Source organism: Trachypithecus francoisi, unplaced genomic scaffold, assembly GCF_009764315.1.
Source record: "Trachypithecus francoisi isolate TF-2019V2 unplaced genomic scaffold, Tfra_2.0 Contig00156, whole genome shotgun sequence".
Lineage (NCBI taxonomy): Eukaryota > Metazoa > Chordata > Mammalia > Primates > Cercopithecidae > Trachypithecus > Trachypithecus francoisi.
This window is the reverse complement of record NW_022680493.1, coordinates 1-279,010: the sequence shown is the minus strand read 5'-3', so window position 1 is coordinate 279,010 and position 279,010 is coordinate 1. Positions and strand designations below refer to the sequence as shown.

General features: G+C 45.6%; 7 protein-coding genes, 3 long non-coding RNA genes, 1 other non-coding gene and 4 pseudogenes across 24 annotated transcripts; 8 read left to right on the top strand and 7 right to left on the bottom strand.

Annotated features, from left to right (window-relative positions):
• The first annotated feature begins 1,276 nt into the window (after positions 1 to 1,276).
• Positions 1,277 to 9,884, top strand: LOC117069594. Of its 3 annotated transcripts, none has more exons than XR_004431611.1 (6): positions 1,277 to 1,733; positions 5,054 to 5,099; positions 6,290 to 6,343; positions 7,464 to 7,517; positions 9,140 to 9,315; positions 9,469 to 9,884. It is a non-coding gene; the product is annotated as an uncharacterized LOC117069594 (long non-coding RNA). The 3 variants fall into 3 exon arrangements; XR_004431601.1 differs by having other exon boundaries at positions 1,278 to 1,733; positions 9,143 to 9,315; XR_004431617.1 differs by lacking the exon at positions 5,054 to 5,099 and having other exon boundaries at positions 1,280 to 1,733; positions 9,143 to 9,315.
• Positions 9,885 to 14,719: 4,835 nt separating this feature from the next.
• On the bottom strand, positions 14,720 to 16,330 carry LOC117068712 (annotated as a pseudogene).
• Positions 16,331 to 17,965: 1,635 nt separating this feature from the next.
• Positions 17,966 to 22,362, bottom strand: LOC117068661 (annotated as a pseudogene).
• Positions 22,363 to 22,364: 2 nt separating this feature from the next.
• Positions 22,365 to 27,373, bottom strand: LOC117068602 (annotated as a pseudogene).
• A 2,822-nt stretch (positions 27,374 to 30,195) lies between these two features.
• Positions 30,196 to 42,543, top strand: LOC117069706. 2 transcript variants are annotated; one of them, XR_004431646.1, is made up of 3 exons: positions 30,196 to 32,462; positions 36,963 to 37,013; positions 42,273 to 42,543. It is a non-coding gene; the product is annotated as an uncharacterized LOC117069706 (long non-coding RNA). The 2 variants fall into 2 exon arrangements; XR_004431640.1 differs by lacking the exon at positions 30,196 to 32,462 and having other exon boundaries at positions 35,458 to 37,013.
• LOC117069666 lies at positions 40,537 to 47,293 on the bottom strand. Its single transcript, XR_004431635.1, has 3 exons — positions 47,172 to 47,293; positions 42,762 to 42,811; positions 40,537 to 40,896 (listed from the first exon to the last, which is right to left on the bottom strand). It is a non-coding gene; the product is annotated as an uncharacterized LOC117069666 (long non-coding RNA).
• LOC117069841 lies at positions 45,958 to 46,083 on the bottom strand. Its single transcript, XR_004431689.1, has one exon. It is a non-coding gene; the product is annotated as a U4atac minor spliceosomal RNA (small nuclear RNA).
• Positions 47,294 to 53,223: 5,930 nt separating the features above from the next.
• B4GALT1 (beta-1,4-galactosyltransferase 1) lies at positions 53,224 to 110,070 on the top strand. Of its 3 annotated transcripts, XM_033187727.1 has the most exons (6): positions 53,224 to 53,859; positions 86,577 to 86,812; positions 101,690 to 101,877; positions 106,694 to 106,816; positions 108,936 to 109,040; positions 109,240 to 110,070. In XM_033187727.1, exons 1-6 carry the CDS (start codon positions 53,448 to 53,450, stop codon positions 109,370 to 109,372), a joined length of 1,197 nt encoding a protein of 398 aa, XP_033043618.1. In that variant the 5' UTR covers positions 53,224 to 53,447; the 3' UTR covers positions 109,373 to 110,070. The 3 variants fall into 3 exon arrangements, with proteins under 3 accessions (XP_033043618.1, XP_033043700.1, XP_033043765.1); XM_033187809.1 differs by lacking the exons at positions 101,690 to 101,877; positions 106,694 to 106,816; positions 108,936 to 109,040; positions 109,240 to 110,070 and adding exons at positions 90,991 to 91,056; positions 91,793 to 91,847; XM_033187874.1 differs by lacking the exons at positions 101,690 to 101,877; positions 106,694 to 106,816; positions 108,936 to 109,040; positions 109,240 to 110,070 and adding an exon at positions 91,793 to 95,168.
• A 31,852-nt stretch (positions 110,071 to 141,922) lies between these two features.
• SMU1 (SMU1 DNA replication regulator and spliceosomal factor) lies at positions 141,923 to 175,182 on the top strand. The gene is made up of 12 exons (XM_033187611.1): positions 141,923 to 142,078; positions 145,187 to 145,397; positions 147,123 to 147,275; positions 149,993 to 150,103; positions 158,071 to 158,199; positions 159,612 to 159,731; positions 162,468 to 162,584; positions 163,218 to 163,345; positions 163,921 to 164,047; positions 166,864 to 167,031; positions 171,627 to 171,779; positions 172,495 to 175,182. Exons 1-12 carry the CDS (start codon positions 142,053 to 142,055, stop codon positions 172,591 to 172,593), a joined length of 1,542 nt encoding a protein of 513 aa, XP_033043502.1. The 5' UTR covers positions 141,923 to 142,052; the 3' UTR covers positions 172,594 to 175,182.
• A 5,607-nt stretch (positions 175,183 to 180,789) lies between these two features.
• Positions 180,790 to 196,028, bottom strand: DNAJA1 (DnaJ heat shock protein family (Hsp40) member A1). Of its 2 annotated transcripts, XM_033186640.1 has the most exons (10): positions 195,854 to 195,983; positions 195,038 to 195,158; positions 194,618 to 194,756; positions 194,244 to 194,421; positions 191,367 to 191,471; positions 190,692 to 190,919; positions 187,260 to 187,374; positions 184,254 to 184,369; positions 183,827 to 183,927; positions 180,790 to 182,010 (listed from the first exon to the last, which is right to left on the bottom strand). In XM_033186640.1, exons 3-10 carry the CDS (start codon positions 194,747 to 194,749, stop codon positions 181,792 to 181,794), a joined length of 1,194 nt encoding a protein of 397 aa, XP_033042531.1. In that variant the 5' UTR covers positions 194,750 to 194,756; positions 195,038 to 195,158; positions 195,854 to 195,983; the 3' UTR covers positions 180,790 to 181,791. The 2 variants fall into 2 exon arrangements, with proteins under 2 accessions (XP_033042531.1, XP_033042445.1); XM_033186554.1 differs by lacking the exon at positions 195,038 to 195,158 and having other exon boundaries at positions 195,854 to 196,028.
• Positions 196,029 to 196,309: 281 nt separating this feature from the next.
• LOC117069243 (EKC/KEOPS complex subunit LAGE3-like) lies at positions 196,310 to 201,743 on the top strand. Of its 2 annotated transcripts, none has more exons than XM_033187282.1 (2): positions 196,310 to 196,424; positions 201,057 to 201,743. In XM_033187282.1, the coding sequence occupies exons 1-2, from the start codon at positions 196,376 to 196,378 to the stop codon at positions 201,518 to 201,520; spliced, it is 513 nt and encodes a 170-aa protein (XP_033043173.1). In that variant the 5' UTR covers positions 196,310 to 196,375; the 3' UTR covers positions 201,521 to 201,743. The 2 variants fall into 2 exon arrangements, with proteins under 2 accessions (XP_033043173.1, XP_033043255.1); XM_033187364.1 differs by lacking the exon at positions 196,310 to 196,424 and adding an exon at positions 199,296 to 199,435.
• Positions 199,313 to 252,037, top strand: APTX (aprataxin). 7 transcript variants are annotated; one of them, XM_033186918.1, is made up of 8 exons: positions 199,313 to 199,435; positions 233,078 to 233,214; positions 234,835 to 234,881; positions 235,118 to 235,420; positions 236,930 to 236,989; positions 239,258 to 239,484; positions 250,093 to 250,196; positions 250,998 to 252,035. In XM_033186918.1, the coding sequence occupies exons 2-8, from the start codon at positions 233,082 to 233,084 to the stop codon at positions 251,150 to 251,152; spliced, it is 1,029 nt and encodes a 342-aa protein (XP_033042809.1). In that variant the 5' UTR covers positions 199,313 to 199,435; positions 233,078 to 233,081; the 3' UTR covers positions 251,153 to 252,035. The 7 variants fall into 7 exon arrangements, with proteins under 7 accessions (XP_033042809.1, XP_033042721.1, XP_033043039.1 ...); XM_033186830.1 differs by lacking the exon at positions 199,313 to 199,435 and adding an exon at positions 220,799 to 220,889 and having other exon boundaries at positions 250,998 to 252,037; XM_033187148.1 differs by lacking the exon at positions 199,313 to 199,435 and adding an exon at positions 220,799 to 220,889 and having other exon boundaries at positions 234,840 to 234,881.
• On the top strand, positions 243,827 to 244,817 carry LOC117069339 (annotated as a pseudogene).
• A 1,152-nt stretch (positions 252,038 to 253,189) lies between the features above and the next one.
• On the top strand, positions 253,190 to 259,623 carry LOC117068759 (interleukin-21 receptor-like). The gene is made up of 4 exons (XM_033186432.1): positions 253,190 to 253,831; positions 254,291 to 254,390; positions 255,128 to 255,209; positions 257,661 to 259,623. Exons 2-4 carry the CDS (start codon positions 254,383 to 254,385, stop codon positions 258,408 to 258,410), a joined length of 840 nt encoding a protein of 279 aa, XP_033042323.1. The 5' UTR covers positions 253,190 to 253,831; positions 254,291 to 254,382; the 3' UTR covers positions 258,411 to 259,623.
• A 10,569-nt stretch (positions 259,624 to 270,192) lies between these two features.
• LOC117069785 (general transcription factor 3C polypeptide 1-like) lies at positions 270,193 to 275,253 on the bottom strand. The gene is given in 6 exon segments (XM_033188249.1): positions 270,193 to 271,140; positions 271,883 to 272,075; positions 273,112 to 273,163; positions 273,893 to 273,913; positions 273,916 to 274,408; positions 274,810 to 275,253. Coding segments are annotated over 6 exon segments (1,416 nt in total). The 3' UTR covers positions 270,193 to 270,927.
• Between the last annotated feature and the right edge of the window lie 3,757 nt (positions 275,254 to 279,010).

Genomic DNA, 279,010 nt, shown 5'->3' with positions numbered 1-279,010 from the left:
CAGTATTTCAGAGTAATGATTCTCACTATAGAGTCATTTGATGATTAAGACCAGCTGGCATAAGATAAAACTGTGATTTAGAAATTATGTGATACTTTTGGATTGGTCTTAAGCTACGTTGTTCATTGTTTACTTTTTAAAATTATAAATGGATTCTATTTTTATAGGACCACATTACATTAATACTAACATAATTATGATTTCAAATTTTTACAAATCAGACAATTCTGAATTCAGTTATTAGTTTTGTTGATATTGCTGATAAATATTTTAAACTTCAGCCTCTTTTTAACATATTCAAAATTGCTCTTTGAATCACTGACTCAAAATAAAAGGCAGCAAACATATGGTAATTAGGTTATAATTGTTTTAAAAATGTATTCTTTTCATTTGTTTTAGGAACAAGCAAAATATGAAAAACAATTAGAGCAGTTAAACAAGGATAATACGGCTTCACTAAATAAGAAGGAACTCACACTTACAGATGTGGAATGTAAATTCTCCAACATGAAAACTGCTTATGAAGAAGTTACAACCGAATTAGAAGAATATAAGGAAGGCTTTGCAGTAGCATTGAAAGCTAACAATTCCATGTCAAAAAATTTAACGAGGTAAGTCAAAACACACTAACAGAAAATGAATTAAGCTCATTAATTTGTTTTGAAAGTATAATTTTTAGTGAGATGGCTTCAGAAGATCAGTAGGAAGTGACTGCTAATCTGATAATGTAATTTTGGAAAATAATGTTAGTAAATAATCTTACCTTTAAAATGTTCTTCAAGGATAGTTTCTGTCAGAAAGAACAAGCCCCACCTCCAGTGCCTTGGTCACAGTGCTGGGGGCTAATTGCCTTCAGAGATGCTTTAGTTCTCTTTGATCACCAACCAACCAATCTGGTTCTCCCCCAGGAGTTGTTGCTCTGAGTTATTCCTCAGTGCCAAATACTTAATTGTTCTTAGATCATGGGTGAAATGTACAAGGGTGAAACCTGAAACTGGTTTACTAAACACAAGTATTTCTAGATTATTTTTGTTCATTTTAGTTTTCTTAATCTACATTATTTAAGGAGTACAACATGATGTTTTGATATAATTATTTATAGTGAAGTCGTTCTTATAGTCAAGCAAATTAACATATTCATTTTCCCATATAGTTACCCTTCAAATACAAGTATTTCTAAAGGAATCTGTAGAACCTTACAAGTAGAGCTATTTTAGAAGGCAGCTAGGTTACCTGTTGAGCTGTACATCACTGATAGCCATTTCTCTTCCCTGTCGACTTTGAACTTCTTGTTCAGTAGAAATCACTTTAGAAGCACATATACTTATTTAGAATGATTTTAAAATTAAAATTGCTTACAAGAGGTAGGCTCTCACACATCTTCTTGTGGAAACACTGTTTAATGGGTAATTTGGTTTACTCTTAGGGCAACTTTTTTAAAAATGCAAGTCGTTAAGAATCATTCAAGGAAAAATGAAATACTAAGCATTTGTCTTTGCTGTCTTTACAGATTGAATAAGAAAATAGCAGTGATCAGCACCAAGCTCCTTATGGAGAAAGAGCGGATGAAATATTTTCTCAGCACTCTTCCTACAAGGCCAGACCCAGAGTTACCTTGTATTGAAAATCTTAATAGTATAGGACTCAACAGAAAAGATACTTCCAAAACGCCCGTAAGAATTCCTACTTCAAACCCACAGACTTCAAATAACTGCGAGAACTCCTTAACTGAGGTTAGTTATATGACTGTTTCTCTTTTGGGTTTCATTTCTTTAATATAATTCTTGTTTATAATTTGGTGAAATACTGAGTTGTTCTGCTGACTTATGCATGTTAAGTAAAGATTATAATTAGCTGTGTTAACACAGAAAGGAAATGGGAACTTTACATTTTTTAATTCACTGGAGCTCTCATTTTCAAGAGATACCCATTTGCTAAGTTTATTCAATAAATGTGACTAAACTGACACATTTAAAATTTCTTTAAGGCCGGGCGCGGTGGCTCAAGCCTGTAATCCCAGCACTTTGGGAGGCCGAGACGGGCGGATCACGAGGTCAGGAGATCCAGACCATCCTGGCTAACACGGTGAAACCCCGTCTCTACTAAAAAATAGAAAAAACTAGCCGGGCGAGGTGGCAGGCGCCTGTAGTCCCAGCTACTCGGAGGCTGAGGCAGGAGAATGGCGTAAACCCAGGAGGCGGAGCTTGCAGTGAGCTGAGATCCGGCCACTGCACTCCAGCCCGGGAGACAGAGCGAGACTCCGTCTCAAAAAAAAAAAAAATAAATAAATAAATAAAAATAAAATAAAATTTCTTTAAAAGCTGCATTTAAGTTAGGTTTCAGAAATTGCATGTTATTGCCTAATAACTGACGGTATACTGTTATGCCCAGACCGTTTGTTCCCCGAAGAAGACCACCAGAGTCCAGAGTCAAAGCCAAGCGGCAAGGATCTTTAATGCAAGTTCGAACTTGCTCCCTCCGTTCCACAACATACAAGAGGGCCCCAAACAATGGGTGCGCTTGCTATTTATAGCTCGAGGTAAACAGGACTTGTCAGGTTACAGAGGAACAAGGCATTTCTCTAGGCGACAGCATTACAATTGGTTTACATGTTAATGTGAAGTTATGCTTTTAGCAGCCTTCTTATCGGTTCCTGCTCTTTTACAAACGGTTGTAACCTTATTGGAGTTTCCCCAGGTGTTGTTTTTCTTAATGTGTTTGTGTTGGGCAGGCATATGGGGCTCAGGAAGTTGGGACAAAATAGAGGATTGTTTGTACTGGGCCCAGGACTAAGATATGTGGCAGACACTGGTAATTAGAGCAGGACAGAGACTTTCACAACGTTTGTCCTTACAATGTCTGGAGTCTATAGATAACCTTAATCGGTTAGGTCCGGGGTCGATCTTTAACTAGGCTCAGGGCGCCGCCCGGGCTGTCAGGGCGCCGCCCGGGCTGTTTGCCTGTGGACTTCATTTCTGCCTCTTAGTCTCTTCATTTGATCTCTTTCAATACTTTGAGATGCTTTGTCTTACTCTACTTGATTGTAGTTTGTCTGTGGTTCACATCACTTTTTTTTTTTTTTTTTTTGAGACGGAATCTTGCTCTGTTGCCTAGGCTAGAGTGCAGTGGCATGATCTCAGCTCATTGCAACCTCTGCCTCCCGGGTTCAAGTGACTCTCCTGCCTCAGCCTCCCGAGTAGCTGGGACTACAGGTGCCCACCACCACACCTAGCTAATTTTTGTATTTTTAGTAGAGATGGGATTTCACCATATTGGCCAGGCTGATCTCGAACTCCTGACCTTGTGATCCACCCACCTCAGCCTCCCAAAGTGCTGGGATTACAGGGTGAGCCACCATGCCCAGCCCATACCACTTTTAAAGTTTCTTTGCACCATCTTAACTCTTCCCACCCATAATCACAAGTGAATGACTGGCAACCAAACACTTAACCACACATAGATATTTATTATTTAATAGAATCCAAAATAAGTGCATTTTATGAATTAAATAAATAAAACACTGAAAGATTCATTTCCATTCTTCTGTTAAAAGATTTGTGCTTGGCCAGGTGCGGTGGCTCACGCCTGTAATCCCAGCATTTTGGGAGGCCGAGGCAGACGGATCACCTGAAGCCAGGAGTTTGAGACCAGCCTGGCCAACATGATGAAACCGTGTCTGTACTAAAACTACAAAAATTAGCCAGGCGTGGTGGCAGGCACATGTAATCCCACACGCAGCAACCCCATTACTATACCAGGGGTTTACCTGAAGGAAAATAAATCATTGTAACAAAAAGATGCATGCACCTGTATGTTCATTGTAGCACTGTTCACAATAGAAAGACATGGAGTCAATCCAGGTGCACCCAAAGATTGGGTGATTGAAAATCCAAGGTGGATTGGAAAATTCCATATACACCATGGAATACTATGCAGTCATGAAAAGAACAAAGTCATGTCCTTTGCAGCAACATGGATACAGCTGGAATCCACTATCCTGAGGAAACTAAGGCAGAAACAGAAACCAAATATCTTGTTTTCACTCATATGTGGGAGCTACACATTAGGTGCACATTGGCATGAACATGGGGACAGTAGACACTGGGAAATAAGAACGGGGAGGGACAGAGTGGGCCAGGGTTGAAAAACTACTTCTTGGGTCCTATGCTCACTACCTGTGTGATGGGTTCCATTGTACTCCAAACCTCAGCATCCCTCAATATACCTTTGGAAGAAACTTACACAGGTACCACTTTAATTTAGAATACAAACTAGAAAAAAAAAACAAAGCAAGAAAAATTTACTATAAAAATTTTTTTCTATAAGAATATAAATTTTTTTTAAGAAAAAATTTATTGAAGTAAAAAATTGGATTGAACTTTTATAAAGGACAGAGTTTTGTTAGGAATTTCAAAGCAATGCATTCATTGCAAAATATGACTTTAATTGTTTAACTTTTTTTTTCTTTCTTTTTTGGGATGGAGTCTCGCTCTGTCACTAGGCTGGAGTGCAGTGGCACGATCTCGGCTCACTGCAACCTCCGCCTCCTGGGTTCAAACGATTTTCCTGCCTCAGCCTCCCAAGTAGCTGGGACTATAGGCACACACCACCATGCCCACCTAATTTTTGTATTTTTAATAGAGATAGGGTTTCACCATGTTGGCCAGGATGGTCTCGATCTCTTGACCTTGTGATCTGCCCACCTTTGTCTCCCAAAGTGCTGGGATTACAGGCATGGGCTGTCATGCCCTGCCATTGTTTAACCTTTGTACTAATAAAACACCACCTTTCTAAAATTATGTATATCCAACAGACCAATATTATCTATTTTTGTCAGATTACTCTAAACAGCATTACACAGATACATCCCCTATTATCTAAACTTAAAATAAGTAGAAATTTTACTTATGTGATTATTTTTCTATTTAAGCAAACTTCATGTTATGTCTAGTCACTAAAAATACTCAAGGCCACATTTTGTAAGTGATTTATTATTCTCATGATAATGTCTCTTGTTTAATTTAAACATTTTTTTTTTTTTTACTTATTTTAGGTGGAGCCGGACTGTGTAGAACAAATAATTAGAGAAACAAAGAAAAGTATGTTGCCAAAATTTATTAATTAAATTTAGGTTTATTTTAGTAATAAAGTGTAAATAGCAAATGGCATTCCTTTTCATTGTTGGGTTAGTAGATACTATGTTCAGTATCTTTTTCTTACACATCTAATGAAAGATGTGAAAACTAAAACTTTCACAGTGAAGCGTATACTTATGCACCATTAATTCATCATGTTCCATAGCTTAAAAAATTCCCAAGAAGTGTATCCATCTCTTTTTCACTGACTCTACAATTTCTTCACTTTTGCCATCCTCATGGAACTGTCAGCCAGCACACTGAAATGATTCTCAGAAAACAAAGGCATCGTCAGGTTCTCAGGGTTTTGGTAGAGACTGAAGGCCAACAGACCTCAGACTCATTTAGAAATACTTAACTGAGCAATAACCGTTCATAAGCAGTCGCTTGACAGATGATATTTTAAATCTCCTGTCGTTTACTGTGTCATTGACTTACATCTGTTCTCAAGAAAAGTTCCAAAATTTTCACCATGAAATAAAAACACCCATGTCAATGTAATTCTTGTCAAGTTACTCAGCCTTGTCTCTCACCACTTACTGCACTCTGCCCTTTGCTGTAGCACCTGCCCTTTGCTACAGCACTATGCTGTAGCAAAGTGGACGGAGTAGGACTCTGCAGGGCTCTTTCTCACATCAGGCTCTTTGCCTTTGCCTTTTCCCTCTATCTGGCAAGCTTTTCCTTGTCCTTCAGGCATCAACCTATGTATCTCCTCCACCAGAAAGCCCATGATATTGACACAAAAGTGGGATAGATGTCCTTTCTGTGTGTTCCAGTAGTGCCCTGCTGTATACCTGTCATGGTATCTGTGACTCTATATGGACATTGCCTGTCTGTTTTTTAGGTTATAGCATATGACTGTTGAGAGGTGGACCATGCCATCTTCATCTTGTAATTCCAGTGCTAGTTTCAGTACCTTAGAACGTGGCTGTTGAGTACATGAATGAAGAATGAAAAAGCTGTGATATTTAACCACAGTTAGAATTTATGCTATGTGTAGATTATTTAATAGTAATTTTGGATTGTAATTGTACATACATATTTCTCATTCTTTTTAACTCTGATAATGTTCTCGACTCTGTACATTTTAAAGTCACACTTAGTTAACTGAAATGTTTTAGGTAAAGAACATAATTCTTTCTTTTTCTTTCCAGCTTTTGCTGTGTTGGGCACTTGCTCCCATCTACTTTCTTCTCTAGAATCCACTGGTAAGCCACATCTGATGAAGAGAATATTTAACCAGAAAATCTTAAGGAAAAGTTGTATGATTTAAAAGATAATAAAACTTTATTACTGGGCTATTTACATGAAATTTTAATTGTTTCTCATAAAATATATAACATCACAATCTTTACTAAATTTTTCACGTACTAGAATATTTCTGTGTCATATGTATGATGAAAATTTATATGCTATTTTAAATGACATTTTTTAGCCTTCTTAAGTTTTAAGTGGATCTTGCAAATAATCCTTTGAGTTTGGCATACTCAAATTGCCCAAATGTCAGTTGTTTAAACAGCCAAACAACCAAGTCATCATTGACACTTTAGTAAAGGTCATCAAAGGCTTATTTGTATCTTATGGTTTTTATTACTCTATATAGTAGGAGACTTAAGGAGTACCTACCAGGTTTGTCCATACTAATGTTATGATTTTCAATGTGTAGTTCAACCATTTTTTGTGTGGAAATACTTTGAGGCTCTGTAAATATCTGGTTACTCCTCAAAACCCATTAGATTTAGCATTTCGTGGGTGACTTGTGTTTGAACAAGTATTACTATGATGGTTGCCGGATGATTTTCTTGTTCTCTTCTTTGTTCTACATGGAGAAATAACACCAATAAATAAGACCGGGTGCAGTGGCTCACTACCGTGATCCCAGCACTTTGGGAGGCCAAGCCAGGCAGATCACGAGGTCAGGAGATCAAGACCATCCTGGCTAACAAAGTGAAACCCCACCTCTACTAAAAATACAAGAATTAGTCAGGAATGGTGGCGGACGCCTATAGTCCCAGCTACATGGGAGGCTGAGGCAGGAGAATGGCGTGAACCCGGGAGGTGGAGCTTGCAGTGAGCCGAGATTGTGCCACTGCACTCCAGCCTGGGCAACAGAGCGAGACTCTATCTCAAAAACAACAAACAAAAACTATAAATAAAGGAGAAGGGAAAGCTCATGATTCTTGTGCTCCAGTTCCCCAAGATTAGGCCAGTGGTAGACATTTCAAGCTGATTTTATGTCTTTTTGATTTGTCCCTGTTACTCTGTCAGCACTTTTTTACTTTCTGGCATAAAATGTTCTAAGCTAATCTTGTATTTTCTCTGCCCCAGGGCTGGAATGAGTGATTTTTCTTAGAAGCAGAGTTGGAGCCACCGAGGAAACAGGTGAGCCCTCCCCAGCACACACTAGTCCCCAACAGAAGAACCACTGCTGCATCCACTGAGATACCAAGAAACTAGCAAAGGGCCTTCTCGCTGTCTGGGGACAATCCTCGTGTGGTCTCTGGCTCAGCCTCAAGGGTTCTGGATTAGTCTCTCTGCAACCTCTGTGCTGTGTCTCTAGATCGGGGCTCTCCAGGAAGGGCCTGGGAGACCCAGAAGAACAGGGTGTCTTGTCTGCCAAATGTCCCTTCCTTCTTCCCACTCTGACAGTCAGGAATAGGCTACATGGCATGTCCAGGCAGTGCCAGGCCACCTCACTGTGTCCTTTGAGATGGGCCCAGAGGGCCTTGTGGGGGGAGCGAGTGTGAAGCTGGGTACCTGGAGCCTGAGGGTGACTGTCCCTCCCTGTGTCTTGGAGGAGAGGCCTTGGGGCCCAAGAAAACCCCCAAGGCCTGACCTCTGGGCACACATGCAGGGAGGGAGAGTCTGTGGGCTGATGGGGGCATTGTAATGAGACTTTGAGCACCACTGCTCAGGGGCCTCAGCAGTGGACCATGGTAAGAGATGACCTGGTCATCAGGACCTGGTCAGTTGGGACCTGATCAGCAGGGACCTGGTTAGCAGTGACCTCCTCAGTGAAGGCCTCACCAGTGGGGACCTGGTGACCTAGTCATTGGAAGCCTAGTCAGTGGGGACCTGGTCAGTGGTGGCCTTATTAGTGGGGCCTGATGGGTTGAAACATAAACTATAAAAAACTGGTTGGTGGGGTCTACTCAGTATATTAGGGGCCTGGTCAGTGTGGGGCTTTAGTGGCTTGCAGCCTGGTTAGTGAGGGCCTGGTCAGAGAGGGCTTGGTCAGCTGGGCACTGATCCATGGAGAACTGTTCAGTGGGGTTGGGGTGAGCGGCAACCTGGTAAATTGTGGTCTTGTCAGTGGGAACCCAGTCAATGGGGACCAGATCAGTGGGAAATTGGTCAGTGGGGTCTGGTCCATGAGGCCTATTAATGGGGGCCTGGTTAGGGAGACGTGGTCAGTGGGGACTTGGCCAGTGGGACCTGGTCAATGGAGGAGTGGTCATTAGGGGCCTCATCAGTGGGGACCTGGCTGGGGGCACCTGGTCAGTAGGAACCTGGCCAGTTGGCCGCTGTGTGACCTCAGGCAGGGGGTTTGTCTGTGGAGCCTTCTTGCCTCCATCTGTAGGGAAGCTGAGTTAGGGCACCCTGGAGGGTTGCTGGAAAGAGAATGTGAGAAGATGTGTTGAATTCAGCACTGCTTGGCAGAACTACAACTTTACACACGACCTGGGTTCCACCTAGAGAGGGTGCCAGCCCTCTCTGCTCTGCCCGGTGCCCTTCCTCTGTCTGCATCCCCAGGACAACCCTCAGTGGGGAGGGTAGAGATTGGGGAGCACTTGTGGAGGCTCTAATCCTGGCCCTGGACCCTGGTGGTGACAGTGATGAGGACGTGGGTGCACCTGTGAGTAGAGCAGCTAGGCCTGGCCAAAGAAGCAAGACACACACCCACCCATATGTACACACACGCACACGCATGCACAAACACAATGCATGCACACATGTCAGTTCAGGGGATAGAGGACACTGACTCTGGGCCCTCTTGACCCAAGCAGGCTCCCGTTGTGGTGGATTGTATCATCCCACGATGTCGCTGTTGCTGAGTCCCCATCGCCTCTGTGTTGTGGAGCAGTAAGAGACACACAGCAGAGTCTGTGAGTGGCTCTGCGTGAAGGACTGTTTTCTAGGTGAGAGGCACATCTCAACACAGCTGACTAATCAGACTCAGGTGAGTGGAACCTGCTCTCTTCTCTTCCTCCTGGCATAGGGACAGTCGCTATCAGGTGGGTGGTTTTGGCCTCTGGGCAGCTACTGAAGGTAATCCCTGAGCATTCACCAGGTGCCTGTTCTGTGCTGAGAGTCATCTCGTTCATCCTCACAGCAATTCCATTCTGCATCTGCTCTGGACACCCCAGGGCCACCAGGACAACCCCATCAGGGCCCTGTGACCAGGTCCAGTCTGACTCCATGATACCAAGACGCAGGTTCAGAGACAACCGCCCTGCATGGTGCCTGCATCTGACCCCCCTTGGTGGGTAGTGATGAGCAAACATGGAAGAAGCCAGGGCAGCATGCGGACAGCTGCCCTGCAGCCCCAGATGGCACCTGGCCCTTGGGACGTCATTCTCAAAGGGGAAGCTGGAAACTTTGATGTCCCTGGAGAGAAGGGTAAACGTGGTCTCCCAACAACCCTAGCAGCCAGCAGCATGCCATACATCTTCTCACCCAACCTGTGGGACAGAGGCCCCCTCCTGGGGAACAAGATCCATATCTAAAGGGTCTTGACCCAGTCAGGCCTCATCCTGGGCCTTGGGAGCAGAGAGGCACTGTGGGCCCCCAGCAGCAGCCAGGATTACCACCCAGGGGACTCAGCCTTCTGTGGCCCTGGCCAGACTTAGAATTTGGCACAAGATAGGACAAGCTCACTTAGCGCAGCTTGTTAATACCCAGGGCCTGTGCATGCCAGGCAAGGCCAAGCTGACTCAAAGAGCAACCAGCCACCTCTGCAAGGGTGTGCCTGGAGCAGGTAGACGAGCCACCAACCTCACCCACTCAAGGAAGCAGGGGTGGCCAGATTTCCACAGACTGAGTAGCTGTCCCCTGATGGCTGATGGAGCGGAGGCCTGAGGAAAAGCAGATGGCACTGGGGCCCTACCTCCAGGGCAGAATTACTGATTTACCCTGACCGGCAGTGAGTGAGGTTGGTGGTTGGTCCACCTGCTCCTGGCACACCCTTGCAGAGGTGGCTGGTTGCTCTTTGAGCCAGCTTGGCCTTGCCTGGCATGCCCAGGTCTCAGTGCAACAACTGTGCTACAAATGGAGCCACACAGAGAAAATGAGCAGCAGGCTCAGGAGCAGGGTGTGCGCTGCCCTTGGGGCCCCAGTCCATGCTTCAGGGCTCCTACAGCACTGTGGGCTTCTTGGGTGCCAAGAGGCAGACCACAGGCCATCTTGGGGACGACTCTATGCTGAAGTACAGAAAGGGCCCAATCTGGTGGATGAACCACACAGCCAGCTTCTGGCTGCGGGCACAGTGCCACATCTTCCATCACTTCCTGATGTGCCCCACCAGTGCTGAAGAGACAGCCTGGAGACAGGGCAAGAGGAAGGCTGAGAAGGATGAGATGGTGAATTCCAGCTTCTGCCTGACCCTGAGCCCACCCCCAGGATGACCCTCAACCTTTAGGAGTGGGAGAGCAAGATTGACAGCTTCAAGTGATTCACCAAAAAGATGGACAGCAGGACACTCAGCTCAACTTCACAGCCAGTGAGTTGACATGCAAGCAGATGACGGTGACAGGCTTTAAGAAAGAGCATCAGAAGGCAGCCAGTTCTTCAGCCTCAGCCAGGTCTTGGAGCTGGAACAGGCCATCATTTCACCAGAGATGCCTTCAACACCGTCAGTGAGCTGTTTGCCAATCAACCCAGGCAGGACCTGGACCCAGTCATGGACCTGTTGGGGCTGTCTCAGGGACACCAGGCCAACATCCTAGACATCATCCACATACACAAGGAAGCTTTTACCAATGTCACGAAAAGCAGGCAATGTGGGGCAGAAGGGAAGACAGAGGTGCAGAGGCTGATGACATCAGAATCACAGGAATAGGATTTCTTGGGACACTGGCTGAAATTCACCATTTTCATCCAATTTGAGTGAGAAACATGGACTCACAGATGCAGCATTTCTTGCAACAAGAGATACTGTTTTTTCAAAAAGTCACCCAGGAATTGATAGTGTTAAATGACTAGATACTCCTTTGTGGACTGTTTCCAGTTCAAGGATACTTTCTACAGCAGAATAATAACACTAAAAAAGAGCTAGTGCCAGCTATTGGTGGTAGGACAAGGATGCTTTTGTTCTCAGTTGAAACTCAGCTGAATATAGAATTGTGTAGGAAACAGTTAATAAGGTGATAGAATAGAAAGAGTAGCAAACATGAACTAAATCAGGCTATGAATGCCTACACCAGCAGTGTAACTTTTGGAAGAAAGATACCACTTACTTTATTGCTTTTTAAAGTATGAATATTTTAGTGTATATGCTGTAGACTTCAAACCGTGTGAAGAGTCTCAAAGAAGCTGGCTGTATAAAGCCTGCTGTGGATGTCTTTATACTCAAAGACTGATGATGCAATTCAAATATGTGTCCCTACCAAATCTCATGTTGAATTATATTTCCTAATGTTGAAGGTAGATCCTGGTCTAAGGTGATTGAATCCTGAAGGCAAATTTCTCATGAATGGTTTAGCAGCATCCTCTCGCTACTGTCCTCACAATCATGAGTGACTTCTCATGAGACCTGGTCATTGAAAACTCTATGTCACCTCCCTACTCTGCATGTTTTGCTCTTGCCATGTGAGACAATTCTCTTTCTTCGCCTTGCATGAAGATTGAAAGATTTCTGAGGCCTCCCAGAAGCAGAAGCCAGTGTGCTTCCTGTCCACCCTGCAGAACCATAAGCCAATTAAACCTCTTTTTCAAAATGAATCATACAGAAAATGGCAAATGAGGACTGGAGCATTGCTATAAAGATACCTGAAAATGTGGAAGCAGCTTTGGAACTAGGTAATGGACAGACATTGTAGGAGTTTGGAGGGCTCAAAAGAAGACAGATGAGAAAATGTTTGGACCATCTTAGAGACTTGGTTAAATGGTTGTGACAAAAATCCTGATAGAAACATGGACAGTGAAGGCTAGGCTGAGGAGGCCTCAGATAGAAATAAGAAGCTTTCTAGGAAATGTCTTCCTTTTGGATATGGAAAGCTTACACAATGCCTGTACTATCATTGTACCTTAGAAGCAGTGAACTTGCTTTTTATATCAGAGGCTCATAGGAAAAAAGAGACTGGAGCCTTAACTTAGATGAGACTTTGGACTTTGTAACTTTGAGTTAATGCTGAAATGAGTTAAGACTCATGCTGGCAAGGCATGATTGTATTTTGCAATGTGAGAAGGACATGAAGTTCGTAGGGTCAGGGACAGAATAATATGGTTTGTCTCTATGTCCCTCTCAAAACTCATGTGGAATTATACTCCCTAATGTTAGAGGTGGGGCCTAGGTGGAAAAAGATTTAGTCAAAATGGTGCGGGTAGATCCTTCACGAACGATGCAGGACCATCCCCTTGATGCTGTCCTGATAGTGAGTTCTCATGTTATCTGGTTGTTTTTAACAGGCTGTGGAACCTCTTTCCTCACTCTGTCTTGCTCCTACTCCTGCCATGGGAGACAGCTCATTGTCCCTTGGCCTTCTGGTATAATTAGGAGGCTTCCTGACTCCTCCTTGAATCAAAAGACACTATGCTTCCTTCACAGCCTGCAGAATCCCGAGTCAGTTAAACCTCTTTTATTTACGATAATACAGAAAATTAGAACTGCAGAGAGGAGCTATGAAATGTCTTGAAGGCCTTTTTCCATTTGTCTTGGCTAATTTGCACAGGGCTTCTGTATATGCAAGTTTCTGAAGTCTCCTTGAATTTTCCCCCCTTAAATCAGGTTTTGTGTTATTACTACGTAGCCAACCCCACTCTAGAGATACCTGAAAAAGTAGAAGCAGGTTCCAAGTGGCTAACAAACAAAGACTGAGAGGGTTTGGAGGGATTGGAGAATGACAGAAGGAAGAGGGCCTGGTGAGAGTGATTTAATCATGGATGGGAGGCGGGTCAGGTGGAAGGAAAAAGGGGTGGGTAGGGTGAGGAGGAGTAGGCTGGCTTCAGGGTGGTGGAAGGGTGGGGTGTAGTGGGAGTAGGGAGTCACCTACCGCAGAGGCACAGCCTCATGGACAGCCTCTACTAGGGCAGTGCACCTATGGCTTTGCAAGTTTTAGCCCCCGCGGCTGCTCTCATGGACTGGGCTAGTGTTGAGTGCCTGCAGCTTTTCCACGCTGAGGGTGCAAGCTGTTGTTGGGTCTATGAATCTGGCTCTGCCTGTGCAGCAGGCTTCTGCCTGGAAACAGTGGGAGGTGGAGGTGGAGGTGGGGATGGAGGGGCGGATCCTTCACCAGTGGTTATGCACCATCTTCTTGATGCTGACCTTGTGATATGGAGTTCTGATGAGATCTGGTTGTATAATAGGGTGTGGCACCTCTTTCCTCTCTCAGTCTTGCCCCTACTCCTGCCATATGAAGCATCTCTGTGCCCCTTGCCTTCTGGTGTGATTGGGAGGCTTCCTGCGTCCTCCCAGATTCAGAAGCCACTATGTCTCCTTACAGCCTGAAGAATTATGAGCCATTAAACCTGTTTTCTCTATGATCATAGAGAAAATTAGTACTGGGAAGTGGATGTATGAAATGTCTTCAAGGCCTTTTCCTTAATGTCTTGGCAATCAGCACTCGGCTGTGTGGGAGGCTGGTCTAGGGATGGAGGACTTAACAGGTCCCTCCAGTCTGTCAGGCCTGGAGAGCAGGGTCCTGTCAAAATCTCTGAGCAGGATCTCCCAGGTCCATCCAAACACCGGCTTTGTCCACTTTCGACTGGGCCTATGGGCACCACTGGGCATCCCAGCTGTCCACAGGACCCTTGATAATGTGCATTGCACCTGACATCTCCCAGCAGTGCTCAGTAGCCCCTGCTGACGAGGTCCCTGCTGACCAGATCCTTACATGCACTTCCTGGAGCCTGCATGGCGATGTTGAGCCCCGTGACATCTCTGCAGACCTTCTCCCTAGAGCTGCCTAAACTTGGAGGTAGACAGTAAGTAGTGGAAAGATGGGTTGAACCGTATTTCAGAGTGGGCTCTTCATAGGCTTTTCTCATCTTGTTTTTAGAAGCTTTTGTTGTTTGTGTAAAGACGGTGTTACGGAAACGTAAGGTTCAGTGAAGGAACTCAGGAAGAAGGTGGGCTTGCAGCATCACTGTCAGCACCCGTCCATGTCCTGTTGCTTCTAGAAAGCAAGCCCACACCAAGCACGGCACAAATCAAAGCCATCACCCTGTCGTGAATAAAAAACCATATATGTTGTGGAATATGTACTAACATGAGAGAAAATATTTTTTTCTCTACATAGAGTGAATTTTTTCTTGGGGATTTGTTTTTCTCTAAGGAAGGCTAAAAAATTAGACCAAATTAGATACCTCCCCGAAGAAGACAGTGCCTGGGACAGTGGTGATCACGGTAGCTGGAGGCACCAGGAGTCTTCGGCCAGTGCTGAGGGGGACTGACTGGGGATACAGCTTTCTTGGGGAGCAAGAGCTGGGGATGTCGCAGGCCCCATTGCTCATTGTTGCACCGGACACTTTTCAGGGGCTGTTGATCTGATTTGCTTCCTCTCTCTGTTGGGACAACTCTGGCTCTTGAGAGTGGCTCGTTGACTGCTGGCGGCATAGCTCATAGCTCAGCATTCTGCTCTCTTCTGAGTAGAAAAAGCCTGTGGTTGCAGGGAAACCCACAGACTGGAGCTTGAAACTCCTGTTTGTGCTGATTTACCTTCGAGGCCTGGCGTGCATGGCACAGTGACATTTTCTCCTCCAGCATCTGTCTGACTGCTGTCATGAGCCCCTGAGCTTCAGCACTGCTGCTGTACACACAGGACCTGTTTTTTCCTGTGTTTTGGTTCTCAGCTGTGACGGGTGCTGGCTTCCTTTCTCTCTTTGAGAAAACAATTGCTTGATGTTTTATTGAAGGAGTCTATTTCTTTGATGGCAATGGCTGGACAATCCTGATGAGTGTCTTCTGTTTTTCTGACCTGGGCAAGTTGAGGAGTCTTCAATTCTTCAAGCCTTTCTTGTCTGTCTTTCTAAGTTGGGCTTCCTCGAGTTCTCTCACTCCTGTGAGTAGGGGGAAATATCGGGCTTTGTCTCTTGCATGAGACTTGACAGTTTGGGTTCTTGGGCTCCCTGTGCCCCAGGTTGCACCTTCTGGCTGCCGTGAGGTCACGTAGCTCCTGGGAAGCCTGCATGTTCCCAGCAGGCGTGCTCTGGAGATGGCCCTGGGGCACTTAAGGAGCCAAATTCTCTGCAGCCAGGGGCAGAACAGATGCTTGCCCATCTGGAAGGAGCACAACATGGGTGCAAACTTGAGGCTGGGTCTCTGACTTCATGGCCATTCCAGGCTCACATTCACTAATAACCTCCTCATGATCATTCCAAGATGGGATCCCTGGCGGGGCCCTCTGGAACTGCTTACATGCAGGGGAAGAGGCCAGAAGACTCTCTGGCACATCAGATGCTTTGGTCAGCACCTGCTTTCTCAGACTTCCCATTGGTAACTCTCTATGGAACGTGGCCACCTCAACTTTTGAGCCAGCCCCAGATTCACAGGTGGCTGAGGAGGGACCGGCAAGCTATGTAAGGGACAAGGACGAAACCTTTTCTGTTTTAAAGCACTGAATAGGTTTTAGGACCCTGAGGGGTAGACCCTACCTGTGTTTGGCCCATAACCTCCCAATATGGGCTCCCAGCACCTGCTGAGTACACGGCTCGAGGAAGGGAAGCACCTGGGCTATGTTCACATAGGCTTTCCCACTTTTCAAGGGTGCTAGATTGCTGGTTTTCACGTGGGTGTTGGACACGGGAAAAGCCAGGTTGACAGCAAGCCAGGATCGACACACACTCACAGGGATCAAGCCCTCGTTCATCTGGCCCAACTTCCTGCCCACGTGGGCTTTCAGGACGTTTTCTATATGATTCCTCTTTGTGCGTCTTAGTAAATCACTTCCCGAGTCACAGTCACTCCTCAAGGGCTTCCTCAAGTCCCTTTCCGACTCCTCCGAGGTCGCCCCCAGAACCTTCCCTGGGAAGCTTTCCATGCCCCTGGATAGATTTTGCGGGGTCTGCCCCAGAATTTGCCCCAGATGTGGTCACAGGGCCCTCTCCAGCTGGAACTTCACCTTCTGTAACTCCTTGCTGCTTTCGCCTGTGGACGTGGAGGACTGCCAGGGCCTGGGTCTGCCCTTGGCCTGACTTGTCCCTGACGATTCGTCCCGAAGCTGCATCAGATCCAGAGACTCTTGGACTCAGCTGTGAGTGGTGCTGGCTTCCTTTCTCTCTTTGAGAAAACAATTGATGTTTTATTGAAGGAGTCTATTTCTTTGTTGGCAATGGCTGGACAATCCTCATGAGTGTCTTCTGTTTTTCTGACCTGGGCAAGTTGAGGAGTCTTCAATTCTTCAAGCCTTTCATGTCTGTCTTTCTAAGTTGGGCTTCCTCGAGTTCTCTCACTCCTGTGAGTAGGGGGAAATATCGGGCTTTGTCTCTTGCATGAGACTTGACAGTTTGGGTTCTTGGGCTCCCTGTGCCCCAGGTTGCACCTTCTGGCTGCCGTGAGGTCACGTAGCTCCTGGGAAGCCTGCATGTTCCCAGCAGGCGTGCTCTGGAGATGGCCCTGGGGCACTTGAGGAGCCAAATTCTCTGCAGCAAGGGGCAGAACAGATGCTTGCCCATCTGGAAGGAGCACAACATGGGCGCAAACTTGAGGCTGGGTCTCTGACTTCATGGCCATTCCAGGCTCACATTCACTAATAACCTCCTCCATAAGACACAGCTGTCTTGGATCTTGGGAGACAGACATTGTAGGGAGTAGAGAAATTTTGCTGGTACCTGGAGCCTCGAAACCACACACATTCTCCCTGTGGCTTGGAGGTTTCCAGCATACGGGTTCCTGAGGGGACTCTGGGTTGTGGCACTGCCTCCCTGGTCTCTACAGCCCTTGAAGACTGGGTTCCTAAGCTCCTGCTCTGCTGGGTGCTGCCTGTGAGGCTGTATGTGAGGGGCTTAGGTGGCCACCTGCCCGCCTGTGGAGCTGGAGGAGGCTTCAGGGGCCCATGATCATTCCAAGATGGGATCCCTGGCGGGGCCCTCTGGAACTGCTTACATGCAGGGGATGAGGCCAGAAGACTCTCTGGCACATCAGATGCTTTGGTCAGCACCTGCTTTCTCAGACTTCCCATTGGTAACTCTCTATGGAACGTGGCCACCTCAACTTTTGAGCCAGCTCCAGATTCACAGGTGGCTGAGGAGGGACCGGCAAGCTGTGTAAGGGACAAGGACGAAACCTTTTCTGTTTTAAAGCACTGAATAGGTTTTAGGACCCTGAGGGGTAGACCCCACCTGTGTTTGGCCCATAACCTCCCAATATGGGCTCCCAGCACCTGCTGAGTACACGGCTGGAGGAAGGGAAGCACCTGGGCTATGTTCACATAGGCTTTCCCACTTTTCAAGGGTGCTAGATTGCTGGTTTTCACGTGAAATCACTTCCCGAGTCACAGTCACTCCTCAAGGGCTTCCTCAAGTCCCTTTCCGGACTCCTCCGAGGTCGCCCCCAGAACCTTCCCTGGGAAGCTTTCCATGCCCCTGGATAGATTTTGCGGGGTCTGCCCCAGAATTTTCCCCATATGTGGTCACAGGGCCCTCTCCAGCTGGAACTTCACCTTCTATAACTCCTTCCTGCTTTCGCCTGTGGACGTGGAGGACTGCCAGGGCCTGGGTTTGCCCTTGGCCTGACTTGTCCCTGACGATTCGTCCCGAAGCTGCATCAGATCCAGAGACTCTTGGACTCAGCTGTGAGTGGTGCTGTCTTCCTTTCTCTCTTTGAGAAAACAATTGCTTGATGGTTTATTGAAGGAGTCTATTTCTTTGTTGGCAATGGCTGGACAATCCTGATGAGTGTCTTCTGTTTTTCTGACCTGGGCAAGTTGAGGAGTCTTCAATTCTTCAAGCCTTTCTTTCTTCATGTCTAAGTTGGGCTTCCTAGATAGAGTTCTCTCACTCCTGTGAGTAGGGGGAAATATCGGGCTTTGTCTCTTGCATGAGACTTGACAGTTTGGGTTCTTGGGCTCCCTGTGCCCCAGGTTGCACCTTCTGGCTGCCGTGAGGTCACGTAGCTCCTGGGAAGCCTGCATGTTCCCAGCAGGCGTGCTCTGGAGATGGCCCTGGGGCATTTGAGGAGCCAAATTCTCTGCAGCAAGGGGCAGAACAGGATGCTTGCCCATCTGGAAGTAGCACAACATGGGCGCAAACTTGAGGCTGGGTCTCTGACTTCATGGCCATTCCAGGCTCACATTCACTAATAACCTCCTCCATAAGACACAGCTGTCTTGGATCTTGGGAGACAGACATTGTAGGGAGTAGAGAAATTTTGCTGGTACCTGGAGCCTCGAAACCACACACATTCTCCCTGTGGCTTGGAGGTTTCCAGCATACGGGTTCCTGAGGGGACTCTGGGTTGTGGCACTGCCTCCCTGGTCTCTACAGCCCTTGAAGACTGGGTTCCTAAGCTCCTGCTCTGCTGGGTGCTGCCTGTGAGGCTGTATGTGAGGGGCTTAGGTGGCCACCTGCCCGCCTGTGGAGCTGGAGGAGGCTTCAGGGGCCCATGATCATTCCAAGATGGGATCAATCCTGATGAGTGTCTTCTATTTTTCTGACCTGGGCAAGTTGAGGAGTCTTCAGTTCTTCAAGCCTTTCTTTCTTCATGTCTTTCTAAGTTGGGCTTCCTAGATAGAGTTCTCTCACTCCTGTGAGTAGGGGGAAATATCGGGCTTTGTCTCTTGCATGAGACTTGACAGTTTGGGTTCTTGGGCTCCCTGTGCCCCAGGTTGCACCTTCTGGCTGCCGTGAGGTCACGTAGCTCCTGGGAAGCCTGCATGTTCCCAGCAGGCGTGCTCTGGAGATGGCCCTGGGGCATTTGAGGAGCCAAATTCTCTGCAGCAAGGGGCAGAACAGATGCTTGCCCATCTGGAAGGAGCACAATATGGGTGCAAACTTGAGGCTGGGTCTCTGACTTCATGGCCATTCCGGGCTCACATTCACTAATAACCTCCTCATGATCATTCCAAGATGGGATCCCTGGCGGGGCCCTCTGGAACTGCTTACATGCAGGGGAAGAGGCCAGAAGACTCTCTGGCACATCAGATGCTTTGGTCAGCACCTGCTTTCTCAGACTTCCCATTGGTAACTCTCTATGGAACGTGGCCACCTCAACTTTTGAGCCAGCCCCAGATTCACAGGTGGCTGAGGAGGGACCGGCAAGCTGTGTAAGGGACAAACACGAAACCTTTTCTGTTTTAAAGCACTGAATAGGTTTTAGGACCCTGAGGGGTAGACCCCACCTGTGTTTGGCCCATAACCTCCCAATATGGGCTCCCAGCACCTGCTGAGTACACGGCTCGAGGAAGGGAAGCACCTGGGCTATGTTCACATAGGCTTTCCCACTTTTCAAGGGTGCTAGATTGCTGGTTTTCACGTGGGTGTTGGACACGGGAAAAGCCAGGTTGACAGCAAGCCAGGATCGACACACACTCACAGGGATCAAGCCCTCATTCATCTGGCCCAACTTCCTGCCCACGTGGGCTTTAGGGACGTTTTCTATATGATTCCTCTTTGTGCGTCTTAGTAAATCACTTCCCGAGTCACAGTCACTCCTCAAGGGCTTCCTCAAGTCCCTTTCCGACTCCTCCGAGGTCGCCCCCAGAACCTTCCCTGGGAAGCTTTCCATGCCCCTGGATAGATTTTGCGGGGTCTGCCCCAGAATTTGCCCCAGATGTGGTCACAGGGCCCTCTCCAGCTGGAACTTCACCTTCTGTAACTCCTTGCTGCTTTCGCCTGTGGACGTGGAGGACTGCCAGGGCCTGGGTCTGCCCTTGGCCTGACTTGTCCCTGACGATTCGTCCCGAAGCTGCATCAGATCCAGAGACTCTTGGACTCAGCTGTGAGTGGTGGTGCTGTCTTCCTTTCTCTCTTTGAGAAAACAATTGCTTGATGGTTTATTGAAGGAGTCTATTTCTTTGTTGGCAATGGCTGGACAATCCTGATGAGTGTCTTCTATTTTTCTGACCTGGGCAAGTTGAGGAGTCTTCATTCTTCAAGCCTTTCTTCTTCATGTCTAAGTGGGCTTCCTAGATAGAGTTCTCTCACTCCTGTGAGTAGGGGGAAATATCGGCTTTGTCTCTTGCATGAGACTTGACAGTTTGGGTTCTTGGGCTCCCTGTGCCCCAGGTTGCACCTTCTGGCTGCCGTGAGGTCACGTAGCTCCTGGGAAGCCTGCATGTTCCCAGCAGGCGTGCTCTGGAGATGGCCCTGGGGCATTTGAGGAGCCAAATTCTCTGCAGCAAGGGGCAGAACAGGATGCTTGCCCATCTGGAAGTAGCACAACATGGGCGCAAACTTGAGGCTGGGTCTCTGACTTCATGGCCATTCCAGGCTCACATTCACTAATAACCTCCTCCATAAGACACAGCTGTCTTGGATCTTGGGAGACAGACATTGTAGGGAGTAGAGAAATTTTGCTGGTACCTGGAGCCTCGAAACCACACACATTCTCCCTGTGGCTTGGAGGTTTCCAGCATACGGGTTCCTGAGGGGACTCTGGGTTGTGGCACTGCCTCCCTGGTCTCTACAGCCCTTGAAGACTGGGTTCCTAAGCTCCTGCTCTGCTGGGTGCTGCCTGTGAGGCTGTATGTGAGGGGCTTAGGTGGCCACCTGCCCGCCTGTGGAGCTGGAGGAGGCTTCAGGGGCCCATGATCATTCCAAGATGGGATCAATCCTGATGAGTGTCTTCTATTTTTCTGACCTGGGCAAGTTGAGGAGTCTTCAGTTCTTCAAGCCTTTCTTTCTTCATGTCTTTCTAAGTTGGGCTTCCTAGATAGAGTTCTCTCACTCCTGTGAGTAGGGGGAAATATCGGGCTTTGTCTCTTGCATGAGACTTGACAGTTTGGGTTCTTGGGCTCCCTGTGCCCCAGGTTGCACCTTCTGGCTGCCGTGAGGTCACGTAGCTCCTGGGAAGCCTGCATGTTCCCAGCAGGCGTGCTCTGGAGATGGCCCTGGGGCACTTGAGGAGCCAAATTCTCTGCAGCAAGGGGCAGAACAGATGCTTGCGCATCTGGAAGGAGCACAATATGGGTGCAAACTTGAGGCTGGGTCTCTGACTTCATGGCCATTCCGGGCTCACATTCACTAATAACCTCCTCATGATCATTCCAAGATGGGATCCCTGGCGGGGCCCTCTGGAACTGCTTACATGCAGGGGAAGAGGCCAGAAGACTCTCTGGCACATCAGATGCTTTGGTCAGCACCTGCTTTCTCAGACTTCCCATTGGTAACTCTCTATGGAACGTGGCCACCTCAACTTTTGAGCCAGCCCCAGATTCACAGGTGGCTGAGGAGGGACCGGCAAGCTGTGTAAGGGACAAACACGAAACCTTTTCTGTTTTAAAGCACTGAATAGGTTTTAGGACCCTGAGGGGTAGACCCCACCTGTGTTTGGCCCATAACCTCCCAATATGGGCTCCCAGCACCTGCTGAGTATACGGCTCGAGGAAGGGAAGCACCTGGGCTATGTTCACATAGGCTTTCCCACTTTTCAAGGGTGCTAGATTGCTGGTTTTCACGTGGGTGTTGGACACGGGAAAAGCCAGGTTGACAGCAAGCCAGGATCGACACACACTCACAGGGACCAAGCCCTCATTCATCTGGCCCAACTTCCTGCCCACGTGGGCTTTAGGGACGTTTTCTATATGATTCCTCTTTGTGCATCTTAGTAAAATCACTTCGCGAGTCACAGTCACTCCTCAAGGGCTTCCTCAAGTCCCTTTCCGGACTCCTCCGAGGTCGCCCCCAGAACCTTCCCTGGGAAGCTTTCCATGCCCCTGGATAGATTTTGCGGGGTCTGCCCCAGAATTTTCCCCATATGTGGTCACAGGGCCCTCTCCAGCTGGAACTTCACCTTCTATAACTCCTTCCTGCTCTCGCCTGTGGACGTGGAGGACTGCCAGGGCCTGGGTTTGCCCTTGGCCTGACTTGTCCCTGACGATTCGTCCCGAAGCTGCATCAGATCCAGAGACTCTTGGACTCAGCTGTGAGTGGTGCTGGCTTCCTTTCTCTCTTTGAGAAAACTACTTGATGTTTTATTGAAGGAGTCTATTTCTTTGTTGGCAATGGCTGGACAATCCTGATGAGTGTCTTCTGTTTTTCTGACCTGGGCAAGTTGAGGAGTCTTCAATTCTTCAAGCCTTTCTTCATGTCTTTCTTTCTAAGTTGGGCTTCCTAGAGTTCTCTCACTCCTGTGAGTAGGGGGAAATATCGGGCTTTGTCTCTTGCATGAGACTTGACAGTTTGGGTTCTTGGGCTCCCTGTGCCCCAGGTTGCACCTTCTGGCTGCCGTGAGGTCACGTAGCTCCTGGGAAGCCTGCATGTTCCCAGCAGGCGTGCTCTGGAGATGGCCCTGGGGCATTTGAGGAGCCAAATTCTCTGCAGCAAGGGGCAGAACAGGATGCTTGCCATCTGGAAGTAGCACAACATGGGCGCAAACTTGAGGCTGGGTCTCTGACTTCATGGCCATTCCAGCTCACATTCACTAATAACCTCCTCCATAAGACACAGCTGTCTTGGATCTTGGGAGACAGACATTGTAGGGAGTAGAGAACTTTTGCTGGTACCTGGAGCCTCGAAACCACACACATTCTCCCTGTGGCTTGGAGGTTTCCAGCATACGGGTTCCTGAGGGGACTCTGGGTTGTGGCACTGCCTCCCTGGTCTCTACAGCCCTTGAAGACTGGGTTCCTAAGCTCCTGCTCTGCTGGGTGCTGCCTGTGAGGCTGTATGTGAGGGGCTTAGGTGGCCACCTGCCCGCCTGTGGAGCTGGAGGAGGCTTCAGGGGCCCATGATCATTCCAAGATGGGATCCCTGGCGGGGCCCTCTGGAACTGCTTACATGCAGGGGACGAGGCCAGAAGACTCTCTGGCACATCAGATGCTTTGGTCAGCACCTGCTTTCTCAGACTTCCCATTGGTAACTCTCTATGGAACGTGGCCACCTCAACTTTTGAGCCAGCTCCAGATTCACAGGTGGCTGAGGAGGGACCGGCAAGCTGTGTAAGGGACAAGGACGAAACCTTTTCTGTTTTAAAGCACTGAATAGGTTTTAGGACCCTGAGGGGTAGACCCCACCTGTGTTTGGCCCATAACCTCCCAATATGGGCTCCCAGCACCTGCTGAGTACACGGCTGGAGGAAGGGAAGCACCTGGGCTATGTTCACATAGGCTTTCCCACTTTTCAAGGGTGCTAGATTGCTGGTTTTCACGTGGGTGTTGGACACGGGAAAAGCCAGGTTGACAGCAAGCCAGGATCGACACACACTCACAGGATTAAGCCCTCATTCATCTGGCCCAACTTCCTGCCCACGTGGGCTTTCAGGACGTTTTCTATATGATTCCTCTTTGTGCGTCTTAACAAATCACTTCCCGAGTCACAGTCACTCCTCAAGGGCTTCCTCAAGTCCCTTCCGACTCCTCCGAGGTCGCCCCCAGAACCTTCCCTGGGAAGCTTTCCATGCCCCTGGATAGATTTTGCGGGGTCTGCCCCAGAATTTTCCCCATATGTGGGCACAGGTCCCTCTCCAGCTGGAACTTCACCTTCTATAACTCCTTCCTGCTCTCGCCTGTGGACGTGGAGGACTGCCAGGGCCTGGGTTTGCCCTTGGCCTGACTTGTCCCTGACGATTCGTCCCGAAGCTGCATCAGCTCCAGAGACTCTTGGATCCTTCCCAGGTTGCCCTGGTGTTGAATGAACCACTTTTGAATGTGTTGCTCCAGTTGTCTCCGGACTTCAGGACTGATTGGAAAGTTCTCAGGCAGAATGGATGGCAAGCTTTCCTGGGAAAGGTTAGGAGTGGAGACACTAAACACATCCGGAGATTTTTGGACCCTAGAGGGTAAAGCCAACCCACCTTCTAGTTGTTTCCTCAACAAAGACCTTTTCTTTGAAATGGTAAAGATAATTATCAATAAATACTAAGGGAACTCAGAGACCGGGGCCGGCGTGGGTCCTCTGTAAGCTGCGCACCGGTCACCTGGGCCCCGCTTTTCTTTCCCTATACTTTGTCTCTGTGTCTTATTTCTTTTCTCAAGTCTCTCGTTCCACCTAATGAGAAACACCCAGACGTGTGGAGGGGCAGGCCACCCCTTCAGGTGTAGGTCTTTTTTGTTTTGTTTTGTTTATTCTTCTTGGTCTTCAGGGGGTCCTTTCAATGTGAAAGCTTTTGTGTGTTTTCACCTCCAGAAAATATTTCATTATTTATTTCTTTATTTTTTCCCCTCCATTTCCTCTGTTTTCTTATACTGGAATTCCTGTTAAATAGTATGATAGAACTTCTGGATTTATGCTCCATACTTCCTAATTTTTCTTTTATACTTCTCACCTCTGTTCTTTCGAAGTGCATTTTAGGAGAATTTCTTTTTTTTTTTTTTTGAGATCGGCTGGAGTGTAGTGGTGCAATCTTGGCTCACTGCAACCTCCACCTCCCAGGTTCAAGCAATTCTCATGCCTCAGCCTCCCAAGTAGCTGGGGTTACAGGAGTGCACCATCATGCCTAGCTAATTTTAATTTTTAGTGAGACAGTTTTGCCATGTTGGCCAGGCTGGTCTTGAACTTCCGGCCTCAGGTGATCCACCCGCCTTAGACTCCCAAAGTGTTGGGACTACAGGCGTGAGCCACCACACCTTGCTCTTTTTTAGTCTCCTGAATTTCCTAGCTGCTTGATCTTTCAACTCTATTTTTCACTCTTTAGCTGTATCTATTTTGTTATTAAGCCCTTTGTATTTTTATTTGGGAAACTGAATTCTAAATCAATATTTAGTTCATTCTATTTTTAAATTTATTCTGAGACAGGATCTTGCTCTGTGACCTAGGCTGAAGTGCAGTGGCAAGATCAGAGCTCACTGCAACCTCAAACTCCTGGGCTCCAGTGATCCTTCTACCTCAGCCTCCTGACTAGCTGGAACTGCAGGCACACACCACCACACCCAGATAATTTTTAAATTTTTTGTAGAGATAGAGTCTTGCTATGTAACCCAGGCTGGTCTCAAACTCCCAGACTCAAGCAATCCTCCTACCTTGGCCTCCCAAAGTGCTAGGATGATAGGCGTGAGCTACCATGCCTGGCTTAATTCCTTTTAGTAAATGAAATATCTTTTCACATATCTTGTCGAGATATTAATTATGCTTAATCTAAAGCCTTGCTCTGTAAGTACTCATTAATTCTTATTCTTAGGTGTTTGTTTTTCAGATGGCAGTGTAGGGAACTAAAATTAATTTTTTCAGCAACTCTCATAAATTCTTAGTTGGAATGAACCCCTATAACAAAAGACAGATTAACAAGAGAAAAACGAACAAGTGTATTAGCATGTATACTTCACATATACATGGGAAATACCAAGGGAATGAATAGGCCTCAAAGAGGTGGCTTGGAATTCCAGCTCATATAGCATCTTCAACAAAGAACAGTAAATTTTTAGAGAAGTGACAAGACAAGGGACAAGGACATTGAATTTCGAAGGGCAGCAAATTGTGGAACAGCAAATAAATGGCAGTTACAGGCTATTTAGTATAGCTTCCTATGTAGATTCCTTTGGTGCCATCTCCAGGTTGTTAAGCTCTAAAGTTGTCTCTGGTGGTTAACTTTTGTCTTTCCTGATATAGCGGGTCTTTATCTTTGTAAATCTTCTCAAGTGCCTTCAACTCAAAATAATCCTTACATCAAAGTGGCATGTTTTGGGATGGCATATTCTGGTTTCCCACAGTGGATTTTTAATTTTTCATTTTTGAGACAGGGTCTCACTCTGTCGCCCAGACTAAAGTGCAGTGGTGAGACTGTGGCTCACTGCAGTTTCAAACTCCTGAGATCAAGTGACCCTTCTATTTCAGCCTCCTGAATAGCTGAGACTAGAGGTGTGTGCCACCACACCTGACTAATAAAAAAAAAAAAAAAAAAAAAAAATTGTAAAAATGGGGTCTCCCTATGTTGCCCAGGCTGTTGCAAACTCCTGGGCTGAAGCGATCCTCCCCTCTTGGCTTCCCAAAGTGCTGGGATTATAAGTGTGAGCCACTGCGCCCGGCCTACAGATGGATTTTGATGGCTCTGTTTCACAGTGTTAATTTTACCCAACCGCTTAGTAACTCTAGATATTTGTGTTTTTTGCTTTTGTTTTTGTTTTTGAGATGCAGTAACGCTTCGTTGCTAGGCTGGAGTGTAGTGGTGCGATCTTGGCTCACTGCAACCTCTGCCTCCCGAGTTCAAGCGCTTCTGCTGCCTCAGCCTCCTGAGTAGCTGGGACTACAGGTGCATGCCACCAATCCCAGCTAATTTTTTGTATTTTTTTTTTTTTTTAGTAGAGACAGGGTTTCACTGTGCTAGCCAGGATGGTCTCGATCTCCTGACCTCGTGGTCCGCCCACCTCGGCCTCCTAAAGTACTGGAATTACAAGTGGTAGCCACCGTGCCCAATCTGTTTGTTCATTTTTAAATTGTGCATCATCATTATTATTATTATTATTATTTTGAGACAGGGTCTTACTCTGTTACCCAGGCTGGAGTGCAGTGACATAATCATGGCTCACTGCAGCCTCGACATCCCAGGCTTAAGTGGCCCTCCCATCTTAGCCTCCCAGAGTGCTGGAATTACAGCTATGAGGGATTACAATAACGCTGGGATTACAGGTTTGAGTCACTGTATGAATCTAGTGCATTCCTGTTCTCGTCTGTTCTGTTTCCTGAGCCTGAATGTCATAATTTTGTGGGAGGTGTTGGGCCAGTAGCGTGCTCATAATCTCAGCCACTAAGGAAGCTGAGACAGGAGGATCACTTGAGCTGAGGAGTTTGAGACCAACCTGGACAACATAGTGAGATACTGTCTCTAACTAGAAAAAGGAAAAGGAAAAAAAGAAAGAAAGTAACTTTGTGGGAAGAAGAATGTGTTGATTGGACAAATACGTGGGGATGTATGTCGGGAAGAAGAGAACCCGTTGTATCTTTGAGCATATCCAGTTTCTTACTCCAGTGAGGATAGTTGCTACCTGGGGCATTCACTGGTTTGGTGTGGAGAAAATCTCCACTGCAGCTGGCTGATTAGTACAAGTGTCAGAAATAAGGGGATAGTTGACACAAATACTCTGGATACAGTTGCTCAATTAACCACCCCAATGAGTAGCCCAAATCCCTGTTTTCTTTGTATCCAATAACTCTAACATTAGGGTAGAGTTCTTTCTTAACTCTATTTCTATTTTTATTTTTGCACTTTTGAAATAGCCTTCTGGTGCAGGACATTTTTTGCACTGCTGTCAATCTTTTCTTTCTTATCTGCCTTTGGTGTTAAACTTAAAATGATCTTCTGTACTCTCCCTCCCTTCCAAAATTATAAATATTCACCTATTTTCTTATTTTACTATTTTTACGATTTCATGTTTTACATTCAAATCTTTAAGCCATCTGGAATTTATTCTAGTGTCAGCCATGACTTGGGGCCCTAACTTAATTTTTTCTAATGGTGAGTCACTTAAACCCACCATATGTTCCATGTGTGGGCTTTTAAAATGCAGCTCAACCCTAAGAGCTCCATAAAAGCCCAGGAGTTAAGAATAGAAAAGCTAAGACTATAACTCATTTGGCTCCTAATTTCTGCTCACTCTAGGACTCTGGCAAATCTCAGTGCTCCTTAGGGAAAAAGCTCTAATGATTTAAGGCTGGGAAGGCTGAGGCAGAGAGGAGGATTTGCAGAGAACCCTCTAGAGGAGGTTCATAGTTGCTGTGTTCCAGCCATTGGGCATGGCCTTGGGGGAAACAGTGGTTCAGCCTTACAAGAAGCTGCAGGGGCCTCAAGCTCTACTCTATAACTCCTTTTTCTTTCTTCAGCCCCAAGTCATTTTCCTACTCACTCAAAGTCCAGCTCCAAGCCAGTGAGGCTTAGATGCTCCTGTTCCTGGGTCCTCGCTGCATTTTTGCATATTTCTCTAGAGCTATTTTTGTAATTGTTGACAGGTCTGTCATGGATTAATGAATTAGTTGATTAAGTTTTCAGGCATGAAGGGTGCCATCTGCCAGGTGCAGGAGGAAAAACACACCAAAGGATATGGAGTTGCTGCTGCCCATGTAGACCCCCTGAGGGTGTCACGGCACAGTGGTGCCACCATGCCCAGCTAACTTTTGTATTTTTTTGTAGAACAGGGTTTCACCATGTTTCCCAGACTGGTCTCAAACTCCTGGGCTCAAGCAATCCACCCACCTCAGCCTCCCAAAGTGCTGGGGTTACAGGCCAGAGCCACCAAGCCTGACCTTGAAGTTTAATATATTTTAATTAAATCTACCTTACTAATTAACAAATCAAGTCATCTATATCCTTACTTACTGTATGGTTTACTGATGAGTCATGGGCTAAGAGAAATGAATTAAAATTTCCTTCTATTATTATATATCTATTTCTCCATGTATTTCTCATTTTTTGCTTTATGAATTCTGATGCTATATTATTTTATGCATAAAAATGCATAACATTTTCATCATAGCTTTCAGCTTTTATCATTACAAGGTGTTCTTCTGTGTCTTGTTTTCTGATTTTTCTATTTTTTGGTGAATTCAGCCATGTCTGATATTAACATTGGAAGCTCTGTTTTCTTTTTCTTTTTTTTTCTGAGACAGAGTTTCACTCTTGTTGCCCAGGCTGGAGTGCAATGGTGCAATCTCGGCTCACCGCAACCTCCACCTCCCGGGTTCAAGCAATTCTCCTGCCTCAGCCTTCCTGAGTAGCTGGGATTATAGGCGTGCGCCACAACACCCGGCTAATTTTGTATTTTTAGTAGAGACGGGGTTTCTCCATGTTGGTCAGGCTGGTCTTGAATTCCCGACCTCAGGTGATCTGCCCGCCTCGGCCTCCCAAAGTACTGGGATTACAGGTGTGAGCCACCGTGCCCAGCAGTAACCTCTTTTCTTGCTGCATGTATTTGCATGTACGGCATTTATTTTTGCTTTCTATTTTTTCCTGTCCTTTCACTTTCGCTCTTTCTGAGGAACACTGTTTTAGATGTATCTCTCTCGCACATGACACTAATTGCATTTTATTTTGTGACTCCAGGAGTTGTTTCTAAAAAGTAAGATTACTCAATCAAAGGTAAAGACAGTTTCTGTAGCTCTTAACCCTCATGATCAAATAGTTTTTCACACGTTGGACCACTTTATCTTGTCACCAGCCATTTAGAAGCAAGCCATATCCCCACCCCTGCCAGCACGACTATTATATTCCTGCTTAAATTTTTAATAGGTGAAAATGGGACCTCATTGTTCTTGTATTTGCTTTTCTTGGCTTCATCAAATTTTACTTTAAGTAAGTTAAGATGGAAGAAGGATGAAGTTTGCAAGAAATTTCCCTTTTCAGATCTCTCCAATGAGATTGATGGGTGGTGGGGTTTCTTATTCCTGATTCCCCTGGTGACACTGAATCAATCACTTCCCACAGGCTCCTCAGCCCAGCCCTTGGATTTTTCTAGGAGAATTATCTTTATCCCTTCCTCACATCCCTGCACCTTGCTTTCTTCCCTCCCATAGTGAATAGGCACTATAACACAACAGGAAGATATAGGGGAAGCTCAATTGAATGAATTCAAATCCGAACTCCGTCAATGCCTAACCATTTATTAGCTAGCCATTTATCAAATCCTAGCCATTTGGCCAGGCGCGATGGCTCACGCCTGTAATCCCAGCACTTTGGGAGGCCAAGGCAGGTGGAACACCTGAGGTCAGGAGTTCAAGACCAGCCTAGCCAACATGATGAAACCCCGACTCTACTAAAAATACAAAAGTTAGCTGGGTGTGGTGGCGCATGTCTGTAATCCCAGCTACTTCAGAGGCTGAGGCAGGAGAATGGCTTGAACCCGGGAGACAGAGTTTGCAGTGAGCCGAGATTGCATCATTGCACTCCAGCCTGGGTGACAGAGCAAGACTCCATCTCAAAAAAAAAAAAAAAGTTCTAATCATTTATTAATTGGGTGATCTATGGCAGTTGCTTAACCTTCTCTGTGCCTTGGTTTTCTGAGGTAATAATTCCCAAGTGTAATAAAGATTACAATGGTAATACCTATTGGAGTTTTGCAAAGTAATTAACGTAAGTAAAGGACAGAGGCCTTTGGAAAATGCCCCTTTCCCCACCCCAATAATGAGGTTTTGGTGGAAGATATTTCCTTCTTACATGACCCTGCTTCTTTATCTACTGTTCTTAGTCCTAGGCCAAGGGCAGGTCCCTGACACAAGGAGAGTCAACCAGAGTCCTTTCCTGGGACCTTTGACATTGGGACTTGAGAAAGGAAGCTTTTGGTGCCTCTTGGGTGAGGAAGCTCTCAAATGTGAGACCCAGGCTACTGGCTGCCGTATTTCCAGCCTTGAGGAGGCCAGGCTGCAAGAATGAGGCTAATGGGTGGAGAGACAAACAGATGCTAGAGTCTGGCATTGTTGAAATTGCTGGTTCTGGCTACCCGCAAATGCATCCTATGGGCCAGCCAATAAATATCCAAATTTCCCTAAGCTTGCTTATGTTGAGTTTCTATTCACTTGCAACCAAAAAAGAGCTTTTGCTGGGTGCAATGGCATGTGCCTGAACCCCAGCTACTTGGGAGGCTGAAGTGGGAGGATCACTTTAGCCCAGCAGTTCGAATCCAGCCTGGACAACATAGTGAGACCCCCTGTCTCATGAAAAAAACAAAAAACAGAAAAAGTTTTAATATACCTCTTAAGATATCTTAGGATAGTAAGTCACGAAGTCTCCCATCTGTCCAGGTCTCTCTGAAGAGCCAAACACTTCGTCCAAGCCCGTCTCTGAGACACACACATGCACACACACACACACATAGAATGACAGTAGTTTCCACTCCAACTGGAGGGAGCTGTGGCTCCTGCTCTGCCTGAGGTGCCTGCACATGCCTCTACTTCTCCACACACACCAAAAGACAGCTGTGTCAATGCCCAGGCCTCAGGAACTGCGCTTGCTAAACAGGATGTTATCCCGGAAATCTGTGCCCTTCTCTGTATGCCTCTTGTCCTTTTTTCACTGCCCTCTTCAGTAACTTCACAAATATATAATGAGCACCTGCCAAGAACCATGTCAGGCCTGGGGCAACAAACAGTCCCTGCTGTCAAGGAACCCGCAGGCTTGTGGGGCTGTCATGCTGTCAAAAGGCAGCTCCAAGAGAGACAGTGGGATGAGTGTCGAACAGATGTTTCAGCCAAGTGTGGCAGGAGCTCCGAGGAGGCCTCGTCACTTGTTGCCTGGGACAGATGTCTGACTGGTCTGCCTGCCTCCCACCCCAGCCCTCCCTGTGCGCTGCTGCCAGAATGTCTTCCTGAACACAGCTATGCAAGTCCCTTTCCCTCTGCAGGCCTGAGCCCACATTCCTTAGCCTGACAAAATCCTAATCCAGGTTTGCTTCAACCTATTTTCTCAGCCACACCATCCACTGTTCTCCATTCACAAACCTCACAAGTCTAAAGAGTAAAAAGTAAAAGGATCAGTTTGCAAAAATCCACCATAGACACACAGATTGTGTGTGTGTTGGGGGGGAAACAGCACACTTGGGATGCATTTGCAGACCTTGTTCTGGGTTCAGGTCTAACATCACCCCCATCCCTGGGAACCTTCCTTGCTTCTCCAAGTGAAATTAACCTCTTCCTTTCTGAATCTATATAACCCTCTCTGTACACCTCTGTGAGAGCACAGATTGCTCCTACCTTTTTAGGAGTGCACATATTTTTCTTCTGTTTGTGGAAACAGATGGCGTCCTATGGAGTATGGTACAAAGTAGGGATTCAAAAGCTGTTTGCTGACTATTTGGAACAATGTGAAACACCATTTGCCATTCATCAGATGGATTCTGGCTGCTGAAATGCCCGAGTTCCTGTCATGAGCTGGCTTTACCTACTCCTTTGCCCAGTGCACTCTGAGGATGGTGTTTTCACTCCTGAGCTGATCTCCTGCATTGTTACCTCTGTCTAATCTGTCATTTGCCATCTTCTTGTGAACCTGTGGCCACTGAAGTTTGAATTCCCAGCCTCTCTCATTTATTCCTTTATTCAGGAAACCATTATTGATGCCTCATTGGTGGCCAGTTCAATGCTCACTATCAGGAACAAAAGGTTGGTGTCCTGCCTTGGGATCCCTGACTTGGGGAGGGTCGGGAAGAGGTGGAGAGAAGACGAAGACATGAGTGATGAGATACAAGGCGAAGTGATGTGGCCCTAAGAGAAGAGCAGAAAGAGTGCTGAGGGGGTCAGAGCAGAAGGCTTGGGTTGGAGAATATGGGCTAGGGAAAGTTGTTGACACACCCACATCCATACCAACTAAATTCTCTCTTCCCCTACACTCCTTAGCATATTTTAACTGGACCCTTGATTGCCATAGCTGCAAGCTCTGGCCTCCCAATTCCAGGACCTGTGCTGATAGAGTCAGGAAACATTTGAATAGCCTCAGTATAGCTTATTCCACCACCCTCCCCAACCCTACTACCCATTCTCTCCTATTTCATCACACACAAACACACAAATCTCAAGAGCTCAACACTAATCCCTCCCAGACCTGGGATCTGGAATGCTACCCCCTGGACTCTCTTGAATCACCTCTGCTGCAGTTTATACCCAGGACACTGGGCTCAGGTAACCACTCAGGCTCCTGAGCTGCATGGGGGACCTGCTTTTCCTGTCCCTAGGGTTTGGGGCCCACTACAGGCATCTGTGATGTCCCTAAATTATTATAGGGGCTCTGGATCTATTGGCCAATTTTCTAAGGTGCTTTGCCTCTGTTTCTCTGGGTTCCTGGTCCCACCCCAGGCACCTCCTCCACCTTCCTGCATGCAACCACTCCCCTCAGCAAACGTGTAAGGCTGCCAGACCCTGCTGAAGAGCTGTAGGCCCTGCTGGCAGGAGGCGGGCTAGCTCCAGCGAGTTGGCTGGAGGGGAACGCAGCAGATCACATTTCTTCAGTTCATGCCAAATAGTATTCAGACGTAGCTTTTCAGACAGACACAAATTGCTCATCTAATGAACACAGAAGGGCTAATCCCAGGACGTTTATCAAAGTGGGGAAAGATGAGAGAACAGTCACAAGAGGCCTTTGAGAGCCGACTCAGTGTGGCTGGTGCAGAGGAGGTGGTGAGACTTCCATGCACTCCTGGGGTTTTCTCCGTAGAGGGCCTGAAACCCAGCACCGGGGCTTTGGGATTTGCTGTCATTGGGACATACAATGCCCGCATACACTTCTCTGTGGTGAACAGCGATTAAGAAATCTATGTGGGCCAGGTTGCCTTTGTGAGCAGACAGCCCTCACCCCCATGTGACAATTGTCAGGTGGGAGAGCTGGCTGCAAGGACTCCATCAGCTGCCCCCACTGTGCATGCACAAAATGTGCTCATGCCTCTTCTGTATTTGCAGGGTTCATAGGGGACAGTCCCTCCTGGCCTGGAACTTCTTGCTGAGAGGTGTAAGAACGTGGGGACCAGAGACACAGGGTCCTCTGCTCATATCAGAGGGCTGGCCAAGCAACTGAAGTCCTTTGACAGCCCCTTTCCTGCTAGGCCCTTCAAACTAGCTCCATGAGCTTTCCCTTCCAGGGATTCAGCCTGGAGATTACAGAAGTCGGGCCCTGGTCTAAGGCCAGAGAGAGGAAGGACTAGGTGAAGCCTCTGCAGGCAGCCTGGGTCCTCCCACTGCCTGTGCAGAAACTGTGCCATACCACTGGTGCTCTGACATGTACTCAACAGAGCGGGAGGTGGGCCATGGGAAGGAGGAGGCAATGACTAGATTAGGGTAAGGATGTGAAAGTAACTGCTGACTTTTATATGGTCAGAATATTTCAAAAATTAAAGCTGAGAGAATAAAACTTTCTGTAGGGCCAGACTATAGCCTCAGCTGGCAGGGACTCTGTGGCCCCAGAGCTTGATGGGAAGGAACGAGGTGCCTTCTGGCATATGGCTGGTCCTAATACAATCAGGAAGCTAAGGGGAATTCCCAGGCAATACTCCCATGATCCCATGAGGCACATGTGCTATTTTGGGTATTACTTTCCCAACAAGACACTGTGAAGTTAGACAACATGCCCAGGTCACCTAATTCAAGACTGGGAGACTTCAGAATCTAATCTGACTCATATTGCACACAGGCCTATGGAGAGATGGGGGTTTCAGGAATACCTGGTTGTGTGGGAATCCTTAAGAGGGTAGGGTTTGGAGGTCTGGGGTCCTCAGGGTTGGGATGCTATCTTCAGGGCACAATGCTCAGGCAGTTTCCACTGAGGACCTGGGGTCTCTATAATTAGAGTGACTAACCCTACCAGTTTTCCCAGAACTGAGAGGGTTCTTGGGATTTGGGACTTTTTGTTTTAAAACTGGGATGGTCCTGGAAAAGGCAGGACAAGTTGGTCGTCTACCTGGAACAAAAGGACCAGGCACAGATCATCGCCATGGACTTCAGGACCCACCTGCAGCTCAGCCAAGCCACACATCCCCAGGCTGGGGACCTGGGGACTGGCATGCTGATTAGGGAAATAGCAGAGTGGCAGCCAGCTGGGAACAGCTCCCCAAGTCACTTGGGAGGACCAGGCTGTGACCACAGGTGGCAGGAAAGCAGGGCTACTATGGCCCCAGAGCTTGACTGGAACAAGGTGCATTCTGGCATGGCTGATCCCACACAAACAGGAGGACTGAGGGGAATTCCCAGGTAAGGCTCTCCAGGCAGGCAGGGAGCATGAACCAGGTGGCTTCCACTCTGCCTGCAGAAAGGAAATTTCTTTGCTGGTTTCTGAAACTTCATTCCTATCAGGAATAGCCTGTCTCCTACCCACCCACCTGGGGGACCCACACTGACCTGCATTTCTAGGCTCTTACCCTTCTCTTCCTCTCTGCCTTCATCCTGCTTGTTGTAGAACTGTGTTTATTTATCAGTTTCTTTCCTTTTTGTTTGTTTGTTTGAGACAGAGTCTCACTCTGTCGCCCAGGCTGGAGAGTGCAGTGGCCCAATCTCAGCTCACCGCAACCTCCACCTCCCAGGTTAAAGTGATCTTCATGCCTCAGCTTCCTGAGTAGCTGGGACTACAGGCGCCCACCACTGCCCCCGGCCAATTTCTATACTTTTAGTAGAGACGGGGTTTCACCATGTTAGCCAGGCTGGTCTCGAACTCCTTACCTCAAGTGACCTGCCCATCTCAGTTTCCCAAAGTGCTGGGATTACAGGCGTGAGTCACTGCGCCCAGCCAGTCTCTTTGCTTTTGAAGATCTGAAACTCACTGGTGCAACATTGGAAGATTTTTAATATAAGGGGATTGAATTCTAAGGCACAGAAACCATGGGAAGAAATGCTAATAGGCTTCAGGAAAGACCAGAATGGGGGCAAGGAAGCCTCAGAAATGTGGGCATTTCTCTTACATTTCTATGTCCACTTCTCTTTCTGTGGTCTGTTTCATTCTCTCAGCTTTCTTTGCTTCTCTGTGCATTGGCAGAAGGTGGAATGTTTACATCATCTCAATTCCAGCCACACCTGGGGACCCACTAGCTTTCCAGAGTCTCAAATCTAAATTCTCAGGAGAAATCATCTGATTAGACCAACTTGGGTCAGGTGCTCACCCCTGGCTCAGACACCTGTGGCTGGGAGCTGGGAGCAAGCAGTAGTACCAACATGGCTACACAGGACCCTTCCTAAAGAGGGGCAAGTTTGTGGAGAAGGGAGTCACCCTGAGTTGGCTAGACATGTTCGCTGTCTGTCATATATGTTTCCTGAGCTGGTAGGTAACTGTGCCTTCTCTTCCCAGAGTTTATAAAATTTCTTTTGTGGCTCCCTGGTGGTTGGCTCGATGTTAGTCTCACTCTGGAATATTTAAAAAATTAATTTGGATAACTGTGGTAAGCTACTTAACAAGCCAGGTCTTAAACAATGTGGCCCATTATCTCTACCTTATACAGCACTCAATCATTATCTCCTTTGCATGATGGTTTAGGGCCTTGCAGCTCAAAGTGTGATCCATGGATCAGCAGCACTGGTATTGCCCAAGAGCTTGTTGGAACTCCAGAATGCAGTTCCTACCTACTTGAGCAGAATCTGCATTTAACTGCTCCCCAGGTGATTCACATTACAGTGTGGTGAGCACCTGGAGGAGGTTCTTGTCTTTTCTCTCTTATTAGATTGAAAATTTTGAGGGCAAGGACTCTATTTAGCAAACCTCAATTGTCTACACTTCCTATGTGTAAAGTACCTTGCTTTGTCTTGCAGGCAACAGAGCTTATCAAAAGCAGTTATGAGCGAATTTTAAGCTCAGGATAGTGGTTGAAGAGGGTAAATTAATTACAGTAGTCCACCCTTATCCTTGGGTATATGTTCTCAGACCCCCAGTAGATGCTGGAAACTGCAGATTGTATTGAACCCTACATACATCCTATGTTTTTTTATTTGATAACCAAAACAGCTACTAATGGGTAACTATCTAATAAGCAGGAAAGGTACACAGTATGGATAAGCTGGAAAAAGGGATGATTCATGTCCTGGGTAGGATGGCAAGGGATGGGGCAATATTTCATCACACTATTCAGAGCAGTGTGCAATTTAAAACTTATGAATTTTTTATTTCTGAAATTTTCCATTTAATATTTTTAGGCCACGGTTAACCTCCAGTAACTGAGACATCAGAAAGCAACAGATAAGCAGGTACTACTGTACATGTTATCTGAATTTTGCTTTAAACTAATCCTGCAGGAGGTGGAGGGAAGTTGGGGGTACAGATGAAATAAACATGGCTAAGTGTTGATTTTTTTGAAGTGGGGTGATGGGAACTTGGAGACTTACACTATTTTCTCTATTTTTGTATATTTTTAAAATTTTCCACAATAAAAATTATAAGAAAGGAATGGTTGAAGACATTGTAAGAGATCATCTCGCTTCTCAAAATAAGTTAGTTTCCTAGCCAAATGAAGTAAATCCAAGGCACTAAGAGAATTTCCAAATGAAATTGCTCAATCCTTGTCAGAGACTTTTGGAGGATGAATACAGTGGGGAGAAGTTTGGAACATTAGTCATGTGTAAATGATTTTCTAATTTTGCAAAAGGAGTGGTAATCAGTTTCCTTCTGTCACTTCAAATCAGCTTATGGGGGGAAAAAGGGAGGAGTAATTCCACCAGGTCACGTAACTGGTCAGCCCAGGGGGAGTCTGATACAGCACACCAGGGCGCAACCCTCTAGCTTCCTTGTTGGCTTAATTCTCAGACAGGCTCTTTCCACATAATTGCTGTAATGAGATAGATAGCATACTTCCAAAATTCATTTCTATCCGAAACCTCAGAATTGAGCTTATTTGGAAATAGTCTTTGCAGATGCAATTAGTTAAGTCAAGATAGGGTCATACTGGATTACGGTGAGCCCTAAGTCTAGTGATTGGTTTACTTATAAGAGGAGAGGACACATCAACAGGAGAAAATCATAGGCAGAGAGAAGGCCATGTGAAGATGGAGGCAGAGATTAGAATGATGCCACTACAAGCCAAGGAATGCCAAGGATGGCTGCGAGCCACCAGAAGTTAGAAGAGGCAAGAAAGAATTCTTCCTTAGAGCTTTCAGAAGGAGCATGTCCAGCCTGGGCAACAGAGTGAGACCTCGTCTTCACAAACATTTTTTTAAAAAATTAGCTGGGCATGGTGACATATGCATGTGATACCAGCTACTAGGAAGGGTGACAGAGTGAGACCCTATCTCAAAAAAAAAAAAAGAAAAAAGCAGCAGCATGTCCCTGCTGACACCTTGATATTTTGGACTTTTAGCCTCCAGAACTGTAAGAGAATCAATTTCTGTTGTTTTAAGCCACCAAGTCTGTAACAATTTGTTAGAGCAGTCCTTGGAAACTAATACAGCACCCTTGCTAACTCCCGACTGGCCATTCCAGACGAAAGGAAAAGTCTTTTACTCAACATTTGCAGCAGAAGTCCTGGGAGAAGAAGGGACATTGCTCCTTAGTCCTTCTTGGGCCACATGTTGATCCCTGAACCAATCAATTGTGGCCAGAAGGGTATAGTGTTCTGATTGGCCAGATATAAGTCACCTGGGCCATAGAGACCCCATAGTTAGCCTCTTCTAATCACATGGGGAAGAGTGGGAATCTCTAACAGAAGGAGTAATGTTAAGGAGGAGGCAGACAAAATCAATACCTGTCCATTACAGGAAGAAGTTGATTCTGCAAACTACACTCTTATCTAAGAATTGTGTGTGTGTGTGTGTGTGTAATGTGTAAGACAGGGTCTTGTTCTGTTGCCCAGGCTGGAATGCAGTGGTGCAATCACATCTCACTGCCACCTCAACCTCCTGGGCTTAGGCAGTCCTCTCACCTCAGCCTCATGAGTAGTTGTGACTACAGATACATACCACCACCACGCTTGGCTAATTTTTTTTTTATTTTTAATAGAGACGAAGTCTCACTATGTTGCACAGGCTGATCTTGAACTCCTGGGCTCAAGCAATCCTCCTGCCTCGGCCTCTTGAAGTGCTGGGATTATAGGTGTGAGTCATTGTGCCTGGCCAAGAATAGACTTTTAAAGATGTAAAGGAAGTGGAGATTTCTCAGAACAAGCCAGAGCAAAGACTATCATATTTCCTTTTTTTAACAGGTCCCTAAACTGCCAGATCACAGAGCTGCATTTGATAGTCTGTTGGCAAACTGGGCCGGCCTTTTACAATCTGTGGCATATTATTCCTGTGACTAAAGAGGAAAATATGGGTTAGATAATAGTACAATTAAAGGGAAATTGAACTTTTTAAAATGACTGGAGCGAACCTTTGCCATTATACTTGTCCACTCAGCATGCAATCCCCCATCTTATTTAGGAAGAATTTTCCAGTGTATGTAGTACTGGAGGGCGGCAATGCCCTAGCTCCCACCATGGAGGCAGAAAGGGGAAGATTCATTCCTCCCCTACCTGGCAGCTAGGGCTCAAGCATGTGAATTGGCTCAGTCATTCCCACTGAAGACTCTGAATTCTTAGGAGCGATGCTAAGAGGCAGGAGTGGTGTAGAAATTATTCATGGAGGCAGCAGCAGCATGAACGGTCCTGTAGCAGTGGTGTTAAATAATCATGGGCAGTGGTGGCCATGCCAGAGTAGTGTTATAATTGACTGTTTTCATAGTCAAAAACGTTGTTTCAGAAGACATTGATGAAAGTATAATATTTGAAATTATGGAGATGATGGTCCTGCTCTATTCTGCTGCTTAGATCCTGGCTGCAATGCTGCATTCAGTTACGGACCCTACTAAATGCCCAGGGAGTCAAAGCCCAATCAAAGAATAATAATCAGGATAGGGAAGGAACTCAACAAGGAAGCATGAAGAACAATGGAAATGGAGCTGGGCATGGTGGTGTGTGCCTAGAATCCCAGCTACTCAGACGGCTGAGGTGGGAGGATCACTTGAGCCCGGAGTTCAAGACCAGGCTGGGCAACATAGTGAGACCCCCATCTCTTTAAAAAAAAAAAGGTAGAATTGATAGGAAGCCTGGTGAGGAGTTGTCTTCAGCTTGGGAGAAGGTACATGGCTGATCTCTTTAAATAGCAGAAAGACCATCACGTGGAAAATGATTCAGTTTATTCTCTGGCTCTGAGGAACAGACTTGATATTACTGACGAAGTTATAGACATGAATTTTAGCTTAATGCAGATGTTCCTTTATTCACAATGGGCTTCATCCCTATAAACTCATCGTAAGTTGAAAATATCGTAAGCCGAAAATGCACTTAACATATCTAAGCTCCCAAAGATCACAGTTTAGCCTAGCCTTCCTTAAATATTCTCAGAACATTTACATTAACCTATAGTTGGGCAAAAGCATCTAACACAGGCCGGGCGCGGTGGCTCAAGCCTGTAATCCCAGCACTTTGGGAGGCCGAGACGGGCGGATCACGAGGTCAGGAGATCGAGACCCTCCTGGCTAATACGGTGAAACCCCGTCTCTACTAAAAAATACAAAAAAACTAGCCGGGCGACGAGGCGGGCGCCTGTAGTCCCAGCTACTCGGGAGGCTGAGACAGGAGAATGGCGTGAACCCGGGAGGCAGAGCTTGCAGTGAGCTGAGAGCCGGCCACTGCACTCCAGCCTGGGCGGCAGAGCAAGACTCCGTCTCAAAAAAAAAAAAAAAAAAAAAAAAAAAAGCATCTAACACAAAGCCTATTTTAAAAACAAAAGGTTGGCCTTCATATGTTGCTAGCCTGGGAAAAGATTAAAATTCAAAATTTGAAATACAGTTTCTACTGAATGCATATTGCTTTTGCACCACTGTAAAATCAAAAAGTCGTAAGTCTAACAGCAAGTCAGGGACTGTCTGTATAAGAAGGCTTAATAGTTGGGTCAGTGATAGCCACAAGGGAGCAGGCTGCCTCATGACATAGTGAGCTCCCTGTCACTGGAGGTGTGCACACAAAGCCAGGAGAACTCTCAGAGAGTGTATGGTGTGTGGAAATCCTCACTGGATGAAGTTAGGGTTGATGTCCTTTCATATTCTCTCTAATGCTGAAATCTGATGAAGTCCGTAGTGCAGGTTGGGAAGAGCAGGAAACTGGAGGAAAAGAGACCAGAGATATTACAAATTGTGAGTTGTTCTGGAGCACAATTCCCAACCACCATTCTAGCTCCAGAAAAAGAAAAAGTCATGGAGGGTTGCATTATTCCTAATTCTTTACCACTCCCTATATTCAGTCCCTTTGCCATGTAACTTTGAAGTTTCTCCCACTAGAGGCAGAAGATGATAATGGTGGGTTGGCCAACTTGTTTTGGCTGATAGAATGTGGGTGGAAGTGACCACTCCAACCACAGGCCTTATGAGATATTGGGGCTTTTTGCTCACCCATCTTGTGCCATGTGAAAAACATGCACTTGGTGGGCATCACAGAAGACATAGAGACACATGGCATAGACTAACCTAGCCAACCTACAGAGCTACTACATCTTTAATCAGAGCTGTCCCAGCCAATCCATGGGCACCTGAGAGAGAAATACATGCTTTATTATTGTATAGCACTTCAATTTGGTGGTTATTTGCTAAGCAGCATTATTATGGCAATAACTAATTAGCAATTAGTTATGGGATATTCCAACAATTTTAAGATACAGCAATTGAAGGCAGTTACCAGGCTTCTGTTGGCCTTTCTAGGATCTGAGAAAGCAGCACTTGAGGCAAATAACCCATCCCAACAGACTGTAGATGTATCCTGTCTACAGTCCAGATATATATGTTGGGTATAGATGTTGCTGCAAATGGATGACCAGAGTCACTGAGCAGGGCCTGGACCCAGTGCTATGGCACCTTTGTACAGGCTGGGATAAAGGGGTGAGAGGAGGAAGCAGATCCACTTCGGGTCATGAGAATAAGTATAGTTGAGCACTCAGAACAAAATATAGATGGTAATACCATCCTGACAGGCAGTTTATTTGTGTTGTGATGGATTAAAAATGGCCACAAATTCTTTCCTACATCTCTTATCAATATGTGGAGTCTATTTCCTCTCCCCTTGAATCTAGGTTGGTGCTGTGACTTATGCAGACCAACAGAATGTAGCTATGTGTCACTGTATAACTTCTGAGGCTTGGCCTGAAGAGATCTGGGCCAGGCACAATGGCTCACGCCTGTAATCCCAGCACGTTGGGAGGCCGAAGCGGGTAGAAAACTTGACCCCAGGAGTTTGAGACCAGCCTGGGCAACATGGCAAAACCCCGTATCTACTAAAAATACAAAAATTAGCTGGACATGGTGGCGCACACATGTAGTAGCAACTAGTCGGGAGGCTGAGTTGGGAGGATCACCTGAGCCCAAGAGGTGGAGGCTGCAGTGAGCCAAGATCACACACCACTGCACTCCAGCCTGGGCAACACAGCGAGACGCTGTCTCAAAAAAGCAACAACAAAAAAGTATTCTGTTCTCTCCTATGCATTCAGAATGCTCCTTCTGAAAACCCAGCTGCAAAGCTGTGAAGAGACCCAACCAACTCTGTGGGGGCCCACCTGGAGGAGAAGTGAGACACCTGGCTAACAGTTCCAGCTGAGCTCCCAGTTGGCAACTAGCACCAACTTTCAGCCATGTGGGTGAGGTCATTTGTACCTCCAGACTTTCTACCACCCCAGCCAACACTCTGTGAAGCAGAAAACCACTGGGTTAATGGGTAACGCACATAATTGTAAGAAATAATAAATTGTTGTTTTAAGAGATTCATTTTGAGTAGTTTTTTGTTTTGTTTTGTTTTGTTTTGCATAGCAATAAATCAGGCATTGGCAAACTTTCCGTAAAAGATCAGATAGTCAATATTTTAGGTTTTGCAGACCAGATGATCTCTGTTGCTACTAAACTTTGCCATCACAGTATGAAAACAACCATAGAAAATACACAAACAAAAGAACATGGCTGAGTTCTAAAGCATTTTCACTTACCACAACAGATGGTGGGCTAGGTTTGGCCATGCAAACTAGTTTCCCAACCCCTGCAATAGATAATTAAAACAAATTAACACCCAGAAGTGGGGAGCTTCCATAACAAAAAACTAAAACATATAACATTGACTTTGGAATCAGGAAGCTTCACAGTCCTGAAGTGTGGGAAGGAGGATGACAGCACAGTGAGGAAGTTGTTGGGAGGTTATTCCGGACCTAAGTGACATAGTGGTAACATAGTAACGCAGATAAAATAATTGAACTTGCCACCTTGGTATGGAGATTTCTAGGCAAAATGTTCAAAATGCTAACTTACTCACTTTAGCTGCCTGTGAAGAAGTACAGGAAGAAGAAAGTATTTTGTTTCAAGCAAAATTTTGAGAAACTATAGAGGGTCCAGGGCATTATCTACAGCCAGAAAAAAAAATGCTCAAAGTAAATTAAAACCTAGAGGGAATATTAATTCCAAGACCTTCCCTGTAAAATGGGGACTTAAGGTCAAGGATGTGGCTGTAAGACTTTTGTTGTTGTTTCTCAAATGTTATATTAGTTATTTTTTGTACTCTATTAGTATATTATTGGCATATACTAATATATGGGTAGCAATTTAAAAAGAAATTTAGATTTAGGGGTACAGGTTCAGGTTTGTTATATGAATATATTGCATGATGCTGAGGTTTGGGCTTCTATTGATCCTATCACCCAGTAGGTAGTGCCCGATAGGTAGTTTTTCAACTCTTGTCCCCCCACCTCTGTTGGAGTCCCCAGAGTCTATTGTTCCCACCTTTGTGTCATGTGTACTCAATGTTTAGCTCCCACTTATCGGTGAGAACATGTGGTATTTGGTTTTCTGTTCCTGCATTAATTTGCTTAGGATAACGGCCTCCAGCTGCATCCATATTGCTGCAAAGGACATAATTTTGTTCTTTTTTATGGTTGTAAGACTGTTGAGATCTCAGAAAGACTTAAAACAGTGCCTTCTAAACCTCTCATGTAGATTAAAGTGCTTCTAAGAGTCTTAAAGGTTTGGTCCACAGCACTGTAATTCACAGCCTAAAGGAGGGAAGGGCTTTTCTCGAGATTTGGGGGTATGGTTTGATTAAAAATAAAATTCATGGAAAGTTCAGTTTTTTCCCCTACAAGAATTGTACCAGTGTAAGCAGTAGTGGCTTGAGCTAAAACAGACAAAGATAGTTCAACATGAAAAGAGCACACCGGGTACCCAGTGAAGCATCTTGAACAAGTTATCGACTGTGAACAAAGCCTATTTCTTTTGGAAAAGGAGGAATGACTCAAGGGTAAAGAGCCACAGAGAATCACATTCCCTGCCCCTGGAGCAGGTGGAGTTGGTGACAAGTGCATGGTTAGTTCTCAGATTTGCTAATGACTGCTATGTGCCTCTTATTAATCTCCTATTCTAAATGGGAGTGTCTATTGCGGTTTTCTTGTCCTTGTTTTTCCATTATATGTTAGATGTGTGGGGGAAAAGTCACTTAAGGAGAAGTTGCAAGTTTAGTACAAATAATTTTTTTAGACTACAGTCACATACCGCTTAATCATGGGGATTTTTTCTGAGAAATGTGTTGTTAGTCAATTTTGTTATTGTGCAAACATCATAGAGTGAGCCTAAATCTAGATAGTACAGCCCACTGTACATCTAGGTTATACGGTACGGCCTATTGCTCCTAGGCTACAAACCTGCACAGCATGTTACTGTACTGAACACTGTAGGCAACTGTAACACAATGGTAAGTGTGTAACTAAACATATCTAAACATAGAAAAGGTACAGTAATAATACAGTGTAAAATATAAAAAATAGTATACCTGTACAGGGCAGCTTTATTATCATCTTATGGACCCATCATCCTATATGCTGTCCATTGTTGACTGAAATGTTATGTGGCACATGATGGTATTTGAGAGTAAATTTCTGATATGATGCCCTATTACTCCAAAACCCTTTTGTGTATATTTCCAGTGTAACCACAATATAATAATCAAAACAGGAAGTTAACATGGCTACATTATTATCATTTTATCCTTAGTCCCCATCCCAGTTTCACTGGTCATCCCAATAACATTCTTTTTTTAACCTAATTTTTATTTTTTAGTGACAGGGTCTTACTGTCATCCAGGCTGGAGTACAGTGGGCTTGATCATAGCTTACTGTAACTTCAAACTCCTGGGCTCAAATGATCTCCCTGCCTCAGCCTTCCGAGTAGCTAGGACTACAGGTATGCACCACCATGTCTAGACCATTTTTAAAATTTTTCGTAGAGACAGGGGTCTTGCTATGTTACCCAGGCTAGTTTCAAACTTCTGGCCTCAAGCGATCTTCCTGCCCTGGCCTCCCAAAGAGCTGGGATTATAGGCATGAGGCATGAACCACACTAGGACTCTAATTATATACATGAGAAATTTACTCTCAAATACCATCATGTGCCACATAACATTTCAGTCAACAATGGACAGCATATAGGATGATGGGTCCATAAGATTATAATTTTTTTTTTTTTTTAGACAGAGTCTTGCTCCGTCGCCCAGGCTGGAGTGCAGTGGCATGATCTTGGCTCAATGCAACCTCCACCTCCCAGGTTCAAGTGATTCTCCTGCCTCAGCTTCCCAAGTAGCTGGGATTACAGGTGCACACCACCACACCCAGCTAATTTTTGTATTTTTACTAGAGACAGGGTTTCACCACATCGGTCAGGCTGGTCTTGCACTCCTAGCCTCAAGTGGTCTGCCTGTCTTGGCCTCCCAAAGTGTTGGGACTACAGGCATGAGCCACTGCTCCTGGCCCCCAATTTTATATATATATAGAGAGAGAGAGAGAGAGAGAGAGACAGAGTCATACTCTGTCACCCAGGCTGGAGGGCAGTGGCACGATCTCGGCTCACTGCAACCTCCACCTCCCAGGTTCAAGCAATTATCCTGCCTCAGCCTCCTGAGTAGCTAGGATTACAGGCATGTGCTACCATGCCTGGCTAATTTTTGTATTTTTAGTAGAGATGGCGTTTCGCCATGTTGGCCAGGCTGGTCTTGAACCCCTAACCTCAGGTGATCTGCCTGTCTCAGCCTCCCAAAGTGCTAGGATTACAGATGTGAGCCACCATGCCCAGAGAATATTCTTTATAATAGAAGGATCCACTTTAGAATCACATGTTGCATTTAGTTTTTTTCCTTCAGTTTTTCATTTTTCCAAAAATTGCACCAAGCTAAAGCAAAGCTCTAGTTGATGCAGGTGTGTTGTGTAGACATTAGCAGTACTGCCCTCACTACATGCTCTTTGGACAGTAGTGTAACCCCAAGAAAAGGATACTTAGTTGCTATTTCTCTTTGTTTTCCTTCAATTGTGATGAGAATATTTTCTCAATCTTTGACTATCATGACCTTGACATTCTGGAAGATTTCAGAATGGTTGTTTTCTAGAATGTCTCATAATTTGGATTTCTCTAATGTTTCCCATTAAAATTATTAGTATTTCTTAAGGTAGTATTTGAAATTAGGTAAATATATTGTTACTCATCAAATTCCATTTATTTATATCACTATGGACTCACGGTTTACTTTGTTCAACTGGTAATAAATTGTTTCTATCAATATTTATTTTCATGATCAAATTTTTCCATATTTGGCCAATGGGAGCCCCTTCAAACTGATTTCTGTGTCTTTTTGACATAATCTTATCATTCTTTGAGTTCTTCCTCACTTTCTGACACAAGATTTTCCAGGTTCATCTTGTAATATTCCTAGCCAATCCCTGGAATCAGCAATCAGCCTTGTCTCCAAGAATACCTAAGTCCTTTTATTGGAGAATGGTGTTTAGAAACCAAAACTTAGCTGCTAGATGTGCTCATGGCCTTGGGAAATTTCTGCTCCCAGACAATACACACACACACACACACACACACACACACACACACCATTCTTATTTCATCATTTTTCACTATATTGAAAATCATGAATTCACACCAATTTCTCAACTCTAAATAATGTATGAAAGGATTCAGTTTAGTTTTTTCCCTGTCTATATTTGTAACTCCTCTGACTGTCAGAAACTTGGGTAACTCTCATCTATATATAGTTACTGTTTTTTTTTTTGTTTTTGTTTTTTGAGATGGAGTCTTATTCTGTAGACTAGGCTGGAGTGCGATGGCATGATCTTGGCTCACTGCAACCTCTGCCTCCCAGGTTCAAGTGATTCTCCGGCCTCAGCCTCCCAAGCAGCTATGGATTACAGGCATGTGCCACCTAGCCCAGCTACTTTTTGTATTTTTGGTAGAGATGGAGTTTCACCACGTTGGCCAGGCTGGTTTCTTAACTCCTGACCTCAGGTGATCTGTCCGCCTTGGACTCCCAAAGTGCTGGGTTTACAGGTGTGAGCCACCATGCCCAGCCATATACTTACTTTTTAATCAGCGTTCCTGTGTTCAACACTCACTTCATCACGTCTTGGCTTCAACACCAGTTGCCCTTCACAGGAGACTTCCTACCATGCTCAGGTCCTGAGGACCTTTTTACTCTCCTGAGCTTTGACCCTCTTTGCTGGGCTGTTATCCTCCCCGCCACCCCCTTACCCCTCCCTATCCTGGTTGGGCTTTGACACCCTGTCTATGCTGTTTGGACTCTTACGTTGCTCAACCCTACCTAGTGACTTTTTAACTAAATTTCTCAGGAAAAGGGAGAGAGAAGAAAAAAAGGAATAAGGTAATTTGTCTTCATAATCCACGGGTCCCTCTTTTATCTTTTTTTTTTTTTTTTTTAAGACAGAGTCTCACTCTATGGCCCAGGCTGGAGTGCAGTGGTGCAATCTCAGCTCACTGCAAGCTCCGCCTCCGGGGTTTATGCCATTCTCCTGCCTCAGCCTCCCGAGTAGCTGGGACGACAGGCACCCACCACCACGCCTGGCTAATTTTTTGTATTTTTAGTAGAGACGGGGTTTCACTGTGTTAGCCAGGATGGTCTCGATCTCCTGACCTCAGGATCCGCCTGCCTTGGCCTCCCAAAGTGCTGGGATTACAGGCGTGAGCCACTGCACCCGGCCTTATCTTTATTTTTTAGAGATGTTACCCAGGCTGGTCTCAAACTCTTAGGCTCAAGTGGTCCTCCCACCTCATCCTCCCAAAGTGCTGGGATTACAGGCATGAGCCACTGCACCCGGCTATCCATACCTCCCTGAGGAATATACCTGTGAAACTGTGTCCCAAAGAGTTAAAGAAACCAATGACAGAAATTCCTGAGTTTGCAGGATGGCAGATCAGAAAAGAAACAATGTGCTGAAATGCCAAAACTCCCTCTGCTTGAGATAAAAGAACTGGCTGAAATTAGTTGTAACCAATAGGGCAACTGGGCTCTTGCACAGAAAGAGCTTTCTGGTGTCACAAATTTCCACCACATGTTACATTCTAAATCCCCCTGAATTGCACATGTGACTCATGAAGAGGCATGAAGAAATAATTGTGCATGCCTGAGGACTTTCCAGACCTCCTCTTTCCTTCTACCAGTTACTTATTAATCTCAGAATCCACCCCCAAAAATTTTTCTAATAAAAACATTACCTTAAAGCCAGCCCAGGGAGACTTGAGACAGCCCAGGGAGACCTAAAGTCACCACAAGGAGATTTCAGCTGGACTCTTCTATCTCCCTGTTGGCCTACCTGCAGTATAAAGCTTTTCTTTTCTCAAAAACTTGGTGTCACAGTATTGGTTTCTAGAACAGTGGGCAGTGAGTGCTTTTAGTCTTTGGTCAGTAACACCTGGATTTGATTTAGATAATACTTTGGACCTGAAGTCTTAATTAGTTGAACCTTTGGGGGATCTTAGGAAGACACTAATGTATTTTACCTGTGGGAAGAATCTACCTAATTTGTGGCCATTGGGCAAACTACTGTGGATTAAAGGTGCCTGACAATTCTTTGCCCCTCCTCCCATCAAGGGATAGAGTCAGTCAGACGAAATGGCTCATGCTGGTAATCTCAGCACTTTGGGAGGCCCAAAGCAGGAGGACTGCGTGAGCTCATGTTCGAGACTAGTCTGAGCAATGTCGCAACACCGCATCTCCACTAAAAATTTAAAAATTAGCTTGACATGGAGGCGCATCCCTGTAGTCTCAGCTACTCGGGAGGCTGAGGCAGGAGAATCACTTGAGGTCAGGAGTTTGAGGTTACAGTGAGCTATGATCACACCACTGCACTATGGGGCTGGTTGACAAAGGAAGATCTCATCTTAAAAAAAAAAAGAAAAAACAAGAGGCAGAGCCAGTTTTACTCCCCTTGAATCTGGACTGCCCTATAAACTTGTTTTAAGCAAAAGAATGCCCTAGAAGTGATGCTAAGGCTGGGCTTTAAGGGATCTGCATTTTCTGTGTTTTTGACATGCTCCTTTTTGGAATGCTTCCTCTAGTTTGTGAGGAAACCCAAGCAGCCACATGGAGAGTCCTTTGTGGAGAGGTCCAAGTGGAGAATGAAAGCCCCATGACCCAACCCATTCTGAGCTTCCAGCCCCCAGCCAGCACCAACTGCCATGCACATGAGTGAAGCCATTTTGGAACTTCCAACTGTACCAGTGCCTCAGCTGACACCATGTGAACCAAAGCTGCCCAGTCAACTGCAAAACTGCAAGAAAGTGTTGTTTTATAACACTAAGTTTTGGGGTAGGTGTTACACTGCAATAGATGACTGAAATAACTGTCTACTATGTGCCAGGCACTATTTGATGCCCTTCTGATCCATGAGGGTAAAAACAGAAATGTATCCTGACAGGTGCAGAAGAAGGCACCAGGGGAGGGCAGAGGAAGGCCAGCTGCAGGGAGAAGCAGGGAGCTGGTGATTCTGGACAGATAAGCACATGGATGGGCCAAGAGCCAACCCCCCTTGCCAGCTTTTGGCCAATCAGCACTGCAACTTCCTCCTCCATTTGTCTCACTGGATGGGATTAATTTTTCACCTGACGAAGTCGAGAGTGGAAAAAGAGCTGGAGACAGTGGGGAGGAAGGTTGCCTGGGTCTGTCTCACCAGCACCAGTTCATGTCTGGACTGCTAGACAATGTTGTCCCAAAGGTTTCTGGGCCATCTATATTATTTGTAATTTACTGATTCTAGTTGCCTGTGGATCAGGGGCTGCTGAGACTAGTGCTCAGGCCTTAGTGGACTCTGCAAGTTCCTGAGGGATAGGCAATCAGCGAGTGTTGTTCCTTTTCCTCGATTTCTGGCCACACAGTGTCCTGGGACAGGTCTGTGATTCCTAATACCCACCGCAGTCCTATCTCCTGGCCATCATCTATACCAGTGGAAGACATCCCCATTTCCCCCTCCACTTAATTTTCAGTTGTGGAACTAATCTGACCCACCCTCACTCATGGGCCAGGCTGACTTTACCCCTAAACACAGGGTGCTGGGGTCAGCTTCACCTTTACCAACTCCTTGGAGGACTCCACTTTATGTTCTAAACTAAGTTAGCAATATTTTTTCCCTTCTCCCCTTCCCACATCAAGATGATCATGGTATTTAAAAAGTATTTTAACAAATAACGGCCAGGTGCGGTGGCTCATAACTGTAATCCCAGCACTTTGGGAGGCTGAGACGGGTGGATCATGAGGTCAGGAGATCGAGACCATCCTGGCTAACACGGTGAAACCCCATCTCTACTAAAAATTAAAAAAATTAGCTGGCATAGTGGCAGGCGCCTGTAGTCCCAGCAACTTGGGAGGCTGAGGCAGGAGAATGGCTTGAACCTGGGAGGCGGAGCTTACAGTAAGCTGAGATCACACCACTGTACTCCAGCCTAGGCGACAGAGTGAGACTCTGCCTGAAAAAACAAACAAACAAAAAAACCCAAAAGAATATCGATTCAGTGCCAAGTATGTGCCAGGCTCAGTTTTAGGGGCTGAAGATACAGTAGTGAACAAGAGAGAAATTTCCCGTTCTCATGAAGCTGATCTTCTAAGGAGGGAGGCAAGACAACAGAAAATAAATGCATAATGTTGGGTAGTTGATACCCACTCTGAAAAAAATCAAGCAGGTTAAGGCTGGGCGCGGTGGCTCACACCTGTAATCCCAGCACTTTGGGAGGCCGAGGCGGGCAGATCACCTGAGGTCAGGAGTTCGAGACCAGCCTGGCCAGCATGATGAAACCCCGTCTCTACTAAAAATACAAAAGATTAGCCCGGCATGATGGCAGGCACCTGTAACCCCAGCTACTCGGGAGGCTGAGGCAGGAGAACTGCTTGAATCCGGGAGGCGGAGGTTGCAGTGAGCCAAGATTGCACCATTGCACTCCAGCCTGAGGGACAAGAGCAAGACTTCGTCTCAAAACAAACAAAAAAACAAAACAAGCAGGTTAAGCAGATTCAGGCAGGAGGCCGTTCTCCATAAGGTAGTCTGAGAAGGTCTCTGTCATAAGGTGACATTTAAGAGACCTGAATTGAATGAAATATTGGGGACAAGTGTTTCAGGCAAAGTGAACAGCAAGTACAAAGGCCTTGGGGCAGGAAGAAATATGGCAAGTTCAAGGAATAGCTATCAGGCTAGTGTGGCTAAGGCAGGTCCAGCATGGTAGAGTGATAGATGTGGGTGAGGAGGGAGATAGGAACCAGATTGTACAGGGCTTCTATGAATTTGGTTCTGACCAAATGGCATGATCTGATTTATGCTTACAAAGATTTCCTGGATGCTCTGTGGAAAACAGACTAGGGAGGAGGAATGGAGGAGGTGGAAGCAGGGTGACCAATTAGTAGCTGCTATATAATCCAGGGCAAGATGATGGTGGCTTGATCGAGGATGGTTACGTCAGAGTTGGTGAATTTTGATGTTTTGAAGGTAGCACAGACAAGGCTGGCTGAGGGCTTGCAAATGGCATTTGAGAGTAAGAGAAGCACATCAAGGACACCTTTTAGATTCTGGGGAACTGAATGAACAAGAGTATCACTCTCTGAAGGAGGTAAGAATGGGAGTGGAGCGAAAGGAGTGTAAGGAGTAGGTTGCTGGGGGCAAGATGTATTGTGTTTGAGATGCCAGTAAAATAAGCAGCTGAATTTGGAGGTCAGGGAAGAGATTTGGGCTGGAGACAGATCAGTGATCAGCATATGGATATTATAAATCACTCAGAGGGAGTGTAGACACAAAAGAACATCATGAACTACAGCCGGGGCCTTCAACAACTGAGGAAGAAGTCCAGAGAGGAGACAGAAATGGCCAGTGAAGTGAGGAAGATCAGAAGGATCTGGTGTCCAGGAAGTCGTGAGGAAAGTTGATTGTGTATGATCACAACCAAAGTGTCAACTCATAAGCCTTCATTTTCTCATCTGTGAAATGGACACCGTAACACCACCTACTTCATGGCGGATAGTACTAGCACATAGTAAACTCTCAAAATAAGGTAGCTACTGTTATTCCCTGCTGGTTGGCTGCCAGAGCCCACAGCTTCCCTATCCACATTACTGACAGCACCTCCATGAGTCTTTCTCCGGGGTGAGGAGTCTCTGCTCACTCAGGGTCTGAGGCCTCTGGGTCAAATCGAGGTCAAGTGGCTTCAGTGCTTAAGTCTCTGACCCACACAGCCTTCAGCCCTTACTTGCAAATCAACAAAGGGTAAACCTGTGGAAAAATATGGGTTTTGGAGCCAGAATTCTGCCTCTTGCCAGCTGTGGGCTCTTAGGCAAGTTTCTTAATTTTCCAGGGCCCCACTCTATGACATCGGGAGAACTCCTACTTCATGGGACCGTGTGTAGCCCAGTGTAGACTGTAACGCCGGCTGCTCTCCTGCACGCTGGCCTGGGAGTTAGAGGCTTCTTGCTGCTCTCCTCCTCAAAGTATACAGGACTCCCACCACACACACACCTGGAACCAAGCTGGTCTGGTCTGCGAGCGCCTTATAGCTCAGGTTACCTGATGGGGAGGCAAAGAAGTGGCAACCTGTCCACTTTCTTTGCCGCAGGACCCCTCGTTAAGCAGCGGGGTCCAGCCGGGCTGAGTTAGGGAGTGGGTTTCGAACGTGCCACCCTCGCCCGACGTCGAAGCCCGTTTCCTGGGTAACCTTTTTCTGCCTCTCTTCCTCGACCACCAAGGCCCACTGGCCGGAATGCCGCCGCGGCCGCAACCACCCCAGACAACCACCCGCCAGCTGTCCTCTCCGTTCTCTCCGCCGCCGCGCTGCAGGCCCAGGCTCGCACCCGAGTCTCTTCACACCCCAGGAAGTGGCGCGGCCTGTTGAGGGCAGCGTGGAGGAGGAAGAGGAGGCGCGGCTCGACGCTACCAAAGCTCCGCCGCAAAGGCTCAGGAGGAAGAGGGCGGTGCGCGGCCAAACGTCGAAGCTCGAGTCAGACTCCGGGTACCCCGCGAGGCCGCCCCGGCCGCTGCCCACCCCCACCCCCCCAGGCCCCGCCCATCGCGCCTGTCCCGCCACTGGCTGCCCCGCCTTCCCGCCCTCGTCCCGAAAACCCCGCGCCCGGCCCCGCCCCCGCCGGGGCCCCGCCCCGCCCGCGCCTCGGGCGCCCTCTCGCCGCTCCCAGGTCGGGCCGGCCGGAGGAGTCTCAGCTCTCAGCGGCTCGCACCCTGGCGCCGCGCTTGCCAGCCCTCCCTCCGGGCCCTCCCCCGGTCGCCGCTGTGGGGCAGCGCCTGGCAGGCGGCCCGCGGGCGGGTCGCCTCCCCTCCTGTAGCCCACACTCTTCTTAAAGCGGCGGCGGGAAGATGAGGTTTCGGGAGCCGCTCCTGGGCGGCAGCGCCGCGATGCCTGGTGCGTCGCTGCAGCGGGCCTGCCGCCTGCTCGTGGCCGTCTGCGCTCTGCACCTTGGCGTCACCCTCGTTTACTACCTGGCTGGCCGCGACCTGAGCCGCCTGCCTCAGCTGGTCGGAGTCTCCACATCGCTGCAGGGCGGCTCGAACGGTGCCGCCGCCATCGGGCAGCCCTCCGGGGAACTCGGGAGCGGAGGGGCCCGGCCGCTGCCTCCTCTACGCGCCTCCTCCCAGCCGCGCCCGGCTGGCGACTCCAGCCCAGTCGCGGCTTCTGGCCCCGGCCCCGCGAGCAACTTGACCTCGGTCCCAGTGCCCCAGACCACCTTGCTGCCGCTGCCCGCCTGCCCTGAGGAGTCCCCGCTGCTCGGTAAGGACTCGGGTCGGCGCCAGTCCGAGGATTGGGACTCCCCTGGATTTCCCCGACAGGATCCCCCAGACATTCCCTCAGGCTGGCTCTTCTACGACAGCCAGCCTCCCTGTTCTGGATTAGAGTTTTAAATCCCAGAGGCTCGGGACTGGATGGGAGAGAAGGGTTGGGAAGTGGGTCCCTGGGGAGTCATGTAGGCGGCTTGGGGCCGGGACCGCCCAGGGAAGTCCCGAGGCCCCTCTAGCCCCAGAACCAGAGAAGGCCTTGGAGACTTCCCTGCTCTGACCCGAAGCTCAGGAAGTTTTGGAGTTTGGATCTGCTTAGGGCTTGGAGCAGCCTTGCACTAAAAACTCTGGTAGGGACCTCGAGTAATCCACTCCCTCTTGGGGACTGACATGAGGCTCCCGGTGGGGAAGGAGACTGACCTCTCGGTTCACGTGTCTTGCCATAGAGCCACTCTCCTGAGAGTGGCGTTTTCTCCTGATCGTTTGTGCCAAATGACTTCTCTGTGAACCCAGGGTTTCTCTTCTGGGATAATAAATGGTCACCCTTTCAAGGGGTTGTTTTGGAAGATTATGTGAACAGTGTAAATAAGGGCTTAATTAATGAGGGTAAGCCCTCAGTAAATTGTCACTGTGTGTTCATTTCTTCCTCTGTGTGGATCGTCACCGAGAGCCCTTCCCTCTAGCCTCCTCCCGGTATGGGTACCCAAAACCTAGGTGAGCAGGAATCTCTCCCAAGGGCAGAGAGCTTGTGTGCTCCGGGGGCTAGAGGGCTAAAATATAACCAGTCAACACCACGTTGCCCATTTCTGGTACTTCCGGCAGCAGCCTGAGTCTCAATTATCTTGCCCAGATGATCTGAACTCTGACCTCTAGCCTCTGTTTCAGCTTAGGCAGATAGCTTGAGTAGGTGGGTTTGCATTCCTCATAGCAGGAGGCTGAGCCTAGTCCGGACTTCTCTTTGACCTGTAACCTACAGGCCCACAGGCCCAAGGCAACCACAGGTTGCTTCCAGGGTTACCACACAGGTCCTCTCTCATTTCTAATGCCAAGTTTTAGAGAATTGTTGTGAGTGAGGGGCCCTGGCAGGCAGGATGACATCCTGTCAACAGGAGTTTTCTGTCACTTTCCCACAGAGCCCTGGCCACTACATACTCTTGCTCAATTTCGCCAATAATTGCATCAATGTGTTCATATCAAGTTTGGGAAGGACATCTTGGAATCGGTCAGACATGAACTGTGGTAATGATGGGGGCGTGTTTTTTTAAGCAGATAATTCCTTTGCATTTGATGATGATTCTGGGAAGCAGACTAGTCCCATAAAATGAAATGGACTCTGCCTTCCTGCTAAGTGTCTGACTTGAGTCATGCTATCGAGTTACTCAAAATCTCTTCCTCATGTGTAAAATGTGATTGTCAATGATTACCTTACAGGGTTATTTTTAAGACTAAATGAAATTGTGTACATTAAATACAGGCACTCAGGCCGGGCACAGTGGCTGACGCCTGTAATCCTAGCACTTTGGGAGGCTGAGGGGCGTGGATCCCTTTAGGTTAGGAGTTCAAGACCAGCCTGGCCAATATGGTGAAACACCATCTCTACAAAAATACAAAAATGTTAGCTGGAGATAGTGGCGCACGCCTGTAGTCCCAGCTACTCAGGAGGCTGAGGCAGGAGAATTGCTCGAACCTGGGAGGCAGAGGTTGCAGTGAGTCAAGATGGTGCCAGTACACTCCAGCCTGGGCGACAAAGCAAGACTCTGTCTCAAAAAAAAAAAAAAAAGTACGGGCACTCAATACACCGCATAATAATAATATAGTAATAATATTTGCTGAGGACCTTTATAAAGTTCCATTTTTTCAGACTTCTATGGAAATGGCTCTGAAGAGCAGAGTGAAGTGGGAGAGAGACTGAGTCTCCAGGCCAGAAAAAGGCCAGGTTTTTTGCTTTTGTTTTTGGTTGTTGCCTGGATATTGCACAGAAAGAAAAAATAATTAGCAAATTAAAGAAAAGTACTGCAAAGTTGATTAGATTGGTATTTGAGTATCACATCTTCCTCTCAGAAGCGTAAGAGACAAGGTGGTGACCATAGCTCTGCTTAGTTTTGTTTTGTAATGATGTTGCTAGTGATCGGCTTGTCACTAGTTACTGGTGTTTCTAAATGGACTATATTTGCCTAGTTGAAAGGACCTCCTGAGAGAGAACATTCTGGAGGATGAGGAGAGAGTGCCTTCTCTAGTTTGGCTGCTTTCGTGTGACGTGCAAGGGACCATGACGTTTAGGCTGCTGCTGAGGCAGCCCCAGAAATGGGGGTTGAGAGGTCTTCTCATCATTTTAATAGGGCCTGTAGGTTTGGATGGTTAGGTACAGTTCTCAGAGTGGAGGTTCCTGGCTATGAGGCCTTGAGAAAGCTGAAAGTCTCCTTGGGAGTGTGTTGGTGGGGGGAGTTGAGCCCATCTGTTCATGGGCAGGTGTTAGCCAAAGCCTTTGCGGGCGGTTTTGAGGTTGGTGGGAGAAAGCATCCGTGGGGTTTAGAGTTGTGGCCTTTTCACTACTTGCAGTTCCTTTCCCCAACTTGGCTTTACTTTCTGGTGTCCAGGGGTCTGGGCCAGATGCTGAGATTCCTCTCGGCTGACAGGTGTGGGTTATGGGCAGGCCCTACCCTGGAGGACATAAGGCACCGGATTGCACTGCTGATGGGTTGCTGTTGGAGCTATCAAGGACTTGGAATAGTCTTCAGATAGACTTGGTTAGTGTGACCTGGGGCAGGCTGCAGGTTTGGAGCCATAGTATCCCCCGCCCTCACACCGGGCACCCTCCTGTGGGCTAATGTGAGGCTTGTAGGAGTGAGTGATGCAGTGGGAAGGTGGGCCTTTCCTGAGGATTCTGCAGCTTTCTCCAGGGAATTCTCTCAGGCAGTTTAGGCCTGCAGGTGCTATGCTATCCTTCTTTCCTAACACTGTCTCAGGTCCTCAGGGGGGCCATGCAGCATCTACTTAATAACCCTGCAGCAAGTCCCTCTTTTCTGGCCACCTGGGTGTTTGCCTACTGAGATAGGAGGAACAGTGGCCTTGGGTTTCTTCCCCCGTCATGTTTATCTCTACTCAGATTGGGCAGCAGCTCAATGGGACTTGACCAGCTGTGGCATGGCCAGTCCAGAGATGAGTAGGGTGATGCGGGAGGTGGGCAGTACCTGAGGCTGAACTAGTGAGAGAGGCATGGCTGGCCTGGAGGCTCAGCTGGGGCCTGGGATGGATGGTACAGTCCCCTAAGGGGGCAGGGGAGTGAGTGTTAGACTGCTTAAGCCTCAGAGGCCGCTCTTGCCCACCTATGCTTTGAGGAGATCCTCTTCATTTGTTCAAAAGGGAAGATTCTGATCTAGAGATGGGCACTTGGACCAGCAAACAGCAGCTACAGGTAGCCAGGACACCCGAGGAGCACTTGCCCATGAGCCAGTTTCCCTGGTTTTTATGGGGGCTGTCGCTGAGCCTCTGCCAGGGTTTGTGCCCTAGCTGGTCTTTGCTGGGCTCTAAGGTGTTTCTCTACCAGCACATTTCCACCTCCCTCATACGCACACATGTGGACACAAGCAGGCTGCCCAGGACGGAGTGTACTTTGAGGCTTGGGAAAGGACTCTCTCGCCCCTTTGGGGATGAGCCTTGGAACCTCATCACCTTCCGGCTTACGGTGGAGCTTCTTCCTGGGGGTTGAAACTTTAGGCTCAGATAACTAGTCTTGTAAGCCAGTTTTGTCCTGTTGTTTTTTTCGTGGAAAATAATGTATTGACAAACACACAGGCATTCCTTGTCTAACAGTCTGAGATTGGTAAAACTTGGTCGCTTTCTTAGACACAGCCTATGGTGATAAAAGTGATCCCTGGCTGCTATAATTCATTCCAGACTTCGATTAAACACAAGGAACCTCCTCCACCTGCAGTGGAGCCTCTGATGGCCCAAGTGGAAACTCCTTGGGGAATGGGAAACAAGAGCCAAATGTGGGATTGGTCTCAAACTGCAGCTTCTTAGAACTGTAGCATCCCACGATGGGATCCTCTAGTGCTCTTCCTGGAGGTTACTATTTAGTAGTTGGCTAGTGCACAGGTTCAGAGGTGACCTGATATGCCCTAGAGTTTCAGAGGAAGATCCCCTGCAAGATGTGTCTCTGGGTCCATCTGAAGGTCTTGTATGGTGGTTTTGTATGGATGTTCGTGATGGCTAAGGCATCTGATAACTTCATTCCTTCAGTTCCAGCAATGTTCCTGTATTATGGTGGGCACTAGAGCTACAAAGAAGAAAACAAAATGCCTCCTCTTCAGAAACTCTTAATTTAGGCAGGGGAGGCATAATTAAACAGTGCTGATGTCATCTAAGGGAACCAAAGTGTGTGTTTATCCCTTTCCCTATATCACTCCCCTCCCTCCTTCATTTCTTCCTTTTTTCTTTCAGAAACTACAAGTTCATATCAAAATTCTCCAGCCCTGGTTTTATTTGGTTTTGTGAAAATTTTCCTCTAATTTCTGAAGCTATGCATTAGCTCTGCTGGGTAATCTTTAACTTGCTGCTTTATAATGATTATAATGAGATATCACTGGGTATTATGGTCTTTGGGTAGCAGCAGGGTAGGGATTTTGAGGCTGGGACTAAGTTAATTTATGGGTTGGGAATGATGGGGCAGTTAATGGCAAGGCAGTCTGAGCCTTCCACAGATTCCACCCTAGGGACCATCCAGACTTAGGGAACAGGGCCGGCAGGCTCATCCCCTTTGCATTCAGCTGGGCTATGGGTGTGTGTTTGTGAAAGAGGTTATTCAATAGTTATACTGCTGATTTCCCCGCTATCTGTTTACCCAGTGCCTCCTGTACCTTGTTTCTTACTCTTTGTTCTCTGCTCTTACTGTGAAGAAGCAGAGACTGGAATTCTGCTTGAACCCTCATCCACCTGGAAATTCCAGTTTTTCTTATCCAGTGGAGCAGCAATCCAGTTGTCTTAGGACAAATGGTCTGCCCTTGAAGCTTAAATCCTTTGAGGGCCTGGCACGGTGACAATTTTACATTTGGCTTTGGTATAGACTGGTATGGTCCCTGGGCAGTGAAGTCACTGTAAGGCCAACCAGCCAGAGCCTGGCTCCTAGGGGAATTAGCAAGGCATGGGATTAGACTCACAGGGTCCACTCCTGTCCCTAAACTTGGTGAGGGTTCCTGAGAGCCAGACTGTGACTGAGACTGTAGAGACCTGAGACCTGAGTTGTAGGGGTCTCTGTGTTGATCTGAGCCATTGCAGGGTGAGGTGAGGCAGTCACTAGCTCAAGGAGTGATCTCAGGATATTGTTCAGTAAGTCAGAGACCTCCAGGTTGGAGAGTGGGGCTTGGGGGTGGGGGACAGGGTTCAGTGAGGAGCTGGTTCTGGGTGAATGTGGCCTAAAGGGATTTGTCCTTAGAAGACAGAGGGGTGAGTCACACACTCAGTGTTTCAGGTTCCACTTTGCAGCTCGACCTCAGCCAGCCCCCTCCCTACACAAATGAAGGCTAGGGGGGCTATATAATTGACTGTTGCTGAATTCTTTGGCAGTGATTTTAAAGTCTGGTCTGGGTGTGTTAGGTAGCTGCTTCTCTATCCACTCCCCCCACCTGCTGCTTTCCAGAGCCCCTCACAAAGCCCAGGGGGGGAGGGAGAGAGAGAGAACAACTTGCCTCGCGGGGATGTTGGGGATAGGGGTATGGGTCTTTGCTTTTGCCTTTTGAGGGGGGATAATCTCTTCCTTCATTTTAAAAGTAAAAAGTAATGCAGGCTCATTGAAAATAATTTGAAAAGTTGAAAGAGATATAAAAGCACACCCAAATTCCTGTCACCCAAAAGAAACATACTGGCATATTTCCTACTAGTCTTTTTCATGTTTAAGAATATAGCTAATATCTTTTTTCTTTCTTTTTTTTTTCTTTTTGAGACAGGGTTTTTGCTCTGTCACCCAGGCTGGAGTGCAGTGATCACAGCTCACTGCAGCCAAGCTCGACCTCTCGGGCTAAGCGATTTTCCCACTTCAGTCTCCCTAGTTGCTGGGACCACAGGTGCATACCACCATGCCTGACTAATTTTTGTATTTTTTTTGTAGAGATGGGGTTTTGCCATGTTGCCTAGGCTGGTCTCAAACTCCTGAGCTCAAGTGATTCACCTGCCTTGGCCTCCCAAAGCACTGGGATTATAGGTGTCAGTCACCACATCTAGTGTTATAGCTGTTTTCTTTATAGATGGACAGATAGATTGAAATAGATTCATGTAGATAACCTGGTGTTCAGCATTTTTCACTTAAGATTCTGTCACAGACTTGACCCTATACCTTTAAGAATCACAAAGGCAGTATCATATTCTGTTACCTGAATATGGTATAACTTAAAAAAAAATCATTCAACTGTTGCTAAACACACACATATATAGTTTTTGTTTTTTCTTAGTGATGTAGTGATGATGCTTGTGCAGAAAGCTTTATGTACTTTTTAGATTCTGTAGGAGAGCTTTCTAAAAAAGGAAAAAAAGTGTTGAAGGGCTAGGTTTTCAAGCCAGTCTTACAAAAGGATAGACTCACTGGAAATTCCAGATTTGCTTAGTGCTGGCAGATGAGTATCGCTTATTGCTGAATGATGTGTCTAGAATTCTGATTAAAAAAGAAACTAGGTCCAGGAAGTGCCTGGGGGCAGGGGCAAAGGGCCAGGCTGCAGGATAGGCTCTTAGGATCTGGCTTAGCAGAAATCTGCTGTGAACAGAATCGGTGGGGGTGATGCTTTCTCAGTAACTTCTCTATTTGTTTCCTTAGCAGCCAAGTCCCCGTGCTGGACTTCTGTGGACGACTATGGCTCTGGGGCTGTGGTGGTGGGTGAACAACAGCTAGCTAAACCAGTGCTATTGACATCATTGAGATGTGACACACAGGAAGGTGGGAGCAAGCTTGCAAATCAGATTCTGAAACATACAGCACAGCTCTCCCACCTCCAGGTGGTCCTGAGATCTAGGGAGGGACCATAGTGAGAAACTTCAGGTTTCTAGGAATTCTCTTAGGGAGAAGCTCTCTTAGGGAGAGGCAGAGCCTGAGTCTCAGTTGGGGCTGGTTCAGGTGGGTTACATCAATAAAGCCCCAGGCCAATGTGCCAGGCTATTCCCAAGGAGTATACTTTGAAGTTACTCCCTTTAGAATGTCCTCACTGGAGCTAAATTCTCTCTGAGGAGCAGTTTTGTCTGCCGGGGTCATTTGGCACAGAGCCTGGAGTAGAAGGGCGAGGTTGCACTGAGGGAAGGGGCAGGATTATGTCAGCAGTGTGACGGATATGGTATGAGTTCAGGCTCCTTCCTGCCCCACCACGGGGGCCTAGAGGTCATGGGGAGGGTCTGTGGCAGGAGATTCAATCATTGCTTGGCCCCATGACAGGGTATATTCTAAAAATGCCTTAAGTTTTTTTCTTTCAAAGTTTCTTCCTGTTTTGCATAATGGCCTTTGCCTTTGCCATCCTGAAACCGCAGAGCTGTCACTGGTGTTGCAGGACACTGCCAGCTTGAAAAAAATCAACTACAACAACAACAACAAAAAAAAACAGGAAAGGATGTGGAGTTAAGGGCGTGTCCTAGGGAAGCTGGTATTTGTGTTATGGGAGTGTGGGGACGTGGCATTGAGGTGTTGGGCAGCGCCTGACATTTAGAGGAGTACTCTGGGCAGAGTGCCTGCCTGCCCAAGGATAGGTAGAATTGAGTCTTCACACTAAAGTCAGGAGAGACCCCCCAGGAAGAGAATGAATAGGGACTCATTTCCTCATTCAGCAAACTTTTATTGGTAACTACACTATATAAAGTGCGAGAGATAGACATGAACAAGAGAGGCCCCCACTCTTGGGCAGTCCCTTAGTAGTAGTAGTAGACAGACTCTGGCAATATGGTGTGGTCAGAGGGAGCAAGCCTGGGTGCTTTGAGGGTACTGAGGAGGTACAGGGAGCCAAATGGGTGCTCTGGGCCAGGGCCAGAGTCAGAATGAAGGACTTCTCTTCCAGACACTGATTTTAGCATCTCTGTCTCTCAGTATGTTTGAACAGTCTCCCTTATTGGAAGGGCAGGGGTCTACTGCTAAAAGAAACCTGTGATTTCCTCTCGTTGCTGTCATATGGGAAGAACACTATAGCTGAAATTCCAAAAGTTGCATACCATTACCAGCAGGACAGGAGAGGAAAGGAAGTGGAGGCAGAGTGAGCTGAAGATGATGAAAGAAAGAGAAGGTGCAGTTGGGACTGTTCTGGACAGAGGAAGTCTGAGGGTAGCTGGACTGAGGGATCATAGGGAGGCAGTTGAAAGGGAAGAGAGCTGCAGAGAGGAATTTCGTGGTCTGCAGAAGGTAGGAGCAAGCCTTGAAGGCTGCTGGAGTGAGGATTCCGAGCTCTGGTCTTCATTCTTTTTCTAATTCCTTACATCATTTTAGGCAAATCCTAACTCCTTTGGTCCCTGTTGTCTTTCTGAAATTTGAGTGGGCTGGACCTGCTGGTCTTTAGCCTCTGTCTTTCTCTATCTCCTAGATTCCAGTTTGGCAAATGGGGGGAAAACCTGGTTATATCTGCAACATGAAAGGCCTCTGAAATTCCTTTTGAAGCCCACTACCCATGAGGCTTCTGCTAAGGATTTCGTTTCTGTCTAAGCAGACATAAAAATTTTAGCAGGTGGATGACCCATAGAAATGGCACAAGGAATGTTTCTTTCTATCATGCTATGGTATTTAAGAAAGTTGTTATCCTCTCTGTGCCTCAGTGTTCTCACTCGTAAAATGGTGATAACAGTATCCACCTCATAGATACTGTGAAATGTAGGTAGTAGCCACGAAAGGGCTTAAAACAGTGCCTAACACAGAATAAGTTGTGAATATATGTTATTTATTATTGGTACTATAATACTTATTTGTGAAGATTTTGGCTTTTGCTTTATAGGACCTTTTTTTTTTTCAGTTGAAAATACAATGTTACCATGTTAAATGTTAAAAAAAATTTCTACTTACCATTGTAACAGAACATGCTCCCATTCCTGTAACAGAACTTGCTATTACTTTTCAAATGCATACATATTCCAATGCATATATTCCAATGCAGTTGTAGAGTGAAACTGTTTGCGTGCAGCCATTTTTATCCAACATTATCTTATAAAATGTTATGTTCTTAATTATCCTAATTATCTTTTGTTACTGTCTAGTATCCTTATAAATATTCCATTAGTATACACTATTCCAGGTTTCACTATTGTAGCTAATCTAGAGAGGAACATTTTTGTAGTGCGTAGCTCTTTGCTTCAGTTGAATTACTTTCCTGGGATAAATTCCTGGAGAAGAATTTCTAGGCCAGAGGATATGGTCATCTTAGCAATACCGATTCACATTGCCGCATTGCTTTCCAAGAGGTTTGGAATCATTCACAGGTTCTAAATTGGAAATTCCTGGCTTTTGAAGTATGTGGATTCTAAGGGCGAGTTGGATCTAGCTGGAGCCTCACACTGACACTTCCAGCCTGTGTGTGTGTGTGTGTGTGTGTGTGTGTGTGTGTGTGTAGTTCCCTATGCTGGATACCATGTGGCCTTTCTGGACATTAGAGTTTTCCTGTAAGTGATTGCCTCAGGGCAGTTCCTGTTGAATTCACTCTGTGTCCACAAAAGGAGCCTTACCGTGGCTCTTTCAACACCCCACCTGAAAGAACATTCTTTCCTTCTTCCTTGATATGTGGCACTAAACCTATAGCATGGGGCAGGCTCTGGCTTTAAAAACCTGACTTAAAAATAATGGTGTTGATCAAAAAGTTTGTGGATCAGTTTTTGGAAACACTGCATGTAGCCGTCCATAGAAACTGTTATATTCTGTTGGGCTAGCCTGTGCGCCTGATCATTTAACTCATGTGGATGAACTTCTGTGTGATAGTCCTGGTGTATGGGATCAAGAAACAGGGCCCTAATGAAGAAAGGCTTTTAAATTATGTTGGATAAAAATAAGTTGTTACAATAACCCAAAGTCTGCAAATATGAATTGCCAGTTCTGTCCTTGTAGTCATCTCCCATGTACCTGCCTCTTTTGTAGACTCTTGTAGATTCAGAAGCCCACTGAATTGCATAAATGATGGAATGATTTTAGAGTTAGTGATTTCAGTGACTAAAAGTTTATAGATCCTGACCAAGCACAGTGGCTCACACCTGTACTCCCAGCATTTTGGGAGGCCAAGGCGGGTGGATCACTTGAGGCAAGGAGTTTGACACCAGCCTGGCCAATATGGTGAAACCTTGTCTCTACTAAAAATACAAAAATTAGACAGGTGTGGTAGCACACACCTGTACTCCCAGCTACTCGGGATTGAGGTGGAAGAATGGCTTGAAGCCGGGAGGTGGATGTTGCAGTGAGCCGAGATCAGGCCACTGCACTCTAGCCTGGTGACATAGTGAGACTCTGTCTCCCCCACCACCACCCCCAGCCCCCGCCCCGGCTGCCCCCTCAAAGAAGTTTACAGATCCAGCAGATGGGGCATATTCAACTTGTGGCAGCCACCCCCTTCACCTTATAACTATGTCATACATCTTCTCCTTTGACTGCATTCTGCAGCAGTCAGTTGTGACTTAATATGGCACTTTGGGCCCACTGAATTAGGTCAGAGCTGCTAGTAGTATATTGTTCCTAGAGACCTATAGGGCAAGATTTTCTTACTACTTAAAATGAGGGAGATAATTTCTTACCTCAAGGAGTTGGTAAGAGGAGTGAATGAGATTAGTTATATGGTAATATCAGTACTCTGAATGTCTTTTGATCAGTGCTAACTCATCCTGTTGGGTACAAAAGGCATATAGTCAGCACCCTTAGGCCACATAGTAAAATTTGTCCAAATGCAGGTTTTTCATCTGCCTTGGGGCAGAGTCAAGAGAAAGAAGAAGAAGAGGCGTGAGGCTGTGACCACAACTTAGGGACAGAGTATAGTCCAAAACAAGTACCCCAGGCCACAAGGAGAAGGCGGCTATCTTGTTGAATCCACAGCACTGGAAACTTGGAGTGTGTGTTTCGCTGTGTCAGTTACGCTGGGATTTTATAGCTGCTCACATTCTTCCCTTCAGGTGGACGTTGTTCATCAGTATCCTGGGCAAGAGGCCATCATAAACTACAGACAGCTGAATGATTAGGAAGAGGAGCTGAAGAGGGAGCATTAAATTTTTGATTGAGTCTTAGGTGAGAAAATATGTCATTAAAACAAAATGATGGATGTAGGTGGGCTCAGTCTTGTGTGCCTGGTGTGTTGGTAGAAAAACTAAAGCACAAGCCTGTAGATAACCTGCTTTATTCTCCCTCCGGGCTGGTGCTGGAATCCAGGATGCCAGACCCTAAAGTTCAGCTCTCTTTCCAACCTACTGAATAATCCGAGAGAAATCATGTCTTCTCTCTGTGCCTCAGTTTGCCCATGTATAAAATGAGATGAAGGATTGACTTGGATGCTCTCCGGAGTCTCTTCCTGCCTGGAGTTCTAACGTAGCCATGTACTCCTGCTCAGCATCGCTAAATGGCTTTGTGGTAGGACCATTGAGTGCTGCCTCCATTAGGGTCAGCTATGTAATGCTGGGGTGGCTGTCAGTGGGCCCTAAGAGCCAGGATTTGTCTTGCTGGAGAAATCCACACCACCTAAACTTAAGACCCAGGGGTGTCCAATCTTTTGGCTTCCCTAGGCCACATTGGAAGAAGAATTGTCTTGGACCACATGTAAAATACACTAATGATAGCCAATGAGCTTTAAAAAAATTCTCAGTATTTTTTTTTTTTTTTTTTTTTTTTTTGAGACGGAGTCTTGCTCTGTCGCCCAGGCTGGAGTGCAGTGGCCGGATCTCAGCTCACTGCAAGCTCCGCCTCCCGGGTTCACGCCATTCTCCCACCTCAGCCTCCTGAGTAGCTGGGACTACAGGCGCCCACCACCACGCCGGCTAGTTTTTTGTATTTTTTAGTAGAGATGGGGTTTCACCGTGTTAGCCAGATGGTCTCGATCTCCTGACCTCGTGATCCGCCCGTCTCGGCCTCCCAAAGTGCTGGGATTACAGCTTGAGCCACCGCGCCCGGCCAAAAAAATTCTCAGTATTTTAAGAGAGTTCACGAGTTTGTGTTGAGCTGCATTCAAAGCGATCCTGGCTGCATGTGGCCCATGGGCCGTGGGTTGGATACACTTGGTTTAGACCTTCCAACAATTCTAATCTCTAAACAGGAAATCAAAAGTCAAGATGAATAGATAAGTTGGTCAGTGTGAAAAAGTAATCGGTGGGAGTCACTGTAGATGCAGGGTTCTAGGCTCCATCAAAAACCAGCTACATCACCCTACAAAAGATAATGCTTGTTCAGCACTTATTACATGCCAACCATGGGAAAAATACTTCAGATGCATTGTTTTCATGAACTCTCACAGCAGCTCTTTTTCTTCCTAAATGCCCCGTTAGAACCTCTAGTACAATGTTAAATAGATACACTGAGAGACAACATACTTATCTTCTTAGGGGGAAAATATCCAGTCTTTGACTATTAAGAATGATGTTAGCAGTGGGTTTTTCCTAGGTGCCCTTTATTGGGTTGAGGAAGTTCCATTCTATTCCTGGTTTGGTTGAGTTATTTTTATCATGAAAAGATAATAGGTTTTGTCAAATACTTTTCTGTGTCTGTTGAAATGATCGTGTGTTTTGTGTCATTTATTCTTTTGATATGGTATATTATACATTGATTTTTCAGATATTAATCTTGCATACCTGGGATAAATCCCACTTGGTCATGGTGTGTAATTCTTCTTATTTATTGCTGGATTGAGTTTGCTAGTATTTTGTTGATTTCTATTCGTAACAGATTGTGGTCTGTAGTGCCTGCCTGCCTGCCTGCCTTCCTTCCTTCCTATCTCTCTCTCTTTTCCTTCCCCTCCCCTCCCCTGCCCTCCCCTTCCCTTTCTTCTCTCATAGTTGTTTATCACTGTCAGAAAAGGTCTGTTAGTTTTCTTTCCTTGTGAGATCTTTGTCTGGTTTTGGTATCAGGGTAATAATACTGCCTCAAAAAATGAGTAGGGAAGTGTTCCTTCCTCTTTTGTATTTTAAGAGAGTTTGCGGTGGATTTTTATTAATTCTTCTTTAAATATCTGGTAGAGTTCACCGGTAAAGCCATCTGGGCCTGCTCTTTTCTTTATGGGAAACTTTTTGATTCCTAATTCAGTTTCTTGTTACAGGTCTATTAAGACCTTCTATTTTTTCTTAAGTCAGTTTTGATAGTTTGTGTCTTCCAAGGAGTTTGTCTGCTTCATCTAAGTCATCTAATTTGTTGGCATACATATCATAGTGATTCCTTATGATCCTTTTTATTTCTGTTAAAGTTGGTATAGGGATAGTCCCTTTTTCGTTACTGATTATTTTCTTTTTTTCTTAGTCTAGCCAAAAGCTTGTCATTTTTATCGATCTTTTCAAGGGACCAACTTTGAGTTCATTATTTGTTCTCTTTGTTCTAATTTTTCTGCTTCATTAACTTCTCTAATCTTTATTAATTCTATCATTCTGCTTGCTTTTGGTTAAGTTTGCTTTTTCTGGTGTCTTAAGATAGAAGGTTAGGTTATTGATTTGAGATTTAAAGATCATGCACTTTAAACATTTTGATAGATACTGTCAGTTTGCCCTCTAGCCTTTTCTCATTAACAGTGTATAAGAGTGCTTATTCCTCACATTCATACCAGCCCTGGATGTTACTAACCTTTATATATTTGCCAGTATCATATTCAGACATGGTATCTTGTTTCAGTGTGTTTCTCTGATTACTGATGAAGTTAAGCAAGTTTTCATGTGTTATTGGCTGTCTTTCTTTTTTCCTTCTTTCTTTCAAGATGGGAGTCTTTGCCATATTGCCCAGGCTGGACTCGAACTCCTGGACTCAAATGATCTTCTCACTTCAGCCTCCTGAGTAGCTAGGACTACAGGCGTGAGCCACCATGCCTGGCTTGGCCATTTGTGTTTCTTATGTGAATAAATTTTCTTTTTTTTTTGAAACAGAGTCTTACTCTGTCGCCCAGGCTAGAGTGCAGTCGTCTGATCTTGGCTCACTGCAACAGCTGCCTCCTAGATTCAAGCGATTCTCACACCTCAGCCTCCCGAGTAGCTGGGACTACAGGTGTGTGCCACCACCTGGCTAATATTTGTATTTTTAGTAGAGATGGGGTTTCGCCATGTTGGCCAGGCTGGTTTCAAACTGGCCTCAAGTGATTCACCTGCCTCAGCCTCCCAAAGTGTTGGGATTACAGGTGTGAGCCACTGTGCCCAGCTGACTTTTTTTTTCTTTTTTTTTAACCCTTTTTTGTCCCCCTTTTTTTTTTTACCCTTTGTCTTTTTTTTTGAGACGGAGTCTCGCAGTCGCCCAGGCTGGAGTGCAGTGGCCAGATCTCAGCTCACCGCAAGCTCCACCTCCCGGGTTTACGCCATTCTTCCACCTCAGCCTCCCGAGTAGCTGGGACTACAGGCGCCCGCCAACTCGCCCTGCTAGTTTTTTGTATTTTTTAGTAGAGATGGGGTTTCACCGTGTTAGCCAGAATGGTCTCGATCTCCTGACCTCGCGATCTGCCCGTCTCGGCCTCCCAAAGTGCTGGGATTACAGGCTTGAGCCACCGCGCCCGGCCTGCAGGAGCTTTTTATATTGTGGATTTTACTTGTTTATTACATCTCATTTGTAAATATGGTCTGTCACTCTTCTTTATTTCTGGTATCTTTAGCTATATAGAAGTTTTGTTTTTATTTTATTTTATTTTTTGGAGAGGGAGTCTTGCTCTGTCACCCAGGCTGGAGTGCAGTGGTGAAATCTCGGCTCACTGCAACCTCTGCCTCCTGGGTTTGAGTGATTCTCCTGCCTCAGCCTCCTGAGAAGCTGTGATTAGAGGCACCCGCCACCACGCCCAGCTAATTTTGTATTTTAGTAGAGACGGGGTTTCACTATGTAGGTCAGGCTGGTCTTAAACTCCTGACTTCAAATGATCCTCCCAAAGTGCTGGGGTTACAGGCGTGAGCCATCACCCTCGGCCAGAAGTTTTGAATTTTTGTGTGTTTAAATCTATGTTTTCCTTTATGACTTCAGGTTGCTTTCATACTTAAGCAGGTCTTTACCATCCCAAAATAAAATTTTTCTCCTAAGTTTTCTTCTAAGTTGGTTCTTTAAAAGCCAACAACTTGGCTTCGACAGCAAAAGATGAACAGAATTTCTGTTCAACTCTCATGCTGCAAGAAGCTTTTTGTAATACCTTAAGGTCCCAAATCTGTCACTGATTCTAGTGGCTAAGAGTAGAAATGTGAAAATTTAGCCATGTGTGCTGATGCAGCTGTAGTAATTTGTAAGCTTTGAAATTCTGAGGAGTCAGGGGAGAAGGGAAAGTAACATTTATTGAACATCTATTAGTGCCAAGCACTGCAATAAGTATGTATATGTATTATCTCACTTACATCTGAAAGGAAGGCATAATTATCCCCACCCCTTAGAGAAGGAAATTAGAGCTGGCTACATTTAAAGTAGTCCTGACATCAGAGAGGTATTGCTAGGAGTACATGGCTGGCTGAGTGCCCAGATGGCCCATAGGGGCAGTGGGCCCTCTACAGCCCAAGGTCTGGTTCTAGCTGGAGAGAGAAGGATGTGCTCCTAATCAGCACTGCAGCTCCAGAAAATTTGTCAGGGCTCCAAAACTGATTAGAGGGGCAGCTGACTCAGTAATAAAACTCCCAGGAGACTTACTTACATGCTGGAATGCAAAATTGCTGCTTTACTGGGAAGATTAGAACTGTTGTTGAGTAGCTTAGAATTCTCTGGCTGAAGGCAGCACTACAAGGGAAGCCACAGGATAAGCTAACAGCTGGTGAGTCAGCAGTCAGAGCAGGGAAGTGAATTTAACATTAGATAGGTCAGGCTGTCTGGCTGATGAATTCATCCCCACAATACTGTATACCTTCTTTAGGGACCTTGGTCTGGACCAGGGGTTGGGTTCCGCCCTCCTTTGTACAGCCCTGGAAGGACATATCCAGCTCCAACTGCCATCTCTCCCTTAGTTATTTCCTTCTTTCTTCCTTTCCATCCAGCCATCAAGCTTCCTTTCATGGCCAGTAATCATCATTGGGGTCTACTCATGGACTCTCTTGCCTTATGTATTTGTTTTATTTTGTCCTTATTCCCGCTTCTATTTCCCAGGTATATCATAGGCAACTATTCTAATGTATTTATAGTTTGTGTATCTGTTTTTCCTCTTGCCAAAATGGAAGCCACTGCTTTATATATAGATGTCTTCTTAAAAAAAATTTTTTTTAGATTAAGCTACAATAAAATTGACTTTTTGGCATATAGTCTGTAAATTTTAACACATATATATTTTTGTGTATCCACCACCACAATCAGGATACAGAACAGTTCCATCACCCCCAAAAAATCCCTCATGTAGTCACATTCTCCTCCCAGCCTTAATCCCAGGCAACCACTGATCTAATCTTCATTACTATTGTTTTGTCTTTTTGAAGATGTCACATAAATGGAGTCACACAGTATATATACTTTTTTTTTTTTTTTTTTTTTTTTTTTTTTTTTTTTTTTTGAGACGGAGTCTCGCTCTGTCGCCCGGGCTGGAGTGCAGTGGCCGGATCTCAGCTCACTGCAAGCTCCGCCTCCCGGGTTCACGCCATTCTCCTGCCTCGCCTCCCGAGTAGCTGGGACTACAGGCACCCGCCACCTCGCCCGGCTAGATTTTTGTATTTTTTTAGTAGAGACGGGGTTTCACCGTGTTAGCCAGGATGGTCTCGATCTCCTGACCTCGTGATCCGCCCGTCTCGGCCTCCCAAAGTGCTGGGATTACAGGCTTGAGCCACTGCGCCCGGCCTATACATTTTTAAAACACATGTAATGGCATTTTATAGCTCATTTTGATTGTATGTTTTTCATCCAGTTCTGTTTTTGTTTTTTTTTTTATTTTTAAAAAGTTTGACGTAACTTCAGACTTACAGAAAAGTTGTTAGACTAATACAAAGAGTTGCTGGATATCCTCTGGAGTCCCTAAATGTTAACATTTTGCTATTTTGTTTTTCCTTCTCTCTCTCTCTTCTCTCTCCTCTCTCTCTCTCTCTGTGTAGATAGGTAGATATTAATATGATTTTAGATAGATACATAATATTCTCATATATATATATCCTTTTACCCTTAAATATTCAGTATATATTTCTTAACAAGATAATTAAAAATATATATAAACGTAGTGTAATAAACATCAGGAAATCAACATTGAAACATTTCTACTATGTCATCTACAGGCCTTAGGAAGACTTTGTCAGGTGCCCCAATAATAACCTTTATGGTAGAAGAAAACCATGTGTTGTATTCAGTTGTCATGTCTCTTAGTGTCTTGTAATCTGGAATAATTCCCAAGTCCTTTGGATTCATGACAGTGATATTGTTGAAGAGTACAGGCCAGTTATTTTGTAGAAGATCTCTCAATTTAGATCTGTCTAATGTTTCCTCATGATCAGATTCAGGTTATTCACTTTTGACAGGAACACCACTGAAATGATGCTGAGTTTTCTCACTGTCACCAGATCTAGAGACACACACTGTCAGTTTGTTCCTTACTGGCAGTGTGAACATTGAGCATTTCATTATAGTGGCATTTGCCATTACTCCGTTATAGTTACTGTTTTACCATTTTAAATTAAAACTATCTGGCCTGGCCTAGTGGCTCATGTCTGTAATCCCAGCACTTTAGGAGGCTGAGGTGGGTGAATTGCTTGAGGTCAGAAGTTCGAAACCATCCTGGCCAATATAACATGGTGAAATGCCATCTCTATAAAAATACAAAAATCAGCCTGGCGTGGTGGTGCACTACTCTGGAGGCTAAGGCACAAGACTTGCTTGAGCCTGGGAGGCGGAGATTGCAGTGAGCTGAGATCGTGCCACTGCACTCTAGCCGGGTGACAGAGTGAGACTCTGTCTCAAAAAAAAAAAAAAAAAGTAAATAAATAAATAAAAACTTTAAAAAGTGTCTTATGGGCATATACTTTGAGATTATGTAAATATCCTGTTATTCCTCAAACTTTCATCCACTTTAAAAAAAAATTTTTTTTCTTACCTTTCATTGTTTTCTTGATATCCACTGTATTTTAGCATCTACAAATGGTTCTTGCCTGAATCAGTTATTATGGTAGTTGATGGTTTTCTGATTCCATTATTCCTTCTGTTTGTTAATTGGCATTCTTCTGTAAGGAAGAGCTTACCCTTCTCCCCTATTTATTAATTCATATATTATGCAGACCTATGGATTCTTCATTAAATCATAATCCTTACTATGATTATATATTCTGATGTTCAGACTATCCCAGATTTAGCCAATAAGGTCCCCTTCAGGGGGACGGTCCTTGGGATTCCTCTTTAGAGGTTCCTGGTTCCTGTTTTCTTTTGACATATACAATTATTCTTTGAGCTTTTTTTTTTTTTTTACTTTCAGGCACAGCAAGAAGTTCCACGGTCCTCTTATTCTTTCCCCAACTCAGTCCTAGAGTCAGTCACTTCTCCAATGAGCTCTAGTTCCTTTTAGTAGAGAATCATAATTAGAAAACAAGAACTGGGTGCCAAGTGTGCACCTTTGTTTTTAAGGTCCATCCATGTTGCCGTGTATATGTCCAGCATGTTGATTCTAACTGCTGAATAATATCTCGTGATTGTCATCCATCCCAGTGTTTCTTTTTCCCTTCTGTAATGAGGGACTCCTGGACTGCCTCCAGCATTACTTTCGCAAATATTGCTGTGAGGAACATCCTTAGACATTTCCTTTGTGGGCAACCTGTGAGCATGTTTATGTTGATTCAGGGGTGCCAGACACAGCTCCAGAATGGCTGCCCCAGTTTACATTTCCACCAGCAGAGGATGACAGGCTCTGTGTCTCCATGAATAGTCAGCATTAACCAGCTTCCTATTTTTTGCCAAACTAATAGATGTGCTAGGACAACTCTTTGTTTTAACTTGCTTTTCTCTACTAATGAACTGGAGCATTTCTTCATATGCTTGATGGTCTTTGGGATTCCGCTTAAATTGCTTACTCATTATAATCCTTTGCCTGTTTTTCACTGGAGTTCTTATATTTTTCTTGAAGATGTGCAGGAATTCCTTATACATCCTGGATATTAATCCCTTCCTGGTCTCAGACATTGCAGATATCTTCTGAATCTGTTATTTACTTATTTACAAGTTTTCTAAAGAGTTGGGGTTTTGCTCTGTCACCCAGACTGGAGTGCCGTGGTGTGATCATGACTCATTGTGGCCTCACAATCCTGGGCTTAAGTGATCCTCCACCTCAGCCTCCTGAGGTAGTTGGGACTACAGGTGTGCACCACCAGACTTGGCTAATTTTATTTTATTTTTTAGAGATGGGAGTCTTAATATGTTGCTTAGGTCAATCTTGAACTCCTGGCCTCAAGCAATCTTTCCACCTCAGCCTCCTGCATCTATTATATATATGTTCACTTGCTCATGCTGTATTTTGTTGGAACATAAAACTATTTTCCCCATTGTTTTGTGCAATCTCTCACCAGCACTCTTCTTTTTCTGTAACTATGTAATGCCTCTTGTTCTTCCATATGTTAGGTATGCTAGTATAGTTGAACTCTGCTGACCTCCTCAGCAAACAGTCTCTTTTTATGACACCTTATCCTCTACTGAATTCTCTCTGTTAAGAATGACTTGGCCGGGCATGGGGCTCACGCCTGTAATTGCAGCATTTTGGGAGGCCAAGGTGGGCAGATCATCTGAGGACAGGAGTTCAAGACCAGCCTGGCCAACATGGTAAAACCCCATCTTTATGAAAATACAAAAATTAGCTGGGCATGATGGAGGGTGCCTGTAATCCCAGCTACTTGGGAGGCTGAGGTGGGAGAATCGCTTGAACCTGAAGGGGAGGTTGCAGTGAGCTAGGATGGTACCATTGCACTCCAGACTGGGTGATAGACTCCATCTGGCGGGGGGAGGGGGAAAGAATGACTTGTCTTCCTCTTAGAGTATGAGGTCTACGTACAAATACAAATCTTTTTTTTTTTTTTTTTGAGACGGAGTCTGGCTCTGTCTCCCAGGCTGGAGTACAGTGGCCGGATCTCAGCTCACTGCAAGCTCCGCCTCCCGGGTTTACGCCATTCTCCTGCCTCAGCCTCTGGAGTAGCTGGGACTACAGGCACCCGCCACCTCGCCCGGCTAGTTTTTTGTATTTTTAGTAGAGACGGGGTTTCACCGTGTTAGCCAGGATGGTCTCGATCTCCTGACCTCGTGATCCGCCCGTCTCGGCCTCCCAAAGTGCTGGGATTACAGGCTTGAGCCACTGCGCCTGGCCGTACATACAAGTATTCTTATATTTATTCAGCAAATGTATGTCGTAGGCCTATTGTGTGTTAGGAACTATGCTGTCACCAATGAAGTTTAGAGAGGTTATAAAACTTGCCTGTAGCTTTTTAGAGGTGGAGGAGTGATTCGAAACCTAGCCTGTGATTCCTTCCTACTGTGTTGCCTTCCCTTGAAAATTGCATTTGGGGGCCAGATGCAGGGGCTCTCGCCTGTAATCCCAGCACTTTGGGAGGCTGAGGCGGGTGGATCACCTGAGGTCAGAAGTTCAAGAACAGCCTGGCCAACGTGGTGACACCCCATCTTTACGAAAAATACAAAAATTAGCTGGATGTGGTGGCATGCACCTATGTTCCCAGCTACTCAGAAGGCTGAGGCAAGAGAATCGCTTGAACCCAGGAGGTGGAGGTTGCAGTGAGCTGAGATTGCACCACTGCATTCCAGTCTGAGCTACAGAGCGAGACTCTGTCTCAAAAAAGAAAAAAAAGAAAAAATGGCATTTAGTTCCTGTAGACTGTGTGTCAAATGTCTAAATCTCTTCTAACAAATGGCCTAAGGAGGTGCAAAGCAAAGCATCCTCACCAGCATCCTGACTTGGCAGTGAGGTGTGGGACCCTGGAGGGAGTAGTGGTAAGTGTGACTCTGGAGTTCTCCAGTGGCAGCCCCTGGGCTACTTGTCAGTGACTGGCTCCAGGTGGAGAGGAGAGCCCAGAGGAGGCAGGTGGCTGCCCCAGCCTGGAGGTGAAAGTCTTAAAATAAAATGCCAGATGCCTGAACTATACTATTCTAATCCTTTCTGAGAAGCTGAAATTATCCCTTCTGGAAGTGCTGCTGTAGTTCTAAAAGGACAGATACACAGCAAGCTCTTCCTGGGGCTAGTATGGGGTTTGCAGGCAAGTAGGCCTCAGAACCTTTTCCTGGTGGGCAGGCACAGTTTCCACAGTTTCCAGAAATTCCAGCGAAAGTAGTGAGGAGGAGGAATCTGCCTTTGGGTGAGGACCAAAGAAAGCAGAAATTTCTCTTGGGACTTTTTCCTCCAGAGACCAAACACTTAGGAGCCTGTTTACTGGACTTTAAAAGCTTGTGACCCCCAGTCACTCTTTCTTGATCCCAAGGCTTTGCAATCTGTGGCTTCCCCACTGGACAGAAGTGGAACTGTCATGCTGCCTGTTCTGAGGTCTCCCAGAAGTTTTCCCATGCCCTCTCCTTGCTTCTAATGCCCCACAGACTTGGGGATCTGTGACCACATATGGTATAGAAGTAATGCTTGAGAATGGTTTAGATCAGTGACGTCAAATAAGATTCACTTTTATGTCACCTTCATCAGTTGGAGGCCTCCCGGGCCCCTAAATTGGGAAAGATGCTGAGACAGAATCCCCATGGGTACAGTGCAGGGACAGTAAAGTCACATGTGCTGTGATTTGCTGTCCACTGTGTGGGAGCATCCAGGAATATCAGAACCCTGGAATATTATTCAAGGGGAAGTTAGGACAGCTTTTTTGCCAATCCAAGAGTGTTCTTGAGGAAGTCTGTCTTCCTGTCTGGCCTTCAGTTTCTTTCCTGTGTAACCGTGGGGCCACCACATAATTCCAAGGCTCCTTTGGCTTGGGCTGCCAGGATTCTGTAGGGTCTGGTTCGAGGTGGATCCTGGCCCTTCAAGGTGGCAGAATCTGATCATGGCGCTGTTTCCTTAGATTTAGGCCTTGATACCCTTGGTGACAGCATCCTGGGCTGAGTGACCACCTGAGGTTTTTCTGGTGATTTTGTGACCCATGTAAGACTTTGAGCTTTAGGGTTATTCTCTCAAGGAAATAGTGACATTTGGTGAAGAACCTGTTTGCTGTGGCTATGTGAGGCTTAGCCAAAAAAATGCAACATTTTTATTAGAAGGTTAGGCCATCCATTGCCACAAAGTGTCAGATTCTAGGCCTAGAGCCTGGAGAAAACTTATTTTAAAATTGATGGGGTGCTGGAGGGGTTCGGGGGTGGTGGCTGTAGCTCATGAATCAGGTGCTAAACCTGGAAACAAAAGGCCTCATGTGGCAGACTGTTTCTGAGCACAGATGAATGGATGAGCAACTGGCACCACTTTGCCTAGTTGGTCCAGCTTCCCTCTTGGCCACCTAGGCTTACTGTGAAGACCTCGTCTGGCAAAGATGAGAATGTTTTTGCCCCACCTTGATCTTAACTGTAATTTAGGACTAAAATCTTAGATTCTAAAACATCAAAGGCAAGATGGCTCCCAGCTCTGTGAGCTCAGCTTCTCATCTCTCAGTTGAACAGGTGCAGTGTGGCTCAACACACGATTGCTGCTCTTGCTGCCAGGAACTGTCCCAGCATAGAAAGGAATGGGATACAACCCCTGCCCTCAAGATGTCTAAGGGAGGAAGCAGGCAGGTCAACTGGTACCTCATTACTGCAGGGCAGCAGCCAAGGTTTGTGAAGGATTTTGCAGGCATATGGAATGGGGACTGATTGGTCCCAAGAGGGGACTGGGGAAAGCTTTGAAGAGGGGATGACATTTGGTTTGAACTTCAAAAAATTGTTGCTTTACCTCTTTCCCAAAGTTTTTGAGGTGGCTTATAAGAACACATACCATAAAAAGGACCAATATAAATTTAAAATCAGAAAAAGAGAAAATGGGCTGGGCAAGGTGGCTCACGCCTGTAATCCCAGCACTTTGGGAGGCTAAGGTGGGTGGATCATGAGGTCAGGAGATCGAGACCATCCTGGCTAACATGGTGAAACCCCGGCTCTGGTAAAAATACAAAAAATTAGCCAGGTGTGGTGGCATGTGCCTGTAGTCTCACCTACTTGGGAGGCTGAGGCACGAGAATCACTTGAAACATGGGAAGCGGAGGTTACAGTGAGCCGAGATCACACCACTGCGCTCCAGCCTGGGCGACAGAGTGAGACTCCTCCTCAAAAATAAATAAATAAAGAGAAAATGGAACTTAGCAAATTTTTTTTTTTTTTTTTTGAGACGGAGTCTTGCTCTGCTGCCCAGGCTGGAGTGCAGTGGCCAGATCTCAGCTCACTGCAAGCTCCGCCTCCCGGGTTCACGCCATTCTCCTGTCTCAGCCTCCCAAGTAGCTGGGACTACAGGCGCCCGCCTCGTCGCCCAGCTAGTTTTTTGTATTTTTTAGTAGAGACGGGGTTTCACCGTATTAGCCAGGATAGTCTCGATCTCCTGACCTCATGATCCGCCCGTCTCGGCCTCCCAAAGTGCTGGGATTACAGGCTTGAGCCACCGCGCCCGGCCGGAACTTAGCAAATTAACAGGAAGAGTGAAAAGATAGATATTTAGCCAGGCACGGTGGCTCATGCCTGTAATCCCAACACTTTGGGAGGCCAAGACAGGAAAATCTCTTGAGACCAGGAGCTTGACACTTGCCTGGCAACATCTCAAGTGAGACCTTATCTCTACAAAAAATTTAAAAATTAGTTGAGCTGTATGGCTTGTGCCTATGATCCAACTACTCAGGAGGCCAAGACTACAGCCCAGGAGATTGCTTGGGCCCAGCAGTTTGAGGCTGCAGTGAGCTGGTACCATTACAATCCAGCCTGGGTTACTGAGCAAGACCCAGTTTCAAAAAAAAAAGATATTCATACCATGGGTCCCAGCATAGTTACTGTATTTGACCGTTTGCAAAAGCTGAAAGCAAAACGTGTTACACATTGTCAGAGAGGAAAATACACAGTAGTTCCTGAGTGTAAGTTGTTTTTCTTGACCTCATTCTTAAATAGCTTCATGGGGTGGGAAGGAAGTGGTAGTTAATAAGTGAACCTGTAAATCAGTGTTTCTCAAAATGTAGTCCAGGGAATTGCATCAAAATTACAGTTACCTAGAGTGCTTCTTAAAATGCAGATTCCTGGGCCCCTGCCCCAGGCTTATCAAATCAATCTGGTGAGTAGAACCCAAGAATCTGCAAATTCACGTACTTCCGCAGATGATTCTTCCTGTACTCCACAGTGTGAAAGCCCCTGCAATAGACGGGAACCTACCAGCATTTGAAAGCAAGCTTGAGTGCTTGGCCTTTGAAGGTTGAGTGGGGCTTTAATGAGGGAGAGAGCAAGGCATGAGAAATGGCAGTTCCACTGAGGTCAGTCAGTGGTTCATTGCTGACGAGGTCACTTTTAAGTCATGTTTTAGAAGAACTACCAAGTGTGGCAGTTCAGGCATGTGGCAGGACTGCTCCTGAGCACAGATGAATGGATGAGCAGCTGGCCCCACTGTGCCCAGTTGGTCCAGCTTCCCACTTGGCCACCTACGGTCTGCTGTGTGGACCTTGGCTGGCAGTCTCCTTTAATTTTTTTATTTTTTATTATTTTTTCCTTTTTGAGACGGAGTCTAGGCTGGAGTGCAAAGGTATGATCTCAGCTCTCTACAGCCTCCACCTCCCAGGTTCCAGCAATTCTCCTGCCTCAGCCTCCCAGGTAGCTGGGATTACAGGCAAGTGCCACCACGCCCGGCTAACTTTTGTATTTTTAATGGAGACTTGGTTTCACCATATTGGCCAGGCTGGTCTCGAACTCCTGACCACAGGTGTGAGCCACTGCACCTGGACTAATTTTTTTGCAGCAAATTCTTTGTTTTTCTCTCTGTTCCCAAATGGAGGGTACTGAGACCACAGATGTGTTCTGTTTACTGGTGAAAAAGCGTTTCTCACTTAGCTGGGTGTGGTGGCACGTGCTGTAGTCCCACGGGAGGCTGAGGTGAGAGGATTGCTTGAGCCCAGGAGTTCGATAATCATGCCATTGCACTCTGGTCTGGGTGACAGAGCGAGACACTGTCTCTTAAAAAAAAGAAAAGAAAAAGTGTTTCTTTCCCTGGGACCTAATAGTGGCTTGGATGGTGAGTTGGTGGAAAGAACAGTGGGTGTTGGGGGTGTTGAACTTGTGTTTGTGTGTGGTGTACCCAAGAGATATCATGTCAGCATTAAGAATAAGACTAATTCTGTTTTCTAGTCACTGAGTTGTATGTTTTGACATCCTTATTTTGGAAGATACTTCCTTATTAGGAATGGGACTAGGGAGAGGGTCACCTTTCCCATCTGTGGGTCATATTTTAAAATATTTATTGTTCAAGTTTAAAGATATAACCAAAGGTATAAAGAAAAATACCACAAACATCTGATTTAAGAAACAAATCAGCCAAGCACGGTGGCTCATGCCTGTAATCCCAGCACTGTGGGAGGCCGAGGCAGGCGGATCATGAGGTCAAGAGATTGAGACCATCCTGGCCAACATGGTGAAACCCCGTCTCTACTAAAAATACAAAAATTAACTGGGTGTGGTGGTGCATGCCTGTAGTCCCAGCTACTCGGGAGGCTGTGGCAGGAGAATCGCTTGAACCCGGAAGGCAGAGGTTGCAGTGAGCCGAGATTGCGCCACCGCATTCTAGCCTGGTGACAGAGCAAGTCTCCGTCTCAAAAAGAAGAAAAAAAAAAATCATTTCCTGCACCTTCGAAACCTTCATGAGTTAGATTTTGAAACTCAGTGAGAAATGCTTCACATGAGAATCAAGAGTCCCTTCTGGTGACTCTCCATCCCCTGCTCTTCTGTTAAGTTTTCTTGTAGGTTTATGGAAACCTTTGTTACTTGTGCTGGTGGCAGAGAAGTGGAGAGGATAGTTGCATGTCACCCACACAACTAGGATTTGTTGGTGTATTCCCATGTGCATGGCAGCCAAGTGGACACAACTCTGTGATGAATCCTCCCAAGAGGACTGAGGGGCCCTGATGGAGGCTGCTTCTTTGCAAAGCTTTCCTTGACTCTCTTCCCTGACCCCTGGTTGATTCCCCTTCTTCTGTGCTAGTTTTAGCTTGTTTGTTACCTGTCACACTCACCCAGTACTGTTGGCTTTGCTGGTCTCCTTGACTGCTGGGGGCAAAGACCTTTTTTTGTTGTTGTTGAGACAGAGTCTTGCTCTGTCGCCCAGGCTGGAGTGCAATGGTGTGATTTCGGCTCACTGCAGCCGTCACCTCCCAGGTTCAAGAGATTCTCCTGCCTTAGCCTCCCAAGTAGCTGAGATTACAGCTACACCACACCCGGTTAATTTTTGTATTTTTAGAAGAGGTGGGGTTTCGTAGAGATGGGATTTCACCATGTTGGCCAGGCTTATCTCCAACCCCTGACCTCAAGGTGACCTACCTGTCTCGGCCTCCTAAAGTGCTGGGATTACAAACATGAGCCACCACACCCAGCCTCAAAGACCTCTTCTTTTTTTTTTTTTTTTTTTTTTTTTTTTTTTTTGAGACGGAGTCTTGCTCTGCCGCCCAGGCTGGAGTGCAGTGGCCGGCTCTCAGCTCACTGCAAGCTCCGCCTCCCGGGTTCACGCCATTCTCCTGTCTCAGCCTCCCGAGTAGCTGGGACTACAGGCGCCCGCCTCGTCGCCCGGCTAGTTTTTTGTATTTTTTAGTAGAGACGGGGTTTCGCCGTATTAGCCAGGATGGTCTCGATCTCCTGACCTCGTGATCCGCCCGTCTCGGCCTCCCAAAGTGCTGGGATTACAGGCTTGAGCCACCGCGCCCGGCCAAAGACCTCTTCTTTACTTGCTCACCCGGCTGCCTGCCCGCTCCCCCACCCCCGGCCCCTCATGCCCTGTACCACCTGGCATGTGATACATACTAACTGGGTACACGTTTGAATATGAATGAATGTGGTGCTGTGAGTGCTTAGGGGATGTGGGTGAAGTGCTTAAGAACCAACCTTGAGTGGTCTGGGAAGGCTTCCTAGGGGAGGTGATGTTTGAGCTAAGGCCAGGCAGCTGTTAGATTTGGTGATATTGAAGCCCTTGGAGACTTAGAGAGCTTGCACTCTTCCCAGAATGATGGGTGAGCCACGTACAGTAAATGGTGCTTCTCATTTCTAGCCCAAGGGGCCTCAAGGGGCACCGTGATTTCACGAGAATGCTGCAAGCAAATCTTTTCCCAAGCTGGGGAATTTGGTGGTAATGCCTGACTCAGCTTGCGGTGCGCACCTGGCCTTTGGAAGATTGGTACAGAGAGAAGCGGCCCACCCACATGAGCCTGTGGAGCAGCACTGGTGGGGGAGCTGGCTTGTGAAGAGGGACTGTGCAGTATACTGTCAGGTCTGAGACCTAGGAGGAAATTCCAACATCCCAGCTCTCAGAACCACAGAGTTCTAGGCACTGCCTAGTTCCACGTGTTCCCAAATGTTTCCTGAATACTTGAATTTCCTGTCCAGGAAATTTTCAAAAGAAACTTAGAGTCCTGACCCATGGCTGCCAAGGAAGGATTTTTTTTAAATTAAATTTTAAAAATCAGTCCAGTATGAAAATCTACCATGATGATTTCATAAGAGAAAGGACATTTTAATATTCAAAGAGTAAGAAGCACTTAATCTTGGAAGAAAGGGCATTCCTATACATTGATTACCTTTAATGAAAAAACACCTACATGGTCTTTACTTTTATGATTTCATTCCTGGGCTAGTGAAACATTGTCACAATAAAGCATCAGGCCAACGCTTCTTTCCACCCACTGTCCAGTCAGTTGACAAGCAGTGACTAGATGTTTCAGCCTGTTTTGCTGAGGCTAAAGGATTGAACTAGTGCTTCAGCCAGCATGAAAACCAGTCAGGAGTCCGTGCTGGTGTTGGCTTAGATTAGCAGGGCCTTTGATGGAGGGGCATATTTGTGTTTGGGTTTGCTGTGCCAGGCAGGGGAGCAGTGGAATTGGTCTGAGTTGAGCTCACACATTGAAGTTATTGAGCGACTTACATGCAAGGCCATGACCTGGACTCCCAGCCGAGAGGCCCACGTGGCGGGGCTTGAGCTGGGGGAGCCGAGGACAGCTTACATCTGCTCACCTGCTTACGTAACCCTGCCTCCCAGCTTCCAGAGCCAAGAAAACACACAAGCCAGCCCAGCGGGGCCGAGAGCTTGTGGTAGCACACGCCATGCGCCACACAGCAAGGGCGCCTTGGCTCGTCCTGAGGACTGTCATGAAGTCCTCAGCCCTCTGCCTCCTCCCAGAGCCTCTCCTTGTGACCCCAGGCAGTGGCTCTGAAACCTGGTCGCAGGTCTGCATGATTCTGAACAGAGGTAGTCATTGCCCTCCTGGAGTCTGAGTTCTCTGGAGTTTCTCACTGGGACAGAGCCAGGTGTGTAGCAGAGCATGGCCCCTGCAGTTTGGCAGGAGGTGTGCAGGGCACTCAGAAGGCCTCCTGGCTGGCACTCGACCCAATTAGTCATTCAATTCCAGGTCTGGGGCTGCTGTCTGTTGTCTTAGAGGTGTAAGCTGCAAGATCTTTAGAGTTGTGGAGGCTTCAGAGAGAGAAGGTGGAGAGAAAATTGCCAGATTGGGCAAGAAGGGCAGAATTGGGAGTCAAGGTGTCTCAATGTGTTGGAAGCACGATGGGGGTTGTGCAAGAGGCACAGCAAGTTCAGAAGGGAGCAGGAGAGCGAGAAGAGGCTATTCAGTGATAAAGCTCTGCACAGAGCCATTGGAGGAGTAAGCTCCTTGACCATCCTTAAACCAGGGTAATTTTCATTTAGGTTCTGCCACACACTCAGCAGGGAGCTCCTGGAAGGCAGGATTTGTCTTGTCCATCCTCCCTCCCTACCTCAACCCAGTCCTTCTTGGACTGGCACACAGTAGGTACCCAGAAAGTATCAACTGAAACAAATTGAAAGTGGTCTTGACACATATCACAGGGCAAGTTTGCATTTAACTGACATTTCAGAGGAAAGACTCTCTGGCTTAGTACTCGATCAGCTTCTGTGGATTGTCAGCATGCTGTGGACACCCCCCAGCGTGGGAGTGAGTGGGCGTGTGTGTGTATGTGAGGGTGAGAGAGTGTTAGTGTGTGTGTTGGGGTTGGGGAGAGAGGAGGAGGAATAGAAGATGCACCACCCAGGTAGCAGCTTCTGCCCTGGGGCGTTGGTGGTGTCAGTTGCTGAGGGAATCCTGAGGAGAAGCAGGTCTGGCTGTAGGTGGCGATGGTGATGGGGTTGCATGAGAGTCCATTTGGGGCAGGTTGAGTTTAAGGTGCCCATGGCATATGGCTAGCCATGTTCTATTGGCTGTGAGGTCAGGAGAGAGACAGGAGATGGAAACAGAGGTTTGGAAACTGTCATGTGCTTAAACCAAATACCTGGGTGTAGGGAGAGTGAGAAGAGAAGGGGGCAAAGATGGACATCCAAGAAAGAGGCTGAGAAAGCCTGGGAATTGAGGTAAGAGGAGGCATAGGTAAATGTGATGCTTGGTGATCAAGGCTTCTTTCTACCTCTCCTATGCGGGACACTTACGTCTCCTGTCTGCTTGGACATTCATGCTGAGGGCAGGGAAGGTGAGAGCAAGGATTTGTCTAAAGATCTCACTTCGGATCCCTGCACTCCTCCTGGTTTACCAAGTGTCACTGGGCACGTCAGGGCGTTCTGAGACCTTAGAGATCATCCAGTCCAATCCCTGCAGTTTACAAATGAGGAAACCAGTACCCTGAGAGTGGATGTACTCTCCACTCTCAGGATACCAAAGATCATCTGGAAAGTCACTGGTGGAGCTGGACCAGGACCCAGGCATCTCTTCTCCTGTCCGGGGCTCTTGACTTCAAGATCATCTTTCTGAAACACATGATGGGGCAACACCAGGACACTTTCCAGCCTGCAGGTGTCTGTCCCGCAGAAGCGAGCCAGGCCACGTGTGAATTCCTGTTTCCTGGGTGGGTTTCAGAAGCTACGAGCAAGTCGGCAGGGTGACAGCCCAGGTGCTTCTTGGGTTCCCCAAAATGGGGTTATGTTTAGCAGCATCCTCAGAACCAAAGGTGGGGTGGGGGCTGCAGATGTTGTAGGGGCCCTCTGAAGTGAAAAGAACCCTGTGACAGATCTTTTCTTCATGTTTTTCACAAGTTCACTGTGCAGCAGGGCCCTCCAGAGGGCTTTGCCCAGGGTTGGGTGTTGGGCAGCCCAGGCCTGGCCGACCTTGTGGAGAAGGGTGTGAATGGTGGGAATCCCCGAGGGCCCTCTTTGCCCAAAAGCTCTAAGGCTTGACATCAGAGATGCCCATCACATGGCCCATCAGAGCTCTACTACCCAGCTTGCCCAGTGAGAATCATCTGGACTCCTTGTTAGGTAGCCATTTAGGTCTTTCCCAAAGTCCACAGACTCTCTAAGGGAAGGGCCCGAGGTTCTGTATTTGTACTAACTTCCTCAAGCAAGTCTGGTGATAGGTTTGGGAAAAACTTGTCCAGGGTGACCGCTGGCTGAGTCCTGGTCTTCTCTGAAGAGCACAGTGCCTCCTCACTTCAGGGCACCCTGGGAGGTGGGAGCTGGCTCAGTAGGCAGTCTTACAAGGGACTGAACTTCAAGGACCCTGTCCCTCCAGGAGGGAGGTGCATGGCCAGAGAGGGAGCAGGGCTTCATAGAGGGAGCCCTGAGGATCTTCTTCCCTGCCCCAGAGGGTCTGCTGCCTGAGCTCTGTGATAGCACAGAGAGTAAAAGGACCAAGCTTGGTTGAAGCCTCTCAATGCAGAAGTTTGCTGGTTAGAGGAGAGTGGGAAGAGCATTTCTGGCAAAGAGAAAAGTGTGGATAGGCGTGGCTTAAGGGATGGGGAGGGAGACAGACAGAGCTGAGATTGAAGGGCCTATTGCTTAGCTGTGGCCCTTGGCCTTCCCTTGTGCAGGGTCACACAGCCTTAGAGCCATTGGAGGTTTTAGTGGGAAAGTAACATGGTCAGGGCTGTTTCTCAGAAGAAAATGGACTAATGGGAACAGGTCCTGTGATGGTGGACCTGGGTCAGCTATGGAGGGAGGGAAGGTGTGAGTTGTGTACTGGGGAAGGGGATGGAAGAGACAGCTATCTGGTGAGAGGAACCAGGCCCACAGCTTTTTTTCTCAGCCTGTTCAATTCAGAAGGGTGAGTGATTCCGGGAGTAGGGGGTGCTCGGAGAGCCACACATTATTGATAAACAGGGCAGGCTGAGGCCTGCTCACTGGCCCTGGGCGGGTTTCAGGTTTTGATCTGTGCTTCTAGTTGGTATTCCTACCTGTTCTCTGGGTTCCTTCCTTTGTTCTTGTGGCTCATTTGCTTCACAGGTGAAGCCGGTTACACTAGAGTAACAGTTCCCAAAGTGTGTTCCCTGGAAAAATGATTCTGTAGCCAAATAAGTTTGGGAAATGGTGGGTTAAATATAACGGAGGGGTTTTTTTTTGACTACACAACTTCTCAGAGCCTTTGATGTGTGTCGTGACTTAGCAGAAGCAGGATTTAATATGCAGTGTTCCCATTCTTACTTGACCACGGGACGTGTTTTTCCATTAAGCATCTTGCTGGGTCTAATGTTTTCTGGAACTCATTTTGAGGAGGTCTGGTCTGCAGAGAGTATGGGGAGCCCGGGTTCAAGTGTTGGCTCTTGACTCTCAGCAAAGCTTTGGTTCCCTGTGTTGCCTAGACTGTACCGTGCGTACCACATACCTTGTATGTGACCTTTTCCTCGTCCCTCTTCCCACCTGCCGTTACCTCACAATCCACAATCTGCACCTCATCCCATTTTCTTCTGAGGCAAGCACTCTCATACTAACTTCCCTCATCCATGTTCTTCTAGGCCAGAAACTTGGGAGTTATCCCTCCCTCTTTGTTACTTCTTCTTCCTCTTTGTTGCTTTATCCCCTCTGTTACTAAGCATTCTTCTGTGTTCTTTCCAGCTATTTCTTTTATTTTCCCTCAGTCTCCTCTGGGGTCTGTTTGCCTCCATCCCTCCCAGAGCTTGGTTCACCTTCTATCGAGTCCCTTCCTGAGACATGGTCACTCATGCCACTCCTGCTACCTTCCACTTTGAAGCTAACTCCCTCCACACTGACGTCTCCAACGTACATGTGTGCACATGTGTGTGTGCACACACACACACACATCCTTCCCCATTCTTAGGCTAGAATCAGAGATGATGTCAGTCATTTGTCCAAGGCCACGCAGCTGAGAGGTGGCAGAGCTAAGTCTCAATCTCAGGGGTTTTGAGAAACTGCCTTCTCATCCATGATCACTGATTTCTACAATAGCCTATCAGGAAGTCTGGGTAGAAATTACTTCCATTTTACAGTGGAGTCGGAGCGGGGAGGGTGCTGGGCAGGCGAGTGCTTCACAGAGTGACCAACCATCTAGGTTTGCCCCACACTGAAGGGGGTTTCTGGGGATGGTTGGTCACCTAGTACTGGATGTGGTGCCTGATGCTGGCAAGAGCGCCCTCTCCGTGGCCACGTTGCCTCCCAGGAGGAGACTTTTCCTCTGCAGCTGCAGCCTGGCTGTCTGATGCAGCCTGTGGAGCAGTGGCGAGTCCTGTGGCCTGCTAACTTCTCCCTCCCTCCACCTCTCTAGTGGGCCCCATGCTGATTGAGTTTAACATGCCTGTGGACCTGGAGCTTGTGGCGAAGCAGAACCCAAATGTGAAGATGGGTGGCCGCTACACCCCCAGGGACTGCGTCTCTCCTCACAAGGTGGCCATCATCATTCCATTCCGCAACCGGCAGGAGCACCTCAAGTACTGGCTGTATTACTTGCACCCCATCCTGCAGCGCCAGCAGCTGGACTACGGCATCTATGTTATCAACCAGGTGAGGCCTGGGAAGGTGGAATGAGAGAGGGTGTGTGTGTGCAGCTGCGTATCAGATGTGTGTGTAATGAGGGCAGGGGAAGGGGAGTGATTTCACAGACACCTGGCACTTACAGCGAGGAGTCAGCCCCCCAACCACCAGTGCAGATGAGCTAAACACCAAACAGTGTGCTTGCCTATTGCTGTCAACTCTGTTAGCCATGGGAAATGCTGGAGTGTTTTCATTGTTCTGTTTTTGTTTTCTAAAGTAGCCTTCCAGCAAAATTGGGAAAAAAGACAACCCTAATTATTCCAAAGTAAACACTGATTATTCCCTGGGTTTGTGTAGCTGTGTATTTTCCTTTAAAAAATAAAACCATCATTTAGATGTCAGACTTTTAGGTAACTCTGAAGTTTATCCAGTCAGTCAGACTGTGTGTCCTGGGGCACCTGGAGACAGTGCCCTTGGTTCAGGTTGCATGCCTGCATGCCAGCCCCTGGTGAAATATCTGGAGAAATCTGATTCGTGGGCCATCTGAGAGTCATGTGGACTGGGCTGAGTCTGAGAAAAAGTTTCTCACTGCTCATCTGATCCATATGTGTTGGACTTTAGCCCTGCTTAGGAAAGTAATGCTAAGGATAGGTCAACTTTCATCACCAAGGCATGGAGAATCAGATTGATCTAAGAGGCATCTTTATTGAAGTAAATTTTTCAGTGTATTTGAGGAGCATTATTTTCCCAAGAGTATAACTTTGATATTTCAAGATTATCCCTAACACTTAAATTCATGTCTTTAGACTGTAACCTCCTAGGTGCAATGACACATCTAACTTATCTAGGCACCCAATTTCATTGAAATTCATTTGAAGAGTCTGAGTACGCCCATTTCTACAAGGCCCAATGTCCATTTCATTTTGAGATAAACTCTGCTTTAGGTAGGAAGATTGTTGGCAGTTTACAGCTTCCATCAAAGTCAAGGGACTCTGTGCACCTTCCCTGGGACCCCAGGGGAAGCCCTTGAGGACTGCTGTGGCATTGTGCTGCATCACTCACTGCAGGGAGATTCTGAAGAAGTGTAAGGTCTCGGTCCTGCCCTGTCCCGAAGCCTCCAACCTGCTTCTGGCAATTGGGACCCTCCCAGGGAATGATTTGTTAACAGACCCAAATAGCCTGTGATTGGATGGTTGCTGCCAAATGCTTTGGAAGCTCAGAGGAAGGAGAGAGAGCAATGGCTTGGAAGGACCAGGATATAAACTAGGTTCTAAAGTCTGCAGGGAGATGGGCTTCTCAGCTGGGGCCAGTGAGCAGGGACCTCAAGGCAGAAAGGAGCCTTGCATGTTCCTGGAAATCGAGATGCCCGCTGAGGTAGGAAAGCACCAGAAGCTCTGAGGCCAGGTGTCAGGGCTAAGCCTGTGAGGCAGGAGAGAGCAGAACAAGCCCTGTTACAAGGAAACTGAAGCAGGACAGCAGGTGGTGGGCAAACCCCTTGAGGCTGTTTGAATTATTTGACCAAGTGAAGTACAGACCGGGGGCCTATGAAACCTGCAAGCAAGTCAGCCACGCAGTTATGGGTCACCTTGGAAGAATATTGGAGAATGCAAGAGAGAATAGGTAAATGTCTTGCAAAGTGCAGGTCACTTTAACCCAACAAGTATTCATTTAAGAAAAGCTGTGATCGAGAAACATTTGTCTGATGTCAGTGAGCACATACTAGTGACGGCAAGATTCAGGAGCCTGTTATTAAAGCAGTGGCAGCGAGCACCTGGAAGAGGCAGCCACCATCACCAGGAGACAGCAGGGATGACTAGTAACAAGCTGTGCCAGCTGCATCTCGTTTCTCTCTCTTAACAGTTGCTATGCCAGTAGATGAGGGATGTATTGTGGATACAGTGCTGTCATATCTTATCCAGCAGGGCATCTGACAGCATCCCACAAATCTGCCTGAGTAGAAGGCAGACAGCCATGGTCTGGGTGCCATATAGGTAGGTTAAAATATATGTTTGGGCCTAGGCGCAGTGGCTCATGCCTCTAATCCCAGCACTTTGGGAGGCCAAGGCCGGTGGATCACTTGAAGTCAGGAGTTTGAGACCAGCCTGGCCAATATGGCGAAACCCCTTCTCTACTGAAAATACAAAAATTAGCTGGACATAGTGGTGGGCGGCTGTAATCCCAGCTACTCGGGAGGCTGAGGCAGGAGAATCTCTTGAACCCAGGAGGCGGAGGTTGCAGTGAACCGAGATCGTGCCACTGCACTCTAGTCTGGGCAACAGAGTGAGACTCCGTTTCAAAATATATATATATATAGAGAGAGAGAGAGAGAGAGAGAAATATAAATAAAAGACATACTTGGGTAAAGAGGGTAAAAGAGAGTTAGTGATTATGCTGGATTTTTGAACGGAGGTAGCTGTTTTCAATGAAGACTGGAGGGTGGGATGCTACATCTAGATATGTTGCAGTTTAGGTGAATGTGAGACTTCCCTGTTTTGAAGTCAAAACAAATATTGGACCAGTAAAATCTGGCCACCAGCTTAAATTCCTGTGATACAATTTACATACTCCCCAGGCTCAACACGGTAGATTTCTGAATGTCCTCTACCAGCTACATGCTCCTGCCCTCCTCAATCTAAGTAGACGGAACAACTAAGCAAGCCAGCTCAGACCGGTGGCACAGCTGTGCTGGCTAACACTGGACACCACCTAAGACAGTGCTCCTCCAAAAGCATGCTTCCCCAAATGGAGCCAAATACGCTTGAGGATTGCTGGGTTGAACCATGTAAAGCAGGTCTCATTCCTGCAGAGCCTTCAGTACCCCGGTGTACACTGTAACCCCAGAAGTGTTTCCTGAGCTTGCCTCACTAGAAAACTTTTCCAAGAACTGTCTCAAGTGATGGGTGTTTTGTGAGTCACACTTTGGGGAAAGCGGGCCTAAGTTAGCGTCTCCTCCCAACTGCCTCTCTGCTTTCCCTGGAACACTAGGAACTGCCCATCCTCCCTCCTCTTTCCACTTCACAACTTAGCATCAGGAATATTTTAGTTTTGGTTTTTCAAACATATATACCTCCTTTTTTCTTATCTTGTCAGTATCATCTTTTTTTTTTTCTTTTCTTTTCCTCATACATTTTTCTTCTCTTCATCCTTTCCTTCTCTTCCAAGGGTTAACTTTCTACCTTAGGGAAGAATCTTTTCCTCTTTTTCTCCCACTTCCCAGCTACTCTCTTATCATCTGCTCCAGTCTCACCGTAATTGATCATTTTGGAAAAATATGGTCCGAGTCCAGACAACTAAGTCGAGAAATGCTTAAACTTTGCCCTACCTTTCCAGTAAACAATATTACCTAATAAATAATAAAATGGTGGGCCGGGCACGGTGTCTCAAGCCTGTAATCCCAGCACTTTGGGAGGCCGAGACGGGCGGATCACGAGGTCAGGAGATCAAGACCATCCTGGCTAACACGCTGAAACACCGTCTCTACTAAAAACTACAAAAAAAACTAGCCGGGCAAGGTGGTGGCGCCTGTAGTCCCAGCTACTCGGGAGGCTGAGGCAGGAGAATGGCGTGAACCCGGGACACGGAGCTTGCAGTGAGCTGAGATCCGGCCACAGCACTCCAACCTGGGTGACAGCGCAAGACTCCGTCTCAAAAGTAAATAAATAAATAAATAAATAAATAATAATAAAATGGTAATGGGAAACCTGAACCCTGAAAAAAAAAGAGGTGGAAGGAGAAACATTTGGAGCACATCCTGCCTACAAATTAGGAACTGCCTGTGTTCTCCGTTTTATGGTTATATTCTAGAAGAAGAAAGGGATTTTGTAGCACCTGGTTTTGACCTTTCTGCCCTGTTTGTTGAGCAAATAAACCTTGTGGGCTGTTAGTCCTCTTTATAGCCTCTCAGCTTCTCCCTGGCCCAGACACCCTGCTGTCATTTTGACTCTTCATTCACACACACACACACACATGCACACATACACATGCACACACACACACACCATTTAAGATTAGACAGAAAGAATGCTCAAAATAGCAGTGGCTTCTAAGACATTTAGTACAGGGGTTCCCAAGCAGGCTTTTCAGTATCGAATTTCTTTCTGCCCCATTGAAATGCTGCACAACCTTCCGCTTATAGCAGGTCACAAGGGTTTCATTCTACTTGAAGTAGGGGCCATGTCCCATTTCCACTTCCTTAGCTTCCCTTTCAGTCTCTTCTAGGATTTTCCCAGACCCCTGAGGCCAGGCAATGTAGAAACTTCTGCTCCATGTCACAGGTGAGGAAACAGTCTCAGAGAGGGACAGGCTCTGAAAGTCTCATAGACAACAGCAGGGCTGCGGCTCAAACCCCAGCGTCTGAGTCCAGGTTTAGTGCCTTCTCAGGGCATCAGTGATGCTCCTCATGGCCAGGGTGCCCTCAGTGTTGCTCACAGTCCAGTATCCAGGGCCGAGAGTGTGCTATGTGCTCAGACTGCCTGGGTTCAGTCCTGGCACTGGCACTTTCCAGTCAGTGACCTCAGGCAGGCTACTTAAGCTCTGCAGGCCTCAGTTTCTTCCTTGGTGGGGAGGGCTGTGAGGCATTCTTCTCATGGTAAACCTTCAGTAAATAGCAGCCGTTACTGGGAGGGTCCACTCCTGCCTCTGCACTCTCCATTCATCCTGCCTGTTTCTTCTGCCTGCTTCTGTGGTGGTGAATTCTTCATGACTCCCACCACCTCCTGCTGCACCCCCACTCAGGGCCAGCATCAGGACCCTTCCTTCTATTGGTTTGGACTCCTTGGAGTCAGAGGATAACGGATGGTGGAATGAGCCAGGTGGCAGAATCTCAGAGGACTCAGAGGCCATCCCGGGCCTGTAGGCCTCTTCAGAGTGGGGCCACTTACCAAGCTCCACACACAGGTGTGAACTTTCACAAGTTATTATGACTCATACTCTGTCTATAGAAAGCTGTTAACCCCTCCCATCTGGCTTATGCCTCTGTAATTACCGTGATAACTTATATCTCAAAATAAGGATATTGAAGGAATGAGTGGGGAGAGGCTTTCCTGGTTGAGATAGAGAAGAACAAGAGTTGCTCTTTGTCCTCAAGGCCTCTCCTCCCACCCCTGACCTTAGCTCACCAGCTTGGGAAAATACTATTTGGCTCCTTGTACTCTGAGGTGTGGATGTCAAGATACAGCATTCCAACTTCAACGGCAGTGAGAAAAGAAGGAGGAGGAGAAGATACCATAGCAAACAGGGATGCATGCTGCATTTCCTAATACTCGAACCCAGAAATAAGACTGTAAAGCCACTCAAGGTGAAGGGAGGGCAGTTTGCCACCTGGCAGCACTAGCCCTAAATTAAGGAATGCAGGATGTTTGTGGGTTGCCCATCATAAAAATTACAAAATGAGTAAGGAATGCAGGCACAGCTGGCCAGGTGGGTTTGTCACAACCATGGCAGCCCTTTGCCCCACAGCCAGTACACGGAACTGGTCTCTCCAGTTCCGATTGCATATCTTCTGGCACCTCTGTTCTTCCTCAGCTGCCCAGGATTTTTCTGGTTCTGACCATGTTACTTACTCTTTTAAACCTGTTAGCATTTCATGACTGCCCACAGGCAAGGGTCTAAATGGTCGGAAGGCCCAAGCTTAGCCTCTGAGACCCCGACCTACCTCCAGCCACTTCCTCCTCCTCTCCACTTCACTGGACTCCCCCTCTCCACCCAGATACCTTTGTTCTCCCCTCCTTGTGCCTTTGCTTATGCTGTCCCTTCTGTTCCTGGTGTGTCTCTGGCCATCTTTTAAGCTTCACTCCCCAACCTCATTAGCTCTGTGGAGTCCCTGGAATAGAGCTGACTTCTCCCTCCCTGCTGCTCCCAGGCTGCTCAGAACTTTCTGGAAATGGATGATTATCTGAGTTCCAGCCTCAACCCAGCCCCCAGACTCCCAGTCCCTCATGTCTGCCTCCCTTCTTTCTCCCTGACCACACAGCTGGTACATAGTCAGTACAGATGTAGTCAGTGAGTGGAGCACGGGGCTTTTTCCTGGGATTCCTGCCTCTTTGTTTATACCTAGTCTCAGGAGCCTTACTCCTGGTCTTCTACCTAGATCTGTGCCTCTTGGAAGTGAAGCCTCCTTTCCCAGTGAAGCCAGGTCATCACCCTTGGGAATTTGCAGGGCCCCTCCCTTAAACCTCTCCCCCGAAGCTTCCGGCTCAATGCTGACCAGAGCATAGGCTGCCTGTGACAGTCCTTGGGGTGACCTCCCTTATCAGGAAAAATGCAGAAAACCTATTAATACCTTAGCCTTGTGATTGTTAATGGTCACAAAACTCCTTTAGGGTCTTTGGACTCAGCACCTTTAGGGTCTCACTTTGAATTTTGACACACACACCCGCCCCTACCCCGCCCTAGTAAGGCAAATGGTCTTCTGATTGTGCCTGCGGAGGGAAGGCTGCAAAGGTAAGCACATGATGGCTGGGAAGCAGAGCCAGAGCCTGCCTGAAAGGCTGTGGAGAAATGGAGGGAGGGCTCAGCCAGCTGCCCGGAGGACTCTCTCTGGCTTTGAAGTTTTCTCCTGTTTCCTTTTCTTCTGTGCACTGTTTTAGGATGATGGGGTGATAGTTCCAGGCTGGTTGAGGATGGATTTGGAGATAGTCCTTTGTACCCTCAGTGAGTAAGAGCATCTGTCACCCTACCTCAGCAGTTGTCTCTGTCACTGGTCCAAGCAGCTGATTCCTACACAAGGTCAACATCAACTGGGGAGAAGCAGACCCCTGGGTCTATCCCATTAGTGAGGACAGCTGCCTGGGCTTATGGCCCCATTGGTTTGGTTTCTATCTTGATCATCTCTACCATCCCCCCATCCCTGCCTTCCATTTTCTACCTGAGCTGTCAGTGCGCAGATTGATGTGTGTGGGAACGGGGCTCGGGAGGAGTAGGGTAGAGCTGGTCCTGTCCTGCAGCCTCCCCTTCCTTCTGGCACTTGGACCCTTTGGAGCCTGCCGGGGGTGGGGAGTGGGAGTGGGAAGGCCAGGGAGTGTCTCTGCGCCATCACTGTTGGAGTGTTGCCCCTTTGCTATGTGCCCCACCTAGTCTGTGTGTCTCTCTGTTCTCCTGCGGACTCGATTTGCTGGTGAATTGCTTCCATGGATATTGTTCTGGGAAACGCCATTTTTTCTGCTCACCCATGACTCTGTGACAAGGAGTGACAGCTTATTAGGAATTTGCTTTTGCATTGGAACACTGGTCATCAGAATGGGCCCCTTTTCCCTTGCAGCTTTGACATTTGCTTCTCTTTTCCTCACCTCTCTCCCTTGCATCCACCCTTTTCTCTTTTTCTTCTTTTTTGTTTTCCTTCTAGCAGGGGCCTTTTGCCTTTACTTGTTAATCCTGTTTGTAAAAAAACAAGTGGAAGGAGGAGTTCCTCTCTGATCTGCTTCTTATTCTCCACCTACCTTCTCTTCCGTACTCTCCACCTCCTAGAGAGAGAGAGAGAGAGAGAGAGGAATGCTGACCTAACTACCGCTGCCACTGCTGCTGCCACCACCGCTGCCACCACCAGTCCCTGGTAATGTTCACATGTCCTCAAATCAACCCAGAGCCAGGGCCTTACTGGTCAGGTGGAGGCTATGTAAATAATCCCATGAGTGTGTCATCCTCAGGCCCTGGGGTCTCCTAGGCAAGACCAGGGCCTCTGTAGGCTCTCTTGGAAATGCCGAGGTTACTGGAAGCCAGCCTGTTGTACAGGGTCTGAGAGTTTAACTTCTTTTAAATTAAACCACAATTGAGCTCATGCTGTGTGTGTATAAACTTTTGTATCCTGCTTTTTCCTTAAATTCTTTATCATCAGCATCTTCCCATGTTATTTCGTAGTCTTCATCATCATCACTTTCCATACCTTCATAGTAGTTGATCATAGAATTCCATCATAATTAACTTGTCTTTTCTATCTTTGAAGTCCTTTAGATAATGTCCAATTTTCCATGAGCGTAAATAATACTATAATGAACATCTTGGAGTCTGAAGTTTGTTCTGTGTTGGTTTGTTCCACATTTGGGATCTTTTTCCCAGGCTAGATTTTCAGATGTGGGATTATGGGTTCAGATATGGTTTACACATTTTTATAGTTTTAATACAGATGGCCAAATTGCTTTCTGAAAGAGAAGCTTTTCTTAAGTATTTTTCTTCAACTTGTATCTTAAACATCCTGAACGTGCTTAGCACCACTGTCTTGACGTGTCTGCGGAAAGCCATGTCTCCAGTTTTCAGTGTGTCAGGCCCTGGGAGAGGCAGGCATCCTGTGCTGGCTCCTTGGAGCTGGGTTTAAAACTATCTCCTCTGGCCAGGCGCGGTGACTCACACCTGTAGTCCCAGTACTTTGGGAGGCCGAGGTGGGTGGATCACAACATCAGGAGATCAAGACCATCCTGGCTAACATGGTGAAACCCTGTCTCTACTAAAAATACAAAAAAATTAGCCAGGCGTGGTGGTGGGCGCTTGAAAAGTCCCAGCTCCTCAGGAGGCTGAGGCAGGAGAATGGTGTGAACCCGGCAGGTGGAGCTTGCAGTGAGCCGAGATCACGCCACTGCACTCCAACCTGGGTGACAGAGCAAGACTCTGTTTAAAAAAAAAAAAAGTCTCCTCTGTGCTCACTTCACCCAGAATCCCTGTTGGGCTCTTCAAGGAGCTCAGTTCTCTCTGAAAGCAACTTTATAGCCTCAGTCTAGTCTGTGTTCCTGTGTGGCAGGGGCCAAGGATATGCTCACTCTTGAGAGTGGTGACTTTGATTGACTGAGAACCACTCCCATAGCCTGGTCCCTAACCCTCGAAGGCCCATTTCTCTCACTTACTGGGGTGAAGAGTTTAAATCTCAGACAAGTTTTGTTGAGAACTCTGAGCTACCATATTGTTATGGTTAACAACTAGAGCCCAGCCGGGCATGGTGGCATGTGCTGACAGTCCCAGCTTCTCAAGACGCTGAGGTGAGAAGATTGCTGGAGCCCAGGAGCTCAAGGCCAGCCTGGGCAACATAGCGAGACCCTGTATCCCCCTGCAAAAAACCACCAACAACAAAAGCAAAACTAGAGCCCAACTGCTGTGAACTCATGGGTGAGTAGATATTATTAGCCCTCCACAAACTCAGCATTTGTATAATCCCAGGCTCTTTCCAGTAATTCTCTAGGGATCACCTCCCAGCCTGTCCACTGTTCCAGGATCCACACTTAGGCCTGTAGGAATGCCCAGTCAGAGCTTCTGCTGCTGCTGATCTGTTACTGTTTCATGCAACCCACTCGGCCTAGTTCCTTCCTCTTACTGTCTCAGTGGGCACAGAAAAGCATACAGAGGGTGTTTCAGCAAACATTGCCACTGGCTGCACACCTGCCCCCGGATCTGTTGGGTTCTGTTGAGAGCTTAGTGCTACATTCTGGCATGATGGGGAGGGGTGTGGCTCTGTGAAGAGCCAGGGCATGTGTATGGGAGCAACAGTGTCTCTCTTATCATGTAGAAATTCTGAGTCATTGTGAGTCTTGGCTTTGGGTTGATGGTTCCAACCACGTTGCTGCTGTGTCTTTTGGTGCAGGAGAGTCTGGGTGCAGTTGGTCCCTCAGCTATTATGGACAAGGGATGTGTCTGCTGATGTACACACATGGACCTGACATCCAAGGAAGGCAGGGTGATTGGACAGAACAGTTCTTCCAGAAACTGTTGGGACTTGGACAAGAGGGGCCTGTGACTTTCTGTAGTTGGTCATCTGTCCCCTGTTGCAATCAGGGAAAGGCCACACTTGCCTTCCTTAACCACAGTTAGGATTTTCTCGGGAATTAGACCAGATTCTAGCACCTGTCCTGAACCTCGCCCCGCCCCTACAAAGGCTGCTTGCAAGTGTAGTGTACATACACAGGGAGCAGGTGAGGCGTGGAAGGGGAAGTGGAAGTGGAGCCCCTGCCTTTAGCCCTTGGGGGAGGCACTGTCTGCTTACCCACGGTTGTTGCCTCACAGGAATCATACAACAGCTTTGTAACTGGTCTCCTCACCTTCAGTTGGATTGGGGCACAGATCCCTCCTTGACATACAAACCATGGTTTAAGGCTCCCTGTGACCTAAGTAAAGATAAAGCTTAAGTATCTTAACAAGCACCTAACCCTTCTCCCCGGCCTCTGTGATTTGGCTCATGTCTGCCTTCGTGTCTCATTCTGGCTTCACTCATTCGGAATTTCTTCTAGTTCCTTGACTGTTCTCTTTTCCTTAACAGCCTTTACAAATGCTCTCACCATGCATGCTTTTCTCTACTCCTACAATTGCCTTCTCTCCCACCACCGCCTCCAGAGTCTATGTCTGGTTGATTCTGTCTGCTGTCTCCAGTCCCTGTCCTGTATCAGTCTCTGCTCAATCATTTGAGGATTTTATATGTTTTCTGGCCTTTCTTTAGGGGGCCTGTCTTCTCCCTCTAAAAGCAGCCAGTTGACCTAGAAGGAAGGGATAACTGTAACTCATGTCTACCAACATAAGATTAGGCCCGCCCTTTAAAAGCTGGGTCTTTCAAAGGGACACCTGCACCCAGCATGCTGGCTCCTCTTCACCAAGTGTGACTTCCTACGCATTTCACAGGCCTCCAGCGGTCCCCCTGAGTCTCTTCTGCTGTGAGAAACTCTAATCATGTAAGCCACAGGCTAATTCCCTTGAACCTTAAATGTTTTTAGTAATTTCCCCTTCATCAGAGAAGAAGGATTTGAGAGGAATTTTGAAGCAAACACTACAGAAGGCAGAGTCTCCAGGTAGGATAGCTAAGAGACATTTGGAATGGTCTGACTGTTCAAGATGGATGGGAAAGCCTCTTCCTGTAATAATGATAGTAGCCGACATTTGTTGCCAGGCAGTGGGGCAGCCACAGGCCCCATTTTTGAGATGGAGTCTCACTCTGTCACCCACGATGGAGTGTGGTGGTGCTGTCATGGCTCACTACAACCTCAGCCTCCTCGGGCTGGGTCTTCTTAATTCTGAAAAACCCAGCTTTTAAAGGGTGGACCTAATCTTATGTTGGTAGACAACACTGTCTACCAACATTGTCTCATTTAATACAATGCACATGCTCTCCCCATGACACAAAAGAGGAAACTGAGGCCTGGAGGTGTGATGTGTCCCAAGTCACGTAGCTCATAAGTAAAGAAGCCAGCATTCCCGGATTAAAAATGCATGTGTCTGTCACTGTGGTGTATTTGGTGCTTGATCAATGTTTACTTGAGCAAATGGAGCGGCAGATACACCAGACGAGTGTGCTCAGTGAGGAGGGCAGGAGTGAGGCTGGGCATCTTCCTACCTCCTGCGAGTGGTGGGGCTTGGTGAGCTTTCCAGGGCCTGTCTTTCTTATCAAAGAAGGTGTGTGCCCCAGTGTTACAGCATTTCACCCAAAGAAGCCCAGAAAATGCTTGACTTTTCTGTCATTCCTGGGGAGGACACTTTCCTCCTCCACCGTTCTGCTGGCTTGGTGTTCCCACAGCCCCTGATAGGTGATAGCACCTGCTAAAGTGCACCAGGCCCTTCTGTCTTGCTGCATCCCACAGATGAGGCCAGGCTGGGAGGAGGGAGAAAGGGAGGGATATGTAGTTCAGGTTATTCTGGAAAACTGCCTGACCAGTTTTAAGTCTGGGCTGGACACTGGGGCGTCTCACCGCGTTGAAAGGGCTGAGGCACCCCCTACGGTAAAAGGGGCTGGAACCAGGTCTGCTTCTTGGGGTTCTCCTCCAGGGTGCCATTGCTCATGGGCCGTGGCTCTAGAGGTGCTCATTCATGGTTCCAAACTTCCAGTTCCTGGGAGAGGAAAAATGCTTAGTTCAGTCTCAGTTAGGCCTCTGCTTAGATCAAACAGCCAAGGCCAGTAGTCCCAGTCCTATGGTAGAGACCTGGCCTCAAAGAGCCCTCTGCCCCAGTTGTTGGGGAGTGGACCAAGAAAAGGGAGCCTTATCCTGAGCTGGGCAGCCAGCCCTGGGGGTCTAGTGCACAGATGTAGAAAAGCTCTATTGGTATACCTCCCTTTGCTTGTTGGAAAGTGCTCAATGGGGCTGAATTGTGTTTGATAGTGTAAGTCTGGGTTGGGGTTAGGGTTGTTACAAGATTGTCAAGATGATTAAATGAAATGCCATTTGAAACACTTATCCATGCCTTGTGTACGGTATCCCCACCAGTGAATATTCATACTCTATTATAATAATTCCAACAACTTCATAATTTTCATATGCAATTTCTAAACTTTGAACTTTTTTTGTTTGTTTGTTTGAGACAGCGTCTCACTCTGTTGCCCAGGCTGGAGTGCAGTAGTGCAATCTCGGCTCACTGCAACCTCTGCCTCCCGGCTTCAAGTGATTCTCCTGCCTCAGCCTCCCAAGTAGCTGGGATTAGAGGCGCCCACCACCACGCCCAGCTAATTTTTGTATTTTTAGTAGAAATGGGGTTTTGCCATGTTGGCCAGGCTGGTCTCAAACTCCTGACCTGAGGTGATCCACCGCCTTGGTCTCCCAAAGTGCTGGGATTACAGACATGAGCCACTGTGCCCAGCAATTTTTTGTATTTTTAGTAGAGATGGGGTTTCACCATGTTGGCCAGGCTGGTCTTGAACTCCCGACCTCAAGTGATCCGCCCGCCTCGGCCTCCCCAAGTGCTGGGATTACAGGCGTGAGCCACCGTGCCCAGCCTAAACTTTGAATTTCTTTGAACCCATGACTTACACAGAATTAGCTGAACGCAGAATTCCAAATCAACTCAGCCTGTGGGACAGCCAAAGAACACAGTGTGCCTTTGGGCTCCTTTTTCACTCACCATGCGGGGTTAGAAAACTTTATCAGGGGCTTTAAAAAAGGAGCTCTTGTGTGTGAAATGTTTCCTTGATTCTCTTCCTGATGCCTCTCTTTCTCTAAGTGGTTTGCTTCCCCGAGTTCCCCACCTGAGGCTGGGTGGCTGTGGCACATCTGTGCATTCTGTACGCACACAGGCAGCCTTGTGGAGTGCCAGTTTCCAAGTCTTGTTTTTTTTTGTTTCTTGTGTGTGTGTGTGATGGGGGTCTCACTCTGCCGCCCAGGCTGGAGTGCAGTGGTGCTGTCATGGCTCACTGCAACCTCAACTTCCCCGGGATCAGGTGAGCCTCCTTCCTTAGCCTCCAGAGTACTAAGGACTACAGGTGTGCACCACCATGCCTGGCTAATTTTTGTAATTTTTTGTAGAGACAGAGTCTCACCATGTTGCTCAGGCTGATCTCGAACTCCTGGAATCAAGTGATCTGCCCACCTTGGCCTCTCAAGTGTTAGGATTACAGGTGTGAGCCACCACACCCAGCCCAGGTCATCTTTTGAGGGCATGGAGAGAAGACTTTGAGCATCCCACTTTTGAGATTGTGTACCAGTCAAAAGCCCCTATGACACTTTTCCCCCAAAGTAGAGGGCTCTGATTATGTTGATCCCAAGAGAGATGGGAAAGAGCATTGAATGATTCCAAAGTATCGGGCCTTGGTTCGTTTCCTCATGTTGGTATTGTGAGGATTCCTGTTAGGATGACAGCATGTGTGCAGGAGGCTTTGTGAATTGCTGAGAGTGAGGGGTGGCAATGTCAGTGTTGGGTCTGTCCTTACTAACCTGGGGCCATGGGAGTTGATAAGACCAGATTCCCAACTTTACCCCACAATGTGATCCCTGTGGTGATCCCTCACAGGGCTCTTTGGTTGAGCTTCCCAGAAGGGATTACCATCTGCCATTGTATGTTGAGTCCCATTCATTCATTCATTCAGCCAACCAGCAGCTATTTACTGAGCTCTCATTGTGTGAGAAGCAGTATTCAAGGAACTGGGCGAATAAAAAAACAAAACATCCCAGCCTTCATTGAGCTTACGTTCTTACTGAAAGAAAACAAATAAAACATACAGCACTTTGGGAGGCCGAGGTGGGCGGATCACTTGAGGTCAGGAGTTTGAAACCAGCCTGGCCATCGTGATACCCCATCTCTACTGAAAATTTTTAAAAAAACAAAAAAAACATTAGCCGGGCATGGCACTTGCCTGTAATCCCAGCTGCTCGGGAGGCTAAGGCAGGAGAATTGCTTGAATCCTGGAGGCAGAGGTTGCAGTGAGCCAAGATCATCATATCACTATACTCCAGCCTCAGCAACGAAGCAAGACTCCGTCTCAAAAATAAAAAGTAAAAATATGCAATCCCTTCGCACCAGCACACTTGAAGTCTGACCTCGTGGTTGGCACCCTTTAGCAGGTGTCCCTCTTCTGTCTTGTGCACCTTGCTTCTATCCTGGCATGTATGGCATGGCCTCCTACACTCCATGGTGAGCACTGTGAGGACAGAGGTTGAGTTGGGTTTGCTGTATTTCTCAGGTGCCTAGGTTTGTGCTTGACAGGTAGATGGAAGGCACACAATGTGGTCATCAAACCTCAGTCAACCATATAAGGAAGGTAGAAGTGAAAAGTCCCATGGGTACCCAACTAATGTCACCAGTTTCCTGCATACCTGTCCTGGAGTTTATTTATAATGTGTGTAAATAAATGATGTATGTGTTTAAATGCCTTTTTCACCTTTCTTTTAGAGCTGCCTCTTTTTAACAGTTCCATTCCATTATATGGATGTACTATGACTTATTGAACCAGTTCCCTACTAATTCTGTTTTTTGCAGTCTTTTGTTGTGAGGAACATTCCACAGTGACAATGTTGTTCATAGTCATTCACACACAAGCAAGTCCTTCTGCAGGATAGATTCCTAGAGGGGAATTGCTGACTCAGAGGTTTTTGTACTCTGTGTTGATTGTAGAGTGAGGGCAGAAAAGTGAGGCCCCTTACTAGTGACCATGTATAGTGGATAAGTCACCAGTCCCTGTGAGTGTTTGGCCCAAAGGCTTTAAGGCATTTGATAACACTATTTTTGTTTCTGCACCAGGCCGGAGACACTATGTTCAATCGTGCTAAGCTCCTCAATGTTGGCTTTCGAGAAGCCTTGAAGGACTATGACTATACCTGCTTTGTGTTTAGTGATGTGGACCTCATTCCAATGAATGACCGTAATGCCTACAGGTGTTTTTCACAGCCACGGCACATTTCCGTTGCAATGGATAAGTTTGGATTCAGGTAAGAAATACTGAGTCGGAGTCTGTGGTAACCATGTTTCTGTGTCATGTGTTGACTAGGAAATGCAGTCCTGGCAGCCCAGGAGTGGCCTCGTTAAGCTCTGGAGCAGAATGCCTCCTCTGAGAAATAGGTGTTTCGTATTAGTTGAGATGGAAAGAGGAGACCAGAAATGCCTCTAGTCTCTGCACATCCAGACAAGAACAAGTTTTCTCTTTTTTTTTTGAGACAGGATCTGGCTCTGTCACCCAGGCTGGAGTACAGTGGCGTGATCTTGGCAACTGCAACCTCTGCCTCCAGGGTTCAAGCCATCCTCTCACCTCAGCCTCCTGAGTAGCTGGGACTACAGACACGTGCCACCATGCCCAGCTAATTTTTGTATATTTTATAGAGACGGGGTTTTGCTGTATTGCCCAGTCTGGTCTCAAACTCCTGAGCTCAAGCAAACCATCTGCCTCGGCCTCTCGAAGTGCTGGATTACAGGCATGTGGCACCATGCCTGGCCTAAGAACAGTTTTTAGCATCTGGGCGGGGCTCTCATCTTTAGGCTCCAAACAGATATTGTATTTTCTTGCTTTTTTCTTTCTGTTGCCCCACAAGTTTTGGAAAGCAAATTGGAATAGTTTTTCCCCACTGAATTATTTAGCTTGTATACCTCAGCAGATGTTCCTTGGCCTGTTTTGTTTTCAAGACACAGGGTCTTGCTCTGTCACCCAGGCTGAAGTGCAGTGACACAGTCGTGGCTCACTGCAGTCTTGAATGCCTGGGCTCAAGCCATCCTGCAGCCTCAGCCCCCTGAGTTGCTGGGACTACAGGCATGAGCCAGCATGTCCAGCTAATTTTTTATTTTTAGTAGAAATGAAGTCTGGCTATGTTGACCAGGCTGGGCTCAAGTGATCCTCCCACCTCAGTCTCCCAAAGCATTGGGATTACAGGTGTGAACCACTGCTTCTGCCCTTGGCCCTTTAAGAAGGAATGTGATTCTGTTTTCCAGCAGGGCACAAACTTCTGCTTAAATACAAAGCCCAAATTTTTCCACCAAAATGTCGCTAGTGAAGAGACGAGCCCAGATGCCCAACTAGGGTATTATCCAAAACATATTGTCATTGGTGGAAAATGGCCTTATAGTCCATTGTTTCGTCTTAAAAATAAATATATAAAGAAACTTGCATATTGTTTCCTAATTCCGTGTTTATATTAACATAAAAGTCTTTTTTTTTTTTTTTTTTTTTGAGACGGAGTCTCGCTCTGTCGCCCGGGCTGGAGTGCAGTGGCCGGATCTCAGCTCACTGCAAGCTCCGCCTCCCGGGTTTACGCCATTCTCCTGCCTCAGCGTCCCAAGTAGCTGGGACTACAGGCGCCCACCAGCTTGCCCGGCTAGTTTTTTTGTATTTTTTAGTAGAGACAGGGTTTCACCGTGTTAGCCAGGATAGTCTTGATCTCCTGACCTTGTGATCCGCCCGTCTCGGCCTCCCAAAGTGCTGGGATTACTGGCTTGAGCCACCGCACCCGGCTAACATACCTGACAGTGCCGGGCGCGTGGCTCACGCCTGTAATCCCAGCACTTTGGGAGGCCAAGGCAGGCGGATCACGAGGTCAGGAGATCGAGACCATCCTGGCTAACACGGTGAAACCCCATCTCTACTAAAAATACAAAAAATTAGCCAGGCGTGGTTGCAGGTGCCTGTAATCCCAGCTACTCGGGGGGCTGAGTCAGAAGAGTGGCCTGAACCCGGGAGGCGGAGCTTGCAGTGAGCCGAAATCGCGCCACTGCACTCCAGTCTGGGTGACAGAGTGAGACTCCATCTCAAAAAAAAAAAATTTGCCTGTCAGTGGCCGGGCGCAGTGGCTCACACCTGTAATCCCAGCACTTTGGGAAGCCGAGGCAGGCAGATCACCTGAGGTCGGGAGTTCGAGACCAGCATGGCCAGCATGGTGAAATCTTGTCTCTACTAAAAATGCAAAAATTAGCCGGGTGTGACGGCAGGTGCCTGTAATCCCAACTACTTGGGAAGCTGAGGTAGGAGAGTTGCTTGAACCCGGGAGGCAGAGGTTGCAGTGAGCCAAGGTCACGCTGTTGCACTCCAACCTGGGCAACAGAACGAGACTCCGTCTCAGGAAAAAACAAACAAAACCTAATCAGTTGAATAACATAACCCTTGCCTTCCTTGCTTTAAGTGAATTTGAAGATCCAGGAGCTGTGCTGCAGGTACCCTCTATGTTGGGTACGCCTGGTTTAGGCTGACTAGTACAGTGTGGTTGGCCCATGCAGACAGCAGACCCTTTATTTAGATACAACTTTTTTTCTTTTTCTTTTATTTTTATTTTTTGAGACAGAGTCTTGCTTGTCACCCAGGCTGGAGTGCAGTGGCATGATCATGGCTCATTATAGCCATAAACTCCCTGGCTCAAGTGATCCTCTCACTCTTAAAAAAAAAATTTTTTTTTTTAGAGATGTCTCACTGTTACCCAGGCTGGTCTTGAACTCCTGGGGGCTCAAGCAGTCCTCCTGCCTTGACCTCCCAAAGTGCTGAGATGACAGGCATGAACTACTGCACCTACTGAGATGCAACAGCTTTCTGTCAGACTCATTTTATTCTCATCATTTCTTCCTGTACTCCCTTGCTGGGAGCATGAGAGCTGTGATGGGAATATAGGAATGTATGAAATCCTTCTCCCAGATCAAAGTTCCTAACTTGTTGTCTTAAAGGGAGGAAAATTTGAATGTAACCTTACTTTTAGGCTCTTCAGAAGTCCTTCTATACCCTTCCATCCCTACTTCCACCCTTCCTCCCTCTCTGTGTGTGTATCTTCTTCTCTTGAAACACACAGATTTATACCCTGAGCCCTCTTGATTCCTCCCTTGAAGCATGGTGGTGAACCACGAAGGGGCCCGTGATGCCGTAATTATTTGCCACAGCACCATGTTTGTTTCACAATGAGCCTGGCAGGTTTGAGCTTGGGGCACATAGGGAAGAGAAAGCAGCAGAGACAGCAAAACCAAATCATGTCAGCTTGGCATGTACTTCCCCTTGAAATAGCTAAGAAGCCATTTCTGTAAAAGCACTGATTATCAAAAAACCTTACTGGCCTGGCCACCTCTCGTTCAAACCCTCACATTAATAATGTGGACAGTAGTACAAGGTGTGCCAAAGGTGGATGACTCGGCACCTGAGTGATGACACCTAATTATGAATAGGTTCATTAAAGCAGACCCCCTAGGGACCTTTGCTTGAGGATCCTTGCAGTCAGAATTCCTGAATATATTTGAAAATAATAATTGCATCTTTATTTTCATATGTTCTATATGGTTTGGCTGACTTCCCCCTCAAAGTCTGAGTTAGAGTTTTCCTTAATTTATGTGATGGGTTTGGTCTTTTTGGATTCCAGAAAGAGCTGGGTGTGGTTTGGAGCTGCACTCAGAGTCACATAAAACCACAGCCTTTAGAGAACCCACAGGAAGGCTTTGGGGCACATCCGATTCTTGACATTTCTCATCAGTGCTGACTTTGTATCCCTTAGGAGTTCACAATTCATAACCACTGAAATATTAAAATACAAAAAGTTTTGGAAGGATGAGAGCCCAGATGCTCTACTACTTGAAAATATGTTAAAACATACGTTCATCATTATACGTTTTGCTAAATCAGGATAAAGTCCGAAGTTTCAAAGAATTTTTATTTTAGCAAATTTCCAGAAACACTTCCTCAACTGTTAGGGTCGGTGTTCTAGTCAGTATGCCTTTGCAAGCATGAAAGCTAGATTGGTCAATAGGATGGGTGTGGAAGGGGGGCTGTGACTGGGTGGGTACAGGGAGGCTCTAAAACAATCTCAGATTCCAGGAGCTCCCGAATAAGAACTTCATGTGCAGGAACAGAGCACAGGGGAAGCAGATTCCTGAGCCCCTCAGGAAGAACTGGGCTTAGGCCTGCCCTTGTCACTGACTAACTTTCTACATAACCACAGAAACAGCGCTGTGTTGTGGAAGGAGGAAGATCATACTTTTTGATATCTGTGTCTAATATAAGGTCATCTGAGCCCTGATACAAAAGCAAAACAGACAAAACCCTCATAACTGCTCCCTCCCACCCCACCCACCATCAAAAACCTCTAGAGAGCCTGGGTGTGGTGACTCTTGCCTGTGATCCCAGCGCTTTGGGAGGCTAAGGTGGGTGGATCACCTGAGGTCAGGAGTTTGAGACCAGCCTGACCAATACGGTGAAACCCCGTCTCTACTAAAAATACAAAAATTAGCCCGGCGTGGTGGCACATGCCTGTAGTCCCAGCTACTTGGGAGGCTGAGACAGGAGAATCACTTGAAAACCTGGGAGGCGGAGGTTGCGGTGAGCCGAGATCAAGCCATTGCACTCCAGCCTGGGCTACAGAGCGAGACTCACTCTCTCAAAAAAAAAAAAAAGACCTGGCTTGGTGTCTTACAACTGTAATCCCAGCACTTGGGAGGCCGAGGCAGGCGGATCATGAGTTTAAGAGATCAAGACCGTCCTGGCCAACATGGTGAAACCCTGTCTCTACTAAAAATACAAAAATTAGCTAGGCGTGGTGGTGGGCACCTGTAGTCCCAGCTCCTCGGGAGGCTGAGGCAGGAGAATTACTTGATGAACCCAGGAGGTGGAAGTTGCAGTGAGCCTAGATCGCGTCCCTGCACTCCAGTCTGGCGACAGAGCAAGACCGTCTCAAAAAAAAAAAAGAACTCTACAGAAGCAAAAAGAGTAACTTTAAAAGTGTTTATGTTCTTAGCAAGCTTTATTTTGGGGATGTCAGAACTTAACTAATCACTGCTTCTTCTTCTTTCCTCCAGCCTACCTTATGTTCAGTATTTTGGAGGTGTCTCTGCTCTAAGTAAACAACAGTTTCTCACCATCAATGGATTTCCTAATAATTATTGGGGCTGGGGAGGAGAAGATGATGACATTTTTAACAGGTAATGGTCATAACTTAGATATCTTTCTCCTCTGTCAGCCTTCACTTCCAGTTTTTGAATCAATGCTTGGTTGTTCCGCAAGGACTGACCCTCAGATGTGATGCACCCCCACTCAGCCCACATTCTTAGGTGTGGCTTCATACAGGTCCTTTAGGTGCTAAACGGGATCTGTAGGAAAATGAGTTTCTGAGATTTTTGTATCAGCCTGGAAAAATGTCAAATGGGAGCCAAGTGATGGGGCAAGTTTACTTTGACTTGCCACATGCCGTTTTATACTCAAGGAGTAAACAAATGTTCTTTGTAAAAACCCCTTATCTCATTGTGGTCCCCTTTCACTGTGAAACAAGTTTCCTTGAGCAGAATCCTAACTGTCTTCACAGAAGCTTTGTGTTATATTTTTGTTTTGGAGTATTTTTCACATGTACAAAAGCGATACTGTAGTATAATAAACCTTTGCGGACCTATCCAGCCCCAGCAACCATTATGGCCTGGTCAGTTCTGTCCCATCCAATCCTGGGACAGAATTTTAAGCTGGTAAATCTTTATGATGTGGGTTATCATTTACAGTGGTAAAAAACATCTATCAGTAGCATTTGAAAGAACATTCTGCTCAGTCCTCTGGCCGTAGAGGCTTCAACCCCACCAGCCACCGATAAGCACCTTCTCCAGGAGCCAGTCTGAACTCATTACTGAGTTTAATATCAGAATACACCTTGGTGCAGCCTTTCTGAATTGGAGTACCAGTTAACAGAAAGTGTCTGTCAGAGCAACACCCAAGTCATTCAAGTTATCATTGTGTGCGAACTTAACAGAGACCCACATCTTCAATATAAACCTTGAAGAAAACTCCAATTTTAGAGTATGTAGATGGGGTATCAAGTGTGTGCATATTGAATGTCTGCTGCATACAGAGCACTGTGCCAGGCAGGCCTAGGACACTGAAAACCTGGACATAGGGTCCAGACAGAAGCAAACCTGCTTCCACAGAGGCACTCCTGGGCAGACGGTCTGGACCGATATGACAGTGTGCAGGGCTGGCAGGATACCACAGGGCTGAATGGTCAGAACAGCTGGGGGAGGGAGGGAGCGTCCACAGGCATCTAGTCCCATGCTAAGGCGGTGGCACTAGAAGGATGGGTGGTGTGTGGAGCAACTTTCTTGAAAGATAAAGGATCTAACACTTATTGTACACCTACTTACTGTGTGCCAGGCAAGGCCAGGAATGTTTAAGTGGTCTGGAATCAACCAGTTCTGCCCCTTAACTAACTTTGCTGTTCTGCTCTCCAGGGTTTCATTTTGGTCCTCATTCCTTTTCCTTGGACCAACACAGAATCCTCCACCCTGTTCCGGCTGCCTCTAGTCTTGTTCTCAGCCCTCCATTTGTTTTTTTCTGCCTTTTCCCACATGTTCTGAAGCCCTCCATTCTTATACTACTTTCCAGAGAGACTTCCCCATGACTAAAAACATTTTGGAAATATTGTATATTAGGCCCCTTTCAGATACTGGCAACCGTTTGTGGGATGCTCTGAGAAGGCCTCTGTGATTTAGCCTTGCCCTTTTCAGCCCATTACCTGCCACATCCTACCCCAGACCCTTGTCACCTAGGAGCTTATATTGCTCCTTATATTGCTCCCTGAGGGCACTAGGCTTGCTCTCACTTCCATACCTTTGCCTGTGTCATCCTGGCTGCCCAAAATGCTCTGGCAGATACCTGTTCATCCTCAGCTGGACTGCCTAGGCTTGCTCCGGCAGAGTTTACAAACTCTGTGCTTCTTCCTCTGTGTCTCCAACCTCATCTTCCTCTTCTCACCTCCATCCTGGTCCTGAAGGCCCTATGTTTGAGGCATTCACCCTGTATGTTCTGTGGGGCAGACGCCCCCAGTGTCTGGCACATGATAGTCAGCACTACAAACTGCAGAACCAGTTGTAAAAGGACATGGAGTAGGAATGTGAGTTTTAACCAGGGTCGTGCTGGGCTAGGTTCTGTCATGATGCTGGGTTGTGGGCTGAGTGAGAACAGCAAGGATGATGGTGGATGGAGCAACAGTCTTGCAGCCAGGGCTATCAGGCCAAGTGTATGGCAGCTCTGTGATAATGACTTTCTCCTTACTCTTTGCAGATTAGTTTTTAGAGGCATGTCTATATCTCGCCCAAATGCTGTGGTCGGGAGGTGTCGCATGATCCGCCACTCAAGAGACAAGAAAAATGAACCTAATCCTCAGAGGTGCGTTCTGTGTTTATTCATACTCCTTCCCCCTTTAGGATGAGGTAGGCTGCAGGTCTGAGGCTCTGCAGAGGGCTCTGGGCCTAGAGGGAAATTGAGGTGGTCAGGTTACGGTGGAGAGGGAGGAGGAAGTACGTGTAATGGTTTCTTCTTAAGATTTTTGTTTTGAGACAATCTCCTTGTGCTCTTTTCCTTGTAGGTTTGACCGAATTGCACACACAAAGGAGACAATGCTCTCTGATGGTTTGAACTCACTCACCTACCAGGTGCTGGACGTACAGAGATACCCATTGTATACCCAAATCACAGTGGACATCGGGACACCGAGCTAGCGTTTCGGTACACGGATAAGAGACCTGAAATTAGCCAGGGACCTCTGCTATGTGTCTCTGCCAATCTGCTGGGCTGGTCCCTCTCATTTTTACCAGTCTGAGTGACAGGTCCCCTTCGCTCATCATTCAGATGGCTTTCCAGATGACCAGGACAAGTGGGACATTTTGCCCCCAACTTGGCTCGGCTTGTGACTTCTTAGCTCTGCAAGGTGTTTGTGCCTTTGGGGGTTTCTTGGTGTGTTCGCAGTGTCACCCCAGAGTCAGAACTGTACACATCCCAAAATTTGGTGGCCGTGGAATATATTCCCGGTGATAGAACTGCTAAATTGTTGTAAAATAGGTTAGAATTTTTCTTTAAATTATGGTTCTTATTACTTCGTGAAAATTTGGAGAGTGCTGCTAAAATTGGATTGGTGTGGTATTTTTGGTAGTTGTAATTTAACAGAAAAACAAAATTTCAACCATTCTTAATGTTACGTCCTCCCCTCACCCACTTCTTTCAGTGGTATGCAACTATTACAATCACTGTGCATATGTCTTTTCTTAGCAAAAGGATTTTAAAACTTGAGCCTTGGACCTTTTGTCCTACTAATGTGTGGATTCCAAGGCAACTCTAGCATCAGAGCAAAAGCCTTGGGTGTTCTCACATTCAGTGACCGATCTCCAGATTGTCTGATTTCTGAATGTAAAGTTTTTTTGTTCTTTTTTTTTTTTTTTTTTTTTTTTTTTTTTGTTGAGACGGAGTTTCGCTCTGTCGCCCAGGCTGGAGTGCAGTGGCCGGATCTCAGCTCACTGCAAGCTCCGCCTCCCGGGTTTACGCCATTCTCCTGCCTCAGCCTCCCGAATAGCTGGGACTACAGGCGCCCGCCATCTCGCCCGGCTAGTTTTCTGTATTTTTTAGTAGAGACGGGGTTTCACCATGTTAGCCAGGTGGTCTCGATCTCCTGACCTCGTGATCCGCCCGTCTCGGCCTCCCAAAGTGCTGGGATTACAGGCTGAGCCACCGCGCCCGCCTCTGTTCTTTTTTTTTTAATAGCAGTTTGTAGTATTTTAAAGAAAGAACAGATCGAGTTCTAATTATGATCTAGCTTGATTTTGTGTTGATCCAAATTTGCATAGCTGTTTAATGTTAAGTCATGACATTTATTTTTCTTGGCATGCTATGTAAACTTGAATTTCCTATGTATTTTTATTGTAGTGTTTTAAATATGGGGAGGGGATTGAGCATTTTTTAGGGAAAAAATAAATAAATATATGCTGTAGTGGCCACAAATAGGCCTATGATTTAGCTGGCAGGCCAGGTCTTCTCAAGAGCAAAATCACCCTCTGGCCCCTTGGCAGGCAAGGCCTCCCGGTCAGCATTATCCTGCCAGACCTTGGGGCGGATACCTGGGAGACAGAAGCCTCTGCCCCGACTGTGCAGCTCCCCACTTCCCCAACCCTCCCCAGGTGGGCAGGGCAGAGGGAGCCTCAGCCTCCTTAGACTGACCCCTCAGGCCCCTAGGCTGGGGGGTTGTAAATAACAGCAGTCAGGTTGTTTACCAGCCCTTTGTACCTCCCCAGGCGGAGGGAGCCTCTGTTCTGGTGGGGGCCACCTCCCTCAGAGGCTCTGCTAGCCACACTCTCTGGCCCACCCTATGTTACCAGTTCTCCTTCTTCTCCTTCCTCTTTTCCCCTGCCTTTTTCATTCCTTCCTTTCTCTCCCTTTTTGTTCCTTTGCCTCTTGCCTGTCCCCTAAAACTTGACTGTGGCACTCAGGGTCAAACAGACTATCCATTCCCCAGCATGAATGTGCCTTTTAATTAGTGATCTAGAAAGAAGTTCAGCCGAACCCACACCCTGATGCCCTCCCAAGAACTTCGGTGCCTAAAGCCTCCTGTTCCACCTCAGGTTTTCAGCAGGTGCTCCCACCTCAGTTGAGGCTCCCACCCACAGGGCTGTCTGTCACAAACCCACCTCTGCTGGGAGCTATTGAGCCACCTGGGATGAGATGGTGCAAGGCACTTCCTACTACTGAGCGCCTTTGCCAGGTCCAGCCTGGGCTCAGTTCCCAAGATTCAGCTGCCTAATCCCAGGGTTGAGCCTTGTGCTCGTGGCAGACCCCAAACCACTGCCCTCCTGGGTACCAGCCCTCAGTGTGGAGGCTGAGCTGGTGCCTGGCCCCAGTCTTTTCTGTGCCTTTACTGCTTTGAGCATCTCAGATGCTAACTTGGTTCTTTTTGCAGAAGCCTTTGTATTGGTTAAAAATTATTTTCCATTGCAGAAGCAGTTGGACTATGCGAAAAGTATTTCTCTGTCAGTTCCCCACTCTATACCAAGGATGTTATTAAAACTAGAAATGACTGCATTGAGAGGGAGTTTTGGGAAATACAAAGAATGAAGGCCTCTCTTTCGGCCCACAGATCCTGACTTTTCCAAAGTGCCTTAAAAGAAAGCAAACAAATGCCCTGAGTGGTAACTTCTGTGTTACTTTACTCTTAAAACCAAATCTACCTTTTCTTCTTCTTCTTTTTTTTTTTTTTTTTTTGTTACCTTCTCATTTATGTCAAGTAGTCAAGTATGTGGTTCGTTCTCAGAACCAAGGGAAATACTGCTCCCCTCATTTGCTGACGTAGTGCTCTCATGGGCCCACATGGGCCCAAGGCACAGCCAGGGCCCAGTTAGGCCTGGACGTTTGCCTGGTCTGTGAGATGCCGCGGGTCCTGTTTCCTTACTGGGGATTCCAGGGCTGGGGGTTCAGGGAGCATTTCCTTCTCCTGGGAGTTACGACCATGAAGTTGTCATGTACTGCGCCCTTCTCTGTTTCTGTGCATGCTATTGCTGGTGACCCTGTGTGAACTGGCCTTTGGGAAAGATCAGAGAGGGCAGAGGTGGCACAGGAGGGTAAAGGAGATGCTGTGCTGGCCCTCAGCCCGGACAGGGCCCTCTGCTGACTGCCAGGCTGGGGGCAGGGGCTCTGCATAGCCAGGATGATGGCTTTCATGTCCCAGAAACCTGTTGTGCTGTGTATTTTGATTTCCTGTGTATGCAAATGTGTGTATTTACCATCGTGAAGGGGGCTGTGTCTGACCTTGGTGTTCAAAACAGAACTGTATTTTTGCCTTTAAAATTCAATAATATAACGTGAATAAATGACCCTATCTTTGTAACTGCAGGTGGTTTCTCTTTGCCAGGTGTAAGGGGTGTCATGGCTGTGGGATGGGGTGGGGTCAGGGTCTTTCCCCGGTCTGTGACCCACACAAATACACGTACCTCCCTGGAATCAGACATTTCCCCATCTGAACTTCATTCTCTTATCTGTAAAATGGGAATAATAACACATAGGAACTTTCTTGAGGCTTAAAAGTGACGATATTTCTAAAACAATGACTGATGCCTCACAAGTACTCACTACATGTAGCTAGTGCCATTTCAAAGTAGAATTTTTTTCCCCTAGCAGTTCTCAGGCCACATTCTGCTATTTTCAGCAGATACCAGGATCGTTCAGATGTAGATCTCAGGGCCATTTGCACCAGGTGCTCACAGTGTAACTTGAAGGGAATTATCCAAAATGAAGTTTCTTGTCAGTCTCAGGAAATGTAACCAGAAGCTTTAAAGGGTCTTAGTTGTTACCCAGGTGCTTGAGATAGTAAATGCCCCAGATGCCTCCTCCTTGGTGGCTCTGGGTCAGGCTGGTTGGATTGAATCAGTACTCCTGAAGAAGGGGGCCACAGGAAACCAGTGTGCAGGAGAGCCACTCCTGCCCTCCAGGGTGAGGGAGCTGCAGGCCCTGCCAGGACAAAGCTGTGAATGTGGGGCATCAGCTGGGAAACAGGAGCAGGAAGGGCAGCCTCTTCTAGCCACTCCAGGGCCATCTGGCTGTCTCCATCTATTCATGTCAAAAAAAAAAAAACTTTTTTTTCCTTCTCACACACCACCACTCACAACACTTCACTTCTGCCCCCAGATATGTGGGGATTTCTCCCCACCAACAAGCAGTTTTCCAGTGGACGCTAGCTGGGTGTCCTACAATTTAACTCAATTCTGATACTGTCTGCCTGGAGATAGCGTCAGATCCCACAGGTTGGCTCAGTCTCACAAGACTGCCTCCACTGCAGATGCCAGTCACAAGTAGTTGGTTGTGACCTACACTTTTAAAAAATGTTTTTTGGATACAGGGCCTTGCTGTATCACCCAGCCTGGCCTCAAACTCTTGGGCTCACGCGATCCTCCCACCATAACTTACCAAGTAGAAGTAGTTGGGCTGCAGGCTTATACCACTCACTGAGAAGTATAGTTGTGACTTATACTTCTGACCAACCAGCTATAAATTGGGGTTCCCATGAGCCTCTTCTTGGGTTTAATTTGCTGGGACAGCTTAATTAGAACTTAGTGTTTAATTAAAACTCAGTGTAACACTTAACATTTACTGGACTTATTATAAGTGACATTAGAAAGGATACCGATGAAGAACCGGATGGAGAGATGCATAGGGCAAGGCATGGGGGAAGGGGAGAGAAGCTTCCATGCTCTCTCCAGGGGCTCCACCCTCCAGACACCTCCACATGTTCAGCTATCTGGAAGCTCATTTGACCCTGTCCTTCTGGTTTTTATGGAAGCTTCATCACATAGGCCTGATAGATTACATCATCGGCCACTGTCAGTCAGCTCAGCCTTCAGCCCCTCTCCCCTTCCTGAAGGATGGGAGTGGGGCTGAAAGTGCCAAGCTTCTCATCATGGCTTGGTCTTTCTGGTGACCAGTCCCCATCCAGGAGCTCACAGAGAATCATTTCATTAGAACAAAAGACGTTCCTGTCACCCGGGACATCCCAAGGCATTAGAAGCTCCATCAGGAACCAGGGTCAAACATCAAATATTAGAACAAAAGATTCTCCTAGCACCCCTATTGCTCAGGAAATTGAGTTTTAGGGGCTCTGTATCAGGAACCCAGGGCAGAGGCTAAAGATGTATATTTTATTATATCACAGTGCCACACAGGACTTTGCAAGCTGTAAGGTCTGGGTGAAGTGGAGCACACCAGTCAAAGGGTGAACTGAACCTTTCACTTCACCAAGACACATATCCACACAGACACACGCCTCCACCCAGACGCACGCATCCACACACATGCATCCACCTGGATGCACGCATCAACCCAGACGTATCCACCCAGACGCACGCCTCCACCCGGATACACACCTCCACACAGACATGCATCCACACACACACATCCACACACACACATCCACCCAGACACGCATCCACACACACACATCCACACACACGCATCCACCCAGACGCACACCTCCACACACACGCATCCACCCAGATGCACGCATCCACACAAACACATGCATCCACACACGCACACATCCACACACACACATCTACACTGACACACACATCCAGACACACACCTCCACACAGACACACGCATCCACCCAGACGCACACCTCCACACAGACACATCCATCCAGACGCACGCATCCACCCAGGTGCACACCTCCACACACGCATCCACCCAGACTCATGCATCCACACACACGCATCCACCCAGATGCACGCATCCACACACACGCATCCACACACACGCATCCATCCAGACGCACACTTCCACACAGACACACGCATCCATCCAGACGCACGCATCCACCCAGGCACACACCTCGACCCAGACGCACGCATCCACCTAGATGCACGCATCCACACAGATGCACACCTCCACACAGACACATCCACCCAGACGCACACATCCACACACACGCATCCACTCAGATGCACGCATCCACACAGATGCACACCTCCACACAGACACACGCATCCACACACACACATCCACACAGACACACGCATCCACCCAGACTCACGTATCCACCCAGATGCATGCATCCACACAGACACACACATCATCCAGACGCACGCATCCACCCAGACGCACACCTCCACCCAGACGCACGCATCCACCCAGATGCACGCATCCACACAGACGCACACCTCCACACAGACGCGTGCATCCACACACATCCACACAGACACGCATTCACCCAGACGCACGCATCCACCCAGACGCATGCATCCACACACACGCATCCACCCAGACGCACGCATCCACACACACGCGTCCACCGAGATGCACACCTCCACACACATGCATCCACCCGGACGCACGCTTGCACCCGGATGCATGCCTCCACACATGCCTGCACACTAACATGCATAACACATCTGACATGTGCCTATGAGAGGTCAGAATACCTGGATTGGATTCAACTCCTGCCACTGCCTCTTATTCTGTGACCATGAGCAAATGACTTGGCCTCTCTGTGCTTCAGTTTCTCACAAAATGCCTTTCAGATTTTTTTTTTTTTTTTAAGAGACAGAGTTTCAATATGTTGACCAGGCTGGTCTCAAACTCCCGGTCTCAAGCAACCCTCTTCCTTCAGTCTCCCGAAGTGCTGGGATTGCAGGTGTGAGCCACTGCACCTGGCCCCTAGTTTTTCTATTATTTGTTTGTTTTTTAGAGACAGGGGTCTCACTATGTTGCCCAGGCTGGATTCAAACTCCTGGGCTTAAGCAATCCTGCCTCAGTTTCTTGTTCTGTGTAATGGGAGTTATAACAGAACCTATTTCATAGCGCTTTTACGAAGATTAAGTGAGTTAATACCATACTTATAAGCACTTAGAACATGCCTGGCTCATAATAAGCACAACAAGTATTATGCTTGTTTAATTGTTTAAAATGCATGTGGGCACATGTGTTGACATACACAGGCAGACTGCCATGTACATATTGCACAAATATACATATGCACACACTCAGGTGCTGGGGATCTTCCCTTTTCCTCTTTTAGGGCACATGTGGAACTTTGCTATGTGGCAGCTGGGTGAGTAACCCTCGGGGCGAGTGACTGTTCCTATTCTGGAGACACCCAGGACTTCACCAACAGTGTTTCCCCCACCCTTCCATGCCCCACCTGAGTGAAGGTGTTTAGGATGGCAGCCTTGGAGAGGAAGAGAGGTGGAACCCCCTCCCCATGGGCTCCAAGGGACCAGGAGGGAGGTAGGAGAAAGGGGGCCAAGGACAGGCTCCTGGGCTCAGCCATTTCCTCGAGAAATGCTTTGTTTCTAGTCTCACACAGGGCCCAGAAGAACCAAGTCTGAGCCAAGCAGAGCCCCGTAATCATGAGAGTAATCACCAGATCCCCCACATACCACTTCTTTTCCATGGGAGAATGTGGCCCAGGTGCCAAATCACTGGCCTACAGCTGTTCTTTGGAGGCAGAGCCAAGGGGCCCAAGGAGGCGGCTGCCCCTGGGGGTGAATGAGTGGCACCTCCCTGGGCGAGACAAGTTTGCTGCTCTTGACCGAGGCCAGCAGCGGGGGGTGGGGGGGGGAGAGCGGAGGGGATGAGGATGATCACATTGACCACATTCTGCCACATATCCAGGCTCCTTCCCTCTTGTTTCTTCCAGGAGGTGGGATTTCAGACATTCCTAGGGGCTGGTTTCTTCTTAAAACTGGAACTTCTTACCACGTCAGAAAGGAAATGAGGTTTGTCTGGCCGAGCCGGTCATGGCAGGCAAGCCTCATTTCTGTCTTTGGCAGTGTCCCCAGGCAGGGAACGTGGCTACTGCCTTTGTCTGGGCTTCAGGACCTGTACCCAGGGTGTGAGGCAGAGGAACCCCGGGTGCGGAGGAGGTTGTTATGAGTGATAGGGTCAATAGACGGGAAACCAGAGGAACGTGGCACCCCAAGGACATTTGCCCTGCAGCGAGATGTGTGCCAGGGTCACCAAGAGTAGAGACAAGGCACAATGATGTCACGGTGTATTTGGGGAGATTGAGTGCCAGGTCACCAGGCAGGGAGCCAGGAGGAAGCCATACAATGACCATTACGTCTGGCTGTCTCTGACTCCCCACTTGCTGTGTGACTCTGGGCAAGTTGGTTCCCCTCTCTGTGTCTCTGTTTGCTCTTTTGTTTTATGACTTGCTCTCAGAATCCACCCTTTGTCTCCCCATACTTCTGTCCTTCCTCCAGTAGGAAGTGCCCTGCTGTTGACTTTTCCTCTTGCCCTGAGACTAACCTTCTCTGTCTTCTTGAGGGAAGTCCATTTATTTCTGGGTCATCATTTGTAAAAACAGCAGAATCACCCCTTCCTGCTCTCCTCCCTCCCTCCCAGGGCTTCCTGGAGCATCACGGGGTAAGCTGTTCAAGTTCAACCTGGTGAGGGAGGGCTGGCATGGCGTTGGAGACATCTCCCTCTTCTGCCCAATGCCATCCATGCTCCATTGCTGTCCCTCAGAAGTGCTTCTTTGTCTCCATCCTTCCTCTCACCTGCTCTTCCCTAACCTTCTAAAACTCAGGCTTCCTGATCATCCCCTACCAAGCTCAGCAGGGTCAAGAGTACCCAGGGGCCTAAGGAAGAAGCACAGGGATGCGAATGGGGCAGCTGTGCCTCTGCTCAGCTCCCAGGAGTAAGAGATGGGCTTAAGAGGAGCATAGGAGCCACCTCCCTATCCAGGCTCCTTTCAGCTGAGCCATCTGTCCTTTGACAAAGGCATCTAGGATTTCCTGACCTTAAGAAGGCTCCCAGTGGGAATGCAAATAAAAGCCACAAAGAGGTACACAGATTTGGATGGTTATTATTTTAAAAACCAGAAACACAAAATAAATGTTGGCAGAGATATGCAGAAATTGGAATGTTAGCCATTGTTGATTCAGGGTGAAAGAAAAAAAGAAGACATTGGAATACTCGTGCGTTGCTGGTAGGAATGTTAAATGGTGCAACCCCTGCGGAAAATGGTATGGAAATTCCTCCAAAAATGAAACATGGAATTACCATAGAATCCAACAAGTCCATTTTTATCGATATACCCAAAAGAAATAAAAACAGGAACCTGAACAGATACTATTCAGCACTATTATTCACAGTAGACAAAAGAAAACAACCCACGAGTCCTTTGATGGATGCATAAACCAAAGGTGGTATATACATACAGTGGAGTATCGGTCAGCCTTAAAAGGGGAGGAAGTTCTGACATATACTACAACTCAGATGAGCCTTGAAGATATTATGCTAACTGAAATAAGTCAGTCACAAAAGGACAAATATCGTATGATTGCACTTAGACGAGTTAGCTAAAATAGTCAAATTCACAGAGACAGAAGGCAGAATGGTGGTTGTCAGGGGCAGGGGGACGGAGGGGGAACGGGGAGTTATTGTTTAACGAGTACAGAGTTTTAGTTGAGGAAGATGAAAACGTTCTGGAAATGGGTGGTGGTAGTGCAACAATATGAATGTACTTAATGCCACAGAACTTTACATTGGCACTCTGCCCCCAATGACTGGCTTTTCAGTTGCTACCTGTTCCCATTTAAAAATGGTTAAAATGAGCCGGCATGGTGGCTCATGTCTGTATGTAATCCTAGCACTTTGGGAGGCGGAGGTGGGTGGATCACCTGAGGTTGGGAGTTCGAGACCAGCCTGATCAACATGGAGAAACCCTGTCTCTACTAAAAATACAAAATTAGCCGGGTGTGGTGGTGCATGCCTGTAATCCCAGCTACAAGGGAGGCTGAGGCAGGAGAACCGCTTGAACTTGGAAGGCGGAGGTTGTGGTTAGCCAAGATTGGGCCATTTGAAAAAAAAAAAAAAAAGGTTAAAATGTAGAGGCTGGGCACAGCGACTCATGCCAGTAATCCCAGCACTTTAGGAGGCCAAGGTGGGCAGATCACTTGAGGTCAGGAGTTTGAGACCAGCCTGGCCAACATGGTGAAACCCCGTCTCTACTAAAAATACAAAAATTAGCTGGGTGTGGTGGCACATGCCTTTAATCCCAGGCACTCGGGAGGCTGAGGCAGGAGAATTGCTTGAACCCAAGAGGTGGAAGTTGCAGTTCATTTACTTAGCACGCCACTGCACTCCAGCCTGGGCAACAGAGTGGGACTGTCTCAAAAAAAAAAAAAAAAAAGGTAAAATGACACATTTTATGTTATGTGTTTTTTCCCACAGTATGAGAAAATAAGAAGGCTCCCTGGGGTGAAGGCTTCGCCTGGTCTCTTCCTCTCTGGAGGTGGCAGAGCATGGTGGTTAATCCCGGCATCCTCCTGGAGATTTGAGCATGAGACATGCTGGCCATGTGAGCTGTGCCACCTGAGGAGGATTGGCCAGTCCTAGGGACTCAGCCTGGTTGCTGAATCCGGCTGGGGACCCTGCCCCCAGTGACTGGCTTTTCAGCAGCTACCTGCTCTCAAAACAAATGCTGTCCTCCCCTAAGGAGTCCAGGCTGTGGCAAAGCCATGACATAGGTACCACTGTCCTTTTGCCAGGTGGGGCTTAGGTGCAAACGTTGAAGCCTAGACTCAGTCAAGATCTCAGAACTGAGAGCAAAGAGCCCCTTACTCCCAGGGTGCCCACTTGGTTCCCACTGACTGTTGGTGGAAATTAGGGGCTGAGCTAGAGGCTTTTTAGAGGAAGAAATGAGAAGCTAGGGGCTGGATTATCCCTGGGGGTGAAAATGGAGTCAGCTAGATAGGTTATGTCTAGAGGGAGAGGAGGGTCCCCTGGCGTCAGGAAGGAAAGCCTGAGCTCCGTGTTAGACCCCGGATTGGAGGGTGGGCAGGACACTCAGGCGAGACACTGGAAAGGACTTGGTACTGGTGAGGACACTACCACACCCATTCTGGGAGTGGGCTATAGAGAAATAAATCTTAAAAGTGGACCTATATTTTGACCTCACAAGTCAGCTTCTAGGAATTCATCCTAAGAAAACAAAGTAACACCCCAAGATGTATGTGCATCAGTGTTTGCCCTACTGTTGTTTGTAGCCCTGGAAAATGCGAAGCCACCATCAACAGGGGACTGTGCTAAGTAAAATGAAGTACATCCAAACAATCAAGTACTATGCAACCGTTGAGAATGATGAAATGGATCTATATTTATCGATTGGAAAGAGGCCCAAGGAAACAAAAGAAACTACAGAATGGTCTTTCCATATGAGGCTGGGAAATGCATGAATAATTTAGTGCAGAAATTACTCTGTAATTGTTTGTGGGAGCAGATGCATGAGCAAAAAATTGATGATGATTTTCCTTCTCTACAGAGCCTGGGGCCAGGCCCCTGTTCTGAGGATCCTCGCCCCACCCTGGGCTGAGGCCTTTGTTCAGAGCGTTGGCCGTGTTGAGAGGGCGTGCTGGGTTGTCCTCTGGGAGGAGCTGCATTCCCCACAAGTCCCCCAGCCTTGGAAGGGTGATGCAGGGCTCCTCCCCTGGGGGAATGGTGGAGGCCTGAACCCTGTTCACAGGTGGTGGGATATGGCATGGCTGTAGGAAGGTCTGAGAAGGCAGAACAGGAGCTCAATACAGGCTGGTGGGCGCTTCTGGCAATTCTCTCAGGTTTAGAAAAATAGTTACAACATTTCTTGCCACTCTTTTGTGAGTGCAGTTGAACTGTCATGCCTCAAGACACTAAAGAATAGAAAGAATGGGGTAGGAGAGGAACACTGTCCTGGCTCCGGAGGGGCGAGATTCTCCTCTGGTGCCTGATCAGAGCCCTCTGGGGAGCGCAGGAGGACATGAGGGGGACCCCTTTTCTAGTAGATCTTTGACTCCAGAATCTAGGAGCCCTGTTGCAGAGGGAGGCCCTAACATCTGGATTTTGACACAGACCTGAGCCTGGAGCTGTTGGAAACTCATTTCCGGGACAGATGTGGAATGCTGGACAATCAAACGTCGCCGGGGCCTTTGGAGCGCTCCCTGTGTCCTGTTGCAGGGGCCGCAGTGACTTTGGTCTCCCCTGTGACAGAAACACAGGAGAAAGGCTAGCTCTTAGTTCCCACCTTCCTTCCAGGCGGGCCTGTGGGGCAGCGAGGGTGCAGGGGGACTCGTGAACCCCTCACCCGTGTTCACTCTCCATGAGCACACTTGGTGCTTTCCAACATACTGTGTGTTGCTCCTTACAATAATCCCAGCATGGGAAACTCAGGCTCAGGGAGCTCACATGACTTGCACAAGGTCACACAGAATTTGGGTCTGACAGGGACCTTCTGAGTCCCAGGCCAGGGCTCTGGCCACTGGACCATGACCCAGCTCCTCATCCACACAGTGTGGAAGTAGGGGGATGGAGGCTGTGAGGTGCCTTGCCCCAGCCACGGAAGTTGTAACCTCAGCAGCACTGCCGAGAGAAGTACAACCTGGATCCAGGGTTGGAGCCAAGAGCACCTTTGGGATGAGATTGTTTGTGTTTTGTTTTGTTTTCCCTTTACTGTTCTAGAGGACTTAGGAGCCTAGTAAACTTGACAGCAGCAGTTCCGTATACCAGAGGCATCAGTGTCAGCACCATCTGGGAGATGTACAGGAATGGTTAACACTCAAACAATCCATGAGGATGCAAGGAGGCCTGAGGCGTGGGGAAGAGGGAGGGAGATTCCTGGGGGCTGGGGATGCACATGGACCTGAAGACATGGGGCTTTCTGCCTCTGAAGCATCACTCTGGGCAGCAACAACCAGTTCCTGCTTCATGGACAACACAGCTTCCTAATCCTTCAGGACCTGCCCTGCCTGGGACAACACCTGGTGCTCAGGAGGGCTCAGCACAGTGTCTGTCTCAAGACTGTGGGGACCCAGAAGGCCAGGTGGAGACCTAGGATTCCCCAATAAGGCCTAGATGCCTGCTCAGTTCTCCCTTTCTCTTCTGGGCACCTTTCCTCCCCGACTGTACACCGTCTTCCCAAAGGAGGGCAATTGCCACACTATTCCAAGACCCCCTGTAAGTTCTCAGTCAAAGGCATATTCCTAAGCGAAGCCAGGGGCTGTGGTTTGTTTTGATGACAAGCTGAATCAGGAGTGCTAAAAAGCAAGCTGTTGGATTTAACTTCATCAGCTCCAAGCCTCAATGATTTGTGTTTCATGTGGTTTGCTCTGGATAGATGCTGACCTAGTGACAATGAGACTATGGAACAGGGAGAGAAGAATTGCATGCTGAGGACAGGAGAAATCTCCCCCAAGAACAATTTGTCTATTGAGCAAGACATCTCAGATGTCAGCTTGGGCTATTCCTACCAGCTTGGAATGTTCTGTGTCTGACTCAGACGCTATGTGTGTCTCAAGGGCGCTGGGCTTGGTGGCCTCTGTGAGTCTGGCTGGCAGATCTTGGCCCTGCTGGCTCCCAGGGTCTATGGGCACTCTTCCTGTCTTGGGTCTACCCTATCATGCAGGTTCACTGCCCACAACCTCCAGGAGACTATTCCAAGGGTTTTATTTGTGGGAGACAAGGCCTGCCAGGCCTTTCCCTGGCCTCTCTCCAACCCTGAGGTCAGTACACATCCTAGCATACCGCTGGAAATGCCTCAATTTGGGGGAGTACAATTAGTTGAGGGAACTGAGGAAGTGCTGTACTGGGAGTCTAGGGTTGACTCCTGGATGACCAATGTCAGAATGTCAAAGGCGTTTGAACCACAGCGACTCCATCTTCAACTGGGGCTGGGTGAAATAAGGCTGAAATCTACTGGGCTGCATTCCCAGGAGGTTAGGCATTCTTAGTCACAGGATGAGACTGAAGGTTGGCATAGGATACAGGTCACAGGCCAGGCGCAGTGGCTCTCACCTGTAATCCCAGCACTTTGGGAGGCCGAGGCAGGCGGATCACCAGGGTTCAGGAGTTTGCAACCAGTCTGGCCAACATGGTGAAATGCCGTCTCTACTAAAAATACAAAAATCAGCCGGGCATGGTGGTGGGTGCCTGTAATCCCAGCTACTCGGGAGGCTGAGACAGGAGAATCACTTGAACCTGGGAGGCAGAGGTTGCAATGAGCCGAGATCGCGCCATTGCACTCCAGCCTGGGCAACAAGAGTGAAACTCCATCTCAAAAAAAAAAAAAAAAGATACAGGTCACAAAGACCCTGCTGATGAAACAGGATGCTGTAAAGAAGCCAACCAAAACCCACCAAAACCAAGATGGCAATGAAAGTGACCTCTGGTGTCCTCTCCGCTCACTATATGCTGATTATAATGTGTTAGCATGCTAAAAGACACTCCCATTCCCATCAGTGCCATGACAGTTTAAAAATGCCATGGCAATGTCTGGAAGTTACCCTATATGGTCTAAAAAGGGGAGGAACCCTCAGTTCTGGGGGAAATCCCCACCCCTTTCCCAGAAAACTCATGAATAATTCACCTCTTGTTTAGCATATAATCAAGAAATAACTATAATAGTCAAGCAGCCCACACCCTGTTCTGCCAGTGGAGTAGCCATTCTTTTATTCTTTTGCTTTCTTAATAAACTTGCTTTCACTTTACTCCATGGACTTGTCCCAAATTCCTTCTTGCACGAGATCCAAGAACCCTTTCTTGGGGTCTGGATTGGGATCCCTTTCCTATAACAAGATCATCTCTCTAGTCCCCATCTGGAAATGGGTCAGGAGGCTGCGAGGGCCTTTCAAAGCTGCCGTTTTGTATTTCTAAGAAAACTCTTCAGCCTGAGTACAGTTACTGCTAGGGTGCTAAGACAGAACTCCCATCCTCCCTCAAGGTCTCAAAGCCAGAAACAAAGGTCTGCTTTGTCAATCCAGGAAACTAGGGAAGGGAGCACGGCAGGGGCAGCCCCTGCTAGTTCCCAGGGATCCCCCAGGGCACAGCCAAGAGGCCAAAGGGAACTAGGCCTCAGCCACATGTTTTCCTGGAAGGCTCTACTGCTTTTCCTTCTTCAGCTGGCCTCTACCCCGGACCAAAGCCGCAAAAACACAAAGTTCAGCTTAAAAAGTAAAACACAAAACGTGTCCCAAGGGTCTCTGGTGACCTGGCTCTGGTTTCGTCTCAAACATGGCCTGAGGCTGACCCCAAGGGAACCTCAGAGCATCAGCCTCTCACAGCGCCCTGGGGGTATTCAGTCCTGAGTACCTTGGCTGTAAGGCCAGCCCCCTGCTGAAGTCCCCCTTCCCAGAGTTAACCAGAGGGCCACTCTTTTTCAAGGGGACTTGGTGGTCAGGTGCCAGCTGTACTTTACCAGAGAGGAGGGGGACCCAGTAGGAGCTTTAGGGCTGTGGGCCAAGGAGACCCTACTAACCTGGAAGGCAGTAATTATCTCCTCCGCAGGTATTTACAGCATTTTCTGGGTCACAAAACACCTCCATAACTTGGGAGGCTTGTTGCTAACGACATCTTTGGGAGGTGACACGGTGATTGGCTGAACATAAAGAGTATGGACTTTAGAGCCAGTTACATTTGGGTTTAAAGACTTGGCTTCAGGCCGGGCATGATGGCTCATGCCTGTAATTCCAGCATTTTGGGAGGCCGAGGCAGGCAGATCACCTGAGGTCAGGAGTTCAAGACCAGCCTGGTCAACATGTTGAAACCCTGTCTGTACTAAAAATATAAAAATTAGCTGGGCGTGGACTCTGTCTCAAGACAAATAAAAAAATAAAAATAAAAAATAAAGACGGCTTCACCACATAGCCACTGGGGAACAGTAGGCAAATTGCTTTTTTGTGGACATCCACAATTATCCCAGTACTATTTATTGAAAGCTGTTGTCCTTTCCCCACTGTACTACAATGCCACCTTGGTCATAAAGCAAGTGTCCTTTCCCTATGAGGGTCTCTCCCTGGACTGTATTCTAGTTCATGGATTCATTTATCTATCGTTGTCTCACTACCACATTGTATTCATTAGTACACCTTTTTAATGAACGTTGTTCTTTTTTTATTGAGTGTCTTGGTTCTTGCATTTCTATATGAACTTTACAACTAGCCTGTCAAGAGCCACCAAAAAACCCCACTACAATCACCCAACTTTTTGAGATATTGATTGAAATGCCAGTGAGTCTATGGATCACTATAAGAAATCTGATATCTTGGCCGGGCGCGGTGGCTCAAGCCTGTAATCCCAGCACTTTGGGAGGCCGAGACGGGCGGATCACGAGGTCAGGAGATCGAGACCATCCTGGCTAACACGGTGAAACCCTGTCTCTACTTAAAAATACAAAAAACTAGCCGGGCGATGAGGCGGGCGCCTGTAGTCCCAGCTACTCGGGAGGCTGAGGCAGGAGAATGGCGTAAACCCGGGAGGCGGAGCTTGCAGTGAGCTGAGATCCGGCCACTGCACTCCAGCCTGGGTGGCAGAGCAAGACTCCGTCTCCAAAAAAAAAAAAAAAAGGAAATCTGATATCTTTAAAACATTGAGCCTTCAACCTATAAACAAGATAGAATCCTCTTTTGGTTTAGGTCTTCTTTCGTTTCTTCACAGGGATCTTACACATTTTTATTATTTTTTTCTAGGTATTGTATATATTTTTACTATTTTTTTTTTTATTTTTTGAGACAGGATCTTGCTCTATCGTCCAGTGGGGAGTACAGTGGCATGATCTCGGCTCACTGCAACCTCCGCCTCCCAGGCTCAAGTGAGTCTCCCACCTCAGCCTCCTGAGTAGCTGGAACTACAGGTGCATGGAACCACGCCTGGCTATTCTTTTCTATTTTCTATGGAGACAGGGTTTCACCATGTTGCTCAGGTTGGTCTCGAACTCCTGGGCTCAAGTCATTCACCTGCCTTAACTTCCGAAAGTGCTGGGATTACAGCCGTGTGCCATTGTGCCCAGTCTAGTTTTACTATTTTTAAATAAATGATAGCCTTTTCAAATACATTTTGCTTTTGTTGCTCATATATGTAAGCACAATTTTCATATATTGACCTTGTATTCAGTAACCTTAATGATTAATTCCAATACTTTTCTCCACATTCTTTTGGATTTTCTTTTTGTTTGTTTGTTTGTTTGTTTTTTGAGGTGGAGTCTCGCTCTGTCGCCCAGGCTGGAGTGCAGTGGCCGGATCTCAGCTCACTGCAAGCTCCGCCTCCCGGGTTTACGCCATTCTCCTGCCTCAGCCTCCCGAGTAGCTGGGACTACAGGCGCCAGCCACCTCGCCCGGCTAGTTTTTTGTATTTTTTAGTAGAGACGGAGTTTCACTGTGTTAGCCAGGATGGTCTCAATCTCCTGACCTCGTGATCCGCCCGTCTCGGCCTCCCAAAGTGCTGGGATTACAGGCTTGAGCCACCGCGCCCGGCCCTCATTTGGATTTTCTAAGTATCTTCTACAAAGATTTCCTGTCATCTTTAAATGATGTTTCTTCTGGCTGGGCACGGTGGCTCACACCTGTAATCCTAGCACTTTGGGAGGCCAAGGTGAACAGATTGCTTGAGCTCAGGAGTTTGAGACCAGGCTGGGCAACATGGCGAAACCCCATCTCTACTAAAACTACAAAAATTAGCCAGGCATGGTGGCGTGCGCCTGTAGTCCCAGCTACTTGGGAGGCTGAGGCAGGAGAATCGCTTGAACCTGAGAGGCAGAATTTGTGGTGAGCCGAGATTGCACCACTGCACTCCAGCCTGGGCAACAGAGCAAGACTCCATCTCAAAAAAAAAAAAAACAGTTTCTTCCTTTGCAGTCTCAAAGCTTTTATTTCTTACTTTCCTGTGCTGTCTAGGACTTTCATTGCAATGTTGAATAGAAGTAGTAGAGGTATTTTCATTTATTCTAAGTCTAGGTCTCTAAAGGAAAACTAAAGTTTCACCATTAAGAATGGTATTTGATATAGTTAAGAATGATATTTGATATAGTTTTATGTAGACCTTCATTATACTAAGAAAATTCCCTTCTATTCCTTGTTTGGTAAGAGTTAAGTTTTTTTGTTTTGTATTGTTTTGTTTTAATCATGAATGGATGTTGAATTTTATTAAATGCTTTTTGGCATCTATTAAAATGATCATATGATTTTTCTCCCTTATTCTTTTAATGGGGTAAATTTCTTGGATTGGTTTTCAAGTGTAAAGCCAAACTTGCATTCCTAGAATAGAAACAATGTACTCATTATGTAGTGACCTTTTTATGTATAGCAAGATTTGGTTGGCTAATCTACTAACCAGGATTTTTACATCTATGTTCATGAGTGAAATTAGTAGGTAATTTTCCTTACTCATAATCTTCCTTAGATTTTCCCATCTCTGAAAAAGTCTTTTTCTTTTTTATTTCAATCTCATAATTATGTTCAAAGAAAAAAGTTTTGTGGCCAAGCACACTGGCTCATGTCTATTATCCCAGCACTTTGGGAGGCTGAGGCAGGAGGATCATTTGAGCCCAGGAGTTTGAGGCTGCGATGAGCCATGATCACACCACTGCACTCCAGCCCGGGTGACACAATGAGAAGACCCTGTCTAAAAACAACAACAGAGGCCGGGCGCGGTGGCTCAAGCCTGTAATCCCAGCACTTTGGGAGGCCGAGACGGGCGGATCACGAGGTCAGGAGATCGAGACCATCCTGGCTAACACGGTGAAACCCCCATCTCTACTAAAAAATACAAAAAACTAGCCGGGCGAGGTGGCTGGCGCCTGTAGTCCCAGCTACTCGGGAGGCTGAGGCAGGAGAATGGCGTAAACCCGGGAGGCGGAGCTTGCAGTGAGCTGAGATCCGGCCACTGCACTCCAGTCCGGGCGACAGAGCGAGACTCCGCCTCAAAACAACAACAACACAACAACAACAACAACAACAGAAAGACTGGCAATGGTAGCCCAGGCCTGTAATCGCAGCACTAATTTAGGAGGTGAAGGTGAGCGGATCACTTGAGGTCAGGAGTTCCAGACCAGCCTGGCCAATATGGTGAAACCCAGTCTCTACTAAAAATGTCTCTCTCAAAATATCTTATTGTACTATGCTCACCTATTTTCAGATTGCAGTTGATCATGGATCAATGAAACCATGGAAAAGGATACTGTGGATAAGAGGGGGACTACTGTACTCAGAATTTTAGGGGACAGTGTTCTGTGTATGTCTCTTAGGTTAAAGTTGTTAATTGTATTGTTCAAATCTTTTTATTTTTATTATTATTATTTTTTTTTGAGGAGTCTCGCTCTGTTGCCCAGGCTGCAGTGCAGTGGCACAGTCTTGGCTCACTGCAAGCTCCACCTCCTGGGTTCACGCCATTCTCCTGCCTCAGCCTCCCGAGTAGCTGGGACTACAGGTGCCTGCCACCACGCCCGGCTAATTTTTTATATTTCTAGTAGAGACGGGGTTTCACCGTGTTAGCTAGGATAGTCTAGAACTCCTGACCTCGTGATCTGCCCACCTCGGCCTCCCAAAGTGCTGGAATTACAGGCGTGAGCCACCGCGCCCGGCCCTACATTAATGAATTTTGAAATCAAATCTTCTATACTCTTTGCTTGTTGACAATTTCCCACTAGGCTTGTAGCTTTCTCTATTTGTCTTTGTAGTTCTATCAATTCTTACGTCTTGTGCTTTGAGACTATGTTATTAGAGATTTAGCAATTTAGGATTGTTGTATCTTCTGGGTTTAAGACTTTTTGACCTGGCGCAGTGGCTCTCGGCTATAATCCCAGCACTTTGGGAGGCAGAGGCTGGCGGATCGCCTGAGGTCAGGAGACCAGCCTGGCCAACGTGGTGAAACCCCGTCTCTACTAAAACTACAAAAATTAGCCAGGCAATGATGGTGCACACCTGTAATCCCAGGTGCTCGGGAGGCTGAGGCAGGGGAATTGCTTGAACCTGGGAGGCAGAGGATGCAGTGAGCCGAGATCACGACACTGCTCTGCAGCCTAGGCAACAGAGTGAGACTCGGTCTCAAAAAAAAAAAAAAAAAAAAAGAATTTTTGCCTTAAAGTAAATTTTATCTAGGAATTATATAGTGGTGATGGCTGCATAATATTGTGAACGTACTAAAAAAAAAATTGAATTATATACTTTAAAAGGAAGGAGGAGCCGGCGCGGTGGCTCAAGCCTGTAATCCCAGCGCTTTGGGAGGCCGAGACGGGCGGATCACGAGGTCAGGAGATCGAGACCATCCTGGCTAACACGGTGAAACCCCCGTCTCTACTAAAAATACAAAAAACTAGCCGGGCGACGAGGCGGGCGCCTGTAGTCCCAGCTACTCGGGAGGCTGAGGCAGGAGAATGGCGTGAACCCGGGAGGCGGAGCTTGCAGTGAGCTGAGATCCGGCCACTGCACTCCAGCCTGGGTGGCAGAGCGAGACTCCGTCTCAAAAAAAAAAAAAAAAAAAAAGGAAGGAGGAAACCAACCTTTTATGATATATAATATATATATAAATATATAGCTGTATCAGCTTTTTTTTTTTTTTTTTTTTTTTTTTTGAGACGGAGTCTCGCGCTGTCACCCAGGCTGGAGTGCTGTGGCCGGATCTCAGCTCACTGCAAGCTCCGCCTCCCGGGTTCACGCCATTCTCCTGCCTCAGCCTCCCGAGTAGCTGGGACTACAGGCGCCGCCACCTCGCCCGGCTAGTTTTTTGTAGTTTTTAGTAGAGACGGGGTTTCACCGTGTTAGTCAGGATGGTCTCGATCTCCTGACCTCGTGATCCGCCCGTCTCGGCCTCCCAAAGTGCTGGGATTACAGGCTTGAGCCACCGCGCCCGGCCCCCAGCTTTCTTTTAGAGTCTTCCAATTTTATATTTCTCAGTCCTTTTACTTTCATTTTTTCTGTATCCTTATGCCTTACCTCTGTCTGGTAAATAGCATGTTGTTTGTTTTTTAAATCCTGTCTACTAATCCTTGTATTTTAACTGGAGAATTTCTTTTGCATTTATATTCACTGTAACTATTGGTATATTTCAGTCTGAATATATAATTTTCCTTTCTTTCTTCCTTCCTTTCTTCCTTCCTTCCTTCCTTCCCTCCCTCCCTCCTTCCTTCCTTCCCTCTCTCCCTCCCTCCTTCCCTCCCTCCCTCCTTCCTTCCCTCCCTCCCCCCTCCCTCCCTCCCTCCCTCCCTCCCTCCTTCCTTCCTTCCTTCCTTCCTTCCTTCCTTCCTTCCTTCCTCTTTCTTTCTTTCAACGCAGTCTTGCGCTGTTGCCCAGGCTGGAGCGCAGTCATGTGATCTTGGCTCACCGCAACCTCTGCCTCCCAGGTTCAAGCTATTCTCTGGCCTCAGCCTCCCAAGGTAGCTGGGATTACAGGCACATGCCACCACACCCGGCTAATTTTTGTATTTTTAGTAGAGACAGAGTTTCACCATGTTGGCTAGGCTGGTCTTGAGCTCCTGACCTCAGCTTCCAAAGTGTTGGGATTACAGGCGTGAGCCACTGCACCCGGCCCTAATTGCTTTCTATTTGTCTCTCAGTCATCATCAGTGGCTTTGACATGAGAAGACTTTGTGGAATGGTAGAGATAAAAATCATATTAGAATAGGGTGGGAGTGAACAGATTGAGAGAGTAGAAATAGCATTTTGGGGGCAACTCTTTCTAGAAGTTTGGCTATGAAGGAAAGCAGAGAAATGAGGTAGAGTACGAAGAGAAATATAGACCAAGGAAGAATTTTGAGAGAGAAACCAGATCATGTTTGTATGCTGAAAGAGCAGTCATTATGTGCTCTATATTCCCTTTTCTCTCCTTTCTTGCCTTCTTTTGAATTGATAATATATTTTTAACTTTTCTACATTTTTTCTCTACTGGCTTGGAAATTATACACTCTTTTACTATTCTTTTAGTAATACTACAGGGATTACTATATCCACCCTTGACTTATTCAAGTCTAATAGGAATTTATCTTCTTCCAGAATAATGCAAGAACCTTGGAACACTTTTACTCCATTTACTGTCTTGACTTTTATGTCATTGTTGTTATACATTTTAATTTCATTTTCAACCTCATGTTATTATTATTGCTTTATACAGCCAGCATCATTTCAGGTTTATAAACATATTTACCATCTTCATTGTTTTTCATTCTTATCTGCATTTGCAAGCTTCTATGTGGCATCATTTTCCTTTGACCTGGAGAACATTTTTTATTATGACTCAACCAGTGACAGATTTTCTCATTTTCATTTATCTGAAAATGTCTTTATTTTACTTTCATTCTTTTTGAGAAACTTTTAGAATGGAAAACTTCAAACAAATGCAAAAGTAGAGAGACTAGTATAATGAACCTGTGTATCCATTATTTAACTTCAACGATTATCAGCACCTATCCAATCTGTTTCCCACCACACAGTCCCCACCTAGTTCCAGATTATTTTGAAGAAAGTCCTTGGCATCATAATATTTCATCTGTAGGCTGGGCATGGTGGCTTATGCCTGTAATCCCAGCACTTTGGGAGGCCGAAGCGGGTGGATCGCCTGAGGTCAGGAGTTCAAGACTAGCCTGGCCAAAATGGTGAAATCCCGTCTCAACTAAAAATACAAAAAAATTAGCTGGGTGTTGTAGAGGGGCACCTGTAATCCCAGCCACTTTGGGAGGCTGAGGCAGGAGAATCGCTTCAACCTGGGAGGCAGAGGTTGCACTGAGCCAAGATTGTGCCATTGCGCTACAGCCTGGGCAACAAGAGCGAAAGTCTGTCTCAAAAAAACAAAAAAACAAACAAAAAAACCCAATTCATCTGTAAATTCTGTAGTGTCTATCACTAAAAGATAAGTACTCATTTTTTTTTTTTTTTTTGAGACGGAGTCTTGCTCTGCCACCCAGGCTGGAGTGCAGTGGCGGCTCTCAGCTCACTGCAAGCTCCGCCTCCCGGGTTCACGCCATTCTCCTGTCTCAGCTCCGAGTAGCTGGGACTACAGGCGCCCGCCTCGTCGCCCGGCTAGTTTTTTTTGTATTTTTTAGTAGAGACGGGGTTTCACCGTATTAGCCAGGATGGTCTCGATCTCCTGACCTCGTGATCCGCCCGTCTAGGCCTCCCAAAGTGCTGGGATTACAGGCTTGAGCCACCGCGCCCGGCCTGTACTCATTTTTAAAAAATGATAATTTAAAATAAATTAAATTACTTAATATCAAATATTCAGTCAGAATTCAAATTCCTCTGATTTTTTCTTATTCTTTTATTTACAGTTTTTTTTTGAATCAGAATCTTACTTTTCTTCTTGAAGGGTATTTTTGCTGAATATAGAATTCGAATTTGACAGTTATTTTCTTTCAGTACCTTAAATATGTAATACCATTGTCTGCTGGTTTTCATTATTTCATTATTATTATTTTGCTGAATATAGAATTCGAATTTGACAGTTATTTTCTTTCAGTACCTTAAATATGTAATTCCATTGTCTGCTGGTTTTCATTATTTCTGAACAGAAGTCATCGATTACATTGTTGGGGGTTTTTTTTGGACGATAATGCATCTTTATTCCTTTGACTGTTTTTAAGATTTTTTCTTTGTCACCAGTTTTGATGTGTCCCATGGAGACCATGTGTCCGAGGCACTACGCTGTGTCCCATGGAGACTATGTGTCCGAGGTACTATGATGTGTCCCATGGAGACTATGTGTCCGAGGTACTATGATGTGTCCCATGGAGACTATGTGTCCGAGGTACTGTGATGTGTCCCATGGAGACTATGTGTCCGAGGCACTATGATGTGTCCCATGGAGACTATGTGTCCGAGGTAGTACAATGTGTCCCATGGAGACTATGTGTCTGAGGTACTGTGATGTGTCTGGGTACAGACTTCTTTTTCTTTTATTTTATTTATTCTGCCTGGGTTTCTAGGATTTCTTGAATCTGTGATTTGATATCTTTCTTCTATTTTGGAAAGTCTTCAGCCATTAATCCTTCAGGATTTTCTTCTACCCCATTATCTCTCTCTTCTGTCTTACTGGAACTTGAATTACACGTGTTAGAACTTCTCATCACACTGTTTATGAATCATTTCCTCTCTTCTGTGTTTGCTGTACTTTTGTCTCTCTGCACTTATTTCTGTTTTTTTTCTGACTTATTTTCTAATTCATAAATTCTCTCTTTAGTTTGTCAGATCAACTGGTAAACCTATCCATAATTACTGATTATTGATGATTGTACAGGTATACCTTGGAGAGATTGTGGGTTCAGTTCAAGACCACCACGATAAAGTGAATATTGCAATAAAGTGAGTCAGACACATTTTCTGGTTTCTGAGTGTATGTTATGGTTTTCATTTGCACTAGAGTCATTCAGTGTGCAATAGCATTATGTCTAAAAACCAATGTACATGCCTTGATTTTTAAATATTTTATTGTAGCCACGAGGTGACTCATGCCTATAGTGCCAGCTACTCAGGAGGCTGAAGTGGGAGGACTACTTGAGCCCAGGACTTTGAGGCTGCAGTGAGCTATGATTGTGCCACTGCACTCCAGCCTGGGTGACAGAGTGAGACCCTGTCTCTAAAAAGAAGAAGAAGTAGAAGGAGGAGGAGAAGAGGGAGAGAAGGAGAAGAAGAAGTAGGAGAAGGGGGAGAAGAAGAAGAAGAAGAAAAAAAACATTGCTGAAAAAGGCTCTCACTTTGTGAGATAAAAACACAGAGTAAGCACATGTTATCAGAAAAATGGCCTTGATAGATTGTTCCAGGCAGGGTTGCCACAAACCTTCAATTTGACATGTTTAAGTTTCCACGCTTGAGTGTCCAACACCTAGAATAGTGCCTGACACACAATAAATGTGAATGGCTCTGGTAGCTTCATGAAAAAGGGGCTGGAAAGTACAATTCCCCAAATAAATAAAACAAAATAAAGTGGGGCAGAATAAAACAAAACATGCATGTGTTTTTAGTTCTTGAATTTCCATTTAGATCCTTTTTTATTATTCCCAGTCCTCTACTGAAATTCTCTACCGTGCCTTTGAACATGGTAAACATAGTTATTTTAAAGTTGGTTTGTTATCATGCCAACATTTGGAGCCTCTGTGGAGTTATTTCTATTGTCTACTGGTTTTGCTTGTTTTCATTCAAGGTGTATTATCTCTTCATGAGCCATAAATTGTATTTGCAAAATACAATGCCAAAAATTGCTTATAGCAATAAGTTGAGGCCTGTGATGTCTTTCTCCAGAAAGGCTTTAAATTTGCTTCTGCCAGGCTCTTCGGAGTGACAGGCATTGCAGAATTACCTTATTCCAGTTGCAGGGATTGAGATGATTTGAAGCTGATTCCAATTAGGGTCTGTCCACCTGTAATTCACCCTTACTTCCAAGGTCAGCTGTTCCATATCTCAACTCGGGGAGGTTCACTAGGGCTGCTGCTTTTTTTTTTTTTTTTTTGAGATGGAGTTTTGCTCTTGTAGCCCAGGCTGGAGTGCAACAGTGCAATCTCGGCTCGCTGCAACCTCCGCCTCCCAGGTTCAAGCGATTCTCCTGCCTCAGCCCCCTAAGTAGCTGGGATTACAGGCGCCCGCTACAACTCCTAGCTAATTTTGTAATTTTTTAGTAGACATGGGGTTTCACCATGTTGGCCAGGCTGGTGTCAAACTCCTGACCTCCGGTGATCCGCCCACCTTGGCCTCCCAAAGTTCTGGGATTACAGAATTGAGCCGCCATGCCCAGCCAGGGCTTCTTATTTTGGCCAGCCCTAACTTCAATAACTGTCCTCCTGTTTAAAAAAGGCATCTTCCTCTGGTCATTCATTCGAGCATGGACAAATACCGTCTAGGGAAAAAGTAGTCCCAAACACCAATTTATTTTCTCTTCTATGCCTACAAGCAGATTTGTTTTATATTTTCCATTTGTCCTCATGAGGGGGCTGGACCAAATTTCAAGAACTGAAACTCTAACCTGCTGAGTCTCAATTTTCTCTGGGTGAAGACCTAGGTAAGCCTGTTGGATTTGGCAACAGAAAAATCATCAGTGACTTTGACATGAGAAGACTTCGTGGAATAGTAGAGATGAAGGTCATATTGGAATAGGGTGGGCATGAACAGATTGAGGGAGTAGAAATAGCATTTTGGGGGCAACTCTTTCTAGAAGTTTGGCTATGAAGGAAAGCAAAGAAATGAGGTGGAATATAAAGAGATATGATATAGGTCAAGGAAGAATTGTAAGAGTGAGAGATACCAGAGCATGTTTGTATGCTGGTGGGAACGCCTATGCTGATGCATATATTTCCCATCCTCATGACACGTATATTTTTCACAGTAAATTAACAAGCTGGCTTTCTATGTCTGTCTGAGTACTGTTTTAATTAGCATGAGTCAGAGCCCAGTGTCTCAGTTCTAACCAGCCTTTTCTTTCACTGTCGCCCAGGCTGGAGTGCAGTGGCACGATCTTGGCTTGCTGCAACCTCTGCCTCCCAGGCTCAAGAGATTCTTCTGCCTCAGCCTCCTGAGTAGCTGGGATTACAAGCGCCCGCCACCATACCCGGCTGATTTTTGTATTATTAGTAGAGATGGGGTTTCACCATGTTGGCCAGGCTGGTCTTGAACTCCTGACCTCATGTGATCCACCCTCCTCGGCCTCCCAAAGTGCTGGGATTACAGGCGTGAACCACTGTGCCTGGCCTAACCAGCCTTCTTATCACATCCACAATCACTTCCATTTCTTTCTCTTTTCACTCCTACCTCATCCTCAGCCCTAGAGCAAGCTGCTACCCAACTCTTTTTTTTTTTTTTTTTTTTTTTTGAGACGGAGTCTTGCTCTGTCACCCAGGCTGGAGTGCAGTGGCCGGATCTCAGCTCACTGCAAGCTCCGCCTCCCAGGTTCACGCCATTCTCCTGCCTCAGCCTCCCAGGTAGCTGGGACTACAGGCGCCGCCACCTCGCCCGGCTAGTTTTTTGTAGTTTTTAGTAGAGACGGGGTTTCACCGTGTTAGCCAGGATGGTCTCGATCTCCTGACCTCGCGATCCGCCCGTCTCGGCCTCCCAAAGTGCTAGGATTACAGGCTTGAGCCACCGTGCCCGGCCTGCCGCTACCCAACTCTTATCTGATCAGATGCTCCTGACTGAGCTTCCTGCCATCAGGGCCGTCAGTTTCCAGCCCCTTTTTCATGAAGCTACCAGAGCCATTCACATTTATTGTGTGTCAGGCACTATTCTAGGTGTTGGACACTCAAACGTGGAAACTTAAACATGTCACCCTCCTACTTAGTCATACCTCTTGCCCCCCAACCCCATTTTCTAACCTATCTCTCCAACCTCACCCTCCTCACCCTTGGTTTCGCCCCTACCCCGCAGCAGGCTGCTACATGAGGTAAGGCTGGCCTGTCTGGGAAAGAGACGCTTGGGTTGCAGACGGTGGGGGCGCTGAGCATCAGAGCTTGAATGTTTGGTCTGGGCCAGCTGGCCCAGTGACACTCAGTGCCTGGGCAGGCTCTGTTTATTTTGGCTGAGATCCCCCGGGGCACCATTTGAGCCAGAACTACAGTTCCAGGGAGACGAAGGTAGGACAGACATCCTGGACTGGTGAGCCAGGGCTGGCTGTGCCAGGGCCTTTGTTTCTAACTTGGGAGAAGCTTCGTGTTTCTGTTCTTTTTCTAAGAACTGTGGATGTGCCACGTGGGCACCGCAGTGACCAGAGTCAACAAGAAAAACAATACCCGGGGGAAAATCTTACTTCCTTAAGCCACAGGATTGTGGGTGTGTGTTTGTCTTTGTGTGTGTCAAAGATTCCATGTCTGTCGCATTATTTTACATGTTTCTGTATATGCATTTCTTACCTGTGTATGTGCACTTGCCTATATGTGTATTTCTTACCTGTTCCTGTGTGTGTATCTCTAGTGACCACAGGGTGGGGTCGCGGACAGCCACATTTTATCAAAGTACTTCTCTTCCCACTATACATGATAGGAAGGAAGAAAGGGGAACTGTGAGCTTGCCAGACACCCCCAAAACCGTCCATTGCAATTAGAGTATGGAGAATTCCAGATGGCTCCAAGGGTAGGGATAAAATGGGGAAGGAGGCTGGAACTCTCCCCTCTGTCTTGTGAAAGAAAGATCAAGCATCCCAGGCATACAAGGTAAGGACTTATTCTGTGCCCTAGAGTCCCTGGAAAGTAGAAAGTCAGTCTGAGTAGAGAGATGAGAGATGCCATTTTAAAGAAAGGACAACAGTGGGAAAGTACTTTACCTGTGTGGAAAGTACAGGTAGCTGCTGGTGCTCTTGTGGCCTGGCCCTGTGGATTCTGTTTTGTACAGATTCCAGATCAAAGGTGTGCTAAGGGAAGCCTCTGGAACCACAAGTGCTAACAAGTCATGATGTGGGAAATAGGCCTCCCATTTGAGCCCCAGCCTTAAGGGAGAAACCCTTTCTGTGTAAATAAAGGAGATGCTGGCTGCACACACCATCGCAGCTTTGTGTCACAGAGGCTGAACTGGCCAGTGAGACATGGACAGGGATTTCAGGGGTCAAGACAAAGTGGACTACTGGAGACCAGCCAGCTTTCAGCTGGTGGAGCATGAGCAGGGTACAAGCCCATCTGTGAGAACAGTATCACACTAAAGAGAGGAGTTCCTCACTCCGAAACGAACCAGTTTTAGACTTTATTTTGACTTATAGTATTTATTTTCTTATTGTAGCAAGAAACGTAAATAATAGAAGGGCTTTGACATCTTAATATATAATAATAGGCCAGGTACGATGGCTCACACCTATAATCCCAGCACTTTGGGAAGCTGAGCAAGGAGGATGGCTTGAGGTTCAAGACCAGCCTGGTGCAACATAGCAAGATGCTGTCTCTACAACAACAACAACAACAACAAAAACAAACTCTTACTTGGTGCTCACTACATGCCAGACACTGTCGTAAGTGTTTTGTATGTATTAACTCATTTAACTCTCATAACTTAAAATTCGTGTCCTGCAAAGAGCACATAGAATTATGTGATTTTTTTCTCTGCTTTGCCTTATTATATCATGTTAGATGAAACTGGTCTAGTTTAATAGAAAATAAAACCAACCTTTTGCCCCATTTTGGCACTCAAATATTGACTTTCCCTTCTACAATACTTCCTTTACCCACAGTACCAAGAATCTCTCTCCCCTCCATCTCTTTTCCTTAACCAGTTAGACATTTGGAGGCCGGGCTTACAATGGTAGTTTTTCTGTGACTGTCCTGCCCCCTGCTGGATTAAAGAGATAGATTGCTGATACCTGCACTTATGGGAGGGGGCCCATTTACCGGAAAGCGGGGTGGATCTGGAGACCGGATTTCCCTCTGGGTTACTTTTGTTCACTAGAAATTTGGTCTAGGAGGTTGTGATCCAGCCTGTCAGTATGCACTGGAAAGATTCTTGGTAAATACAACTGCCTGGTTTAGAGTTTAGAAGTTGTCTGTGTGTGTGCCTGCTTGTTTATTTATATATGGATGGAGAGATGTGAGAGACCTCATTTGTCTAGTGTTAAAAACAAAATTTCCTATACAAATTGATCTTTAGGAATTGGCAAAATTTATCAACTTGTGAACAAGAGATCAGCAAGGTGACAAAAGCTATACTTTTGCCTATGGGAAAAGCATGGAAATGGATGGATTGTTGGAATACAGAAGACTTACATAAGCAACCAGTCCAGGGAAGGAAAAAAACCCTCCCCAACTAGGTAAAGATTGTAATTTCATTATACATGGTAACAAAAATGTCATATTCTACTTTCTTATTATAGAATAAACATGAATGAGGAGGGTTTGCAATGCCAGCAATAATCAAAAAAATATATAATGCTAAATATATAGGAAAAATAAAAATAACTTAGTTATAAAATACAGTAATATGTATTTCAATATCGAAATCCTAGGGTGTTACTACAAAAGATATAATGAAGCAATAAGATGTTCACATCTATAAATAATGAACAAGCTTGGATCTAATAGGAATCATAAGAAGAGAAGCCATTCCATTCAAAATGAAGGCAGAGGTGTGATGGATATTAGAATAAAACCTGATGTTAAGTAATCATAGAGAAGATTTATTTGTGTAAACAAAATAGAGAAATAACCTGAATTTAAGAAAGAGTAACATGACATGTACTAGGTAGAGAAAACGAGGACATATACTATTGCTGTGATGAGCTGGGTCTTCTTTTCAAGGAAGAGGTTATAATAATTTTGTGGTGTCATGGGATAGAATAGTGAAGGAGTTCTCATAAACCATATAAACCATCTTGATACCTCACCACATGTCAAGGCAAGCGTGGAGACTCTAAAACATCTGAGACCTTGGAGACTATGTCCTTCAAGAATTGATGGGAAATAGAGGATGATTTGAAAAAAGAAGCAGTATTTAAGAGGCTTTGGACAAGTTGTGTGGCAGACCTTTAGGGACAGAATCAGATAAGACTGAAAGCCATCAGGAAATCTCCAAATACATCATTTCAATGTGTAATTTCAGAACATAGATTTATTTTATTTATTTATTTATTTATTATTTTTTGAGTCGGAGTCTCACTCGGTCACCCAGGGTGGAGTGCAGTAGTTCAATCTCGCCTCACTGCAACCTCTTACCTCCTAGGTTCAAGGGATTCTCCTGCCTCAGCCTCCCGAGTAGCTGGGATTACAGGCGCGCACTATCTGCCCAGCAAATTTTCATATTTTTAGTAGAGATGGGGTTTCACCATGTTGGCCAGGCTGGTCTCCAACTCCTGAACTCAGGTGATCCACCCGCCTGGGCGTCCCAAAGTGCTGGGATTACAGGCATGAGCCACCGCGCCTGGCCAGACTTATTACTATTGTGCTGCAAATAATTTTTACAATTTATATACAATGGCAATAAAATATTTAAAAATAGGTTTTATGTATGAAGTTCACTGATATCTCTCATTTCATTTGTCACTACAAACGTAATAATGTGTTTGACCTAAAGTCCCATGACGGGGAGTGGTGGCTTATGCCTGTAATCCCAGCACTTTGGGTGGCTGAGGTGGGAGGATTGCTTGAGCCGGAGGGGTCGAGGCTGCAGTGTGCCATGATTGAGCTACTGCACTCCAGCCTGGGCAACAAAGCGAATCCTTGATTCCAAAAAACGCAAAACCAACCAACCAACCAAAACCCTCAAGCAACTCTTCTTATAAATTTTGGTTGGGTTATGTTGGTTTCGAATGTATTAATATCCCAATCAGGTATTGCATATTCAGCCTTATCTTAAATCGAATCAACTAACTACATCAAATGAAAGCAACATTGGCCGGGCACAGTGACCCACACCTGTAATCCCAGCACTTTGGGAGGCCGAGGCGGGCGGATCACGAGGTCAGGAGTTCGAGAACAGCCTGACCAACATAGTGAAACCCCATCTCTACTAAAAATACAAAAAATTAGCCGGGTGTGGTGGCAAGAAGCCTGTAATCCCAGGTACTCTGAAGGCTGAGGCAAGAGAATCTCCTGAACCCGGGAGGCAGAGATTGCAGTGAGCTGAGATCGCGCCACTGTTGTGCTCTCCAGCCTGGGCGACAGTGCAAGATTTAGATTCCATCTCAAAAAAAAAAAAAAAAAAGAGCAACCTTTCCAAACCAGTGCTTTTTCTTTCTTTTTTTTTTTTTTCCGCTTTTCTTACTAGCATCTGATCACCACTACTTTTCTTTTCTTCTTTTGAGACGGAGTTTTGCTCTCCTTGCCCAGGCTGGAGTGCAATGGTGCGATCTCGGCTCACTGCAACCTTCACCTCTCTAGTTGAAAAGATTCTGCCACAGCCTCCCGAGTAGCTGAGATTACAGGCGCCCCCGCCACCACGCCTGGCTAATTTTTTCTATTTTTAGTAGAGACAGGGTTTCACCATGTTGCCCTGGCTGGTCTCGAACTCCTGACCTCAGGTAATCCACCCTGCTTCGGCCTCCCACAGCGCGCGCTGGGAGTACAGACGTGAGCCACCGCGCTCTGCCCCAGCGCTTTTCTTTTTCAGCGCATTTGTGAGCTGTATGGCGCCCAGCGCTTTTTTTTTTTTTTTTTTTTTTTGAGACGTTGTTGAGTTCTTGTTTTCTAGGCTGGAGTGCAATGGCGCGATCTCGGCTCACTGCAACCTCCGCCTCCTGGGTTCAAGCGATTCTCCTGCCTCAGCCTCCCGACCTCAGGCTCCCGAGTAGGAAGTGCAGCCATGCGCCACTACGCCCGGCTACGTTTGTATTTTTAGTAGAGACGGGGTTTCTCCATGTTGGTCAGGCTGGTCTCGAACTCCCGACCTCAGGTGATCGCCTGCCTCGGCCTTCCAAAGTGCTGGGATTACAAGCTTGAGCCACCGCGCCCGGCCCTGGCCTGTTTTTGTTTTTTTTTTTCTTTTTTTTTTGAGACGGAGTCTCGCCCTGTCGCCCAGGCTGGAGTGCAGTGGCCGGATCTCAGCTCACTGCAAGCTCCGCCTCCCTGATTTACGCCATTCTCCTGCCTCAGCCTCCTGCCTCATTCTCCTGCCTCAGCTGGGACTGCAGGCGCCCGCCACCTCGCCCGGCTAGTTTTTTGTATTTTGTATTTTTATTTTTTTTATTTATTTTTATTTTTTGAGACGGAGTCTCGCTCTGTCACCCAGGCTGGAGTGCTGTGGCCGGATCTCAGCTCACTGCAAGCTCCGCCTCCCGGGTTCACGCCATTCTCCTGCCTCAGCCTCCCTGGTAGCTGGGACTACAGGCGCCGCCACCTCGCCCGGCTAGTTTTTTGTAGTTTTTTTTTTTTAGTAGAGACGGGGTTTCACCGTGTTAGCCAGGATGGTCTCGATCTCCTGACCTCGTAATCCGCCCGTCCGCCCGTCTCGGCCTCCCAAAGTGCTGGGATTACAGGCTTGAGCCACTCTGGCCTACTTTTAAACAGTCTTCCTCCTGGAGCTTATTTCTCTGGGGCAGAGGCATAAACTCCGCCTCTGACAGCCCCTGAGGGCCCCGCCCCTACGCGCACCTCGCCTTTTTGTTCACGCTTTTCCAGGGCGGGCGCCGGATGCCGACCCAAGCGGAAATGACGTTAGGCGTCCGCCGGAGGTGGTGGTGGTGTGTTGAAGAAGAACTGGGCCTTGAAGAAGAACTGGGGCCTGCTCCCGGAGAAATACAGCTATGTCGATCGAAATCGAATCTTCGGAGTGAGTCCTGCGGTGGGGATGTTCCCGCCGTGCCGGGGCCCAGAGGTTAAGGGTGTGGGGCGGAAGATACTCGAGAGAAGGCATCGGAGAGGCTAGGGAATGGAGGGCCATTTCCTTGCCCCCAAAGAGGCATCTTGGATCTGGCTATCTCGGAGGTGCGCCCACAGGAAAGTAGCAGCTCTCAGACGAGAAGCCCAAAGCCTTGAGGGAGGTGGCAAGGGGTGGGGAAAACACACCTTGCAGACCTGAGTTCTGTCCTTGGCCAACTGCTGGCGCGCTGTGATTGACCAAATTAAGGATCCACTCTGGACTCCAGTCTAATTGAATCTGCACAAGGGGATAGGCCTCTTTTAAGCCTTGCTTCTCTCCCTGTCCAGCTTATGCAATGTGATTTGTTGTCTCTGTGCTCATACGGCCCCTTTGCTTTCCTCTGCCTAGCATTTATCACTCATTGTTGTCACTGTTTGATAACCTCACCCCAAACTAGCTTTGTCGGTGCCTAGGAGCTCGTTTTCCTTGTGGTCTCAGTGTCTGGCGTACCTTAGAGGAAGAGTTAATTGCTTTTGGAATGGATGAACAACTAGCTTTTGGAATGAATGAACAACTCTCAGGCCCGATCTGGCACTGAATTTTGGTTTTTCTGTGAGCTCTCTGTAACCGCAAAGGAGAGACAGACTCTGGAGACTGGGCTAGAAAGAAAAATGTTCAAGGAATAGGGAATGAGAAGTAGTGACGAAAGAAAACCTTAGTGTGCTTTTCCAGAACTCCATCCTCCACCTGTCCTTGCCAATACTTAATAATAATTAAATTAACAGACATAACAATTGTGTTCTGAGTGTAAGGGAGGGAGAGGACCTTTTTTGGAGACTTGACTTTTTTTATTTTGAGATGGAGTTTCGCTCTTGTTTCCCAGGCTGGAGTGCAATGGCGCGATCTTGGCTCACTGCAATCTGCCTCCCAGGTTCAAGCGATTCTCCTGCCTCAGCCTCCCTAGTAGCTGGGATTACAGGCATGTGCCACCACGCCTGGCTAATTTTGTATTTTTAGTAGAGACAGAGTTTCTCCATGTTGGTCAGACTGGTCTGGAACTCCCGACCCCAGGTGATCCGCCCGCCTCGGCCTCCCAAAGTGCTGGGATTACAGGCATGAGCCACCGCGCCCGGCTTTTGGAGACTTTTCATAGGAGGAAGGGAGGTTTATACATTCAGCAAATACTGAAATGATGTTAACCAACTTGTCCAAGGTCACATAACTTTGATTCAAATCCCAGACTGTCTTCAAAGCTTTTAACTCATTATGCATTCATTCGTGTTTGAAGGTAGGGAATTTGATTTTGGCTATGTCAAATGTGAGGTGTTTGAGGAGAGAGATAACTTATTTTGGGAGTGTAAAATGGAAGTCAATGGAATTGTGCTAAGGAAGATAGTCTCATACCAGAATAACGGGGGTCTAAGTCTGGATACCTGCATACCTCATAAAGGGGCCATGAGAGAAAAAGACTACTTACAGTAGCAGCAATCAGTTCTCTTTTATAGTTGTTTTTAAGAAGAGGGGCCAGGTGCGGTGGCTCACACCTGTAATCCCAACACTTCGGGAAGCTGAGGCGGGTGGATCACTTGAGCCCAGGAGTTTGAGACCAGCATGGTCAACATAGCAAAACCACGTCTCTACAAATACAACAATTAGCCAGTGTGGTGTTGCGTGCCTGTGGTCTCAGCTACTCGGGAGGCTGAGGTGAGAGGATCACTTGATCCCAGGAAGTCGAGGCTGCAGTGAGCCACGATCCCGCCACCATTCTCTCCAGTCTGAGTGAATGGAAGTGAGACCCTTTCTCAAAAAAAAAAAAAAAAAAAAAAGAAGGTGTTTGCTTTCTTCTCAGGAATATATGCTCAAGAGCCACACTGCCAGTTGAGTCCTGATTTTTCCACTTATTATCTCTGTTATCTGATCAAATTCTCATCTGTAAATTGGGGATAACAGTAAACTTACCTCATTGGCTTTATTTTATTTATTTTTTGAGGCAGGGTCTTGCTCTCTTTCCCAGGCTAGAGTGCAGTGGCATGATCATGGCTCACTGTATCCTCAACCTTACGGATACAAGCGATCCTCCCACCCCAGCTTCCCAAATAGCTGGGACCACAAGCACACACTATCATGCCTAGCTAAATTTTTTTTTTTTTTTTTTTGAGGCAGAGTTTCACTCTTGTTGCCCAGGCTGGAGTGCAATGGCACGATCTCGGCTCACCTCAACCTCCGCCTCCCAGGTTCAAGCAGTTCTCCTGCCTCAGCCTCCCTAGTAGCTGGGATTACAGGCATGTGCCACCAGGCCCAGCTAATTTTGTATTTTTAGTAGAGACGGGGTTTCTCCATGTTGGTCAGGCTGGTCTCGAACTCCCGACCTCAGGTGATCCACCCGCCTCGGCCTCCCAAAGTGCTGGGATTACAGGCGTGAGCCACTGTGCCCGGCCTTTTTTTTTTTTTTTGTAGAGAAGGGGTCTCCTTATGTTGCCCATGCTGGTCTTGAACTCCTGGGCTCAAGGGATCCTCCCACATCAACATCCCAAGTAGCTGGGACTACAGGCACGTGCTACCATATTTGGCTAATTAAAAAAAAGAAATCTGTAGAGATGGAGTCTCACAGCTGCCTGATCTGGTCTCAAACTCCTGGTTTCCAGCAATCTTTCTGCCTCAGCCTCCCAAAGTACTGAGATTACAGTCGTGAACCAGCATGCCTAGCCTCATTTAGATTATTTTGTATCAATGACTAGTGTAGTCATTTAAAGTAATTCAGTGAAGTGTGCTACAATATAATTATAGGAATGAATGGGAAACTAGGCTCTGAATTAGGAAATAAGATAGTCAGTCACCTTGATACCAACTCCCTTTCTAGCTGACTGAGACATTAGGCAAATGATTTCCCTTCCTTGAACCCTAGTGTCTCTATGGTTGGAGGGGTCCCCTTGTAATTTAGATTGTGTGATTTTGGAAAATTTTACTCACATGATAAAGAAATGATAAAGGAAAATGATTGAGTAGGAGCTTAGTAGGCTTTGTTTTTGACCTCGGGTGAGTGAGAATCCCTGAGCTGAATGATTTGTTTTCTTTCAGTGTGATCCGCCTTATCATGCAGTACTTAAAGGAGAACAGTTTACATCGGGCGTTAGCCACCTTGCAGGAGGAGACTACTGTGTCTCTGAATACTGTGGACAGCATTGAGAGTTTTGTGGCTGACATTAACAGTGGCCATTGGGATACTGTGTTGCAGGCTATCCAGTCTCTGAAATTGCCAGACAAAACCCTCATTGACCTCTACGAGCAGGTGAGAGTGGTGGAGATGCTGATCTCCGTGGGTTGATTTGCTGTGGGCCAGCTGTCTGACGAAAAAGCATCAGCGAGCGTTCCTTCAAGCACAGTAGGGCTGCATCAGCCTGTAAAACTTACAATGGCAAGGCTTGACATGGTATTTTTTCTCCCTTCTCGGAAAATCCAAGATTTCCCAAATTAAAATTCTTTCCTCTTTTTGAGACTGGGTCTTGTTCTGTTACCCAGTCTGGAGTGCTGTGGCAAGATCACAGCTTGCTGCATCCTCATTTCCAGGATCAATCCTTCCTCCTGCCTCAGCCTCCTGAGTAGCTAGGAACATAGGCACGCACCACCACGCCTGCCTAATTTTTGCATTTTTTTGTAGACACAGGATCTCACAATAATCTACAGGATCTACAATAATCACAGGATTATTGTAGACCATAATACCTAGGGTGGTCTCAAACTCCTGGGCTCAAGCAGTTCGCCAGCCTTGACCTTCCAAAGAGCTGGGATTACAGGCGTAAGAGAACCTCAACTTTCTAATCACATAGTTAGTCTTTCTGTAACTAGCTCCTACCTATCCTGAGCCATTTCCTTTGCACAAACCCAGGTGTGATTCAAGGGGCCCAGGAGTAAGAAAGATACCCCTATCACTGGTTAAATTCCAAGAAGCTCCAAGTCAAGAACCTAGGACAAAGATCAGACAAATTTGTGATTATAAAACAGAGAGTAGACTTTTTGGAAATAAGATTGTAATTTGAAGTAAAAGTAGGGAAATTGGTTTTTTGTTTTTGTTTTCGGGGTTTTTTTTTTTTTTTGAGACGGAGTCTCACTCTGTTGCCCAGGCTGGAGTGCAGTGGTGCGACCTCTGCTCACTGCAATCTCCATCTCCTGGGTTCAAGTGATTCTTCTGCCTCAGCCTCCTGAGTAGCTGGGATTACAGGCGTGCACCACCACACCCGGCTAATTTTTGTATTTAGTAGAGACGGGGTTTCACCACATTGGCCAGGCTAGTCTCCAACTCCTGACCTCAGTGATCTACCTGCCTCGGTCTCCCAAATGCTGGGATTACAGGTGTGAACTGCCATGTCTGGGCAGTTTATTTCTTTATAATCCATATGAGTTCAATAATTCCCATAGAAAATTTTGGTAACTGGAGAAAGGTTTCTCTGGAGCCCATGGGGATATTCCCATTTTTAGCTTTGGCATCTACATTCTGAGCAAGAAGCTTGAGAGGAGGGGAGATTGGTAGATAAAAATGGATAGAGTTTGAAGGATTGAAATTATTAATTTTTTGAGACAGAGTGCAGTAGCATGAGCTTGGCTCACTGCAACCTCTGCCTCTTGGGTTCAAGCAATTCTCCTGCCTCAGCCTCCCGAGTAGCTGGGATTAGAGGCACATACCACCACACCCAGCTCATTTTTTTGTATTTTTAGTAGAGAGTGGGTTTCACCACAGTGGCCAGACTGATTTCGAACTCCTGACCTCAAGTGATCCACCCATCTTGGCCTCCCAGAGTGCTAGGATTACAGGCATGAGCCACCAAGCCCAGCTGAAGTTACTATTTATAATTACTTCAGTTGTCCACCTGAAATTGCTAGTGAAAAGGGAAAGGGGCTTCCTGGTATTGGAAATCACTTTGACAGGCCATATCTGTGTTAGATATTTTACTGAAAAATATTAATAAGAGAATGTGTTGAAACATCTGTTTTTTTTTTTTTTTTTTAAATTGTTCAGGTTGTTCTGGAATTGATAGAGCTCCGTGAATTGGGTGCTGCCAGGTCACTTTTGAGACAGACTGATCCCATGATCATGTTAAAACAAACACAGCCAGAGCGATATATTCATCTGGAGAACCTTTTGGCTAGGTCTTACTTTGATCCTCGTGAGGTATGACTGTGGTAATGTAAAGGAACTTTTTGTCAGCTTTGGAAATATAATAACATCTTTTTTTAAATTATTTTATTGGATACTTTTTGTGATTTTGATTTAATTTTTGAGAATGATGCTTCTCTGTTTATATATGTTGGTTGAAATTTGCATATGTTAGAAAAAGAATAATTTTGTTCAGTTTTCTGATTATTTGAGAGTCTTCTACACACCTCATTTTAGAGGATTGTGTGTTGGTTACTACAGAAAATTTTATTCTGATGTCATTTCCACATTAGCCCTCCCTGAAGTGCTGCCTGATTGCTGGTATGTTCACTGATCATTTGTGTGTCTTGCCCCTAACAAATGCAGTTTCATTCTAGCCTTTTTAGTCCCTAGAAGCTTGTGCTTTTGCTTCTTAGCTGATTATGCTTACTGGTAGAGCATGATGATAGATAGTCTTTTATTCTTCCAAAACCATATTATCTGTATAGTTTCATTCTTCCTGCCTACCCCCCCAGCCTTTCACTAGAGGTTTGTCAAAATAGGAGGAAAAAGGATTAAAACATTTTTGGGGGGGGGTACATAGTAGGTATATATATTTATGGGGTACATAAGATATTTTGATATAGGCATGCAGTGCATAATGAGGGTAAATGGAGTATCCATCACCTCAAGCATTTATCCTTTGTCTTACAAACAATTCAGTTCTTTCAGTTATTTTAAAATGTATAATTATTATTGACTATAGTCACCCTGTTGTGCTATCAAATGCTGTTTCTTATTTATTCTTTATATTTTTTGTATCTATTAACCATCCCCACTTTCCTTCTTACCCTGCCACTTCCACCCTTCCCAGCCTCTGATAACCATATATCTCTATCTCCATGTTTTAATTTTTAGTTCCTGCAAATAAATGAGAACATGCAAAGTTTGTCTTTCTGTGCCTGGCTTATTTCACTTACCATAATGAGCTCTGGTTATATCCATGTTGTTGCAAATGACAGGATCTCATTCTTTTATATGGCTAGTGGTACTCCATTGTGTACATGTACCACATTTTCTTTATTTATCTATTAATGGTTGCTTCCAAATCTTGGCTATTGTGAACATTGATGTAATAAACATGGGAGTACAGATATCTCTTTGATATACTGATTTCCTTTTGGGTGTGTACCTAGCAGTGGGATTGCTGGATCATATGGTACCTCCATGTTTAGTTTTTTGAGGAATCTCCAAACTATTCTCCATAGTAGTTGTACTAATTTACTTTCCCACTAATAGTGTATGAGGGTTCCTTTCTCTCCACTTACCAGCATTTGTTCTTTCCTGCCTTTTTGTATAAAAGCCATTTTAACTGGAGTGAGATGGTATCTCATTATAGTTTGATTTGCATTTCTCTAATGATCAGTTGTGTTGAGCACCTTTAAATAAACCTGTTTGCCTTGTGTATGTCTTTTTTTTTTGAGAAACGTCTTTTCAGGTCTTTCACCCATTTTTAACATTGGATTATCACATTTTTTTCCTATAGAGTTGTTTGAGCTCCTTATATATTCTGGGTTTTTTTTTTTTTTTTTTGACAGAGCTCTGTTACCCAGGCTGGAATCCAGTGGCATGATCTCGGCTCACTGCAGCCTCTGCTTTCTGGGTTCAAGTAATTCTCATGCCTCAGCCACCAAGTAGCTGGGATTGCTGATGTGTGCCACCACACTCAGCTGATTTTTGAATTTTCAGTAGAGATGAGGTTTCGCCATGTTGGCCAGGTTGATCTTGAACTCTTGGCCTCAAGCAATCCACCTGCCTCGGACTCCCAAAGTGCTGGGATGATAGTCATGAGCCACCACACTTGGCCCTGTGTTCTGGTTATTTATTTACTTATTTATTTATTTATTTATTTTTCTGAGACGGAGTCTTACTGTTGTCGCCCCAGCTAGAGTGCAATAGCATGATCTTAGCTCACTGCAACCTCCGCCTCCTGGGTTCCAGGAATTCTCCTGCCTCAGCCTCCCAAGTAGCAGAGATTACAGGCACCCACCACTATGGCCCGGCTAGTTTTTCTATTTTTAGTAGGGAAGGGATTTCACCATGTTGGCCAGGCTGGTCACGAACTCCTGACCTCAGGTGATCTGCCCGCCTCAGTCCCCCAAAGTGCTGGGATTACGGGCATGAGCCACCCCGCCCGGTCGTATTCTGGTTACTAGTTTGCAAGTATTTTCTCAGGAGGAATAAGAACTTAATAGGCACTGGATAATGGAATGTCAAAGTAAACTTAAAATGAGGATAAAGGAAAGGAGTTTAGATCACCAGGACAGGATTTAACTTAGAGGTGGTGAAGCACTTCTGTGCTGGGAGCCATTTAAGAAATTACTAAAGAATATAAAAGAATTCTTGGTTCTGCAAATTTTTGAAAACCTGGAAAAACAACTCGGTTTAATGTGGTTTACTTGGACTCTTTTCAGAAAAATAGCAGTGTGTCCTTTGGCCAGGAACTCAATGAAAAAATAACAATAGTGTGGATTGGCTGACCTCAGTTTTCTCCCAACTCATACTTTTGAAATGCAAGTGGACAGAATTGGGAAGTTATTTTCAAAAACTAAATTAGTTTAATCCCCTCTTTAACTGGGTAATTTCTTTTCACATTTTCCTCTGTGTATGCTTTTGCTTGTTTGTTTTAAATAAGCACACTCATATCTTATTGTCGCTTCTTGGAAATGATGCTACATCCTCTCCTATTTCAGGCATACCCAGATGGAAGTAGCAAAGAAAAGAGAAGAGCAGCAATTGCCCAGGCCTTAGCTGGTGAAGTCAGTGTGGTGCCTCCATCTCGTCTCATGGCATTGCTGGGACAGGTAATTCAATTCCTTTAGAGGCCAGGTGTGGTGGCTTACACCTGTCATCCTTGCACTTTGGGAGGCTGAGGCAGGAGAATCACTTGAGCCTAGAAGTTGGAGACCAGCCTAAGCAACATTGTGAGACCTTGTCTCTACAAAAAGTAAAAAAATTAGCGGGGTATGGTGGTGTGTGCCTGTGGGCTCAATTACTTGGGAGGCTGAGGTGGGAGGATCACTGGAGCCTAGAAGGTTGAGATGACAGTGAGCTATGATCATGCCATTGTACTCCAGCTTGGGCAATAATAGAGCGAGAACCTGTCTCCAAAAATAAAAATAAATTTAAAAAGTGAACTGGTACAATTTCCTTTGTATAAACTATGTCTTTGCTGAAGAAATCGTACACCCTAAGAATTGGTGACTACCTACAGAGTTGCTTCTACCAATAACTGTGCTGGTCCACTCTCCTTTCCTGGGAGAGGCAATATAGATTAGTGGTTAAGAACAAGCTCTGGAGTCAGTTAGAATTAGGGTTACCATAGAATTTATCATCCTGTCTGGGATAGTGTTGAGAGTACTATTGATCACTATGCCAGAACACCAAGTGGAAACAGTAACTGTCCTGGAAAAATTGGATCAATTGCCCACCCTAGTTAGAATCCAGGCTTTCTCATTTACCAGCTATATTGTCTTGGCAAATTACTTTACTTTTCTGATCCCATTTACTCATCATAGTATTGATGAGTAAGGATTAAGAGAAATAATGTTCATAAACACTTTATACAGTTCCTGGCACCTTGTAAATAGTAAATGGTAGCTGCTGGTGATGATTTTTTAAAAATTACCAATAGTGTTGCCAGCATTGTCATTATTATCAAGCTACCTAGAGTAATAGATATTTTATAAATAACAAAGGGCACAAGTAATTAATAGGGATGTTAATAACCTTTTTGCACTAAATCTGCATTTAGAAAAGGATCAAAAAGCTATTTGTTGCAGGCCTGCAGTGATTCTGAGATTTAAAAGTAAGCTGCTTTTTAATTTTTTAATCGAACTAATAGCTGTGCATCGTTTAAGTAGTACTTCAGGGCTTACAGGGAATAACAGTCCCATGTGCTTCCCTTCTCCACTTCTGGTTCTTAACTTTCCTATTACCTCCATAGCTGAATACCATGTTTATACTGTTATTACCTGATTTTTTTTTTTTTTTTTTTTAGTCATTAGCAACTAACTTTCTTCACTGAAAAATGATTTGTCTCATACCCACTCTCCTCAATACACACTTAATTCTTCTTCCAGATTTTCAGTAGGGTTGTATCACAACTTCTGGTTCGATCTGTATTCAGTGTTTACATAGTTATTTTTATATAGATATTGTTCACAGCTAAAAAATAATTACGTGTAATTTCTTACATAAATTTTTATGATTTGCAATAATTATTGCTTTATTTTTTCTTTTGCCTAGTTTTCTATGCACTTCTGCTAGTCCAGCCTGAGTATTTCTGGTAGAACCCTCAAAAGTCCTTTTTTTTCCCCTTGCTGATATCTTTCCTGAGGCCCTTCTCTTTTTGTTCTCATCAGGACTAGTTCTCTTGTATTGCTGCACAGTTACTGTACCAGGACTTCTCTCATCTTCATACTGGGAATTTTGGGCCTCTTTTTTTTTTGTAGGTCTTACTTATAGATTCGTCATTTTTCTTTCTTTCATAGTTAGACCTCTTTTTTTTTTTTTTGAGACAGGGTCTTACTCTGTCACCAGACTGGAGTGCAATGGCACGATCTCGGCTCACTGCAACCTCCGCCTCCCAGGTTCAAGCAATTCTCCTGCCTCAGCCTCCCAAGTAGGTGGGACCACAGGCACCCACCACCACGCCTAGCTAAGTTTTGTATTTTTAGTAGAGACAGGGTTTCACCATGTTGGCCAGGATGGTCTCGATCTCTTGATCTCGTGATCTGCCCGCCTTGGCCTCCCAAAGTGCTGGGATTACAGGTGTGAGCCACTGCGCCCAGCGTTTTTTTTTTTTTTTTTTGTTTTTTTTGTCTTTAATTAAATGAAGAACAGGGCCTTGCTGTGTTGCCCAGGCTATCCTGCCTCTGCCTTCCTAAGTACTGGGATTATAGGTGTAAGTCACTGAGTCCAGCCTCGACCCTCATTTTGTGGGAGTACTGAGTCCAGTAACTTCCTAAGAAAGAAAGTGTAGGAATAAATTTTTGAGATTTTACTTGTGTCTGTAATACTGTGTATCTTTCTCTCTAAATGTTTAAAGTTTTATTTTCCTCCCTGCCCCATATTGTTCCTATTTTTTCTTTTTCTCTGAGTTCCCTTCCCTGTTTGTTTTGCTGACCATATGTGGAAGTTTTCCTCAAATACTTAAGAGATCTCTGCTATGGTTTATATTTAAGAGTGAAACACTAAATAACGGAATTGTATGTCCAGTTGGGTGGTTGGAAGGAGGAGTTTGAGAACTGGTAGAATTCAGCCTGGGATGATAGGATGGGGATCCTCATTTGTCATTCTCTGCAGAAATATTCTCTTGGACTGGTCAGCTTTTCCAGAGAGTAGTTCCTGCTTGGAGAGTAGTTGCTGCCTGGAGAGTAGTTCCTGCCTAAACCGTATCTTTTTTTTTTTTTTTTTTTGAGACGGAGTCTTGCTCTTTCGCCCGGGCTGGAGTGCAGTGGCCGGATCTCAGCTCACTGCAAGCTCCGCCTCCCAGGTTTATGCCATTCTCCTGCCTCAGCCTCCGGAGTAGCTGGGACTACAGGCACCCGCCACCTCGCCCGGCTAGTTTTTTTTTTTTTTTTGTATTTTTAGTAGAGACGGGGTTTCACCGTGTTAGCCAGGATGGTCTCGATCTCCTGACCTCGTGATCCGCGGCCTCCCAAAGTGCTGGGATTACAGGCTTGAGCCACCGCACCCGGCCCTAAACCGTATCTTGAGAGCCAGAGCTGAGAGGATGCAGGTAGGAGTGGAGGATAGAGAAATCTCACTGTTCAGCATACCAGTGTACACTGAACCCCCCAGTTTTCATTGTGGCTTCTCACCTCCACCCTGTTCTCAACTCTGCTGAGATTTCCAGAGCCCAGGACCTCAACCTTTCTAGAATGTACATTAGCTGATTTCTCTTGAGGCTAAGGTGAGGTAGTTGCACAGGGTTGGGAGAAGTCGTGGTAGCTAAATGCTCCTTATACAGACTTTAATATTGCCTCTGTTTTCAGCCCTGCGGCATATGTGATTCCTCCAGTTCCTAAGCCTTTTTGGAGTTTTGCAAGGTAGTTTGACTTGCTTCTTGTGGCTTCCCCTTCCTCACCTTGTACAATTAGGTTTCAGTTTTCTCTGTTCTTCTTGCTTCCCACAAGTCCATTCACTTTTCACCTCCTAAAATTTAACTAACATATTTTCTTGCTGTTCTCCCATTCTCTTTGTCTTTTGGGGCATGTATCTTTTTTATTCCTTAATTACCATCACTTTAGTAGATTTTCTAGAGAGAGTGGAAATAAACTCATGTGTTCTACATTTAATTGGTTATATGTGAAGAGCAAGTGAGGTTTTCGTTCTAGGTTTCGTTTCCTTTTAGTTTCTGGTTTGAGTGACTTGGTAGAAAATATAAGAAGGGCAGATTTGTTGGGGGCTGGGGGTAGAAACTAGAGATAGGAGAAATGATCCATTTTTAGATGTGCTAAAGTTCCTGTGGGACATACAAGTGGAAACTTGTAGTATAGGCACTTGGATCTGTGAATCTGGACCTTAACCTAGAGATTTTGGCTAAAATTATAGATTTGGAAATGATAGTAGTAGTTGAAGCTGTAAATGTAATTACTTGGGGAAAGCACGTAGAATAAGAAAAGTAAAAATTTGGCCAGGTGTGGTGGTTCACGCCTGTAATCCCAGCACTTTGGGAAGCTGAGGTGGGCGGATCAACTGAGGTCAGGAGTTCGAGACCAGTCTGGCCAACATGGTGAAACCCTGTCTCTACTGAAAATACAAAAATATTAGCTAGGTGTGGTGGCTTGCACCTATAATCCCAACTATTCCGGAGGCTGATGCAGGAGAATTGCTTGAACTTGGGAGGTGGAGGTTGCATGAGCTGAGATCGCACCATTGCACTCCAGCCTGGGTGACATGAACGAAACTCTGTCTCAAAAAAAAAAAAAAAAAGAAGAAGTAAAAATTTGAGAAGGAAACTGCAGGGAACACTTAACAGAGCAAACAGAGAAAAGAACAGCCAGAGAGAGAAAAAGGAACCTCGAGAGAATGGGTTTAGAGCAGCCAAGAGAGAGTTTGAAGAGTGTTCATTAAGATCAACAGCAACAGAAAACATGATGAGGGTCAGAAAGGAGTCTGGTTTGGCTGTTAGGATATCTGAGATGCACTGCCAGTGGAAAGATGGGGACAGAGCAATATTGCAGTGAGTTAAGGAGTGAATTTAACTGAGAAGTGAAGGTAGCGAATGTAGATGGTTCTTGAACCTTGGTGGTTAAGGGAAGGAGATGAGGGTGGTGGGGAGGGAAGAGGACAACAGAAGCTCAAAAAGAACATAGGGCAAGACAAGGTTTTTTTTTTTTTTCTTTTGAATATGGAAGTGATTAGAAACTGTTACAGGCCAGAAGAGAGTACAGATTGATTGGAGAGGGGTTCAAGGAGACACAAGTTCTCTCTGGTGATTGCAGGAAAACATAAACATAAGTAAGATAGGAATTTTGGAAAGAAATTAATATATTTAGAAACATTAAATATTTCAACTATAATAATGTTAGAATTTTAAAGTTTGGAAAGTTGCTAGATACAAAATATACAATTTGATTGCACTCCTGTTTATCAGCAGCAACCAGTTAGAAAATTCAGTGGAAAAGTGTTCTGTTTATAGCAGAAATATAATGTAAAACCTAGCATTATCTGGGAAATAGATGATTTCTATTTTTAAAAAGGCAAAAAAAAAAAAAAACCTTCAAAACTTACAATAGAATACTTGAGTAAATGGTGAAACATTGATTTTCTGGGATAAGACTGACATTCAATGCCAGTTGTCAGATTTAAAACAATTATAATAAAGATTGCAGTAGGATTAGAACTACTTTACAAAGGAATTTAGCATTCATCTGGAATAATAAACTTGAAAATACATTTATCAGGCCATGCACGGTGGTTTATGCCTGTAATCTCAGTGGTTTGGGAGGCCGAGGCAGGTGGATCACCTGAGGTCAGGAGTTCGAGACCAGCCTGGCCAACATGGCGAAACCTCGTCTCTACTAAAAATAGAAAAATTAGCCGGCCATCATGGCGCACACCTGTAATCCCAGCTATTTAGGAGGCTGAGGCATGAGAATCACTTGAACCCGGGAGGTGGAGTTTGCAGTGAGCAAAGATTGCGCCACTGCACTTCAGCCTAGGTGACAGAGTGAGACTCTGTCTCAATTAAAAAAAGAAAAGAAAAAATATATTTAGCAAAGAAACTTTGGAAAGGAAGAATGTTGAGAGCATACTAGGCTTAGAAATACTGCATTTAATAAAGACCTATAGTTTGCATCATTTTGGTAGTGGGCACAAGAATATCTGTTGCAACCAGTGCAGCAACAGTGCAAAAACCCAATCCTGTTATTTATATTAATTCCATGGATGACAATGGGGAATACCACAAAACCTAGGAATAAAGGAAAAATATATTTAGTATATGATGTTGGGACACTGACTTTAGAATTGCGGAGGAGAGGTAAGATCAGAGCCTGCTCCCATATTTTATGTAGCATAATTTCAGATAGAAAGTTAGATATTTTAAGAAAATAGAAAAACACTTGGAGATTATATAATCTATCAAACCTGATATTCTTCCCAAGCTTAGAGATTAAACACCAAGGAAAAGATCAACAGATTTCATCACTTGAAAATGGAGCTTAAGATGAAAAGAAACCTATAAAGCTGTAATCCAAAAATAGACATAGTCACAGCTACTTGGAAGGCTGAGGTAGAAGGACTGCTTGAGCCCAGGAGTTCGAGGCTGCAGTGAGTCGTGATCATGCCACTGCACTTCCAGCCTGACAGAGTGAGAACCCTTCTCTTTAAAAAGAAAAGTTGGTAAAATAATTCTTTGTAGCAAACATAAACAACAAATACCTTTATCACATTAAAGTTCACAAATGGGTGAGAATGGTAAGACTATGATAGATAAGTGAGCAACTAACATGAACAAACAGTTAACAGAAGAGGAAATATATCTAATAAATACAGAGGAAAGTTCAACTCAATCAGAGAACTGCCTAAAGTAGGGTATTCTATTTCTACTTATTAAAGTAGCTAAAATTTTTAAATCAGCGGTCCCCAACTTTTTTGGCACCAGAGACTGGTTTCGTGAAAGACCGGTTTTCCACAGATGGTGGTGGGGTATCGGGGGTGGGTTTCAGGATGAAACTCTTCCACCTAAGATCGTCAGGCATTAGATTCTCATAATGAGTGTGCACCCTAGATCCCTCGCATGCGCAGTTCAAAATAGGGTTCATGCTCCTATGAGAATCTAATGCTGCGCAGATCTGGCAGGAGGTGGAGCTCAGACAATAATGCTCTCACTCGCTGGCTACTCACCTGCTGTACAGCTGGGTTCCTAACAGGCCATGGACCGGTACTGGTCTGCAGTTCAGGGGTTGGGGACCCCTGCTTTAAATGATATCCAAAAATTATTGACTTTTCTTGGTATAACAAAAGGAAAGGGGAATAAACATTGATTGTGTGCTTATTATGTGAACATACGCTTATTATACAGGATTCACATATATTATTTTGTTTTATCCTCTATGAATTAGGCTTTTTTTTTTTTCTTGGAGAAACCGTCTCGTTCTGTCACCCAGGCTGGGAGTGCAGTGGCGTGATCTTGGCTCACTGCAGCCTCCGCCTCCCGGGTTCAAGCAATTTTCCTGCTTCAGTCTCCCGAGTAGCTGGGATTACAGGCATGTGCCACCACACCCAGCTAATTTTTGTATTTTTAATAGAGATGGGGTTTCACCGTGTTGGCCAGGCTGGCCTGGAACTCCTGACCTCAGGTGATCTGCCCGCCTTGGCCTCGTAAAGTGTTGGGATTACAGGCATGAGCCACCACCCCTGGCCCCCGAATTAGGCTTTTTTTTCCTGACTTTTTCAATTGGCAAAACTGGGAGTCAAAATTACATAGCTGGTGAATGATTTAACCTGGGACCATCCAAAGTTCATTATTTATTTCACCCCTCATAATGCAGTTGTGAACACTATTGCAAATGCAACTTTTTTTGGAAAGCAGCCCTTTTGGAAAGGAGTTTGGCACTATATATCAAATATATCAAGAGCCTTAACCATTCATGTTCTTTTTGGATTTAGTAATTTCTTTTCCAGGAATATAAAATAAGAAGGGAATATCCCCAAAATAGAAAAAGCCTTATGTCCAAAGATGTTCATTGCAGCATTATTTAGGTGATTGAAAAATTGGAAGCAGTGTAAATGTCCACTAATATATTGATTATGTTAACTGTGAGACATCTACTTGATGGGATGTATTTTACAGCCATTAAAATGATAGCTGTGACTGGTATGATCTGTTGATAGGTGAAAACAGGAGAAAATAAAATTTTACATATAGTATAATTACAACTAGGTTAATGAAACATATGTCGGGGGGAATATTGGAAGGTAGTATATAAAATATTAGTAGTGGGTGTGTTTGAGTGTTAGTACTATGGGAGATTTCTGTTTTCCAGGTTTTGTTTATAACAAAAGAGCCACACCTATAAGAAAATAGGTGGATGATAGACTTGGCTCTCAGAGTCCCCTTCCACCGTTAGATCAGCATGTGTTCCTGGACACACAGAGGAGCACAGATTATGTTGTGTTTGGATGGCCAAAAATAGTTGGGGTCTAGATGGCTCACAGCTTACTCTGAACCTCATCCTTTCGGGCTTGGTTTCTGAGCAGTCATGACCAGATCTTAAAAGCACCTGAACAGATTGCTATACTTTTTTTTTCCTCATAGGCACTGAAGTGGCAGCAGCATCAAGGATTGCTTCCTCCTGGTATGACCATAGATTTGTTTCGAGGCAAAGCAGCTGTCAAAGATGTGGAAGAAGAAAAATTTCCTACACAACTGAGTAGGCATATTAAGGTAGGATCCTAAGACATTCAGCCAGTCAGTAATCATTTGTTGAGGACTTGTCATGGGCTCAGCCAGGCCCTGTGCCAGGGGCTTGGATACTTGAGGAGGAGAACTCATTCTCCAGCTCTGACAATATTCAAGGTTGCTGCAGGTGTCCACTGGGATACTGCTGTGGCCTGGGAGTGGTACACCTTAGATATGGATCTAATGGATGGACATCTAGCTTGACATCTAGCCCATCATCTGCCTTTGCACTGCTTCCCAAGAAGCCTGCATTTGGAAGAATGGTTAGTTCTTTTTTGGTTAAGTCTGGGACTGTGAACTTTCTATGTACTTCTCCTGTTCAGGATTTTTGTTTTGCCTGCTATGTGTCAGGCAGAGTGCCAGTCAGGGATTACAAAGTGGGCTTATGTGATGTTTGAGGAAAGTGATTTTATCATCTTATGGTTGTTTTTGTTTTTTTTTTTTTTTTAACTGAGAGTTTTCTAGGAAAAAGTTTTCTAGGTAATTCCCAGAATTACAAGCATATTTGCTACTTTAGCATCTCTATATTACAGTTTCTCTGGATTTGTGCTCTAAATTCCTGGATTTTAAAATACTTCATATTCCTCAAATATTTGACTTTAGGTTAACATTTTGGATTTGCCTTTTCTGGGTTATATATTCTAACTTGTAGATAAACATATTTTTGAGCAGCACCTTTATTTACTCTGCCTGAAACCTTGAGACAAATATAAGTCCGTCATTATTATGCTACTGGGGTAAGACTTTCCTTTTTTGGCATTTAAGGTGAAATCCACATGAAAGCTTTTCTCTGTTCTTTCCACCTAATTTTCTGTAGTTTTCATCTGTTGTTGGGAGCATCCTCACTAGCAAATGCTCAGGATGCATTTATCAGATAGTATATTAACTTTAATTAGTTATTCTAAGTTTGGTCAGCTATACATTATCACTTGATTAAATGAAGGTTGTGAAACACTGATAGAAAGTGTATTTACAAAATATTTACTTTGAAAAAATGAGTTTTTCCCCCTGAGATACACAACAGGAACATGTTAGGCCATATTGAGTATGAAAGTCATGCTAACAGTGGCTGATTCTTGCAAAACATTGTGGTCTGAACTAACAGTATTACTTGTTCTAAGTCCCATGTTAAAATAGCTTTTGTCCTTTTCTTAGGAAATATCAATCTCACGTTCAAAAAACTAGCTTCAACTTAGTGCCTAGACATAAAACTAGTCAGAGAAAAATACATCCACCCAGCTCCCTGCGTCCAGGTACAGAAATACCCCTTCGATACTCTATAATATGGGCCAGCTATGACTTTATGCTAGGGCAGGGTTTCTCAAAAGGTTAAAATAGGAATTATTTTAAGTCCACTGGATAAAAATGCATCTGTTTCATTGTTTCATTTGAAATAGTTTGGTCAGAAGTCACATGTGGAGTGTGCTCGATTTTCTCCAGATGGTCAGTATTTGGTCACTGGGTCTGTTGATGGATTCATTGAAGTATGGAACTTTACTACTGGAAAAATCAGAAAGGTAAAGTATTTTAAATGTGTTAACCTTCCTAGTGAAAAAATTACTGATTTTGAATTACTTACCTGTGCCCTCACTCTAAATCAGATTAGTTGAAAAAGGATCTGAATGTAATGAACATGTATTACTTTTGTAATTAAAAAACTCATTTAAAGCTAGGGACAGTGGTGCATACCTGTAGTCCTAGCTACTCAGGAGGCTGAGGCGGGAGGATCACTTAGTTGAACCCAGGAGTTCAACCCATCCTGGGCAGCATAGTGAGACCATGTCTCTACAAAAAAAAAAAAATTTTTTTTTTTAATTAACCATGCATGCTTGTGTGCACCTATAGTTTTAGCTGCTTGGGAGGCTGAGGTGGGAGGATCCCTCAAGCCCAGGAGTTTGAGGTTGCAGTGAGCCATGATTGTGCCACTGCATTCTAGCCTGGGCAGCGACGCTGTCTCAAAAAAAAAAAACAGAATTTTTAATTAAATTCTAATTTTATTAACCAAGGGAGGACCTTTATTATCTATAATTGTTTTATTATCTATTATTTTTACAAGTAAAACATTTTTTTTCAGGCTGGGCACGATGGCTCAGGCCTGTAATCCCACCACTTGAGGAGGCTGAGGCGGTCAGGAGTCAACTGAGGTCAGGAGTTTGAGACGATCCTGGCCAACATGGTGAAACCCTGTCTCTATTAAAAATACAAAAAAAAAAAATTAGTTGGGCGTGGTGGTGGGTGCCTGTAATCCTAGCTACTCGGGAGGCTGAGGCAGGAGAATTGCTTGAACGCGAGAGGCGGAGGTTGCAGTGAGCCGAGATCATGCCACTGCACTCCAGCCTGGGCAACAAGAGCGAAACTCTGGCTCAGAAAAAAACAAAAACCAGAAAAACAGAGTTATGTTCTTGTTGCCCAGGCTGGAGTGCAGGGGCACGATCTCGGCTCACTGTAACTTCCGCTACCCGGGTTCAAGCGATTCTCCTGCCTCAGCCTCTGGAGTAGCTAGGATTACAGGCATGTGCAAAAAAAAAATTTTTTTTTCCCAAGGGGTTATATGTACAACTGATACAACTTTCAAAAAACAGAAAGTTACTCAAGTAGCGTTTTGCTCCTAACACTTGTACCTCAGCTAGTCAGTTACCTTCCTTGGGCCAGCCAGGATTACCAGTTTGTTATGTAACTTTCCTGGAATATCCTGTGTGTGTGTTATTTATTATGTATCCTTTTCAAAATTTTTTAAATACAGATGATAGCATACTATATACCCTGTTACACTTCCTGCTTTTTATAGCATATGTTAGAGATTATTGGTGTATTATATTACATTGCATGGATTGAACCATGATGTATTTAACCACTCATTTTATTTAAGATCATTTCCAGTCTAACCTAATTGTAGTACTAATTCTATTTCTCTTATGAATGAAGTTAAACATCTTTTTATATGTGAAAAGCTGCCAATATTTCTTTTTTATTTTACTGAAGCCACTAATATTTCTTACACTATGAAGTCTTAATATCTTTTGCCCATTTTTCTATTGGATTGTTCTTTATTGATTTGTAGGGGCTCTTTATATTTTAAGGAAATTAAATTTTGTAATATACATTACAAATATTTTTAAAATTTGACTTTTATGTCTTGATTTTGCTTGTTTTGTTTTACAGACTTAAATTTTTTTTATATCATCAAATTTATTCATCTTTTCTCCTACAGTTTCTTCTAGTACTTTAATCTTTTATTTTATGTTTAATTTTTGACCCTTCTAGAATTTGTTTAGGAGGATAAAGTTGGTGTAGATCCAACTTAGTTTTTTCCTCAAATAGCTGTTTACTAACTTTTATTCACTGATTTAAAATGTAATTTTTGACTGGGCGCAGTGTTTCATACTTGTAATCCCAGCACTTTGGGAGGCTGAAGTTGGTAGGTCACTTGAGGTCAGGAGTTTGAGGCCAGCCTGGCTAACATGGTGAAACCCTGTCTCTACTAAAAATATAAAAATTAGCTGGGTGTTTTGGTGTGGACCTGTAATCCTACTTGGGAGCCTGATGCAGGAGAATTGCTCAAACCTGGGAGGCAGAGGTTTCAGTGAGCCGAGATTGCATCACTGCACTGCAGCCTGGACAATGGAGCAAGACTCTGTCTCAAAAATAAATAAATAAAATGTAATTTTTATCGTAGAGTGCCAGATTCCACTCTGTGGGTAGTGGATTTATGAGTGATTTTTACTTTCTACTTTATATATTTCTGTATAGTTTGCTTTTATTTTTTAAACCAGGAAGCAGTCTCACTTTATAATTAGAAAAAAATAAGAAAGATAATCCATTTGAAAAATAATGGATAATAAAAGAAGCATCACAAATAAATAGATTAGTAAACTGTTTCAGGAAAGGTAGCTGATGATTTGGAAAAAATATTAGTTTACTTTCCCACATCATACAGAAATAGGTAAATTCAAATTTATTAAAGATGTAAAATATGAAACTAGATAAATTTTGCCTAGAAAAAAATCAGTAAGCAAAAGATCTAGAGTAGTATGTTGGTATTTTTAATAATACTAATCTGAATTGTATAAAATTATTTATCCCCAGCAATATCACTAGGAACTAGTTACTAGGAGCATGTTTGCATGGCACTTCTGTTTACTTTGGGGATTTAGAGTAGGTACAATCCATTGCCCTGGTTTTTGTGAGTTTGTAGAGAACTGGGGCCTTGGCTTTTGTGTTATTTTGATAACTGCTAACCATTGTTTCTTTAGGATCTTAAGTACCAGGCCCAGGATAACTTTATGATGATGGATGATGCTGTCCTGTGCATGTGTTTCAGCAGAGATACAGAAATGTTAGCAACTGGGGCCCAAGATGGAAAAATCAAGGTATGAATTAGTGCCACAGCCTCTCATGTGTAGACATTTTGAATGTTCTGCTATGGGGTAGTGTCCTGTATATGATATTCAGCACAATAATAGCTACTGATTATTGAGCATCAGCTTTACGCTAATCACTTTACTTTTTCTTGTGTAATCTTAGTAATAACTCTGCCTGGGTGATCCAGTAACATGTTTAAGGTCGCATACTTGGTAAGTGATAGATCCGGGACTTTAGTTCATATCTGCTTAAGCCCTTTCTATTGTACCATCCTGGCTTGCTGTAAAAAAATCAAAATCACTGACCTTTTTTTTAAGGGGATGATCTAATAGCCAGTTTGTTGTGGTTTGTATTTAATGCTAGAAATACATCCTGGGCTACAAAAATTGCAGAAATGGTCTCTGCTAAGTGAACTTACAGTCTATATTTTTGTTTTAATAATTTACATGGAAAGAGTTTTAAGTTTCAAAGGATTCAGTTACCATTGTACTACGTGAACCAGACACATCATACTCAGCTATTAGCATGCATTTTTAATGCTGTTTCAGTACATTAGTGAGCATTGCATCTTACTTGGCTCTGTGGGCTATAGTAGGACACTTTACAAGTTTTTTTTTAATTCTTTTTTTTTTCAAATAAAGGTATGGAAGATTCAGAGTGGACAGTGTTTAAGGAGATTTGAGAGGGCACACAGTAAGGGTGTCACCTGTCTAAGCTTCTCTAAGGATAGCAGTCAGATCCTTAGTGCTTCTTTTGACCAGACAATTAGGTAAGTAAAAATCCCAAAACTGTTCTCACTTGAGTTTGATATAATGAGGCCCTGGAGGGAGGTACTAGTGATTCCTTATGCTTTTACCATGATGGTGTGATACGGAGAGGGAAGGTATGTGAGACCTTAGGTCCCCAAAGTACAACTCACACAGTGTTGTTGTTTTGTCCATTTGTGTCTTTACCCAGAGGAGAGATTTGAAAGGGGGTAGCAGTGATTCATGTTTCTCAGAATATGGTCCTATGGACCTATCTGCATCATAATCACTTTAGAGGGTCTGTTATCCTGGGACTCAGCTGAGACCCACTGATCTCAGTCTTCCGTTAACCTGTTTTTTAGAGGTCTATTCCTGAACAGAAGCTTGTGGTGGTATTGGCATGTTTTCTTCCAGCCTCTTTCTTTGCAAAGCTTTTGTTTGATTGTTTGATATAATGAAAATTATACCGTGTACACAATCACATAGCCCTCTTAATATTATAACATGAGCTTCTGTAATTTATCTAAAATGCATTCAATCATTGGTCACAACCATAAGATATTAAATATTGTTCTTTTCATTTACTTTCATTTGGTAGAATTCATGGTTTAAAATCTGGGAAAACACTGAAGGAATTTCGTGGCCATTCCTCCTTTGTTAACGAAGCAACATTTACACAAGATGGACATTACATTATTAGTGCATCCTCTGATGGCACTGTAAAGGTTAAGTATTTGCTTTCGGTTTGTTTTGGGATGTCTACCCCATCTTTGTCCTTTGAGGAGTTTTCAGTGGTGATAATGGGAATGATTATGCTGTAGTAAACCTCTTTACTGGCTATTTTAGCCATAATTGAGGTGAGTCTGAGACAACAACAATATTCTGTGGGTAATTCCCATTGGCCTTGGGACCCCAATCTCAAACTTTTTCAATCCAAACGAACTTTCTCATGTGTAGGAAAAGAGGAAGGGTGAAGAGTCCTAAACTTAAGCCATCCCCCATTCACAGATACACACGGTGGTTAAATCTGTTTTGCCATAGGTATGGTCTACCTGCTAACAGTCAAATTCACGAAAGGCTCAGTGGCCTAATAAATAGATCTCTTTTTTTGTTGCACAGCCTTGCTGCATTCCTGGTCCCCAAATTTAGGGCCTTCCTGGTAGCATTTATAGAGGAATAGGAGAAGTGTTGAGTAAAACTAAGCCTTCTCCTAGATAGTTATTTAATAAGTAATTTGCTGAAAGTAATGGATCTTCAGTACCTTTAAAAATTTAGTTATTTTTAGAGAGGGTCTCATTTCCTAGAAAAGATATGAGAAACCCAAATAGCAAATTATTAGAGATCTTTGAGACACTCTATGTTTTGGATCTAATCTTTTTGAATTGCCTTATATGAGTGAGTACTTTGTGGCAGAAGATCTAGACATTTTAACAAAACATTTTAACACATATATCTAGACATTTTAGATACATATTTAAGTATCTAAAATTCAGACAGTCAGGTGTGGTGGCATATACCTGTAGTCCTAGCTACTTGGGAGGCTCAGGTGAAAGGATCACTTGAACCCAGGAGTTTGAGGCTGCATTGAGCAATTTTCACACCACTGTACTTCAGCTTGGGCAACAGAGCAAGAACCTGTCTTAATCAATAAATGTGTATATATATGTATGTATGTATGTATGTACATATATATATGTCAGACCATTGTCTGAAAATGGTGTTCATGATTGGAAATTGAACCGGGAGACCTGAAGGCAGGAGATGTATGCTCCCTTGGGATGAATGGAGAAATCACGCAAAGCTGTTAGTACTTCAGTCATGGGATTTGCTCTCATGCTATGCATATGGGCCTCACAACTTGTAAATGCCACTGGTAGATGGCTTGTCTAAGTTTCTTTATTTTGTGGTCTTTCCCTCTTAGTTTTGCAGTGAGTGGGGCAGAGTATGTCACTGACCTTTTGAATGGAAAACACTGGAAGCCTTAGCATTCTTAATTCCTGAATGTTCATTTTTTCTTCTAAGCATCTGGGCTTCAGAGGAGATTAAGGCAGGCGATAACGGTATTGACACCAGGGCAACTGTTTTCTCCTGTTTGTGGGTATTTATTCAACATCTGCTTTGTGCCAAGCTCCGTGGAAGGCACAGAGGAAACACAGCAGAGTCCATGCCTTAGAGACTTTGTGCCTGGTGAATTGAGTGGTATCTGGACAATGCTATTGGTCCATCCCTTCCCTAAGCACGTCTCAGATTTCTGTACTACCTGATTTAACCCTTTCAGTTCATAAGAGCCCAGAAGGACAAGGTGAAAAGATAGACTGGGAAAAGTAATACAAGTGGCCAAGAGTAGCTTCCACTTCAAAGTTCCTCGTGTGTGTGCTAACATTGTGACTTCTATTCAGTCATTCTCAGTATAAACTGTACATTGGAATCATTTGTAGCTTTAAAAAAAAAATGCCTGTGCCTCACCCTAGACCTACCACATCAAAATCTCAGGATAGAGTCTCAAGCTAAAAAGCCTCTATTTGAGCCAGGCTCAGTGGCACCTGCCTGTGGTCCCGTACTCAGGAGGCTGAAGTGACAGAATCGCTTGAACCCAGGAGTTTAACGCCAGCGGGGACAATAGGGCAAAATAGCGAGAGCTCATCTCATTAAAAAAAAAAAAAGAAAAGCCCCTGTTTTTGTTTTGTTTGTATTTTATTTTAATTATTTTAAATGGAGATAAGATCCCACTATATTGCCTAGGCTGGTCTTGAACTCCTGGCCTCAAGTGATCCACACGCCTTGGCTTCCCAAAGTGCTGAAATTACAGGTGTGAGCCACCATGCCTCACCCCCTGTTTGGTTTTGATATCCAGACAAGGGTAGCTTTCTGGTTGTTTATGACAGTAGCAGTGTTGACAAACAACTAATTTTAAAGAGAGAGAGCTCTATTGGCTAAGGAAAAATGTATTAGAAAAGATCATAGATTTTTTAAAGTTTTTAAATTTTAGTTTGTGACTTTTGTTTTTGCCAATTCATCAACAAATACATGATGAATGCTTACTCTATACAGTTGGTCCTCTGTATCTGGAACATGGATTCAGCCAATCACCAATTGAAAATATTTGGGGGAAAAAAAGAAAATTCCACAAAGTTCTAAAAAGCAAAACTTAAATCTGCCCCATGCCAAGTACTACATTGAATCCATACAAAGGAAGTGGTGTGTGGGCATTGTATTAGGTATTATAAGTAATCTAGAGATGATTTAAAGCATACAGGAGGATGTGCATAGGTTATATGCAAATACGGCATCATTTTATATATGGGACTTGAGTATCCTTGGATTTTGGTATCTAAAGGGGATCCGGGAACCAATTCGCCCACAGATACCGAGGGACAACTGTATATGGCAGTGCTGGATATTTGATTGGACCTAAAATCAAGTAAGAAACTTCTTTCCCCTGAGTCATTTCTACTCTTTTTTAGTACCTGTTTTAAACCCTAAAACTTTAGAAATTTTTATATCTAAAAAAAGGTTTATAACTTAAATTTTTGTGTGGTAGATCTGGAATATGAAGACCACAGAATGTTCAAATACCTTTAAATCCCTGGGCAGCACCGCGGGGACAGATATTACCGTCAACAGTGTGATTCTACTTCCTAAAAACCCTGAGCACTTTGTGGTGTGCAACAGATCAAACACGGTGGTCATCATGAACATGCAGGGGCAGGTGAGTGTTCAGAAGTACCCTTGCACAGGACCTGTGGGCCATTCCCAAATCAGCATATCCTGGTCCAGGCCCACCCTCCCAGTAACCAAATTTGGGTTCCTTTCTCTGTAAAAAGATAGACTGGGAAAAGTAATACAAGTGGCCAAGAGTAGCTTTTTTGGATTTATTTATAGCTCTGTAAACCATCTCTTTGGTATTTCAAAAGTGATCTCCTTTCCCCTGGGTGTTTGTATATTAGGCATTTTCATCCTTTGGATAAATGAAGCTCCTATCTGTCTTTAAGCCTCCTTCAGAACCTCACTGAAGATTTTAAGATAACAATGTTTGTCTGAGTTAGGGGGATACAGTGTAGTATGGATTACCAACTCAGGACATCTCCTAGCTACCACACTCTAAAATGGAACACTAATAGGAGAAAGGCAGCAGTGTCCTCAGTGTATTTTTAGTCAGAAAACCTGCAAGGTTCTCAAGGAATCTCACTTTTGTGGACTGTGAGGTAGCACTGGGGGTGTCAGAAGCATCAAGTTTGAGGACTCAAGTCCTAGGTATGTACGGTAGTGCTACTGGATTATTGGCCTGGACACTTGGGGATCTTGCTGACCATAGAGAAGACCCAGGGGCTGGTGTATAGTACTGTCTTTCCATTCTTTGAGTTCTATAACTGATGGAGTAGTAGTTCAGAATCCATAGCTGAGATGGCTGGTCTGCAGTATCTTTTGGGCCACTGCATAATAGCTACAGCTGCCCAGTACATCTGCTGAACACACTTCATAGTTCTGTGCTTGACTTTTAAAAATACTTTATTTTGAAAAAATAATTTTAGATTCACATAGAAGCTGCCAAAGTAGTACAGAAGAGTTCCATGTTTCCCTCTCAAATTCTTCCAAGGATAACATCTTATATAATAATAATACAATGATCATATATAGGAAATTGACATTGGTACAGTTATTAACTCTATTACAGATCTTATTTAGATTTAACCAGTTTTGGTTAAATCTAAATAAGATTTACATGCATTTTTTTCATTTTTTCATTTTTTTTTTTTTTTAAGCAGGGATATAATCGTTCTGTAACGTTTCATTACATGTATAGAGTCATGTAACCACCATTACAATCAGGATACAGAACTGGTTTTTTGTTTGTTTGTTTTTGAGATGAAGTTTTGCTCTTGTTGCCCAGACTGGAGTGCAATGGCGTGATCTCGGCTTGCTGCAACCTCCGCCTCCTGGGTTCAAGCGATTCTCGTGCCTCAGCCTCCCAAGTAGCTGGGCTTTCTAGTAGAGACGGGTTCACTCCAAGTTGGTGAGGCTGGTCTCGAACTCCTGATCTCAGGTGATCCGCCTGCCTCCACGTCCGAAAGTGCTGGGATTACAGGTGTGAGCCACCGTGCCCAGCCAGGATACAGAACTGTTTTATCATTTCCAAAGAAACTCTCACGCTACATCTTTATATTCACATTTTCCCCATAACCCTAGCCCCTGGCAACTACTGATCAGTTTTCCATTGTCATAATTTGTTGTTTTTTAAAAAATAGACTTTTAAGAGCAGTTTTAGGTTAACAGCAAAATTGAGCAGAAAGTATGGAGGGTTCCCATATTTCCTGTGTCCCTCCCATGGGAACAGCCTTCCCCACTATCAGTATCTCGTGCCAGAGTGGTATGTTTGTTACAGCTGATGAACCTGCATTTGGTACATCAGTAACACACAAAGGCTATAGTTTACATTAGGATTCATTCTTGGTGGTGTATGTTCTGTAGTTTTGGACAAATATATAATGGCAGGTGTCTACCATTAGAGAATTGTACAGAGTAGTTTCATTTCCAAGAAATTCTCTGTGCCCTTTCTATCCTTCCTCCCTCCCCACTAACTTCTGGCAACCACTGATCTTTTTCTGTCTCCATAGTTTTGCCTTTTCTAGGAAGTCATGTAGTCGGAAACATAAAATATGTAACTTTTTCATTTTGACTTTTAATAATATGCATTTTTCTCCTTGTTTTTTCATGGTTTGATAGCTTATTTTTTATTTGCTTTTTTTGAGACGGAGTCTCACCCTCTCCCCCAGGCTGGAGTGCAGTGGCGCAATCTCAGCTCACTGCATCCTCTGGCCCCCAGGTTCAAGCGATTCTCCTGCCTCAGCCTCCCAAGTAGCTGGGATTACAGGCACCTGCCACTGCGCCCTGCTAATTTTTGTATTTTTAGTAGAGACGGGGTTTCACCATCTTGGCCAGGCTTGTCTTGAACTCCTGACCTCATGATCCACCCACTTCGGCTTCCCAAAGTGCTGGGATTACAGGTGTGAGTCACCATGCCCAGCTTTTTTTTTTTTTTTAAATGCTGAATAACATTTATCCAGTCATCTGATGAAGGACATCTTGCTTCCAAGTTTTTGCAGTTATGAGTAAAGCTGCTATAAACATCCATGTGCAGATTTTTGTGTTAATATGTTTTATCTTTCTTTGGGTAAATGCTAAGTAGTGTGATTACTGGATTGTATGGCAAAGTATGTTTAGTTGTAAGAAACTATTAAACTGTTCCAGAATGGATGTATCATTTTGTATTCTCACCCTTGGTGAATGAGAGTTCCTGTTACTGCACATCCTCACCAGCACTGGGTGTGGTCAGTGTTCTGGATGTTGGCCATTCTAATAGGTGTGTAGTGGTATCTCATTTTAGTTTGCATTTCCCTAATGAAATGTGGAAATCTTTTCGTGTGCTTATTTGTCATCTGTGTACTTCTGGTGAGGTGTCTGTTTCAGGTATTTGACTCATTTTTCAATTGGGTTGTTTTCTTGCTGTTGAGTTTTAAGAATTCTTTATATATTTTGGATAATAGTTCTTTATCAAATCTAGTTTTTACAGATATTTTCTCCCCATCCATGGCTTGTCTTTTTTTTTTTTTTTTTTTTTTGGAGGCAGAGTCTTGCTCCATTGCCCAGGCTGGAGTGCAGTGGCATGATCATAGCTCACTGCATCCTTGAGCTCCTGGGCTCAAGAAATCTTCCCGCCTCAGCCTTCTAAGTGGCTGGGACTACAGGCATGTGCCACAATGCCCGACATTTTGTGTGTGTGTGTGTGTGGAAATGGGGTCTTGCCATGTTGCTGAGGCTGGTCTCAAACTCCTGGCCTCAAGTGATCCTCCTGCCTTAGCCTCCCAAAGTGCTGGGATTACAGGCATGAGCCACTGCATCTGGCTTCATTTTCTTGACAGTGGCTTTTACAGAGCAAAAGTGTTTAATTTTAATGAAGTCTAGCTTATCAGTTGTTTCATGGATCATGTCTTTGGAATTGTCTCTAAAAAGTCATCAAACTCAAGATCATCTAGATTTTCTTTTTTGTTCTCTAAGAGTTTTATATACAATTTTGAGTTTTACATTTAGGTCTGTGATCCATTTTGAGTTAATTTTTGTGAAGACTGTAAGGTCTTTATTTTACTGTGTCTAGATTCATTTTCTTGCATATAAGTGTCCAGTTATGGCATGTCTTGTTGAAAACACTATCTTTTCTTTATTACATTGCTTTTGCTTCTTTGTCAAAAATCAGTTGAGTGTATTTCTGGGCTTTGTATTCTGTTCTATTCATCTGTTTGTTCTTTTACCAATACCACACTGTCTGGATTACTATAGCTGTGTAGTAAATCTTGAAGTTGGGTATTGTGAGCTCTCCAACTTTGTCCTTCTTTTTCAATATTGAGTTCACTATTCTGGGTCTTTTGCCTCTTTGTGTAAACTTTAGAATTGGGTTGTCAATATCCACAAAATACTTTGCTGGGATTTTGATTGGGATTGTGTGAAATCTATGGATTAAGTTGGGAAGAACTGACGTCTTTACCATATTGAGTCTTCCTATTCATGAACATAGAATATCTCTCTGTTTAGTTCTTTGATATCATTCATCAGAATTTTGTAATTTTCCTCATTTAAATATTGTATGTATTTTGTTAGATTTATACCTAAGTATTTTCACTTTGGGGCTGCTAATGCAAATGGTATCATGTTTTAAATTTCAAGTTAATTCCAAGCCCTAACCTTTGGCAATCACTGATCTGTTTTCCATTATTATAATTTTATCATTTTGAAAATGGTATAGAAATGGAAGCATATAGTATGTAGACTTTTCGGATTGGTTTCTCTCAGCTTGGTTTATGATGATTTTAATGTTGTATCAATAGAACAAGCAAAGTCTTAGAGACAGAGTATCATCCTGCATGGGGAAAGCTTCTCGTTCTGTTAGAGGAAACTGGGGAGCAGACATCCAGAAAGCTTTGAGAACTACTGGTATATTGATTTACAAAATTATTTTATGTATGGCAATGAAATTTGCTTAAGGGTAATATGTCTCTTTAGGGCATGATTGGTGATGTGGGATGTATGAATTCTAAATTTTTGTCTGCCATTTAGTTTAGATTACTTATCTACTGAATATTTCCCAGGCACTGGGAGTTAGCACATGCTGAACAGGATTGGAGATCTAATTACAAATGATAGTAAACCAGAGTGCAAAATAACAACGTAAAAATGTCACTTGAAAAGGCTGCACATGGTTGAGCTGCTACTAATCCTGATGTTTTTGTCTTGGGGTGTGGTGTGATCTAGATTGTCAGAAGCTTCAGTTCTGGTAAAAGAGAAGGTGGGGACTTTGTTTGCTGTGCCCTCTCTCCCCGTGGTGAATGGATCTACTGTGTAGGGGAGGACTTTGTGCTCTACTGTTTCAGTACAGTCACTGGCAAACTGGAGAGAACTTTGACAGTGAGTATTACTTACTAAGTTCATCTAAAGAAATATGGTAAGACTTGTGTCTTTCTGAACTCTGAAGTATGTGCCTTTTCCAGACTGCTATCAATGTGACCCTCAGTATAAAAAACATTGTTTTAAAACATTTAGCTCCATGTTAAATTCAAGAAGTAAAATTAATGTCAGCTGCTATGATGATCCCCAAATCTCAGTGGCTTAACACTAAACAAGTTTGTTTGTTTTTTATTTTATTTTATTTTATTTTGAGAAGGAGTCTCACTCTGTCACCTGGGCTGGAGTGCAGTGGTGTGATCTCAGCTCACTACAACCTCTGCCTCCTGGAGTCAAGTGATTCTCCTGCCTCAGCCTCCTGAGTAACTGGGACTACAGGCACATGCCACCACTCCTGGCTAGTTTTTTGTATCTTTAGTGGAGACGGGGTTTCACCATGTTGGCCAGGCTGGTCTTGAACTCCTGATCTCAAGTGATCCACCTGCCTCCGCCTCCCAAAGTACTGGGATTACAGACATAAGCCACTGCACCCAGCCTAAAGTTTATTTCTTATTATGTCACAATGTGATGTGAGTTGGAAAACCTTCCTCCATCTTTCTCCTATGCCATTTGGAATATCAGGCCTTGATCTCTTTCCCTTCCACCCAGCTCTGGAAGCGTCATCAGAGTGATTTATTGCAGATCTGTACACCCTAACCCTGTGCTTTACGTGTTCCAGGTGCACGAGAAGGATGTGATTGGTATTGCACATCACCCTCATCAGAACCTGATTGCTACCTACAGTGAAGATGGACTCCTAAAGCTCTGGAAACCATAATTCAACTTTTCTTTTTAAATCAGCTTGAAAGCACATACTTAAATGAAGGCATATTCATGTAATGTGCTTTTTTTTTTCTTTCTTTTTTTTTTTTTGGCCAACTTTTTTAAGCAAATAGATTGTCTGAATTAGTCACAAGAATAATTTTGTGAAAATTCATGTTTAAGTAGCAAGTACCCCTTCCTTTTTTAAATATATTTTTAAGGTATTAGTTTATCTTCTTCTGACTGGTGCAGTCATTTAATGTTTTCATTAATCTTATACCTGGAGAGTGAAATACTGATATTTCTAGAAAAACATTCTACTCCTTTGATTATTTGAAATGCTGATTAAAATGTCCCTCCTATAGTAAAACTTGTAAATAAGGAACTATATCATATTCAGTAGCTGTGTTCTGTTCCATCTTTTTTTTTTTTTTTTTTTTTTTCTTGAGATGGAGTTTTGCTTGTTGCCCAGGCTGGAGTGCAGCGGCACGATCTTGGTTCACTGCAACCTCCGCCTCCCAGGTTCAAGCGATTCTCCTGCCTCAGCCTCCTGAGTAGCTGGGACTACAGGTGTGCGACACCATGCCTGGCTAATTTTTTTGTATTTTTAGTAGAGATGGGGTTTCACCATGTTGGCCAGACTGGTCTCAAACTCCTGACCTCAAGTGATCCACCTGCCTTGGCCTCCCAAAGTGCTGGGATCACAGACGTGAGCCACCATGCCCGGCCCGTCTTTTTTTAAAAAATATGTTAATAAACTTTATACCTTTCTGGAGACTTTGTTCTAAAATGTAAATAAATGCTCATCTAGTTAACATATTTACTTAGAATTTGGGAGGAGGAGTGACATTATTATCCCCGAATCTCAAGTATAGCAGAAGTGAATTCCTGGGATAGTAGGATAGACTAGCATGTAAAAAGGCCAGGTGATGCATAGGTTCTCATTTCACTGCCCTCAACTTTCCTCTCCTTCTGAGCTGTGCCTTCTCACATGTTCAGTCAACTCCAGGGAATATTGTCTCCATCTTCTGAATAGAACTAGTTGCAGGATCTGTTACAAGAATTCAGAGTTTTGTCATCTCCCCTTTGTACATTGTAGGGGATGGTTTGGCATTGGAAATGTGCTATTTCAAAGAAAAATTAGCAAAAGGACTTGAGATTTAGAGAAGTCTCCTTTGTAATGTGCATCATTACCAGTTAGCTAAAGAAAAACATGTATAAGTCAACAAAACCCTTGAAAATATTTTGCATATGGATGTCTGTTTCATGTTTCAACTGAAGATGTATAGAGCACCTCTGATGATGAGGAAGATACTGTGCTAGGCATTACTTTCAAGAATGTGAGTTCTTGTTTCCACAGGCCTTTTGTGCCCCCTTTTAAATGTTAGCATTTATTAGGTACATACTAGTGGGGAAGGTTTTTTAAAAAAAGTTTTGCAGTCTTATAATTTACTTTTTTAAAAAATTAATTTTTTGAGATGGAGTCTTGCTTGTTGCCCAGGTTGGAGTGCAATGGTGCCCTCTCAGCTCACTGCAACCTCCACTTCCCAGGTTCAATTGATTCTCCTGCCTTAGCCTCCCAAGTAGCTGGGAATACAGGCGCATATCACCATGTCTGGCTAATTTTTATATTTTTAGTGGTTGGGGGGGGGGGGTTTCACCATGTTGGTCAGGCGGGTCTTGAACTCCTGACCTCAGGTGATCCACCTGCCTCGGCCTCCCAAAGTGTTGGGATTACAGGCATGAACCACGGCGCCCAGCCTTGTAATTTACCTTTGGTTGTGACCTGAAATGCAGTATGATCCTATGTGGGGCACTTAGTAACGTTCAGTGTTTGCTGAATTAATTCTGAGCAGCACTAAGAAATCCCTCTTTCCCAGTCATATTCTGTAACACATTTCCCATTTGCCACAAAACCTGCAGCTTTTTGGCCCAGGTAATGTCATTTGCTGCCATTTTGATGATTTAAAAATGGTCATGGGAGTTGAACATAGTCATGAATTCAGGATTCCTGAGAATGTAGACAGCCATCCCAGTGGAAAGACACGTTCACTTAAGTAAGAGAAGTTTAAGTTAGAGGAAACAGTTTATGCTAAAAAAATTTTTTAAAGTCTTTGAGAATTTTTGATTTAGTTTTGACCTCATGAAGCTGGTAGTTATGATATGCATAGTTTGTACCACCGTTTATGAAGATGGAGAATCTAGTCAGCACGTGTTGGTTTATGCTAGGAATTTTTATGGAACAACACTTCTGTTGCTGGCACCAAGTGCTGAATATGGTTAAAAAAAAGACTCGCCTAAACATAGGGAAGAAGAGCATATTAAAAGAAGTAACTAAAACCGATAAAAGCTCAAGTCACCTTTCTGATGATGAGAAGCGGGGCCCTTAACGCGAAAGGGTTGGGAAAGGCTTCCTAGAGGAACTGGGAGGCGATCTAAGCACAGGGAACCTTCCCGGGGACTGCAGTGTGGCATAGCGGCAAGGTATGTGCTGGGCAAATGATAGGTGTCTTGGGAGACCAGACAAACAGAGCTGGATTAGGAGCCATTAAGTGTATATTTTTCTTCTTTTTAAATAAAATAATGCACTGGGTGAACATGTAAACGCTGAGTTGAAAATCTGCCTTTCCCAGGTAACCCTTGTTAATCTTTCTACAACCTCATTTCGTACAAACCTGAAAAAGTGTTTTTGTCTTTAAATGCGCACACGGTCCTTAACACTGCTGGGCGCCTAGCCTTTCTAAAGAAAGCCCCATGCGGCCGTCCCTCCAGCACTGAAGGCTGGGATAGCCCAGCTCCCTTCTAGCGCCCGCACAGCCACACCGCTGCAGGGACAGGCGGCGCACGCGCGGGGTCGGCGGCCGGATCTGGGGCGCCGCTGCTCCGGGTGGGCGCGAGGCAGGAGTCCCATCTTGGGTCCAGGGCCGGTGGAGCCCCTTACCCGGGGCAGGGAGACCGCACAACCGCCAGAGCCAAGTGTCAGGGCCTGCAGACTTCGGGTGAAGCCACTGTTAAAAAATTGGCGGTCACATCGTGGTAAGGGCGGGTGGCAGCAGCTAAGCGAACGGAGTCGGCTGCCGGGAATCAGTACGCACTTCCTTCTGAATTGGCCGTGTGCAGTGGATTGCTAGGGAAGTGCTCTGCTGCAGCCACCAGATTTAACGGATGCTGCTCTCCAGCTCTTAACATAGAAGCTAAACTGGCGTTAAAATTCCATGAACAAAAGGACATTTGTCCTATCCCCCATGCGACTGTTGAATTAATGACTGGAAAACATTGCGCGGAGGTATTTTGGGGTGATATGGTTTATTTTTTAAACAGCAAATGGTATAAATCTCAGGTACAATTCAGTATCTTCTTCACCAGTTTTTTTTCAGCTTGTATTATTACTACCACTAACAGCGTCTGTTGAGCCCTTCATTGCTATGTAAGTAGCCATGTTTAATTCTCAGAACAATGTAATGAGGGTGCGCAAATACACATGAAGAAACAGGTTTCCAGACGTGAGGGACGTAACAGTTCAACTTGCATGAAGCTCGCATTGAAAACCAGATGTGACTCCAAAGCTAGGTTTCTTTTCTCTGTTGCCTCACTCTTAATATTGCTTAAGTTTCTCCTCAATCTTTAGGTTTGGGCAGGGGCAGAGAATACATGGGTTGTTCCTCCACATTCTGCAAAAACATTTACCTAAGCAGAGCACAGGTAGTGAGATGAGTGGAGAATCGAATTACAGGATTCTGGATGTCAGTCTTTGCTGTCATTTGTTTGGCTTGTGCTAGAACAGTGGTTCTTAAAGTGTCACCTGATAAATTGTTTGAAAGACACATTCTAAGGTCCTATCCCAGACCTACAGAATCAGAAACTGGTGGTGGGGACCCAGCAAGCATGCTCAGATTTGAGAGCAGGTAGACTATAGGGTAGTTTCCGCGTATACAAAAGGTGTTTTAATTCTTGCTGTCAGTCTCAGAAGGTTCATGCTGAGATGACCAATTTAAATGATAAAGGTGCAAGACTGACTCTTTTTTTTTTTTTTTTTTTTTTTTTTTTTGAGGCGGAGTCTCGCTCTGTCGCCCGGACTGGAGTGCAGTGGCCGGATCTCAGCTCACTGCAAGCTCCGCCTCCCGGGTTTACGCCATTCTCCTGTCTCAGCCTCCCGAGTAGCTGGGACTACAGGCGCCCGCCACCTCGCCCGGCTAGTTTATGTATTTTTAGTAGAGACGGGGTTTCACCATGTTAGCCAGGATGGTCTCGATCTCCTGACCTCGTGATCCGCCCGTCTCGGCCTCCCAAAGTGCTGGGATTACAGGCTTGAGCCACCGCGCCCGGCCAAGACTGACTCTTAAAATCACATTTTTTCTAATTGCCATAGCTTGCTAGTGTTCTCATTCACTGTGCTCTTAAAGCTTCATTTTCCACTATTTTAAGAGAAGAAATTGCTATGAAGTGTATGTCCAAGTTAGGAAGTTCCATGGACTGAGCTTGTTTAAAACTTGCAATAGGCCAGGTGCGGTGGCTCAAGCCTGTAATCCCAGCACTTTGGGAGGTCGAGGTGGGCGGATCATGAGGTCAGGAGTTCGAGACCAGCCTGGCCAACATGGTGACACCCCCCCCCCCCATCTCTACTAAAAGATACAAAATTCGCTGGGCATGGTGGCTCACGCCTGTAGTCCCAGCTACCTAGGAGGCTGAGGCAGAAGAATAGCTGGAACCTGGGAGGCAGAGGTTGCAGTGAGCAGAGATTATGCCACTGCACTCCAGCCTGGGTGACAGAGTGAGACTTGGCTTCAAAAAAAAAAAAAAAAGATCAACAAAAAACTTGCAATAGCAGGGGCTGCCCATTACTTAACCTTCCACGGCTATTTTAACAGAGGTATTCTGTTCCAGTGGTTAATATTAAATCAATGTGTCAGTATTGGTGGCTTTCAACCTTGGCTGCACATAATCATTTTGATGCTTAGGCTACACCCAGCCAAGTTATACAGAACCCCTGGAGGGTGGGACCTGATCAGTGTTTTAATGTTTCCCGGGTAACTCCAATGGTAGCCAAGGTTAAGAGCCAGTACCATATGTACAAAAAAGTTGAGAAGCTAATTTCATGGACAGAAAATTTGCCACTGTTCCAAGAGCACTCTCAAGGGACATAATTGGCCTCTACTCCTATTCTCTACAAGTATGAACGGGCAGGAGAAGCATCACAGAGAAAGCAGAGTTAGTGCTGGAACTTGTATTTTTGTGATGTCCTTGGTTAATGTTTTAAGGGGCTTTGTTTTTTCATAGGCTCTCCCTCATTACGTCCTGAGAATTAAATATGGCTGCTTACATGGTAATAAAGGGCTCAACAGAGGCTGTTAGTGGTAATAATACAAGCTGAAAAACTACACAAACCTATCAGTTTCTGCCTCTTCAGGATATAACTATTAGGTTAGTGCAAAAGTAATTGCGGTTTTTGCCATTAAAAGTAATGGCACATTACTTTTGCACCAACCGACCTAATACGACTTTTAGTGTTCTTAGGATTTTTTATTGTAAAACATATATAACAAAATTCCCAAACAATTTTGCAATTCAGTGGCATTTACAATGTTATGCAACCACTATTGTATTTCCAAAATGTTATCACCCTAAACAGAAGCCCTGTAACATTGTCAATTAACTTCTCCTTCCCCTCCCCTCAGCCTTTGGTACTGTTCTGCCTCAATGCATTTGCCTAGTTTAGTTCATGTAAGTGAAATTATACAATATTTGTCCTTTTGTGTCTGGTTTATTTCATTTAGCATGTTTTAAAGGTTCATTCACGTATCAAACAGGAATGTGCTTCATATTTGGGGGAAGTGTAAAAAGTATTCCTTTTAGTGACTATTTCACAGTATATTGTACACATTAACCATTTGTTGGTGGACACTCAGGTTTCTACTTTGGACTGTTGAGAATGCTGCATGAACACCATCCGAGTACTTTTTTTTTGAGACAGAGTCTCACTCTTGTCACCCAGGCTGGAGTGTAGTGATGCAATCTTGGGTTCTCCTTGAACCCTTGGGTTCTCCTGCCTCAGAATCCCAAGTAGCTGGGATTACAGGCGCCCGCCACCACACCCGGCTAATTTGTGTCTTTTTAGTGGAGATGGGGTTTCACCATGTTGGCCAGGCTGGACTTCAACTCCTGACCTTAGGTGACCCGCCTGCCTAGGCTGCCCGAAGTGCTGAGATTAGAGGTATAAGACACCACGCCAGGCCTCCATTCTTGTCTTTAATTCCTTTTGTATAGTCATCCCTCAGTATCCATGGGGGTACTGGTTCCGGGACTTTCCATGGATACCAGAATCTGAGGATACTCAAGTCCCTGACATAAAACGGCATGGTTATTTGTATACAACCTACATATCCTGCATAATTTAGCCATCTAGCTCTAGGTTAACTTGTAATACCTAATACAATGTAAATACTATGTAAACAGCTGTTATACTGTATTGTTTAGGGAGTAAGTCTGTACATGGTCAGGAAACAATTTTTCCCAATTGTTTTTGATCCAAGGTTGATAAAATCCATGGATGTGAAACCCAAAAAGGAGGGCCAGCTCTGGGTCATATGGTAATTCCATGTTTAGCTTTTTTTTTCTACTGCAACTGCAACGTTTTACATTACCACCAACAAAGTACAGAGGGTTCCAATTTCTCCATATTCTATTTTCCATTTTTTGGATCAGCGCTATCCTAGTAGGTATGAAGTAGTATCTGGTTTTTATGTGCATTTCCCTTATGACTAACAAATGCCGAAAACCTTGTGAGATTTGTAAAAAAATTTTTTTTTTTTTTTTTTTGAGACGGAGTCTCGCTCTGTCACCCAGGCTGGAGTGCAGTGGCCAGATCTCAGCTCACTGCAAGCTCCGCCTCCCGGTTTACGCCATTCTCCTGCCTCAGCCTCCCAAGTAGCTGGGACTACAGGCGCCGCCACCTCGCCCGGCTAGTTTTTTGTATTTTTAGTAGAGACGGGGTTTCACCGTGTTAGCCAGGGTGGTCTCGATCTCCTGACCTCGGGATCCGCCGGTCTCGGCCTCCCAAAGTGCTGGGATTACAGGCTTGAGCCACCGCGCCCGGCCTAAAAATTTTAAAGTGTCCTATAAACAATGCTTTTTCTTTTTTTTGAGACGGAGTCTTGCTGTCACCCAGGCTGGAGTGCAATGGCATGATCTTAGTTCACTGCAACCTCCTGACCTGGGTTCGAGCAATTCTGCTTCAGCCTTCCGAGTAGCTGCGACTACAGGTGAGTGCTACTGGCTAATTTTTGTACGTTTAGTAAAGTACACCACGTTTTCACCAAGGTGGCCAGGCTAGTCTCAAACTCCTGACTCAGGTGATCTGCCTGCCTTGTCCTCCCAAAGTGCTGGGATCACAGGTATAAGCCGCCGTGCCCAGCCCTAAACAATGCTCTTGAATGTATTAAAACGCAGGTTGAGAAATTTTTAGAATTTGTACATAAACCCAGTGAAAACTGAAATCTGTCACAAGCACTTTTTTGAGCACCAGCCAATTATACTTTCCTGAACATCTGCTTCACATCTCTTTTAACTTTAGGGTAGCTGTGGCTGTCTGGCACAGACTAAAAGAAGTTGACAAACACAGATGGGTTGGGAACCTTACTTTTTAAACACAAAGTTCTCCTTCTTAAGCTTGTTTTTTTTTTTTTTTTTGAGACGGAGTACTCGCTCTGTCGCCCAGGCTGGAGTGCAGTGGCCGGATCTGAGCTCACTGCAAGCTCCGCCTCCCAGGTTCACGCCATTCTCCTGCCTCAGCCTCCTGAGTAGCTGGACTATAGTTGCCCGCCACCTCGACCGGCTAGTTTTTTTGTATTTTTTAGTAGAGACGGGGTTTCACCATGTTAGCCAGGATGGTCTCGATCTCCTGACCTCATGATCCGCCCGTCTCAGCCTCCCAAAGTGCTGGGATTACAGGCTTGAGCCACCGCGCCCGGCCTAAGCTTGTATTCTTTATGAGAACTTGTTCTCTCACGCTCACTCCAATGTATGCATAGTTTTGTAAGTTCCCTTCTTGGCTCATTACCCAGTCCTCCACTTTTACTCTCCATCCTATTAAATATTTAACTATAGTTCAATAGTATTTTTGTATCACTCATTCACACTAGCTAAAATCAAGTTATGTATCTTAAAAGCCAAAACTTGATGATCTGGGGGAAAAAAAAGCCTGTAGTGACACATATTGGAGATGCTTTGTAATTAGTATATTAAGGAGACAATACATTTCAAGAATTGCTTAAATTCTGATACCGATTTAAGCATGTGAACATATGAGACTTTTAAACATACAATTAAAGCTATTCATCATAATTTGCTATACTACCAACATTACTTTGGAGCATAAATCAAATGGTTTAAAGTAATCCTGTAACATACCTAAAGAACACCTTCCTATATTATGCATGCAAATTACTTCTCCACATAAAGGTCTTTTCACTTTAATTTCTACATTATCCAGCTTTGAAGTCACTACTCCGGCTTACGGTCCACAGACAAGGAGGGGGGCAAATGGCCAGGACTGGTCAAGATATATATGGATATATATATATATGAATGGCACAGCAGAAGGAAACACAATTCTGGAAGTGCAAGCCTTCAAGAAGCAGCATATTATGATAAACCCCTCCTACAGAAAGGTATCATTTTTATCACTGATACCACAGGATAAATTATATATTACGCCATCTTCAAGTAACAGTTGAGGCAATAGAATAAATGCAAAGGCATTACAATGAATCCCACTTAATACAAAGAACTATACAGACCAACATTTCTCTACAAATTTTTTTCCCTCATTGCCAGTTAAATACAGAGTTTTACTTTCATAGCTTAACAATGAAGGTCATACACTGAAGCCAACACATATACCTAGCATTTCAGTCTAAGCTTGTCCACGTACATAGCTGAAGTCAATTACAACGTTTGGCCTAGAAATGCTAGGGGAACTTCTTTGTAGTTTTTACAGGTATTAAACTTCATCTTGCACACTGAAGTCATCATACATACAGGGCCAAGTCAGAGCTTTTATATTTGCGTTTATTCTTCATTTAACTTTTTAAAACACTACTATAGTTGAATATTAAAACAAAAACAAGAGCAAGTAGTGAGCATATTATGATTACAGTCCTTCACTTATTCACTAATGCACATTAAATGCCAGCAGTGAGTGTTATTCACTGGCCCATTAAGAGGTCTGACACTGAACACCACCTCTGGGATGATGTTCATCATCCTCATATGCTTCTCCATTGTAATGGCGCCGTCTTTCCTGATTTGGATCAAAGTCCACCAGTTCTACTTGATCCATCTCATCAGTCTCTTCCACTTCCTTCCTCTCGGGTAGGAGTTTTTCCAGCAAAGACAGTTTATCAGGAGAGAGAAAGCCATTCTCAGGAAAGTTTACCTTCGAAAGAAATTTTTACTGTTCAATCTGATTTCATCATTAGCTCCTTAGTATCATGGACCCATTTTCCCCAGAAAAAGACATGTAAACACGTAATATTTAGGTGAATCTGCCAATCTCGGAACAGGCTCTTAAAAGGCACAATGCATAGCATACTCTGAACTGGAGCTCAAGGATTATGACCAAAAGCCAGGCTTTATTAAAAATGATTGTATTAAATAAAACTGCACTTTAACAACCATTGTTCTATCCAGCAAACTGACTTTTTAATACCAAAACCCATCCTGCAACAGCCTAACTCTTCTTACGAGATATTTAAACAAAGCTATTCTTACTCTCAAAAGGGTAGTTCTTTCTTAGCCAAAGATGTTTTTAGGCCAGGTGCGGTGGCTCATACAATTGGGATGACAAATCCCAACACTTTGGGAGGCTGAGGTGGGCAGATCACCTGAAGTCAGGAGTTTGAGACCAGCCTGGCCAATATGGTGAAACCCCATCTCTACTAAAAAGCCCAGCATGGCAGCGGGCACCTGTAATACCAGCTACTCAGGAGGCTGAGGCAGGAGACTTGTCTGAACTGCACTCCAGCCTGGGTGACAGAGCAAGACTCCGTCTCAAAAAGGAAAAAAAAGTTTTAATTAATATTTTTGTGGTGACAGGCCGATTTAAGACTGAGGAAAATGACTGGATTGCTTTATACCTATTAACAAATCAAGCATTACACTACTTTGCCAAGAAATCTGCAATTATTGTAAAGCGCCTCTGAACTTTAAGATGCCAGTTACAACCTTTCATTAGTAAAATACCCACTTGTCCCACACACCCCTCCCACAACCTATCTTTTTTTTTTTTTTTTTTTTTGAGACGGAGTCTCGCTCTGTCGCCCAGGCTGGAGTGCAGTGGCCGGACTCAGCTCACTGCAAGCTCCGCCTCCCGGGTTCCCGCCATTCTCCTGCCTCAGCCTCCCGAGCAGCTGGGACTACAGTCGCCCGCCACCTCGCCCAGCTAGTTTTTTGTATTTTTTAGTAGAGACGGGGTTTCACCATATTAGCTAGGATGGTCTCGATCTCCTGATCTCGTGATCCGCCCATCTCAGCCTCCCAAAGTGCTGGGATTACAGGCTTGAGCCACCGCGCCTGGCCCCACAACCTATCTTTAAATATCCAATTAATGATGCAAAAAAACCCATCCTCAACAAAGAAAGCTCAACATGACAGGAATCAGTAGTATTAGGTAATTTTTTTTTTTTGAGACAGGGTCTCATTCTGTCACCCAGGTTGAAGTACAGTGACATGATCTTGATTCACTAAAGCCTTGACCACCTAGGCTTAAGCAATCCTCCCACTTCAGCCTCCTGAGTAGCTGGGACTATAGGTGCGTGCCACCATGCCTGGCTAAATTTTTGTATTTTTTGTAGAGGTGGGGTTTTGCCATGTTGCCCAGGCTGGCCTTGAACTCCTGAGCTCAAGCGATCCATCTGTCTTGGCCTCCCAAAATACTGGGATTATAGGCGTGTGCCAGTGGCACGTGGCCAGATCCATGTATTTCTTGCTGAGTAACAAAAAATGTTAAGTTTCAGGTTGCTTGGCATTAAGAAATTTTAATTTTATTTTTTTTTTCTTTTTTAAAAAGAGACAGGCTTTCACTATGTTGCCCAGGCTGTTCTCAAACTCCTGGACTCAAGGGATCCTCCTGCCTCAGCCTCTCAAAATGCGGGGATTACAGGCATGAGGTACTGCACCTGGCTGAAATTTTACTTTATCAGGTTTTAGTAAGCTAATTTTCTCAAATATTCTTAAAGTACTTTACAGCTTACCTTAAATTCGATGATTAGGCGACCCTTTTCATATGGTCTACGATAAATTGGCATGCCTTCATTTAGCACACACTTGATATCTCCATGCTTGACAATCTGACCTAAAAACATTGAAGCCAAGTTCTTCCTTAAGTACGGTCACATTTTTATGAGGCAGGGAATATAAAGAACAAGAGCACTGTCCTAGCAGCTCATTGGCAGGAATAAAACTATGTGGCAAAACAATCCCGTTACCTTTCACTTACGGGTTTTCCAAGGGCTGCTAAGAAAGCCAACACTTTATAACTTCATCTCAGCCCAGAGAATATGTAACCAAGAAAGAAAAACAATGGGTTTCCCTCAGTGCCTATAACTACACTTTGTTATTGGGAGACGAGGAAAATACTACAATAGAAAAGAGAAGCTTAAGCTTGCCTAGTTCCCATACCTGGATGAGAGGTGATGACTATGGTTCGGTTGTCAAGAGTGGATATTGGCTTCTGAAAGCCACACAATGCTTCAACCAGCTGTATGTCCATACACATGAAAAGGTCTTCCCCTCGTCTGCATAAAATATGACACATTATTTATATTCTTCAAATCACCAATCAGTAGATGTACCAAAGCAAGCTGTTTTTTTGTTTAATAAAAGCAAAGGGTCTTTTACAAAGACACCCTTTTCTTCCCCAATCATAAAAATCAAACAGAGCAGAGATCTGGGAAGAACAAACATGTGGAACCTGCCAGCCCTGTTTCCTAGATAAGGTTTCAAAGTCATTCCACACACTCTAGGCAGCCTTTACCATTTACCATCTGTGAATTGTTTCATTACCTAATTTTAAATCTGGTTTCTCAGAGGAAAAAAAAACACAAAAAACTCACAAGAGTGAGGGTTAGGCCGGGCGCTGTGGTTCGCATCTGTAATTCCAGCACTTTGGGAGGCTGTGGAGGGTGGATCACCTAAGGTCTGGAGTTCAAGACCAGCCTGGCCAACATGGTGAAATCCCATCTCTACTAAAAATACAAAAAATCAGCCAGGCATGGTGGCGCACACCTGTAGTCCCAGCTATTCGGGAGGCTGAGGCAGGAGAATCACTTGAACCTGGAGGCAGAGGTTGCAGTGAGTTGAGATCATGCCACTGCACTCTAGCCTGGGCAGGGTCCTAAATAATTTAGGCTTTATGAAATTAAACAATGAGGATACGTCCAATTTAAAGGGACTGTAAGAATTTCCTCATTGATGTACGTGAAATAATAGTTCCTGGCATATTGTAAGTGAACACAACCTTTCATATATAACGTAACAGCCCACTTCCTCCTTTCTCATGCTTAGACTTTCCTATTTTCCAACCCACATTAATAGAACATCTTTGGGCCAGGCGCAGTGGCTCAGACCTCTAATCCCAACACTTTGGGAGGCCAAGGCAGGTGGATTACCTAAGGTCAGGATTTCGATGCCAGCCTGGTCAACATGGTGAAACCCGTCTCTACTAAAAATACAAAAATTAGCTGGGCATGGTGGCAGGCACCTGTAATTCCAGCTACTCGGGAGGCTGAGGTGAGAGAAACGCTTGAACCCGGGAGTTGGAGGCTGCCGTGAGCCAAGATCGCACCATTGCACTCCAGCCTGGGCTTGTTAAGTGAAACTCCGTCTCAAAAAAATAAATAAATAAAGAAAGAAAGAAAGAAAGCATCTTTAATGCTCTTTTTTTTTTTTTTTTTGGAGACGGAGTCTTGCTCTGTCGCCCGGGCTGCAGTGCAGTGGCCGGATCTCAGCTCACTGCAAGCTCCGCCTCCCGGGTTTACGCCATTCTCCTGCCTCAGCCTCCCGAGTAGCTGGGACTACAGGCGCCTGCCACCTCGCCCGGCTAGTTTTTTGTATTTTTTTAGTAGAGACGGGGTTTCACCGTGTTCGCCAGGATGGTCTCGATCTCCTGACCTCGTGATCCGCCCGTCTCGGCCTCCCAAAGTGCTGGGATTACAGGCTTGAGCCACCGCGCCCGGCTTTAATGCTCTTCTCAAATGACAGCATCAAAATCCTGAGCTTGACAACATTTCCCATTGTCTTCAGACATTTGTAAAATATTAGTCTTTTTTTTGAGACCAAGTTTTGCTCTTTTTGCCCAGGCTGGAGCGCTGTGGCGCCATCTCAACTCACTGCGAACTCCGCGCCTCCCCGGTTCAAGTGATTCTCCTGTCTCAGGGCCTGCCACCACGCCTGGTTAATTTCTGTATTTTTTTTTTTTTTTGAGACGGAGTCTCGCTCTGTCACCCAGGCTGGAGTGCAGTGGCCGGATCTCAGCTCACTGCAAGCTCCGCCTCCCGGGTTCACGCCATTCTCCTGCCTCAGCCTCCCGAGTAGCTGGGACTACAGGCGCTGCCACCTCGCCCGGCTAGTTTTTTATATTTTTAGTAGAGACGGGGTTTCACCGTGTTAGCCAGGATGGTCTCGATCTCCTGACCTTGTGATCCACCCGTCTCGGCCTCCCAAAGTGCTGGGATTACAGGCTTGAGCCACCGCGCCCGGCCTTAATTTCTGTATTTTTAGCAGAGATGGCATTTCACCATGTTGGCTAGGCTGGTCTTGAACTCCTGACCACCCACCTTGGCCTCCCAAAGTGCTGGGATTACAGGCGTGAGCCACCAAACCCAGCCAAAATATTATTTCATTCTAAACCAGTTAAGATGTTCCCAATTTCACCTCCAGTCCATTTAAAAAAAAAGAAAGATGGGTTTTTACTGTCACCCAGGCTAGAATGCAGTGGGCATGATCATAACCTTGAACTCCTGAGTTCAAGCCACTCTCCTGCTTCGGCCTCCCCAGTAAGCTAGGACTCCTGGCCTCAAGTGATCCTCCCACCTCAGCCTCCCAAGTTGCTGGGAATATAGCATGCACAGAGGGTCTGTTATGTTAGCCATGGACATATTTGACACAAACATGTGCTGTTTATCATCAATTTTTCTTGTGCTTCAGTGTTCATCATACTCATTATTTAGTTCAAAATGGTAGACCTGAATTTATACTTAGTATTGTTCTAATTTAAGTTTCCTACAGAGATGCTTTTGGGTATTTACAATTAAAAGCAATTCAACTTTATCATGAACTTGGGATTGAAAACTGGTGAGAGTTTTAAGGCACTTAAATTGTTTTACAAAGACTGAGGGCAAATTTTTGTCCAGGGATGTTTTCCCCAGCCATCTGCTATTTAGGTTCACACAAAACATCTAATTGAAACACATTTTCAACGTTCCATACTTAAGAGACAAAAAGCTAAAAATCTGATCCTATGTATTCAACCTCTTATGATCCAAACAATGGTTAACAATCTTTTTCCAGGAAATAGGTTCCAAAAGTAATGGAAAACACTTTAAAACAACAAACAAACAAAAAAAACCAAAACCAACAACCCAAATATGTAAGATATCAGTTTGAGTGGTTGATAAAAGTCTTTACCGAGTAAAAACAGCATGGTCCTTCTGATCTAACACAATGATAATATCGCCTGGCTCCAGTCCTGGTTCTTGGTCTCCTTCACCATGGAATGTTATCTTCTGGCCATCTTTCATGCCTAAAAACATAAATTTTATACTCTTATTAAATATCCAACTAAGGTCAGAATCATAAAATCTATACATGTTTGTTTATGCGTAAAAATCACAGAAATAACTAAGAAAGCCCACTTAAGTAGTTCAGTCCAATTTGCTCCTGAAAAAAGGTATCATAGTGGAGAATACAAACTCTAGGGGCAAAGAGACCAGCCTTCAAATCTCAGAGCTGCTATTCACTGGCTGGATTACCCTGGGGAAGCTGCATATCCTTTCCAAGTTTCAACTTTCCCACAGACACCTACACCTCATTAGCAATGTTGAGAGTATTAACTAAACAGGTATATGCTGGTACTAAACCATGACTGGCAAACACTGGTTATAACCAAAAAATGTTAATTAACTATTTCAATTTCATTACTTATAACACATCAAATTACTTCTATTAAGTCTAACAGCAATGTAAATCAAAACCCTTCTCTCTATTGTAATATTTATACATAAAACTAAAAAATGTTAAATCTATAATCTTTTATTGAGATAGGATCTTGCTCTGTTGCCTAGGCTGGAGTGCAGTGGCACAAACATGGCTCACTGCAGCCTCCATCTCCTGGGCTCCAGTGATCCTCCCACCTCCGCCTCCCGAGTAGCTGGGGACCAGCTTTTTTAAATTTTTATTTTTAAATAGAGACGGGGGTTGTCATGTCACTCAGGCTAGTCTTGAACTACTGGGCTCAAGGGATCCTCCTGTCTCGGCCTCCTATAGTGTTAGGATTACAGACCTGAGCCCCTGTGCCTGAAAATCTGTTATTTTTAAGAACTATTCAGTATAGTCCCCTTAAAAAAGGGTAACTACATTTTGGGAGGCAGAGTCAGGAGGATACCCTGAGGATAGCACCCTGGAGCACAGGAGTTCCAGACCTTGTGGCATTTAAATTAAAACAAGCAAGCAAACAAAACAATCAGCGCTAGACCCTCCCTTAGCCCATGTGGTCCATAAAACACAGGGAGAGAAGTATTTTCTAACGGCTCTTAAACATGCTTTTTTTTTTTTTCTTCTTACTGAGACTTCCCTACCCCTCACCTCTGACCCACATATTTTAGTTCAGTAAGGGTTTGGACAACAACTCTTACAACGTAACTCATGTGAGAAAACCTGTGTTTGTAGAATGTTACACCGAAGCAGTTATCTCCTGATTATTTCCCAAGATCACTCTGGTTACCTAACAGAGCAATCGTGTTTCACCTTTTAGTATGGAAAATATTAAACCTGTATAAAAAGAGCCAACAGTACAATGAATTCCTACATATCCATCCAATTTAGCTTCAGCAGTTACTAACTCATGACTAATATTTCATGTATTATATACCCCTACCCATGGCCCCCACATATACTTTCAAGTAAACTCCAACCACATCCATTAGCCCACAAATACTTCAGTATGTACCTCTTAAATAAGGACTTAAAAGCCCTATCATTATCATATACTGACAAAATTAAACAATCTGTCTTTAATCGTGTATTGAGGCAAAATAACTTGTTATGCTAGGGAAGCAAACTCAGCTAGGTTTTCCTGAATGAAGAGCAAAGGTAGACATAGCACAAATGCCTGCACTTGCTGAGGGCATTAATTTCAAGTTCTCACTTAGAGTTCATTGTTGATAGGTTCTTTCCCCCTCGGCTGTGTTACAGTGACATGACATTATTTGAGGACCTGCATGACATTATTTGAGGTCATTCTGCTAGAAGTCTCAGTTTCCAAGAACCTATCGACGTTAAGTAAAGACTTACTCTATAAGCTATTGGTATCAAGAACACCTCAAAGTATAAACCCCAGGCATGGGCCCACTAAGTGGGAAACACATTAAGTTCAACAACTGGCCAAGGAAACTTATTTTACCTTTCAATGTACTACATTCTTGGGTGGAAAACCCTGGGGGTCAGAGAGGCCAGTATAATGAGTCACATGATAGAATCCTATTGCAGCCACTTATGTTAATGTAGATTTGTATATTAACAGTTCCAGATTGGTATCACACCATAGTACAGTATAATAGTAGACCCATTTAAAAACAGCAAAATCTGAAAAGAGATTACCATAATGTTGATTTAAGTTTCCTTCTGGGGTTACATACATTTCTTAAAATTTCTGCAATGTATTGCCATAATACATTTTAAAAGGTTTTTGTAAGTTGACAAGAGTAAAATTTAAAAACTGACAAATCCCCCCCCCCCAAAAAAAAGTTATATAATTATTTCTAAATCTGGAGCCCAATAGGTAGAGAAGTGTCATGTCTAAAAAAAAAGGAAAAGTAGTCTAAATTCTTTCAAATCAATTAACAGAGCATTTAAATACAACAAACGGGCAAGTAAGCCAATTAAGTAGACCAATACGTTTATTTAAACAAGTCCAGGTCAGGTATGGTGGCACACACCTGTAGTCCCAGCTACCTGGGAGGCTGAGGTAGGAGAATCACTTGAACCTGGTAGGTGGAGGTTAGAGTGAGCCAAGATGGCATCACTGCACTCAAGCCTGGGCAACAGAGCAAGACTCTATCTCAGGAAAAAAAACAAAGAATAGAAAACATGTCCATTAGTTTAAAAAATAAACATGAGGCCAGGTGTGGTAGCTCATGCCTGTAATCCTAGCACTTTGGAAGGCCGAGGCAGGTGTTCGAGATTAGCCTGGCCAACATGGTGAAACCCCTGTCTCTACTAAAAATACAAAACATTAGCCAGGCGTGGTGCTGGGTGCCTGTAATCCCAGCTACTTGGTAGACTGAGGCAGAAGAATTGCTTGAACCTGGGAGGCAGATGCTGCAATGGGCTAAGATCGTGCCATTGCACACTCCAGCTTGGGAAATGAGAGCGAAACTCTGTCTCCGAAAAAACAAAAAAATCCATGAATTTTAATGAGACTCAATTCTTCACTTAACTCCCTTCTCAAATCCTTAAAAGTATGCCTATCCCTTGATCTAATAACTCTTAATTAAGAATGTGTTCAAATAACTTCATTCTGATTTTTTAAAAGATAGAAGAACGATGGTTTAACAGCAGAGAATTAAATTTGGAACACTATTCAATCATTTACAGGACCACTGATTTCAAAAGATGATCCTGTTTATATTAAATGAGGAGATTCCTTATTTTCTATTAGTAATATACCAATATGTAAAATTATGTCTGGATGGAAAAACATTATATATTATGCTGCTAAGATCTATTTCTGAGTGATAGGATCATATATAACCTAATTAAGAATGGTTTTTAAACAACTATAAAATGTTAATAAATCTGCCACAGCATTCAAGACTGCAGAATAAGTAGCTCAGAACTCACCTTTGTCAATATGAACTTCTAGAATCTTCTTCTCTCGAACTATCTTCCTTCCGTTGCAGCTTTTACATCTATCTTTAGGACTGATCCGCTCCCCATGGCCCTGGCACTCCATGCACACAGACTGAATTTGCTGAACCATTCCAGGTCCTATCTGATGAATTCTTATTTGCATTCCAGTACCTCGGCAATTGGGACAGCACTCTACTGCTCCTTTCTTACCTCCTCTACCTAAATTTAAAAAGAAAATTGAATAACGTATGAATTAGTAGTGTATACAGTAGTAAATGACAATTCCTAAATGCTGTACTTTTAATATTTTCAAAGTCTGATGGAATGCTACCCTTTGAATATATATAACTGATGAAATCATTTTAATGAGTTTTATTCTTATTAGAACATACCTCATTTCCAATAAATAACTTTTACTTATTACAAAAAAGATACCAAACTAGCTTGATCCCAATTATATTTGAAATATACACAGAAAAAAGTGCTGTTATTTCTTCAGGTGGCAGGTTTTCAGTTGGTTTTCTTTGAATCAGCCCTCCCCTCCCCCAAAATCTACATAGTGTACCTGAGTCAATTTTACATATCCAGGAAGTCTTAGCTTCATTTTCAGGTGTCATATTAAAGATGTTTAAAAAAACAAAAAACAAAACAAAAAAAACCCCATACCTTCACATTTGTCACAAATCACATTCTTTTGCAGAGCCAGTTTTCTTGTTGCACCATTATATAAGTCTTCTAGGGTTACTGAGAGCTGATGTACAACATTTTTGCCTAAAACAAAATATTTCTCATTACAAATCTGTTTGATGTTGAATCTTACTTGTGCTAAAAGCAACATAAAAAATGTGAAAGGACAATAAAAGATGAACCTCACAAGGTACATCTGTTGACTACCTACTATATACACAGAATATCCTCAAACTGTGATGTAATCACAGATGAGGGAAAATCAGGTCAGAAATTAAATATTTGCCTAAGGGCATAGACGTGACCATCTTGGAAATATGGTAAGCAGAAACATTAACCTCAAAGTCACTTGAGAAAAACCAATGTTATTTAAAAGGGCACATTTCACAATAATCCAAACATTCATTTCTGTCACAATATATGCTTTGAAGCTTTCACTTCGTACCGTATTGAGCAACGTGGCCAATTACTTCATCCAAAAATTCTGTAGCACAGTAAATTCTCATTAATCAAGATTGGCCAGGGAAGTTGATGCATTTATTGAGTCACCACAGAAGAGTATCCATTTCTACTTCTTCCTGATTTAGTAGAAAACAGCCCATTTACTACTGGGCCAGCACCGGTTGTTTTAAAGGCCAAATTTCTCATACCTTTTATAATAGAATTGCCCAACAGAACTTTCTGCAGTGATAAATGTTTCATATCTGTTCTATCCAACACAGCAGCCACCAATCACATGTGCTTATTGAGCATGTAAATGTGGCCAGACTAAGAAACTGTAGTTTTGTTTTTGTCTTAAATTAATGGAGCCACACATGGCCAGTGGCTCCTAAGGAGTGCCTTACTTCACTTAAATCAGAATGGGAAATGGAAGGTCAAGATCTCATAAGGACACTGAGGTTAGAAATATGAAGTCACCTGCTAATAAGTTATAAGTTCCTAGCTAGTGATCCTTCCACAAGGACTTATTCACATATTACTGCCTTTCCACCAACTGAAGAGTTCTCAAACTCATTTCTATACATGCCTAATGAACATTTTTACTTTCTAATCAAGCATGAAATACCATTAATTATGTCCTTCTGCTTATAAGCTCCACCTTTAGTTTTGGCACACTAAAATCTAGCTGCCCTTATTTTGTACAGTGTTGAGAGTATAAGGAAGCAAAAATAAAGCTTCTAGAGCTTGATGAAGCACATTTCCCCAAAAATAACCTCTCAATATGATCTAAAGCCACATAAAAGAGCTTGCCAATGTTAACCTGCAGGTCAGTTCTTTGTAAGGTAAGTGAAAAACCACCACTACTGTTTTGTGGACAAATTCTACCAATTTACCAAGCAAGTGATTTGGACTGTGGACTTTCTTTTTAAGGAGTTTAAATATCTTAGAAGCTCAAAGTGAAACTTAATGGCTTGGCCATTCGTTCTAAAACTGGTTCTGCTCATCAGCCCTTGTTTGTATACACTACTGGGAATAAAGTGAGACTAATTTCTCTTGACTTAAACACTTTATTCCTATGAGCAGTATTTCTAGAGCCCATAGGCCACTTTCCTGATAAATATATTAAATACATAATTTTGACACAATAAAGCTGAAGCAACATTAGATAGGTGGCAGGCAACGAACCAGTTTTCAGCCCTGGCTCTGTTGGTTTGCTATATGAGCTTGAAAAAGTTTTACATTTCTCAACTTTAACTTACTCTTATTTGAAAAAGGCCACTGTACCTACCATCGAATTCCTTTGGGGAGTGAGGGAACACCAAATAAGATCTGTAAGAAGGACTTGGAAAATTATATTGCTATATACTTTCTCCTTTTGTTTTTTTGAGACGGAGTCTCGCTGTGTCGCCCAGGCTGGAGTGCAATGGTGCGGTATCAGCTCACTGCAACCTCCACCTCCCGGGTTCAAGTGATTCTCCTGCCTGTCTCCCAAGTAACTGGGATTACAGGCACGCACCACCACGCTTGGCTAATTTTTGTATTTTTTTTTTTTTGAGACAGAGATTCACTCCTGTTGCCCAGGCTTGAGTGCAGTGGCGCGATCTCGGTTCACTGCAACCTCTGCCTCCAGGGTTCAAGCGATTCTCGGGCCTCAGCCTCCAGAGGAGTTGGGATTGCAGGCGCTCACCACCACAGCCAGCTAATTTTGTATTTTTTGTAGAGATAGGGTTTCACCATCTTGGCCAGGCTGGTCTCAAACCCTGACCTCACGTGATCCACCTACCTCGGCCTCCCAAAGTGCTGGGATTACAGGCATGAGCCACAGCACCTGTTCTGTTCTCATAATTTGTTTGATAACATCTAAGATTTTTGGAAGCAGTCATTTGCTACCACTCTATTGGCTATTTTTTTAGGTCCTTTAAATCTCATTAAAAAAAAAAAAAAACCACACCATTGGCCGGGCATGGTGGCTCACACCTGTAATCCCAGCACTCTGGGACGCCAAGGCAGGCGGATCACCTGAGGTTGGCAGTTCAAGACCAGCGTGACCAACATGGTGACACCCCCTCTCTACAAAAATACAAAATTAGCGGGGTGGGGTGGCACATGCCTGTAATCCCAGCTACTTGGGAGGCTGAGGCAGGAGAATCGCTTGAACCCAGGAAGTGGTGGTTGCCCTGAGCTGAGATCACGCCGTTGCTCTTCAGCCTGGGCAGTAAGAGGGAAACTCCATCTCAAAAACAAAAAACAAAACAACAACAACAAAAAACACGACACCATAAATCAGAGGCAGTCTGTGGTCAGTTTGCAACATTATACCAACATGTAAACAAGCATTTAAAATGGGTGATTTCTCAAAGATCTGCTCTGACCAACAGCTAACTTTAGTTAGCTGCACAAAGACTAGATTCTTACCTCTCCTTTCTCTCTGCATCCTTCCTCCTCCTCCAAAAAACATATCAAAGATGTCCATGGGGGAGCCAAAACCGCCACCTGCTCCACCCTCTTTAATTGCCTGTTCTCCTCCTTTGTCATATAATTCCCTTTTCTTTGCATCAGAGAGAACTTCGTAAGCTTGAGAAATCTGTTTAAACTGTTTGAGAAAAGAGTGAATTTCATTTTTTTTTTAAAAACAAGTGTTACCTGGCTACATTACACTTGATCTTAGCTAAAAAGACCGAGAAGTGATCATAATTACTATATTAGATACTCGATTTCAGATCATAATAGAAATACTATACATCTGGCAAAGAACTATTCAGATATGTTTAAGAGTATATACTACTCACCTTCTCTCCTTCATTTGGATTCTTATCAGGATGGTACTTTAAGGCCAGTTTCCTATAAGCCTTTTTCAATTCTTCCTGAGTAGCATTGGGTTTGACCCCCAAAACATCGTAGTAAGTTGTTTCTTTCACCATCTTCTGCCTGAAATAAGAAAATGCAACTTTAACCGGCTTTCAACTGGTAGTTTTTAAATAAAAATGAGAGCTAAGGCCGAATAATCTCTTTGCCAAATCCGATTATAAGAACACCACTGCCCCTAAATTTCACCAAAAAGGTAACAATTCCTGGGATAATTCAGCTATAAACAACAGACAAAACAAACTAATAATCATTACTGGGAAGTAATTCGAGAGCCGCCTTGTAGCACCTGGTTCCCATTCTCCCACACCAAAGCTTCCATACTAATATAACACAACTATTACCTGGATTCTTCCCGTTTCCCTTAGAGGCGGTGACAGTTGTAACCAAAAGCAGCACTGTTATGTTCAGTTTACTGGTCATTACACTATCACCGTCTTTGGTAAATCTGATAAACTCCATACACTTTCCAGAAAAAAACATCTGGGCACACAGTGGTGGGGGGAGATTTATAAAGCAGATTACCAGCTCCACACAGCAAACCCTCTACCGCCCACGGCTTACAGCTTCTCCACTTTCACGGCCGAATCCCTCTCGCCCCTCAGGCTGGCAGAGTTTACCTGCCAGGTTTCCCCTTGCACTTGGCGCCGACCGCTAAGATTTCCTTCCTTTCTCCCTCCCACCCTGGAACCAAGTGGCGGAGGGAAAAGCCCAGCCCTCAACAAAGAAAAGGAGGGGAGGCAGGGAAAGAGAAAACGAAAGCCGCAGCCTCCGCCCGGCTCCCCACGCATCCCCTCGCCCCTAGCTCTCTGTGCGCGTGCGCAGGGTCACCAACGCCCCCCGCCCCCAACACCGAGCGCGGACGGGGAGGGGGGCCGCGGGGGCGCGCACGGACGGACAGGCGAAGGCAGCAGCTCCTTGGAGATCCCAGGCTGGGTACGGAGGGAGGTCTAGGAAAAGTCTCGGGCCCATTCACTGTGCGTCCCGGGGATGGGTTGCCAGCGCACCGCACCAGCCCTCCAAAAGGGAAATCGTGGGCCCAGGAACTGACAACGCTCCTGCCCACGCGGCCAACGGCCTCCGGACCGCGGCTCCATCGGTTTCCCGGCGCCGATGGCGCCAGCCAGGAGACCGGGGAAAGCTCGAGGGCTCAAACTCACCGGTTCGGGCTGACGCCGGTGTGTGAGGGAGCGGGAAGGAGCGCGGAGCTGTGCGCAGCTCGGGCAGTTACCGCTCCTCCACCTCTCACCGAGCGTTCTGGAAAGTTCCGCCGGGCGCGCCGCAGCCGTCGTCTTTTGTAGCCGAACCGGGCGCGTCACCCGCCGGAAGTCCCGCCCCTCTCGGCCGCTGCCACCGCCCAGCGGTTACCAGGGCAACGGCGCGGGGGCGCACGGGTCGGGAGGAGCTGCGCCGAAAGGCCTTGTGGGGGTTGGTGCTAACCCGGCTTCCCGACGCTCGTGGAATGTTCTGGAGCCCTTTTCTCCACTCAGCAAGCCCGAGAGTGCGGAAGTCTCCGGCTGGCGGGGCATGGCTCAGGAGCAGTGCAAGTCCTAGCGTTCCCAAACCTGTGGAGTGGCCGCCTCCGCCCGCGAGGGCGGGAAGGGCTCGGGTACAGTGATCCAGCTGGAGCTGTGTGAACGGGGAAAGCTCTTGAAACAGTCTTGCCCCCCTCCCACCCTCCTATGGGCGCCTCTTTCAGGGAACCCACTGAGCAAGAAATGCTTGAGCCAGGTGGGTCTAGTCCCCAGACCAATAGCATACGCCTTGGGTCTTGCTGCTTTTCACGCGCGGTCCAAGGCGGCTTAATTCACCAAATTGTGAAGTTTTTAGGGCTCTTTGTGCAAGTCCAGGCCCCTAGACACATGTTATCTGTCCTGGACCTCGCTGACTCCTGCAGATTGAGCGCAGAGTGTCTGGGACTGACCTAATCAGTGAAACGTTTGAACCGTCTTTGATGCACGGAGGGCCGTGGACCTCTCTGGTCAGGTTTTCACCCAGTTTGGCTACAGAGTAGCAGCAAGAGTGTCTAAAACAATTTGTTTAATTATTTGACCTAACTTTTAGATTTTACGGGTCAGTGAACCTGGATGTACAATCTGCAACGTGAGACCTTGGACTTTAAAATGGTACCACGGGGGCTGAATGGGAATTGGGGTCCGTTTCTTTATCCAGGGGCACAACAGATACGTCAGTATCTAGCACCAAGAAAGATGGAGTTTGCCAGGCTCAGTGGCTCACGCGTGTAATCCCAGAACTTTGGGACGCCAGCGTGGACTGATTGCTTGAGCTGGAAGTTTGATACCAGCCCGAGCAACATGGTGAAACCCCGTCTCGATTTAAAACGAAAACAAAACAGGAGATGCAGAGTTGAAAAACCCCAGTTAGACTTCAGTGAAAAGCCAACAAGTCAACAGACTGCCAGGGAAACCATGAGGTAGAAGTCAGGACGGAGAGCCTCCTATTAGACGTGATAGATCAGAGAGTTTCCTTGGGAAAAGTGGCAATTGAGCCGAGTTTTGAAAATGGGAGAAGAGCAATGGACAAAGCACAGGGGAAGGCTATACTAAGGTTTGGAAGAATATGGTGTTTTTAGGAAACTGGAACTAATTGGATATATCCAGAGCTAAGGGAGCTAGAATAGCCGGAGGTGAGGCTTCAGAGCTAGTTAGGGCATGCCTTTGTTGGTGTATATGCTACGCTAAGAATTTTGAACTTTATCCTTGGAAGCATGGTCATGCTGCCTCTTCAGCCTTTCCTCTTTCATTAATTTTAACTGCATTCCAGTGACAGAACTATCTGTAGTTTCCCATATACACCTTTTCACCTTTGTGTGCTTTTGCTTTGGCTGACAGACACCTGATTTTTTTTAATCTTAGGTGTGTTGCCTTCTCAAGTATCACTTCTGGTATAACGTTTTTAGTTTAAACCAACCCTTAGTAAACGTCTGATATTACCAGGCAGTGTACTAGGGCTTTGTAATACAAAAATCACATAAGTCAGGCTGGGCACCGTGGCTTACGCCTGTAATTCCAGCACTTTAGGAGGCCGAGGTGGGCGGATCACCTGGGATCAGGAGTTCTAGGCCAGCCCGGCCAACATGGTGAAACCCCTCTCTACTAAAAATAGAAAAAATTAGCGAGATATGGTGGCATGTGCCTGTAGTCCCACCTACTCGGGAGGCTGTGGCAGGAGAATCGCTTGAACCTGGGGGGCGGAGGTTGCAGTGAGCAGAGATGGCGCCACTACACTCCTACCTGGGTGACAGAGCGAGACTGTTGAGTCTCAGGAAAAAAAAAAAAAAATCACGTGAGTCATGGTCCCTGCCTTCAAGCAGCTCACAACATAGGGAACTAGAAACATAAACAGTTGAGTGTTAAATGCTAATAAAGGAAGAGTAAGGGGTGCATGGTGGCTCAAGCCTGTACTCTCAGCACTGGGAGGCCTAGGCAGGCGGATCCCTTGAGTTCTGGAGTTTGAGACCAGCCTGGGCAACATAGTAAGACTTCGTTTCTACAAAAATTAGAGTTGCTGTGGTGCTGTGGGCCTGTACTCCCAGCTGCTTGGGAGGCTGAGGCAGGAAGATGGACCTGGGAGGTCAAGGCTGCAGTGAGTGGTGATTGCACCACTGCACCTCAGCCTGCGCGACAGAGCAATACCCTGTCTAAAAACGAAACTAACAAAAAAGTTAACAGTTTTAAGAAGCATTCTTACGTAAAATAAAAAAAAAAACTAGCAATAACTTTGTGTATGGTCTTCGTTTGTATAGAAATGGGATCATACAAGCTTTTTACAACTTGCCCTTTTCACTTTGTCATCTTACTATGTTAGGATTATTAATCTACCTTGTTATTTTTAATGACATAGCATGCAGGCACCATAATTCCCCTACTGATGAACATTTCAGCAATTTCCAGTGTTTTACAAACTGCTGCAGAGAAATTAGCAAATACAGCTTTGAGTATTCATGCAAGTATTTCTGTTGGATGGACAGCTAGAATTGAAATTGCTGAGTCAACATGAATGCAGATTTAAAATTGTAATAAATAAGTTTCCATATTGGTTTGTAACTGCTTCCAGCAGTGTGTGAGTAGGCCTTGCCAGTATGAGGGATTCTACCTTTTGTTGTGAAAATCTTTGCTAAACTTGGAGATAAAAAGTGATATTTTTTTGTTTCGAGTTTCTTTATTAGTAAGTTTAACCATGTTTTAAATGTTTACTGACTCTCCTGTCAACTGTTCATATTATTTTACCATTTTTCTGTGGTATAATACCACTATTTTAATAATGGCACTTTTAGGGATAGATATTAGTCTGTCGTGTGTTATAATTATTTTCCTTAGTATATTGTTAGCTTTTTACTTAGTATCTATATATATATTTTTGGGTCATATAAAGATTTTAATTTTTATGTAGATAAGTTGTGACTCTTCCTTTTTGGCCTTTTTCTTCTCTCCACCTTCCCGTTTACCAGTCTAGCATTATAGATATAAATCTATTGTCCCAGGTTTACAGGTTACGTCTAATACTTTGTTTCCTTTTTTGTTTGTTTTTAATTAACAGCCTTGATGTGTTGCCCAGGCTGGACTCCAACTCCTAGGCTCAAGTGATTCTCCTGCCTCAGCCTCTTCAGTACTTGGGACTACAGACACCTGCCACTGCATCTGGAATCATTGTTCCATTTTAAACTTAACATTTTTTATTCCATCTAGAAGTTATTTTGGTGTAAGGACTGAGGATTATTTGTAAGTAACTGATCTTTATTTTTCTCTAAATGGCAAGCTAGTTTGTCTAATACTAATCTTATTTTTCCTGACTAACATGAAATGTGCCCCCCAACTTTTGTGTGTGTGTGTGTGTGTAGAGACAGGGTCTTCCTATGTTGCCCAGGCTGTTCTTGAACTCCTGGGCTCAAGCAGTTCTCTTGCCTTGGCCTCCCAAAGTGCTGGTATTACAGGCGTGAGCCACCACACCTGGCCACCACTTTTAAGGTATACTTAATTTCCACTGAACTACGTGGTACTACTTCCCTTCATTGTTCTTGCTTTTTAGAATATTCCTTGCATTTTTTGAGTATGTTTATTCTTCCAGAGGAACTTGGGAATATTTCTGGCAGATTCCCCCCAAATCCCATTGTGAGTTTTATTGTGATTACAGTGATTTTATGTATCAGTTTGGAGAGAATTAACATGTTTAAAATGTTGAATCTTCCTACTCATGAACATATAACTGTATATTTACTTTCTTCATTTTTTAAACTAGGTCCTCATCATTTCTTCTTAAATGTGTTACTAGGCATTTTTTATTGTTGCTGTCATGGATGGCTTCTTTTCTTACCATTATATTTTTTTTCAGTGGGATACTTCATACTTTCTTTTTTTTTTTTTTTGGAGATGGAGTTTCTCTCTTTTTGCCCAGGCTGGAGTGCAATGGAGCCATCTTGGCTCACTGCAACCTCTGCCTCTCGGTTTCAAGTGATTCTCCTGCCTCAGCCTCCCGAGTAGCTGGGATTACAGGCATGCACCACCACGCCTGGCTAATTTTGTATTTTTTAGTAGCGACAGAGTTTCTCCATGTTGGCCAGGCTAGTCTTGAACTCCCAACCTCAGGTGATCCACCTGCCTCGGCCTCCCAAAGTGCTGGGATTACAGGCATGAGCCCCCACGCCTGACCAATAACTTTGAATAACCACATGGCCATAAGTGTTCATAGAGGTAGCTGGAGATGGCTGGAGGCCTGGCAGGAGCCAAATAATAAGGGCTGGGGCATTATGCTAAAATGTTTGAATTTTATTTTGAAGGCTCTTGAGAGACACTGGGGGATTTTAGGGATGGGGTGATATAACCTGTAACAGCTGACTTTTTGTTTCTTTTCGTTTCTCTTTCCTCATCTTTTCACTTTTGTGAGGACCTGTCAGGCGCTATGCTAAACACTACAAATGTTACCATATTGTAATCCTTAGTGTAACCCTTGTTTTACAGCCGATTTGATTACATTTACATTTCAGAATAATCAGTTGGGTGCCAATGTGAAGGTTGGATTCTTAGCAGGTTTTTATGGTGAGCGATCAGATCAGAAGTGATGAGGCCCGAATAGAAGAAATGGAGAGGGAGAAAAATAAATACAAATATAAAAACATATAAAGTCTTCGGGTAGAGTCGTGGTGAGGATGCATAGGTGGGGAGGAGGCGGAATGACTTCCAGCTTTCTGGCTTGAGCAACAGGATGGTTGGAGATGCCCTTCCTGGGGTAGGGAGCTCAGAAGGAGGAAGAGGCCAGGGTAGGAGCAAAATTGGGTGAAGGGAAAGGTGAGTCCAGGTTTGAATGAGTAGAACTACACCTATACTTTTTTCTTTAATTTAAAAGAAAAGGAGTCAGAGCGGCGGCGGCGGCGGGTTATGCGACACGCGGATGCAGACGCAGGCGGAAGCGCCAACTGCGGGGATAGCCAGGGCGACCACAGCTGCCCCGGTGGCGCAGAGACAGCGGCAGCTCCAGCCGGCGGAGCTCCCCCACCTCACGCCTCAGGTCCTGGCAGAGACGCCACGTCTGTGGCCAGGGGGCCAGGAATGCGGCCGCACATATTCACCCTCAGCGTGCCTCTCCCGACCCCCTTAGAGGCGGAAATTGCCCGTGGGTCCCTGGCTCCAGATGCTGAGCCCCACCAAAGGGTGGTTGGGAAGAATCTCCCAGTGAGCGGCAGGATCTTGGTCGTCCGCTGGGAAGCTGAAGACTGTCGCCTGCTCCGAATTTCCGTTATCAACTTTCTCGACTATCTTTCTCTGGTGGTGCAGACCATGCAGCACTTTGGGCCCCCCATTTCCCACTAAGCCTGGTCTGGGAAAATGGGGCGAGGTCTAACCTTGCGTCTCCTCCTAGGCAGTGCATCCATTCTTCCCTAGGGCAGGGAATTCCCATAGTTGCTACTTTCCTGGGAGGGCGTCATGGTCAGCCTGTACTGGCCTTAGGATACTCAGGGGCCCCTTGTTTTATCTGGTTCTTAAATGTTTGTTACCACAGAAAATAAAACTGAGCTACTATTACAAAAAAAAATTTTTATCAGCACAAAGTGGAAAGTAAATCCTAACTAAAATGCTGTTTTTTATGTTTGTATAAATTTAAATTTCTTGGAATATTTAGTTTTTAATTAACTGGGGCCAGATTTTTATTTATTTATTTATTTTTTGAGTAGCACCAATTTGTTCTTCTCTTACCTCTCTGACTCCATACAATTTCAGTCTTTATGAACTCTCCTTCATTCCTACCCCCACTCACCACCCGTCATTTTTTTTAAACTAAACTTTTTATTTAAGGGTAGTTTTAGATTTGCAGAAAAGTTGGCAGGATAGTGCAGAGTTCCCATTATTCAGCATTCCGTCTTCCCTATTGTTAAAATTTACATTAAAATGATACAGTTCCCACAACTAGTTAGTTAATCAACGTTAATACATTATTATTAACTAAAGTTCGTTCTTCATTTGGGTTTCCTTAGTTTTTCCCTTTTCTGTTCCAGGATCCCACCCATGACACCACATTACTTTGAGTTGTCATGTCCCCTTAGTCTCATCTTGACTGTGACAATTTCTCAGACTTCACTTATTTTTAAGGACCTTAACAGTTTTGAGGAGTACATACTTTTTTTTTCTTTTTTGAGACAGTCTTGCACTTTCGCCCAGGTTGGAGTGCAGTGGCGCGATCTTGGCTCACTGCAACCTCCGCCTCCCAGGTTCCAGCGATTCTCCTGCCTCAGCCTCCCCAGTAGCTGGGATTACAGGTGTCTGCCACCATGCCTGGCTAATTTTTTGTATTTTTAGTAGAGACGGGGTTTCACTATGTTGGCCAGGCTGGTCTTGAGCTCCTGACCTCGTGATCCACCCACCTCGGCCTGCCGGAGTGCTGGGATTATAGGCGTGAGCCACAGTGCCCGGGCAAGTACATGTCTTTTTTTTTGTTTTTTTTTTTGAGACGAAGTCTTGCTCTTGTGCCCCAGGCTGGAGTGCAATGGCACAATCTCGGCTCACTGCAACCTCTGCCTCCTGGGTTCAAGCGATTCTCCTGCCTCAGCCTCCCACGTAGTTGGGATTACAGGCACCTGCCACATCTGGCTAATTTTTGTATTTTTAGTAGAGATAGGGTTTCACCATGTTGGTCAGGCTGGTCTCGAACTCCTGACCTCAGGTGATCCACCCGCCTCGGCCTCCCATCTTAGTAGAGATGGTGAAACCTCATCTTTACCAAAAATACAAAAATTAGCCAAGAGGAAGTGGCACGTGCCTGTAGTCCCAGCTACTCAGGAGACTGAGGCAGAAGAATCACGTGAACCCAGCAGGTGGAGGTTGTAGTGAGCCGAGATCGTGCCACTGCACTCCAGCCTGGGTGACAGAGCGAGACTTCATCTCAAAAAAAAAAATTAAATGAAAAATAAAATTTTGGTTTTCATTTCTGACTCCTGGCCAGAGGTCCTAAAACCGTTGAAATTTCCTAAATGATGAGAGTGAAAGTGGTATCTTGTTATTCATAACAAGCCCCTTTCAATCACATCCGAGTTTATATTAATGAAGTGACTTTTGGAGAGCCCCGAAGAATGGCGGGGAGGGGGGAAGAGGGGGCGCTGGTTGCTAGGGGAACTAACCATGTGATTGGAGGGTTGGGACTTTCAGCCTCGAGCCATGACCTCCAGGGAGGAGAGAGGGGCAGGAGATTACCGGTGGGCAATGACTTAATCAATCATGCTTACATAATGAAGCCTCAATTTAAAAAAACCCTAACCAAAGGGCTTGGAGAGCTTCCAGGTTGGTGTTGGAAGGATTGAGCTCCTGGAGAGGGCCTTTTGAAGATCCATATCCCTTCCCCAAACTGAGAAATGTAAAAGTTATTTCTAAGTTCTGTGAGCTGTTCTAGCAAATTATTGAACCTAAGGAGGCGGTTGTGGGAATCTCTGTGCTGTGGTCTGAATGTTTGTATCCTATCAGACTTCATAAATTGGAAATCCGCAAGTTGATGGTATTCAGAGATGGGGCCTTTGGGAAGTGACTGCGTCATGGGATTAGTGGCCTTATAAAAGAAATCCAGGAGAGCTTGTGAGTCCCTTCTGCCACGTGAGGACACAGCTCTGTCTACAAACCAGGAAAGAGGCCCTCACCAGACACCCATTCATCTGGTGCTTTGATCCTGGACTTCGCAGCTTATACAACTGAGAAATAAGTTTTGGTGTTTGTAAGCTCCCCAGTTAATGGCATGTTATAACAGCTCAAATACATGAAGACACCCCCATTCATAGCCAGTCTATCAGAAGTACAGGAGACCCTGGACTTGCTGTTGGTATCTCAAGTTGGGGACAGTCTTGTGAGACTGAGCCCTTAACCTGTGGGATATGCAATAATGTTGGATAATTAGTGTCCGCATTGAATTAAATTGTAGGATACCCAATTGGTGTCTACAAAGAACTAGAGAATTGCTTGGTTTGAAGCCCCTCCACCCTTGACATTTGGTCCAAAGTATTATGAATAGAGGAATAGTTTTCTTTTTAGGCAGAAATTTTTGTCTGTTTTGTTTTATAATATATCCTAAGCATCTAGAACACTGCCTGGTACAGAGTTGGTACTCAATAAATCATGAATGAATACGCACTGTGCCAGAATTTGTGCCAGGTACTGGGCATATAGTTGTGAAAAAGCGGAGATGGTGCCTGCCTTCTCAAAACGTCCAGCCCAGTACTACACAGTCCAGTGATTTTTCTGCCTGCCTGGGCTGCCCTCCTCTAACAAACATCAGAGTGCCTAATTGCTGAGCTCAGAGTAGACTTTCTTCTTAGCAGTGAGTACTTTTTAGATAGTTTTGTTTTTATGTTTTTTTTTAATTCTGAAAAAATGAGGAGGGGGAGAGTAATGCATTCTATTTAGTCACTCTAAGTTAAAAGTCTACAATTTTCCTCAGTACAGAGACAAAATAGTGTTGTCTTTAAAGCTCCAGGCCTGGTAGAGAGCTGAAAGAAGTCGTGAGGCACGTTTGGTTTACTTTTTCTTTCCTTTATTTTTTTAAACGTAAAGGAAGATGGTTGTAATGTTTTATACTACTGAAGGGTGAAAGGATGTGCAGTAAACATGTTTATTGCTATCTTTTTTTTTTTTTTTTTTTTTGAGACAGAGTCTCGCTCTGTCACCAGGCTGGAGTGCAGTGGCCGGATCTCAGCTCACTGCAAGCTCCGCCTCCCGGGTTATGCCATTCTCCTGCCTCAGCCTCCGGAGTAGCTGGGACTACAGGCGCCCGCCACCTCGCCGGCTAGTTTTTTGTATTTTTTAGTAGAGACGGGGTTTCACTGTGTTAGCCAGGATGGTCTCGATCTCCTGACCTCGTGATCCACCCGTCTCGGCCTCCCAAAGTGCTGGGATTACAGGCTTGAGCCACCGCGCCCGGCCGTTTATTGCTATCTTTTTTGTAAACTCGAATGTTTCATTTACGAGATCCTGACCTATTTCTTGAGATCTTCTGTGTGCTGTTTGTTGAAATGAATTTTTACATGGCTAAAACACTTAAGAAAAAAAGGAGCTAAAATTGAGTGTATTGAGAGATTATCTGCTGGTTCAGCATACTTCAGATGTTGTGTCAGCAACAGTACTTTCACCCTGTTCTCACATAGGCAATCACACCATCATGGGAAACTCCAAGGTTGGGAATATACCTGAAAAGTAGAAAGAATTCAGGAAGAATACTGCTGCACAGATATAAGACTAAACAAAATGACTTGTAATAGCCCTTCAAAATCTCAGACTTTTGGTCTAAATAATACAAACTCCTAAATCCCATTTGGCATCATTTATTAAAAAAAATTCTGTTGATAACATTTTGTGTATATACATCTTCTAGATAATTATTTTAATTCTTCACCTCACTTTGTTGTCAAATGTATTCTAACTTATTTGATATTTCATCTGAATTTCCTTCCCTGCACAAAAATTCAGATGCAGATGTGAATTGTTTTGCCCCATAATCTTGTCAGAAAAAAATTGATGAAACTATCATGGAAATAGCTTTGATTAATTATAAACAACTTCAGTGGTGTCCTATAAGCCCGTGATATAACACCAAAATCTACTCTGTAAGGTTAAAAAAAAGTTTTCTTGGATGCATATGGCAGCAACCTTGTTTTAAGATTAGTGTGTTGTGACATCCTCAACAAAACACAGAACAAAAGAAAATACAGGCTGGGCGTGGTGGCTCACACCTGTAATCCCAGCACTTTGGGAGGCTGAGGCAGGCAGATCATGAGGCCAGGAGTTCAAGACCAGCCTGGCCAACATGGTGAAATCCTGTCTCTACTAAAAATACAAAAATTAGCCAGGCATGGTGGTGTGTGGCTGTAATCCCAGCTACTTGGGAGGCTGAGGCAGGAGAATCACTTGAACCTGGGAGGTGGAGGTTCAGTGAGCTGAGATCACGTCATTGCACTCCAGCCTGGGCAATTGAGTGAGGCTCCATCTCAAAAAAAAAGAAAATACAACTCAAGCAGTGACCCTTATGCAGGATCTTCTTTAATGCCTTTGATAATTTATAAGGCATTATTATTTGTGTTCCCACATCACCCAGTGTACACATCTCCATCATAGCATTTATGCAAATATGTATACTGTATTATGAACATTGAAGGCAATGCTTTCTTCCAGAAGGGTTCACAGCCACTTCTAAGGATACAACAAATAAACAGAGATAATAGACCCCAAGATGCCATACATTAAAAGTGTGGAGAATGAAGAAAATAAAAACACGGGTAGTAACAAAATGGAACCAGAGACAAAGCTAAAATGCACAGAAGAATGACCTTCCCATTTGCTGCAGCTGGGCCATGAATTTGTCTCTAAGCTGACAATCTCATTGGTCCCACAATTCATGATATCTGAAGATAAAACATAAATCCAGTACTCTGGAGAGGTGAAAATATTCCTGGAATGGAGATCAGATTGGAATGTCTCCCAGGGATGCTTATAAAGAGCACATTGTGTTATTTCAGGAGCAGTGTCCTTGACAGTATCCCTGACTGGGTGACCAGTGCAGAGGGATGCCTCTGATGGAAGCACAACAAAGGGCAATTTGCTGAGCTACAGTAATGCTTCTAGGGTGACTGTCTTGGTGATCATGGCTTAACAATGTTTTATCTCCAGCACCTGGTTTAGTAATTGGCATATAGCACGTGTCAAGAAGTGTTTGTTGAGTGAATGTCTAATGGACAAGACCCAGTTTAAGGACTCCCTCTAGGGCTACTCCCCTGATTACCAAGACCTGATGTTCTGCTCCCCAGCTATGCATCCTTTTGTTAAGAACTCTAGCTCCCCAGCTAGGCATACTTTTGTTAAGGATGTCCTGCTCCCCAGCTAGGCATACTTTTGTTAAGCTGTTAAGTGGTACAGCTGTGGAATATTTATTCTACTGTTGGGTTAAACTGTCATTTTCTACCACCTACCATGATTTCTAATAAAGTGTCCTTTAGATATTTTTGTGTTAAATTTCCCTCATCTTCTTCAAATATGGGAGTGAGGCCAGGGGTGTGTGTTTGTACATACTTGCTGGTGGTGGCTAGTGGTGGTGCGTCAAGAAAGTCCTGTACTTACCACACTGAGAGGTCAGTCCTCAGGTAAACTTATGAGTGTTGGCCGGGCGCGGTGGCTCAAGCCTGTAATCCCAGCACTTTGGGAGGCCGAGACGGGCGGATCACGAGGTCAGGAGATCGAGACCATCCTGGCTAACACGGTGAAACCCCGTCTCTACTAAAATATACAAAAAATTAGCGGGCGAGATGGCGGGCGCCTGTAGTCCCAGCTACTCGGGAGGCTGAGGCGAGAGAATGGCGTAAACCCGGGAGGCGGAGCTTGCAGTGAGCTGAGATCCGGCCACTGCACTCCAGCCTGGGCGACAGAGCGAGACTCCGTCTCAAAAAAAAAAAAAAAAAAAAAAAACAAAAAACTTATGAGTGCTATTGGCTTAGAATCCTACATCCAGGTTGTCCCTCAGAGCAGAGGCAGGGCTGGTAATGGTGCCAGGGTAGGCCTTTGCCATCAGTTTCTGTGCTGAGCATTGGGAAGACCTAGACACAGGCCACAGTAGTACCAGCATTAAAAGGGACTCTGCACTAAATCAGCAGCTACTGACTAGGGGCTCTTTCCACTCCTCTTGGGAGATTGGGGTTGAGTTGAGTGCATAGGTTGGAGTTGTTATTTTTAGCTGCTGGAGTTAGAGCCCTAGGGGTGAGGCCTGATGTAAAAGTCCTTCTTCCTGGTGGTTGCCCCGACCTGTCATTACTGACTTTCATCTCCCTGTTATCACTGACATTGAAAAGGCATTTTGAAGCAGGATCTTGGTCCCATGAGCAGCTTTCTACCTGCCTAGTCATGATGATGTCTTCATTGTGAAGAAGTTGTGATGAAGATAACTGTTCATCTTCTGTTGTGTAACTTTACCTTTTTCTTTCTTCAACAGCAATGGCACTGTCAGATCTAGGACAGGAAACTGGGAAAGGCACTGTAGTAGCTAACAATACAAATTCTGGAAACTGAATCCTGGCCCCACCACAAACAAGTTACTTATTTTTTCTGTGCCTCAATTTCCTTATCTGTAAAATTGGATCATAATAGTATCTAGCTCATAGAGTTATTGTGAAGAGTAAATAAGTTAACATGTACGAAGTGTGCAGAAGAGTATCTACATGTAAATAAACATGTAAATATTTCCTAATAATAATAATGGTCATAGAAATCACTATCTTATTCAAACAGAGGAAATAGTAGACCTAGTAAATCAACATTACATTGACTTACTAAAATATTGATTGAGTACCTACTATATGTCAGGGTCTTTTCTAGGTCAGTAAAACAATGTTGACTGTGACAGACACAATCCTTTTTCTCATGGAGCTTACGGATGAGTGGGACACAGACATTAAACTTAACATTTACACAAGTATATAAGGCAACTCTTCTATTAGGAAGTTGAGCCTTGACCCAGATTTCAGACAGTCTTATGACTTCCAGAACATGGTAGGAATAGTGCCCTCACCCTTTTTTTAAACAGGGAGTGTTCTGGTTATCTAATGCTGTTTAGCAAGCTGCCCTCAAAATTGGGGACTTAAGGTAACAATCATTGCTCAGAATTCCGCAGTTGGGGCAGGGCTTAGCCTGGATAGTACATCTCTGTTCTGTGTAGCAACTGCTAGGGTGGCTTCCCTAGGGCTGGAGGACCCACTTCCAAGCTGGGTCAGTCATATACTGGCTGTTACTGCCTGGGAGCTCTGCTGGGACCTCAGTTCTCTTTCATGTGGCTAAGTTGGGCTTACAGCATGGCAGCTGGATCCTTTGAACAGCAGCACCCCAAGAGGATAGGCCACGATGTGTAAGCATTTATTAAGGCTCTGCTTGCATTGTGCTTGTTAATGTGCCATTGGCAAAAGCCAGTCACTTAGCCAAGTCCAGTCAATGTGGAAGGGGCCTACGCAAGGGTAGGAATTCTGAAAGGTACGAGAATCAATTAGGTCTACTAAAGTAATTGGCTACCACAGAGAGAAAGGCTAAATGTACATTTTCTTAAAAAATTTGTGTTTTTTTTTTTCTTTAATCACATATGCTATATCTTCTCTCTCTAAAATATCCAAGAAGTCACACAGGTTGAAAGTAAGGTCTCTTGTGAATCAAAGCCCTTTCGAGAGTGGTTAAAATTTTTGTTATAGACCTCATAATTTAGGAGCAATGTTATTCTATGAAAGCAGAAGTTTTACTGTGGTTAAAAGTATGGTGAAGACAGTTGATGAAATTGTATTATTTTGACATAGAGAGCTGGAGCTTTGCTTGTGAAAAGAATGACAAAGTAGGAGTGTCTCAGGGTTGTCTGAATGGTGTAAATGTGTAGACATTCAAATTTGTTGTCAAGAGGAACCAAACCATGCTCAGGAAAATGCCACTGGACGTCCAGTCTGAAGTGCAGTAAGAAAGACAAATGGGAGAAAGCAGCAATGCAATATTGGAAAGACTAGCAGTAAGGAGACTGCAAGTTCAGGAGAGTGGAACGGCTCAGTGCTGAGGCTGTGAAAGGTGAACGTGTGCTGCAACTGTCCTCACTAGACTGAAAGCTCCTTAAAGGGAGGGGCTGTGTCTGGCTTGTTGACTCAACATGGACCCCACTGCCTGACACAGAGAAGGCACTCTAAGTGTTTGATGAATGGATACATTTTAAAGAAATGCAGAACTGGAAACCATTTCCTCTCTTTAAGATCCTGGTGCCATCAAATAATTAGAGTAACCTTTTAAAAAATATGGCACGCCACTGATTAAAATTCTTTAATGGTTCCTCATTTCACCCAGATATCCACATGACGACTTCTTTCAGGTGTGTGCTTAAGAGAGGCCTTCCACACTACCAAGACATTCTCACCACTTTTTTTTTCTTTTTTTTTTGAGACGGAGTCTTATTCTGTCACCAAGGCTGTAGTGCAGTGGCACAATCTCAGCTCACTGCAACCTCTCCCTCTCAGGTTCCCAAGTAACTGGGATTACAGTCATGCACTACCACGCTCTGCTAATTTTTGTACTTTTTAGTAAAAAAGGGGTTTCACTATGTTGTCTAGGCTGGTCTTGAACTCCTGAGCTCAGGCAATCCACCTGCCTTGGCCTCCCAACGTGCTGGGATTACAGGCATTAGTCACCACACCCGGCCATCCTCACCACGTTCTGTATCCCACTCATTTTTTCTTTGTAGCATTTACCCTCACAAGACCTATATCTTTCTTTGCTTATGGTCTGCCTCACCTGTTCAGACTGTAAGCTCCTTGAAAGCAGGAACTTTTTTTTTTTTTTTGGAACGAAGTTTCACTCTTGTTGCCCAGGCTGGAGCCCAATGGCGTGATCTCGGCTCACTGCAACCTCTGCCTCCCAGGTTCAAGCGATTCTCCTGCCTCAGCCTCTTAAGTAGCTGGGATTACAGGTGCCTGCCACCACGCCTGGCTAATTTTTGTATATTTAGTAGAGACGGGGTTTCACCATGTTGACCAGGCTGGTCTTGAACTTCTGACCTCAGGTGATCCACCCGCCTCAGCCTCCCAAAGTGCTGGGATTACAGGCGTGAGCCACCACGCCTGGCAAAAGCAGGAACTTTGTTTTGTTCACCGTGGTAGCCCCAGCTCCTAGAGTGATTCCTGACATATAGAAGTTGCTCAGAGTTGAATGAATGAATGAATGTACCAGCCAATGGAGAGCTAGAGTTGTTTTGGTTTCATCTGACTGGAGGCCAAGGCCCTGAGATTACGGGATTTGGGTATCTGTGTGGGCTCCTATAGCCATGTCTCTCCCACTTGACGAGTAAGAGGAGCTGGTCTGACAGTGCCAAGAGCCCAGGCCCTCCTGTTCTGGGAACTACTGTTGCCCGTCTGTGATTGTGAGATTGAGGGCCCAGATACTATAAGGTTGTTATGGTTTGGAGATGGTGCAGAAGGCAGCCCCATCAGTCTTTAAAGTAGCCAGAGAAGTTTCTAAGTTTCGACCCAAGATTCTTGACTGAGTGGGTTTAAGAAATTGAAGGGGCCGGGCGCGGTGGCTCAAGCCTGTAATCCCAGCACTTTGCGAGGCCGAGACGGGTGGATCACGAGGTCAGGAGATCGAGACCATCCTGGCTAACACTGTGAAACCCCCGTCTCTACTAAAAAATACAAAAAAAAGAAACTAGCCGGGCGAGGTGGCGGGCGCCTGTAGTCCCAGCTTCTCGGGAGGCTGAGGCAGGAGAATGGCGTCAACCTGGGAGGCGGAGCTTGCAGTGAGCTGAGATCCCGCCACTGCACTCCAGCCCGGGCAACAGAGCGAGACTCCGTCTCAAAAAAAAAAAAAAAAAATTGAAGGAAAGGCCCAGTGATGGGGCAAAATAGGCAAGGAGAGAGTGGTAGATGAGATTAGAGAGATGGACAAGAACTTCTGTAAAACTGACCAAACAAGAGAGTTTATTCTTAATTTGATTGAGCATTGGTAAAAGATTTAAGCAGGGGAGTGACATGACCAGGTTTGTTTGTGTTTTGAAAAATACTTTTTCCCTTCTTATTTTTTATTTTTATTTTTTTTTAGACACAGGGTATCGCCCTGTTGCCTGGGCTGGAGGGCTGGAGTGGCATAATCATGACTTACTGCAATCTTGGACTTCTGGGCTCAAGCAGTCCTCTTTCCTCAGTCTCACAAGTAGCCAGGATGACAGGCACATACCACCGTGCCTGGCTAAGTTATTTATTTATTTTTTTATAGAGACGGGGTCTCACTTTGTTGCCCAGCCTGGTCTCAAACTTCTGGTCTCAAGCAGTCTTCCTGCCTCGGCCTCCTAAAGTGCTGGGATTACAGGTGTGTGAAATAGTTTTTTTAGTTGCAGTGTGATTGGATTGGAGGGGGCAAGAGTGAATTAGGGAGAAAGAATAACATTCCAGAGAGAATAGCATGAACATCAAGGAACTCAATATACTGATGTATTGAGGTGGGGGAAGGGTAAGAAGTTCAATATTGCTGGTACAAGGCTGGGACTAAAGAGGTGGTGGAAGGCAAAGCAGGGTAAGTTAGAAGGCATTCCTGTGCCTTTCTTCTTAATGTTTATGAGAAGTTTTAGGATAGACCACTGTAAGATCTGTGATTTACACAGATCAGCATTGCCGAATTGAAATAAAATTTTCACACAAACCACCAATGATACGAATGTCAGAGCTTGGGATTATAGTAATCATCTCCTAAACTCTTAAAAATTAGATCCTTGAAAGAGTTAAGAGTTAGATTCAAGAAATCAGCACATAGTGGGAGAAGTTAACCAGTCCTAAAAGTGGGAGTTGAAAATAATAGAGTGTAAATTATAGTTGGAAGATTGTAAAGTGAATTTACAGGGTGTAGTCTATGGATACATCATCATGTTTACACTATAATGTATAGAACAGAACTGCTCAACTGGTGTCCCAATTACAGGTATGATTACCAAGAATTTGAAAAGATTATCATTAAAAAATCTTAATCAGGCCCATGCGGTGGCTCACGCCTGTAATCCCAGCATTTTGGGAGGCAGAGGTGGGTGGGTCACCTGAGGTCAGAAGTTCGATATCAGCCTTTGCCAACATGGCAAAACCCCGTCTCTACTAAAAATACAAAAATTAGCCGGGCATGGTGGCACATGCCTGTAATCCCAGCTATGGGGGAGGCTGAGGCAGGAGAATTGCTTGAACCAGGGAGGTGGAGGTTGCAGTGAGCCAAGATCATGCCACTGTACTCCAGTCTGGGTGACAGAGTGAGACTCCATCTTAAAAAAAAAAAAAAAACTTAATCAGAAACTGTGTGTGGTGGTTCACACCTGTAATTCCAGCACTTTGGGAGGCTGAGGCTGGAGGACTCCTTGAGGCCAAGAGTTTGAGACCAGCCTGGGTAACATAGTGAGACCCTGTCTCTCATTAAAAAAAAAAAATCTTAGAGATTGTATAGCTATTTTATCATGAAACCTTAATGTCATAAAGGTTATATTTACAGAAATATACTCAATTTCCTCATGAAAAAAATCTAAAAATATTCTACTTGGATATGTAGCCAAAATCAACATTATTTTCCCCAATACTTTGTTTTTTATTTATATTATTATATATAATTATAAAGAAAACATAAGGAAAGTTTTTTCACCAAGCTCCTCATAGGCCTCCCCTCAGATTTACCCCCATGTGTTCTGCAAATATTAGAATTTTATCTTTGTGCCATGACATAATGAAATTGGGAAGCAGTAGGAGGTTAACTTACCTAAATGAAATGATATCATTAGAAAATAGGAGGAGTGCATTAGGTTGGCTTCCCCCAGAGCAGACACTGTCACAAGGATTTGGAATGCTAGTACTTTGGAGATGATCCCAAGAACTACCAGTAGGGGAGTGAAGAAGTGATTCAGGGATGGGAAGGAAACCAGAAGAGGAGGGGTTGATAGGCAGGGTACCCCTCTGGGCAGCCTGGGCTCAGTCTTGCTGGGGAGCATTGGGGAGACAGTGTGGTACACACATCGAAGTTGTTTTACCCTAGGGGTGAGAAAACATGTTTACCTACTTTTTTTTTTTTTTTAAACATCATTTTCGTTACTCTCAGTAGCATAAATCCTCCACTTTAGACCTGTATATGGTCAGAGAAGGCAATGTCGCAGTTCTTGCAGTAAGATGATTTTGGACATACGAAACATGCAACTAAATTTATGTTTCACTGGATTTTCACTCTATCACCACTAAATAACTTTTATGATTTGGCATCAGACCTAGGACTGCCTACAGAAAAGACTGTGTTTTGTCTTGTCCAGCTGATGCTACCCCCAAATCTCCCTTGAGTCAGTGAACTTCTGTCCCTTTGTTCAGGCTGTCAGTGTCCTTTGCACTGCATCAGTAAACTGCTAACCACTTTCCACTTTTCTGCTTTTGCCATCCCCACTAGTCCATTCTTACTCACAGCAGCAACAATGACCTTCATAAAATGAACATCAAATATGTCACTTCCTAACTAATTCTTTAGGGGTTTTTCATTGAATGATGAATCCACATACAGTTCTTAAATGGTTTACTATTGTCCTTGCTCAGGCCTCCTTATCTTCCTTTCACTAACTCCATTGGATTTTCACCTCCACTGGACTTCTAGCAGCCCTAAAAAAATAATCTAAAAGCCCTGCTATTGGGCCTTTGTACATGCTCTTTCCTCAGTTTGGATCACAGACCTAAAATATGCTTCCATCAAGTCTTGATGTGTTTGTTTCCTTTCTGTCTTTCTGGACTCAGTTTAATTGTCCTTTCCTCAGATAGGCCTTTCTTTTTTTTTTTTTTTTTTTTTTTTTTTTGAGATGGAGTCTTGCTCTGTTGCCCAGGCTGGAGTGCAGTGGTACGATCTAGGCTCACTGCAAGCTCTGCCTCCCGGGTTCATGCCATTCTCCTGCCTCAGCCTCCCAAGTAGCTGGGACTACAAGCACCCGCCACTACGCCAGGCTAATTTTATTGTATTTTTAGTAGAGATGGGGTTTCACCATGTTGGCCAGGATGATCTTCTTGATCTCCTGACCTTGTGTTTCGCCCGCCTCGGCCTCCCAAAGTGCTGGGATTACAGGTGTGAGCTACCGCGCCTGGCCAGATAGGTCTTTCTTGATACCCTCACAACCCTCTCCCTCCCTACTGTTTTCTGTAGAACTCTGACTAATACAACTTTCCCAAAATGCCAAAACAAAATGAGGTGTCCCAGCTATACTGTCTCTCAGAATTTCATGTTTTTCCTTCTGAGCAAGTCTCTGGACCAGGCAACCATAGCCTCTGGCTTCACCTGCTTTTCCCTTAGACCAAGTAGGTACTTCTGCCTCCAACTGCTTTTCCCTTAGAACAGAAGTCTCAAAATCTTAAAGAAAGAAGAGCTGTCAGGGGGCCAGACAGGTTATGAGTGAGTGGGTAGAGACAGTGGCAAACTGGGGAGCACATGGCAGCTATTCACAATTCTAGCTGTTTGTTGTTGGACTTGGCTAGATTTATTGATTTTTTTTCCCCGAAGAGATCAGGAATCCTGATTTTTAAAGAAATTTCTTTCTATTAAAATTTTTTTGTAGACACAGGGTCTTGCTATGTTGGCTGGGCTGATCTTGGACTCCTTGCCTCAATCTTTCCTCCTGACTCATCTTCCCAAATGCTGAGATTACAGGCATAAGCCACTGAGCCCAGCCAGAATCTGGGTTTTCTTTTTTTTTTTTTTTTGAGACGGAGTCTTGCTCTGTGGCCCAGAGGGTTTTCTTTTTTTTTTTTTTTGAGACGGAGTCTTGCTCTGTGGCCCAGGCTGGAGTGCAGTGGCCGGATCTCAGCTCACTGCAAGCTCCGCCTCCCGGATTTATGCCATTCTCCTGCCTCAGCCTCCCGAGTAGCTGGGACTACAGGCGCCCGCCACCTCGCCCGGCCAGTTTTTTGTATTTTTTGGTAGAGACAGGGTTTCACCGTGTTAGCCAGGATGGTCTTGATCTCCTGACTTCGTGATCCGCCCGTCTCGGCCTCCCAAAGTGCTGGGATTACAGGCTTGAGCCACCGCGCCCGGCCAAAATCTGGATTTTCATGTGAGATCTCATTTCTAACCGTTGGAATTAAAACAAACAAACAACAAAGCCCTAGACAGAGTAGCCAAAGACAATCTTCAAAAAAAAAAAAAAAGAATAAAGTTCTTACACTTCCTGATTTCAAAAAGGATTACAAAGCTATAGTAATCAAAACAGTGCAGTACTAGCATAAAGACAGACATACAGACTGATGGAATACAATAGAAATCCCAGAAATAAATCCTTGCATAAATGACTAAATGATATTCAATAAGTATGTCAATACCATTCAGTGAGGAAAGGGCAGTCTTTTCAACAAATGGTATTGCTAAAATCTAGGTATCCACGTGCAAAAAATTGAAGTTGGAGCCTTACCTTACATAGTACAGAAAATGAACTCAAGGCCAGGTACACTGGCTCATACCTGTAATGCCAGCACTTTGGGAGGCTGAGGCAGGAGGACTGCTTGAGCCCAGGAGTTCAAGATCAGCCTGGGCAACATAGCAAGACCTCTGTCTCTATAAAAAAAAAAGTATCCAGGCTTGGTGGGACATGCCTGTAGTCCCAGCTACTTGGGAGCCTGAAGTGGGAGGATTGTTGGAATCTGGGTGGTCAAGGCTGCAGTAAGCTGTGATTGCATCACTGCACTCCAGCCTGGGCGACAGAGCAAGACTCTGTCTCACAAAAACCAAAACAAAAAAACCACACCTCAAAAATGGATCAAAGACCTAAACATAATACCTAAAACTATAAAACTCTTAGAAGAAAACATAGGGGAAAAGCTTCATGACAGATTTGGCAATATTTTCTTGGATATAACATCAAAAGACAGGCAGCAGAAGTAAAAAACAGGTAAATTGAAGTACTTCAAAATTAAGTTTTGTGCATCCAGGGATACAGCCAGCAAGCAGAGTGAAAAGCACCCTATGAAATGGGAATCTTATATTTGATCAGAGGTAAATATCCAGAATATGTAAAGAACTCCTACAACAGGGCCGGGCGCGGTGGCTCAAGCCTGTAATCCCAGCACTTTGGGAGGCCAAGACGGGCGGATCACGAGGTCAGGAGATCGAGAGCATCCTGGCTAACACGGTAAAACCCTTTCTCTACTAAAAATACAAAAAACTAGCCGGGCGAGGTGGCGGGCGCCTGTAGTCCCAGCTACTTGGGAGGCTGAGGCAGGAGAATGGCGTAAACCCGGGAGGCGGAGCTTGCAGTGAGCTGAGATCCGGCCACTGCACTCCAGCCTGGGCGACAGAGCGAGACTCTTGTCTCAAAAAAAAAAGGAAAACAAATTTCAATGGCTTTAGGGGTACAAATAGTTTTTGGTTTCATGGATGAATTGTATAATGGTGAAGTCTGAAATTTTAGTGTACCTATCACCCGAGTAGTAGTTACACCCAATATGTAGTTTTTAAAAATCTCTCACCTTCCTCCCACTCTCCCCACTTCTGAATCTCCGGTGTCCATTATACCACTCTGTATGCCTTTACATACCCAAAGCTTCACTGCCAATTATAAGTGAGAACATGTGGTATTTCATTTGCCATTCCTGAGTTACTTCACTTAGAAAAATGGCCTCCAGTTCCATTCAAGTTGCTGCAAAAGACATTATTTCATTCTTCTTTATGGCTGAGTAGTATTCCATAGTGTATATGTACCACGTTTTCTTTATGCACTCATCAGTTTGATGGGCACTTAGGTTGGTTCCATGTCTTTGCAATTGCAAATTGTGAAAACAGGATCTCAAAGAGATATTTATTTATTTATTTATTTTTTTGTTGTTGTTGAGACGGAGTCTCGCTCTGTCGCCCAGGCTGGAGTGCAGTGGCCGGATCTCAGCTCACTGCAAGCTCCGCCTCCTGGGTTTATGCCATTCTCCTGCCTCAGCCTCCCGAGTAGCTGGGATTACAGGCGCCCGCCACCTCGCCCAGGTAGTTTTTTTGCATTTTTTAGTAGAGACGGGGTTTCACCGTGTTAGCCAGGATGGTCTCGATCTCCTGACCTCGTGATCCGCCCGTCTCGGCCTCCCAAAGTGCTGGGATTACAGCTTGAGCCAGAGATATTTATACACTCATGTTCATAGCAGCATTATTCACAATAGCCAAATGGTGGAATATCCACAGATGGATGAATGGATAAAGTATGGTGTGTACATGCAATGGAGTGTTATTCAGCTTTAAAAAGGAACTTTTTACACATGATACAATTTGGATGAAACTTGAAAACATTATATTAAGTGAAATAAGCCAGTCACAAAAGGGCAAATACTGTCTGATTTTACTTACATGAGGTACCTAGAGTGGTCAGACTCATGAAAACTGTAAGTAGAATGGTGGTTGCCAGGAGTTGGGGGGAGGGAAAATAGGGAGCTATGTAATTGATATGGAGTGTTTTTTTGTTTGTTTTTGTTTTTTGAGACAGAGTCTTGCTCTGGTGCCCAGGCTGGAGTGCAGTGGAGTGATCTCGGCTCACTGCAACCTCTGCCTCCGGGGTTCAAAATTCTCCTGCCTCAGCCTCCCGAGTAGCTGGGACTACAGACAAATGCCGCCACGCCAGGCTAGTCTTGAACTCCTGACCTCAGGTAATCCACCTGCCTTGGCTTCCCAAAGTGCTGTGATTACAGGCATGAGCCACCGTGCCTGGCCGAGTTTCAGTTTTTCAAGATGAAAAAGTTCTGGTGATTAGTTGCATGGCAATATGAAGTTCCTGATAGTCTTTTTTTTTTTTATTCTCTTTTTTTTTTTTTTGAGACAGAGTCTCGCTCTGTCGCCCAGGCTGGAGTGCAGTGGCCGGATCTCGGCTCACTGCAAGCTCCGCCTCCTGGGTTTATGCCATTCTCCTGCCTCAGCCTCCCGAGTAGCTGGGACTACAGGCGCCCGCCACCTCGCCCAGGTAGTTTTTTTGCATTTTTTAGTAGAGACGGGGTTTCACCGTGTTAGCCAGGATGGTCTCGATCTCCCGACCTCGTGATCCGCCCGTCTCGGCCTCCCAAAGTGCTGGGATTACAGGCTTGAGCCACTGCGCCCGGCCGAAGTTCCTGATAGTCTTAACTGCCTGCCATACCTTTAGCTATGCATTGTGCTGTGTGATCTTGCTTTTCTGGCCACTAATACACTATAGACAATGGACTAGGCCTAACAAGCAGGACATGGAAACTCTGCCCAATTTTGCACATTATATATTGAATAATGTTATTAGAATGATCCAATCCAACTTTTGGATGCAGGACACACAAAGGCAGGTCAAAGAAGCACTCTTAACCGAGAGGGATGCTTAATTTTGAGGGAACAACAAAACTGGTCATGTCACCAGAGTTGCCTCTTTTTATCTTAAGCAGTTGTGAACAACATTCCTCAGCTGTAAGGCCTGTGTGGCTGCTGAAATGCTGCTTGTGTTTTCCGACTTCCTTATATGACCCTAATATAAACCTGCATCTTTGCTAACAAAAGCAAGCCTGTCTTCTGTGTTTCTTGGAACATCCTCCCACCTTCTGTCTTGAAAGCTCTGATAGCTCCATCATACTGTTAAGTCTCTGCTTTTCCATGGAAGGAAACAATACTCCACCTTGATGAAGAATGTGACTCCTTAAGTCTCAATTTTGTTAAAGAAAAAAATATTCAATGATACTTGCTGAAGCATGGTAAGGAGGACTTTATTCAGGAACTTCATGATAGGTATATAAAGCTCACTGCAACAGGATTTTGCAGTGGAAGAGAGATTGGGCTCAACTCCGAACAGCAGCATGGGCAAGTGGGAATTTATGGCCAAGGAGCTGTGTAGGGGTCAGTGGATGGAAAATTACTAAGAGGAAACATCAGGGTAAAGGAGATTCTGGCTAAATAGACCTAATAGGATTCTTGCTGGAGACAGGCCAACGTAATCAGACATCACCTGGGGGATGGTGGAGACTAAGGAACCTGATCAGATATTGAGAATAACCACATAAGGCGGGGTGGTGTTGGTGGTTCTTGCTAAACTGACTTAGCCAGGGTCTGTGCTAAAACTGGATTTTACAGGGAAGTGCACAGATGGGCCTAGCAGAAAATTCAGAAACGTAATTCAACCAAAGAATCTTTGCCAGTGTGTTGTATTTGAGAAAAATTATAAACTATACTTTTACCAATGAGATAGGGATTGTTCCTTCTGCCAAAGTGCCTTTGAATAATTGCAATATGATTCTTTTTTTTTTTTTTTTTTGAGATGGAGTCTTGCTCTGTCGCCCGGCTGGAGTGCAGTGGCCGGATCTCAGCTCACTGCAAGCTCTGCCTCCCGGGTTCACGCCATTCTCCTGCCTCAGCCTCCGGAGTAGCTGGGACTACAGGCGCCCGCCACCTCGCCCGGCTAGTTTTTTGTATTTTTAGTAGAGACGGGGTTTCACCGTGTTAGCCAGGATAGTCTCGATCTCCTGACCTCGTGATCCGCCCGCCTCCGCCTCCCAAAGTGCTGGGATTACAGGCTTGAGCCACCGTGCCCGGCCTGCAATATGATTCTTAGGTAACGTTTTGGAATTGCTGTAAAAAATCAGCACACGCATCTTATCCCTGCATCCTGCTTTTTTTTTCCTCCGGATTGCCCCTCAGTTCATTTAGTGTAGACAGCACTACAAAAATCTTAAGCAGGTTTCCCCGCCTTTTACCTCTCCATTCTTTCCTCCCTGCACAAGGGAGAAAGCGGACTGTAGTTTAAAAAGCAAGTGGCAGTGCTACAGCAGGTTGTCTGCAGCAGTAGAGATGGCCTTAAAGGTTGTGAACATCTCCTTATGGAGTATCGAGAAGCTGCACAGCCACCTAGAAACGTCCACAGAGGGATTGGGTCTGAAATATCACCCAATTCAGAGACTGTGAGGCAGTGACAGGCGAGTGGCCCTCAGGGAGAGATGGTGAGAGAGCTGGTCCCTACAGGCATAACTGCCACGATTCTCACTTGGACGACGGCCCAGGGAAAACCCAATTGGGGCGGACGCTGTTTGATCTGGGAACTGGGCCAGATTCTTTCAGCCAATCCGTTAGAGAGGTGCTGCTGACGTTAGTGGCCGCGCTCCAGTCGGCTTCTGATGTCATCCCGCAGCGCCGGAAGCGGTGAGGCACACATGAGTAACGTGAATTTGTTCGTCTCCGACGTCTGGAGGTAAGGCGATTGTCAGCCTATCTCTGCTGGCTGGGCTCAGTGCCGCGGGTGAGCGTTAGGCCGAGGCTGCTCCTACCCTTGAGTGATGTGCCTTGAATGACTCTGCTTTCATTCGCTGCTCTCGCGGCTGCTTTCTCTGTCCTCCCGTCCTACTCCCTTGGGCTGTTTCAGCGGGCGCTCCTGTTGGTCTTCGACCCACTTTGTGTTTGTTCACGTGTGCTCCCGACACCTGTAGGTACCTTGGTCACAACACAAGCAGAAAAAATATGAGAGAGTAGGCCCTGTCCAACCAAGGAGGCGGCCCAGTTTGTCGGGAAGGACAGCGTTTCCGCTAGAAATGCTTCGTGAAAGGCACTTGAGGGACCTTAGCAGCATCCTCAACAGGCCTTGTAGGAATGCCAGAAGAAGCAATCCTTGGCCGGGCGCGGTGGCTCATGCCTGTAATCCCAGCACTTTGGGAGGCCGAGGTGGGCGAATCACCTGAGGTCGGGAGTTCGAGACCAGCCTGACCGACATGGAGAATCCCCGTCTCTACTAAAAATACAAAATTATCCAGGTGTGGTGGCGCATGCCTGTAATCCCAGCTACTCGGGAGGGCGAGGCAGGAGACTCTTGAACCCGGGAGGCGGAGGTTGCGGTGAACCGAGATTGCACTTCAGCCTGGGCATGCCAAGAGTGAAACTCCGTCTCAGAAAAAAAAAAAAAAACAGCCTTTCCCCATACATACCAGTGATAGTGGCTCAACATAGCGGGGATGAAATTTCTATTTGGAATTACTGTGGTCCAGGTTTGGAACTTTTGGGGGTTGTTCATATGCGAGGCAATACAGATTTGTGCTCGTTCTTATTATACAGTATTGCTTTTCTTTCTGTCTTGTCTTCTCTTGTCTTTTTGAGACAGAGTCTCACTCTGTTACCCAGGCTGGAGTTCAACGGCATGATCTCGGCTCACTGCAACCTCCGCCTCCCAGGTTCAAGCGATTCTCCTGTCTCAGCCTCCCAAGTAGCTGGGATTACAGGTGTGTGCCGTGACGCCTGGCTAATTTTTTGTATTTTTAGTAGAGATGGGGTTTCACCATATTGGCCAGGCTGGTCTCAAACTCCTGACCTCAGGTGATTCGCCCCACTCAGCCTCCCAAAGTGTTGAGATTACAGGCATGCGCCACTGTGCCTAGCCACAGTTATTGCTTTCAAATGATCTTTTTATATGTCCACAGCTCCTGCTCCTACCTTCACTATTAACAACAGCAATAATAGTGTTGAATGCTTTTTATCAGACACTGAGCTTTACATACTTTGTCCTTTAGCTCTTGTGACAATCCATGGTGCAGAGCAATTGTTAATACCGCTTGACACTTGCGGGAATGAAGACTTGGAGACTTTAAATAACTTGCCCCAAGTCACACAGCGAGTAGGTGGTAGAACCAATATTTGAATTCAAGCAATCCAACTTCAGAGGCCTTGATCTTCGCCACTGTTCTATATTGTTTTTCTTCGGCTGTCCATTAAGTTCCAGACACCTACTCTTTGTTACCTTTTATTTTATGGAGAAAATTAGGATCATGAGACGTGCTTTCCCTCGCATTTGTGCCTCTGCTTTCCCTTTTAAAGTCATCAAGATTTATACCCTTTACTTTTCCTTTTGTCTCAGAGGAGGATGAATTGTCTTTCTAATCAAAGCAATTTCTTTGTATTTGCTTCTGATATTTTATGCTGTCACTTATGAAACCTTGTTTTCATTTGTCATTTCTGTCTTCCAGTCATGTATAAGCAAGGCCGGGTTTCTCAGATCTCTGACAATTCCCCCTGCCGAAGAAAGAAAAAGTCCTTGGTGATCCATTTTAATTTTAGCTGTCATCCAATAACTTTCTTTCCCTTTATATCTAAACTGTTTTAATGAGTATTCTAAACTCTGCCCCCATTTTCTCACCTTTTGTTTCCTTCTGTATCTAGCTCTCAGACCCATCATTCCCCTGAAATTTCACCCCAAGGTCACCAGTGACTGATTATCAAACCAGATAGACATTTTCCAATTATTGCTGGATCTCTTTGCTGTTTTGGAACTTGGTCATCCCTCTTACTCCCTTCTTCTTTGCTTTACATGTCAGTGCTCTCAGATGATTTATTCAACAAGTGTTAATTGGGATACAGAGATGAACAAGGCAGATAAAGTGTTTTCTCTTAAGGAATTTACATTCTAGCTGTTTTTCATGTGCCTTTCTTACCAGTCATTTCTGCTATGGGTAGTCATTTTCTTCCTTCCCTAAATGTTGGGTGTTTTCTGTTGTTTGTTACTTTGGCATATGAGCAATGAAAAACTGTTATTTTCATTCTGTACACATTGCCTGAGTGAACCCATCAGCTGGCTTGGTTTTAACAACTTCCTACATGCTCCCAAATTGAAGTTGTCAGCTTAGACCTCTCTGAGCTTTACCCTCACCTCTGACTATCCTGCTGGACGTCTCTGCCTGCAAGTCCCACAGACACTTCAAATTCAGATGACTGAAATTGAACTCAGCGTCTTTCCTGGACGTAACTCTTACCACATTCATCACTAAGTCCTGATAGTTTTAGCCGCTAAACATCTCTCAAATCTGTGCAGTCTTCTCCATCTCTACTGTTGTCCTTTTACCTGCAATATCATGGCCTTCTAACTGATTTCCCTGCTTCTAGGCCTTTTCCCCCGTATCTGTTCTCCACAGTACTCCCCTCCACTCCCAGATGGTCTTTGGAAACAAGTCTGCATCAAATTCCTGCTTAATCTTTAAAGATCTGTCCATGCATTCATCCATTCTGAATTCATTCAGCAAACATTCATTGTCTACTGGCTTGCAAAATCCATTGAAAGTTCTCAAGTTTGAGCTTCTCAGCCAGGGCTCTGCCTCATCTGAACCCTGCCTGTATCTCCAGCCTCTTCTCTGCCTCATGCTTTAGGTTCCAGCAACACTGAATGGCATCTTCATAGGTACTGTGCTATTTCTTCTTTGTGTATTTGCCCTTGTTCTCTTTGCTTGGAATCTTCTCCCTGTTTCCTTTCTCCATCTCCTCCTCCTCACCTAATTAGGCTGCTTCTTTTCACCTAATTAACCCAGTTTATAAATGGGACTCATTTATAAAGTTTAGGTCCACCTCGTCCAGGAAATTTTTTCCTGATACCTCCTTCCTCCCAGCCTCGGTTGGGTACTCCAGCATTATGCTTCCACCCTTTGTATAGAGCAATCATCATACTTACCACATCTACTATTAATATAATTATTTCTGTGTTTCTCTCCTCTACAAGATTTATTGTTTTATAGATGAGGTCTTGGTGTGTTGCCTAAGCTGGACTTGAACCCCTAGGCTCAAGTAATCCTTCTACCTCAGTCTCCCAAGTAGCAGGGACGACAGGTACGTGCCACCATGCCTGGCTAAGACTGAGTTTTTTGAAGGCTGGGCTCATATATTATCTCTTTATTCCCAGCACTAGAATGGCACAAGGTACACAGGAGTGTAGTAATTTTGACTGAATGATCAAATGAGTGAAGCCAAAAGTTATATGATGCAGTGGTTAAGAACCTATTCTTTGGAATTCAAATCGTAGCTCTGGCACATACTGGCTATGTTACTTGAACATGTTACTTATCTTCTCATCCTTAATTTTCTGTTCTTAGAATGGAGTTGTGAGTATTAAAATGAGACCATGTAAGTAAGACATTTAGCATATTTCCTAGCATATAGTATGCACTTGATAAAGGTATGCTGAAAACCAGGGGATCCTGAAGTAAAGGCCAGGCCTAGCCTAGGACAGTGATCTCCAGAAACCCCCCTCATTGTTTTGTGAATGCATAGACAGTGATGCAGTCTGTTAGCAGGGAGATTATAATCTTGTTTGGAAAGTAGAATTACATCCACATTAAACATTCAGAGAACTGTGAGGGTAGTTTGTCCACATCCAACAATAAGATGTAGAGCAGAGAAGACAGCTCAGTGAAGGCCTTAGGGAGGAGGTGAGGCTTGAAAGTTAAATAGGATTTGGGTTTTAGGAGAAAGGAATACCAGGAGACCATATTAAGAATGACTTAGGCTGGGCGTGGCTCCTACCTGTAATCCCTGCACTTTGGGAGGTCAAGACAGGAGGATGGCTTGAGGCCAGGAGTTTCAGACCAGTATAGGCAACATAGTGAGACCCCATCTCCATAAAAAATAAAACAAATTAGCAAGGCATGGTGGTGTATGTCTGTAGTCCCAGCTACTCAGGAGGCTGAGACTGGAGGACCACTTTAGCCCAAGGAAGTTGAGGCTGCAGTGAGCTGTAATGATGCCCTGCACCCAGCCTGGGCAACAGAATGAGACCCTGTCTCAGGAAAAAAAAAAAAAAAAAAGTGATTTATTTGGGAGATGCTGTTCAGTATATTATACCTGAAGGGTATACATGCAGGCATACCTTGGAGACCTTATGGGTTTTGTTCTAGACAACTGCAATAAAGTGAGTCACATGAATGTTTTGGTTTCTTAGTGCATATAAAAGTTATGTTTATACTATACTGTAGTCTGTTAAGTGTGCAGGAGCATTATGGCTGAACAAACAATGTACATACCTTAATTAAAAATACTTTGCTAAGAAATGTATCAGTCACCGGAGCCTTCAGTGAGTTGTGATCTTTTTGCTGATGTTGGGCGAGTCTTGCCTTGATGTTGGTGGCCGCTGACTGATCAGGGTCACGGTTACTGAAGATTTGGATGTCTGTGGCAATTTCTTAAAATAAGACAATAAAGTTTGCTGCATCGATTGATTTTCACAAAAATTTTTCTGTAGTAAGTGATGCTGTTTGATGACTTTTTTTTCTTTTTGTCTCATTTATTTTTTGAGCCCAGTTTATGGATTTTTATAGCATTTTACCCACAGTGTAACTTCTTTCAGAAATTGGAATCAGTCCTCTTAAACCCTGCTGCTACTTTATGAGCTAAGTTTTATGTCCTGTGTTGACATTTCTTTTTATTTATTTATTTTTTGAGATGGAGTCTCACTCTGTCACCCAGGCTGGAGTGCAATGGTGCGGTCTCAGCTCACTGCAACCTCTGCCTCCTGGGTTCAAGCGATTCTCCTACCTCAGCCTCCTGAGTACTGGGACTACGGGTGCCTGCTACCACACCTGGCTGATTTTTGTGTTTTTAGTAGAGATGGGGTTTCACTATGTTGGCCAGGCTGGTCTTGAACTCCTGACCTTGTGATCTGCCTGCCTTGGCCTCCCAAAGTGCTGGGATTACAGGTGTGAGCCACTGCGCCCAACCTCTTCTTTTTTTTTTTTTTTTTTTTTATGGAGAGACAGAATCTCTTTCTGTCACCCAGGCTGGAGTGCAGTGGCACGATCTCGGCTCATGCCAACCTCTGCCTCCTGGGTTCAAGAGATTCTCGTGCCTCAGTCTCCTGAGTAGCTGGGATTCCAGGCGCGTGCCACCACACCTGGCTAATTTTTGTATTGTTAGTAGGGACAGGGTTTCATCATGTTGGCCAGGCTGGTCTTGAACTCCTGACCTCAAGTGATCTGCCTGCCTCGGCCTCCCAGAGTGCTGGGATTACAGGCATGAGCCACAACACCCAGCCCTTTGTTGACATTTCAGTAATGTTCACTACGTCTTCACCAGGAATATATTTCATCTTAAGAAACCATTTTCTTTGCACATCCATAAGAAGCAGCTCCTCATCCATTAAAGTATGATCATGAGATTGCAGCATTTCAGTCACATCTTCAGGCTCTACTTATAATTTTAGTTCTCTTTATTTCTGCTACATTGGGAGTGACTTCCTCCATTGAAGTCTTGAACCTCTCAAAGTCATCCATAAGGGTTGGAATCAACTTCTTCCAAATGCCTGTTTATGTTAATATTTTGACCTCCTCCCATAAATTACAGATGTTCTTAAGGGCATCTAGAATGGTTGAATCCGGGCCGGGCGCGGTGGCTCAAGCCTGTAATCCCAGCACTTTGGGAGGCCGAGACGGGCGGATCACGAGGTCAGGAGATCGAGACCATCCTGGCTAACACGGTGAAACCCCGTCTCTACTAAAAAAATACAAAAAAATTAGCCGGGCGAGGTGGCGGGCGCCTGTAGTCCCAGCTACTCGGGAGGCTGAGGCAGGAGAATGGCGTGAACCCGGGAGGCGGAGCTTGCAGTGAGCTGAGATCTGGCCACAGCACTCCAGCCTGAGCGGCAGAGCGAGACTCCGTCTCAAAAAAAAAAAAAAAAAAAAAAAAAAAAGAATGGTTGAATCCTTTTCAGAAGGTTTTCAATTTACTTTGCCCAGGCCCATCAGAAGAATGTGTTTCTTAATTAATATACCCTTAAGAAATGTGTTTCTTAATTAATAACACTTGAAAGTTAGAATTACTTCTTGATCCATGGGTGGCAGAATGGATGTTGTTTTATCAGGCACTAAGGCAATATTTATCTCCCTGTATAATATATCTCCATCAGGGATCTTGAGTGCATTGTCAGTGAGCAGTACTATTTTGAAAGGAATCTTTTTTTTATGAGCAGTAGTTCTTAACAGAGATCTTAAAATATTCAGTCAGTCATGCTGTAAACACATGTGCTGTCATCCAGGCTTTGTTGTTCCATTTATAGAGCACAGGCAGAGTGGACTGAGTATAATTCTTAAGGGCCTTAGGATTTCTGAAATGGTAAATGAGCACTGGCTTCAGTTTAAAGTCTCCAGCTGCATTAGTTCCTAACAAGACAGCCTGTCCTTGAAGCTTTGAAGTCAGGCACTGACTTCTCTCTACCTTTGGAAGTCCTAGATGGCATTTTCTTCCAGTAGCATCAAAGATCACTGATCACAGATCATTGTAACAGATATAATAATAATGAAAAAGTTTGAAATATTGTGAGAATTACTAAAATGTGACAGAGACATGAAGTGAACACATGCTGTTGGGAAAATGGCACCGAAAGCCTTGCTTGACAAAGATTTGCCAGACTGTCAATTTGTAAAAAAGTGCATTATCTTTGAAATGTAATAGAGCAGAGCACAAAGAAGGTATGCCAGTATGTATGTGTTTCTTGGGGAAAAGAAGAGAGAGAGGGATGGGCAAGTGGGACTAGTTCTGTGAAGAGGAAAGGAAGGTAAAATACGTAACCACTGTGGAGTTACAGTATGACGAGCTTAACTTCAGGCCTGAGGGACTTGAGATGGATCAGGGCAGGGCAAGTTTCCAGGACTGTGGTGGATATTGTGGTAGCCTCCAGCCACATGGAGTTATTTAAGTATTAAGTAAAAAATGTAGTTCCTCTGTTGTCCTAGCTACATTTTAGATGCTCGATTGTCACATGGTGGGTAATTTATTGGACAGCTCAGGTGTAAAACATTTCCATCATTGCAGAAAATTCTGTTGGACAGCACTATTTGAGGTTACCTGGTTTCTGGCCTTGTGTGTTCTATCAGATCACTTGAGTTCTTTAAGGAATAATCAGAATTTCTTTCTGACAAATCCCCTCAACTCTAGAATGAAAGATATAGAGCCCGGCTGGGCGCAGTGGCTCACACCTGTAATCCCAGCACTTTGGGAGGCTGAGGCGGGCGGATCCCCTGACATCAGGAGTTCGAGACCAGCCTGGCCAACATGGTGAAACCCCGTCTCTATTAAAAATACAAAAAGCCAGTGCGGTGGCTCAAGCCTGTAATCCCAGCACTTTGGGAGGCCAAGGCGGGCGGATCATGAGGTCAGGAGATCGAGACCATCCTGGCTAACACGGTGAAACCCCATCTCTACTAAAAATACAAAAAATTAGCGAGGCGTGGTTGCAGGTGCCTGTAGTTCCAGCTACTCGGGAGGCTGAGGCAGGAGAATGGCCTGAACCCGGGAGGTGGAGCTTGCAGTGAGCCGAGATCTGGCCACTGCACTCCAGTCTAGATGACAGAGCAAGACTGTGTCTCAAAAAAAAAAAAAAAAGTACAAAACTAGCCAGGTGTGTTAGTGCACGCCTATAATCCCAGCTGCTCAGGAGGCTGAGCCAGGAGAATCGCTTGAACCCGTGAGGTGGAGTTTGCAGTGAGTCAAGACTGCCCCATTGCATTCCAGCCTGGGCAACAGCAAAACTCCATCTCAAAAAAAAAAAAAAAAAAAAAGATATAGAGGTGAAAAATAGATAATTGGGATTTATCCACTTAGATGTGAGAATGGATAGGATTGCCCAAAGAGTGGAACAGAGCATTCCATCATAAGAAGAGCCATAGAAGGAAGGGAGAGAGAAGGCAAGAAGGAAAACTGGGATAATTATTACTCTCATGCAGAGTAAATAGCCTTTGATAATTCACTTGTAAATATCTATTGTATGCCCGCTGTATGCCAAGTGTTAGATTAGGTGCTAGGGGTATATTGATAAGCAAACATGGGCATGACCACTGTTACAGAGTTTTCAGTTTATGGAGTTTTACAGGAGGGACTGGGTTGAAGATTCAGGAACGCCCATCCTTTTGCACTTGCCATATTGTAAAACACTGCATTCCTAGAAGTTGGAATTGGAGGCTGAAACGGGTGAAGTTATTATTTAAGGTTAGTTACATAACCATTGTGCAGTCACTGCTTCAGCTTCTCAGGAAGTAGTAAAAAGAAACACCATAACTTGAGAACTTTGGGGGAATAAAGTATCTGTGTTGATGGAGGGCAGGAAGGTAGTTCCTATTATCCTGCATCTGTCAGCCATACTCTCTGCTGCCCACTGGATTCCTCTCTATCCCTGCTCTCAACATCTGTTCTCTTCTGGCTTCTCTTATTGTCAGTGTGAGTAGTCAGTCACCACATATTTCCCAGTGCCTGGTGAAGACATACTTCACTTCTCCGTCTGTTACCTGCTCATTCATCAGTTTCCAGCAAGTACAAACAGATGCCCCTTGGAACGCACAGCATTTAAAAATGGGACCTGCCCCATAGCACCATCATCATTTGAGGCTCCAGGTTTAGGATTTTAGATTTATAGCTGAATCTTCATGCACCTGCATCAATTCCTTCACAGAGACTTGCTGAATTGTCTTTTTGACCTCTCTGGCCCACATTATATTAGCAGCCTCTTCACTAATCTCTGACTCTAGATTTCTCCATGGTAGACTGCCTACACACAGCTGTTAAGTGTTCTTTGGATGCTGTTGTTTTACTGTGAAGCTCAAAACTGGCAGTTGTCTCCTCTTGATTATGTTAAATGTGAACTTTTCACCCTAGTATTCTTTCGACACCTCTTGTCTTTTTTTGTGACTCTCCGAGGCAGCTCCTGTGGTTTGGTCAACTAAATCTGCTTTTACCCTGACCTATGGCTTGCCATTGCCAAAATCTGTGCTGTCACTTGTGCTTTTTAAAATGGAATGGCCCCTCCTACTCCATTTCTTCTTTATCAGTCCCCTTGGCTCCTAGCCGTCTCTAACCAGGAGGTTTCTGGAAGCCTATACTGACTAATACAGGACTTTTTACCTCCTTAGTGCTCATATACTCGCACTAAAATCTTATTCATTTGAATTTACATCTCCTCAGCTGTCGTTTGCTCACTTTGCCTTGCATTGTCTTGTGTTTGCAGATGGAAATAAAACATTTTTAAAAATCAGATTTCTTTTTTCTTTGCTTATGGACATGAAACTTGTGCAGAGGGTATAAGTGCTGCCTTGAGTGTAGGCAGGTTTCCAGGAGAGGCGTGTTAGAGGCTTGAGGACTGATAAGAGTCTGGAGTCTAGAGAGGCATCCTCTCTCTGCCCATAATTCCCTGTTTCACCTCATTGGGTGATCTCATCCTCTCTCTTTGCCTCAGCCTCTGTGACATGTTGATGCCTCTCAAATATATGCATTTAGTCCATTCCCCTCTCCTGAGCTTCATACCCATATATCACAGCTTGAGTCTTGGATCTTCCACAGGCAACCTAAACTAATTACATTTCAATATGAAATTGGTCCTTCTTTCTTCACCTTCCTTTTTATCTCCAAATTACGTCTCCTTGTGTATTTTTCATTTTGGGTAATGGGCATCTTCCAAATTAGAAGTCTTTGGTCAGTGTCTCTCTCTCTTTTTTTTTTTCCTTGAGATGCAGTCTTGCTGTATCGCCCAGGCTGGAGTACAATGGTGCGATCTCGGCTCACTGCAACCTCTGCCTCCTGGGTTCCAGCGATTCTTCTGCCTCAGCCTTCTGGGTAGGTGGGACTACAGGCATCTGCCACCACGCCCAGCTAATTTTTGTATTTTTAGGTCAAACAACATGGTATTTGTTTTACCATGTTGGCTAGGCTGGTCACAAACTCTTGACCTCGTGATCTGCCCACCTTGGCCTCCCAAAGTGCTGGGATTACGGGCCTGAGACACTGCACCTGGCCAGTGTCTCCCTTTATTCCTTTGTCATTCCCCAAATGTCATCAGTAATTAAGTATGTCTTCCACATTTCTCCTGGCTCTTCTTGCTCTCCATCCCCTTTGCTTCGGCCATTGTTGAGGCCTCATCTCTCTTCTGAATTTCTCGTCTTTCTCTTTTACTGATAGTCCACAACAAGCCATAAGGGTTGTTTTTCAAAAGAATATCAGCACTTCCATTGTTTTGCAGGTTGTGTATTGCACAAAATTGCCACGTTCACACTTTAGAAATTGTAGGTTTGCAGCTGGGTTTGGTGGCTCACGCCTGTAATCCCAGCACTTTGGGAGGCTGAGGCAGGCGGATCACCTGAGGCCGGGAGTTCGAGACCAGCCTAACCAACATGGAGAAGCCCCATCTCTACTAAAAATATAAAATTAGCTGAGCATGGTAATACATGCCCGTAATCCCAGCTACTCGGGAGGCTGAGGCAGGAGAATTGCTTGAACCCAGGAGGCAGAGGTTGCTGTGAGCCAAGATTGCGCCATTGCACTCCAGCCTGGGCAACAAGAGTGAAACTCTGTCTCAGAAAAAAAAAAAAAAAAGAAATTGCAGATTTGCATATTTATTATGACTGTCTTCTGGCAGATGGGAGTAAAATATATTGTTCTAACATCAGTAGTTTTTTTTTTTTTTTTTTTTTTTTTTTTTTTTTTTTTGAGACGGAGTCTCGCTCTGTCGCCCAGGCTGGAGTGCAGTGGCTGGATCTCAGCTCACCGCAAGCTCCGCCTCCCGGTTTACGCCATTCTCCTGCCTCAGCCTCCCGGGTAGCTGGGACTACAGGCGCCCGCCACCTCGCCCGGCTAGTTTTTTGTATTTTTTAGTAGAGACGGGGTTTCACCATGTTAGCCAGGATGGTCTCGATCTCCTGACCTCGTGATCCGCCCGCCTCGGCCTCCCAAAGTGCTGGAATTACAGGCTTGAGCCACCGCGCCCGGCCAACATCAGTATGTTATGACAAGGAAGGAAAACCCATGACACAGACACCTAAGCACTAGAGAACATCTTTTTTATGTCCTTAGTTCTCTGGCAGGCAGACTCCTCATCCTTTACAACCGCACATTAATATGCCTTCCTTGTGAAGCCTTTTAAAATATTCTCCACAAGAGTCAGTCAGTCTTTTTACTCGGCTGATGCCATATTTGGTTACTCTCTTCTTGTAGTGTTTATCACATTATACTGTGAATATTGGTATATGATTCTTTCTGTCCTACTGTACTCCAGGATCCTCAGGGACAGAGACAATGTCCCTATTTTATTCATCCTTTGACTTTCAATATGTAGCCTAATGTCCAGCACATATCAATACATGTGTAACAGGCCAGGTGTGATGGCTCATGCTTATAATCCCAGCATTTTGGGAGGCCAAGGTGGATGGATCACCTGAGGTCAGAAGTTTGAGACCAGCCTGGCCAACATGGTGAAACCCCATCTCCACTAAAAATACAAAAATTAGCCAGATGTGGTGGTGGGTGCCTGTAATCCCAGCTACTCAGGAGGTCGAGGCAGGAGAATTGCTTGAACCTGGGAGGTGGAGGTTGCGGTGATAAATAAATAAATAAATATGTAATGAATATTTGATTGCTTAGCATGATTCAGTCAGGGAGGCAAATACTTACTCACATTATCTCATTTAATCTTCACAACAGCCTCCTGAGTCCCATCATTATCATGGTTTATAGGTGAGAAAATTGAGACTAGGGTGGCAAAGTCACTTGCCTCAAGATGAACAGCTGGTAAATCACGTGCATGGTGGCACCAGGTGTGGTCCTGGAGGACTTGTGCTGGTGGATCTGTTTTTCTAGTGATTCTCTTGTTTTGTCCCTCAGAGTGATGATGCGGGTGTGCTGGTTGGTGAGACAGGACAGCCGGCACCAGCGAATCAGACTTCCACATTTGGAAGCAGTTGTGATTGGGCGTGGCCCAGAGACCAAAATCACTGATAAGAAATGTTCTCGACAGCAAGGTAACTGGTCATAGAAATGTGGAGACTACTATGTTTGGTTATGTGGCATAGTGATAACCAAAGATGCATATTTTCTGGGTGCTCTTGATGGAAAATCTATTGTCTGCCAAAAATACAGCTCAGGAACTGAGCTCTTTTAGCCAACACCAGGGCTCTATTTATTCCTGATTCTGCCCTCCCAGTGTGGTAATGTTCCAGGCAGGGTGGGTGAAGGTTGGGAGCAGGCAAGTTCATCCTGTTACCATGGGATGGTGGAATTGAGTCCTGCCCTTTCCCCAGGGACATTGCTCAATGGGCAGCAAGATGTAAACTCTGGAGTCTACAGGTGAAACCATGTCTCTCTGAGAAGTAATGGGGTGGTGCCATCCTTTACATATTGCCTCATGCAGAGAGTAACATCTTTATGAGACAGTGGCATCTAGCACTTGTCTTAGGGTTTAATAAATGAAAGTCCTTGCCCTCAGAAAAATATCCTTACCATGTATCTCGTTTTTTCCTGTAAACATGCACACTGCTGCCTGGAGTGTGACTTCCCACAGCAAGGTTTCCCAAGGGTTCTGAACTTAGAGAGTTGGCATCTGCAGCACTGATTATGATCTTTTCTATATGAGTTAATCTAAGTGGAGGGATACAAAGCCATGCCTGAGCTGGGTAGGCCCAAGATGCAGAAGAAGCAGCTGCTTCTCTCTCTGTTCCCTTCCTCACAACAGCAACTGAAGGGGCATACTGTATGTGGCACCCTGTCCTCTCTGGGGAGCAGCTATGGTGGTTCTTCTTTCCTCCCTGTTTCAACTCTAGATACCTTGTTCATTTATCAGAACAGGAATGCTTAATGTTACCACTTCTCACACATGCTCAGATTGTTCTGTCTCTGCAATCATCTTTCTAGAATATTCTACTCCCTCCACCCAAAGCCACCTGAGTTTCTGTTTTCCAGGAATGTGACTTTTACTGTTTTCTCTTTTAAAGACATCTGATAGTTTTTGTTTTTCCAAAATAATATTGGAAGCTTGATTTAATCCTTGGTCAAGAGTTTGTTTGAGAAATGGGTCTTTTTTTTTTCTCCTGAGACAGGGTCTCACTCTGTTGCCCAGGCTGGAGTGTAGTGGTGCGATCTTGACTCACTGCAACCTCTGCCTTCTGGGGCTCAAGTGATTCTCCCACCTCCGTCTCCCAAGTAGCTGGGACTACAGGCACGTGCCGCCACACCTGGCTAATTTTTGTATTTTTTTTTGTAGAGACGGGGTTTTGCCACGCTGCCCCGGCTGGGAGAAATGGGTCTTCTCTTCTGGCGGCAGAGTCTGTGATCATGAGCAGGCCAGGGGTTCTGGAATAGGGAAACTTGTGGGGATTAATTGAAGCTGCCTCACAGGGATCTTGGCAATAGCTAAGGGAGTATGTATGCTGTTGGACATTTTATGGAAGGATTTAAACCTTTAGAAATTGGTGGGATTTGGAGCTCCAGCCACCTGCATAACAGGTGATTGCTAATAGGCCTTTAAGGAAACATCTGTTCAGCTGCCTCCTGTAGTGAAGCTTCATTGTTTTCTTTCGGGAAAATAGGAGCAAGTGCCTGGTTCTTTGTTGCATTTGTGTTTAACTTTTTCCAATCTCTTTCAGTACAGTTGAAAGCAGAGTGTAACAAGGGATATGTCAAGGTAAAGCAGGTAGGTGTATTTATAACTTGGAATTTTATACTTGATGATTTTCTTATGCTGTTGACTTTAGAGTGTCTGTGCCAGCCAGTGAAGGCTTCTCTGTCATGTATGGAAGTGATGGAGTAATATAGGTGAACATTAGGCAAGGTGCTTGGCATATAGTAAGTGGTTAATGTAGCAGTGGCTATCTTACTGTAGGTTATGTTGCTATTATTATAATTATTTTCTGATTGTTTATCCCATAGGTAGGAGTCAATCCCACCAGCATTGACTCAGTCGTAATTGGGAAGGACCAAGAGGTGAAGCTGCAGCCTGGCCAGGTTCTCCACATGGTGAATGAACTTTATCCATATATTGTAGAGTTTGAGGAAGAGGCAAAGAACCCTGGCCTGGAAACACACAGGAAGAGAAAGAGATCAGGCGACAGTGATTCTATAGAAAGGGATGCTGCTCACGAAGCTGAGCCTGGGACAGGGCTGGAACCTGGGAGCAACCATAACCAATGCTCCGTGCCTCCAAATAAGGGAAAAGATGCACCTATCAAAAAGGTGAGGGTAGTGTGATTGGTAGATGATGTGGAGAAGAAATGAAATATAATGACTGCTTAATTGTTTTGTACACTGTAAAGTTCAGAAATGTGTGAGCGGTTGTTAACCATGATGAAAGAGTCACTTGTTTGTGGCATGAAAATCATTTAGATGAATGTTCCTGTATGTGCTTTTTTCTTAAATTCCTGAGGTAAGCCACTTGAAGGTAGAGCAATAATGGCAGTGTGCACTTAACACTGAACAACTAAAATGGATCAGTTGTTTATGCATCTATAAAAGGTTTTCATAGATCATGTAATTCATATGCTGATGTCAAAGTGGAGAATTGCTCAGGCTGTAGTTGGAGTGAGAGAGGGCAAAGAAGATATGACTCATACTCTGGCATTTCTCGCCTTCATCTAGACAGCCAGCTGTGAATATAGGAAGGCTGGCTGGGTGCAGTGGTTCACACCTGTAATCTCAGCACTTTGGGAAGCTGAGGCAGGCAGATCACTTGAGGGTCAGGAGTTTGAGATCTGCCTGGACGACATTGTGAAACTCCATCTCTATTAAAAATACAAAAATTAGCTGGGCGTGGTGGTGCACGCACGCTTGTAATCCCAGCTACTCAGGAGGCTGAGGCAGGAGGATTGCTTGAACCTGGGAGGCAGAGGTTGCAGTGAACTGAGATGGTGCCACTGCACTCCAGCCTGGGCGATAGAGTGAGACTCTGTCTCAAACAGCAACAACAACAATAAAATATGGCTGGGTGTGCTGGCTCATGCCTTTAATCCCAGCTCTTTGGGAGGCTGAGATGAGCAGATCACCTGAGGTCAGGAGTTCAAGATCAGCCTGACCAACGTGGTGAAACCTCCTCTCTACTAAAAATACAAAAGTAGCTGGGCATGGTGGTGCACGCCTATAATCCCAACAACTCCAGAGGCTGAGGCAGGGGAATCGTTTGAACCCAGGAAGCAGAGGTTGCAGTGGGCTGAGATCACGCCATTGTGCTCCAGCCTGGGCAACAAGAGCGAAACTCCGTATCAAAAAAAAAAAAAAGAAAAAAAAGAATATAGGGTCGGGTGTGGTGGCTCACACCTGTAATCCCAGCACTTGGGGAGGTGGAGGCGGGTGGATCACCTGAGGTGAGGAGTTCAAGACCAGCCTGGCCAACCTGGTGAAACTCCATCTCTACTAAAAAATACAAAAATTAGCTGGGCGTGGTGGTGGGCACCTGTAGTCCCAGCTACTTGGGAGGCTGAGGCAGGAGAATCACTTCGGAGGCCGCATTGAGCTGAGATTGCGCCACTGCACTCCAGCTTGGGTGAGACAGAGCGAGACTGTCTCAAAAAAAAAAAGAATATAGGAAGGCAATGGAGTGAAGTAAAGTCAAGTGAATCTTGTTTAATTCTCAAAAACTAAGTTTATTTCCAAGTTTAGTTGTGCTGTCACACAGTATTAACTATTGCCAAATTTAATTATTGGCATTTATAATTTACATTGCTTGTTTTTTTTTTTTTTTTTTTTTAGGAATCACTGGGCCACTGGAGTCAAGGCTTGAAGATTTCTATGCAGGACCCCAAAATGCAGGTCAGAATACAAGTTTGGAATTTCAGTACATTTCATGTTGTAAATGACTACTCCACAGAGGTCTTAATTACAAATGAAATCAAAGGATGTCAGTCTTTCTGAATGAGATTCATTTTATTGGGCTTTTCTGTGAGAACAAGAGGTTTTTCCCATTGGCAATAAAGTAGCAACTGGAATTGTTTGGAGAGAAAGCTAAGTTCTTCAAATGAGTAGCCCCTCTACCTTGTCCCTTTTAAACTTCTGGGTACTTTAAGGGAAGTTGCATTAACCCTAGTATGGTTCCTTTCAGGGGAGCATCAGAGATAATATACTGTGATAGTAGTACTGTGCTGCCCTGGCATTAACAGTCAGACATCCCTGTAATCCCAGCACTTTGGGAGGCCAAGGTGGGAGGATCACCTGAGGTCAGGAGTTTTGAGATCAGCCTGACCAACATGAAGAAACTCCGTCTCTACTAACAATACAAAAATTAGCTGGGCGTGGTGGTGGGCACCTGTAATCCCAGCTACTTGGGAGGCTGAGGCAGGAGAATCACTTCAGAGGCTGCATTGAGCTGAGATTGCGCCACTGCACTCCAGCTTGGGTGAGACAGAGCGAGACTGTCTCAAAAAAAAAAAGAATATAGGAAGGCAATGGAGTGAAGTAAAGTCAAGTGAATCTTGTTTAATTCTCAAAAACTAAGTTTATTTCCAAGTTTAGTTGTGCTGTCACACAGTATTAACTATTGCCAAATTTAATTACTGGCATTTATAATTTACATTGCTTGTTTTTTTTTTTTTTTTTTTTTAGGAATCACTGGGCCACTGGAGTCAAGGCTTGAAGATTTCTATGCAGGACCCCAAAATGCAGGTCAGAATACAAGTTTGGAATTTCAGTACATTTCATGTTGTAAATGACTACTCCACAGAGGTCTTAATTACAAATGAAATCAAAGGATGTCAGTCTTTCTGAATGAGATTCATTTTATTGGGCTTTTCTGTGAGAACAAGAGGTTTTTCCCATTGGCAATAAAGTAGCAACTGGAATTGTTTGGAGAGAAAGCTAAGTTCTTCAAATGAGTATCCCCTCTACCTTGTCCCTTTTAAACTTCTGGGTACTTTAAGGGAAGTTGCATTAACCCTAGTATGGTTCCTTTCAGGGGAGCATCAGAGATAATATACTGTGATAGTAGTACTGTGCTGCCCTGGCATTAACAGTCAGACATCCCTGTAATCCCAGCACTTTGGGAGGCCAAGGTGGGAGGATCACCTGAGGTCAGGAGTTTTGAGATCAGCCTGACCAACATGGAGAAACTCCGTCTCTACTAACAATACAAAAAATTAGCTGGGCGTGGTGGCACATGCCTGTAATCCCATCTACTCGAGAGGCTGAGGCAGGAGAATCGCTTGAATCCGGAGGTGGAGATTGCGGTGAGCTGAGATCACGCCATTGCACTCCAGCCTGGGCAACAAGAGTGAAACTCTTATCTCAGAAAAAAAAAAACAAAAACAGGCATCATCCTTGAGGAGCCTTTGAGTTATACTTCAATTACATTCCTGGTTGACAAGGGGCAGGTCTAATAGGGCTTACTGGAACCCATGTGTATGTGTCACACAGTCTGCCATGTTGGAGTGGAGAAGGATGCTTTTGAATTTATGCCTACAGAGATTTTACATCAGATCCTTGGGAACTATTTTGTACTATGCATCTTCTGTGTATTCTGTGTAGTGTGGTGGTTGAAAACAGACTCTGGGCCGGGCGTCGTGGCTCAAGCCTGTAATCCCAGCACTTTGGGAGGCCGAGACGGGCGGATCACGAGGTCAGGAGATCGAGACCATCCTGGCTAACACGTGAAACCCCATCTCTACTAAAAGATACAAAAAAAAAACTAGCCAGGCGAGGTGGCGGGTGCCTGTAGTCCCAGCTACACGGGAGGCTGAGGCAGGAGAATGGCGTGAACCTGGGAGGCAGAGCTTGCAGTGAGCTGAGATCTGGCCACTGCACTCCAGCCTGGGTGACAGAGCGAGACTCCATCTCAAAAAAAAAAAAGAAAACAGACTCTGGAGTCAAGTAGATCTGAGTTGGAATCCTAGATTTCCCTCTTAGGAACTGTGACTTGTGCAAGACACTCAACCTATCTGAATCTTAGTGCTCTCATCTCTCAAAACTGGGCTACTAAAACCATTTGCACAAGACTGTGAGAATTAAGTGACTTAGAGAATATAGCAACCAGGCACACAGAAGATTCTTAGTAGATGTCTGTTTCCTTCTCTTGTGTCCCTCTGCTAGGTTTACAAAGATGAGCAGGTGGTGGTAATAAAGGATAAATACCCGAAGGCCCGTTACCATTGGCTGGTCTTACCATGGACCACCATTTCCAGTCTGAAGGCTGTGACCAGGGAGCACCTTGAACTCCTCAAGCATATGCACACTGTAGGGGAAAAGGTGATTGTAGATTTTGCTGGGTCCAGCAAACTCCGCTTCCGATTGGGCTACCACGCCATTCCGAGTATGAGGTAAGCCATGTGGGTAGTGCTGCTGGCTCCTGGTTCTGTCCAGGTGGGCAGATAGATTAAGCATGGGCTTGCTGAAGGCGCTGATTGCACTGAGGCCCAGGGAAGTGGGATGGAGTTTTTCCAAAGCAGGTAGGCTGAAGCCTCCACCTCTCTGCCTGACTTGCATGCGAGCTCTGAGTTCCCACTTCTGCCTATAATTCAGTTACATTTGGTTCTTTGTTCCTCTCAAAATAAAAACCTTCGAAGAGCCTAATATATGAACTAGATGAAGCAGCTTCGTTATCCTCAGATGAAGAATTGTGGTCAGTGGCTTTTATCAGATTCTTCAAAAGCATCTGTAACCCCAGAATGATTAAGGACCATTACTCTGAAGGAAACAAACATCATAGACTTCTGTAATGACAGCTTAGTAGATCCAGGATTTGAAAATGAGAGAAAAGTGTAGAATCTGTTTTCCTGTGGCTTATGCCCAGAAGGATTCAGAAAGGAATGATTGATTTCTTTCAAAGGATACAAGCAAGGTGGATCTCCATGATTCCTTTGATTTAAGCAATAAGATGATGAGTCTAGATTTTAGAGTTTTTATTTTGTTTTTTTAAAAACTGTGATAGAATATACATAACAAAATTTACATTTTAGTCATCTTTAAGTGTACAATTCATTGGCATTACTATATGCATATTGCTATGCGGCTATTATTACCATCCGTCTCCAGAACTGTTTTCTCTTCCCAAACTGAAACTCTGTGCCTTAAATAATAACTCTCCATTTCCCCCTCCCACTCGTGGCAACCACCACTGTACTTTCCTTCCCTGTGAATTTGACTACTCTAGGTACCTCATATTAGTGGAATCATACAGGGACATACTTGTCCTTTTGTGATTGGCTTGTTTTACTTAGCATAATGTCTTCAAGGCTCATCCATGTTGTAGCATGTGACAGGATTTTCTCTGCTTATTTATTTATTTTTTTTAACTACCAACACTCACATTTTATTTAGGTGAATAATTACAACTTAGGTTACTGGCCACTTTAACCAAATGAAATCTTTGTGCCAGATTTTTCCGTAGTCAGTACTGATTCTTTTAAATTGAGGCATAACTTACATACAATAAAGTGCATAATAAGATGCATAGTTTGATCAGTTTTCATAAGTGCGTACAATCTTGCCACTATCATTCTGATTAAGATACAGAAGATGTCTATCCTTTCATCCCAGAAAGTTCCCTTGTACCCCTTTCCAGTCAATCCTCCCTCAAGCATTGCTTTTATTTCCTTCAGCATAGATAGTTTTTGTCTCTTCTAGAGCTACCACGTATAAATGGAATCATACATTGCATACTCTTTTTTGGTCTGGCTTTTTTGGGTCAGCATAATGTTGAGATTCATGTGTGTTATTATGTATATCATGGACATATGTACTTTATTTTATTTTTTCCCCTGGAGTAAATATTTAGGGATCCCAGCCTGGGCAACATGGCAAAACCTGTCTCTACAAAAAATACAAAAAATTAGCCGGTGGTGGTGGTGCACACCTGCTACTTGGGAAGTTGAGGTGGAAGGATCGTTTGAGCCCAGGAGGTTGAGGCTGCAGTGAGCTATGGTTACGCCACTGTACTCCAGTCTGGGCAACAGAGTGAGACTCTGTCGCAAAAAAGAAGCAGAAGAAAAAAAAAGAATAAATATTTGGAGATGGAATTGTTAGGTCATAGGGTGGATGTATGTTGTACCTCACTTTAAAAATACATTTTTATTGTTAAAGCTTGATTTGAAAATTTAGGAGGGAAAGTCACCCACAATCCTGTTTCCCTAATGCAGAGCCCCTGACTAACAGAGCCCTTGGCCACTGAGCCCTTTTCACATAGTGATCATGATGCCCTTACCTTTTTCATACAGTGAATGTTGTGCTATGGAGAATGCTCACAGCAAGAGCTGTGGTAGGTATATATGGGAGGCAAATTGAGCCAATAAGCAAAGTTGCTATTTATATATCCTTTGATATTACTCTGTATGATGTAATTTTGAATAAATGAACATGTTAGAAAGGAAAAGGTGATAAGTGAACTTATTTTGCCTAGTGTAAAAGTAATGTTTTCAATTAAGAAAATATAAAAAATTAAGTATGAAAAAGAACAAAGACCTTCCATAATACTAACTGTAGGTAACTAAACTATAGACCTTATTTTAGATAACTAAACTGTAGACCTTATTTGAATTTCACCAATTTTTCCTGTATTGTTCTTTTTCTACTCCAGAATCCAATCTCACATTTCATTTATTTGTTCTCTTCTTAGTCTCCCTCAATCTGTGACAATTCCTACTTTCCTGGCTTTCATGACCTTGACACTTTTGATGAGTACTAGCTAATTGTCTTTAGGATGTCTTTTAATATGGGTTTGTCTAATTTTTTTTTTCATGATTAGGTTGACGTTATCCATTTTTTAAATCACTGAAGTGATATTTCTGGTTGTGTCCTTCTCAGTATATCATATGGGGGTGGCATGATGTTGAGATCGTTTATTACTGGTGATATTAACCTTAATCATTTTGTTAAGGTGGTGTCTGCCAGGTTTCCACCTTCAAAATTACTGTTTTTTTTTTTTTTTTTTTGAGGTGGAGTCTCGCTCTGTCGCCCAGACTGGAGTGCAGTGGCCAGATCTCAGCTCACTGCAAGCTCCGCCTCCCGGGTTTACGCCATTCTCCTGCCTCAGCCTCCCGAGTAGCTGGGACTACAGGCGCCCACCACCTCGCCCGGCTACTTTTTGTATTTTTAGTAGAGACCGGGTTTCACCGTGTTAGCCAGGATGGTCTCGATCTCCTGACCTCGTGATCCGCCCGTCTCGGCCTCCCAAAGTGCTGGGATTACAGGCTTGAGCCACGGCGCCCGGCTTTTTTTTTTTTTAATTCATGAATATTTTGGGTTAGATATTTTGAGACTATGCTACTGTTTCTCCTCAAATTTGCACCCAATGATTTTAGCATCTACTGGTGTGTCTTGCCTGTAATAGTTACTGTATTGGTATTTACTCTATGGTGACTTTATACTTCCTTCACCTAACTTATTGGTTGAAATTATTCTGTGTGAACGAGCTGTTACGTCTTTCTCATTAGTTCTTTATTCAATCATTTAATAGTATGGACTCATGGATGTTTATGCTATAGGTTATAATTCAATACTATAATTAATTTGTTGCGCAAATTGTTCAGCTTTGGTTATTGAAAGCCCGTTTAGGTCAGCTCTTGTGTGACTTTGATATGCCTTCAACATCTTTTGGGCAATTTATTTTCTGGCCCCAGGCTTATCTGGAATGAACCACTTCTCCAAAGAGCCCTAGGTCTGGGGCACTAGGTTTCTGTGAGAGAAGTGGTTGATTCCAGGGTGTCCTTGTGTCTAGGTCCTCTCAGCCAATAGAGCCAGAAATACCTGTATGAATCCTAACCCATACACACACACACACACACACACACACAGCCCTATAATTCTGTGTTTGTTTGCCTTTATTTGTATGTGGAAAACCATGAGTTCATACTGATATCTCTGACACCATTCCAACTCTTTAAGTTTCATTCTTGTTTCCCTTTTTCCTTTTTTGTAACTGATTTCTCCAACAGTGAGAAACCTGGCTCTCATTAGTTACAATAAATTCATTTACTTGTTCAGTCTTAGTGTACCCATAAAATAGTCATAGGATTCTTAACCCATACCCCTGTGAGAAAGATATTTACTAACTAGAGTGCAGTACTTGCCTATAGTTCTTTTTGTTTTTAGCCTTACCGTATCTAGTCAAAACACTGTTCTCCAAAGCTAGGTTAGTTACTGTATTTTCTTCCTCAGCCCCTTTTAGTGTGGTTTCCTCATTCATTTGTAATACAGCTATGCTTATTTATTAGTGTTTATATTTCATTTTGGATTCTGTACACATGTTGATTGATTTTGATTATTTATTGGGAGAATGTGAAATATTACTGATTTTAAGAGTGATAGCTGTTACACAAAAAGGCATTCTACTTGGTTTAACAAGTCCGAAAGAGAATTCCTGATTTTCTTCCCCAAACCTGCTTTTTCACCTAACCTTCTTTATCTCAATAAGTAACACCATCCCAAAGCAACAGGCAGCCCATTAATAAGTTGTTTGTTCTATTCCAAAGTGCATTCAAAGTAAGATTGCTTGTTGCCATCTCAGCTGCTACAGCTCAGCTGTAGGGTTGGCTGTGATTTTCTGGGCTAGACTCTATAGCAGCCTCCTTAACTGGTTTCTCCCTATCTGTCCTTTCTTCACACAACAGTCAGAGTGATCTTTTAAACATGTAAATCAGGTTGCCCCATGGGCTTGGTTTGTGAGAAAGGGCCTGGTCCAGTCTGTCAGGACTACAGAGCCTTGTTTCTTGCCATCCTTTCCACCTTGGGTTTACGCACTTCTCACCTCCATCTGGCTGGGTGTGGGGAAGACCCGCCAGAGCCACAGAAGACAAGGTGGTTCCCATGGCCAAGTAAATGGACAAGATGGTGCAGAAGAATACAGCTGGTGCATTGGATTTGCCAAAGGAGCTTAAAAATATTCCCGTGACCTTGGAATTATTATAGCCCAGAGAAGAATCAGAATATCAGTTAATGCTAATGGCAAGCAGCATAAAGATGAAGAAGTTATATCTTCAACAGTCTGTCATGAAATCTGGGAAAAAGTTACTATCAACCGAGAAAGACCCTGAAGAAAAGAAAAAAGAACCTGTAGTAACATTGCAGAATAGCCCTGAAGCGAGAGAAGAAAGTAGCTCCGGTGGCAATGCAAGCAGCAGAGAGGGTGAGACAAATGCTGTAGATACTTGTGTTTCATCCTTTATTCAGGAATGAAGCACTTCTGACTCTGTTTGGTTAAAGTCTTGGGAGGTGCTTGCTGCAGCTCTCCGAACAGGAGATGGCTACACTGCTACTGGAACTGGTGAGGAAGAATTAGGATCTCAAATTGAGAAGGCTGTATATCAATAAATTAAGGAATATAGATACAAAATGCAAAGGTAGAGTATGAAGTAGGATATCAAATCTTAAAGAGCAAAGAATCCAAATTTAAGGGAAAATGTACCATGTGAGAATATTCCTAGTGTCTTATTTGCTAGAATGATGGCACAGGAAATGGCCAGTGATGGGCTGAGAGAGAGATGGAAAAACTTGACCAAAGAAGCCATCAGAGAGCATTAGGTGGCCAAGGCAGGTGGAACCCAGAGTGGCTTGTTCACATATACAGATGTAGTGCTGATGGACTGATAACATTTGTTGTCTGTAATGAATGTGGACGTCAGTGGAAGTTCTGTTGAGCTGGAATAACTACCAAAATATCTGGACTATTTAGAAATTAGGGCCGGGCGCGGTGGCTCAAGCCTGTAATCCCAGCACTTTGGGAGGCCGAGACGGGCGGATCACGAGGTCAGGAGATCGAGACCATCCTGGCTAATACGGTGAAACCCCGTCTATACTAAAAAATACAAAAAACTAGCCGGGCGACGAGGCGGGCGCCTGTAGTCCCAGCTACTCGGGAGGCTGAGACAGGAGAATGGCGTGAACCCGGGAGGCGGAGCTTGCAGTGAGCTAAGAGCCGGCCACTGCACTCCAGCCTGGGCGGCAGAGCAAGACTCCGTCTCAAAAAAAAAAAAAAGAAATTAGATTTTGTATGTTCATTGCAGCACTATTCACAGTAGCAAAGACTTGGAATCAACCATGATTGATACCCATCAGTGGTAGACTGGATGAAGAAAATGTGGTACATATACACCATGGAATGCTACACAGCCATAGAAAAGAACGAGAACATGTCCTTTGCAGCAACATGGATGGAGCTGGAGGCCGTTATCCTAAGTGAACAAACACAGGAGCAGAAAACCAAATAACACATGTTCTCTCATTTATAAACGGGAGCTAAATACAGAGCACACATGGAGACAAAGCAGGGAACGACCGACACTAGGGCCTATTTGACAGTGGAGGGAGGGAGGTTGGGGAGGATTGAAAAACTACCTATTAGGTACTATGCTTATTACCTGGGTGGCAAAATAATCTGTATAGCAAACTCCTGTGACATACAATTTACCTATATAACAAATCTGCACATGTACCCCTGACTCTAAAAGTTTTAAAGTTACCTGTATTAAATATATTAATGATAGAAAAAAAAGAGAACCAATTTGGTAGTTAGCAAAACATAAGTTATATCAAAAAAATATGCTTTTAGCAGTGTGATGGGACAGAAGCCCAGTCATAGTAAATGGATCAAAAAGTGAGTATCAACAATAGAGCTTTAGGGTTTGTGAATCACCGGTGTAAGAAAGTGGGTCATGAAAGTTGAGTCAGCAGAAACAGTGCTAATCTGGCTTGTAGTTAAGGGAGAATTGTAGCCTTTTCCTGTCCTGCTCTCCTATCCCCCACCATGGATATTAAAGGTAGGAGAATATATACCATAAATGTTTGTGGGACAGGTGATACCTCATTTAAAATCTGCTAGCTATTGATGATCAGAAATTGCACTTGAGCTTTATTTCTTTCATTTCGTCATCTTAGCAACCCTGTAAAGTAGGTATCTTCACTTCCATTTCACAGATAGGGTTGTTGGGGTTTAGAAAATGATAACCCCAAATAAAGGCCTCAGAAGCAAAGCTTCTCCTTGACCTTCTCCTGCCCCCTGTCTCTTGCCCCTCATTCTCCCCCTAAGCAAGCCATAGAAACTATAATTCCTCTTTCTCAAGGCAGGTTATAGAAACTAGAACCTTTCTTCCTCAAAGCCAACCACAAAACCCAAAACATTACTCTAACCTTCTTTTCTATGTAGACCTGCCTATAAAGAAATTCTCTGATCTACCTTGTTTGATAGTAGGTCATAAGACTGCCATTCCCATACCTGGGAAGAAGGAATGCTGCACAAAGAGGTTAAGAAGAATCTGGACAGACAGGCCTTGCTGGGTTTCCCCACTCAGTCTATTCTCATTAAGTCGTATACCCTTTTGAAGGAATAATAGTTCTATAGAGGCTTTTCATTCTTCAACAAACCCAAGTGTAAAAATGGATAGTTTTCCCTGTATCTTTGCATCTTCATTTGGAAGACTCCTGTGTCACATAAAACTTGGATTAAATAAATTTGTTATGCTTTTCAAAAAACAAAAAAAAGATGGATTTTGTAATTAGATTTAAAACTAGGCCAAGCAACTAGTTTTCCTATAAATTCGATTTTTAAAGCAGCACACTTGGGTTAGTCCTTGTTTTTGACCAAACGCCCCTTCTTTAAATACCTTCTTATATTGGAGACCATATGATAATTGTATTGTATCTGTTTCAGTTTTTTTTTTTTTTTTTTTTTTCATTTTTTCTTTTTCTTTTTTGAGACAGAGTCTCGCTCTGTCGCCCAGACTGGAGTTCAGTGGCACAGTCTCAGCTCCCTGAAACCTCTGCCTCCCGGGTTCAAGCTAGTCTCATGCCTCAGCTCTCTGAGTAGCTGGGATTACAGGCATGCGCCACCATGCCCAGCTAATTTTTGTATTTTTAGTAGAGATGGGGTTTTGTCATATTGGCCAGGCTGGTCTTGAACTCCTGGCCTCAAATGATCCACCTGCCTTGGCCCCCCCAAGTGCTAGGATTGTAGGCGTGAGCCACTGCACCCAGCTTTCTTTCCCCCTGTTTTTATAAATGGATTTTTTTTCTCATTTTTTGTTTTTGCTTTTGTTTTAAGAGATGGGGGTCTCACTCTGTCTCCCGGTCTGGAGTACAGTGTCAAGATGATAGCTCACTGCAGCCTTGAACTCCTAGGCTCCAGGTATCCTTTTGCCTCAGCCTCCTGAGTAGCTGGGGCTATGGTGTGCCACCATGCCTGGCTAATTAAAACAATTTTTTAGAGATGAGGGTCTCACTGTGTTGCCCAGGCCAATGTTGAACTCCTGACCTCAAGTGATCCACCTGTCTCAGCCTCCTGAGTAGCTGGGATTACAGGTACGAGCCACATGCTTGGGTCATTTTTATAAATTGATATGAAACTTTTATCAATTAAAATTCTGGTAATTTATTTTTATCTCTTAAGTGAAAATGTACCTTGCCTTTTTTTTTTTTTGACAGTTTGAAACATATGCAGTAGAAATTCTCTGTTAATACATAAATGGAGACTACATTTTTTTCCATATTGGCATGTATCTACAAATATTAAAGGAGGAGAAAAGGTAATATGATTTTAGATTTAACAAATATGGTGTATATTCAAATAATACTTGACCAACTTATCTAAACTGTACATAATATTTGAACTAGTATATGAATTTGATTTTAATTATGTTCGCAAGACTGGGATAATTAGATATTATTTTGCATCTGTAACTGTAATCATTTCTTGTAATTTCTTGTGCAGGTGTATTACACTTAATAGATTTTACTTTTGGAAATATGACTGTTGAAATTAGCTTAGCTTTGTTTATTTACTGTTTGACTTCGTATTTTCATTTTGGAGAAGAACACTGTTTTAGTTTAGGAGACTTTTCAAGAGTGAAAGCTTCTGATGATTTTTTTCCCTCATGGAAAGAAATACTGGAAAGAAAATGTTAGTATAATGCAGTTATTGTAAACAGCCTATGACTTGATTTTGATTTGGAAACCTGTACTGACCAGGTATTAAGCTTAAGGATTGTATAAATCATTAAAGTTGTGGTCTTTTCATATGGAGGTTGATAGATAATTTTTTTGTCTTGAGTCTTATTTGGTGACTTTCTGTTCATGTAATTCATCATGTGTGAATAAGCTTGTTGAACAAACTGAACACATGGGCTATAACAAGTAGTTTTTTTTCTTATTATACTCAAGTTCTAGGGTACATGTGCACAACATGCAGGTTTGATACATAGGTATACATGTGCCATGTTGGTTTGCTGCGCCCATCAGCTCATCATTTACATTAGGTATTTCTCCTAATGCTATCCCTCCCCGAGCCCCCCACCCCACCGACAGGCTCCGGTGTGTGATGTTACCCACCCTGTGTCCAAGTGATCTCATTGTTCAGTTCCCCCATATGAGTGAGAACATGCGGTGTTTAGTTTTCTGTGCTTGTGATAGTTTGTAGCAAGTAGTTTTATAGTACAGATCTTTCCATTACATTTTATTGTTTAAACAAAACAAAATTTGTTTTTCTGTTAGGAATAAGAAAAAAATGGTTTTTATATAGGTTCTTAGGGTACACTTGCAGTACACTTTACCAGCCACTGCTGCAAAGTCTACGTTTTGTTGTGCTGAATCTGCATTCTATCAGATACCTATGGAAAGACCTTAGTATATGCTTTGCAGTCTGCTTTGCTCCCCTTTTCCAGTTTCCTGTTGCAAATCATTTTGATGTAATACAGAAAACAACATTTAAATATCTACATGAAGAATTGACCCACCAGTATCAGCCCACCTCTGCTTTGTCAGTTCATAGTGAAATCTTTATCATTCCAAAAATAAAGTACATTTTCTTTTTTCTTTTTTTTTTTGAGACAGAGTGTAACTTTGTCACCCAGGTTGGAGTGCAGTGGCACGATCTCAGCTCACTGCAACCTCCGCCTCCTAGGTTCAAGTGCTTCTCCTGCCTCAGCCTCCTGAGTAGCTGAGATTACAGGCGCCTGCCACCACGCCCAGTTAGTTTTTTGTATTTTTAGTAGTTAGTTTCACCATGTTGGTCAGGCTGGTCTTGAACTCCTGACCTCAAGTGGTCCACCTGCCTTGGCCTCCCAAAGTACTGGGATTACAGGCGTGAGCCATCGCACCTGGTTGCATTTTCAAAAGAATGAATTTAAGAATAATAAAATTAAAATAGGCCCACTTTTAAATTGTGGTCCATTTTAAAATTTGTAATTCAAATTTTTTGTTGTTAAAAATATATATATAAATCAGATAATAGCACTCTTTGGCTGAAAATCCTTCAAGGGCTTCCCAGTAGATTCAGAATAGAATGCAAACCGCTTGTTGGCCTTTAAGAGCCTTTTTGACCTGGCTTCTGCCTCGTGTCTGCTGCTTGGCTCCAACAATTCAGGCCATACATTTGGGCCATATTACCTTTTTTCTGTTTCTTGGTTGCACTGAGCTTTTCCTCGTCTCAGGGTCCCTGCTCTTGGCCTCCTCACTTTCTGAGACACTCTTCCCACAGACCTTGCTTGCCTGGCTGCTGTCTCAGTTCAAATCACTTCCTGGGAGACGCTTTCCCTGAACACTTAACTAAAGAGGCTGTTTCTACTCCCGGACACTCTATCCCATTTTCCTTATTTTTTCTTGGCAATGTTAATTCTTTAAGTTTTTGTTGTTGTTTGTTTGCTTATTTATTATTTGTCTTTCCTCATTAGCATACAATTTCTATAAGGACAGAGGCTTTTCCCATTTTGTTTCTTGCGAAAGTCTCAGTGCCTGAAACAGTGTTTGGCCATAGTACCTACTTATTGAGCATTAAATATTCTTAAGTAAATGAATGAATCAATTGAATTAAATGGACATACTATCAATTCAATAGTATGAATATTCAAAGAGTATGAATACAATGTACTCAAACTCTTTGTCCTTTTGATTAAGCCATAGTTGTTAAAGAGTTTAATGCTCAGTTTTTTTTTTCTTTCAACTAGCCATGTCCATCTTCATGTGATCAGCCAGGATTTTGATTCTCCTTGCCTTAAAAACAAAAAACATTGGAATTCTTTCAATACAGAATACTTCCTAGAATCACAAGGTAAACACTGTTGCTTGATTTTCACATTTGTTTCGTTTTCTGAGCTGTTCTTATATTTGATTTGGTTGTTTCCCTGAATAATAACCTGACCTCAAAAACCTATGTACAACTTTGTGTTCCCTATAAAGCGAGCCCTGTGAAAAGAAACTGGATTATTTGGATTGTAGTATTATTGCCACTTTGCTGTGAGTTGTCTTCTTGGGGGACCTAGAAAGCTATTATGTCAGGGTCAGTGTTTTATTGTGAAAACAGGGGACTTAAAGGCTGCCATGAGGATTAGAGGAGTTCATGGATAAGAAAGCTGTGGACAATTCTTAGTCTCTTCTGCCATCAGTTGGGTGGGAGCTTCAGGGCTGTCTCCTGTCAGGAATGGTGAAATAGCAGGGGAATGCTGTGTATATGTAGAAGAAAGCATTTCCTGGTGTGTAATGCTTTCTTACACACCAGGAAATGCTTTCCTGGTGTGTAAGAGCTTAAGCATTGCTGGGGTGTTCACAATGGCACCTGGCATTTACCAGGGGCCAACCAGAGGTAAAGCACTGTGATGAGCTCTTGACAGAGTGATATGGATTGCCTAGAGTGTGTCCTGAAGGAGTGTATTATTTCAAAGGTCGATTGCTCATATTTATAATCTGATTAAGCTCATTTTGCCTGAGGGAAGTCTAAACTAAACTTACTGAGCTTTAGAATACCTGGCCTGGCATACTGATTGGAGTCATGTCTTTTATTTCATTTTATTTTTGGTATCTCATATTGGTGTTCCAGAGTAGCTGGGATTTGACTTTTCTTCCTTGCCTGCAGCTGTGATCGAGATGGTACAAGAGGCTGGTAGAGTGACTGTCCGAGATGGAATGCCTGAGCTCTTGAAGCTGCCCCTTCGTTGTCATGAGTGCCAACAGCTGCTGCCTTCCATTCCTCAGCTGAAAGAACATCTCAGGAAGCACTGGACACAGTGATTCTGCAGAGCCTGAGCTGCTGCTGCGGTGTGGCCCACTGGAGCAAACTGCTGGCATCTATTCTGGGTTGCTTGTGAACTTCTACTCATTTCCTAAATGAAAATATGCAGCTTTTTCACAGAGTTTATTCTGTTATTGAGTGGCCACAATGTAGAGTGGCTCGAAGTAGTTCAGGATTAGGAATTGGGTGTTGTCATAGATATATTCTCTGGTGAGGGTGGTTGGGATATACCTGACTCACCATCTTCAGGACCCATGTCAGGTCTGACCATTGGGAGCAGAGCTATGTTCACACTGACCTAATGGAAAATATGAAAGCAGTGGGCTGGTTATAAATTTCTGTTTCTTAGATTTATCCTCCGCCTCTGTAGGCATGGACACCCTTTAATTAGAGCACCTAGAGTGACCTCTTGTTTATCGTGAAGATACTGATGGGTCTTGTTTTCTGTTAGTCTGTTGTGTAATATTATTCTTTTCCCTTCCTTCGTCGGGAGGCTTACTTTGTCCAGTCCTTCCATTCCCTTCTATCTTAGATTACCTAAATGTTCCCTTCTCAGGAATTCTGTCTCATCAGTTCTTCACTGTGAGCAAAGAGGCCAGATGAGGGTGTGGGGGGTTGGAGTTTTCTTCTAATATCAAGGGTTTCTGGCTGTGAGGAAACAGCCACATGTTCGTCATGATTCAGCTGTGAAGTCGTTTTGGACCTGTTGTCTGAAAATAAAGTTAATTTGTTTGAGGCATCTCTCTTAAGTAGGTGGAAATTATTGAAGTTCAGCTGACAATCACAGCATAGGTTCTAATGCAAGAAAAGGTGGTTGGTGAATGAAAAAGTTGCACAGAGCCACTACTTTATTTTTCCTTGAGAACAAATTTGGATAAAACAGTTGTATTCAGTTGTTTTTTGGGATAATATTAAACTAAAGGTGAAGGGAAAGCTAAAAAGTTGTTTTTGATCAAATTGTGGATATCTTTGGGGGTGGGACTATTCGCTCAAGGTGTGAGAAAAAAGTAAACACCCTTAACAAAAGCTTCTTCTGGAGAGAAAAAGCCACAGTCCATAGAGACATTTGACCTCAATGTCTTTCGCAAACAAACAAGATGCCACAGTGGTTACTTAGCATGGGTATAGTAAGAATTATATAATTAATGATCATAGCAGCTCACATTTGTCTAACTCCTATGTGTCCTGCATTATGCTAAACACTTTACTCAAATGATCTCATTGAATTCTCTCTATACATAACTCTATGAGGTTAGGTGCTGTTGTTATGCCCCTTTAATGGATGAGGATCTCATATTATCTAATGGGTCCTGGGCACCATCCAAAGTTGGTATTGATTCTGATGCATCAACTCATTATTTTTCCGATCAGTTGAACAGTATAAATGCAAGACTAACAGCAGAAGCCATAGAACCCAGGGGCCTTGGACCTGTGCTGATCAAAAGCTTTCCATGGCATTTCATTGATTTCCCTGAGATCAGCCAGTTCCTTTAGCCCTTTTTGTCCATCTTTCACTACCCAACGTCTTTCATCTCTTTTCTCTGCTCCTTCTGCACTCCAGGATTGTAATCCTTAATGTCATTAGTCCATCCATCCATAGTTCTTCTATCTGGCTTGATGCTGGACCTGTGGGCCTGCTCGATTGTCTGTTTCCTCTCCTGAGGTGGTTGTCTGCATACACTGTGGCTCCTGGAGGTTCTTCTCCAACCCAGCTGCAGAGGGCATGTGGCCTTTTCTTTGCAGTCATCAGGTACCAGGCACAGAAACTTTTGAAAATTGGTTGGGCATCGTGGCTCACTCCTGAAATCCTAGCACCTTGGGAGGCCGAGGCGGGCGGATCACGAGGTCAGGAGATTGAGACCATCCTGGCTAACACAGTGAAACCCTGTCTGTACTAAAAATACAAAAAAAAAAAAAAAAAAAATTAGCTGGGCGAGGTGGCGGGCGCCTGTAGTCTCAGCTACTTGGGAGGCTGAGGCAGGAGAATGGTGTGAACCCAGGAGGCGGAGCTTGCAGTGAGCTGAGATCGCGCCACTGCACTCCAACCTGGGCGACTGAGTGAGACCCCATCTCAAAAAAAAAACAAGGAAAAAGAAAATCCTAGGTATATTAGTTAAGAACAGGCTCTGGATTCAGACCTGGGTCCCAATCCTGGCTTTGCTACTCAGAGCTGAGGTATCTTAGGCAAGTTACTTATTTTCTCTGAACTTCAGAATTCACATATGTAAATGGACATGACAGAGTTGAGTTATAAGGATTAAATAATCTATGTAAAGGGTTTAGCATAGTATCTGGCACGGAGAAGGACTCAATAAATGTTAACTGGAAGCCTCTGCTTTTATCTCATTGGAGGCCGGGAAGGAGGATTCACCTGATCCATGCCTCTCTGCATCTGAATCCTTACTGCTGCTGGAAACTTTCTAAATACGTAGTCCATGTACTCCTTAGATCAGAATTACTTTTAAAAAAATGTAAGCACTTGGGCTTCACCCAAGAATTACTGAATCACAATCCTGAGGGCCTAGGAATCTTCATTTTAAACCATTCAGGGTGAACTTTATTTTACTGAGGTTTGAGAACCACAATATAAATGAACCTTTGGCTTCAAAGCACCTTGCATTTCTGAAGCTTCTGGAGTGAGTGGAGTGACCTGGTCATCTTTCAGACCCAGTCAGAGGGTAGGTGTGAAGCTGGGATGGACACCCCACTCCTAGTGTGAAATCTTGTCCTGGTCTAGCCACCCTAAGCCCTGAGCTTCCTGGCACAGCTGGGAGGTATTCAGTTGTTCACCCTCAGATGTAGCCCTTCAATGACATTTCTAGAGCCCCTGCTGGCCAGGCCCTGTGTTGGGTGCCAGCTGCTGCTTTTGTTGGGCATTTGATCCCCCTAACTCTGAAGCGGGAATCAGCCGTGTTTATCAGATGAGATAACTGAGGCTCAAATAAATGAAGCTACTTGCCTGGGGTGAGGAATGAGAACAAGATTTGAACCCAGATCCATCTCACTTCAAGACACTAAAAGTAGCAGCCTCTCCCACCCCCTTCTACTCTACCCCAGACCCATTTCCCACCATGCCTACCCCATGTGGCCTCTGGTAGAGTTGGTGCCATTTAACCCTTTCTTTGCTTCCTTCCCAGAGTTAAAGGAAGGCTGGAACCCTCACCTGCTGCTTCTCCTCCTGGTTGTCATAGTCTTCATTCCTGCCTTCTGGAGCCTGAAGACCCACCCAATGTGGAGGTGAGGCCAGGGGATCAGGAAGGCAGGAAGGTGGTCGGCATGGGCCACTGCCCATCTATGACCCACCCAGGGTTGGAGAACATGCCTGGCAGCATGGTAACAATGACGACGGTGGAATAATAACCAACCCACAGCCACCGTGTGCTGGACACTGTGGAGGGCACTACCTTCACCCCCATGGCAGCCCTATGAGCATGAGACACTGCAGTTGCCCTTATTTTATAAATGAGGAAACCGAGGCACAGAAAGGTCAAGGAATTTGTCCAAAGTCACACAGCTCCGAAGTGGAGAAATTGGGATTGAAACTCTGTGTCCTTAAACAGAGACCTCAGCTGTGATCTTGTCCAGTGAGTTTTAAGTTTTGAGGCTCAAGGGGCATCAGGGGCCACTAGGTGGTGGTGAAGAGGTGGCTGTAATACTCTACACCTCTGAAATGGCCTCTGTGCGCACCCCTGGTTGCCGATGAAGAAGTTGAAGCTTAGAAGGGGCAACATTTGCCCAGCACACAACAGGCATCCAAGAACATAATCTAAATATCCCTTCAGGAGCTTGCGACGGAGACTCGCTGCTCCCATTTTACAGATGGGGAAACCAAGCCCCGGGGAAGGTGGGAGGCGCCTGGGCTGTGTCTTATGATGCTCGGAAGTTCCTGTAGGATGAAGCTGGGGAGCGTCCGAATGGGAGGCCAGGCTGCTGTCTGGTGATATCAGGGTCCTCACCCCTCTCTGCCCCCTCAGGCTATGGAAGAAGATATGGGCCGTCCCCAGCCCCGAGCAGTTCTTCGTGCCCCTGTACAAGGGCTGCAGCGGAGACTTCAAGGTGAGCTCCCCACCCTGTGATGAGCTCCTCTGAGCCCCTCCTCCTCTTCAGGAGCCTCACCTCTCCTCACCCCAGGCTCCCCAGCCTCACCCCACAGGCCTAGAGCATCCAGGTCTCAGCCATGCCACAAGCCAGGCCTCAGTTTCCCAACGTGCAAAGTGTAGACATTCTTGTAGTGCAGAATTGGCAGAAGAATTAAGATTTGACCAGGTGTAGGGGCTCACATCTGCAATCCCAACAATTTGGGAGGCCAAAGCAGGTGGACTGTTTGAGGCCAGGAGTTCCAGAACAGCCTGGGCAACACAGGGAGACCCCGACCACCACTCCGCCTCCCCATCTCTACCAAAAATTTTAAAATCATTCAAGCGAGGTGGTGCACACCTGTAGTCCCAGCTACTCAGAAGGCTGAGGCAGGAGAATTGTTCACAGGCTGCAGTGAGCTATGATCACACCACTGCACTCCAGCCTGGCCAACAGACAGAGACCCTATCTAAAAAAATAATAATAAAATAAAATAAGAAAGAGTAAACAAAATAATGCAGCATTGACCCAGCCCAAGGAGCCAGACTGGGAGGGGGTGAGGCTGGTGGTCTTCTGAGTCACAGATTGCCCCCGTGGTCCTTTCTTAGGTGCCCTTAACCTGGGTTGGAGAGGGAGTGGGTTCTGGGAAGGGTCTGGCCCCAACGTTCGCCAAGCCTCCAACTCGCCACCTCCCGCCAGCACCCACAGGTTGTCTGTGTCCATTTACAGCCCTGTCACCCACCCTGCAGCAGTGGGAGGGGCTGCTGCAGAGAGGATGTGGTGACAGAGGTGGGAGGGGCAGCCCCACCTGCTGCAGCTGAGCCTGAAAGTCAGACAGTGCAGACCTAGAGCATTGATTGAGCTCCTGCTTTCTGCCTGGCGCTGCGCTGGACACCCTTCCTGCCTCACTCATTCTCATATTCACAGCAGCCCCTGCAGAGCGGATGTTCTGCTGCCCCCAGGGCACCCACAAGGAGGCCAAAGCTCAGAGTAGGCAGAGAGGAACCTGGACTCTCACCCACATAAGACCCACCCTTTCCTCTTCCCTAAAGCTTAAATATCACATTTATTTTGAGTTGATTTTTACCAATACTCATATGGCACTTGCTATATACCAGGCAGTCCCCTAGGAGCATCACAAACAGTGACTCATTTAACTCTCACGATGACCCTATGGATGGGTGCTATTATTAGGTCCATTTTACAGATGAGGAAACTGAGGCACCGAGAGGGTAACTAATTGGATTAAGGGCACACAGCCGAGAAGTGACTTTAAATCAGTGGTGGTAGTCACATCACAGTTCTGAGATGAGTTTTTGAGGAAGATGAGCTCAAAACACGGAGATTCCCATTCTCTGGGATTTTCCTTGCCAATTGCATGAGGATTCTGGTGTCATGAGTGGGAGTCCGGACATGGGAAGGGAAGGGGAGGGTCCTTCAAGTTTAAGGGCCACCGCCTCAGCCAGCATCACTTACATCCTTTATCCTCAAAGTATACAAAGGCCTTTCCAAGTGGCTTTTCACTGATCCACTCCACTCATTCATTTTGTTAATAAACATTTATTGAGCACCTACTGTGTGCTAGGTACTGGGGCTACAACCATGGACAGAAGAGATAAGACTTATGCCCGGGGGCCAAGTTTCCGTCTGGTGGCGACACATAAACCAGGAGAGTGCTGGGTTTCAAGAAGCATCAAGGAGGAGGGAAAGCAGGAGATGGCTCAGGGGTACCTCAGACCTCAGGCCCTCCTGCCCCCGTGTCTCCTTGACTCAGGAATCTTGGCCCCTGCTTGGGCTATGGGGCCACCAGTTGGCTGAGTGGTCACACTACTAAGGGTAGCAACTCCCTTCTACAAGTAGGGAAACTGAGGCGCAGTGTAGGAAGGGGACACCAGTGGGGCCCCCACTAGGGTGGGAGCACATCGCGGTCCTGATTCCTCGCTTGCTCTCTGTCTCTCAGTGTCTTTGTCTATCTTCACATCTCTGTCTTTCTCTCTTGATGTCTCTTTGTCTTGTCTCTGTGTCTGTGTCTGTCTTTCTGTCTGTTTAAACCCTCACCTTGGCTGGGTGCAGTGGCTCACACCTATAATCCCAGCACTTTGGGAGGCTGAGGCGGGTGGATCACCTGAAGGCAGGAGTTCAAGACCAGTCTGGCCAACATGGTGAAACCCCACCTAGATTAAAAATACAAAAATTAGCCGGGTGTGGTGACAGGCGCCTGTAGTCCCAGCTACTTGGGAGGTTTACGCAGGAGAATCACTTGAACCTGGGAGGCAGAGGTTGCAGTGAGCCGAGATGGCACCACTGCACTCTAGCCTGGGCGACAGAGCCAAACTGTCTCAAAAGAATAAAAGTAAAAAAAATAAATAAATAAATAAACCCTCACCTTACCCCCATCCTGTGCTAAGACTCTCTTTCTCTCTTTCACAGAAGTGGGTGGGTGCTCCCTTCACTGGCTCCAGGCTGGAGTTGGGACCCTGGAGCCCAGAAGTGCCCTCAGCCCTGGAGGTGTATAGCTGCCACCCACCACAGAGCCCGGCCAAGAGGCTGCAGCTCACAGAGCTACGGGAACCAGCAGAGCTGGTGGAGTCTGACGGCGTGCCCAAGCCCAGCTTCTGGGCGACAGCCCAGAACTCAGGAGGCTCAGCTTACAGTGAGGAGAGGGACTGGCCGTACGGCCTGGTGTCCATCAATACAGTGACTGTGCTAGATGCAGAGGGGCCATGCACCTGGCCCTGCAGCTGTGAGGATGACGGCTACCCAGCCCTGGACCTGGATGCTGGCCTGGAGCCCAGCCCAGGCCTAGAGGATCCACTCTTGGGCGCGGGAACCACAGTCCTCTCCTGTGGCTGTGTCTCAGCTGGCAGCCCTGGGCTAGGAGGGCCCCTGGGAAGCCTCCTGGACAGACTAAAGCCACCCCTTGCAGATGGGGAGGACTGGGCTGGGGGACTGTCCTGGGGTGGCTGGTCGCCCGGAGGGGTCTCAGAGAGTGAGGCGGGCTCGCCCCCGGCTGGCCTGGATATGGACACGTTTGACAGTGGCTTTGTGGGCTCTGACTGCAGCAGCCCTGTGGAGTGTGACTTCACCAGCCCCGGGGACGAAGGCCCCCCCCGGAGCTACCTCCGCCAGTGGGTGGTCATTCCTCCGCCACTTTCGAGCCCTGGACCCCAGGCCAGCTAGTGAGGCTGACCGGCTGTCCAGAGCTGGCCAGGCCACTGGGCCCTGAGCCAGAGACAAGGCCACTTGAGCTATGATGTGAAGACACCTGCAGCCTTTGGTCTCCTGGATGGGCCTTTGAGCCTGATGTTTACAGTGTGTGTGTGTGTGTGTGTGTGCGCGCGTGCACGTGCATATGCATGTGTGTGTGCATATGCGTGTGTGCATATGCGTGCGTGAGTGTGTGTGTGTCTTAGGTGCGCAGTGGCATGTCCACCTGTGTATGTGATTGCATGTGCCTGTGGGCCTGGAATAATGCCCATGGTACTCCATACATTCACCTGCCCTGTACATGTCTGGGCCCATGGAGCTCACCCATGTGCATGAGTGTGCACAGCAAACATGTCTGTGGTCAACAGATGACAACAGCCATCTTCCCTTCTGGGGTCTTGTGTTGCAAGCTGGTCCACAGCACCTCCGGGGCTTTGTGAGATCAGGGCATAGTGTGAAAGATGCTGAGTCCAGGCCTCCAGCTTCTGCCTCCAGGAGCTGCAAGAAGTCCATGTTGTTCCTTATCACCTGCCAGCAGGAAGGGAAAGGGGATGGAGTGAGCCCATAGTGACCCCAGGAATGGGAAGATTTTGGGTGGCCCATGGACGAAGGTCTGAATCCCGACTCTGATACCTTCTGGCTGTGCTACCTGAGCCAAGTTGCTGCCCCTCTCTGGTCTAGAGTTTCCTTGTCCGGACAATGGGGAAGGCATGACCCACCTGGGGGAAATTGGCGATGTCACCCGTGTACAGTACACAGCCCAGAGCAGACCCTCAATAAACGTCAGCTTCCTTCCTTCTGTGGCCAGAGCCGAGGCGGGCGGGGGTGAGAACATCAATCGTCAGTGACAGCCTGGGTGCCCAAGGGGCCGTCCCACTTGCAGAGGGCCACTCAGGGGGTTTCCAGGCTTAAAATCAGTCTGTTGCGTCTCGTGGAAACAGCTCCCCACCAACCAAGATTTCTTTTCCTAACTTCTGCTAAGTTTTTAAAAATTCCCTTTATGCGCTCAAGAGATATTTGTTAAACACCAATTACATAGCAGGCCAAGGCTCATGGGACCCTTCCCCTGTGGCATTCATGGAGGGAGGGTGCAGGCCAGAACCATGCAGTGTGCTCCAGCCACACGTCCTGCTGACCCCCCCACCCCGCCCTAGTTCAGTCCTGCATCTTATTTGTTCATCCTGGATAACTGAAGGGAGGTCAAGTTTTTTATCATTGATTTGTCAGAGAACCTGTCGAAGTGTGAATTAAGAAGCTAAGAAAATACTTCTTAGCAACATTTTCTTTTTCTTTTTTTTTTTCTTTTGAGACAGAGTTTCACTCTTGTCGCCCAGGCTGGAGTGCAGTGGTGCAATCTCAGCTCACCGCAACCTCTGTCTCCCCGGTTCAAGCGATTCTCCATCAGCCCCCGAGTAGCTGGAATTACAGGCACACACCACTACACCTGGCTAATTTTTGTATTTTTAGTAGAGCTGGGGCCACCCTGGCCCAGCCCCGTCTTCCCCAAAGGGCAGACTGCAGGCTGCAGGGCCGTGCTGGAGGAGCCAGCTCTGGCTCGCTCGTGCTTTTGGAGCAGGGTTGCGTTGGAATTCAGCAGAAGTTGGTCCTTCATTTCTCATCTGTGAAATGGGGTGGTTGGGAGAGGTAGCTGAGAGAATGCGTGAGAGTCCTTGGTGCCTGGCAGGAGGCTGGAAGGTTTTAGAACACTGATGGTTATAAGAGTGGGACTGTGAGCCTGGGATCGAGGGGTGTGAGACTTGGATGGGAGCACAAGAGTAGAAGCACAGCTTCTGCACAGGGAGCCGCCCTCAGCACCCCCTGCACCTGCACCCTAGGGACTCTTGGGTCCAGATGTGCTGTGGTTTTCACACCTTCTTGGGGGCAACAGGTTCCAGGAGCCACCTGCAGGTGTCACCTGAGCTAAGCTCCCGGGAAACCAGCGCAGCTCTCCTGCACCCAGAGCTTGCTGGGTGGGGGAGGGGAACACAGATGGCTGGGGAGGGCCTGACTGAGGCCAGACTGGGGGGCTCTGGACTGGGGCAGACGAGGTTTCTCAGGATCCCACCTTTGAAGGGAACTCAGTCCATAAACACGGAGGAGCAAAGTTGGAGGCCAGGCGCAGTAACTCACACCTGTGATCCCAGCACTTTGGGAGGCCAAGGCAGGTGGATCACTTGAGGCCAGGAGTCCAAGACCAGCCTGGGCAACATAGCAAGGCCCCATCTCTACAAAAATTATTATTTAAAAAAAAATTAGCCGGGCGCGGTGGTGCTTGCCTGTAGTCCCAGCTGCTCGGAACTCTAAGGTGGGAGGATCGCTGGAGCCGAGGAGTTTGAGGCTGCAGTGAGCTGTGATTGCACCGTTGCACTCCAGCCTAGGTCACAGATCAAGACCCTGTCTCTTAAAAATAAAAGTTGGAGACAAGAGCTGGCTCATCACCTGAAAGGACGGATTAGTAGGTAGGAGGGTGGGTGGAGGATGGATGAATGTGTGGATGAATAGGAGGATGGTATTAAGTTGGTGCAAAAGTCTTTGCTATTACTCTTAATGGCTTTAATAAAGAGCTTGAAGGAAGAATGGTTGGTTGGATAGACAGAGATAAACGCATACTGGAAACAAAGATAACGATAAAACACAAATCATACCAGGCCAGCAACTCTGTCTGTTTTGTTCACTGCCTTTAGTCTCAGCCTGGCACATAGTAGGCACTCAATAAAGCCTGATTTGTAGCATTTGCTTATTTCCATGGTGTAATTTCATGCTCCTGATTTGAGTCTAAACACAGAGTTGGGAAGAGATATGCACAGTCTGCTCTCTCAGCTGGTATGAGTGAGGCCCGGCTCACTTACCGATGGTAGCCCAGAGAGAACATCCAGAGGGGCAGGGGCTTCAGGGATGAGGTGGTGTTGGTTGGACTTTGAAAAGTGAATAGGAGGCTGGGAGTGGTGGCTCATGACTGTAATCCTAGCACTTTGGGAGGCCGAGGTGGGCAGACCATTTGAGGTCAGGAGTTCGAGACCAGCCTGGGTGACATGGTGAAACCCAGTGTCTACTAAAAATACAAAAATTAGCTGGGTGTGGTGGCGCATGCCTGTAATCCCAGCTACTCAGGAGGCTGAGGCAGGAGAATCTGGAAAATGGAGGTTGCAGCGAGCAGAGATTGCACCACTGTACTCCAGCCTGGGTGACAGAGTGAGACTACATCTCAAAAAAAAAAAAAAAGAAAAAAGAAAAATGAATAAGAGTTGTTAGATGTACCAGCTATGGCCAGGCGCGGTGGCTCAAGCCTGTAATCCCAGCACTTTGGGAGGCCGAGACCGGCGGATCACGAGGTCAGGAGATCGAGACCATCCTGGCTAACACTGTGAAACCCCGTCTCTACTAAAAATACAAAAACTAGCCGGGCGAGGTGGCGGCGCCTGTAATCCCAGCTACTCGGGAGGCTGAGGCAGGAGAATGGCGTAAACCCGGGAGGCGGAGCTTGCAATGAGCTGTGATCTGGCCACTGCACTCCAGCCTGGGTGACAGAGCGAGACTCCGTCTCAAAAAAAAAAAAAAAAAAAAAAAGATGTACCAGCTATTTGGGGCAGAGGGAAGAGCCTGGACAAAGGCCTGGAGGTATGACTAAGGGTCAGGAGCAAGTGGGACGGGTGGTTCCTTGCCCTCCAAAGACCAGGCCAGAACTGCTGACAAGCCTCACTTAAGAGGAAGGGGGACCGATAGCAACATCACTTTCCCAGCTGCCGCATTCCTTACCTTGCAAGCTCTGAGGGTCAAAGTCATCCATTTGACAGATGAAATGAAGGCACACTTCAGGCTGGTCACCTGCCTGAGGTCACACACTGAATGAGTGGTCAGAGTTGGAACCAGAACTCTGGGCTCCTGATGCCAATTTCAGCTCTTTTTCAGCTTGCCCTGCTGGAAAGTACCTAGATTGAGAGGTGAGGAAGGTTTAGCAGACCCCTGTGGGTGCCCGTTGCATCTGCCTGTGCAGCAGTTTGGAGACGTGGCTGACCCCAGATCTGCGAGTGGCTACGTGACCCAGGCCTGCCCAATAGGACGTTTCTTCCCCGTGGCAACAGCTTACAGTTTAAGGACAGACATACCCTAGTGGTCCATACTCTCTTTCTGCTTGGATTACTAAGCTGTAAGGAGGGTACTGGGAGGGGCAGCTAGAAACACACAAGAAAGCAGAGCTGAGAGATGGAGACATAGTCCCAGTGATAGCTCTTGAGATCCTGGATCCAGCCATTCCTGAAACCACGTTTCTCCTGGACTGTTTAGATACATTAGTATGGAAGTCTTTACACTATTCATCAAATATTTCCAGCTTTTGGCCTTCTGGACACATGGCAGGATTGTACCTCCTGACCCTCTGTAGCCAGATGGGGCCATGTGACTGGCTGGGACTGGGCAGTTGTGAGCAGAAGTGATAAGTCTCACTTCTGGGCAGAGCATTTTTCAGATGGCTGCCACGCCCCCTAGGGGGATTTTCCTCGCTGTCACAGAGACGGATGATGATGGTGACTGCTCCATCTGCCTGGGCACCTGGGCCCTTGGGTGAGGAGATATAGACTGAAGTTTCAGTTCACCTGTGATAGACGTGTATCGTGAGCAAGAAATCAATCCTTTGTTGTTCTAAGATGGGGTTGTTTGTTACCACAGCATAATCCTGCCTACCCTAGCTGAATCAGTGAGCTGATAAATTTCCTTTTTATGCTTAAGCTGGTTTGAGGTGGGTTTCTGTCCCTTGCAGCAGAAAGTGTTCTAGCATTATTCTGATATTATCCCCACAGTAAGGACTCTGCTTCCAGTCTAAGGAAGGACCCTGCATTAGTCCTTGTGTTACTATAAAGAAATACCAGGCTGGGCTGGGATCACGCCTATAATCCCACCACTTCGGGAGGCTGAGGCAGGCGGATCCCTTGAGGCCAGGAGTTCAAGACCAGCCTGGCCAACATGGCAAAACCCTGTCTCTACTAAAAATACAAAAATTAATCCAGCATGGTGGCACATGCCTGTAATCCCAGCTACTCAGGAGGCTGAGACACGAGAATCGCTTGAATCTGGGAGGCAGAGGTTGCAGTGAGCCGAGATGGTGCCACTGCACTCCAACGTGAGTGACAGAGAGATCCTGTCTCAAAAAATAAAAATAAAAAAGAGAAATATCAGGGACTAGGTAATTTACAAAGAAGCTTAATTGGCTCACAGTTCTGCAGGCTGTGCAGGAAGCAAGGCACCAGCATTTATTCTGGGTGAGGCCTCAGGCAGCTTCCAATCATAGCGGAAGGTGAAGGGGGAGCCTGCGTGTCACCTGGCAAGATCTGGAGGAAGAGAGCAAAGTGGGAGGTCCCAGACTCTTTTAAACAACCAGATCGCCGGGCATGGTGGCTCACGTGTGTAATCCCAGCACTTTGGGAGGCCGAGGTGGGCGGATCACCTGAAGTCAGGAGATTGAGACCAGCCTGAGCAATATGGTGAAACCCCATCTCTATTGAAAAAAAAAAAAAACAAAAATCAGCCGGGCTTGATGGCGTGTGCCTGTAGTCCCAGCTGCTTGGGAGGCCGAGGCAGGAGAATTGCTTGAACCCAGGAGGCAGAGTTGCAGTGAGCCGAGTTCACACCACTAAACTCCAGCCCAGGCAACACAGCAAGACTTACCCGGATCTCCCATGAAGTGACTGAGTGAGAACTCACTCATCACCAAGGGGATGGTGCTAAGCTGTTCAGGAGGGGTCTCCCTCCATGATCCAGTCACCTCCCCACAGGCCTCACCTCCAACATTGAGAATCACAGTTCAACATGAGATTTGGAGGGGACAAACAGCCAAACCATATCACCCCATTCAAAGGCCCCAGAAGACCAGGCACTAGCACCTTTCATGAATGACCTGGGGCAAGTCATTTGCTGTTACCGAGCCTCAGTTTTCTCTTTTATAAAGGAATAAGTAAGTCTCTCGGCTTGCTCTGTGAATGAAAAGACAGGGTGGAACAAGCCCTTATTAGATGTCAGTTGTCTTTTTTTTTTTTTTTTGGTTCATTTGTTTTTGTGGTTTTTAGACAGTCTCACATTGTTACCCAGGCTGCAGTACAATAGCACAATGTTGGCTCATTGAAAACTCTGCTTCCCGGGTTCAAGCAATTCTCCTGCTTCAGCCTCCTGAGTAGCTGGGATTACAGGCACCTGCCACCACACTCAGCTAATTTTTGTATTTTTAGTAGAGACGGGGTTTCACCATGTTGGTAAGGCTGGTCTCGATCTCCTGACCTGAAGTGATCCACCCTTCTCAGCCTCCCAAGGTGCTGGGATTGCAGGCATGAGCCACCACACCCAGCCAGAGGGGGGTTGTCTTTCCATCATCACCTTGAGCTAGGCTCCAGGCCAGAGGAGAAGAGGGCTGTGGCCCCAGCCCTTCCCAATCTCCTTCCCAGAGAGTTCATAAATGCTTCCCTCCAGAGGCCTTGAAGCTTTCATTGCTCTCTGCTGGGATTCAAAGAACACATAACCCCAGTTCTCCAACCATCAACAGTTCCTGCGAGATCTCAGTCTGGGATGCTGTCGGGGGGTTCTAGATGCTTTAACGATGGAAGGAGACAGAGGGAAGTGAAGGCCCAGAAAAAGGCAGTGATTTGCCTAGAGTCCATCATGCCCTGCCCCATACCTGAGCTCCTTTTGGCCCCCCTGCTGGAGGTGAAAGCCCCTTCCTCCCTCCTATTTGGGGATGTTGTTTGCCTCGGTCCGGCTGCTGGCCCCATGGTATGGCACAGCCCTGCATAGCCTGCCCAGCCCCAGGTGCACCAGCAGAACCCAGGAAGGGGACTTCCGGTGGAAGATGGAGCAGTGAGCACATGCACTTCCCCTCCCGGGAGCCCATTCCACTGACAGTAAAGGAAACAGGCACTTCCTTTAAACTCTCGGCAGGGAAGAACAAGAAGAGGACTCATCTGCCGTCAGGAAACACCCACGCATTCATGCAAGATGAGAGGATGGAGTCAAGTCTGCTCGAACATCACCTTTTCCACGTTGGGTTGGGCCCTTTATTCAAAGTGCAACACCCCACTGCCTGGTTTTGCTTTTTCCATCACACTTATTATATCCTTTCATACATCTGTGTTATTTATCCATCATATTTACTGTCTACCCTGCTAGAGCAGGGATCTAAGTCTCCGCTGGGTCTCAGAGCCTAGAATAGTGCCTGGTATAGAGCAGGTGTTCAAAAACATTGAATGAGTGAGTGAATGAATGAATAAATCAATGGTAGAGCAGTGACTGGCAAAGCGGTATGCAAAGAGGAGGGAACCATCTGCCCCAGACCTAGAAAAGGCACGGAATGAGGTGTGCAGATGAAACAGACCGCCTCCTGGGGAGTCTGTAATCAGAGCCAAGAGCCCTTCCTTCATTGCTCAGACCATGGGGCAATCATAGGTCTCCCCCCTGTGTCTAAGGGTGACAAATGTGAAGGCTTTTCTTTCAAAAATCGATGGCCCCAGGCCAGGCGCAGTGGCTCATGTCTGTAATTCCAGCACTTTGGGAGGCCGAGGTGGGTGAATCACCAGAGGGCAGGAGTTCAAGACCTGCCTGGCCAACGTGGCAAAACCCCATCTCTACTAAAAATACAACAATTAGCTGGGCATGGTGGTGGGTGCCTGTAATCCCAGCTACTCTGGAGGCTGAGGCAGGAGAATCACTTGAACCCAGGAGCCGGAGGTTGCAGTGAGCAGAGATCGCACCACTGCACTCCAGGCTGGCCAACAGAGTGAGACTCTGTCTCAAAGAAAAAAAAAAATGATGACCCCAGATAAGAAACCCTTTCATCCTACTCTTTAGGGAGTCTCCCAGCACAATGCTGGCTCCTCCACCACCCTAAAACAAATCCCATCCCTGGAAGGCAGTGTGATGGGGAGGTCCCTGAGGCTGGCAGACTGGGAATAGCAGCAGATCCGCTTTCCAGCCTCCAGCCCTGTGGACATGATTTTACCTCCTGCGCCTCAGCTTTCTCATCTATGAAATGGGTATACTGATCAGGCAGACGTCTTAGGGCTGTTGTGGCGTCGAGTTAATGTGTGTAATGTGCCCAGAACAGTGTCTGGCATCTGGCAGGTGCTCAGGAAATCTTGTTGCTAGGATATCATCAATTGTATGGGTAAGTCATGCCCTGCCCCAGTCAGCTCTCACTGGCGTCACCCTGGTGCCTGTATGGACCAAGAGCACCAGACATTTGGAAACCAAGACGAAGTAACGGAAAACAGAGATGCTTGGGCGGCTGCTGCCACCTGCTGGTAAGCACTGCAACCTGCAGATGTCGGCTGAAGGCAGTGCCGTGGCGCTCTGCTGTCCAGGGGAAAAGGGACACACAAGTGTATCTGCCTGGAGCTTATACAGGGGACCCTGGACAATCGTCACAGCAGCCCTCTGCGGCAGACAATATGGGCGATGAAGACGGGGTGAAGCGGCAGGAGTTTGTTTAATTCAACAAAGGTTGGCTTCTACCCTTTGGGTGGATGGACCTGCGTTGGGCAGTGGAGGTAAGGAGGGAGACTCCACACACGCACATACATGCACACTCACACACACAAATGCCCATACACACATACATACACAGCATGTATGTGCACAGATACACACATTCGCGACTTCAAAACGTTTGTGGAGCCCGGGTGCGGTGGCTCACACCACCAACATGGAGAAACCCCGTCTCTACTGAAAATACAAAATTAGCCGGACGTGGTGGCACATGCCTGTAATCCCAGCGACTCGGAATCTGAGGCAGGAGAGTCGCTTGAACCCAGGAGGCGGAGGTTGCAGTGAGCCGAGATCACGCAATTGCACTCCTGCCTGGGCGACAAGAGTGAAAACCTGTCTCAAAAAAAAAAAAAAAGTTGGTGGAAAATGGAATTCAAAGATTAAAAATAAGAGACAAACGTTCTTTCTCGACGTAAGTTCCATCAAGGTCAAGACACTTCGGGGCAATGAGACCAGCCACTCAGCCCCTCCCTGAAAAACTGAGGGTCCTGGGAATTTCACCATGGCAATGCCATCTTTTTTACATTAACTAAAGAAAGGTGCCCTTTAAAGATTTTTTCTTTTTCTTTTAAGATTAGGAAACAAAAAGTCAGAAGGAGCCATATCAGGACTGTAAGGTGAGTGCCTCATGATTTCCCATGGAAACGCTTGCAAAATTGCCCTTGTTTGATGAGGAGGGAGCAGGGGCATTGCTGTAGTGGAGAAAGACTCTCTGGTGAAGCTTTCCTGGGTGGTTTTCCGCTAAAGCTTTGGCTGCTTCCTCAAAACACTCCCATAATAGGGCATGCTGATGCGGATGTGCCAGGGGGTCGCTGAGTTAGCCGTGTTGAGGGCGTGTTTTATGTCACGTAGCATCACAGGCCGGGGCTTCCCAGGGTGTGCACAGACAGATATGGATGGAAATGGGAAGAGGGAAAGTGGGAGGGGCCCTGAAGGGGAGGGGCCTTGAAGGAGAGGGGCCCAGAGGCTTTGCCCAGATTTGAAATGTTGTATGTAAGAGAATACATTCATGTATTTGCTTATCTAAGAAAAAGAGAAAAGAATTAAGAGTGAGAAGGGCAAGACTGTGGGGTACAGGGAAGCTGGGGACACAAAGCTGAGGTGTTCAGGCCTCGTGCGGGTGCCCATCTGGTCTTTGCGTTCCCTACCCTCTCTGCAGGAGACCCAGAGCCACCACCTAGCACTGTTGTGGCAGCCGCAAAAGGGCCAGAGACCCATTTTTGCCCCTTCATAGGTTTTGTTTGGTAGTTAGTACTTAATGTTTCTTCCAAATTTGCATTCCTTCACAGCCTGGGCATACACATTTTAGTTTTCCACAGTTGCTATTACTCCCTAGTATTTAACCCAAGGCCCCTTTCCTCTCATTTATTACCTGCCTGGCCCCTGAAGGCATCTCAGCTCACAACTACTGGTCAATGCTGTGGTTTCTGGAGACTTCTGTGCAGAGAGCTGCCTTGGAAGGATGGATGGATGGATGGATGGGAAGACAAGTGGATGGGTAGGCGGGTGGATGGATGGATGGACAGATGAATGAATGGATGGGTAGGTGGATGGATGGATGGACAGAGGAATAGGTGGATGGGTAGGTGGATGGACGGATGGATGGGAAGACAAGTGGATGGGTAGGCGGGTGGATGGATGGGCGAATGGATGGATGGATGGATGAATGGATGGATGGATGGATGGATGGATGGATGGACAGATGAGTGGATGGATGGGTAGGTGGGTAGATGGATTGGTGGATGGATGGATGGATGGATGGATGGACAGATGAGTGGATGGATGGATAGGTGGGTAGATGGATGGGCGAATGGATGGATGGACAAATGAATGGATGGATGGGTAGTGGACAGTTGGGTGGATGGATGGGCAGATGGATGGATGGACAGATGAATGGATGGGTAGATAGGTAGGTAGATGGATGGATAGATGGGTGGGCAGATGAGGGGCTTCATGATGGGTAGGAAGGAGGGGAAGAAGGAACAGGTCATCCTTGGGCAGAATGACTGTGGGAATGTGGGCTGGTGTTCACAGAAGCCCCATCTCACCATCTGAGAGCAGTCCCCACCATCCCTGTCTCATCTTCCAACATACACCCACTCTCTCCATCATCTGGGAGGCACAGGCAAAGAAGGGAACCTGCTGAACCCGACTATGCACTTGCACCCGGTGCTCTTCAGCTCACCTTGCCTCCCTCGAGGGAGACACTCTTCCCCGTTTTCAGACAACAAAACTAAGGCTCTGAAATATGAATGCGAGGGTCGGTTTTTTAGAAACATTTACCGGATTCCCAAACCTTTCTTCCACCACACCACACATTCCCAAATACATTCCCATTTGTACAGCATTTTATTTATGAAGCAGACCACATCCGCTATTCTACTTGATTGCCTCAAAAAATCCCATAGAACACTATTGTTTCTACACTTGAAACTTTAAAGAGAAAAAAAATGAACACTAAGACCTGACCAGGCTTGGCAGTGCAGGGACTCTCTCTCAGGACCCTGACTCCGAAGTCCCTGCCTTTGTCCCTCCTCACCCAGAAGTTTGTGGCCTAGAGTGACCAGGGCGTCCCTCGCAGAGGGAGGATGGAGACAGGGTTGGAAGGTGGGTCAGGTCAGGGGTCCTAAGGGTACACGTTCCCCAGAGGGGACACTTTTCTAGGTGAGAGAAGCTGCAGGTGGGTGTGAGACACAGCTGGCCAGGGCGGGGCCCATCCCACCTAGAGGGAACAGCCTCTGCTCCACACTCTGACTGCCATAGGCAGGAAGCTAAGTCCATTGTTACTGGAACTTTCCATTTTAAGAGATCTGATTTTTTAAAAAAAAAATGTGAACTCTACATTTAAAAAATGTTGGCAACTAACTTAAAAATGTAACCATGTGAGCTCAAGAGAACTTCAAGGTGCCAGACCCATCTGCAGGCCCTGCCGACGGCACCAGCTGTGCTGAGCCGAGCTGATCATGGGCCTGGCACTGGGCTGGGAGCTGCTCTGTGAGGGACGGGCCTGGGACCAGCTGAGAAGGCGGCAAGGGAGTCGCCTGTGCCCCTCTCCATCCTGGAGGCCATGTCTCACCGCTGGCTGAGGCCAGGCGGGGCTGCTGAGCTCAGGATCAGGGCCTTCCCTCTTCCTTTGGTTTCATTGGGAACAGCCATTCCAGGTTGTTCTGCAGCCAAAGTAGGGAGTCCCCTAGGGGAATCACTGATTCTTTAGGAAACACACAAAACAGAATGCATTTTACTTCCCTTTAATCAAAAAATAAATAAATACACTCCACAGGGACTTTTTTTTTTTTTAATGAGGAAAAAAGGTGAAAGAACAAAATAAAACAAACAAAACCCAAACCTACAGGGACTCATCATTTCCGGCCTGCAGGGAGTCACCAGCCAGGCCGAGGGACACGGACAGCCAGCCCAGCTGGGGCCTGCCAGGTGACTTCCAAGGTCGGAAAGGGAGCTGCTCTGCTCTGGGTGGTTCAGTCCCAGCCAGGGGTTGGAATGTCCTGCCTGCCGAGGGGCCACAGTCCCTGTAGAGATCCCCCAGCAGCAGCGCACACCGGTCCCTATTCTGCAAGGCATATCCCATAAGGCCCTTCCTCTTGGTGGCACTTGGGCACTCAAGGAGCCAGGAGATCCTGCCAAGATGGCTGGAGTCTGGAATGTGAGGTGTGCACAGGCGGGGCGAACTCTGGAGACCCAGAGACAAGCACCAACTCCCGGTGTGATGAGGCCAGTTCCCAAGGGGCAGGCCCAGAAGAGCCTGGGGAGCAGGCAGGTGGGGGAGCCCCTCTTTCCAGAGTTCCAGGACAGTGGGAAACATGTCGGGCTGTGACTCTGGCCAGAGCACCCGTCCCCTGCTGCAGGAGGCTCGGCAGACCCAAGGCCGGGGCACAGTGGGGTCTGCTGAGCATCAGGCAGAGTGGTGTGGCAGGTGGTGGCTGGGAGGGAGGGAATGCCCATAGGGGTCCTAGAGGGGGATCCACTTGTTCCAGTTGACCTCGTGGGGGAACACACGGCCCAGCCGGAGGGTACAGTCCAAGGTGGGCTCGTAGAAGGCCATGGGGCTCTCGTCCAGGCTGGAGGGCACCTCCACCTCCTCCACCACGGGTGTGGAGAAGAGCGAGACGGCCCTTGGCTTTCTCAGCCAGCGCTTCCGGATGCAGCCGAGGGACTCCAGGCCCTGGAGACACCAGACACACAGGTTACAGCGGCACTACCCTCGCCTGCTTGATTTATTCTTCAAGCATTTAGGGAATGTGCTCTCTGTACAAGGAAGCCACTTCCCAGAGCAGGGGGCACCTGAACTGGGCATGAGTCAAGTGGGGATGTACCAGGAGGGTTCAGGCAAAGGCCCTGGTGGGAGAGGCAGCGGCCTGAGTAGCATGTGTACAGCGCGGGCTGGAGCCACCACGCTGAATCTCATTTGTGGAGGAGAGGCCTGCAGCGGGGGCTGCATCCCAGCGTCCTGTGAGCCAAGACTGGCTTCCAGGTGGGGTTCCGTTTGGCTCGCGGGGAATGTGACACTAAACTTCAAGCTCCTAGCTGCCAGAGGAGCTGGAGGCCCCATGCGCACTGGGCCAACGGAGCACAGGGCAACTGTCAGCCGAGCAGGACGCAGCGACACCAGGGGGCAGCTGCTTGACCCGTGGGGCCCTGCGGGCTCATGAGTTAGTGACCCCTGGCACAGAGAAAGCATCAGAGACAAGCACCGGGCACCCCTTCTTCCAGCCTGGCCAGCAGCATGCAGCTGGTGAAGGACACCGAGGGATGGCCTGAGGCAAGAGCCCAGGACAACTGGGGGAGGGGGTGCAGGCAAGCAGTATGGTGGTACCGCATGCTGCCTGGGGCCTGAACATCACGGCCGGGCCACTGAGAGCACCCAGCGGCCCCCACCCCCTGCTGAGCCTGGGCAGGCCCCATACCTGGAGCAGCTCCAGCACGGCGACGGGCTGCAGGACCCCCTGGTAGTGGCGCAGCAGGCAGTTCTCGGGGATGCCAGGCCTGGTCATGATGTGGTACAGCATGGCCTCCATCATACCCTTGCATACAGGCAGGTTCAGGTGGCCATCCACGACACGCCATGGCCGGCCGATGAAGCAGATGCTCTCACAGTCCCTGCAGGGGGAGGGCTTGGCATCAGGGCTTGGCAGGGGCAGGAGGGCAGCTCATTCAGACAGAACACTGAGGCTCAGGGGTGTCTGGGCCTGGCCTAGGTCACAGGGCTGAGACCAGCCACCACCTCTTGTTCTCTGCTCTCCAAACTCCCCGCTTCTCTCCTGTCTGGACAGAGGGGCCCTTGACCGCCAGCTGGGTGGAACCACGACGTGGGGTCCTGCTCAGATGCAGCTGTAACTGAGGCCTCAGTGGGTCCACCCACGTTGGCAGGAGAGGGCCAAGAGTTGAGACTCCTGGACTTGCCAGCTCTCCTGGCAGTCCGGGCAGCAGCTACCTCCAGGCTGTGGCGAAGCTCACAGGAGCGTGACCCTGAAGCTCTGCCCCACACCATGTGCAGAGTTCCAGGAACGCTTTCCTTGAAACCAGGGACTGAACAGCCACCCGGGGCCCAGGAGCGGGGCGGACCCAGAAGAGCTGGACACCTGGCTCTTATCGCTACGGCTGGGCCTTGGAGGGGCACAGCTGAGCTCCTGAAAGCCAGGACACAGGGCACTTGGGCCCTCCCAATGTGGGGTCAGCACACACACTCATGGGAGGCGCCCCCACCAGAGGGGCTTCTGTGGCTCCCTTGCTTCCTGTAACTCTGGCACAGTTGTCCCGGGGGCAGCTGGGCATTCAGGGCTTATCCCTCTGTGGCCCCTGGCTCATCTGCAGGAGCGGGTGAGGTGCCTGTGGGCCGTGAGGAGCCAGTGAAGCGCAGCTGACGGCACCAGGCATGGTTCTCCGCCAGTGCCCTGGGCATTCTGGAAGCGCAGCCCTTGTTCCAGGCCGACCTGGACAATGCTGGTGCTCAGCACGCCTGCTGCTCGCCCACTGCGCCCCTCCAAGTACCCCTGCCGAGAACCACGGTGCTGGGCAGCCTGTCAGAGCTGGTACCTGGGGAAAAAACCCTCAAAAACCCTCACACAAATCCTTACCCTCAGTCCCTGTCAAGAGCCCCACCCGAAGCCCTGGAGCCAGAACCCCACACACCCACCTTTCCCGCGCTGCCTGGGAGATGCTGCCGGCTCCAAAACTCTCTGTGAACCCTGAGGGAAGAGGAAGAGAATGGGAGAGACTCGGAAAGTCACGGAAGCCATCTCTGCCTCCCCACCTTCAGCATGGCACCCAGCATGAGCAGGGCACCTCGAGGCTCAGGGGATGAAGCGTCAAAAAAAAATGACAACGATCATCTCACAGAGCAGCCACCCTGGAGGTGGCGGGGCCGGGCAGACTGCCACACACAGTGCCACATGCAAGCAGCGTCCCAGGCCCGGACAAGCCCCACACTGGGGGAAGCCAGCAAACACCTCATTTTCCACCCAGAAGCCCTGACCACAAGGGTGGTGTAAAGCCCGAGGCAAAAACAGCCCAAAGAAAACAAAAACACCCAGAGAAGCCACATGAGAAGGCCGCTGCTGATGACAGACGTGCAGGACAGGAAAGGGCGTGCTGCCACCCGAGGAAGGCGAGACCTCCATGCCGTCACTGCTCCACAGCAGCCGCTGCAGCACACACGCTGGCCCCATCGCCTGAGCTCCCACTCCAGAACTCACAGTGCTGCCTGGGGGTGTGGGAGGCCTGTGCTCCCCTGAAAATCCATTTATAGGCAGCATCCTGCCCCATCGGGGCTCAGGCTCCCAGAAGCTGAAGTCAAGCCCCTTTTGTGTCAGTGGCAGGTCCCCCATATCCCGGAGGAAGGCGTGGGGTCCATCGGGGCGGAGGGGAGGGAAAGCACGGGTGGAGTGAGGTGGGGTGGGGGACAAGGCGCACGGTACCTCTGGGGTCTTCAGAGCCTCTGGAGGCTGTGCCTGGCTACTCAGCTGCTCTTGGCCTGGGGAACTGAACTCCCCGACACCCTCTCGGTCTTCCCGTGCTGCCCCCGCTGCAGCGGTGAATTCAAGAGCTGGGGGTGAAGATGGGGCCTGGGCTTCTGCTCCATCTTCAGCTCTGGGCCCAAGGATGGGGGCGAAGTTTGAGTCCTGGAGTACTGGCCTCTTGGCAAGGGTCATCTGGGTGCCTTCAGTGTCGGTCTCCCCATTCTCACTGGCCCAGCTGGCACGCCTCTTGGTGCCCCGGGGGCTGTGAGAAGGAGGTGCCTGCCCCTCGAGGGGGCCGTCCTCGCTGGAAGACCCCTCTGGGGGTCTGGCCTGGGGGTCTTCTCTCTGGATGTCGGCATCCTCTCTGTCTTTCAGCCGCACCGAGTGCAGGAGCCAGGGCCAGGCAGAGCCCATGGCTACCAGGCGCGCAGTGTTGCCGCCGACCTCCAGCACCTGGTGCTGCTCCAGGAGGGCCTAGGGAGGCAGGAGACACAGGGGTCTGTGGGGAGCCCGGGATCCTCCGCGCTGGTGACCTCCCCTCCCTGGCGGGTTGAGTGCCCCGAGCAGCCCAGGCTCGCGAGGCGGGCGGGCTCCTAACCCCGGGGCTGCCCCTTGCTAGCCCTGTGCCCTGGAGCAGCTTCTCTTCCTCTCTGGCTGCTGTGAACCACGTCAGCTGTGGTGCGGTTGTGAATCCACAACTGCACCCTCAACGCGGACATGAAATGCCCCAGTTTTCAAATGTTAATGACTTATTCAACGTTTAAAAAGAATGCAGCATGCTATGCCCCAAATCAAGCCCATCTTCAGTGTGCACCTGGCCTGGGAGCTGCAATTTCCGCTTCAGTGATATCCGGCTAACCTAAGGCACAGCTCACCTGGACGCAATCTGCGAATGTCCTGGTGCGCCCGCCACCTGCCTTCTCCAAGGCCGAGAACCGTCTGCGCAGCTCCTCCTTGTCAATCCCAAAACAACCCGCGGCTATAATGACTTCCAGGATCTCCAAGGCAGCAGTCAGGTCTTCAGGACTATACTCAGACAGCTCCAGCTGGAGGACAAACTCCTCCAAGCTGCAGGTGTTTTCCTGGGGCTTTATCAGCTTGGTAAACGTGTCAGGGAGGCAGGAGGTTCCCACTGTTAGCTCTTCCAGAGAAGCGGCGGTGGGGACATGGAGGAAGATCAGAGGCAGCCCGACAGAGGCCCCCCTCCCCTGCCCAATGCACAGGCCACACTCAGGAAAGGCACGCTCCAGCACCAACTCACTGCTTCCCCGACAGCCACAAGGGTCACCTGCTGGGCGGACAGGCTGGGCCCCTGGCATCAGGCTCCTGATCCGTGACCCTGAGCCTCTGACTACAGCTGACTGGATTTCTCCTGGCCACTATGATTCTCCTGCTCAAGACGTAAAGTGAAGGGCACGGAGGCCGAGGACTGGGGTTCGAGAACTGTAAAGCCCAGTGCTCTGAGGGGGAGTCCCTGACCAGGGCTGGCCTGGTCCAATCCCTTCCTGCTGCTCATGTGCCCACTGTTCCTTAGACCCTGTGAGATACACCAGGCCCCTTCTACACACCCCACTTTTGCCTACACTAGCCAGGGCTGGCTTCTGTTGCTTCCTATGGAATATGTCTCTGCTAAGGCCATAATCGATAGGTTATCACTACATTTTTGCCCAGTCCAAACTCCAAAGTACAGAATTCTACTGTGGTTATGAAGCATATAGCGAACACCATCAACTTCAACAATGCACCTCACTTTATTGTGCTTCACGGATATTGTTTTTTGGGTTTTTTACATACTAAAGGCTTGTGGCAAGTCTGCGCCAAGAGAGTCTACGGGCACCACTTTCTCAACACCGTGTGCTCGATTTGTGTCTGTCATGCTTGGGAATTCTCATATTTCATCTTTTTCATGATTATCGTATCTGTGACGGTGGCCTGTGATCAGTGACATTTGTCCTTAACTATTGTCACTATTTAGGGACGCCACAAACCATGCCACATACGACAGCAAACTTAATTGATAAATGTCATGTGTGTTCTGACAACTCCAGGGACCAGCCATTCCCCATTTTCCTCCCTCTCCTGGGGCTCCCTATTCCTGAGACACAACAATATTGAAGTCAGGTTGGCCAGGTGCGGTGGCTCAGGCCTGTAATCCCAGCACTTTGGGAGGCCGAGGTGGGCGCATCACGAGGTCAGGAGATCGAGACCATCCTGGCTAACGTGGTGAAACCCATGTCTACTAAAAAATACAAAAAAAATTAGCTGGGCGTGGTGGGCACCTGTAGTCCCAGCTACTCGGGAGGCTGAGGCAGGAGAATGGCGTGAACCCAGAAGGTGGAGCTTGCAGTGAGCCGAGATCGCGCCACTGCTCTCCAGCCTGGGCGACAGAGCAAGACTCCATCTCAAAAAAAAAAAAAAAAAAAAAAAAAAAAATTGACGTCAGGCCAGTTAATAACCTTACAATGGCCCCCCTGTGTTCAAGTAAAAGGGAGAGTTGGACATCTCTCACTTTACATCAAAAGCTAGAAAATATCAGGCTTCGCGAGGAAAGCATGGTGACAGCCAGGACAGCCGAAAGCTGGGCCTCTTGTGCCAAAGTTAGTCAAAGTTGTGAGGGCAAAAGAAAAGTTCTTGAAGGAAATTAAAAGTGTTACTCCAGGGAACACACGAACAATAATAAAGCAAAAACAGCCTTGTTGCTGATATGGAGAAAGTTTCAGCGGTCTGGATAGATGAAACCAGTCACAACCTTCCCTTAAGCCAAAGCCTAATCCAGAGCAAGGCCCTAACTCTCTTTAATTCTATGAAGGCTGAGAGAGGTGAGGAAGATGCAGAAGAAAAGCTGGAAGCTAGCAGAGGTTGGTTCATGTAGTTTAAGGAAAGAAGCCGTCTCCGTAACATAAAAGTGCAAGGTGAGGCACCAAGTGCTGCTGGAGAAGCTGCAGCAAGTTCTCCAGAAGCTCTAGCTAGCTGAGATCAGCGATGAAGGTGGATACACTAAACAGATTTTCAATGTGCACAAAACAGCTTTATATTGAAGATGCCATCTAGGACTTTCATGGCTACAAAGGAAAAGGCAAGGCCTGGTTTCAAGGCTTCAAACGACAGCCCACTCTCGATAGGAAGTAATGAAGCTGGTGACTTTAAGTTGAAGCCAGTGCCCATTTCCCACCCCCAAATTCTTAGGGAAGAGAATTATGCTTAATTTATTCTGCCTGTGCTCTATAAAAGGAACTGCAAAGCTGGATGACAGCATGTCTGTTTACAATGTGGCTTACTAAATATTTTAAGCCCACTGTAGAGACCTACTGCTCAGACAAAAAAGATTGCTTTCAAAATGGTATGCTGATTAATGATGCCCCTGGTCACGCATGAGCTCTGATGGAGATGTTCAAGGAGATGAATGTTGTTTTCATGCCTGCTAACACAACATCCATTCTGTACCCCATGGATCAAGGAGTATTTCACTTTCAAGTCTTATTATTTAAGAAATACATTTGATGGCTGGACACAGCTGTAATCCCAGCACTTTGGGAGGCTAAGCGGGTGGATCACCTGAGGGCAGGAGTTCAAGACCAGCCTGCCCAACATGGTAAAACACCGTCTCTACTAAAAATAAAAATTAGCCGGGTGTGGTGATGGGTGCCTGTAATTCCAGCTACTCGGGAGGCTGAGATAGGAGAATCACTTGAACCTGGGAGGTGGAGGTTGCAGTGAACTGAAATCATACCACTGCACTCCAGTCCAGGCGACAAGAGTGAAACTCTGTCTCAAAAAAGAAAGAAATTCATTTCGTAAGGCTATGGCTACTATAGTGATTCTTCTGATGGATCTGGACAAAGTAAACTGAAAATCTTCTGGAAAGGAGTCACCATTCTAGATGCCGTTAACAACATTTGTGATTCATGGGAGGTGGTCAAAATACCAACATCAACAGGAGTTTGGAAAAAGTTGATTCCCACCCTCATGGACGACTTTGAGGGGTTCAAGTCTTCAGTGGAGAAAGTAACTGCAGATGCAGTGGAAATAACAAGAGAACTAGAGGCAGAGTCTGAAGATGGGATGGAGTTGCTGCAATCTCAGGATCAAACTTGAACAGACGAGGACTTGCTTCTTATAGACGAGCAAAGGTGGTTTCTTGAGTTTCTTGACATAGAATCCACTCCTGGTAAAGACGCTGAGAACATGGTTGAAATGGCAACAAAGGACTTAGAATATTACATAAACTAGGTCTGGTATGGTAGCTCATGCCTGTTGTCGCACCCCTTTGGGAGGCCATGGCGGGAGGATCCCTTGAGGCCTGAGACCAGCCTGGGCAACAGAGAAAGGCCCTGTCTCTACAAAAAATTAAAAAAGTAGCTGGCTGTGGTGGCACATGCCTATAGTCCAAGCTACTTAGGAGACTGAGGCAGGAGGATGACCTGAGCCCAGGAGCTAGAGATGACTGTGAGCTATCATCATGCCACTATACTCCAGCCTAAGCAACAGAGCAAGACCCTGTCTCTAAAAAATAGGCTTGGTGTGGTGGCTCACGCCTGTAATCCCATCACTTTGGGAGGCGGAGGCGGGAAGATCACTTAAGGCCAGGAGATAGAGACCAGCCTGGGCAACACAGTGAGTCCCCGTCTCAATCATTTCAAATAAATAAATAAAAATAAAAAGTAAAGTTTCAAAGGTCATCAATAGAACTAAAATAGTGTCAAAATTGGAAGTAAAGGAGGCAGGAAATCATGAATGTGAGTGGAATACTCATCTTTCCTAGCAAGGGGTCAAAAGATAATATCTAAAAGGTTCCTAAGAGCACAAACTTTACTAAGCACCAGGAGACTAGAGCCCCGCTGCCCCCTGGGGAGAGTGGGCGGGGTGGGGAGGCGGGAGTACTCTGCTCTTCCTGGCGCCTGCGGCACAGCTGTGACTAAAAGACAGCGGTAGTGCGGGGAGCTCTCCCACAGAGGTGTGGGCACAGCACCGGCACCTGGGGAAGGTGTCCCTTGAGTTGGCTGCAAGGATGGGGTGTGTTTTTCCGTGTGTCCTGTGGCTGCATGCCTGGCCTGGGGAGCCCGAAGGTCTAGGTCT

Coding starts and splice junctions, on each gene's coding strand:
- B4GALT1 (XM_033187727.1), top strand. CDS start 53,448: ATGAGGTTTCGGGAGCCGCTCCTGGGCGGCAGCGCCGCGATGCCTGGT. Junction 53,860..86,576: donor TGAGGAGTCCCCGCTGCTCG/GTAAGGACTCGG, acceptor CCACCTCTCTAG/TGGGCCCCATGCTGATTGAG. Junction 101,878..106,693: donor ATGGATAAGTTTGGATTCAG/GTAAGAAATACT, acceptor TCTTTCCTCCAG/CCTACCTTATGTTCAGTATT.
- APTX (XM_033186830.1), top strand. CDS start 220,816: ATGTCATCCCGCAGCGCCGGAAGCGGTGAGGCACACATGAGTAACGTG. Junction 233,215..234,834: donor GAAATGTTCTCGACAGCAAG/GTAACTGGTCAT, acceptor AATCTCTTTCAG/TACAGTTGAAAGCAGAGTGT. Junction 250,197..250,997: donor ATACTTCCTAGAATCACAAG/GTAAACACTGTT, acceptor CCTTGCCTGCAG/CTGTGATCGAGATGGTACAA.
- LOC117068759 (XM_033186432.1), top strand. Junction 255,210..257,660: donor GCTGCAGCGGAGACTTCAAG/GTGAGCTCCCCA, acceptor TCTCTTTCACAG/AAGTGGGTGGGTGCTCCCTT.
- SMU1 (XM_033187611.1), top strand. CDS start 142,053: ATGTCGATCGAAATCGAATCTTCGGA. Junction 142,079..145,186: donor ATCGAAATCGAATCTTCGGA/GTGAGTCCTGCG, acceptor GTTTTCTTTCAG/TGTGATCCGCCTTATCATGC. Junction 145,398..147,122: donor TCATTGACCTCTACGAGCAG/GTGAGAGTGGTG, acceptor TAAATTGTTCAG/GTTGTTCTGGAATTGATAGA.
- LOC117069243 (XM_033187282.1), top strand. CDS start 196,376: ATGGGCGCCTCTTTCAGGGAACCCACTGAGCAAGAAATGCTTGAGCCA. Junction 196,425..201,056: donor GCAAGAAATGCTTGAGCCAG/GTGGGTCTAGTC, acceptor TTAATTTAAAAG/AAAAGGAGTCAGAGCGGCGG.
- DNAJA1 (XM_033186554.1), bottom strand. CDS start 194,749: ATGGTGAAAGAAACAACTTACTACGATGTTTTGGGGGTCAAACCCAAT. Junction 190,920..191,366: donor GATTTGTGACAAATGTGAAG/GTATGGGGTTTT, acceptor TTTTAAATTTAG/GTAGAGGAGGTAAGAAAGGA. Junction 183,928..184,253: donor AGTCATCACCTCTCATCCAG/GTATGGGAACTA, acceptor CAATGTTTTTAG/GTCAGATTGTCAAGCATGGA.